This window comes from Eutrigla gurnardus (genome assembly GCF_963514095.1).
Source record: "Eutrigla gurnardus genome assembly, chromosome: 18".
Classification (NCBI taxonomy): domain Eukaryota; kingdom Metazoa; phylum Chordata; class Actinopteri; order Perciformes; family Triglidae; genus Eutrigla; species Eutrigla gurnardus.
The window spans coordinates 22,107,939-22,389,961 of record NC_139929.1 but is presented as its reverse complement, the minus strand read 5'-3'; the positions used below and the strand labels follow the sequence as shown (position 1 = coordinate 22,389,961).

General features: G+C 45.1%; 3 protein-coding genes across 9 annotated transcripts in view; 1 reads left to right on the top strand and 2 right to left on the bottom strand.

Annotated features, from left to right (window-relative positions):
• Positions 1 to 74,395: 74,395 nt before the first annotated feature.
• Positions 74,396 to 147,164, bottom strand: znf438 (zinc finger protein 438). Of its 3 annotated transcripts, XM_084033810.1 has the most exons (5): positions 146,774 to 147,164; positions 120,166 to 120,301; positions 102,876 to 102,971; positions 79,477 to 81,228; positions 74,396 to 77,189 (listed from the first exon to the last, which is right to left on the bottom strand). In XM_084033810.1, the coding sequence occupies exons 4-5, from the start codon at positions 81,198 to 81,200 to the stop codon at positions 76,592 to 76,594; spliced, it is 2,322 nt and encodes a 773-aa protein (XP_083889936.1). In that variant the 5' UTR covers positions 81,201 to 81,228; positions 102,876 to 102,971; positions 120,166 to 120,301; positions 146,774 to 147,164; the 3' UTR covers positions 74,396 to 76,591. The 3 variants fall into 3 exon arrangements, with proteins under 3 accessions (XP_083889936.1, XP_083889935.1, XP_083889937.1); XM_084033809.1 differs by lacking the exon at positions 120,166 to 120,301; XM_084033811.1 differs by lacking the exons at positions 120,166 to 120,301; positions 146,774 to 147,164 and adding an exon at positions 107,796 to 107,812.
• A 21,572-nt stretch (positions 147,165 to 168,736) lies between these two features.
• zeb1b (zinc finger E-box binding homeobox 1b) lies at positions 168,737 to 227,294 on the top strand. Its single transcript, XM_084033795.1, has 8 exons — positions 168,737 to 168,847; positions 209,979 to 210,134; positions 216,675 to 216,836; positions 217,750 to 217,952; positions 218,819 to 218,924; positions 219,351 to 221,059; positions 222,595 to 222,775; positions 223,454 to 227,294. Exons 1-8 carry the CDS (start codon positions 168,790 to 168,792, stop codon positions 224,188 to 224,190), a joined length of 3,312 nt encoding a protein of 1,103 aa, XP_083889921.1. The 5' UTR covers positions 168,737 to 168,789; the 3' UTR covers positions 224,191 to 227,294.
• A 20,524-nt stretch (positions 227,295 to 247,818) lies between these two features.
• The window catches only part of arhgap12b (Rho GTPase activating protein 12b), an 88,211-nt gene continuing 54,006 nt past the window's right edge, over positions 247,819 to 282,023 (bottom strand). The window contains exons 3-19 of one of the 5 annotated variants that reach the window (XM_084033801.1): positions 261,337 to 261,609; positions 257,596 to 257,736; positions 257,263 to 257,343; positions 256,698 to 256,820; positions 255,613 to 255,687; positions 255,166 to 255,227; positions 255,001 to 255,082; positions 254,690 to 254,812; positions 253,671 to 253,775; positions 253,489 to 253,587; positions 252,815 to 252,917; positions 252,612 to 252,731; positions 252,437 to 252,535; positions 251,480 to 251,557; positions 251,242 to 251,376; positions 251,034 to 251,139; positions 247,819 to 248,147 (exon numbers count right to left, since the gene is read on the bottom strand). In XM_084033801.1, coding sequence (XP_083889927.1) covers positions 247,973 to 248,147; positions 251,034 to 251,139; positions 251,242 to 251,376; positions 251,480 to 251,557; positions 252,437 to 252,535; positions 252,612 to 252,731; positions 252,815 to 252,917; positions 253,489 to 253,587; positions 253,671 to 253,775; positions 254,690 to 254,812; positions 255,001 to 255,082; positions 255,166 to 255,227; positions 255,613 to 255,687; positions 256,698 to 256,820; positions 257,263 to 257,343; positions 257,596 to 257,736; positions 261,337 to 261,609 — 1,980 coding nt within the window. In that variant the 3' untranslated portion in view covers positions 247,819 to 247,972. The remainder of the gene's footprint in view (positions 248,148 to 251,033; positions 251,140 to 251,241; positions 251,377 to 251,479; positions 251,558 to 252,436; positions 252,536 to 252,611; positions 252,732 to 252,814; positions 252,918 to 253,488; positions 253,588 to 253,670; positions 253,776 to 254,689; positions 254,813 to 255,000; positions 255,083 to 255,165; positions 255,228 to 255,612; positions 255,688 to 256,697; positions 256,821 to 257,262; positions 257,344 to 257,595; positions 257,737 to 261,336; positions 261,610 to 282,023) is intronic. The other 4 variants (XM_084033802.1, XM_084033803.1, XM_084033804.1 and 1 more) reach the window with 4 other exon arrangements.

Below are 282,023 nucleotides of genomic sequence, written 5' to 3'. Positions count from 1 at the left end.
CTTTAGCACCATTTATTCCACAATATTTGCATTTGGCGGCGTGCCTGCCCAGCAGCACTCCTCCCCTCCTCCTCCCCTCCATCCACAGAAGATGACAAGCTGTGAACAATAAGAGTCCAAATAAGGCTTAGCTCATATTCTTCTGCAGGCTGTGTTTCCTTTTTGTTCAGTTTCTATTTATGTGTGGATTATCAGCTGCTCTCAACATCACAATGGAGATATGGCTTCCTCTCCTCTTCTGACTCCTCCTCTCCTCTCTTCTCCTCACCTCTCCTGGTTCCTCCTCTCTTTTCTCCTGTCTTCTTTTCCCCTCACCTCTCCCGATTCTGCCTTTCTTCTCCTTTCCCCTTGTTTCCTCTCCTGATTCCTCTCTTCTTGTCCATTCTTCTCCTCTCCTCTCCCTCTTTGGGTTGGAAAAAAGCTCTAATCCCCACACTTCCTGTCCAAAGTCCAAGAAAGCCACTTCAAAGACTGTGGCCCGAGATGATTTATGGGAAATGAATTTCAGAAAGAAGACTTTTCTTCTCTTTTCTGCTGCCCTGGGCTCTTAGTGGAAAGCTCTGCTTGTTAACCCAGATTTAGATCTCTACCCTGATGGAGCCCATAAAAGCGCTGTGGATTTATTTAACGTGGAGCGCAGCCACGTGCCTCAGGTCCCCTTGCTCACCGTCTCTCTCCTCTGCCTCTTGTCCAATTTAGACCTGGAGGGTCACTCTGGAAGCTGGAAGGAGGCTCTGCACCACCTGGGGCACATCAGCTCCAGCGGACCACACACTACAGTATGAGCTCTGCAGAAGTTAGCTTTTTATTCCTGAGGTTCATGATGGAATTAACCTCTAGACGGAAATAAAGTAAAAGTAAGTTGTGGTCAGGGCTGCAAGCAAGAATTATTTTCTGAAAATAATCTTAAAACTCAAGGTGCACTTAGCAGCTTTTTCCAGAGCTGTTAAATGCATCTCAATCGTAACCGCTAACTTCTGCTAAATATACAGATCACTTTGGTACAGCAACATCTACGTATAAACACCTCCTCGCGTCTCCATAGCTTGAACAGAACACTTGAGGAGTTCAATTGCAAAATGTCAGTGTCCACTAGTGAAGATAGTGAAAGCCAATCCAACACACATCGCTGGTGTCATAGTGACGGCCATTTTTTCAGGAGTCATGTCAAATAGATCCTCTGCAGAAAGAGACCTGCTTTATTTTACGCTTCTGTAATGTCCCAACAATTTCCTACTTATTACCTTTGAATTTTCTGAGGAACAACTTTGTGAACCGCTTCCAATGATTGAGTCATGGTTCATTCATTACTGGAAACTTTACTCTTCTTGTTGAATCGTATTGCTCTCCTTTAGACAAATGTTGTTAGTTCAGCCGACCTGCTGTGCACTTATTCAAAGACTCTGCTGGCAATTCACATTCATTAATTAAGCATTGTTCATGTAATGAGTATTAAATTACAAATAATGTCTGGAGAAAAATGGAAGGTCACAGAGAGTCTGGTGAAGACCATGAAATGTGGTTGAAACCTCCTGGCAATCTGGTAAATTGACCTAGTTGAAAATTATTTTGTTAAACACATTTTTCAAATGTCAGGAACTTATGACTTATAAGGGAATTTAAAAGTTGATTATTTTCGTTATTCATCTGGAACAAAAATAAAAGTTGTAATAGAAAATAATAGATAATAGAAAAAATCCACAAATCTTGAAATGTTATTTCCAACCAAGAGTTTTCTTAAATTAGTAATTCATTTACTTTCAACTCATTATCATCCTCTAAACATGGTTAGGACGTTATAACAAGTTAAAATAACACGTGGATAGACGTTGAAAGCAGAAGTCACATGTTTCCCTCCATCCAGGATGAAGAACTTTAATTCTGCCAGTCAGTCAAAAGCATCACAGCCTTTTAGAGGAGCTCCCTTACTACGCACTTAGGTGTGTGTGTGTGTGTGTGTGTGTGTGTATGTGTGTCTAAGTGGGCACCAAAGCTCCAACTCGAAGCCTTTGGACCGGCGTCAAGAGACTGCCCTCCCACCGCCACCTGGCATCTGATCCCCTAATCAGCATCAACAACCACACCTCCCTCCTCCTCCACCAGCATCCATCCTCCCCTCCACCTCTCTATCCTGCGGCCCAGCCCCGGGCCCAGGAGAGCAGACTAGTGGTTGTTTGGGGTGGGGGAGGGTGCAGCTGACCAGGTGGGTGCTGATGAGAGGCCACCCAGCAGACAGACAGCATGCTGGGTGATGGTGAAGGGATAAAGAGAATGTTTAGAAACACAGTTCCACTCGTTTGACCTATGTGATACCTGTGGTTGTTTTCCATCCACCAGCTCAGTGTGGAAGTTATTTTCTGCTCCAGCAGTCGGCCAGAGGTGGATTTTTGGATTTGTGAAGCAGGAAGAGGTTGCTTGTGTTAGAAAACGTGGGGCTCAGAACTTCAATGAGCTTGACATCAAATGTTGTTTTGGTGTGCGTTTGCGATGCGCAGGGATCCAAACAAAAACACAAAAAGCCATAACCAAGAGGAGAGAGTGACTCAGCCTCAGTACTCGCTGTTGTGCTCTCCAAACCCCAAAGCCAGGGGAAACAAAAACACCGGGCTCCGCTCTTTAGTTTAACTCCAAATGTGGTGTGGTGCTGCTCCAAGCGCTCAGCCTCGCTGTGAGGAGTGATGAGGAGACAACGTGAAAACTCTGGGGCACATTTCCATCTCTGTTATGGCACAGTTCACCCTCAGGTGACTAACAGGCTCGTTTCATGCCCCCTCCCCAACCAACACACACACGCACACAGATGCTAACTGGTGGGACAGCTGCAGTGAGCAAACAGCTGGCCACTGTCTGAAGCATAATTAGTGGTTAATAAAAGAGGCTAATAAGGACTTACCTTCAATAGTCAATAGCTAAATGAAATTAGTGAGAGGAGACGAGGATCTACAGAGCCTGGCAGACTGATTGGACTGATAGATTGGATGTGTGACCTACAGCCGTCCTCCAAAGCTGCTTTTTCTGTCAAGGGTATGGAAATAAGATAAGTGCTGTTAGGAAGGGAAAGAGAATGTGAGCTGTCTGTATTACACTGTCCACAGTCGCGGTGTCATGCAATGTTGGTCACCAACAACTATTGGATGGATAGACCTTTATGCAGACATTCTATGTCCACAGAGGATGAATCCTAATGTCTTTGGTAATCCTCTGACTCTTCCTGTAGCGCCATCATGAGGTTTGATACGTGTGAGTGAATGTCTTAACCTCAACAGAACAGCAAGATGGCATCTCCATCAGCGTCAGTTTAAAGCTAGGGGAAGGAATCGACTATAAAGCAAGGGATATCTGTCTGTATGTCTTTCCTTTCTTTCTTTCCTTTCTGCAAACATGATTCCAGTTATAAGGATGTATATGCAGTAATGTTTCCCTGGACGTCTAAATTCTTTCTTTATTCTTAATTTCCAGTGTATATGTTTAGAAGTAGGGCTGAGTGATTTTATCGATTCTGCGATATAAATCGATATTTTGTTTCCACAGAAAGTATAGATTTTTTAGCCACGAGTATCGATACATTAAGTCCCATTCAAATCCCCCTGGCACTCTGCTCGCTGCGCCGAGAGACGGCCGCGCAGGATCGCGGCGCTTCGCGTCTGAACACATCGGTTAAAAAGGCGCCGAAAGGAAGCATGCTTCGTTCGCGGTGCTTCAGCGGCCGCCCGGTTCACGCCGGCATGACGCCAGGTTCACACCAGCTGCTGCAAAGCGTCACGGCCACGAAAATCACATATGATCCGCTGCCCCCCAGTTCAGACCAGACGCGTATTTCTCCGCGACGGTCGACAAGTGCTTCTGCTCAGCTGTTATTCATTCAGAGCTATTTTTTTCATCGTGGGTAAGTAAATAACCTCATGAAATTAATAAGCCATATTACTGTAGACACCCAAAACCCCACCCCCCGTCCCGTAGCCAGCCCACTCCGTTGCTCTGTGTATGTATGTGTGTGTGTGTGTGTGTGTGTGCAGTGGCGCCCCCAGGATTCAATTTCAATGTACGCACAGAAACGGCAAAATACAACGTATATCATGGTGATAGGCCCCGGTGCAAATATTTTTTTTGTGCCCTCCATCCCCGCCCTAAACACAAGCGCACGCTTGTGAGCACTCCACGCACGCACGCACACGCTTGGACACACACGCACAGTAGGCCTACGGTATGATAACTCTCCTGGCCCGGGGAGAGAGACATGCATCGGCTCGGCCCACAGTGCTCAGCAGCAGAGAGGTGACGAGACTAGAGCCAAGCTGTGTTGTGTAGTGGAGAGGGACCAACACACGCTATGCGCAATTGCGCAAACACGCGCGATTGTCCTCTCAAATGCGGCTGCGTCTCTCCAGGTCACTGTGTGAGAGAAAGAAAAGCTCTGACTTGCTTGGGCAGACGTTGTTCAAAAAAGTACGCACAGTGCTTACAGGATTCCGGCTGGCGGCGCCACTGTGTGTGTGTGTGTGCTTTGTAAGTTACAGTTTGCACTTCAATAAATGTAACTTATTTTCTCACCACATATTTGATTTATTTTGTCCAGCATTTGCAAGCTGGAGACTCTCTTAGACTTTGTTAATAGCATCACATCAGAAGCCCAATGGAGCCAGATACAATAATTGCTCCTCCACAGTCCAAATATGGTCACTTCCTTCACTGGTTATACAAAGGGAAAAAAGGCCAAATTCAACAGCTAAAGGCGACAGCTAAATAACTTGAGGGTTTAAAACCATAATCCATAAACCAATTTGTGGTCCAATTCTTATACACAGTCCATTGGCCGAATGACAGACAGCTACCTACCTGTCTACCTGCCTATCTACATTGTGTACTCTGCCTGTCCATCCATTCTGCATCACCAGTCTTGCACAAGCTGTGAGTAGTAACAATAGCTGTATTGGGCTGGGTTGGGTTTCCTGGTTGGCTATATTTTTAAATCTATCTTTTACCGTATTCTCCAATTTTACCTACCCACGCTTTAAAAAGTGGTGCATGGCGAACATGGTAAAGATTAGCTGCTACGGTCTGGAAGGGATAGGAAGTGGCTGCAATAGACCCATGTGGGAGCCGGAGGATGTCTTGTTACGAGCGCAGACCAAACATGCCGCCATGTACTCCTGAACCTCCGGCTCCATGGACAGCCACCAGAACCGTTGAGAGATGGCGAACATCGTTCTCCGAATTCCCAGATGGCATGAAAGCAGCGAGGTGTGAGCCCAGTGGATCACCTGTGGGCGCAACTCAACGGGGACAAACAGACGATTTCTGGGCACCCACTAGGTGATGGAGCTCCACCATTAGCCTGCTTCACGTCTTCTTCTATTTGCCAAGTTACCACTCCAACCACATGGGTCAGTGGGTGGATGGTTTCTGGTTCCTTGGCAACAGGCTCAGGGTTGAACAGACAAGACAGGACGTCCGGTTTGACGTTCCTGGACCCCGGCCTGTAAGAGAGGGAGAAAGAAAAATGGTTAAAGAAGAGCGCCCACCTGGCCTGACGAGAGTTGAGTCTTTTAGCTTTCTCAATATATTCTAGATTCTTGTGATCTGTCCAGACTATGAACGGGTGGTCGGCCCCCTCTAGCCAGTACCTCCACTCGAGTGAGTTTAAGCGCCAACAACTCCCGGTTACCGACATCGTAGTTCCTTTCCGCTTTGGACAGCTGTCGTGACAGGAAGGCGCAGGGGTGCATTTTACCATCCTGTTCTGAGCGTTGAGAGAGGATGGCTCCGACCCCTTCATTGGATGCGTCCACTTCGAAGTGAAGTGGTGCTTGTGGTCTTGGAATGCCTTCTCTGCCTCAGGAGACCAATGGAACTGCGCCTGAGTGGAGGTAAGAGTATGGAGAGGAGCAGCTATTGCATTAAAGCCTCTGATTATCCGCCTATAAAAGTTAGCAAACCCCAAGAACTGCTGAACCTTCTTGCGGCTATCAGGAGTGGGCCACTCAGCCACAGCGCTAATTTTAGGCTACAATGAAGCCAAGGAAGGAGACGGTGCCGGCATGGAACACACTTTTCTCTGCTTTGACATACAAATTATTCTCTAATAGTCTTGTAAGAACTTTGGTCACATGGTCTTGGTGTGTGTTGATGTCTAGAGAGTAGATTAGAATGTCATCCAGATACACATAGACAAAGTGGTCAAGGAAGTCCCTCAATACCTCATTAACCATGAATTGGAAAATGGCAGGAGCGTTGGTGAGCCCGAATGGCATGACCAGGCACACTAGTGGCCACTTGGTGTATTAAATCCGGTTTTCCACTCATCCCCCTCTCTGATGCAGACCAGGTGGTAGGCGTTGCAAAGGTCCAGTTTAGTAAATACTTTGGCCTACTGAAGCTGATCAAAAACAGAGGACATGAGGGGGAGAGGATAACGGTTCTTTATGGTTATGCCATTCAGTGGGCTATAGTCTATGCAGGGCCTCAGGGACCCGTCTTTTTTTGTCCACGAAGAAGCCGGCACCTGCCGGTGACGACAAGGGGCGGATTAGGCCCGCTTGCATTGAAGTCGCCAGATACTCCCTCATGGCCTCTCTCTCCGGTCCGGAGACAGAGTACAGGTGTCCCTTGGGTATGGTGGATCCTGGGATGAGGTCAATAGGCAGTCGTAAGGGCAGTGGGGGGAAAGGGACATAGCTTTGGTCTTGCTAAAAACCTCTCGGAGCTGGTGGTAGCAGGGGGGCACAGAGTTCAAGTCTGTGTATTTGGATTTTGCAACAGGGTTTACAGAAAACAGATTAACCTCTGCTATATCTATCTATCTATCTATCTATCTATCTATCTATCTATCTATCTATCTAGCTATCTATCTATCTATCTATCATCAGGTAACCAGTCTATCACAGGGCTGACATGTAGAGACAACCAGGCTATCATGATCTGTGTTTTTCTTGATTTAATTTCCTGTTTTATTTTGTAATTTTGTCCCCTGTGCCATTTCCTGTCTTGTACTTCCTGGTCCTTGTTGTTTCTGCTGTCTTGACTCCCCCACCCTCTAGTGTTGATTACCCTACCTGCCCTAATGTGTTTTACCTGTCCCTCGTCAGCTCCCTCCCTCCCTGTGTATATAGTCTGTGTGTTTCCCCTGTCTCACTGTCGCGTCATTGTATTGTATGTCACTCCCTGCATGCTGTGACGGGCCGAAGTTGTACACGACGTGCTGACGTGTCCACTCACGTGACCGCCAGGTCATGCCCCGCTCACCTGATCACCTGGTTAAAGACTGACGTCATAACTGTCATGGCGGCGCCGGCAGCAGGAGCAGCAGTAGCGAAGCAGTGTGTGACCGGAGAACTGTGAGCGCGATCCGAGCCGCTAAAGCGGTCTAGCAGGAACAAAAGAAAAAGTAACGAGCGGTAGTTAATCCCGTGCGTTCGCCTCCGAGCCTGTACTGATCAGCGATCTTCCGTGTGGTCCCGCTGGAGCTGGCCGGAATTAACTGTTGACTGACTGACTCAGCCTGACTCTGACTGGTGCGCTTTACCGACTCCCCCCTCTGGTGCGTGTGAGTAACTGCCGATTGATTTTTGTTGGATTATTTTTGCTTTGGGTTTTTCCCTCTTTTTTTATGACTGCTTTGGGTTTTTTCTGACATTTTCTGTTTTTCTGAAGATCGGATTTTTTGTTGAAGAAACTGAGAAAGAGACTCGTTAAAAGAACTGTTTATTGTTTGTGAACATTGAAATATACTTTGGTACAAAAGAAAACAAAAGAAACCTTGGCTGTGTCCTGTTTGTTCTTGTGCTTGTGCTGGGTTCAGTGTTTGAAGGTGTTTTTTAATGAAGGGTACATTATTGAAAGTGTGTATCCTTTGTGTGGGTTAGTGACAAACTTTATTGTCAGGACTTTGACGCCTGACTGGCACCCCAGCATTAATTAAACCTAAAAAGTTGCACTAAGAAACCGTCACATAAAAAATGGCACCCCAGATGGGACTCACATCTTCTGTCCCCAGCTAAACAAGGAAATCAAATGTGGAACAAACAAAGGAACCAATAAAGCCAAAAACAAATAACGGAAAAAAAAAACTGCTTGTTTTTCAAACAAACAAATAAACAAAACAGAAACCTACTAAACACCTTTGGTTCTGGAAACAAGACAACAAACTAAGCTGCAACTACAAAACAAACAAAAACACCAGGACTGGAACAAAGGAACAAAGAACACAAAATGGCGGACAGTCAGAGCTTGGACCCTGTCATCCAAAGGAACCCCAGTGAGCCAGGAACTCGGTATTCCCTACTGGAGATGGATCTGGAACTGGATCTGGGCCTGGGAGGAGACTCCATGCTCCATCAGCCATTGATTCCCCTGCCGAAGGGGAACCAGGAACAATTGAAGGACCTGGAGGACAAATTGGACAAACAATTTGAATATCTAAATAATCAGTTCAATTCAACCATAAATTGGCGCCTCAAGCAATATCACACAGAACTTGTGAAAGATTTCAAGCATGTGCTCTCCCCATTGGTATCTACCATGCAACACCTAGAGGAGGAGGTGACACACTGCGCAGCCAGTATTCACACTTTAACAGGGGAAGTGTCAAGCATTCGTAACAGTTCCACATCCATGCACCCCCCTGTACTTGTCCATGCATCTGTACAGACCCTCCTTGATGAACATCCCCTGTTTCACCCAACTACCCAACCAGCCCGTGCAAGGCTACAGTCAACAATGTTCCCCAGTGTTACTGACGCAGAGCTTATCTCCCCTGTGCATGCTGAAATACCCCCTGTGGCCAAAGTTATATTTCGTGGGCACAGCCCTATCAACCTGCATTTCCCCCTGTTTGGGAGAATAGATGACACACAGGACCCTCTACTTTACCTGGAAAAATGCAAGGATTTCTTGGCACTCCACCCACTTACTGATGCAGAAGTCATCGCTACTCTCCGTAACGTGCTCCATGGCACGGCCCGTGACTGGTGGGATGTGGCCCGTTTGGAGGTTGCTACCTGGAAAGAGTTTGAGAAGAGGTTTACATCGGCTTTCCTATCAGAGGATTATCAGGATGAGTTGGCTGAGAGAGTCAGAACACGCGTACAAGGAGAGGATGAAAGCATAAGGGATTTTGCATACATGTACAGATCACTATGCAAGCGTTGGAATCCAGACATTACCGAGCAGGAAGTGGTAAAGTTGACCCTAAAAAATATCAACCCCACAATGGCCAGTCAGCTGAGGGGCAGCCGCATAACCACCGTGGAAGCTCTTGTTCGGCTTGGTCAACAGCTGGAGAAGGACAGAGAAAATCAGCGTCATTATGAACAGCGGAAGAAAGCAATGCAGAGACCAGTGAGGTCAGAAGGCGCTGCTCAGCCCCATCCACCTGCCACTCAAGTTACTACAGTTTACTGTTGGCGCTGTAAAAATGATCATGCCCCATCAGCCTGCCCACAGTATCAGTTTGACAAAAACAAGTTTCCAAAGCAAACACCAGTACCGGCCAGTCAAAATTCAAGAAGTAATCACCCCCCCCCTACACTTAACACACTCACTCACCCTGGTCAGAACCCCCTTTTCGCCTCACCTGCCTCACCTCTTCCCCGACAGCTTGTGATTCCAGTTGCAGTGGGCTTCTGGAGAGGAACGGCCATCTTGGACACCGGATCCTCATACACCCTCATAAATGACACTCTCTGGAAGGGATTGAAAGGACATGATGCAGTGTTACAACCATGGCTACAAGGTCCCCTCTATCTGGCTGATGGCACAGGGAGATATCCTATTGGTTGGAGCGAATTACAGTTCAACATTCAGCAACAGACAACGACCGTACCTGTGGTGGTCCTCCCTACATCCGGTCTGGCGCTTCCTGTGGTTCTTGGGCTCGACTTTGTTTCCATCTCCGGCCTGCAGTTTGATGTGTCTGAAAATGCATATTGGTTCAAGTCTTCTATGAAGAGGAGATATCACTTCCTGAAAGAACAAAGACCGGAACGCAACACAGTTTCATCACAAGTTGCTTATTACTCAGCTGTTCCACCTGTACTGCCACTCCCCTCCACTGCACGTCCTCTGGTTGCTGGTCTGGAGGCTATCATTCAGTCCACTCATCTGGATGAAGAAGGAAAACAAAAATTGACCAACCAGATCGAAACAAATGCAGACGTTTGTACAAAACGAGTGGGAAAAACGAATGTGCTTGCTCACAAAATCACACTGTCACACGACATGCCAGTAAAGCAGAAGCCATATCGTTGCTCACCTGCCAAGCTACAAGAACTGAAGGCTCATGTAGAGGAGATGCTGGAGGAGGGGGTCATCGTGCCTTCAACATCCCCCTATGCTGCACCCGTGGTCCTCGTGCCTAAGAAAAATACCACCAAATCCCGCTTTTGTGTGGATTATAGGAAACTGAATACTGCCACAAAAACAGACGCCTACCCAATACCCAACATTCAGGAAATCCTGGAGTCCCTGGCTGGTTCATCAATTTTCACGACCCTTGACCTTAACAGTGGGTACTGGCAGGTGCCGATGGAGGAACGCAGCAAGGAGAAAACTGCCTTCATCTGCCCCTTGGGGTTATACCAATTTGAGGTGATGCCCTTTGGGCTGAAGAACGCCCCTGCGACCTTTCAGAGGCTTATGGAGGTGGTTTTGGCCAAACACCTTGGGAAAATCTGTATGGTATACCTGGACGATATCATTATTCATTCAGCATCATTGGACCAACATTTCCATGACATTCAAATGGTACTGGACAGCCTGAGAGAAGCTGGACTCACCATCAACATGAAGAAATGTCAGTTTTGCAGGACCACTCTCAAATTCCTCGGACATGTTGTCTCCGTCTCAGGGGTTCAGGTGGATGAGGAGAAGACCCGGGCAGTGCAGTCCTTCCCCACTCCCCGAAATCTGAAAGAGCTTCAGAGGTTCTTGGGACTAGCCGGCTGGTACCACCGGTTTGTGCCCCATTTTTCCTCCACCGCCGAGCCCCTGAATGCTCTGAAGAGGAAAGGTGTTAAATACACATGGACTCCCACCTGTCAAGCTGCTTTCAACACACTGAAGCAACATCTTGCCTCTCCTCCCATCCTTGGCCACCCAGACTTTACTCTTCCCTTCATCGTCTACACAGACGCCAGCGATGTTGGGTTGGGTGCGGTACTGGCTCAGCCCACAGGGGTTGGCAGCGAGCAAGTGATTGCGTTCGCCAGCCGCACCCTGAACTCGGCTGAGAGGAATTATTCTACCACAGAACAAGAGTGTCTGGCTGTCGTCTGGGCCTTGGAGAAATGGCGTTACTACCTGGAGGGCAGACAGTTCACAGTGGTCACTGATCATTCATCCCTGGTCTGGGTTTTCAAAACACAGAAACCCAGTACCAGGCTCATACGCTGGGCACTACGGCTACAGGAGTTTTCTTTCACAGTGGAGTATCGCAAGGGGAAATATAATATTGTACCTGACGCTTTATCCAGAGCTCCAGTGAATGAGACCGCCAGCCTGCTCCCCACCTGCGCTGCGGTTCAGCCCGCGAAGAGGGAGACATCTGAGGATCTCCAGATCTCAGACGAAGACATCTGGAAAGCTCAGAAAAAGGACACCGAAGTACAGAAACTTTACGAGTCCATCCTGGAAGCTACTGATCAGCCAAACCCCTCCGATACCAAATTCACCATTCTTGAGGACAAGGTATATCGTATTGTGCAGCTGCCACATAAGACCCTGTGTCAGATCTACATACCACTACCTCTCCGTGAACAGTTGCTCCAGCTCTTCCACGACCACCCACTAGCAGGACACCTCGGAAGATACAAGACTTACAAGAGGTTACAGGCTTTGGCGTACTGGCCGAAAATGAGCTTGGACGTCAAAACTTACATCCAGTGTTGTCAGACCTGCCAAATGCAGAAACCGGAGAACCGGAGACGCCCTGGAAAACTGCAACAAACAACGATCACACAATCATGGGAGATGCTGGGGGTCGACCTTATGGGGCCTTTTCCCCGCAGCTCGTCCGGCAATCTCTATCTACTCGTGTTTGTTGATTATTACTCACGCTGGGTCGAGCTATTCCCTCTCCGCCGAGCTACTGCCGAGACAGTTTCCCAGGTCCTCCACAAAGAAATCCTCACCCGGTGGGGTGTACCCGATTATGTCCTGTCGGATCAGGGATCACAGTTCATCTCTTCTGTCTTCAGTGAAACCTGTAGAAGATGGAACCTCAAGCATAAAAAAACCACTCCATATCACCCCCAGACCAACCTCACAGAGCGAGTGAACAGGAACCTGAAGGCCATGATTGCCTCATATGTGGAGGACAAACATAAAACCTGGGACAAGTACTTACCAGAGTTTCGTTTTGCCCTCAACACTGCAGTCCATGAGTCCATCGGAGTGACCCCAGCCGAGCTCAATGTTGGCCGGACGCTCAAAGGGCCGCTGGACACAGAGCTGGAGCCTCAGACCTGCACTCCTGATGAGCCAGCCTATCAACAAATGGCACACATACATGACCTCCAGAAACATGTCACACAGAGCATACAGAAAGCTAAAACCCGCCAGAAACTCAATTATGACCGATACAGAAGAGAGCAAGTGTTTGAAGAGAAAGACAGAGTCTGGTTGAAAACTCACCCCTACTCCAAGGCTGACAAGTCGTTCACGGCCAAGCTTGCTCCGCGCTGGAAGGGACCCTACCGCGTGACCCGGAGGACAGGGCCGCTCAATTATGAGATCGTCCTGGAGGACTCAGGTGAAGATCTCCGGGTTGCCAATGTGGTGCAGCTCAAGCCGTGCTATCCTACCGCGAACGAGCTGGACAAACAGCAGCGCCGACGCGTCATGGAGCTCTTTGCCGAGGAGTCCGACGACGAGGAGTTCCTTGGGTTCCCGAAGCCCGACGGCGGAGATTAGGCCGTGTTAGCAGCGCCTGTTCAGGCTTCTCTCATGGGGGAGGGGATGTGACGGGCCGAAGTTGTACACGACGTGCTGACGTGTCCACTCACGTGACCGCCAGGTCATGCCCCGCTCACCTGATCACCTGGTTAAAGACTGACGTCATAACTGTCATGGCGGCGCCGGCAGCAGGAGCAGCAGTAGCGAAGCAGTGTGTGACCGGAGAACTGTGAGCGCGATCCGAGCCGCTAAAGCGGTCTAGCAGGAACAAAAGAAAAAGTAACGAGCGGTAGTTAATCCCGTGCGTTCGCCTCCGAGCCTGTACTGATCAGCGATCTTCCGTGTGGTCCCGCTGGAGCTGGCCGGAATTAACTGTTGACTGACTGACTCAGCCTGACTCTGACTGGTGCGCTTTACCGACTCCCCCCTCTGGTGCGTGTGAGTAACTGCCGATTGATTTTTGTTGGATTATTTTTGCTTTGGGTTTTTCCCTCTTTTTTTATGACTGCTTTGGGTTTTTTCTGACATTTTCTGTTTTTCTGAAGATCGGATTTTTTGTTGAAGAAACTGAGAAAGAGACTCGTTAAAAGAACTGTTTATTGTTTGTGAACATTGAAATATACTTTGGTACAAAAGAAAACAAAAGAAACCTTGGCTGTGTCCTGTTTGTTCTTGTGCTTGTGCTGGGTTCAGTGTTTGAAGGTGTTTTTTAATGAAGGGTACATTATTGAAAGTGTGTATCCTTTGTGTGGGTTAGTGACAAACTTTATTGTCAGGACTTTGACGCCTGACTGGCACCCCAGCATTAATTAAACCTAAAAAGTTGCACTAAGAAACCGTCACAATGCTGCACCACCCCGGTTATTTGGATTACTGTGTTCCTGCGTCCTGCCTCCCGTGTCCCCGTTTTGTTTAATTTCGTAAGTGTTTCTTTCGACTTCCTTAGTTGATACTTTGTTTTAGTTTTAGTTTTGTACTTAGTTCATAATTAAAATAAATCTTTTTTTTAACTGCACCTCACCTCCCTTTTTCCGAGTCCCCACGTGACACAGACTATTAGAGGGCTGACATAACCACACTGTAAGAAAAAAAAAAAACGTAAAAAAACGGTCAATGACTGGCAGCTACGGCTGCCAACCAAAAACCGTAAAATTAAAGTAAAAATACCCTAATTCAAATAAAGTGCAAAAACATTATTATTACAGAAAATTTCATTAAATGTTCTGCCGAAAAATACCGTTATTTTACAGATTTTTCTTCAATTTTTTATGATCAAACACCTTTAATAAAGTGAAAATGCTATAAGTTCTGCAGGAAAATACTTTTATTTTACAGATTTTTCTTCAATTTTTATGATCAAATACCTTGAATTAAGTGAAAATGCTATAAGTTCTGCAGGAAAATACTTTTATTTTACAGATTTTTCCTATTTTTTAATGATCAAACACCTTTAATAAAGTGACAATGCTAAAAGATCTGCAGAAAATACTGTTATTCTACAGATTTTTCCTAAATTATTACAATCAAACACCTTTAATAACAGTTCAAAACACCTTAAAAAACAGTCAAATGACTGGCAGCTACGGCTGCCAAACAAAAACACTAAAATTAAAGTAAAATATCTATAATAATACATCTAATTCAGATTAAGTAACATTTTCATTCTGCTGCTCAAAGATTATTGTGAAATATCCTCAACTCAAAAGATACTTAGGAAATTCAAAATTGATACATCTAAAGGTTTTCACTGTTTCAATTAAAGTAGGTCGTGAAACTTAATTATAAATAAAATACACACCAATATTGATTCTAAAACCCCTTTATTTAATGTATTGAGTTGTAAATTTACAATATCAACCAATTATTCACAAACAGTTCTTCAGAGACCCCCAAGGAAGAATTGAAAAACTAAAAATTTAATTTCTCCATGTGTCTATCTTGTCTGTTAGCTGTACTATCATGACAAGGTGATGGCATTTCACTTTTGAAACAGGTGGAGAGCTGCTGGGCTGAGGGGGTTGTTGTCAGTTGTTTTTTAGCTTGTATTTTCCAATTCAGTTTTATATTGTTTTCCACAATGTTCTCCTGTCCCTGGGGGCTCTGTAGTTCCAATAATATTTGTAGTATTTGTGCACATGCATTACATTCTTAATTTAGCCTATTCAGCCCTCTTAATTTAACCTTAAATGTACAGTTTATTATCAAATAAAATCAAAACATACCACAAAAGGTAAATTAATCTGTACCAGAGGTGATAGTGCAATGTAGCAGATCAAGAAGAATCCTCCTCCAAGTTGCCAGTAATCAGCTGGATCTTTGGTGCACCTGGGGGAGGGGGAAAGGAAAAAGGACAAAGTAAGATCCACTGAAAAGTCCTTACTATAAAAAGGATTTTATTTATTTTTTCTATTATTATTAGTTGATCCAGAGTCAGTTTTTTTTGCCCATAGATATGGCCGTGGCTGCCCTGGGCTGGAAACTGTTTGTTTTATTTGGGTTTTGTTTTTTACCTCGGAGTGGCCCACTCTCTTTTATTCCTATCTCGGTTTGTCGATACAATTCAACCAATCCAATCAACGAACAAACGTGCTGGCCAATTACAGGGGTCGGGGAGGCGGGTCATTGAGTCAGACTCATGAGAGGAACACTGTTAGTACTTGATGTTCATGGTCGCAGTTGCTCATAGAGTCGCTAGTTAGCTGTGGTGTTCGGTATGGATATCCGTATTTTTTCCCAAAAAAATACACGGACAAGAAGTGACGACGCGAACGGGAGCGAGCAGGAAGCAGCGATATTCACTTGCACTGGAAACGTCAGCACTGAAGTCAACAGTAACACTGGAGTAAACATTCATGCTAGGAGAGGTAGCTCCCTAGCTGCTGGAGCTAGCGCTCCCAGTATGAATGTTTACTTCAGTGTTCAGGTTGACATCAGTGCTTCTGTTTCAAGTAGAAGTGAAGCTGTATGGTGCTATCTGAATGCCACAAACCTTATTGCTGTTCTTGAATTAATGCTTGAGTTGAATAAATGGACACAGCACTACACTATTTTGTTTGTTTGCCGTGCAGTGGCTTCGCGTCAGGGCGAGTTTTGAGAGAAGGGGCGCCGCCTCCCGCAAGCTGTCGAAAATCTTTTAAAATGAACGTTGTCGATCTAAAATAAAGCAACTGCATAGCTTATTTCTCGCATTGGATGTTTTCAGAAACACATTTCGGTGCTGACCGAAATGACCTAAATGTGCTAAAATAACGTTAATCACCTACGACTATACGATAACATTAGTTAACGGTTAGCTAACAGTTTGACAAGACCATCACTGTAAATTAAGGGAATGAGCACAAACACTGCGTTAAGTTATGATTTTACAAAGGGAAGGGAAATTAATTCTTACCTGATACAGCAGAACAGTTATGTAGTGAAGTCCAAGTAATAGCTGACCAAACAGATCCGTCTGACCCTTCAACTGTGTCCATACTCCACGTTTCTGTTCTCCGTTGAAATCCCACAACTCAGATTTGCTCCAAATGAAAACATGGCGAGCAGATGTAAAATAGTCCAGGTAATAATCCAGGTAAGACGTTAGTGGTCAGGTAGTCCACTAGTGCACGACAGCGCGTACCCATTCAAACTGACGTATTTTCAAAAAGAAGGCGCGCACAGTTGTCATTGGCCAGTTTTCGTGATGACAGCCACATCAACCAATCATATTCAAAGCAACATGGCAAGACAGCCAATAGCAATTGTATCAGCATGGTACCTTTTTCTTTATCAAGAAAAGATGATAAAGAAAATAAATGTTTATTTATTTTTATTTGTAGGCGGGTATATATTTAATTACATAAGTATCTCTCTCTCTCTCTCTCTCTCTCTCTCTCTCTCTCTCTCTCTCTCTCTCTCTCTCTCTGTCACACACAATCTGCATTATGTGTAAAGCACTATATAAACAAAGATGAGTTGACTTTACTTGATTTAAGCAAAATATCAAAAGCATCAATATTTTTACTGGTACTTGCATTACTTGCTGAACAGCAGATAAAGGCCTATTCCAGTTTAATGTAACATAGATATCCATCCATCCATCCATTTTCTACCGCTTATCCTGTATTCAGGGTCGCGGGGGGGCTGGAGCCGATCCCAGCTGTCATTGGGCGAAGGCAGGGTACACCCTGGACAGGACGCCAGTCTATCGCAGGGCCGACATGTAGAGACAAACAACCATTCACGCTCACATTCACACCTACGGGCAATTTAGAGTCATCAATTAACCTATCCCCATCCTGCATGTCTTTGGACTGTGGGAGGAAGCCGGAGAACCCGGAGAGAACCCACGCTTACACGGGGAGAACATGCAAACTCCACACAGAAGGAACCCGGGCCGACCCGGGGATCGAACCCAGGACCCTCTTGCTGTGAGGCGAGAGTGCTACCCACTACACCACCGTGCAGCCCGTAACATAGATATTATAGATAGAAATAATTTTAATTGGAATGTATAAATGCTAACTCATGCCACTCATATTTTTTTTATTTTGCGATAATCATTGTTATTTAAGCATCATCCGAATTCAAGTTTACTGATTGCCGTCATTGACCTGTTTTTGACCTCCCCACACATTACGCTGCCTTCAGCCACTGAAAGACGCGCCATACCTGTCTGCACAGACAGCCTGACCTGTACATATTTTTGTTAGAATCATTGCCATTATATCCAGAATTACAGTTTGAATATTAAAGTACTCACTAGTCTAATACTATCTAGTCTAATCCAAAGTCTATACAAGTACTTTTATACATACCACATAGTACTAGTGAATTAATAAGATTTACCTTAACCTTACAGAGAAAAACGTTAGTATGGACATAAATCTTAATATAATGAGCTACATATTTAATTACAGAGTTTGAATGTAAAAGTACACATAAATCTAAAACTAATAAGATTTACCTTAAAATTACAGAGAAAAACATTAGATTGTTAGTATGGAAATAAACCTTAAATAAACCTTCATATAACAAGCTACATATTTAATTGCAGGTTGAATGTATAATTACATGCAAATGTGAAAATAATAAGATTTACTGTAAAATTACAGAGGAAAGTGTTAAGATTGTTTTTATGGACATAAACCTTTTTATTTTAAGTTACATATTTAATTATAGCGAATTACTGTCATTTTACAATAATTTGTATTTAATTTAAGAAAACGGAAAGATCATGTATAATTAATATAGTATTTTTCTGTAAAAAAATAAGAAAGAAAATAAATAAATGTAGTTTGTCATTACTGTCATAATTCTTAAAATAACAGGCAGATTGTTCATTTACTGATAAAGTCTGTAATTTTACAGTTTTGTACACTATTTTCAAAGAACAGAAAAACTACTGTAAAAAATTAGTCATATACCATAAAATTAGGATTTTTTTTTACAGTGCAGTCTATCGCAGGGCTGACATGTAGAGACAGACAGGTAACCAGTCTATCGCAGGGCTGACATGTAGAGACAGACAGGTAACCAGTCTATCACAGGGCTGACATGTAGAGACAGACAGGTAACCAGTCTATCGCAGGGCTGACATGTAGAGACAGACAGGTAACCAGTCTATCGCAGGGCTGACATGTAGAGACAGACAGGTAACCAGTCTATCACAGGGAGACATGTAGAGACAGACAGGTAACCAGTCTATTGCAGGGCTGACATGTAGAGACAGACAGGTTACCAGTCTATCGCAGGGCTGACATGTAGAGACAGACGGGTAACCAGTCTATCACAGGGAGACATGTAGAGACAGACAGGTAACCAGTCTATCACAGGGAGACATGTAGAGACAGACAGGTAACCAGTCTATTGCAGGGCTGACATGTAGAGACAGACAGGTTACCAGTCTATCGCAGGGCTGACATGTAGAGACAGACAGGTAACCAGTCTATCACAGGGAGACATGTAGAGACAGACAGGTAACCAGTCTATCACAGGGAGACATGTAGAGACAGACAGGTAACCAGTCTATCGCAGGGCTGACATGTAGAGACAGACAGGTAACCAGTCTATCGCAGGGCTGACATGTAGAGACAGACAGGTAACCAGTCTATCACAGGGAGACATGTAGAGACAGACAGGTAACCAGTCTATCACAGGGAGACATGTAGAGACAGACAGGTAACCAGTCTACTTCAGGGCTTACATATAGAGACAGACAGGTTCTGTATCCTAAGCTATGCCCAGATTGTTACCAGTCCTTGAAGGGTTGGTTGTTCCTCTGAAGAAGGTTGCTGTCTTCAGGTTCCTGTGAAGGAAAGTTGCTGTCCTTGGAGTTCCTTTGTGTGGATGGAAGAGTTTCTAGTGAGCTCTGCATCTCAACTAGAGGTGACAGGTATCCTGAAGAGAACCCACGCTTTCAAGGGGAGAACATGAAAACTCCACTCAGAAGGAACCTAAACCCGACCCGGGACTGGACCCGCTGTGAGGCTTCCCACCACACCACCATGTCCCAGTGGTCCACGTGTTGGAGTCATTGCAACATGTTTGTGTGCTCTGTGTGGTTTCAGCTAGCACTTACACTTCACAGTTTACACTTCTCTTTTGATCACTTGGACCAAAAATCCTCATCATGAGTTGCATTTGGCATTTGTCTTCATTTTCAGAGTTACTGTGATCAAAACAAGCAGACCTTTTTATCCTCGTGCCTGTGGAACATTTCAGTATCAGTGACAACACAACACAAGGAAACAGGAAAACACAACATTACCAGCTACCTGCACACAAATAAGAAAAGCAGCACTGTCCTCAGGCGTCATAGGACCCTATACATGTTAAAAAAAAAAGGTCTTTCCAATTTGGATGTCATGATATATAATATTGGTTGGTACAAGCGAATAAAGCAAGTTTCATATTTTGTTTTCCAGGAAAAAGAACATACACATTTTAAAAATATTATATAATAATATTTTTGCTAATTTATTCTGCATATATTTAACAGTTGAGTAGGTCATTTTCAATTAGTTTCTCTGTGGTTTTTACAGTCCTGCCATGGCCACAGATAACTTTAAAAAAAATGTTTTTATATCAGAGAATTTCATTTATTGATGGCTGCCGATATATTAGGAGGATTTCAATATATATTATCAATATAACAGAAAGTGTTTCTGAATAGAATCACCTCCTACAATATGTGATCTCTGTCACTTCAGCTTGACTTTGAAGGTTCACTGTGTCGTTTCAGTCACATGTTTACGTTCTAGTTGTGTTTGTTCTTGTGCACCAAGAAGCAAATGCAAGTAAGCATGTGTCATATTTTGTATTGTATTTTGGTAGGAAGACATTGATTCATTTATATTTTTCGGCATGTATTAACTTAACGAGGTGCCCAATAACTCCACTATGGCTACGTTCACACCGCAGTTACAAGTGACCTGAATCTGATTTTTTCGCTCATATGTGACCCATATCTGATTTGCTTTTGACAATGTGAACAGCACAAGTCGCATTGAATCTGACATTTTCTAATCAGATTCAGGCCACATTTAAATGTGGTACTGAATCGGATACGTATCAGATTTTTTTGAATGCGACCGCAGTCTGAACAGCCAGGTCGCATTTAATGCGACTTTGACGTCATTCTGACCCGCGCTGCACTGTTTTGTAAATTAATGACAAATAAAGTTGATTGAAAAGCGGGCGGGAGCCAAAACAAACATGGAGGACATTAAAATGTGAATTTTCTTTCTCCTCTTCCTCCTTCGTGCAATCACCCGCTCACAAATTTGCCGGCTGCCGCCACACACTGTTTTTAGCATGAAGCCATACAGTCCCACGTTACCGGTTGCCGTTGCCATGTTCGCTTCCGTAAACACCGCTGTGGCGTGATGTCATCAATGATCAACTGCGCATGCGGGTCACTTCAGGAGCGTGAGCTGTTCACACAGCAATCCGTAGACAGGCCGCATTTAAAGAGGTAATGTGAACAGCCAAACAAAAAATCGGATTTGAGCCATAAATCGGAATTGTGCATTAAGACCTGCGGTGTGAACGTAGCCTTAGTTGCCGAATGTGACTGGGGATTTTACCTAAATGGGTTAAAAGGGAAAGTTTAATTTCAGCTGGACTTGAAATTCTGTGTTACCTGTGTTTTGGTATAGTACAATGTAGTTGCAGTATAAACATATGGCCACAGGCCCAGCCTTATAAACACTCCACTTAGTTGCTCTTTGTGAGGTCCTTATAATACATAATTGGGAAGTTTGAAGAAAAACATATTACATATTTGAAAGTATGTGATGTTGGGACTTTGAAATTGTATTGACTCTGAAAATCTTGAGCGTATTCTGGTTCTGCTCAATGTGTTAAGTGTCCTAAGATGACTTCTGTTGTGATATGACACTATAAACAAAATGGGATTGAATTGAAAGTACAGAACAGCTGCTACACACAGAAAATTAACATACAATCAAAACATTACATAGACACTTTTACACATCCATAAGGGCTTTCCAGTCTGTACTACACACTCATGGACTACTTAATATGACCGTTACCATGTTGCTATAAACAGTACATCCACATTGTTGAATGTTAAGATATCAAATGACATCACATCTGCAACCATCGCAGTTCTCTGAAAGATAAACTTACTTGAAGGTATCTGTCCATGTCCATGCTGTCGTTGGTGACCTCATCTTGACCTCGTCTAATGTGTTCAGCTCAGAATAATCCCACCTGTTCTGTTGTGCTCACAGTGGTGTGATCACTACCTGAGTGACAGAAGTCACACACGTATATTTCAAACCTGTAAACTCGAACAATCCATAAAACATGATTTAAGTCTCTCTTTTGGTTTGACTCCATGCCCTCCCACTACAACTGGGTTTGATTTGTCAGTGTAAACCAGATGCAGGTGATGGTCCAACATGCTGTAAATCGAAACCAGGATGGGTCTGAATCTGATGAGCTCTGGGACGAACCTGATACCCACTCAGGTCTTGGCCAGGCCCTGTGGACATACCTATGGGCTCAGAGCTATAGATTCCCCAGGGGTCTGCACTGTGTCTTCACCCTGTACTCAATGTTACAGCCAGCTCACAGTTGTTTTATTACCACCTAGTAAGCACTAATTCAGCCAGCAAAATGATGCAAGCCAAAGCAATCCGCTGAGTGTGGGTAGCTTTCAGTGCATTTCCATTTACCAGATAGCTGTGATCCTGCGCTGTCAGCTTTAAAAAAAAAAAAGAAAGAAAGAAAAGCGTATCAGCAGGGGAGGTGCAGGATCAGTGTTGGGCTTGTGACACAAAAAATGGAGATACCCGTTTCTCATTTATTAACAGGAAAAGTTCTTCCGGGCAGCGGTTAATGTGCCTCTAGCAATTCCTTCCAGAATTTGGGATGAGTTGATATTCCTGTAATTTGTTTTACCTATAAAGATCAAAATATCGGAGTACTTTTGGTAACATTTAAAGCTGCACCAATCAATGTTTCTATGATAACGATGGATGAAATGACTGTGTTGTGTAAAAGTTTTTAGTAACAACCCCACACTGATTTATCACCTGGCTCTGTGCAGTGTTTTACCATCCTTCAGCTCATTGTATTGGTTCTTCTGTTTTCTGTTTTGGTTCTGGGTTTGACTCTGTTATCGACACATTCTCTAGCAGCCGCAGGCACTCACTGAACACTACCTGCACTGCACCAAAAGCAGAGAGGCTAGTTGGTGAACATGGAGCATGTAGCAGCGGAGGAGGTGGATCCTTTTTCTCAGGAGTTGGATGAGACTACTTCAGAGCTAAAAGGAGAGTAACTATCAGACTTACATTCTTCAGGTAGAAAGAAACCGAACTCCAAATGCTTATATTGCCCCGTATCTGTAAATACACAAATGTTTGCTAGCATGTTTTATTCCCATTTTACCTGATAAGGGTGATATGGCTAAAGTGTTAGCTAAAGGGAGAGTGGATATTTCTGAGTGTAACAAGAGGCGGGACATAACATTGGGAGGAATTTTATTTGATCATTAAAAAGATTGACTGTATGAAGTGCACGTAGTAAATGTTATGTCACTCATTGGTTTGTGGACTAAGGTTTTGAAGCCTTGAATTTAGCATTTTGATTTTGGTTGCAACTAGTGAAGGAAGTGACCATAATTGGACTGTGGAGGAGCAACGGGTGGATCTGATGAACACAAGTGGCAGAGCAGCACCCTGAGCAGCACCCTGACTGGATCTGGATCCATCTGGATTCTGTGTAAGTGTGTAAAAGTCATCTTTACTTATTGTATCGGTAGTGACAGTAGCGACCTGTCAATCACAGTGTAACATGCTTTATCATCATGTATTGAAACAGACTTGAAACTAGAAATTGAGACCTGATATCTTTTTGGGTGTGCATTTTTCTCTTTGCTATTTGGGGTTATTGGTAACTTATAAGCATAAAAACTGATCTTTTGACATTGTAATGTTTTGCCCTCTGGCATACATAAAAGACTTATTAAATACTGATAAGAAACTCAGGCTGGCAACCGACTTCATTCGTGCTGGTTTATTCACCCTTCCCTGAACAACTGACGTCATTACGCCATTACAGGGGATATGCTTAGACTACGGTAAGCGGTAGGTAACATACAGTCACACAAATATTACATCTCCCTTTTTCTACAAAAAAAAAAGCGAATCAGAATACAGTATCAGAATAAACATTCTGTAACGGATTGTCATCAAAAGTTACAAAACAATAACTCATTTGAATCCGTAGGAGTATCAAATATATCTCTATACGGTATTACATACACGCTTACAGAAAGGTAAGTGCAACAGCATTTGAATAGATACATTTTCAACAAATGTCATAACATGGCAGGTAAGCGTTTTGTTTTTTGTTTTCGTCAAGTCCACACTGGTATCCACACTGGTAAGTGTGAACAAGGTAGCTGCAAGAACAAAGCAGGTTAGTGCAGGTAAGAGCAAACATTCTTTTCTTAATGGTAATTTTTTTTCCAGATCGCAGGAAATGTTTTTTTTTCTTTCACATTGCATGGACAGGTAGGTGAACAATTTCTTTTTAGGGCAGCGATCCGCCTACACCCTTTACAATCATTCACAAATCTTGTCTTGATTTCTCGACCTGATTGCGTAATGTGGCCCGTCTGATCATCTCTGTCTGGAGGTTCAGCAGTCTTTGGCTGATGGGCCGGTGTGTTGTGAGCAGTGTTGGTCTCTTTGCTTACACAGAGGTGTCGAAGTTTGCATCGGTAGGTTTGACCCTCTTCAGCTTGGATTTGGTAACTCCTGTCTGTGTGTGCAGTGTGGATCACTGTTGCAGGTCTCCAGGATCCGTCCTCCTGCTGGAAACGGATTGGTGTCCCGGCGGGCAGCTATGGCAGGGGTCTGGCGGACATTGTAGTACGCCTGCTGATGTTGTTGGCATACCTCTCTCCTGTTGTGTACAGCCTGTTGACTGGCGATCTGCAGCTGCAGGTGCTTTGCTGTTGCAGGTAGGATGGATCGCAGCCTCCTGCTCATCAGTAGCTGAGCTGGTGATTTCAAGTTGTCTACTGGCGTGTTGCGGTATTCCAGTAGGCTCAGGTATGGGTCTTTGCTCTCTGCCTAGGCTTTGTCTATGAAACGTTTGGCTGTCTGGACGGTTCGGCTTTTGGTGGTGTGAGTGAAACCCCACATCTGTGCAAAGGTGCGCAACTGACTGCAGCTGTAACAGGGACCATTGTCGCTGATGATGGACTCGGAGCTCCTTCTCTATCTGTGCATAGTTTTCTTCCTTGCTGTTCAGAGACTTAGATGCATAGGCGATTGGTTTTCCCTCTTGGAGCATGACAGCCCCTAGACCGCTTTTTGAGGCATCGACCTGAAGTCGTAGCTCTTTCTGTGGGTCGAAGTATGACAGGACTGGGCGTTGTGTGATGAGATTCTACATTTCTTGGAATGCTTTGTCATGGGTCGCGTCCCATGCAAACTCTGTCTTGTTTCAGAAGCTGAAGCTGAGAGGTGCGTTTACCTGAGAGAGATGTGGAGCGAATCTGGAAAGGTAATTGATCATGCAGAGGACTGTCTATAGCTCTGCCTTTCTCTGCAGGGGTTGCATCTCTCTGATCGCCTTCACCTTGTGAGGATTTGGCTTGATGCCGTCTTGTGAAAGTGTGTCCCATGTAGCTTACTTCAGTTAAGCTTATGCGGCACTTGTCGGGGTTGAGTCTCATCCCTCTCTCCCTTGTGCGATTCAGCATTGCTCTGAGGCACTGGTCATGTTCGGTCTTGGTCTTGCCAAAGACCAATTTGTCGTCCACTATGGCCGTTTCACCATCCAGTTCTTCGTATGTTTCGTCCACGCGCCTCTGGAAATCGTCTTGGGTGGACACAATTCCGAACGGGAGTCGGAGAAAATATCTGCCAATTACTGCTGGCAGAGCTGGCTCATACCTCTCACGCTCAGTGCTCCTCCACCATACTCTGTGAGCCTGTGTGCTGCTGGTTTCAGTGGCACGTCCCTGAACATTGCTTGAAACCGTTTGATGGGAATGGTGTTGACCTGTGCCCGAGAGTCCAGCTTAAATTTCAGCTTTTGTGGAGGTATCCCCACCTCTGCATAGGCCTGCTCGTGGCTCAGGGCAAACCTGAGCCAGCCCTAACTTTAAGCGGTGTCAAAGAGAAAGCTTTTAAGCCTATTCTTAAATGTGGGAACAGTGTCTGCCTCCCGAACCAGAACCGGAAGACGGTTCCACAGAAGAGGAGCTTGATGGCTGAAAGCTGGCTCCTGTTCTAATTTTGAAAACTTTAGGAACTACACCTAACCCTTTATTCTGAGAGAGTAGTACTCTAGCAGGACAGTAGGGTTATATGAGCTCTTTAAGATATGATGGTGCCTGACCATTAAAAGCCTTGTGAGTGAGGAGAAGGATTTTAAATTCTATTCTGGATTTTACTGGGAGCCAGAGAAGCAGAGAAGCTAATACAGGAGAAATGTGATCCCTTCTTCTAGTTTTAGTCAGAACATGCGCTGCAGCATTCTGGACCAGCTGGAGAGCTTTAAGAGATTTATAACCCAGTAATAAGGAATTACAATAGTCCAGCCTTGAGGTAACAAATGCATGGACAAGTTTTTCTGAATCTTTTTGAGACAACATTGGCCTAATTTTAGTAATGTTACGCAGGTGAAAGTAGGCTGTACTTGTCGTTTGTTTAATATGTGAGTCAAAGGACAAGTCCTGGTCAAAGATAACTCCAAGGTTTCTTACAGTAGCATTTGAGGCGATGGCAATCCCATCAATAGTCGCTATATCTTTAGACAGCGAGCTTCGGAGGAGTTTAGGCCCAAGTACAATAACTTCCGTTTTATCGGAGTTTAACATCAGGAAATTGCAGGTCATCCAGGATTTTATGTCATCAACACATGCCTGGAGTTTAACTAGCTGATTGGTTTCTTCAGGCTTGATCAATAGATATAACTGAGTATCATCAGCATAACAATGGAAGTTTATAGAGTGTCCTCTAATAATGTTGCCTAAAGGAAGCATATATAAGTTGAAAAGAATTGGTCCGAGCACAGAACCTTGAGGAACACCGTATTTAACTTCAGTGTGCCTGGAGGATTTTTCATTGACATGCACAAACTGAGATCGAAGCAATAAGAAGGTCATTTGTAATTTTCACCAGAGCTGTCTCTGTACTATGATGTACTCTAAATCCTGACTGGAAGTCCTCAAGTAGACTGTTATTGTTGAGAAAGTCACACAGCTGATTGGCGACTACTTTCTCAAGGATCTTAGAGAGAAAAGGAAGATTTGATATTGGTCTGTAGTTTGATCAAACCCCTGGATCTAGAGTAGGCTTCTTAAGAAGAGGTTTAATTACAGCTACTTTAAATGACTGTGGCACATAGCCTGTTAATAAAGACACATTGATCATATCTAATAGCGACGCGCTAACTAAGGGTAAGACTTCTTTCAGTAGCCTGGTTGGTATTGTTGTGGAAAAATGAATCTGCCCAATAAAGATCAACAACCAGGATCAGCTTTTTCTCCGAGGTTTATTCCACTAAGTATTCTCATCTGCAGAGGAAAGTTCACCCCTGCCTTCTGATGCAAAGGTTCAGAATCAGCAGGAACGACCCTGAGTCCAACAACAATCTCCCTTTTAAGGAGGAGGAACCATGGACAAAGGACGGATCATGTCCTATCTTACAAAGACAAGATGTACAGGCAAGGTCAAGATTTACAGAACACAAGCGTCATAGTCCTGAAATTATCTTATGTCAATGTGGCACTCATGTTCATATCATCTACAAACAGGCATTCATTTTCGTCATAGCATAACAGTCAGATGAGGAGATGCGGATCGACGTCTGGCCTGACAAATATTCTGATTATAAAGTACAAACATCCAAAATTCCCATTACAGTATCGGGTCTAGGAGAAAGGTTGAAGGTTTAGAAGAAGAGATCATTGACGTTAGTTGGTTTAGGTTGATTTGAGAAAAGCAGTCTAAATATATATCAGGTCTTAATGCTAGTTCTAAAACTCCTGGAACTCGCGGTTCCAATTGAAGGCAAGATGCAAGTAATTTTGTCGCGGATTGCTAGAATTTTATCATTAAAAAAGTTCATAAAGTCGTTACTACTAAGATCTCTAGGAATGCATGGCTCAGTAGAGCTGTGACTCTTTGTCAGCCTGGCTACAGTACTGAAAAGAAATCTAGGGTTGTTTTTATTTTCCTATTAAAGATGAGTAGTATGCTGCTCTGGCATTATGGAGAGCCTTCTTATATATTTTAAGACAGTCCTGCCAAACTAGGCGGGATTCTTCCAGTTTGGTGGAGCGCCAGATGGTTTCAAGTTTACGCAATTTTTGTTTTAATTTACGAGTTTGGGAGTTATACCAGGGAGCTAACTTCCTATGCTTTATAGTTTTCTGTTTTAGCGGAGCAACAGAGTCGAGAGTCGTTCGCAGTAGGCTTCCAGATTCATCTATAAGAGAATCGATCTGGGAGGGACTAAGATTAACATAAAAGTCCTTGGTTTCATTAAGACATGGAAGTGAACTCAAGACTGGCGGAATTACTTCCTTAAACTTAGCTACTGCTCTATCCAGGGGTGGACTGGGACAAAAATTTGGCCCTGGACTTTTTGGTCCAGACCGGCCCACTACAATCCGCGCGCAGATATCGCCCCGTTGATGTACAAACACATAAGTTCTTAATAACACCACTATACTAAACAATATCCCTTTATATTCTGAAGCCTTGAATAAAATAAATGATAACTACGCATTGTGTTGCTCACTTGCTCTTAAGAAGGATACTGGAGAAAGGATCTGCACGCAATCAGAACTTTGGTTAGTTGGCTAAAGTATGGAAAACAATAGTATATTGATCTGAAAAATGGACAAACACTAATTTTATTTTAGAAAGATAGTACAGCTCAACATAATGTATGGACAATGAAGCATGACATAAGAGGAAATACTTGTAATTTGTGTACTGCATCATGAGTAATATGTATGCAGATGTTTTACTGTAATATAGTTAATCAGTGTTTTATTAATTTGAACTGTATGTTAAACTGTTGAAGGACAATAAACAATAAACACTGACTGAAAAAAAGATGTAAAGCATACTCCTTCACATGGAGTCTCTTCTTCCTCAACATTTCTTTCAGCCTCCTCCTGCACCATAAGGGCAGTGATGGGAGCCTCTCTGTCACTGTCAGACTCACGTGAAGGACACGGACCTGCTTCAGTGCTGCTAGCTCCGGCCAGGCCGGCCCCTGCTGCAAACATCTGCGTGATAGTTCAACGTTTAGCAGCCTGTGCTGCTAGAGCTTTTCTTTTCTTTCCCCTCAATTTTTCTGCACCGCCTTTGCGTTTTTTACTTTCCTTCTCCATTTTTGTTTTTCGTGTGGTGTTATGTTGTTGTTGTTTTTTTCTCTTGCGCCGTCTCTCATCATCGACTCCTCATCATTAAAAGTGATTGGACGAGGGGGGGTAGAACATGCGTGGGTGGGACTCCTGGGCCTCTAAAGCCTCTCATAGGGCCATTCTGTAGACAGACAAGCCACCGGGCCAATCATCACCTCTCACCTCTCTGTCTGCAGCTGATCACTGTGGGCCGAGCTGGTGCACGTCTCTCTCCCCGGGCCGCCCGGGAGAGTTACACTAGTTATCAAAGCAAGGCGAGGCATGGCAACAAAATAAATGAATAAAAAAATAAATAAAAAAAAAAAACGGCCGTCCATCGGCCCATTAGTGACCGGCCCACCGGGAAAAGTCCCGGTACTCCCGATGGCCAATCCACCCCTGGCTCTATCCGATAGACACCGAGAGTAGTAGCTTTTCTCTAGAGGAGTGAAGTCCAGCAACAATAATTCAAAGGTTATCAAGTAATGGTCAGATAAAGAAGAATTTTGAGGAAAGATTATTAAGTTTTCGATTTCAACGCCATACGATAAGACGAGGTCGAGAGTGTGGCTATGACAGTGAGTTGGTTTCTGTACACTCTGACTGAAGCCAATAGAATCTATTAAGGAAGTAAATGCTACACTAAGGCTGTCATTTTCAACGTCCACATGGACATTAAAATCCCCCACAATAATTACATTATCTGATTTAAGGACTAAACTTGATAGCAACTCAGAGAATTCAGATAGGAATTCAGAGTATGGACCAGGAGCACGATACACAATAACAAACAGAATTGGCTGCATTGTTTTCCAGTTTGGGTGCGAAAGGCTGAGAATCAGACTCTCAAATGAGTTATAATTTAGTTTTGGCTTAGGATTGATTGACAGGCTTGAATCAAAAATGGCTGCAACTCCTCCTCCACGTCTGCTGCCTCGAGATATATGAGTATTAATATGGCTGGGAGGACTAGCTTCGTTTAAGCAAACATAGTCTTCATCACGCAGCCAGGTTTCAGTCAGGCAGAATAAATCAATATGATTATTTGATATTAAGTCGTTGACTAATACTGCTTTGGATGAGAGAGATCTAATGTTTAAGAGTCCACATTTAATTCTCTTATTTTGTTTTACTACATCGTAAGTGCTAATTTTTATTAGGTTTTGATGTGAAATCTCTCTTCTGTTTGACCTAATTAATTTGGTTGGTCGGGGGACAGACACCGTTCTTATGTGGTTTTGGTTTTGGGTGGGTGACTGCTCTAAAGGAGGCACAGAGAAGTGTGTAAGACTGCAACTCTGCTTCCTGGTCTCAACACTGGTTTGTCATGTTCTAGGACTACCAATGAGATCAGCGATGTTTCTAGATAGGAGAGCAGCTCCATCCAAAGTGGGGTGGATGCCATCTCTCCTGATCAGACCAGGTTTTCCCCAGAAAGGCTGCCAATTATTAACGAAGCCCACATCGTTATCTGGACACCACCTCGACAGCCAGCGGTGGAAAGATGACATGCGGCTATACATGTCATCACTAGTAAAGTTTGGCAGGGGACCAGAGAAAACTACGGAGTCCGACATCGTTTTTGCATATTCGCACACCGAGCCAACATTAATTTTTGTGACCTCCGATTGGCGTAATCGGGTGTCATTAACGCCGACGTGAATAACAATCTTACTGTATTTACGTTTATCCTTAGCCAGCAGTTTCAATTGAGCTTCGATGTCGCCCGCTCTGGCCCCTGGGACACATTTGACTATGGTCGCTGGTGTCACTATTTTCACGTGTCTCACTATGGAGCTACCAATGACCAGAGTTGGCTTCTCAGCGGGTGTGTCGCTGAGTGGGGAAAATCGATTGGACACGTGAACATGGTGGTTAACCGTGGGCTTCAGTTTAGAACTATGCTTTCTGCTCGGGGATTGCCGGGGGACGGCTAGCTGCTACGCTATGTCGGTTTGCACCGTGTACAGCTAGCGTCAGCTGGCTGGTTACAGCGGCAGCCGACGGAGGATTGTTGGTGCGGAACCGCGCTTCCAAATCATTTATCCTCGCCTCCAAAGCAAAAAGTTAACTACATTTATTACATGTACCGTTATCAGTAAAGGAGGCAGAGTAGTAGCTAAACATCAGACACACCGGGCAGGAGAGAAGAGAAGGAGGACAGGGAAAGAGAGAAGCCATCGTAGCCGCTAGGCTAGCTGTTGCGCTAAAGTAGCTAGCAGAGATAGCGCGTAATCAACAGCAAATTTAGCGAGGCAACTCAGAGAGTGAGCGATGTGTCTGCTGAAGCAGGGATAGCGTGTGCTTAGTTTAAACTTGGCGGTAGTAAGCCGCTGAACAGCGAAACTACGTTAAATTAACAGAGTTAGGCTAGAGAGAAAAACACAGCCTGTAGCGACTATCACGGAGAAACAGGAAATGACGCAAAGCGCTTACCGTCAGAGCAGTCTCGCCAGTGATGTCAAAGACATCCTTAACAGGAAGAAGAGGGCATTTAAGGATGGTGACAGAGACGAGCTGAAGCGCGTACAGGGGGAACTCAAGCTCCAGCTGAGAGAGGCAAAGGAGGAGTACAGAAGGAAGGTGGAATAGAAGCTGCAGCAGAACAACATGAGGGAGGTCTGGGATGGCATGAAAACCATCACAGGCTGCAAGAAGAAGGGCAGCAGCACAGAAGAGGGGGATGCTGGGAGAGCAAACCAGCTAAACCTGTTTTTTAACAGGTTTGATACTCCAGTGACTGCCCACTTCACACCCTTCACACCCCCATCAGGTCCAGCATCACCTCAGACTGCAGAGCCCCCCCACCCGCCATACCCATGGACAGTTCAACCCCCCTCCCCACCACCACCACGGACAGTTCAAAGTGTGTCCAAGGATGCTCAAGGCCTGTTCTGCTGAACTGGGGGAGCCGCTTCAGCATGTCTTCAACCTGAGCCTTCAACTGGGGTCTTCCCTGTGCTCTGGAAGACCTCATGTCTCATCCCGGTTCCTAAAACAAAACATCCCAGGGAGCTGGGTGACTTCAGACCAGTCGCATTAACATCCCACATCATGAACTTTTGAACGGCTGCTGCTCCATCTCCTCAGACCCCAGGTCCACCACGCACAGGATCCACTGCAGTTTGGATACCAGGAGAAGGTGGGCGTGTAGGATGCCATCCTCTATCTGCTACACAGGGCTTACTCTCATCTGGACAAGGAGAGCGGTGCTGTGAGAATCATGCTCTTTGATTTTTCCAGCGCCTTCAACACCATCCGGCCCCTCCTGCTGAAAGACAAACTGACAGAGATGAGGGTGGACTCACACCTGGTGAGATGGATTACAAACTACCTCACAGATACCCCTTTTCCACCAACGCGAACCTAGTTCAAGAGCCGGGCTGGTGCCGTGCTGGTTCGCAGTTGGTTCAACTTGCGAACCGTCCGAGAACCTGTTTCCACCGGCTAGAGAGCCCAGAGTACCACGTCATTACGTCACTGTATACGTCTGAGGTTTCCCCACAGCGCTAATTTCAAGCATAGCAGACATGTCTCTTCAGAAAAGCTGTTTATTTTGGTAAATAATACAATAACAATAAAATACACAAAATACTAAAATCACAACATTTTTTAAAGTTTAGAACAATGTGTGATCAATAGATAGATAGATAGTTTGATGTTTAGTCATCTGCAGGTTGGACCGTTCAATATCGCCGATGTCCGACAGCTCTACAAACACAAACCAGAGAACAGCGGTTTAATCACAAACGTGTCCACGACGCTGTGAACACAGATGTTATGTTACGTTGGTAGTTGGTAACGTTTAGTTAACGGCAGTCAGAAAGTGGCATGCTAACGTTGTTCTTAGCAATATCACGCTAGCTGGCTAGCTAGCCGGTCAGCTTACATTACCCGAGGAAGCAAAGCCACTAGTTGCTGCTGTTACGAACGTAATCACTAGCTTGGTAAACTAAACAGAAATGTGTCGTTGGTTAGCAACGAGGTGAAACATTTTAAAAGTGAAACTTACCGGGAACAGTAACGTTAGTAAAACTCCGCAGCGGTATATTTTCCCCCGTTGCCTCAAGCGTTAACCCCGCCCCCAGCCCCTAACGTAAGCCGGGGCCGGTTCCAGCCCAGCAAAGAATTGGGGCCGCTCGGGAACCAGTTTTCCAGGCCGAGAGCCGGCTCTTTGTCTGTGGAAACAGGAAGAACTGGTTCGCGATTGGGCACCGGCTCTGAACCGGCCCTCAAAATGCCTCGGTGGAAAAGGGGTAAGAGAGACCACAGTACGTCAGACTGAAGGACTGCACATCGGACACTGTGGTCAGCAGCACCGGAGCACCACAGGGGACCGTACTCTCTCCCGTCCTCTTCACCTTGTACACATCTGACTTACAGTACAACTCTGGGCTCTGCCACATGCAGAAATATTCAGATGACACTGCGATAGTTGGCTGTATCAAGGATGGACAGGAGGGGGAGTACAGGAGCCTGGTTGAAGACTTTGTGAGGTGGTGCAGGTCCAACCACCTGCAGCTGAACACCTCCAAGACCAAGGAGATGGTGGTGGACTTCAGAAGGAAGAAACCACATCTCCAACCTGTGTCCATTGAGGGGGTCGATGTGGAGGTGGTCCACAGGAAAGGACAGAGCCGTCTGTACTTCCTGAGAAGGCTGGGGTCCTTCAACATCTGTAAAAAACTGCTGCGGATGTTCTACCAGTCTGTGGTGGCCAGCGTCCTCTTCTACGCTGTGGTTTGCTGGGGAGGAAGCAGCAAGAAGAGGGACGCTGCCCGACTGGACAGACTGGTGAGGAGAGCTGGCTCAGTGGTGGGCACAGAGCTGGACTCTCTGGTGACAGTGGCAGAGAGAAGGACCCTGGACAAACTGCTGTTCATACTGGACAATACCCACCACCCTCTGCACAACACCTTCATCAGGCAGAGGAGTGTGTTCAGTGGTAGACTGCTGTCCCAATCCTGCTACACCAACAGACTTAAGAACTCTTTCGTCGCCCTGGCCATCAGACTATAGAACAGCTCTCAGTGATGGCAGGAGGAGGCACAATAGACAATGGACACTTGGTCACTTTATAGTTGTAATATAGTTTATAGTTGTGTAAAATAAAACATTTTATTTCTAGTCTTTTGTTGGGGATGTAGCAGGAGCAGATTTGGTTATCAACAGCTAATTATTAATGTCAATATGATTATCAATATTAATAATTATATTTAATATATTATTATGATATAATCGTGAATATATGGGGCACCACCCTGGGATCAGGGAAAAGATAACCAAAAACTGTATTCACTCTCAATATAAAGGTTTTACACTCACATGCCAATCATCGTGATCATTGGCATAGAAGTATAAAAACAATCGAACAATTAAAAAGGCGTGAAATTCGAGCACTAGCCTTCACAACCTGCTGTTATCCAGTGACGCGTCAGCCAGACCGCTAGTTATAATATAATAAGATTTATTAAAATCAGTAATAATGATCACAATCAATAACACTGCAATTAACGAAGCCTTATTACCTAACTACCTAACACACAAAGCTAAGCTAAACAAAGGAAGAAGCACACGTGGAGTGCGCGTGTGTGTGTGTGTGCGTAGAGAGAGAGAGGGAGAGAGGGAGAGAGAGAGAGAGAGAGAGAGATATGGCCGGGCGCGACCACCAGATGGAGCTATTCCTCACAGCGTTCAGGGGTGGAGCCACTGACGTCAGATGGAGTAGCGAGAGAGAGAGAGAGAGATATGGCCGGGCGCGACCACCAGATGGAGCTATTCCTCACAGGGTTCAGTGCGGAGCCACTGACGTCGGATAGAATAGCGAGAGAGGGAGAGATGGCCGGTACAGCCACCAGATGGAGCTATGTCCTTAGCGTCTGGAGACGGAAACAGCTGGCGTAGGATACGTGTGGGGGCGGTGTATGTGTGTGCACATGTGTGTTGGCGGGACACAAACAAAGAGAGGGGGAGAATACGCGCGCAATATTCGAAGGCTCAGGAGGCGTGTTACTATCACACGGGAGCTCGTGAATGAACTGGCGTTCGTTCAGCGGGACCCCGGTCCTTTAACTGATAGTAGACGCTTACTGAGCTCGCGAATATGGCTGAGGTTAGTCAAAAACATCGTTACAGAAATCGACCCAGCGGCGTGGGTAAACAATCAGCCTTCGAATACAACAATACAGAAAGCCACGGACTCAGTGGTCCGTGATCAAAACTTAAATCACGTTAACAAGAATTACAAGCCAGTCCTACACTATCGAATCTCTGCTTCTGCCCAGACAAATAGCCTCTTACTTTTGTCGATGTGAGGCTTCCGTCCCGTGCGGTGATGGCGTTTCTTGATGCCGGCGACGGACGGTGGTTTGCGGATCAACTTGGTTGAAGAAAAACAGTTAGTGTTTTCTCCCTTCTGCAGGCAACAATAAAATTGCGGGGCTCTGTGATTTAGTCAGCTGACTTCAGACAAGAACGGGGCGTAGAAGTTATCCGTTCTGCTGGCAGCTGGGACGAAGAAAGTGTTTTTCTTCGCGGGTAAACAGGAGAGTCGCGCGGTCTCAGGATCCAAAATGATAAAAACAAATAGAAAAATAAAGCGAGTAGAGAAAAAGAGAGGGAAAACAGTCTGTTGCTCGTCCAGCGAGTTTGGGGAAAAGACTGCGGCCTAGGACAAAGGAAAATGCTGCAGACGTAATGTTCACCTCCCTTTGTAACGCGTGTTACGGTGGAGAGAGGAAGTCCTTAAGGCGGTGCTGGTTTATATAGCCCACGGCTGCTCCCAGGGACCCCCTGGGGTACCTGTGGTTGTCAGCCAATAGGGCACCAGTTGTGTGACGTTGCACTTCGCACCTCGGTGAGAAGTGAAACTAAAATGGCGGTTGTCGTTTTTATCTCCTTTTGTTCCTTTGTTCTGACCGCATGTGAAGGCTTTTGTAGGCCGCATTGTGTAGTCCTAGGTCCTAGTGAGGTCCCAACACTTTCTATTGTATATAGCTTTTGTATAGATTCTAATGTATGTTTAATGTATAATGTATGTTATTGCTACTGGATGCTTGAATTTCCTTCGGGATGAATAAAGTATCTATCTATCTATCTATCTATCTATCTATCTATCTATCTATCTATCTATCTATCTATCTATCTATCTATCTATCTATCTATCTTCCTTCCTTCCTTCTGCTTCACCAGAAATCTTGCGGGGTCTATTCCTTTCCCCTGGTCCTGTTCGACAAGCCTTCGAGTCAGTGCGCCGGTCTGCTCAAGCTGTGCAATCAGATTGGGATTCATGGCTACGACTTGGTGCGGCTTTCCCCTGATATTGGTCAGATCTGCTGTGCCCGCATTCTCCACCAGTGTAGCGCCCTCGGGGGTACGGGAAGGCGCTACGTGACCAATCTCAGGGAAAAGAGGGCTGTCCACACCAAATTCACAGTCAAGAGTCTTTATCAAAGATTTGTACTGGGTTGCTGTCGGTGCCGCGGAGTGCGGAGCTGGCCTGAGTGGGCTGAGACTGAGGCGGCGTCGTTGGACGAGAGCGGGGTTCGGCACACGGGGACGGGCAGTCATACGGTCCGGGGCTCGGCGGGAGATGTGGCGGTCAGGCAGGCGGGGGTCGAAGCAGAGGCGGGTTGTCAGACGGTCCGAGGGTCGATCAGGGTTCTCCTACAAAATTGGGTCATACACAAGGCTTTTAATTCTCTCTTTCTCTCTCTCAACATCTCCTTACTCTCCACCCTAACGTGTTCTCCGTCGTCTCCTTTTATCCTCTTCTGTCGTCTTGCTGGGATTTCCTCCCAGCCGTGTTCCTCCGCGCAGGTGACTCTGATTGGTAATCGGAACTCCATATATGGTCCGCCGTCCGTTCACTGCGCTGTGCCTTGGAGGGATAGAGCGAGGTGACAACTGCGCCGTGGCTGTCACATGCCATTGCAGTACATAAACATTGTTTATTATGCTTCCCGGTTCCCTCCTCCTTACCTCTGTCCCGCGGGCACCACAACTTATTAAATACCGATAAGAAACTCAGACTGACATGATGTTGTTTTTGTAAGTGTCCATGAATGTTGACATCGGGCCCCCGTTAAGCAGAATTAAGTATTATGGTAGACAACCCAAAATGTGATGGTACGTCAGGTCTAGTGTGATCGAAACGGGTTAAAAAGCATTTTTCATATCAACCCCTCCACTAAAAAGCGATCTGTGTATTTTACAGTTGGATGTTTGACCTTACAGTGCTGTGTATGTTTATGACAAGCATGTTGTGACATCACCACTAGTTCATGATCCGATATCCAAATACAGTATATAAATGTAGTTTGGAAACTTTGAGCACACACAAACACACACATCGGCACCATATCAGACAAATTCTAATCACAGCAGAGTATTTTTAAATGTCTTAAAATCTGTCTTGAGGGCATCTTAGTATGTGCTCACCTTGTATTGTGAGTCAAGTCTAAATGGAGACCGTGTTTCACAGGAAGGTGTCACTCGCAAATCATACTGCTTGCAGGATCCAGGGATTTGGGCCAGTGTCAACATCCAACCTTACTGATCTCATTTATTTGATCTTTTATGTGAAAGGAAACCACATTAGCTTGTGTTTTCTTAACACATTTTCCTAATTCATGCATTTGTTATGATACCTGTCTGCCAATGTGTAATTAGATGTTCGCCCTGAGAAAGATCTGATGGTGCATATACTGTAAATACTACGCTGTCATGTTATGATGGGAATAAGTCACAGTGATACATTTCCACAAACATGTCAGTCAGTAGCAAAACTGTTAAATGAAAAGTGACAGAAAGAACTCCTCGGGTGATAGAAGCAAGAGCGTACCCAAATTAACATAAGCATCATTCCAGTTGTCAGGCACATTCTCTACTTTATTGGTATTTTTAAGGCAGGATAAACCTGAGGAATGGAACAACCATTAACACAAACAATGATTCTGCTTTCTCTGGCAGAGAGCTGCTTTTCGAGGGGAAAAGAGAAGAAAAAGAGAAGAAAAAAAAGAGGGGAAAGAAAACAACCACGGCTGCTTTTCTGGCAGGGGCGTGAGATGCGGTGGTCGGGAGCCGAGAGCACTGCTCGTGCCAGCACATCCACATGTCATCTCTGTTTAGACACACCTTGGAGAATGTGACCTCTTTCCAAGCCTGGCCTGGCAAGGGGTCCACAGCGGAGGGAGGAAAAGCCCCGGATTCTGACTAACCTGCGCCAGAAAGCTGCCTCCCACTGTGTGCATGCATGCATATGTGCTCATGACTCACTACATGGATGGTGTGTGTGTTTGTGTGTGTGTGTGCATTTGCGTGTGGGTCTGCAGATTAATGACGTGGGCTCTGGCACGTCAAAGCACTCACTGGCTGCACTGCTTTAATGTGAACCATTGGTGGGCCTTGTCACAGTGTCGCCCCCCGCTTCTGCCAACTTAAGACTTATGTTTTGGCAATTGTGACACTTGTTTGGGAGTTGAGGTGAGGCATGAATGAGCGCGCCCTGCCGATGGTAAATTTCTTGAGGGGAAACCATGTCAGAAATTACCCGTCACAAAAGTGGATTGGAGATGGCAGCTTAGCAGCGAGGCAGCACCCATGGTGCCCTGAGGTTGCGGGAAGACAGTGGGGGATGAGGTGTAGTGCAGACAGGCAGGCAAGAAAAAAGGCATTCACCTGTGTACGAGAGGGATAAGCAAGCCACACAAAGTACAGACACAGCAGAATCCTACTCCCTGCCTGCCATTTGGCCTCCGGCAGTGAGGGATAACTGAATTACAGTAGCAGCAAAAAGCTAATCTCACTTCCTCTGTGGGGGTCGCATGTGTTCGCACTTGTATGCCTGTCTGTGGGGAGTTCGTTTGTGAGGCCGTGTGCATTCGTTCAGGCTCAGCATGGATTTTGGAAAGCATGTTATCCTGACGGTGAAAGTGTATGTTTACTCGATGGAGAGGAAGGCCCCGTCCAACTGTCCTGCAGGGGCCAGAAGGTGAGTAATAGAGGTGAGGAGCGCATGCAATTGTCCATGTGCACCTTGCTTCCATATTTTTTGCATGTGTCCACCAGTTAAAGCACACGTACTGCTGTCACCCAACCTGACGAGCTGTCTTCTAGCATGAGGCTGGGTCAACTTCATAGCACTCGACAGCCTCCATAGATTCCTCCTGGTATAGACAATTCAGATTTTGAAAATGCATTATTTGCATTTTAGTCTCATTCTCTGTTTATGCCATTGATCTGTTCATTTGCAGTTTAACAGCCACAACTGCAACACTGGCCATGACCGCAGTGAACAGCAAACAATGAAATGTCACAGTTCATCGCTGTCAAGTCCAGTGGCATAGACAAAGTCAGGAAGGAGCATAGAACCTGTGACTGAGTAAATGCACGAGAACACACTGAACCACTGGAGCTCTGGCCATGGACAAACAAAATCTGCTGATCCTGCGAGAATGCCAGTTGTCATCTGTTCTTGTACCAAAACAAACATGGATGCCAACCAGCAGCTTTCACTGTCTGCATGCAGTGCAATTTGCCAAGGCCCAAAAGGGAGGGAAAAGGTGCAGAGGCGAGTTTGGGCGAGATCCTGGATCCTAGCCTATAAACCTTGCTTACCTGGTTGGTTCAACACTGTAGCAATTGAAGCCTCTGCTTCTGTACTTAATCACTTTATGTGTGGCAGAATTAATTCTCTTGCCAGAGTTCAAACTGTTTCCCTTTATTTCAGTTGTCTAGAGCACTCCTGTACCAGAAACTTTTGGCTCGCCATTTCTCTTGTTTTGTTTACTTACCTGACTGAGAAGGTAGGCAAGTAGGTGGTCCAATAATTTAATTTTGCCCAAAATGACCAGGGATAGTCTCCCCCCAAGTTTTTGAAGAAGATTATTTGCCCAGGGCAGGGGGCAAAAAGGGAGGAGCTCGGAGTCAAGCCGTTGAGGTGGTTCAGGTATCTGATTAGGATGCCTCCTGGACGCCTCCTTCTGGAGGTTTTCTGGGCATGTCCAACTGGGTGGAGACCCCGGGCAGACCCAGGACCCACTAGAGGGATTATATATCCAGGCTGGCCTGGGAGCTCCTGGGGATCCCCCAGGAGGAGCTGGTGAGTGTTGGGCAGCTGGGCAGAGGGACGCCTGGAATACTCTTCTTAGCCTGCTGCCACCGCGACCCTCGGACAAGCGGAAGGTGATGGATGGATGGATGGATGGATGGATGGATGGATGGATGGATGGATGGATGGAGGGGGCAAAAAATGAAATGAAAAGTCTATGCTAGCTGCTCTGTGAGGCAGTCTTGTTGAGCTTAATGCTAATAATGCAATGACAATGCAAACACGCTGGTGTTTAGCTGGCACTTTGGTGATGATACTCACCATTTTAGTTTAACCTGTAATCAAGCTTAAGTCAGCTAATTGTGCACTAAAAGGGCTAAAACAGCGGTGCCGTGCTTGTCCGACTCCATGCAGTTCCTCAGTGAACAGAAAGAGAAATTAATCGTCACACAATAAATATTCCCTGTGTTATTACGGTAATATCTTCTTTTATAAGGCCCCTCTATGGTCCGTCTGGTGAAAGATCAGGGCAGGAATGATGACTGCAGGTGTTTCAATTGGCCAGAGCCCCATCCTGGTTGAAATGTTATAGAAAGGGAACTTCTGCACTAACATCACACCATTGTTACAGTCAAATGCAGCAATTGATTTGAAAAGATTGCTTTTTGGAGGCGTGAGGCACAAGCATACCTCTCATCACCCTTCTTGAACATCTAGTCTCACCTTGAAGTTGGAGCCGGGGTTGCCTTTTCCCATCTGCCCCAGCAGCGCGGTCAGAACCGGATGACTGGGTTAGGCTGGAGCCCAGGTCCTCCTCCAAACCTCTGCGAAGCGCGGCGTGTGTGCGTGTCGTTCTGCCACGTTCTCGCTGACGTTTTATCGTGGGTTCGGCGCGTGATGTGGTTTTGATACGGAGGTAGTAGGCGCCGTGTTCTCCCACACAGACTGGCTGTGTTTGTCTACGTGTGAATGCTTTCTCGTGTTTACATTTTTGTGAACGCTGTAAGCTGTGATGTTGGCCACTAAATGTCAGCAGCTGGCAGATCACGGAGCTGAGACTACGGCAGTGAGCACCTCCTGCATTCCAAACCATTTGGTTGGCTGAGATACAGTTGGCCGCTTATTTCACCATCTGACTTCTGGAATGTTCAGATGCGATGAGACGAGGGTGAAACATTGGAAATGACACTATTGCAGCAAACATTTGACTGAATATGCAAGAAGGCTTATTAATAATTAATTTCAGATGTAAAAGAAACATAATTAAGTCTTACACTCTGGTATGTCAACTTGAGTTTGGAGACTACGAATGAATGACATGCCACTGTTTGTAGCTATTATTACAACTTGGGGACATGGACAGTACTCAAAGCCCACTTTAGTTATGTTCCATTAGAAGGAAATAGACTTGAAGTAGAAATACACTTCTGGACACTTGGACAGCAGTTTTTATGGCCAGTGTACGCAGCTGTATGATATATTATCCAGGTCAATCACTGCCATTTTGTCACTGCCACATCGTACCGTTGTCGGCAGACAGACAACAGCAAGATGAAGCGCACCTTGGGCTGCATTCAATCAAAATCCTGCTCCTCCCTGCATTTTGTTTTAAGGTGTTGAGAGGTGTTAATTTGTGCTTTAGAACATAACTGCAGTGAAACAATCAGAAAGTAAGTTTTATTCTGATTCCTGTGTTCATTCACTCTTTAGCTCGCTCCACCACTGCTTTTCCATCTCCTCTTCTTCTTCTACGTTTGCAAACAGCAACTGACAATATGACTACATAACATAGCTTTAAAGAAAAGGGAATGATGGGGTTGATGTAATAGTGTGATTGACATTACCACTGGCAACCAGTCTCAGCTATCAACATTTGTAATCCTATTAATTACTCTGGGGATAAGCATTTTTGGCTAAAACTACACATAAGCAATATGTAGTAACTTTGCCAGTGGCAGCTGAAGTTCTGTCAGGTCCCAGAATCCAGTAGAACACTGAACCCTCATGACGGATTCTCTTACTACAGCAGGGTGCTGTTGAAGTACTGTAGGCGGCTGCAGGGAAGAAACTGCTAACACGGTGTCAGCACAGGCGGCCTAATGGGATGCAAAACAGCCACGTTCACTTACTGCAGACATGACGCTTTCTGTCCCTGAGTGTTGGATGGAAATATTTCCTTACACAGCTTTTCAAGCACACACACACACACACACACACAAAGAGAGAGAGAGAGGGAGAGAGAGAGAGAGAGAGAGAGAGAGAGAGAGAGAGAGAGAGAATTTGACCTCCACTTTCCTCATCAGTGGGATCAGACTGTTTGTCATATGGTCCTATCTGAGTCACACTTGTTTGCACTGCTGGTCATGTTGGCCGCAACAACAGAGCTTCAATCTGTTCATCCTACTCTCAAGCCAGGAGTTGAAAAAAAATGTCTCTGGGTCAATATTTCTTGCTCTAAAGGTGCAACTTGTAAAGGACTTTCGAGGCAATAAAAGCTTTGATAATAAATGTGTTACATTCAAGATTTTGAGTGCAACAAACTGCAAGTGTTGACATGGTTTACAGGGTTTACCTGAGGATGGACCGCCGGGTGGGCGCTACACAGTCCTCAATAATGACCATGGTCTGGACGGCGTTATCAGTTGAGACCGCCATATTAGAGCAGTTTAGAGCTCACGCTCACATGCACTAACATGCACTCAAAGGCACGCGCAACAAGGAGAAGCTCGGATAACAACACACACAGAGAGACACTTGGATAGATTTGACTCCACTCATTACTAATGTTGTTTTCTTCTGTATAAATGCTCTGAATCCCATCTTTGAGTGTATTAGACAATTTGGATGACAACCGATGCAAATATATACCCTTAAAAGCAAACAGTGTTGACGGTGCAACTCTGCAGTACAACTGTGATGTTTCCCTTCCTTCAACCACACCAGCCACCACAAACTCAGTGCAGAATGCAGATACACTCCCTTTCATTCACATCATAGAGAAAATTGCATGCAGAAATAGTGAGGGAGTTCTTTTGATTTTAATGCCACATCTTTGTCATCTAATTTTATTCATTTTTCTCTTTCGATGAAACAGTTTATACATTCACGGCAGCCTCCTCCCAGCAGGCTGATAGTGGGCCAAGAGGGCAGCCCAGAAAAGCCCTCTGTGGATTTCAAACGGACAGATTGAAGGCAGCGAAATCACCAGAGGAAGAGAGAGCTAAACCCTGCGCGATAAAAACGTCCTCTTAATCTTCACTTGAAAGCCACGACAGAGGGGAGCCTCCCCTCGGAAAGAGAAACAGGCGGATTATTTCCATTTGAAAGAACATGCCAAATTACACAAACGTGTTCTCAGCCGCTCTTTTCAAAAGTGGCAACAGATGGAGGCCGGGCGGCGTTGCGAACAGGTTGGAGTTGACGGTCCGTCGCCGCTGTTTCCTGTGTTTATCAGCACACACAGGTAGCCCAACAATCCATTATACAGAGCACAGATCTTATTCAACCGTACTCAGAGCGATGCCTGCCCAGGTGTGCACTGTCTTTCACACATTTCCTTTTTATTATTTTCTGTTGTGAATGCAGACTATGGACTTTAAATGGAACAGCTGCTGCATCACTTAATTCTACAGGAGTTTGGAACCAAGAGCAGCGAGTGATTCGACAACTGAGACAGGAAGTTGGGAGTTAGGTGGGTGTTGGTGGAGAATAATGAAAGCTGGGAGTTTAGTTTCATTCCTGTCAGATGGTCAAAACATGAGTATTATTGAGAGAGGACTGATTTACTTTACCTACATGACTGAAAAAAAAGTCAGATGGAAATAATTTGCTCTGCTTCTATATCGAAAGGTCAAATAAGGTGCCCATCTTCTTGGAAAAAAATAGCATTTCTGTCTCTTGTTAGAAGATGCTTTTAACTTCTGACTTTGATGACATTTCATGATGACATTTGTCTTTCATTTATAATTGTACAATAATTATTTCAATTTTCAACACATCAGTGTTTTGTGAAATCCTTTATGTATGTTTGAGTACAAACAATTCATTTTCCATGAAATGACCAGCTGCTACAACATTTAAGGTTGAGTAGGTGATTCTATTCAGAAACATTTTCTGTTTAATAACTTGAAATAACATACCGATAGCAATAAATAAATAAAAAACATTTTTTTTTAAATGTCATCTGTGGCAGTACTATAAAAACCCTGTCCAATCAAAAAAGTTGGGCTGGAGAAAATAATAAGACTGCCTGCTGTCAATGCTTACTTCCTGATTTTCTCTGCCGATCTCGAACACTTTGTTTGGTGCTCCGGGGGAGCGGCTTCGAGGTCAGAACGAAGGGGCAGGAATTTTCGGTTTAGTGATGCGTTCAAAGCCTAAATCTCTGTGGTTTTTCCAAATGGCCTACTCTGTCTTTAACCCTTTGAGACCCACAACAACTTTCCGTCTTGTCATACTTTTGTGTATTGCCCTATAAAATTGTCATTTTTATCATCAAGTTATACACATCCCCAGAATCAGCACAACCTCAGCTAACTGTGTGTATCACTCAATAAATACTTATATACACTGTAATAGGGGATTTTAGGCCATAAATGAAAAATAAATTAAAAAAAACGCACCTTGAATTTTGACACATTTTATGAAAAAAGCACTGCAGACCATTATAACAAAAGAAAAGCTCAACATAGAAAGTTGCACACACTTGTTTGGATTATGCTAGAAGTTATTTGAAGCTTCTAGCTTCTTTTGTCTATGAAATATGGATATTCTTTTGGATAGTGTCTATGGGCATGTTTTTTGGCCAGGTATTATCCTTTCCTCTCCCTGCCCTAAATATGTGTATATAGTGTACTTCTTCTGTGCCATTTATGTATTTAACTTTCTCTATCACTATAGTAACTTTTTGACTGTCCTTTTCTCTGATTTGAACTGCTCCGTGTCTCCCGTTTGGGCAAACACAACAACTCACGGCCAAGCGTAAATCAGGCTTTCCGATTGGCTGTAAAAGCCGCTACGGGAGCCAATAGGAATTTCCGATGCATAAGCGTAACTCCATACATCACTAGCAAGATAGCGGATGAGAAGTTGATAGATATACATAAACAAAACGGAGAAATGCGCCACGGAGATGAGGAGACATCTAGTCACATCTTTACAACTTTACGCATTTGTTTTGTTGTCAGAAATATATCGCTCACATGGACAAGCAGGGTACCGTTGTTTAGCCCCGTTTCTCTAGTTTAAGAGGAAAAAAACGCAAACCATAACGGAGTTATGACGCTCAAAAGACAACATGATCTTTTGTAGCGTATACGCTACATTGGGTCTCAGAGGGTTAATAATAAAACAGTGTTATTTTATAGTGAACATTGGGGGGATTGCATAGTGGTGAAGTCACAACCCTATGTCCCCCATGGCAGTGGTTCTCAACCTTCCTGCTTATCCAATACAACATGGCAGGGCCCCTTCATATGAGAAAGACCCTTCCCTCCAGTCTGTTTTGCTACAATGATGACGAAAGGGCTTTCTTTCAAACTAACATTTATCCAAGTGCTTGCTCTAAACAAATAGCATATTTGTTTGACCATTTGTAAAAAAATATATTCAATACAAAAATGGCCTTTGGGTGATCTATGGTGGGCTCGGGGCAGTTCTATCCTTTCCAGAAGGTTTTCAATCCTGTCGCTAAGTGCAGCGTGTCCTCGAGAACTTGGTACAGTAAATCCACTGTGATAACTCTGTGTGATTGTGATTTTATTTTTTACATTTTGTGATTGAAAATGTGTAAATGATGATAATTTGTTATTTAATGTTACTAATTACTTTCATTTAAGTTTTGCTGTCTTAGTTTTAAAAAGTGAACAAATATTTTTAGTTTTAGTTTTTGTAGTATAGTCACTGATACATACTCTGGGCTTAGCGAGGCCAGTCATGAGGACTCTCTGCACCTCCTGGTTCTAATTATTCCAGTAACACACCCTTCCCTCTTCTTTGCCCTCCACCCATTCTCTCTACCAGCTCGGATGAAGGGTATGATCAAAAGCTGGCAGCAGACAAGAGGCTATTTACTCAGGGAGATGGAGGCCACTTCAGGAGATGGAAAGCCTCGCCCAAAGGGTGCCACTCAATCCTCTCCAATCAGAAAACTCCCTAAAGGGTCTGAGAGCAACATTTTGCATCCCTGCTTTTGCATGATATGTCATGTTTCTGTATTTTTTTCCGCTAAAGAAACAAAGTTATAAGGACATTCTTTACAAAACTTCTTGCCCGACGTGGAGACTGAAAAGAAGAAAAGCAGTGAGGGCTGCCCTGGGCTGTGGCAGCACCAGCGGGCCAAGCTGATGAAGATACAATCCAGAAGTGGCTCCTCTTCTCCCTCCTCCTCCCACTGCTTCTCACCACTTTTTTCCTCTCGCTGTGGCATTTGCCAGGAGAGGAAAGAAGAAGGGGAAGCAAAATAAAACAGGCGCTGAAGTCGATCCCTCTGTGAATACAGCAGCCTCTGAATCCAGTTTCAGTGAAAAGAGAGTCGGCACACATAAAGAAGCAGGTACAGGCAGATCAATCCACAACAGGAGAAGCCTTTGGTTGGAGAGATCAAAGAAGAAGAAAAGAAGAAGATTTTTTTTTTATTTTTACAATCACACTTTATTTACAAATCACAGGACATTATTAGCTACTCATTTTACTCATTTTACATACACACAAAACAATCCCAAATCAATCTATCAATAAATAAATGAATAGATACTCCGTCAGTTCAAAATATTTGTAAAATGAGGCTCATTACTTAAAATAGCACACAGGATGTTGTTGTGGCACCAAATGTCCGAGAAGCTTCCCAGGTCTCCCATCAATCTATAAAAAGAGAATTGTAGGCGGATCCTGCAGCGGACGTTGCAGCGCCACACTGAGGATGCCTCTACAACAGCTTGGCCTTCCATCTTGTTTCTCCTTGAGATAAACAGTAGACCGCCATCTTTGCTTCTCCCACAATAAAATTCAGGAGTTGCCACATGGCCTTCTTTTCTTTCTTGTATCCTGCCCCATAAATAAACATTGTGGTTGTAAAAGTTTAAAAACACGTGTCAATAGATTAAAAAACGCTGAGAGCCTCCCACACTCACTAAAAATGTGGAAGGTTGTCTCCCTTATTCCACAAAAGGGGCACTGGTTGGACACAGCAGGGTTAAAAACGGATGTAAAAGCGTTGGATGTAATGGCACCATGGAGAACCCTCCATTGCAGGTCTCCTGTCCTCTTTTTCAGGGGAGGCTTGTACAGCACTCTCCCCCAACCTGTCTGTCCATGCACAGGGTGCTCTGCCCCCCAAAGTTTTCTTATTTAACGCCTGCACACAAGCTCTATAGAGAGTCTTTCTACTAACTGTGTGCAGGCTGAACGTTGTCCCTCTCACGAGGACCCTCCTGTTCAGTCTGTGGGCTGAGCTGGATTCCAGGGGGGGGGGGTCTGTAGGGTCCGGCTCCTCCCCTCTGCCGATTTCCCTAAGAATCTTTTCTCCGATATTGTCAATTTGTCCCTCCAGAGCTACAGCAGCCTCTGGACCACCCTGCGGACTGGAGGCCCAGCACACGTCCCACGCCCTCCGAGTCCATGAGGGCCGGCCCTGCAGCGAGGACTAAGCTCCGCAGGTCCACCGTCCTGGCCCGGAGCAGCGCCGCCATCAGCCCAGGTGTAGCTCCACTGGAGATGTCCAGCCTGGCTCTGTGAATCAGGGGTTCATTTAGAAATGGAAGTGGCTACTGCCACAGATGTCTTACAGAGGGAGAGTCCTGGTTTTAAACAACCTGTGTGCATCACTCCTGTGGCACCCAGTGTAAGCTGTCCCAAAAGAAATGTACAATTTTCTCCTGGATCTTTGTTAAAAACCCACTGGGCGGGTCCAGGCAGGACAAGCGGTGCCACAGGAGTGATGCACACAGGTTGTTTAAAACCAGGACTCTCCCTCTGTAAGACATCTGTGGCAGTAGCCACTTCCATTTCTTCATCTTTTCGCAGATTTTTTCCTGTACTCCCTCCCAATATTTTTGCTCCATGGCCTTACCTCCAAGGGAGACACTGAGGTATTTTAACCCCTCCCTCTTCCAGGCCAGGTTCTGGGGGAGTGTTGGGAGGCCGTTAGACCACTTCCCAACTGCTAGTGCCTCACTTTTACCCCAGTTTATTTTTGCAGCAGACAAAGTTTTGTTCTTTTCAGTTAACTCGATTAACGTATCGATATCACTTTGATTTTTAACTGCAACAATGAGGTCATCTGCATATGCAGATAAAACGATGTTGCTGCTAAAACCTGTTAAAAACAGTCCTTCAACACGGTCGCGTATCCTTGAGAGGAGGGGTTCAAGGGCGAGTGCATAGAGCATCCCAGACAGGGAACAGCTCTGCCGGACACCTCTATGCAACCAAGGCAATGAAACCAGAGCTGAACCCAAACCTCTCCATCACCCTCCAGAGGAAGTTGTGTTCAACCCGGTCAAAAGCCTTCTCCTGGTCTAAGAAATGAGACCAGTATTACAGTCCAATGAGCTGGAGAGCTCCAAAACATCCCTAATTAGGTAGATGTTATCTACCATAGACCTGCCTGGCACGCAATAGGTCTGGTCCCCGTGGATGACCTGCTCCATGGCCCCTCTCAGTCTGGAGGCCAAAGCTTTGGACAGAATCTTGTAATCCACGCACAACAATGACACAGGGCGCCAATTTTTAATCTCCTGCAGGTTTCCCTTCTTGGGGAGAAGGGTCACCACCGCCCAGAGGCGATTCTAGAGTCTGTTGGGGCCCCAAGCAAAATTTTCAGTGGGGCCCTTCTGACTAAACAATAACAATAATAATCTTCTAAATAATCTGATGCCAACGAAAGATGTATGAAACCAACGTTTTTTATATTCAAAATGTGCATATATAAATGTCAAGAACAATAAAAACAATATAATAACTAACTAAATAACAAGGTGCTTGTCTGCACATTTGGCATCAAATATAAAATACAAATTTAAATAACAGAAATAACTTTAACAAAGCCTTAGTTGAAAATATACATCTACAAAATGTGCAAAACAATGATTACAAACCCACACAATTCTCATCGGCACTGGCTCTAAAAGTGCTTCTTAGGGGCCTTGGCTGCAGCAAATCCAGAAACAATGTCCTCCAGATCCAAAGCCCTTCTTACATTGCGCTCTATTGACAGGAGAGCCAGTCCTGATTTTTTAAACATTCATAAAACAGCCCTCGGGCCGAGTCTCGGGGGCCCCCTGGCAACTCGGGGCCCCAAGCAGTTGCCTGCCTTGCCTGTTCACAAACAGCGCCTCTGCCACCGCCCTGCGGCAGGAGAAGGGGAGGGAACCACAGGCCAGACTCTCGTTCAATACGTTTAGCAGGTCAGCGCCCAGGATGTCCCAGTACTCTTTGTAAAGCTCTCCTGTGAGTCCGTCCATGCCTGGTGCTTTCCTACCCTGCATGCCATGCAGGGCGGCTGCCAGTTCCTCCTGCTGGAGTGCTCGGCTCAGCTGGGTGTTAGTGCCCTCTGACACTTGTGGCAGCTCTGCACAAAACTCTCCTTCCAACTCCGTGTTCTCCCTGTACTCAGATGAGTAGAAGGAGGAGAAAAAATGCACAGCCCTACTCCTGATCTGACCTGGTTCCCTTAGCTCCTGCTCTGTGTCAGAGAGAAGTGCGTGGATTACCTTCCTCTGTCCCCGCTTCTTCTCCAGACCAAAGAAGAAGCCAGAGGGAGCATCCATCTCAGTGATGTTTTGGACCCGGGACCTGACCAGCGCCTGGCACATTTGACAGGGTGATGCGGGCTGCGGGCTGCGTCAGTGGCATCATCGCCTCAAACAGCCCATTTACCGTCAGCCACGTCTCCACCAGCAGCTTCACCTGCTCTACCTTCTCTAAAAAAAGCACCACAGACCGACTCACCTGAGCAGCGGACTTCACCGAGCCATGGCCGATCCGCTCACCCACAGCCAGGGCCACGTCCTCCACGCTGCACGGGGAACCGGCTTCCAGCTTGATTCTGTGCTTCCTCGACAGAGAGGAAAACCCTGCGGCTGCCATGACGGCTTCACCGGGCCTCCTCCCCTCGACCAGACAAAGTCTGGCCGCAAATACCCCAAAACTACGTAAAACAATAAACTAACCCTACAACCTAACAAAAGTGACAATGATTTACAAAGTCCCCCCATAGTGAAAAGATAGTAAATAAGGAAAAGAAAGCACAAACGTCTCCCAATCTCACTCTTCCACTCTCCCTCCACTCACGAAGAAGAAGAAGAAGAAGAAGAAGGAGAAGGAGAGACTGCTGAATTGTGTTGGAGGTGTTTGGGGGGTATTTTCCATCTAGTGTGTCTAACCTCAGAGGGGCATGCTCTGCCAGTTCTCGCTGCACTCCCAACAGAGCAACTAACACAAAAGGGCTTTAGCTTCTCAGTCTTATTTGCTTCGGTCTTCTCCGAGACTTCCTCTTTGCAGCAAGTCAAATTTCCTGGAGGGCAGGAACGAGGGTTTTTTGAGCCTTTTTACGAAAGCCCTTTTGACATGCACTCTTCTACAGTAAGTCGCTGATAGTTACAGTAAACAGTGGAATCAAAGCAGGATGTACACTGCATGTGAGATGGGAGCGATGTCGGGGGGGGGGGGGGGGGGCTGTGTCCGGGTAAATCCTGTTAAATGTGTCTAATCTAATGTCAATGAGAGATGAGCCACCTCTGAACCCTGAGTGGAGGTGGTGACCCAGAATCACCATATGGCTCCACTGCACCTACGAGTGTGTGTGTGTGTGTGTGTGTGTGTGGACAGACTAGCTCTAACAGCTGTCTCCTGCAGAGCTCCCTGGGGAACAGCTGACCTTATGCTTCTCAGGTGATCTCAACCTGAGACTTTTTTTCAAAGGCAACAAACGCAATTTTTGTCATCAGTCTCCTCTTAGAAGTGAAATATTACTAAATCATTTTACAGAGGTTGCCAGTATACATCATATTCTTTTTATTTGATTTTTTTTTAACTAGGTTGCAAGGTGAAAGCTACTTAGCCTACATATTATGCATATGCACATAAATACACATGCATCAGAAAAATAATGATAAATAAAATCAGGGGGAAAGCACAATACATGAAAGAGATAAAAAAAAAAAAACACTACAAAAAGTTGACCTGAAATGGCATTCCGAGAGTATTATCTTCTTTCTTTGAGTTAAAAATCTGAGGATGATATTTTGTCAAAAGGAAATTGGCATTTATTGTTAGGTGCACAATATGACCGATCGATTCCATCCATCCATCCATTGTCTACCGCTTATCCTGTATTCAGGGTCGCGGGGAGGCTGGAGCCGATCCCAGCTGTCCCGATCGATTCCTTGGGGCAAATATTAACAGAAGCTTGTCTCTACAAGACACACCTTGTGATCCTGTTTTTCTTCGAAAAATAATATTAATCTCACACACCTTTATGGTTGGAAGTGCTTACTGCAGCTGAGGAGGCGCTGGATATCTTCATGTGTCCAGCAAGGGTTCTCCACTGCACTCTTTCTCAAAGTGTTGCTTGTACAGGTGACAGTACGTCTGTTTCACCATCTGTGGTCGACAGCACTGCCATGCATCCCCTCAAACTACCTGGAGTTCAACACAATAATAGTTCAACACAATAATAGTCCAACCGCAAACATAACGTAAATTTATGGGAACTAGCAGCTTCTAAGCAGATTTCAGACCCGAATAAGCTTTTAACACTACTACTACTATACTGTACTACTAATACTACTACCAACACCATATGCAGATGGAACCCAAGATCCTGGTCTGCTCCAGATTTCTGCCTAAAAGTCTATTAAGACAGTTTTTCCTCGCCACTGTTGCTGTAACTCTGCTCCTGGTGATGTTGGGACTTTGAAAATCATGATCCTGTTCTAGTCCTGCTCAGGTGTCCTGAGACACTATACATAACATAAAATTGAATTGAATTGAATCATCATGGTCGGCCCGGGTTCCTTCTGTGTGGAGTTTGCATGTTCTCCCCGTGTAAGCGTGGGTTCTCTCCGGGTTCTCCGGCTTCCTCCCACAGTCCAAAGACATGCAGGATGGGGATAGGTTAATTGATGACTCTAAATTGCCCGTAGGTGTGAATGTGAGTGTGAATGGTTGTTTGTCTCTACATGTTGGCCCTGTGATAGACTGGTTACCTGTCCAGGTGTACCCTGCCTTCGCCCAATGCGACCCTGAATACAGGACACAGGTAGACAATGGATGGATGGATGGATGAATCATCATGTAGAAGTAGTCCAGCAATGAAATTTGGAATATTCCTGCCTACCAGGTAATAAACGTATACATACCGTCCTACCTGTTGCCTACACAGTCTATCCAGGGCTGACATGTAGAGACAGACAGGTAACCAGTCTATCACAGGGCTGACATGCAGAGACAGACAGGTAACCAGTCTATCACAGGGCTGACATGTAGAGACAGACAGGTAACCAGTCTATCACAGGGCCAACATGTAGAGACAGACAGGTAACCAGTCTATCACAGGGCTGACATGTAGAGACAGACAGGTAACCAGTCTATCACAGGGCTGACATGTAGAGACAGACAGGTAACCAGTCTATCACAGGGCTGACATGTAGAGACAGACAGGCCATCCTGCATGTCTTTGGACTGTGGAAGGAAGCCAGAGAACCCGGAGAGAACTCTGCACAGAAGGAACCCGACCCGGGAATGGAACCCGGGACCCTCTTGCTGTAAGGTGACAGTGCTACCCACCACACCACCGTGCAGCTATTTTAAAAATGTTAAATACTTTATTATAACTAGCAGAATAGAGTTGAGGATGAATAGAGTCTCCATTATTGTATGTATCTCGCTGGTGTGTAATTCCAACCACACGGTGTCTCTGTAGAGCAGCCCAGGAAGGTGAAATCTGTAACTTCCGTCACCGCTCAGAGGCTGTCTGGTGTCCGTCTGACAGATGGGTGAACTGGATGAAAACGCTATGCTGCTTATCTTCAGCTGACAAAAGAAACGGCAGGGGACAGTGGTGCTTTGTTTTTCACCCTCTAGTGTAATTGGGAACGGGTTCCAGTTCTCCAGCCTGGTAGAAAACAGGTGCTCTGGCCAGTTGTTCTTTTGTCCCATCACGCTTGCTGCGGGTTGAAAGTGGAGCCAGCACCTGTTAACATTCCTCAGTGGTCATGAAAGAAACAGAAATGCAGGAGAAAAGAGACAAAGCACTGTGATGAAATATTTCACACAGGAACTGAAGAAAAAGACAGAAGGAAACATCGCAGACATTCTTCAAATGCAAGGAGAGGAAAATTATGACTTGTTTTTTTCTTTCATGCATACATATGGCCTGTTAACGGAACATGATCATCATCAGACTTTGACCAAGGCCAACGCTGTTCATGTCCCGTGTAAACCATTGGTAACATAACACAGTTTTTCATTTGTTTTCTTTAGCCAAACCTAAATATAACCAAGTGGTTTTCTTGTGTTTTTGTTCTCTCTCACCATAATAGAGAATACATTTTAGTGGTATGGGAATGTAAATTTGTTTCCGTTTCTATACCATACACCATAATCACAGGAGAGCGCTGTGATGACGCATTTCAGAATCCCTCTGTGATCAAGTGATCTGCGCTTGTTTGCAGGAAGAATGTATTGAAGGTTATGACAGATGAAAAGAGAGATTAAGGACCCGTTGGCTACGTTGCTGTGTGAGGATGTAGAAGGTGGGATCTTGGATCCTGGGTGTGTTGCTCAGCTCTGCTCTGGCCACAGCTGTGCAAGGCTGTCGAGAGGCTCTGATGTCATGTATAATAGGAGTCCGCAGGGATGCAGAGATGGAGGGATGGAGGGGAGAGCGAGGGGGCTGAAACCAGATCCCTGCGCTGTGCTCTGCTGCTCCGGCTGTGGCGAAGGTTAATGTGGAGCCACCTGCTGCATGCGTACTGCACATCTGATACTCGGCACAACGACGAGGAGTTGTCAGGAGCTTGTGCTTCTTTGTTGATTTCTTTTCCATTTTGCGTTCATGTTGAAACAAAGTGTTCATGTTGGTGTGTTGGTAGGTGTGCAGGAGGGAAGTGTGCAGGAAGGAGGCCGACAGTTATGGTGACTTAATACCACTTGATATTTCATGGCTGGGGGAATGTGGCGGCACTCCCTGCTTTATGGAGTTGGCCTGGATTATTTAGTTGGATGGAGTCCTGCCCAGAGGAACTGCTGAATGATGTAATGCAGCACACACACACACACACACACACACACAGCATTTTGTGTTCATCCACACACTCAAGCTGTGGACTCAGGGTTGAAGTGCTGTTGTGGTTTGCTTTGCACTTTTTGAATTGTTTGAGGGTTTCTACAGAGGGGCATGCTGGGTAATTGGGTGGGTGAGCAGAGAAAAAGTGGGTGGGGTTTTTGCTATTAGGAGCCTGGGTTGATTTCACAGAGAGTGAGGGTGGGGGGGCATGCTGGGGAGCAGATGTGTGTTTGGAGGGTGAGATGAGATGGAGGTGTGTGTTTGCCGGTAAGCTGACCTCACGGGCTGTGCAGATGTGTGCGTTTGCATGCACATATGCATGTTTGTTTGTACATGCGTGTGTCCGTCTGCACAAATCAATGTCTGGCTTCACTCTCAATGGACTCGGGTTCTCCCCTCCCCTTCTCATCCTCCTCCTCCTCCTGCTCAGCGAGGAGCGTGTTAGCATGCAAGGCCTCTCTTCTCCTCCATATGAGAACCTAAATATGGAAACAGTGATTGGAAATTGTTTAGACAACCTGAAATGGTTTATCCCGGGGCTGTGCACAGCTCGCAGATCAAAGCTACAGGAAACATGAATCACAGAGAGTTTCTGTACGGAAAGCAACCTTCGCCTTTCTTCCTTCTGACATACACGCTGGCATAAATCCGACTGTTCAGGAAAACAAAGATGATGACGCTGCCTCTCTGAACTCAGTGCTTCTGACTTCTTTGTTTGATCACACTGTACTCGACGTCATGTAGCCTGCGACTTCACTCCCACCAGTAAAGACTCACATTAACAAAGAGTCACCCAGAGCTTGAACCGCCGGCACAGGGGAAGTCTTCCTTCCTTCCTTCCTTCCTTTCTTCCTTCCTTCCTTCCTTCCTTCCTTTCTTCCTTCCTTCCTTCCTTCCTTCCTTCCTTCCTTCCTTCCTTTCTTCCTTCCTTCCTTCCTTCCTTCCTTCCTTTCTTCCTTCCTTCCTTCCTTCCTTCCTTCCTTTATTCTTTCCTTCCTTTATGCCTTCCTTCCTTCTTTCCTTCCTTCCTTCCCTCCTTCCTTCCTTATAATTATCTGAATGATCAGCTCCACAGCTCTCTTGGGGAGCAGCATCTATCCCAGGTTTTGCCTCCGTGGCTCAGAGATAACTGATCCACTGTCTAAAGAGCATCCCTCTCCTCCAGCCATCTCTGCTTACTATCTCCCGGGACGGGCCAGGAGAAATAGTGCACGGCTCAGATTGAAAACTGCTGAATGACAGCGTGGAGCCCCCACAGACCATCCTGCCGAACCTGAACCTTTCTTGTTCTGTCTGACGAGATTCCCAAAAGCTTTCTTTGGCTCTCTGCTCACTGAATCTCCTGAAGGGCTTTGATTGAGGTTTTAAAGCAGACATTTCCCGTCCTTATGACTTACTCTCACCTCTCTCACAGTAATGACATGGTCCCCTGGAGAGACCAGCAGGCCCGGGGTCAGGCTCTCTGATCTCTTGGTTTAATCGGCCCTGGTCTATTTCATCTTGTCATTTACAAAGCAAAAGGATGAGGGAAATGAACTGAAGCAAGAAAAAGATGCATCTCTGAAAGTATGTTTCCATTCATCTGTTTTTCATGTGCAACATCACCAGACTGGAGAATTTGTACTCTTGTGTTTGTAATGGATGGAAACATTAATCCACATTATCTTGGGATGGAAACCTGACTGCTGCTTGAATCAATAAAGAGGCCAAAGCACTCGGCTGAGGTGAAAGCTCTCCACCCTCCTCCTATCCTCGAGTACGCTCATACACAACCTCCTCCAGTTTCCAGCCTTTTCCCTGCCCGACCATCCTTGTCATGTGTGTCCTTCTGCTTCTTCCACTCTTCCCTCCCCCTCCTGGTCTCTCCTGTCGTCAGCGCCTGACTCACTGCTTTCAGGGCAGTGATGCCCGCGTTGATGTCATCTTGACAGACAGAGCAGTCCAGTAACACCGCAGGGATGGCGTCATCCTCGGACACATCACTCTCGGCTGACAGAGGTGCGAGATGATGTCAGCGCGTGATGAAATCATTATGCTAGCACATCTTCCAGCGTGTGATGTCAGCATGGCCCAGGCTTTAGACCGAGCACAAGCTGTTCTCAACCTATTACTGAGAAGGGCTGGAACGTGGAAATACATGACGTTAATACGCAGCTGCCGTTATTATCCATTACACATGGTCACTTCTCATCATCATTGCCTTGTTCACGGAGAAGTCCGCAGGACAAAGGATTTTAAAAATATTGAATATTGGAAGTCATTTCACCATGTAGATGAAAGACGACACCAATGTTGGACTGCATCAGCCAGATGGTTCAATGTGGTAACTTTAGAAGGCTTGTTGCACTGCCTCAAGTGGCCAAAAAAATTGATGAATGAAGGTTTTAAGTGTCAGTCCGTAACATTTTCATCTATGTAATTGTCTTTTAAGTTGCTACCTATCAAAGAGTGAGTTAAAACAATGGTGGTTGATCATGTGACCACTAATGAAAGTGATTGTAGTTGCCCAGAAACAGGATCTCTGAAATCTGTAACTTCCAACTGCTGAGTCAGGCTCCCTCTAGTCTAAAGTGTTTGTCCAGGTACATTTCATTACTGCTGACTCACAATGGAGGATCAACAGGCAGAGAAAGAAGACCATTCAACTTCCAGTCAAAGAAAAAGAAACAACAAACTAATGGAAGTGAAGAAGGAAAGTCATCAAGAAGCAAAGTGAGATTGGGAGATTCACTCACTCACTCACTCACTCACTCACTCACTCACTCACTCACTCACTCACTCACTCACTCACTCACTCACTCACTCACATGCACTCACTCTCTCACTCACTCTCTCACTCACTCACTCACTCGCTCACTCTCTCACATTCACTCAATCACTCACTCACTCGCTCGCTTACTCACTCACTCTCTCTCATATTCACTCTCTCACTCAGTTAGTCACTCATTCTCACTCACTCACTCACTCTCACTTACTCACTCACTCACTTACTCATTGTCACTCACTCTCAATCACTCACTCTCACTCACTCACTCACTCACTCACTCACTCACTCACTCACTCACTTACTCATTCTCACTCACTCTCAATCACTCACTCTCACTCACTCACAGTGTTGGGCAAGTTACTCTAAAAAAGTAATTAGTTAAAGTACTAGTTACTTCTCCCAGAAAGTAACTAAAGTAGTTACTGAGTTACAAATTCTAAAAGTAACTAGTTACTTTGGAAAGTAACTATTGCGTTACTTTCAAATAATTTTTAAATACTGATGTGTCAAATAATTTGGACCCCATCTCCATCCATCTTTGACGGAACTTAAAATACATGTGCATGTTCAATTATTTATGATAAATCTGAGTATTATAATAATGGAATGGATACTCAATACATTACAAACAGAAATCCACAGTGCACAAATCTAAACCATTTTATTGGAGATGTTATAATTACTATGCTTATAGAGTGGATTGATAAAAATAACACAATATATCTTTTGGAACTTTTGATATTTATTGCACCTCAACAGGTCACAACTAAGCAAAATGAAATTATGCTTGTTAAGCAATGTACAAAAAATAAATAATAAATATATTTACTCTTTGTAGTGTAAATTAGGGGAAAAAACAGTAGACATACTGTACGTATGTTTTTACGTAATGTTGTGTGCAAGAATGAAATTTTGATTTCAGAGGTGGGGGGGACAAAAGTATTTTTAATAAAACTAACTCTTTCAGTTCACTGTGTTTTCTAGTAGTTCTTCTACTTTTCTATTGCTACGTTTAAGTCTACTGTTCCCTTTTGTTTTGGTTTGACTGGTTGTAAATCATGTAGCAAAACATTATCACCCAATTCTAATCCATTAGTAATAATAACAATAATAATACATTTTATTGATCAGATTATTGAGAGCTTTGTAAATGATGAAGAGGATCTTGAAGTGGATATGCTGCTTTATTGGGAGCCAGTGAAGGTGTTGCAGGATGGGTGTAACGCATTTCTTTGAGTAACTTAGACTTTGACTTCTAAAGAAGTCTCTTATGTCCACTTTTCTTTTTTTAGACATCCTGTCTGCGTCTAATTACCAAACACAAATACGCACGCGCGCACATACGCAGACACCGATTCAAAGGTTAATGTAAATGAAACCTCTGATATTAACATCCTTCTAGCTGACGTGAACCAGGCAGTTTACAGTAGCGGACTCCTGTAGGACTCCTGACCGCAGACTAGCAGACCTGTGCAAGCAAGATGGAGTGACAGCGGGGACGGCCAATCACACAGGCTTCAGCTTGAGCGGCCGTTTTCCGCTTGGTCCTAGCGCTTGACGCGTCTCCGTTTAATATAGCGTAACATTTGTTTTTTTCTGCCTTCAATGAAGTAACGCGACCCATTTTTTGGCAGTAACGATAACGGCGTTATAATAATGAGATGAGTAATCAATTAGATCGCTCGTTACTGAAAAAAGTAACGCCGTTATTCCCATCACTGCTCACTCACTCACTCACTCCTCTCTCACATTTACTCTCTCACTCGTTCACTCTCACTCACTCACTCGCTCACTCACTCACTCACTCTCTCTCACATTCACTCTCTCACTCACTCTCACTCACTCATTCTCGCTCACTCTCTCACGTTCACTCTCTCACTCACTCACTCACTCACTCACTCACTCACTCACTCACTCACTCACTCACTCACTCACTCACTCAGTAAGCCTGCTGCAGGTCCGGCAGAGTCATAAAAAGTCATAGAGCTTGTTGAGAAATCTAATATTATCTCTGAGGCTCAGATTTGAGTTGAGCTTTGAATTCATGCGTTGGAGCTCTGTGATGTTCAGTTCTTACAGCATTACTCTCATGCTGTCACTCATGTGACTGCACTGAATGATTTGTTTGGAGAGAAAATCAAATCCAGCAAATCCACTGAACTGCTACATTTGAACCAATACGGGGCCACGGTGAAGATGTGTTGGGTTGTCCTGATGTCAACAGGAGGCTCAGGTTGCAGCAATAATAATAATGAGGAAGTGCTTTTCCTAAATCCTGGCTTACATGTCTTGCAAACCCATTTTTGGGATTCTCCAAGTCTCTCAAATATGCTGTGCAACTATGGTGAGGTGTGTCAGATCAGATAGAACCCGCCTCCTAAGACAGGGGGTTGCCGGTTCAACCCTGATGCAATGCAGTGATCTTTGAGGTTGAACAACCAAAATGAAGAAGTCGAATTTGTTATGAAACGGAGACCACCTATGTCACATCAGGTAAGCTCGGGTGATCGCATGCTGCTCTGTAAACTGGAGGTTGTGGGTCTATTCCTTGATAGTCTTGTTTTTATTTATTTTTTTACATTTTTACTTTATTTTATTGGCTTGTTCTTGAAAGATGTGAAAAAAATAATATTGCCTTGCCTTGATCCTTACGTGGTTTAAGATTTAACGCTCAAAATGCCAAAGTCAAATGCAGAAAGAGAATCTGTGTTGTGTGTTGAATGACCATGAAGGACTCTGAGAGCAGTTTGCTTTGTATTCATTCTATCAATGTATTATTTTTATTATTATTATTATGATGATGATGATTATTATTACTATGACATGCTATATCATTGTTATTATTGTTATTTTTATTGTGACATAAACTATAACTTTTTAATGGAAAGACAAATACAAATAATGCATGGATGGATGGATGGATGGATAGAGGGATGGAGGGAGGGAGGGATGAAGGAATGGATAGATGGAGGGAGGGATGGAGGAATGAATAGATGGAGGGAGGGATGGAGGGATGGATGGAAGGAGGGATGGATAGAGGAACCCACTCCCTCCCTTAATGATCTCCTTCCTGTTACTGAACACAATTAATAAAGGGGGGGGGGGGGGGGGGATGCTTGCTTAATGAGGATTAGTGTGGTATGGACTCATGTTGGCAGCATTTCCAGATTGTCTATCTTCCGTATGGTGACGTTTTTCTCAGTGAATTAGGATCGACAGTCGGGACATAACACAGCATATTAGATGTGATGAAGGTGAGTAGGTGACAGCACACACTCTCTTTGTATGTACAGACTAAATGAGGTTGCACCTCTCAGACCTAACACATAGAGAGACCTGTTGTTATAGTTACGTTACATCCTGGTACCGAACACACAGAGAGACCTGTTGTTATAGTAACGTTACATCCTGGTACCCAACACACAGAGAGACCTGTTGTTATAGTAACGTTACATCCTGGTACCCAACACACAGAGAGACCTGTTGTTATAGTAACGTTACATCCTGGTACCCAACACACAGAGAGACCTGTTGTTAGTGTGAGTAACGTTACATCCTGGTACCCAATGAACACACAGACATCGAAGCTCCAGCTATTGACATCCCTTATGTGATCTATGCATGTTTATTCTTTGTAATAACTTAATTTAATTGTTGTCTAAAGTACATTACAGTCAACAGTTTTACTACAAAATGTAACTTTTTGATCATCTTTTAAATATATTGACACACGTGTCATTAGCACCACAATTTTTACAGGATCACCATTATGTGGTCCATCAGAGGGAAAGCGGGGAACCTGAAGATTCCTTTGAGGTGCAACTCATCCTTGCGTGTTTTTCTCATCATAAATCTCAAATTCGTTCCACAGGTATGGTGACCAGTGAAATTGAAAGAAATTGAAATTGATTGATTTGATTTTTCGTCAATTAGATGACGAGCACTGTTGTTGCTTTATAATTGAGCCTCTGACCGAGGCATCCTATGGGGGTTTCGATAAATAATGTTAACGTGGCCATTGCCCCCTTGCATCTCGGAACACATTATCATTCTTACAAGAATGGATGCAATAAGGCCACATGCCTGCACACAGCAGCAAGTGAAAACAGGCCTATAAACTTGTAAGCAGACATAAACAACAAAGCCTTTGCTGTCGTTGAGCCGCTTTGCCTCACGCTTCACTCCACTAGAGTAATCACTGCACCGCACACCAGCCATTCTGAGATTACAGGAGTGAGTTACACCTGATGCCAAGGGAAAGTACTTCATACTTTAAATATTTAATCAGTCCCTTCACCATGAAGCAAATGAGGCGAGGCTGGGGAGAGCTGGGCTGGAGGGGGCTGCGTTTTTTGCACATTTGAACATAAGTGGGCACAGACACACACACGCAGACACACTGGGGAACTGAGTCTGTCATCAGCGCCTGATTTTTCACTCCATACATCTTTTGCCAGTCTTTTATTTGCGGAGAACCTGAGAACCTCTGATTGTGGGCAGTGTGTGTGTGTCGTAGGTGTGTGTGGGGGGTGAATGGGGTGGGGGTGGTCCATACACCTGCCCAGGGTAAGGACCAAGACTCCATGAGGCTCGGTCACACAAAGGAGAAAGTTTTCTCCAGGCTATGCTGGTTAGAGTTCAACCTGCTACACTTGAGCTGCACAGGAAGTGACACAATCAGGCGCTAAACCCTGCATGTCTTGTATGTTCAAGTGACCATGAAATGAGCCGAGCAGATTTGAAGCGTCACAGGATATGGTCAGATCACAGAGAGGGCCCGTCTGAGAGGTGCAACCTGATTAAGTCAGTACATACAAAGAGAGGATGTGCTCTCACCTACTCACCTTCATCACACTGAAGCCATATGTGATATATTTCACATATTCATATTGTATCAATAAAAGGGTGAGATGAGGAAAAACTAGACATGCAAGGATGAGCTGCACCTTAAAGGAATCTTCAGGTTCCCTGTTTTCCCTCTGATTGACCACCATGGAACTCAATGGAAGAGTTTGATCCTGTATAAATTGAACAATATTCCACTGAAACCAGGAAAAACTACAATTTTTGATCCCACTGCCATTACAGCATGAACTCATGCAATCTCTCTTTTTAGGCTTTTGTAGTTTTTACTGTTTTCCAACAGATTGAGCCATTTTCTCATTTTTGGGATATAAGGAAAACACATGCAATATTCCTGAGTCCCTCCATGTGTTTTTGAGCAAATATATTCAGCTCAGATGTGTGTGTTGTTGAAAAAGAGTGTGTTCACCAAAAAATCACCAAAAAATAATAAAAAAATCTTAATATATAATGGCTTTATGGCACTTTTTTGACACAGACATGTTTGTCCTCTCAGGGTCACAGTGTATAGTTGAAAGGATCCAAGGGTTAAGGATCCCAATGACTCGTGCCTATGAAACTCTTTCCAAACCCAGTGGTACACACCCAGAGTTGCTGCTTTGCTTAAAAATGTACCTTTGGGATACAGAGTTTCCCCCTGACAATCACAAGATGCTTTTTTTCTCTCCTTGAGGAGATAAACAAATATAGAATATAAAAAAGTAATTGAGAAAATCCTATAATCCAAAAGAAGTATGAAAAAACTGCCAGTTGAAACTCACTGTTACATAAAAGTTATTTTACAAAACTTCTCCCTGGTGCTGTGAAGCCTTGTGGACAGCCTCTTTTAATCTTCAATACAATGCACTTCCTCACTGTGAAGCACAACCTAAGAGCCTTTAGAAGAGGAACAATAGATGGCAGTGTTAGGCACCTCCAAATGTGTGAGCCAAAGCTGAACAGACAATTCAGGAGCTGTAAGAAAGTCACAGTGGGCGGCTGGTTGAACATCAAAGCCTACAGTCACAGAGATACTGTGAGGAGGATATATGCCTAAATGTGTGTTTTGTACATGGAGTGAATTGTGACTTTAATCCATTTAGGTGCGTACCTCCTCCAAAAAAGATCCATGAATGTAAGATGAGTAATAAAGCAAAAAGAGCCACATCCGTGCTTTACCTTAATCCCACACACTCTCATTTTTGTCACTAATCTGACAGATTTACTCCCTTTTATTACCTGAATATGCCGCCCTCTACACAATCCACCTCATGCAGAATCCCATTTGAAAATGTTTAAGTTGTAGGAGCATTTCTTCATGGTTTCTGAGAATGTGTTATCTCACACAACAGCTGAATAGACTCTGTGGGGAAAAAAGGTGAAATGCTACCTCAAGTAGCAGCAAAGGCCTTTTTTACATTTTCGGTGCTGGCAGCTGTTGGGCGGATCCGAAATAAAGTTTCTTGGACTTGAAATTCAAGCCCCGGCTATAATTATTCTTCAGAGTAGCTAATGTAGTAAGTTTAGGAAAGATGACAGTAATAACCTGCTAATGCATTTATACTCATGAAGAGCAGAATAAGGGAGAGTGACAGACTGTGGTTACTCATGTCGTGTTCATAAATCTATTCCTGCCGGTATTTAGGTTTTAAATATTGTTTCCATTACAAAATGTGGAAGGTTCCTGTCTCGCTCTCCGATGTTCTTGTTCCACAAACTGCTTTGTTAATCTGTACCATTGCCAGGGATATTTATGAGTTTTTGGCTTGTGATTCATTCAAATAAACAAACTCCCTCACTGTTTCCACAGCAGGGAGAGTGTGGCTCCACGGTGTAATGATCAATGAGAGTTTCAGGGTCTGACTAAACGCAGGACCCCGTCCCGTTAAGCAGTGCTGCGAGGCCCCTGTGAAACACGGTGCCCGTGCAGTCGCATTTAGAAACAGTTTAATTCCTTACATGTGTCTGCGAGGGTGTGAAGTCGCAAACCGGGATTCTCGTTGGCTCGTCCCCTGCAGCTTTTATCACGTGGATTGATGAACTGACGCGAAGGGAACGGATCTGTCGAGCCTCGGTGATGTAAGTGTTTGACTCCCATCGGGAACAATGAAGGAGCTCTCCTGCAACGACTTAGCGTTTCACGCTTCACTCTCTGCTTCGCCTCAAATGCACTCAGAGGTGGTTTTTATTCACATGTGCTTCAGAAGATGATAGAAAATCTCCCAGGTTCTATTGAGTGGGCGGAGGTGAGTTTTCGTGAAACGGCTGTGTGAGAGGTGCTTGTTTTCCCACAAGTCTTCAGGGGATTCCCCTCTCCTCCCTCTGCTGTAAACCAGCAGCACCGCACTGCTGATGGACGTCTCTGTTTGGCAGGTGCTCATATACTTGGCGCCTACTGTTGCCCACAGCGATGAGGCTGTCAGGGCAGAATGCCTTCCAAGAGTGCAAGGGAACATTATATTTCACATTATCTCAGAACAATAGGCCATTTCCTGCTCGCTGCGGGCCAGAGAGGCTGATCAGGGGCTGCCAAGCTCCAGGAAGGGAGCGCAGACTGCCGGGGAGGTTGGCGTCTAAAGGGGGCAACTGTATGAAGTTGATGAATTGTTGTGTAGGTGGTTCCAGAGTGGGTGCACACTAACCTGCCAGTTAGTGTGAGCAAGAACAGCCACGGAGTGTGTTTCAGGTAAAGGTTTGAACAGAAACACATGTCCACAACTTCACTGCAGTCTTTCTTTCTTTCTTTCATTCTTTCTTTCTTTCTTTCTTTCTTTCTTTCTTTCTTTCTTTCTTTCTTTCTTTCTTTCTTCGTTTCCAACACCATGGCCCTATGGACAGCAATGTCAGTCCACCACAGTCAAACTGAAATCTCTCTAATTGAACTATTGAATGAGATATCCTTGTATTTGGTACAGACGTGCATGGTACCCAGAGGACTAATCCTAATGACTCCGGGGGTCCCCCGACTTCTAGTGCCGCCAACAGTTCAAAGACATTCATGCTCCCCTCAGGATAAACCATGAATCACTTTAGTGATCACATAACTTTTCATCTTGTGCCATCATCACATGAACCTATTCATGAGTCCGATTCTTCTATTTTCCAAATAGAATGACATTAACAACCTCATCTGTTAATGTTACTAATTTTAGCATCCCCTGGGTCATTGGGACACATCATGTACTCATTGCACCTGGTCAAAAGTGATTACTGATGCATTTAAACAGGAATAAACAGAGGATTGTGTCTGAAAACACAATATTCCAACTTTACGGGCAACAGAATATATAAGGGCTGTCAATCGATTACACATTTTAATCGAATGATTTATCACCAATTGTAAATCTATATGAATAATTAACGGTTTAACCTGCTATCAGTTACATCGTTAAAATAAACGAAGCGACTCGGAGGAGCAGCTTGTCACTGAAAGGAGAATAGTGCTGGTCCACCTTAAAGGTCAGCCCAGCTTAGAAGGTCAGCTCACCTTAATGTCGGGGCTAACTGCTACATTCACAGCGGTAGAGTTCTCAACGGGCCTGAAAATTACAGCCCGACCCGACCCGGCCCGCGGGTTTTTAAACCCGAACCCGACGCAGCCCGACACACCAGCATGAATTGTCGGCCCGAACCCGACCCGAACCCGACCCCCCGCGCGCCTGCATTGTTTTCCTCATACACTTGTTATCACGATCAGACAGACAGCAGATGTGAATTCAAATGAAACTTTATTTAAAATTAAAAGATTTAACACAAACAACCGAAACTTTAAATAGCCTATATAAATAAATATGCCGTAAATAAATATTAAATTAAATCTTCACACAATAGCTATAGGCGTGAGTGCGTCACGCAGCGTCGTCAGGTGTGCGTCTGCCCCATGAAGCAGGCAGCCAGATTGACCAAACGTGAACAGCGATGATTCACAGCAAACAATATATAATTTACAACTTACAATTTTTTTTATTTTTTATTTTTTAATGAAATGTGTTTTATAAAAAAAGGAAGCCCGAGGCCCGACCCGACCCGGCTCATTTGCGTATTTTTTCGGCCCGGACCCGGCCCGAAACTTCGGGTCCCGTCGGGTTTGTCGGGCTGGGCCAACCCGTTGAGAACTCTACACAGCGGTAACGCTGTCCCACAAACACTCTCCTTCAGTCACCGTCATGCTTGCTCTCTCTCCACCGGACACTTGCCAACATTGCATCGTTTATTGATGATTCCATCTTTATTTTTGTGATAATGCTTTAAAAATAAAACTCAAGAAATGTATCATTGTGAGAGAGGTAAGAACGCACAGTGCTCCTAATATAACTGTTCTAAAAAAGTGATTAAACACTGTAAAACCTGAAACAAATATGTAAATAATATTACTTGGAGGTTGCAGTTGTTGTTACGATGGGGATAGGTTAATTGGTGACTCTAAATTGCTCGTAGGTGTGAATGTGAGTGTGAATGGTTGTTTGTCTCTACATGTCGGCCCTGTGATAGACTGGTTACCTGTCCAGGTGTACCCTGCCTTCGCCCAATGACAGATGGGAACGGCTCCAGCCCCCCCGTGACCCTGAATACAGGATAAGCGGTAGACGATGGATGGATGGATTTTTATTTCATTTCATTTGTTTAATAAGCACTTTGACGCAGTTGTTTTAACTGTTCATAAAAAAAGAGAAACCTTGCCACCTAAGGGGAGAAGACTTTTTGTGGAGATTTTGTCCATTTTACTGATTACTTTTAATGACACTGCCAGTAGCGTGCTCCTTGAGTCGGCGATTCGCCCTGCTGGAGAGAGGACTGTATGTTGGGACGGACATCCTGTTTGCCGTACTAATGCTTAATGTGTTTGCACCCAGAATAAAGACCCCCTCGGCTGGCAAAGCAGCAGTTGTCTCCGACTCATCATCGTACACAACGCAGAATAGCCAAAGCAAGTTCAGGCTGGCTTCACAAAGACCAGCCAGGCTGAGGTTTACAAAAGGACTGGACCGTAGAGGACTAAACCGTAGAGGACTGGAACTTGCATTGCTGTGACAGGGGAGCATAGAGGACTGGACCATAGTGGACTGGACCGTAGAGGACTGGAACGTAGTGGACTGGACCGTAGAGGACTGGACCGTAGAGGACTGGAACTTGCATTGCTGTGACAGGGGAGCGTAGTGGACTGGATCGTAGATGACTGGACCGTAGAGGACTGGGAGCGTAGTGGACTGGACCGTAGATGACTGGACCGTAGAGGACTGGATCGTAGAGGACTGGACCATAGAGGACCGGACCGTAGAAGACTGGATCGTAGAGGACCGGACCGTAGATGACTGGACCGTAGAGGACTGGATCGTAGAGGACTGGACCGTAGAGACAAAAGCATGCCTGTAGACTACAGTCACTGTAGGAGCGGTTGTAGTAAACTTTGTTGATGAATCTCACAGATTTCAACACACTGTGCTTACATGGAAAACAACTGGGAGGTCAGCAGGGGTCACTGGCTCACCCCCCACCCCACCCACATCCATCCAGTCATTTAGCACAGGCGCCAAATGCTTCGCAACCTCTGGAAAAAGCTTTTTAACTGAGTCTCGTTCTCTCTTTCAGCCCTTTTCTTTGGGTTGCGTAACTGCTCTTGTGTTGTATTATTGAAACGTTTGGCTCTGATTAGTGCAGCAGATGAAACGGCTAAATGCTAATGTGTGATTTCCCAGGGGGCCGCCCAGCTTCATGGGCTGCAGGTGTTTGCAGGGGAGGAGGAGGAGGGCTTTTAAAGCACATCAATGCCAATTACACCCCGTATTGTTTGTGTTGTTGTCAGCAGGTACAGTCGCTATCCTTCAAACCAGTCAGGCAAGAACATGACACATGTTGAGAACACCAGAACCTCTTCTGGGCTGTGCTTAGCAAACAACATGGTATTGATTATGTTGATAGACACAGTCCCTCCCACATATCAGCCCTCGGTCATATATCTATTGTTTTCTTCTCAATAAGATCTACCTGACCATATTTCAACAGCTGAGTGCTGCAGGTCGAAGGTGACTCTGCTTTGCATTTATGTTGAAAGATGTTTTTACAGCTCTGGCTCAGGAGGAGAGCTGATGGCTTCCAGCTGTATGATATCCTGTCAGCAAACTCAGCTGCCTCCAGCATCATGCATGCAGGGGTCCAAGGTGACTAACTCTCCTTTACTGTCCTGTTTCACCCTGTCACTCCCCCTTTTTAATCCCTCCATCTCCGTCCTTCAGGGATTGGACTGTCCCTTTTTTTCTGCTGTGCTGAGCAGGTAGTTTGAGCCTCGCAGCTTCCCTTCTCTTCTCCTTCATTTTGTTCTACAGTACATCGCTGTAGATGTATCACATTTTTCTCCCAAAAGCAAGAGGAAGGGGGAATTATTCCTGGGTCCTGACAGGGGGGCCTCAGGGTGGCGGGCAAGGGTGGGGAGGTGAGTTTGGGACAAAAGGAAGGAAGGGAAGAAGGAAGGAAGGAGACAGGGGCTGAGAAATGTGACTCATGGAAACGCTGCCGAGGAGAAAGAAGTGGGGAATAATTGATTCTGACGACCCGAGTCGGATGGCGGTCTTCCCTGGGGGGACACGGGACGAAGGGACGGGGTGGAGGTGTGGAGCATATCTCTGTGTTTTACACACACACACACACACACACACACACTCGACTCAATTACCATGTAATCCAACACATCCCCTTCCCATCATGCTTTGCACAAAAAGCACTGAAACCAATGTGCCCTGCTTAATCTACTCAATCTTTAGTTAACAACACACAACATTAAAATCAAATCAAAACCTCTCTTTTCTCTCTCTCTCTCTTTCTCTCTCTCTCTCTCTCTCTCTCTCTCTCTCTATCACACACACACACATTTCTGTGCAGAAGAACCTTCTTCCACTTATTAGTCCATGCCCCCGGCTCCTTGGAGCCAGACTAAATAAATAAATTACCGATTCAGATGCCTGCTCACTTGCTAACCTTGTTAGCTTTTGCTCTACAGCAAACAGGAACCTCCTTGTTTTTTGTGTGTATGAGTGTGTGTGTATGTGTGTATGAGTGTGTGTGTATGTGTGTGTGTGTGTGTGTGTGTGTGTGTGTGTGTGTGTGTGTGTGTGAGAGTGTGTATGTGTGCGTGTGTGTATGAGTGTATGTATGAGTGTGTGTGTGTTTGTATGAGTGTGTGTGTGTATGTATGTATGAGTGAGTGAGTAAGTGTGTGTGTGTGTGTGTGTGTGTGTGTGTGTGTGTGTGTAGCAGGCCTGATTCATTAACCTCATGTGTACGAGCCCTTAGTAAATGTAGGTTACTGCTCAGGCAGACGGAATTCCCCAGAGGCGGAACGCGGCATTAGCATCCCGTTATCTCACCACATTCCCCGGAGCCAAGATGACTCCAGAAAGATGCTCTCTGTCTCGTTTGAATTCTGCTGGACACAAACACACACACACACACACACACACACACACACACACACACAGGTAGCAGAAATAGAATGTGATTTGACAGCCAGGAATGAGGACAGGACAGAGGTATAGTAGGCCCTCCATGATAGAATAAAGGAAGCTCCTGACACATCTGTGCAGATTTGTCGATCTCGGTCATTTGATTCAGTCAGCAGTCCAGGAGAAACAAGGTGATAAGGTAGAATCAGACCTTTATGACTGCTCTGAGCCTTCACTTGGAGTGGATTGGGGCTCAGAGAGTTATTTGAGAGGAGAGGAGCGGAGCAGATGGCAGGAGTCCCCCCGGGCCAACACTCTTACCCCGCTGAACACTGGGAGCTCTTGACCATCTGGACTGAAGGGCGACGTGCAGCACCCCGGAGCGGATTCCCCACTGAAGCGACAAGGAGCAGCAGAGGAGGGCGCGCTCGGAGCAATGTCACCAACATGCTGTCCATCAGCTCCATGTCAGAACAAGGCGTCCCACGCACACGGGAGCACTGGGCGGCCAGATCGGCTGCTCTGCCTGTACAGGGAAGAAGTGCATGCTGGGTGGGAGGTAGAACCCCTTCAGCTGTTTATTGTTCCTGATGTCGCACACATCAAGCCTGAAGAACATCATGACCAATCAGGGAGTGAAATATCTTTTGTTTCTTAAGCAGAATAGATGCAAGGAGATCCCTTCGATACGCCTTCATCGTTCGTGTAAGAGCTCGCTGGAATGGATGAAGTTGGTTAAGCTTGGTCCTTTGGCAGCAAAAATATCTATTACAATATTATTAGTATTATTATAAAAAATATGAATTATAGCCACTTTAAATATGAAATATTGGGGCGGTCGGTGGCGCAGTGGATAAGGCAGCCGCCCCATGTACGGAGGCTCGGCCTCGGCGCGGAGATTAGGGGCTCGACTCCTGGCCCGGCGATCTCTTTCGCCCATGTCTTCCCCCTCTATCTCCCCTTTCCACACTGTCTCTCTCTACAAAAACAATAAAAAGGCTTGCATGGCAAAAAAATTATCTTAAAAAAAAAAAAAAAAAAAAAATGAAATATTTCATATGAAACTGGGACTCAGGATTACAATTTAGAGAATGTATGTTTATTTTGTCTTTTATGAACAAAGCCTCTGGCGTCACAGGTGGTTGTTTTGCGTTTTAAAGCCATAAGCCTCATGATTCTCACACTTCTCCGGTTTTTATAATCAGTGGTTTCACAACACTATTTACTCCACGCTGCCCAATCTAAACACACTCCAACACTTCTCTGACCTCCAGAGGTGACTCTTCTTCCTTTCCCTATTCATGAATCTGAATCCCAATCAGCTCACACACTGATGGTCCTGGGCCTGCTCATCCTCCTGAGGTGTCTCCATCCCTGCTCCATTTAGAGCCACAGCCCGACGCCGATCGATGCCTCTCTCCAGCCGCCCGTCATCAATTATTCACCTGATCAGCCCTGCTGCTCATTAGATGACTAATCTGGGAGGGTGAGGAGAAAAGGGACGCTTTGAAACCTGAGACCGAGAGGCAGCAGGGAAGGGAAGGGCGGATCACATCTCCAGATTGAGAGGGAGAGAGGGAGAGTTCATAGATGTTGGATTACCGATTTGTACATCTAAGTCTTGACATCCAGGAGGGTTTATAAATCTTTGATGAAACCGTAGAATCACTTTGATGAATGTGCACACGTATCACCAACATATCACACGTGCCGACAGAGGCTTCATGGATGTTAGTGTATTAAGACAGACTGGCAACAGAGCATGAACACTGAGAAGTGAGAAGGTGGGAGTGGAGCTTACGTCGGCCAGAAGATTGCGTGTTGGACTCACATTACACCACCTAAGTTGCTCCCGCAGACATCTGTGGTGGGTGCTGGTCCCAGTTTTACTGTCCTATAAATGTCCCACTGCCGTTGTGATTCTCCGTCTCATGCATGTTGTTTAGCTGCCGTGTTTCCCCCCGGCTGCACCGGTGAAGCAGGAGACATAGGTACACATAGCACAGTTCTGTTCACTGTTCACCTTTCTTGCTCAATCTCAACACTTCCAGGAGCCACGGCTGTCGAAGGAGGCGCAGCTCCAAAGACCCAAAGAAAGAAAGAAAGAGAGCAGTTCTTTCCCACTGATCATGTACAAGCGGAGGGGCTGGCTTTGATCTCCCATGTCCCCCCTGAGAGCCACAGTGAGGCGGGAGTGCTGTGTGACGGCTGTGCTACACGTTAGCTTTGATTAAAGGGAAATATGCATCACCGTATAGCGCTTTCCTTTTTATCTGCGCCTGGATGTGGTGCGATGGCAATGCTAGATTGGGGCCCGGTATGTACTGATGCTGCAGCTTCATCTGTGTTCCACGGAGCTGAAAGCCACCTGAAGTTGAGTCACTCTCATTTGAAACCTTCGAGTCCATGTGAAGTACTTTGAAGAAGTTGAGGGGGCGACATAAACATTTTGTGTAGGGGAGTTGCTTCTCTCTGTTCACATCAGCGGTGACCTGTGACCTTTGATACAGGGTCATGAGCCTCCAAATCAATTAGAGCGGAGGACCTGCATTCCACACCAGTGTGGCGATGACTATCAGGGCTGGGCCTGCAGCCCAGCAGGGAGAGACAAACAGCAAGTGCATTCTCTCACTGTTATTTGGGACTCTCTGTTGTCTGTGAATTTGCAGAGTGCTTCTTCTTTTTGCTCTCTAAACGCATCCTGCAAAGCAGAGAGAAAAGACACGCAGAGGGAAGATGTAGTGTTGTAGTACTCGAGATCGGTCTTGGTCTCGAGACCGGTCTCGAGACCATTTTTTTAGGTTCTTGGTCTCGTCTTGGTATCGACGGCATTTTTACTCGGTCTTGTCTCGGTCTCGGACCGGGCGGCCTCGGGTTTTTTGAACGAGACCGGTCGAGACCATTGCTGATAGGCTTTTTGTCCATGCTTTACTGATAAGAGTTTTTTTCCTGTCCTGACGCATAATTAATAGGCCTACGTGTCAGATTCCGCTCACGCAGAGAAATTACCAGGATAATTATTTTTTAATAGCTACATATTCGTTGCGAAAATTTACAAAACCAAAAGAACGAGTCCTCCAGCAATAAGGGGATTCCGTGGCCGTCTCATTTCTTGAGAAAAAAATAATTTTCAATAATGAGACGATCACTACATCGTCCTCACTGCTATTTTTATTTTCAACGATCCCGATCGGGTCCAGGTGGACTTCAGGACCAGGTTGCAGCACTACCGGCACCCCACATCTCCGCGATCCACCAGACCTGAACAGGCTGCAGTCCGTCCCCGATCCCAAACTCCTCGGCGATCGCTCGCCACAATCTGTCCCTCATCTCCGCATCTTTATAGTTTTCAGACTGTCATACGGCACTTTGGTTTGAGTGACGGTTTTTGACGGACGAATACCCCGCCGCCACCACCGCCGCCGGCCAGCGCCAACTGTCGCCGGCCCCTGCAGCCTGTCGCCGGGCGCCGGCCGGCCGCCGCTCGCCCAAAGTCATATATAAATAATTAATATATATCGCGTTTTTTTTAAAGTAAATAAAGGAAAACATCACACTTTGGCCGTTTGTGTCGTCTTGATCTGCTCTGCAATACATATATTAAATATTAACATTTATTATTGTACGATTATTCATATTTCCTCCGCTTTTTCCTGCTCTCTCTCCTCTCGTCCCTTCGCGATTTGTCTTTCAGCGCAATGCATGATGGTAAAATTTGCTCGGCTAGTGACCATCGGCTGTACACTACTTTTCACGATGCATTGTGGGAAACTTTGAGTGCACTATATAGGGAATAGTAATGCTCATACACATTCGGACACCCCTACAAAATGGCGAACTCCCTATATAGTGCACTATATAGGGAGTAGGGAGTGATTTCGGACACAGCCTATGACTTGAGATTTATTTCATTCATTGTGCTGCTATGAAAACAACAGCACAAAGATTGTTTTTGTTGTTGCATTTATTTAAGAGCAAACTTAAATTAAATTTATTTTTAAAAAACTCCCATTTTGTTGTTTTTCCTTTGATCTATATGGTCTTGGTCTTGTCTCGGTCTCGACCTCTAAAAGTCTTGGTCTTGTCTCGGTCTCAACCTCTAAAAGTCTTGGTCTTGTCTCGGTCTCGGCACTCTCTGGTCTCGGTAATGTCTTGGTCTCGGTTGATGCGGTCTTGACTACAACACTAGGAAGATGAAGATCAGTATCTCATGTCATCTCCATCTATTAAATATGAAGCATCACGAGGCACACGGCCATTGTTTTCTCTCAAAACACAGAGACCTTTCTCTGAACCTCAGCAGTCTCAAACCCGCTATCATGTTGCATTTTAAAGCTCCTTGTTGTAGTGCCGCTCATGTGTGGTCTAGCTAGTAAAAGAGATGTGCATTCAAAAGCAAAAAGCTGGAAATATAAGCACACACTGGCTCATGTTTGGATGCTGAAGCAGGCAGATGGAAGAGCTGTTGGGAGGGGAGGAGCACAGAGGTACGGCATATGTAGGCTTTTAAAAGCCCTTAGGCTAACCCACTCTGCTTGACCTTTACATACTGCACACACGAGCACACCTTTCCAGAGTAAAATATCAATTAATCCAGTTCTCTGAATCTCCTCTGATTATTATACATCGACTCTACGCTCCTGTCTGCCCCAGTCCTAAACTCAGCTTGTCCTTTTTGCTGTGGTAGATAGTGGCAGCCAGTCCAGTGGGCCTCATGTGGTGGACAGCAGCAACGTTCAGGTCTGAAAAGTGAAGAAGGCTGAAGTTCCTAACACTTACATTCTCTCTGGCCCACCAGGGGGCGACTCCTCTCTGGTTGTATAGAAGTCTATGAGAAAATGGTCTGTCTTGATGTTTTATCTCAGTAAACATTGTAAACATGAGTTTTTGGTCTCAATCTCTAGTTTCAAGTCTTCTTCAATCCAGCATGATGATCATTTAGTACATTATTTTTACTTTACATAAACTATAAAAACTATGAATAATCTGATGATTGCTGGGAAATATATATGTTGATGCTGTCCACCGTCAAGTGATTTATTTGATCATGTGACGATGCGATATGATGTTAGTGTGTGTGTGCTTGTGCTTCATAACCAAAATCGAATCATTTCATCCTCGAGTCCAAGGACATTTGCATCAAATTTAAAGAAATTGCCTCCAGGAGTTCCAGAGACAAGCCGAAACCCTGCCTGTGTTTCAGGCTCAGAGGCATACAAACATGGCAGTCACAATGTCCCGAATAAAGCATGTCTTTATTCCCATAAACATCGGTTCTTCCAGAACAGTCACAAACACAAACACTTTCAGTCTTATTCTTTTTTTGGGGGGGGTACACGGTCAACATATCAAGTGAGTCAAACACAACACATCACCTAACGTGGAATTTTTACTTTCCGACTTGTGCTGACAGTCATGTACGTTTCTCATCTGACTGAGGAAAGAAGAGTCTGACCCTTAATTCTGTCACTTCCTGCTTTTTGTTGAGGGCATGAACAAAGGGCAAAACACAGATGAGCACGCTAACATGGCATCCAGTGAACAGTGTACTTCATCCAGCGTTTTATGTCAGACACATAAAGGTCAGCTCTACGTGGCTTTTGTTGCCAGTGTTGGCAATGATATATTCATCTCGTTTCCTTCCTCCAATATGACAGCAGCTGATTCACTAGTAACTCTATGGAAATATATATATTTTTCTCAATATATTTATATATTCTATCTATGGAATACATCTGTCTATATATATACATATATATATATATATATATATATATATATATATATATATATACATATACATATACATATATATATATATACATATACATATACATATACATATATATACATATACATATACATATATACATATATAATTTGGGTAGGGTTTTTGAAAACATTCAGGTACATTCACTTGACCCTGTGATGTTTTTTTCTCTTCATATTAAAGATAAATACAGACAAATGTTAGCAGAGATAGTTGCCATATAGTAATAGCCTCCCATCAAGAAACAAGACATTAAGCATCCCCAACTTAGAAGAAGCAAACATGACAAAAGTCTCTGTGCTGGTTCTTTAAGGACCACCAACAAGCATAAATATACTAAAAGACCTCTGTATTCATTTAGAGTATAAAATAGCATATTTTCTGGACTTGACAACAGTTTATAGTAATAATAGAGTCTGGGTGCACACAATTCCACAGGTGTGTACATGAGCTGGCAACAACAGGTAGGCAATTCGATGGTCAACAAAAAAGTTTTCTGTCAGTGGTTAAAAAGCTTAAATGCAAAACTCACTTCTACAATCACTAGTGTGAATAGACCCTTGGCATATCACAGAATACACAAATAGGCATTAATCAACAAGTCAAGGAGATGGAACCCGGCCTATAGAGGACCATACTGACGGTAAGCCACACTACGCATGAACACTGACTCCGGTGTTGTCAGAAGGCCACATGGATGTCACTAGGGTGCTGGTTAGGAAAGTGTTCCTTCATGGGTCCGAGTTGACATAGGAAAGTTCAAGTCATAACCGAAATATGTAGTTTTCCGTAACATTAAAAGGATTTAGTACACATAGTGATTTATTTTAACCTGTAATAATCCAAGGCCAATAGATACATCGCCAGCCAGTGTGACAGAAGACAGTGTGCCCTTGTTGAGATTTACATTTCTCAGTATTTTAAAAAGGGTAAGTCCACCCAAATTAAAACCATGTATTATCACTTTCCCAGTTTCAGTCGAGATGAAGAAGATGTTTGTGACTTCTGCCTCTGATCCTAAAAAAATGCAGATGATTTGGAATTTTATTCACGGTTCTCACAGTATTATATCCACAAAAAAAGTTCCACACAGTAACAGCGATACTGTTTGAGCGGTCGTTCAACTTTAGAAAGCTATAACTTCACTGGTTTGGAGGCGGAAATCTCAGCACAGATATCTCTGACTGAGACTGAGCACATAAAACCAAAATGATCTGCATGGCTGGATACCATAAGAGGCAGGAAGTTGGGTGAAATGATCCTTTAACAGTATTACTGCGTCAGCTAGGTCATAAATTACCTTTTCAATAAGATTTAAATAGGCAGTAGAAAAAAATAATCCAACAGGATATTAAATATATACCTCCAAAGAAAATTTCCCAAATTCTGCCCAGACAGAACAGTGCAATCAAAATGAAAAATAAGATTAATTGGATTCTCTGACATAGAGAGAATATCCCTTATGAATTGTAACACAAAGATACATTTTCACCATTGGCTTGATAATATTTTTTCTTTGTGCCAGGTCAAATGCCTCAACTGGTGAAAGATGAAACTAGTGATGCAAGCCATAAGAGAAAGTCTCCGTCCCTGTGCTGCCGATTGTTAGGAGTGTGTGTGTGAGGAGGTGCCTCAGTGAAGGGCTCCATGCCCATCAAAGGGCTAGGCTGGATAGTGTGGGCTCGGAGCAGGAGTGTCCAGGTCCTTGTCCACCTCACCCTCTTCCTGGCCGGAGTAGGAGCTCAGTGCGTCCCACAGAAGGCTGGGCTGCTCACAGTGGTGGTGACTCCTCCAGTGCTCCATCACGCCATCTTTAGTGTCCAACACCTCACTGCAAAGCACACAGTTAAAGGCTGTGCCTGCTGCGAGGACCCCTAGGCTGCCACCACGAGCTGGTGACGAGAAGGCAGCGCTGTTCCCCCCCTCCCTTCCACGGTGGTGGGACATGATGTGCTTCTTCAGCTTGGAGAAGGAGACAAACTCCTCATTGCAGCTGCTGCACTTGACCAGGTTGCGCTTCTCATTAAGCTGCCGCCAGTAGTGGGCGGCGTGCTTCACCAGCTCGTTCTCAGCCTCGCGGCCACCCTGCTGCGATTGGCCATTTTCAGGTGGAACCTGGATCTCCTCCCCATGCACGTGGAGCAAGTGCATCTTCATGTCGGCAAAAGTGGGAGTGATGGCCTGGCAGCGGCCACATTTAATCTGCAGCTCCACAGGGTCTTCACGATCCTGCTCATCGGACGGCTCTGTGGAGATGGCTCTGCGGAGGAAAATAACATACAATGCTAATTAACAACTTTGGTATGCCTGTTTGGAAAAAGACCATTTCATATGTTTCATTTATATGTTGATAGGGCTGCACAATATTGGAACAAAACGGACATTTCACATTTTTTCTGCAATAAAGATTGGTATCTGAAAATGGTCCGTGTACGTTGTGGCCATCCGACTTTCGTTTTGAAGTCGACAATCGGAAAACGGAAAAATGACTCGTATCCCATTATTCGTTTTAAAATTGGAAAACAAGAAACGGAAAAAGACTCATTAACTGATATTTGATATTGTGTTCATGAATGGAAATCGGGAATGAAAAAACAGCGCCATTTTTAATTTTTCAACTGGCCCTCAAAATGCATCGGTGGAAAAGGGGCAAGGCATGAGTGACCACTTTGGTCTCCTGCAAGGCTTTAAGTTACAGAAGGCAGGAGGGGAACTGTTGGGTGCGCACTGCTACTTTCCTCAGTAGAACACCAGTAAAGCCACAGCGGACCAGCCATCTCATTTTGTCTTTTATTGTTTCTTCCAACTGGGTGAAAGTCACATAAAGCACAGCTAATCATAACTCTACACTATGTTAATTAATCGCTGTTGTTAGCAGGCTCCATGAGCTGCACCCCGACTCACGGAGCGGTCCCCGGTCGGTCAGAGCGCAGCCGACCCCGGCAGTCACACCGAGGATCAACAGCTGAGGGGCAGCGGCGAAGAGGCGGCGGCGGCGAAGAGGCGGAGGCTCTGATTCTCACCGTCGGTTTTGAACTGCTTTTATGTCCGCGTCATAACGCTTTTGGTGCGTGTTTAAAACAGTAGGTTTACTTAAAAATATGAGCGTCAGACGCTGTCTGCCGTTTATGAACAGTGTTTTAGAGCTCCCCCTAAATGTCTCAAAGTATGGCTTCCAGGTAATTTTGCAGCATAGCATAGCGCCTTCCGGGTCATTCAAAAAGACGTACGGCAAAATCTGGAATGAAAAATGGCACTGTTATTTCATCCCCGAATCCCATTCATGAACACAATAGCTAATCTCAGTTAATGAGTCGTTTCCCGTTTCTCGTTTTCAATGTTTTAAAACGAATAATGGGATACCAGTCATTTTGCCGTTTTTCGTTCTTTTATTTTGAAGCGAAAAACGGGAAACGACCGTTTTGCGATTGTCGACTTCAAAACAAAAGTCGGATGGCCGCAACGTACACAGACCGAAAATATACAGGAATTTTCTCTGTGAATTTGGTACATTTTTGAGTTAAGTATAACAATGTAATGAGTTAAAGGTTGAATAGGTCATTTGGAAAAAACAGAAAAAATAGAGACTTTGATTTGGAACACATCGCTGAACTGAAAAAGTCCCGCCCCCTTTGTTCAGAGCTCAGTTCAAAGTCGCTCCCCCAGAACACCAAACGAGTGCTCGAGATCGGCAGAGTGCAATCAGGAAGTAAGCATTGACAAACAGGCAGGCTGTCCAAATATTTTCTCCGGCCTGACTTTTTTGACGAGTTTTTCCAGTCCAGCCACATCCACAGATGACATTTTTTCTACTTTTTTTTTTATATCAGAGCATTTAATTTATTCATTGCTATCCTTATGTTACGAGGATTTCAAGTAATATAACATAAAGTGTATCTGAATAGAATTGCCTATTCTGCATTTAAGTATCAATTTAGGCTAGATCTATTCATTTTGTAAAGTAGTAAAAATTGTATTCATAAACTCAGTGGTGTTTTCGATATCAAAGCAAAAAAGTTGAACCCACAAAGCATGGTTAACCTGACTGGCGGCGTGTTTAAACATGGGTCAGGTAGGTCGTCAACATCACTGCAGGCCCCTTCCAGGGCAGTCTGTCCTGGTGGACAGGGTCTCGCAGGGAGAGTGGACAAAGAGAGTACTGAGGAAGCTGCGAGGTCACGGTTGGATCCACGAGTCACCTTTAACACAGGCCTTTCCAAGCTGCCATAATATAGTCACGCGACTACACTACAGGGAAATGATCTCGCTGGAGAGAGGCTCTTCCCATACAGAGCAGCCAGTGTAAAAGGTATAAAAATATATTGATTTCGTCAAACTGTGGCAGCAAGGCCTAGCCTGTAGGCCATTTATACAAGTTTTTGGGGGGGATTAGTCATGGAAAATGAGTGTACAAAGAAATGTTTTCCTTCAATCAGGAAAAATAGCGTGACAAGTATTGCACATGCGCACATCGCAATGCAGCAACAATATCTTTTTAAGCCATAGTTGACATTATGAAGTTGGTTCTCAAACAATAATAATCTTACCCCTCCATAGATTCATCATCCTCGTGATGGCTAATGGACGGCTCCACGGTCAGCACCACCTTGTGGACCTCTCTCAGATGACTGAAGTAAACCCCTACATATCCAAAGGCCTTCTCACAGAACTCACAGCTCAGAGACCGACGTGGGCGTATCTCGGAGTGGTGAAGCTTCATGTGGGTGCTCAGGCTGCCGGAGTGAGCATATGCTTTTCGGCAGACTGGGCAGATGTAGGGCCGGCTATTGGTGTGACTGTTCATGTGGCTCTGGAGATGATGCTTGAACTGGAAACAGCGGCTGCAGGTGGGGCAACGGTGGAGTGGACGGCTGCCGATGAAGACTCTCGGATGGGAGACTCCTCTCAGGTGGAGGGTTACTGGGGCTGGTTGGGGAGGACACTCCTGGGCCTTGGTTGTGGTAGTGGTGGGGAGCTTATGACCAAGAACAAGCTCCTGTTCTTGGCCATCTGGGGTAATGGCAGGCAAGCTAACCAGCTGGGGAACTGTCTCCATAACCAGTATGGGCTTGGGTCGGATGCTGCGGTACTTTTTTGAAATATCAACTTCCTTTTGTTTGGAGCCAGGAACAACTGATGGAGGTTTCTCTGGGACCCTTCTACGGAAGAAAGACAAAGACCTCTTCTTTCTGGCTTCAAATGCCAAGATGTCCTCGATTGTTTTTCTCTTCCTCCCTCTCTTCTTGCCAGGTGGTTTCTGCAGGGTCTCCAACATAGGCATGAGGGTGGTCTTTGCCTGGGGCTGTAGAATTGAGTCTGGCACCTGGTTGTGACCCAAGGCTTCAGCCATCTCGAGGTTCTTGGATGTAGGATCTAAGGGGCTGGTGATTCCGGTCTGGCTCGAGAAACCCTTATTCTCTGGGGACAAATTGTTGAGCTTGGCAGCTGGGATGAGGGTGCTCTTCATTTTAGAGTAGGGCATAATGGGAAGTTTACCCTTGGGTGGGGATGGGATGATCTGAACTGCTTTGCTGAAAATGGCTGACGACAGCACAGTGATACTACTCTGGGGCTGGGCTGCAGTGGACTTAGATTGGCACAGCCTTAGAGTAGTCTTACTTTCCTCTGGGGATTTGAATGGGGAACCTTTGACAGCAGAAGGGGGGTATTGGAGGTTCTGAATAAGACTAGCTTTAGCAGGTCGTTCAGAGCCATCTGGTGCTTGCTCTAAGTGAGAACTCGGGTACAGGACAGCATTGTCTGGGAGTAGAGCAGTGACAGAGATGTCAGAAGAGGCTGGGTCAATAAGGTTTACTTGTTCTGAAGGTTCCTCTTTGGTCACCGGGATTTCCTTTGCGTGCTGGTACTCCTGTTGTTCCTTCTTCACCACTGATGATATTTGCACTGTCACAGCAGACTTGGCTGGTTTTGACCTTGCTGCTAATGGGGGTGACTTGACCTTATCAGTGGTTCCTTTGCTCCTCACTGGCTGGTATCTGGGAATGGGCAACTTGAGGTTCTTTTGGGTGTGTTGCTGTTGTGTCTGCGAGGACACCGAAGGGGGCAGTGCCACCAGAGAGAAAGTGCCATCCTGACCTGCTATCTGCATCAGTGCATAGTTTTGGGTGGGCACAAGGATGGAATTGGGGCTGGAGGCTGTGGTAGCCTCAGGGAGGGCAGAGGGAGGCTGGCTGGACAGGGCCGCAGGGGAGGGGGAGGGCACCACGGACGGGGCCTTGGGGGCGATGCTCCGGAACTGAAGGCTCTTCATCTGAAGGGCTGGACTCACTGGCTGCCAACTGAAACAGAATCACATTCACATATTAGTTATCGAGAATAGCTAAGCTTTTTCAGCCTTATTGCTCTTTTAGCAATAACGCTCTAGCCATGGACTGCATATAAGAAGTAGACATAGTCAGCATGACGTTACCTATTGGTTTGTGGATTACGGGTTTTAAAGCCTCAGGTTTTGCATTTGGCCATCGCCATCTTGGATTTTTTGCAACCAATGAACATAAGTGACCATATTTGGACTCCAGCCGGCTGGATCTGAAGAACATGAGCAACAGAGCACCACCCCCCGAGCCGGTACCTTACTGCATCAGGCTTCTGGTGTGAAGTTGTTAACAAAGTCAGCTTCATAATTCAAGGACAAGTTGACAGCAAAGTGGTAAAGTCATCTTAGTATCTAACTGCATTGGTAGCGACCTGTCAATCACAAGGTAGCCAGGCCCCTAAAGCATCCGCTGCTTTCTGGTCTGTTGGACTCTAAATGGACCATCATGCTGGATTGAAGAAGACTTGAAACTAGAGATTGAGACATAAACTAATGTTTACAATGTTAATGACTTAATACATTTACATTTTCTCATAGACTTCTATACAATCAGACTTCTTATTGCAACCAGAGGAGTCACCCCTGATGGCCAGTAGAGAGAATGCTGGTTTAAGGCACTTAACTGGAGGTTGCCACCTGGGCCCAGTATTTCAAAACTTGTAATCCAGATCAGAATAATCCAGATAATGAAATCCTCCTTTTCTCATTCATGGATCAAGGTGATCCTGCTGACTTTATCTGAGTATTTGAAAACAGTGGCCGGGTGGATCACCGTGATCCCGACCTGGCTGGATACGGTTTACCAAATCTCAAGTCTCCGCTTCCGGATCTGAAACATGGCGGACTACTTCACGGAAGGAGCAGCTGGGAGCACGACTTTCACGTCAAAAATGTAAGTTTACCGTCGTCTAATGTTGAGCGGTTTAAGGACCATATGAACGCCAACCAACATATCGTGCTAGCTAACTATATGAATTGTCAGGTACTTAAAACCAGGCTGTAGCGATCTCTAATTGAGCCGCGGCCGTGCTAACGGTAGTTAACTCGGCTCCATTGACTTGCGTGTTAAACAGCTAGCGGGCTAGCGGTAGCTGGCTTTGTTTATGAATTTTGCGGTCCATGGTTTGATTTACAAGGTAATTAATCTGACGTACATTATAACATAACTGTTTAAACTAACATCAACCTGTTCGGAGTTTATTAGCATAACGTCATTGGCAACACAGCAGACTTAAAATAGGCTACATGTAAAAAAAAAAAAAACGACCAGACCCGACTGCTACAGTGCTTTGGAAACCTAACATTACACTGTGTATGTGTGTTGTGTATGATCTATGAAGTTAATTCAGAAGTGTCAGAATGCTACAGTAATGCTGGGAAAATCATGCTGTTGTCATCATGCACACAATTTCTGTGATTATTGTGGATTCCCAATGAAGACAAAGATATTACTCATACCCTTCCCTTTCTTCTACTTTCAGAGCCTACTCAGCTATTAAGGACAGGGTCTGTATGAGTGCTGGAAATCCTTGGAAATGCTTCAATTGCAGTTATAAGTTGTTGGATTTTGAATAAAGTGCTGGAAAGTGTTTGAAATTGTAGTTGCATTATTTTCATGTATTATAGCATGTATTATCAGTGACACAATTAGATACATTTTTCCATCCTAATTTGTCTCCCTTTATGTAGAAGGCTCTCAGGAAACATAATTGTGGTAATTTAAAGCAAAATAGCATATGATTTGGTTAAGTAAAATAAGCAGTTTGTACACAAACACTTACTGAAATACATTGCTGCTTGTCTTTGTTTTGTTATAATTGATTCAAGTTTGTTTGGACCCTGCATTCCTGTCTTTGTCTGACTAAATGTATGTTGTGTGTTTTGGTACATATGTTAAAATGACACTAGAATTTGAGAAATAGGTCTGTTTTTGTCACTCTTATTTATAGCAGTTTCAGGAAATATAGCCAAACACTTTTGCTACACCTTAAATGTTCTTAAATTACTCCAATTTGTTTCAAGTAATGCACTGACAATTTAGATTAAGTGTAATGAACATCTTGAGTAACAATATCTAGGAGAAGTGGAGGTGAGACATTGTCAATCCAAGTCAAATCCACCTCTGAGGTGGGATCCAAATTATCCTGAAATTTTGGTATCAAGTTGATCCTGATCTCTGCCTTAAGTTTTGAAATACCCAAATCCAGCCATTTATCTGGATTCAAGGGAGGATTGGATTACCAAAGCTGAATCCTGATCTTCAGGATCAGGATTCTCTGGATCTGTGTTGAAATACCCCGTTTTCAGATCAGATCAAGATTTAATCCAATCCGACCAGGATAATCCAGTCAGATCACTTTTGAAAATACTGGACCCAGAGGCTCTAACCTCAGATTTCCACATCCAGAATAACTGCAAACATTGCAACACCATATGATTGCATTCTTTAATCTTTAAACTGATCTAATAGCAATAACTGCGACAGCTACATGACTTCCTGTGCTATCTTCTGAAAGCTGCCAAGATCATGACTTGAAATGTGACCTCATTGCACAAGGCCTCATTTTTTCTCACATTTCATCACAACCCAAGTAAAGGGAAGCAAACACACTGTCAAAAACAAAGACAGTTGCACAAGTGTGACAAGCTGTCTTATAACCCACGTCTCTCTGGTCCACAACAGCAGACTCACTCCCCCCCAGGCGAAGGACAGACTGCCCCCTTTGATTTTGAGCTCAGCATGTAGCCGTGGTACATGCTGGGGCACTGCAGGGGGCTCCGTATACCCCCCTCACTTCCTGGAAGGATCAGCCAGCGGAGCGTGAAAGCTGCCCAATGGCAGGATCTTTACTAGATGAAGAGGGGCTCCACTCTCATCTCCCCCTCTACTGACCAGCACTGCAACCTGGCCCAAGGCATGGAGGATGACCCTGAAAAAAGCCCTGGATTTACTTTATCATTCCTTGTTCACAAATAACCAATCATGGTTATCCAACAAGGATGAGGCTTTTCCACTCAGTGGATTCTGACTGTGCTGATCCAAAATACAGCTGAAGACTATGGGGAAACTATGACCTCAGCGTGAGGTTTTAAACAAGTATATATTATATAAATCTACCGTACAGTTTCCATCCATCAATCAAAAGCCACAGGTATGGCTTTGAAAACAAAGGCAAAATTACCTTCATTCATACCAATACTGAATCTTTATATCAACGGAGGGAGAGATTACAGAGGAATGCTTCAAAGGGCCTAATTGTAAACAGACTGGGGTTTGAATTTCACATCATGACCTGACTTTCAATAGCAGCGTTTGATACGGGCACACCACTCTGTAATAATAATCTGCATCAAGTACAACAATACGGAGATGACACAAAAGTCAAATATTTAACAACAGAATGAAAAAAACACCCTCTGTATTCATTTTCAAAGCAGTCTGGTCGAGAGTCTATATACATTAGAAAGAGGGAGAAGTAAAGAAAAAACTGCAAAGGGCATATTGTTTAACAGCTGGAAGTGTTTCTGTGCAGAGAGATTATTTATACAGTACCCCTACCGCATTACGACTCCATAAAACTGGAGATATTCCTACTCTGTGTGGATGGTTGACTCCAGTTTGACTGTGACTTTGGCTGAACACCGAGTGGAATAAAACTGTGGGATGTGTGTTCCTCTGGGCATTTTGTGTGGCTAGAGAAAAGTGGGAAATTGAGGTAGAGGCAATGCTTGGCGGCCAGTTCTACCGTGTGAAAGTTTACAGTTGGACATGAGGGGGAACAAAAGGTGTGTATCAACAGCTGGAGACGCAGCCTGTAATCCTGCAGTCACAGATGATTCAGCAGACGTCACCTGACACCAAGTAACTCCACACAACAGCAAGATCAGATTTTAATACATCCCTCTGTCTCTTTAAACCTGCAAATATAAAATAGGACTGGCGCAGCACGGGCAGTGTAGGGGGAGATTGGGTCGGGATGGAACAATATACGATTTCCCCCCGTGTCGCAATTTAAAAACACAAAACACTCATAATAAGTTGATCATGGTGAATTTCCCAAATCGGCATAATCATAAATATCATCACAAGGGACTTGAAAAAGATACTAGCTCAGTATCATGGGAGAGAAGTGAAAAATAGTGCCTGATACATTTTTTAAATGTATCTATACTTCATTTATGCAGGGAGATGTTATGATTTATGATCATCTGAATTTTCTTTCACCAAAAAGGATGTTCAATAAAAAAAAGATCGGTCTAAATCGCAATTATTTTGGCAGGATAATTATGACATGACATCTTCACATCGTCCCACGCCTAATATGGTGTACTGTGTTAAAAGTTTAAAAAAGTAATTGCCATCATCAGAAGAAGGTAAGAGATGAGGCATTTTTCACCACAATTTTCTCTTTACTAAGCACATTTGTCCAGACCAGTGATCCAACATCCAATCTGATCAGGTCCACAGACTGTTTCTAGAATGTACTGTTATTGTGCTGCTGTGTCGACAAGCTTCTGCACACAGATGAGCACAGACAGACAGATGCCACAGTGACGAGTGTGTGGCAGGAGGAAGTAACAACGGAAGTAATAGACACAAATATTAGACGCTTACAGATTATGTTTACCATGTTCACCATCTTATTTTAACATTTACGTTTGCTAATAAGCACTAAACACAAATTATAGCTGAGCTTTCAGGTATTTGGACATAAACCAGTTTTGACTTGATGATGATATGAGATGAAAAGTGGAACCAAATGTCCTATAACCCATGAGAGGTATTTCAAAGCTGCAGTACTTGGGGGCCATAAGGCCGACCTTAGGAAAACTTCCATTACTCTAACTTCACTTCCAGGAGTACATATTGCCATATATGCAGCTTACATTTCAAGTTCTCCCATCAAGAAGAGGAAAGGAGCATTAAACATCAGCCGAGTGATACAGTCTGCTGCCATTAGGGTTAGAAATTCAATCAATATATTGCAAATTAGATGTCATTTGTCTTTTAGGATCCACAAAGAATAATTCAATTATTCAATTTGAAATAGTTCCAAATTAGACTATACCAATCACCCAACGTCTGTAGTACTAGATTTAGCCACTTTCTAGTGATGGATTTTTTTTTACTTGCCACCAAAAAGTCCTGCAGCAGCTTTTTGTCCCTCCTGGGTTTGAAAAACAAAACGAAGCCCAAAAAAAAGTCTCCACATTCAGAGATAATTGAGTCTTGAATACCGTTGCTTAATGTTTTGTGAATGCCATTCCAATCTAAAATCCATTTGGGACAGTCCCAGATTATGTGGAAATGATTTTCCTCCAGGGAGCCACATTTGCTCTTATGTTGTTAATGGTGTGGGTTCTTAACATTTTTCCAGTGTTCCTGCCAATGGATGGAGTTATTTAAAGAACTCCCACCACCACATGTCTTCAATGTACATGATATTTTATTTTGGCATGAAAGAGTACAGCAGAATACAATCTAGAGATGGACTTACAGTATACACTCAGACCCTGTGGGTCCACACATCTGATCAGCTCTAGAAGAGACCATGTTCGTCCTGTAGAGATTGAAAACACTGTACTGCACTTTTGTGTGGAAATTAGAGATGAGTTGTTTAAGTCCTTTCCCTGTCCAGGATGAACCAACTCCAATCGTCAGATGGTGTGAGCTTGGGATCAATGAATGCCTGTTGCATCTGCCAATCCATCATACAGTATATATATCTGGATAAGTGTAATCTGATCTGCTGGTGGCTCTGGAGGAAAAGTCCGGGGATCAGGAGGACATTTGGTGCCAATCCACACAATAGCTGTTGCTATATTTCAGTCTGCACTGGTAAAATGGAGGAACAACTGGCATTGCCGTTCCTAGAGCCAATGGGAAGAAAAAGCTCCAAGACCAACTGCATCTGTAACTGATCCTACAGCAGCTGTTATTTTCATAGTAGGTACAGCTTTGCAATGATTTCTAGACGCCCTGAAGCTACTGGTAACACACACACGCACAAGCACGTACACACGTACATACACACGCGCACACACACACACACACACACACACACACACACACTATGAAGGTAAATCGATGTCAAAACACTTAGAAAGACGCGCAGCAGCGTGTGTGTGAACGCATGGTTACTTTGTTATGCGTGCGTGCGTGCGTGCGTGCGTGCGTTGTCGTGCGCAGGTTGTATGTCACGCGTAACAAGAAGCTGCGTACATATGAAGCAGCGTGCGCGTAATGTAGTTGGCCTGTTCATTTCAGTCAACCAGGGGAGGCAACTACATTACACGCTCATGTTACGCGGAGTAGGTGCGCACAGCAGATCAACTTCCGGCCGCGCAGCATCAGAATCGGCGACCGCACGTGCGTGTGAACGCGTAACAACATTTGTCAAACTGTGACAGACAGACGTGCGCACGCTGCTTCATATGTACGCAGCTTCTTGTTACGCGTGACAGAGTCTGCGCACGTCGTTTCCGCGTACATGTGAGCGCCTGACAAAAATGTTCAATTATCTTCATGCGAGCGTTAATGCGTGCGTTCGCTAAAAAACGCATGAATGTTACGCGTAGTTACTCCGCGTAATGTGATCACAGGCGTGCAGCAGCAGTTCACGCGCACGTTCACGCGTGACCATTATAAGTCAATGAGGAAACTACATTACACGTCAGGCGCTGTGTGCTGCACAGGCGTCAAAGCACGCGGGTGTGACGCGTTCAGTTGATAGTTGCGCAAGTAATATGAAACGATTCTGACGCCATACACACACACACACACACACACACACACACACACACACACACACACACACACACACACACACACACACACACACACACACACACACACACACACACACACACACACACACACACACACACGCACAAGCACGTACACACGTACATACACACACGCGCACACACCACACACACAGGCACACGCACAACACCAACGTCTTCATGAAGTGGTTGAAGGAATTTCAAGTCCACCACCGCTGGACAACTTTGGGAAAGGAACAGATAGTATCCAAATATCACAAGCAGCTCCTGCCGTTCCACTTTTCCATAGCAACTTGGCCTTTATCTGATAGAGATGAGTGCGAAAGACTGGAAAGGGGATGACATGCAGCAAAGTAGGTACATGTGGCGCCTTCTCTACCAAGTGAGCTATCCTGGTGCAGTCAGCATGTTAACTACTCTCTTTCTCTTTATTCACTGAGTGACGGAGCAGTGATGATCTGCCGCTCATCATCAGCCCATTCTCTGAGATGGTTCTCATGTACAGCGAGATGCAGATATCTGGATGAAAGAGAGCTACATGAACTTAAGAGCCACACCTAAACCTTCTTATTGCGAGGATGGAGACTCAGCTGGGAGAACAGCAGAGGCACCGTGGTCCAAGGCAGAGACAAAACAGAAGCTGGATTTATATCAAGACGTGTTCAAATCAAAGAAGACAAGCCTCGGCCCGATGTTGTATGTACTTCATCTCATAATACGACACACGCATGGCTTTATGTAGTTTTCAACAAGCACCGTCTCAAAGTCATCACAAGAGAGAACAACACAGAGAACATGACTGTCGCGCCTGCACAGATATCTAGTAAGCACTCGGCCTGCATCAGAACATGTGAGCGAGTGGAGCCGAGTGGCATTTTTATTAGAAATGGAAATCCGGTCCCGCTCACACCACGAGCCTGAAGCCCGAGCCCGACCCAGAACCCTGCTGTGTCCTACACAGCCATCAACAGTATTTTCAGTCATAAATCGGCTCGATAGCGGGGGGAGATCTGAGTAGAACACTGAGAGATAATGAGAGGGACGGTCTATCGATTAAAGCCTACTTCATGTCCACATTGCCTAATCGTGCATGTGCATGAACCATACCGGACTCAAATCCACTAGTGTGAGAATTCACCAAATGTAGTGTTTAAATTTCAATATGATTTGGCCCCAAAAGAAGAATGAAATGATTGAAACTGAAGTGGATGTCCCCACAGTGTTAGGCCAGAGGAGAAGTCGTGTCTCACCATCTCACGTCAGTGTCATACAGTACATACAGTATCTCCAGGATAAGGTAAGAAAACAAGGTGCACCTCACTTAATTAAAAGTGCCATAGCACAGAACTCTGGGTATTTAGCCACTGCAATTCAACTACATTACATTGCCAACATGGCCCTGAGGACACTAGCCCATTAACGATGGCATTGTTTCAGTGTGTGAAAATGCCCTCCACAAATAATCCAAGGGTTAGAGGTCCATCCTGAGGATACTTTTATTGATTGTCAATAAAATGATGACTGTGAATTGGAAGAATGCAAAACCTCCAATGGTTGCAGAGACTGGAACAGCAAATGTGGACTCGTGTGATATTATATTTCCGGATTAACCAAGTGACAGTGGCCGTTGAAACTTTAATTCTAGAAAGAAATGTCATCTTCATTCTTTTGTAACTGACCCCCCCCCCCCCCCCCCCCCCCCCCTCCTTTATATTTGTATTTTCTGTATTTTAAGTGTGACTGTGTATAATATTTACATATGTGTATATTTGGGTTGCAACAATACAGTTAGTCCACGGTTCAATACATACCTCGGTTCTTGGGTTACGGTTTCGGTTCGGTACACATTTTGTGTGCAAGGAGAAAATAATTGCTATTCACGAATTCAAAAATTATTTCTTTATTTTGCTCATAGGCTATGATTTGTTTTCTTACATTCAGACACATTCAAATGTATTGTAGAATGAAATAAATAAATATGTAAAAATAAAGTGCTTCTTAGCCTTGACGTCTGGTATAGGATTATATACTTTATATGTATATTTTATATATATATGCAATCAAATTTAAAAAAAATAAAATGCCCTCCACTGCAAACTTGTGTGGTCACAGATGCTACTCAATCTGCTGCTGGATTTGAAACGCCATCCACTCTAATCTGACTGGGCTCAAAGGTCAGGGCTGGTGTGACGCAAAAACCTGGTTTCTGGAGAGAATGTGAGAGTCTGAGGGAGGAAGAGAAGAAAAACAGGGCAGGGGGTGATCCACAGAGACAGATTATCAGGTAAAGCCAGAGGGGTGAGAGGTGAGGATCTGCTGTTTATGCTGGAAACGGGTCAGGGTTTAACAGGAGGGCAGTGAGGGGACGGACTAGCCATCCACCTGGAATGGAATGAAACACACACACACACACACTTCACTTCACACCCTCAAACCCGAACCTAGGTCACATGTAGAGGTGGTCCAGCCAAGACCGACGGGCTGACCAGCCAAAACAACCTGCCCATTGTTAGCCAGTAACGCTATTCGGCGAGAGGTGAAAGCACAGCTCTGTGAACTGCGTTTTTGTAACATCCCTGATGCATTCTCTGATTCGGTTTTGTCTCACTCTTGGCCAACTACTGTTCAAACTGCAGAGGCCTGCATTTTGCACCCACAATAGGGAAGGGGAAGTCGTTTCTGTTGGGGCGAGTTTTAAAAGACTGAAATGTGAAGTGTTTTGAGGAAAGCAGAGCAGGGAGCAGAGCAGTGTGAGGTTTGTTATCTCCCTCGTAGGTGAGAGGAACGCTCATCTGGGACCCGAAGATAGAGAGTCGAGAAGGAGGGGGTCTGGAATGAAGCGTGTGTGTGTGTGTGTGTGTGTGTGTGTGTGCATGTGTGTGGGAGGGAGGGTGGGCCAAAAAAACCCAGCAGAGGCCAAGCTCCCCCAGGTTTTCGCCCAGATGAAAGGCCAGGATCTGGGCTAGATAAGAGGGCAGATCACGGGGGGTCGGGGCCAGCCGGCTGTGAGAAGCCATGTCCAGCGGCCATCTTTCACCAACCTCATCCCTCTCTCTCTCTCTCTCCCTCTGAACACACACACCGACACCAACACAGCATGAGGGATTACTGAACCTGAGAGACGTCACAAAAATTGTGAAACAGTGTTCTCTCCCCTTTGTCAGGTCATTCTGAAACACAAGAGGGACATTCTGCGAGTCTTGCAATCTGAAAGGAAATGATATCATTCCATTTGTTTTTTCCTCCTGAGTGAACTTCAGTGTTATCTGTGCTCCATTGCTTCTTCCTGCATTCATGCTAACTGCTCATCTTTGTTCCCCAGCCTAAAGTGTACTGTGTGTGTGTGTGTGTGTGTGTGTGTGTGTGTGTGTGTGTGTGTGTGTGTGTGTACACTAGTGTGCAGGGGAGCTAAGGCGGTCATGGGGAAAATGAAATCAGTGTTTGCAGAGGTCCTTGTTTCATCCCAGAGCTCTGCAGAATGAGAAGGCCAAGGAGTGGGCGCGCACATGCACACACACACACACACACACACACAGTCGTATGTCATCCACTGTCACCTGAGCAAATCAATGCATCTGAGAAATCCATTACAATTAGGATCCCGCTGCTCTGCCCTGCATGTGGATGGAGATGAATCAATGAGAAGTCCCGATAACCTGCCATTCCAATACGTTCAAGTGAGACCGGGGCTCTTTTGCTTTCATTATCTTAAAATTAAAACGATTTCTTTTGCATCTAAACAATCTGCAAAATAAAAGAAAATCCCTCCCCGTTTAAGGATTTCAGAATCAGCGGTCACTACAGACAAGCTGGACCCTCAGTAAAGAATAAAAACATGAGCTGTCCTTTGAAGGCAGGATGCTGTAAACCCCTGACAACCAATGACCTTTGACCCCATGTCCTACAAGGCCATGTGTCATCTTCTGGGAAACTGTAACATCCTCAATCATCCATGCACACAGATGATCCAAATGAGCATAACCCTCCACACACACACACACACAGATGACATGGCTGTCGGCTCAGAGCTGAGTGGCATCGGTGTGGAGTCGGGGTGACAGCAGTGTGTCCGAGTGTGTAGACGGCGTGTTCAAGGTCTGAAGTGTTAATGTGCTCCCCCCTCAGGCAGCCAGCACTGTGTTAGCCGTGCTCAACACTAAACCTTTACCTGACCTTTCCCTCTGCCCTGACATTTGGACCCTTCTGAATAGGTCAAACAGCACTAAAGACTGGTGGAGAAAAGGAACGGAGGGAAAATTGAATAAAAGACGAGAGGAATGAGGAATGTCAGGAGAGGGAGGCGACAACTGATGCTGCATGGGAATGTGCAAGAAAGAAAAACATACTAAAAATAACTAAAAGCTCCAATTTTCCACAATAAAAGCATCACACAGAAGGGACCGGTCCAGAATATTTTACTTTCCCATCAGTCAGTATGACAGCATGTAACAAACGGTGATTTTAAATGCTGCTCTGCTGAATTCAAGTCTTATAAAAAGCAGTGGCAGGGCCCAAGGTTTTGTTTCAGAAATGTGTCACTGGTGTCAGAAATTTGCTGCGAGTCCATTTTTCTTAGTGACCAACAGCAATGAGGCAGGAAATGGCAATACACTGGTAAGATTGCCACAGAAGTAGATAACACACATGAAAAGGGGGATGTGGGATGTAGGGTGGGACAGGAAACTCCTCCACTTTGTCCTGGTGTACTAGTACTAAACAGTAAACATTGTCTTTAGTTTGAAATGGTGGCTAAACATATCTTGACATAACGCAGCATTAGAGATGGAAAAATGACCCGATTTCTAAAAATTGGTCACCCTATGAGAAGCACCACCCTAAACCTTTGGGGCTCATGGTACCCCTATACAAAAGTTCCCTAAATTTGGAGCACAAATTTGTCCCTCAGTCAGTTTTTCCCTGAGGACAGATTCCACGTCACCCAACATGTTATGAATGCCCTGTTTGATGGTGCTGTCAGACAGCATCCAGCCCTAGCATTACTTCTTCTTGCACGCTGGTAATATGAGCAATTCCACAATTGGATGTGGATTTTTAGCTTTTGCAACAAGCTCAGCCACTAAAAAACTAGCCTTGTTTTGTCACACAAGCACAGTAAAAAGCATACATGCACACTCTGTCACACTCATTAATGATTTCAGTCTCTTAAAAGATTGAATGTTTTGTATCCCTTTGTTTCAAAGTGTCTTGCTAATTTGCTTGGTACCACCTCTACATTAGCTAACTTCGCTGTAAAGCCCTAGTTTTGGTTGTTTTGCTGCTCCTGACTGGTCGGGCATGACCTTCGATGTCAGGTGCTGACTGAGTGTAACCTTATTTGTTCTCTTAAGAAAGCTATCCAGAAGTCCCTTTAATCTGGCTACGCTCTGACATCTGCTGACAGGTAAGGTTAGGAAGACGGTATTTGCCATATTCGGTGGCACTTTGAGTAACCCTGGCTATGGGAGACTATGTTCCCATTCTAGCTGGACAAGAGAATATCAAATAGAAATGACCAGCAACACATCCTTAAAAAGGAGACACTTGCAGCTTGGTCAGAATGTAGACTACAATGTTTCAAATCTAAAAAACCATGCACTACGTCTGTGGAAAGTCATAACTGACCCTCTGCTAAGGCCCTCCCTCCACTGCTACTCTGTCAAGCTGTCAGAGTAACTACAGTGTCCACACTCACTAACTGCACTCCCAGAAGAAATATAATTGGAAAAGGGAAAAGTAGACGATGTGTTTGAAAGATAGATCTAGGATGACAAACTGATTCAGCAGCAAATACTGATTCAAAAGATAAAAGTTGTGTTGAAACTCAGCGGCCGCATGCTTCTGAGGGCTTCATGAGCAACCGTGCCGAAGCACACCTCTACCAACTGTGCCAGGGCCGAGGAAGTGGACCTCGTTCTTGAACTCTTCCTTTTTGGGTCCATGCAAAAGGACATTTACGTTTTCAAAGCAGAAAACAGCGTCTTCTCAACATGGAGACTCCACACTCAGCTCCACTCTTACTAGCTTTGTTTGAGGGCGGGACTAACTAGCAGCTGGACAGATACTTGGTGACATCACCACTTCACTGAAGAAAAGGAAAGATTTCTATTGAGGTGTTTGAATCAGTGTTTCTGTGGGGGAGAGGAACTCTCTTTGGACTTTAGGCTTTGAACCTCTGGGGACCTTTTACATGAACACATAACTATGAACACACTAAAGGAACAGGAGGAAGGAGAACAAGCTATTAGGTCCTTTTTTTTCAATATTTTTATTGAGTATGGTACAGTGGATACAAAGAGATGACAACTTGACAGTAAGTCAAAACAAATGACATACCTTCTGACTTTTCTTTTTAAGATGTTAGAGGAAGAAATAACCAAACTATAAAAATTATTGTAACAAAGAAGAGAGAGAAAATGGGTGGTGGGTGGTGTGGGGCCTATCAGTCAGGAGGCAGAGAAGAAAGAGAGTTGAAGAATGTTAAGAAGGATTGCCACTTGTTGTCTGTGTTACCAGCAGTGAATATTTAATCTTCTCTAACTTGAGGGAAGAAATGACATCCCTGAGCCATCGAGAGCTGGAGGGATTTCCGTGGACTTCCAGTTAAGGAGAAGATGCCGTCTTGCCAGTAAAGAGGTGAAGGCTAAAACGTCTAGGTGTTTGGAAGTATATCGTTTATAATTTTCAGGAATCCCAAATATAGCAATATGAGGAAAAACATTTATCCTCATCAAAAGTATTTTTGACATTGTATTAAAGTAGTTTTGCCAAAGGCCAGATAATAAAAGGCAAGAATAAAACATATGGGTTAAGTTACATGATGAATAATGACATTTGTCACAACTATCGATGACACTGGGATAAATTTGTGACAGTCGAGCTTTGGAAAAATGAACTCGAACAAAATGACCTTGAACTGTACAAGTGTCAGAGGAGCGCAAGTTGAGCTGTTGTGAATTTTGTCAAGAGCCTTCTCCCACCAGATATCCTACAAGTTCAGCCCCAGTTCCCGTTCCCAGGCCGCCTTGACCTTGGTAGTTGGTGAACTGTCATAGGACAGGAGTTTGTAATACATTTTAGAAATGAGAGATTTTCCAAAGGGGTTGGAACTGAGAAACTCTTCCCACAACTGAATCATAGGTGAGGAGGGGAAGGTTGGAAATAGCAATTTGACACAGTGTCTGATTTGAAAATAGCGAAATAAATGAGAGGGGGGAGGTGATATACACATGACAGGTCTGTAAAGCTACGGAACATACCATCTCTATACAGGTCTTGTATGTCAGGCCTTTACCGTGCCATACAGAGAAGGTGGAGTCTGTGAATGCGGGTTTGAAAAGGTGATTCTTTAGTGAGGGAGCTGAAGTTGAAGCAGAAGTACATTTAAACTGTCTCCTGAAATGGTACCAGATCTTGAGTGTATATTTTAAGACATCTCTGTATCAGGTAGCATAACCACAACACAACAGGTGGAACACTGCACACCAGAGAGGAGCTGCCCACGTGTCTCCTGCTCCGTCCTCCTGTCCTCTCCCTTCCTCCATCAAGTATTAACCTCCTCCATAGCTACGATGGACAGTCCTCGCTGTAATGCTCTCAGACACAGGCCCACCTGTTCAGACACAGTGCTCTCCAGAGGATTGCAAAATCATTTTTGTTCTTATCGGCCAATGAAAAGTGATGCTTCGACTCTAAGATAACACCTGCTTTCCTGTTTCCCACCTTAATGATCACCCAACGCAATGGGAGAACTTTAATGGGAAGGAGGGAATGAAGGAAGCTGCCAGCTTGCTAATTTTAGGCACTCTGCCTTTCTCCAGCGTTTCATCTGAGATACAGAGAGGAGAGGAGGCGTGGAGAGGCGGGAAAGTTCTCCGTCTCTCACTTTCTTGACTTTCTGCATCGCATCTTTCTAACTATCATTACCACCCTGCATCCGCCATGAGCGAGTCTCATAGCTCTTTGATTCCCTGAACTCTCTCTCTCTCCCTCCCTCTCTCTCTCTCTCTCTCTCTCTCTCTACCTGAGTAAATAAACACTGTTGTGTGGGATGCTAATTAGAGCAGGTTCAGGGACGTGACAAGCCCAGAGACAGATAAACAGCAAGGTGGGGAGGAGAGGAGATGAGATGGAGGGGGGCGGGGGTGGAGGTAACCCACCCCAAGGGCAACGCAACACAGACACAAACACATCAGCTCCATGGTGAAGGACACACAAGCCTGGGTTTTGGCTTTCAACCCAACTTATGGGGGCTTTGAAGCGAAGGGCGGTAGCAGGGTGGAGGACTTTGAAGGGGCTGTGATGGAGTGAAGGGCACTAGCAAGGAGGGGGCATGTAGTGGAGCATCAGCCACGATTAGAGGAAGAGGGAACGGCAAACTTCCTTAATGACGGCTACTCCAAGAGACCCGGTTGCCAGATCAAAAGAATATGCAGATGATCCCAGCGGTTCTTCTCCTGTTGAGGTGAGCCCGGCTTCTAAAGCAGGTCAATGGGAGGCAGCTTTCCTTCGTTAACATACGGTGGCCTTTGTGGGGGAATAAGCTGCTGGATATGCAGGTGAGAAGGTAACGTTACAAAGGAGAGGCGAACACAAACAAGTAGGCTTACACTTGGTTGTAACTCAACACTAGAATTTCATCAGCGAGGCAGCACACATACTCAGACTTCTGTCCTCAAGGAATAATTCAACCCCAACATGACCATTTGGAAACCCTTGTGGACTAGAAGTATAAAGTTACTTCATGGGGGGGGGGGGACCGTTCTGGTTCCCGTGGACGGAAAACTAAGATGTCTGTGAGGTAACATGGGGAAGTTATTGATCTATTAATCTATAAATGGTATTCCTTTTATGGAAATATCATCTAAAGTAGCTACAGTATATGTGAGATTGCAACAGAACTGCAGACTGCACACTTGGGCCCAAACTATGAGGTGCGTTCCAGCAAAGTTTTCGATGCTTTCGGGCTGCCCCACTTCAAATCATCGAGGGCTGGAGATCTCTTTTTTGACCCACAAATCATAGTGTTGTAATGTTAAACGGGGTAAAACAAAGGAAACAAATGGGATGGAGCAGGGTGTTGAGCCTGGTATTTAACATCTGCACAGGAAGATTGTCATTAAGGGCCCTAGTTTCGTGGTGCAGCGCAGGGCGGCGCAGGGTGGCGGAGCTGGCGCAATGCAAGTTTCGATCAGCGCAGCCTTGCGCACGGTCAGTTTGGCAGTTTGGTGGATCGCCTGCGCCAAGATGGGTGTGGCGGCGCAGCAGGGGGAGGCGTCACAGATTCAGCTTGGTGCAGCGGAAGTTTCGTGGCAAAAAGTCTCGCCGAGACTGCGCCAAAAGCCTGCCAGCTCCAACCTGGTCTACTCTTGGCACAGCTGGCGGAGTGGCAGTTTGGCTCACCGGCGCGCAGTGTGCACACGTCACCAAGACCTCACAGGAAGGTTTCCACAGTTCCAGGCACATTTACATGCAATAAATAATCACAACAAACACTATTTAATGCAACTAATTGAATCAACACGTGAATTTATATCTATATAGATTGTCCCGTCACATCTGACATCAGATCAAAGGCGGATGGCACGCGTAACGGAAACTCAGCCTGACTGAATTAACACATCTGAAACACCAGAAACGCACAACTTTCCCGCGAGCTGGAATCGGAGTTGGGGCTGCATCCGGTGCAGCTGTGGAGCGCAGATGATGAAGACGGTGATGATGATGATGAATGGCCGGCAGGCTTGTGAAGGCACCGGGTTCTCGCCACTATTATGTCTACTGACTGACTCTGTTTTGTGATAGACATGTCTAAAATGTGCCTACAATTTCTATAGTGATATAATATCGGCATTATAATTATTATGACTATATGCACGCACAGCACGTGATGTGCGTGGTGGGAGTCGGCGCTGCTTCTGTCATTGGGTTGTCAAGTGACGAAACTTGCACTGAACCTCGCCTGGCGCATTAAAGGTGAGGAGAAGAGCTCATTTGATTGGTGAAGATCTGAATCGGCTGTGTTAATCCCAGTCCACGCCTTGTCTCCTCCTCGTCTCCCACTCACGCCTTCTTCTCCTCCCTCTTTCCCACTTGCGCGGGTGGGAGTGACGGGAGGAGTGCTGGCGTGGTACACGAAACTTGCAAAGTCCAGGCGGACACACCCCGTTGGCGTGGCGCAGGTGCGCTGCGCCCCGACTGCTCCCGGTCTACGAAACTAGGGCCCTAAGGATTTAAGATGGTCATAAAACAGTGAAATCAGAGGAATGGTAGCATTATGGTAGTATTACACACCTCGTTTATTCATCAACCATTGAAATAGATTTCCATGATTGAAGGCGATTATTCCATAATGATTATTACCTCTGGTAAGAGAACAGCCTAGAAGTCATCCGAACCAGCCAGTAAAATCTATAAAAAACACATTTTTAGATATGATGTGTTTGTGTCATCAACATCACATGTCAAGTGCTGTCGTGTTTATGCAGCCTCTCACACTCAACCAGTGGATGGTGATGTTCATGAGGGTTCAGGGTCCCTTAAGCAGGGACATTGTGAAGGCACCCTGAACTCAAGTCAGACTGAATTGACAAATTTGTGGATTTGAAACTCGTAGTTTCACTGCAACAACTAAATGTGTAGCACCAGGACTTCCCTTAACCGGAGCCTAGGGTTGTAAACGATAAACCGATGCGACCGGATATTCGGTTCAACAAGTGAGAGATACGGCTGCATCGGTAGCAGCCTCCTCAATCGATACGAATTATCAATGAATTCCTAGATGAATCGGTTATAGAGTCATGGATCGGGTATCGCGAGACTTTGAAGCGGTTGGCGGCATTAGACCAGCGTCTCTAAAACAACGTGAGAGCTGAAGCTGCCCGCGAAACGCCGTAGCTGGCTAGCTTGTATGAGTTATAAACAAGGGACAACACGGAACATGGAGGAGGTGGAGGTGGAGAGGCGGGCGCAGCACAGGTAGGCGGCTGCGACGCTGCTGTGTGACTGCAGGCACTCCACGACCGCACGTGAGAGACGGATGGCTTTGAATGCCAATCGCTTGTGTCTCAACTTGCGCCACAAGAGGCGGCCGCAGCACGGGTAGCGTCCACGACACTGTCCTGTGACCGCCAGCCAACGATTCAGCCAGACTTTCTTTGGTCCATGTCTAAAAATAAATACATTGACATGTGATTTTGTTGTTCTGTTCTTTTTTTTTTTTTGCCAGTGCCATATCCCAATGCTTGGGGATATGTGGTATTTTACATATTTGAAAAGAAACTATTGTATTGTCACTTTCATAGAATCGGCTTCTTTATTTTATAAAATATCTACAACAAATATTAACCGTAGAATCGAATTGTATCGTTCTTACACTGTATGGAATCGATTCAAATAAAATCGGTCTGTAATAAAAGGATATAGTGTTTGAATCGAATCGTAACCTGTGTATCTAGATGCATATCGAACCGTTTATCACAGAGAGATGTGCAACCCTACCGGAGCCTAGTGAGGGTTTGGTTTTCATGCTCCTCCTTGTATTTCCATTGCGTTTTACAAAGTAGGACCCTTCAGATGTTCATTGAAGGGGCGAGCGTGTAGACATGTTTATACGCTGTTGCACGGCGGACTCATTGGAAGGTTCTGCATTCAGAGACCTGAAAGACTGCGAGCTGAACTGCACTTTGCTTCTTCTGACTTGACTTGAAGTGGCCTTCAAAGACTTCCTTTGCCAGGACTTGGGCTCATATAACTTGAACCTTGACTTGAATAACACTCAGACAGGATATCCAGTAATTCTGGTCTAAAAGGTCTGAAGACTCAATGACATTGCTTGGTATTGCAGCTCTCTTCATCACTGTGGTTGCACACTTTAAACTCAGTGGAACGCTTATTGCTATTTATAATCATTTGTCTTCTTTTTATATTTCCTGCAGATCCTCAGTGCCCCGAGCTACTCCAGTGGAGTTGCTCAATGGCCAACAGTGCTGCGCTTGTATCAACAGGGGTGACTTTGTGTTCAACTGTGAATGTAAAACAGGGATTTACTGAAATACAGCATGTAATCCCAATTGCCCGTTTTTCCTTTTAACAAAGTCTTCCAAGGAGAGTTTTATTTTCAAATATGTCAAAGATATTCTCATTCCTGAAGAGTCGGTAGCTCCTTCATGTCGCCATGTCTCCGTCTTTGTCTTGAGTCCATAAATTGAGCATCTGCTAAGGTGTCTTTGTTGGGTTATTAACACCGTAGGAAACGCTGTCTGGCAGGATCAAAGCCTTGGACTGTAATGATCACTGATGCTGCTGTTAAATTAACCAGACGGGAGCGCTGTTCACACTAATGGGGGGAGGGGGGGTGGGGGTACAAGAGAGAAGAAGAAGCCCAGGGAGAAGTGGCGGAACTACCTGAGCAAAAAAACACAGTTAACACACTGAGTAACACCTTTAATGTTACTCAGGGATGTTTCCCGATTACAAGACATCTTCTGATCCAAGATTATGGGCGGATTGGTGATGACAGGTGCAGTCGGGAACCTTGCCGTTACAGGGACTTGCATAAGCTTTTAATCTCACGTCCAATCCAGCACAAACACTGATGGAGAGACAGAGGGGAAGGGAGAGTGGATCGGGATATATATCTAAGAGATTGTCGAGGAGAGGGGAAATAGAGGGAAATGTGATGGCTGGATAGATGAGCTATTTTTATAATGAGGTCAGTGTGAGCTGTGGGATTTCATTCTCCTGGGACACACACACACACACACACACATACAGGCGATGTGCCTCTCCTGCTGAGTGGGGCTGCCTCTGTCTACAGGAGGAGGATGAAAAGGAGGAAGATGAAGAGGAGGATGAAGAGGAGGAGGATGAAGAGGAGGATGAGGATGAACCCAGATGTCAGAGAGAGGGTTTTAGGGTTTTTAATGCAGACCTGACAGAAGCAGTTTTATGTCCTAGAAAAAGTGGTCTGATTGTTCATTATTGATCAAGACAGACATATCACAGATATATATCGGTGAGGATGCTGGCCAATTTTGGTTCCAGCTCAAATTTATGAATTTTTTTTTGGTACTTTTTTGTTCATTTTCTGTACTAATTATTTTTAAAAGACGGACAAACAATTAAGAAAAACATTCTTTGCAGGTAAATTTGGCTTATTGCTATTTATTTTTCAAGATCTTTTCAGTGTGGAATCAATGTGTTTTCTGCATGAACCTCCCCCGTTGGAGTGGCAAAGTTTACTTGCCATTTTATTCTAATGATTTTTTAGTGCATTGATGTTATTTTGGACAATAAAGTTTATTGTTAAAGTATAAAATATCCTGCCTCCAATTATTATCTTCATCATCTTCATGTCTTTAAAAACCACAAAAAGGGAGTGTACACACACATACATACATATAGACTAATATATGTGACCCACCACGGCAAAACCAGCAACAAGTCGGGTGGGACGAATTTGCGTAAACGACAAAATAAGCTTTTTTTTTTTTTTTTTTTTAATTAGCGATTTTCGTTTTTTTGCAGAATATGCAAGTTGAGATCATGAAGAAGCCACTCCATGTTTCAGATAACAGTATTGGTTGCCTTAAAAGTATACATTTTGTATTTGTAGTTTCGGAAAAAATCTGCAGTTGTCTCTGTCTTTGCTGGGGCGTGTACAGCGATGCAGTTCATTTCCATACTGATTACCGTTGGCCATTCACGCGCTGTTATTTTCTTTGGCCAATCAGCTGCATGTTAGAAGCGAAACATACAGTTAATTATACAGCGCCCCAGTCCCTAGCAGCGGAGGAGCTGGTGCGGAAGATATCAGACGCTATATCTACGGTTACATTTCAACGGGATAAAGACAGCGAAATGGAGGAAATCCGTAACTTTGACTGCAAATGCTACAGAAGAAGAAAGGAGAACTCTCTCCTTGGAAGACATTCATGTAGCGACAAACTTTCTTTAGCTGCCGAAAGAGAGCAAACGGACGTACAGTAGTTACATCGGAGATGACTACATCCACCAAAAAGCCGCAGGCGAAAAGAAAGTCCGCCCAGACCTCTTATTTCATCAGAGCCAACGAAGTCTGCAGGAATACTTTTCAGTTTCTTATGGGGTGAGTTTCTGTTAACATCCAAGTTATCTACTTTGCTTAGCTAGCTAAGCTAGCTCAGTACTGTCGTTTTAAAATTATATGCACATCGAAACTAAGTTGTAATGGGAGGTTTTTGGCTCGTAATGTGGGCATCTGATTTAACAGTAAGGTGCCAAGGGGCCTGTTGGCATTGCTTGAATTGACTGTGATGCTAATAGTTTAGCAACTAGCCTACCTGAGGACAATAGGCCAGTTGCTAAATCATTAGCACTAGCTACTTAGACAGTGCCTGTTAGCATGACACATGATGTAAAACTTCTTTGTTTTCCTTTTCAGAATTGGCAAAGACACCCTGACTGATATAATCAAACACTTTGAGGAGAATGGGCCTGGACTAAATTCACTTAATTCTAGTACTGACTGTACTGTAGGATTTTTTTTCCTCCAATGTTTACATTGTACACTTTAAGCATTTCCATTTCAATAAAGAACCGTATAATTCTGATCAGTCCAGTAAAGTGTTTAACGAAAATAACACTACATCAACATTACCTTTATTACATGATAACTGCTATCGGATGATACATGATATCAGATTTTCTCTGTTTTCCATACTATCGGTCTGGTGTCTATTTCACTCATCTTCTCATTCATTCCACCACTCGGTGACTTCCACTGCCACACAAATGTCTACCGTACTGGATCTGAAGGGAACTGATGTCAACCAGAAAAGTCTTTACCGATTGGATGACCCTCCCTCCTCAGCTGCTCCCTCGCTGCGCCTCTTTCTGGGTGGTGCCCCGGCTGTGGTCCTGCCCCTCCTCTGCACACTCCCCCTGTAGGGACATCAAACAGTAACCTTTCAGATAAAGTGGAACCAAATAGAGAGAGAAAACAGAACAATCACAAGGGAAATGTTTGCTATACAAATACTATGGAGCCCCAAAGTGTTGAATAAATAATGAAACAAACAATACAACTCAAAACATTATCACAAATAAAGTTCTTTACTAATTACTATGAAATGGCATAACATCTTGATTTAATTATAGACATCTTCATTTCAAAATATTTTTATTTCAGAATTTCGGTTTTCCCAGTGAATGTTCAGTTCTTGTTTTTATATATAGACTGGCGTTTCCCTTTAATATGAAGCTACATTTTGGTCACTATTATTAAATTCAACTTGTGTATGAATAAAGTTAATGATATGATTTTAGTTAATTGATTTTTTTTTCTCCAGAAATTGAGCATTTTGCAGCTCCATAATCTAGCACCAAAAAGAGTGTTGTTACTGTTGTCATGCCTGTGGTGCATTCATGGGGGTGGAGCAGTATTCCAGAAACTCCTGGAAGCATTTAAAGATAAAGTGACGGGTCCCTAATGTGATCTGTCTGCACCAATGTCTACAGAGCAACATGGTGTGACGACGTGACTCGCACAGAGCGCTGGCGCTGCATACAACGTCTCTCATGTCGCCCCGTGCTGGCTCTAAACGCTGTCGCTTCGGCCCTCCATTCAGCCAGCCAACGCTCGTTTAGCCCGGCAGTCGGGGACGCCGGCTGCCCACTCACTCAGATCCAGCTGTATTAAATAAATAAGGTTTGCTCTTCTGTGTAAATTATTCATTTAACACGCCTTATCCTCTTCCAACAACCTTGTTAGAGCAACTCAGGAGTGGAGAGGGGGTGAGTGCGGGGGGCAAAGGGGGGATTGGGGGGGGGGGGGGGGGGGGCAGACACTGCGGCTCATGTGCGACTCAGCAGAACCTGTGGTGCATCTCTAAGCTCTCTGGGCGTTCAGTCGTAGGGGGCCTAATTCACCCTGACACCTCCTTTGTTTCAGGCAGAAAAGAGCTGCATAGACACACACACACACACACACACTTGAGCACACACTGACATGCACAAACTTAGAGAGAAAGCACAAGAAAGGGGTTTTAGTGCATATTCATAGAATAATCATTCTAGCTGTCTGGATAAATTATTGAGAAATGGGAGTCCAGGACACGCCATGCTGGAATGCAGCCTGCTTTTGGTGCGCTGCCTGAACTCGAATCAGACAGCACAGCAAGTCATCCACGAGAAACAAGCTGATTGTAATGAGCCGGGATGGGGATGCAAGGAAAAATACTCATCGGGAAGAAAACCACTGTGAGGACGAGCACACAGAGCCCTCACGTTTGTATAATGTTAATGACGTGGCTCAGCAGTCCTTGCCCCTGCTGAACGCTGCATTCATCCATCCAGCTCCGTTATTCATGGAATGACAGAAAACATCATTCAGGATGATTTAGGATGTACAATAATGTATCGAGGGCAACTCCTTTATTTTTAATCCTGTAAAGTCAGAAACTGAACTAAATTGATATAAAACGTCATTCCTAATACTTGAAAGCTGCTTAAAGTTGCCATATTGTAAAGAGTGAGATTTTGTTGAACCATAAAGCAGGTCTAAGAGCAATATGAGTGAAGGTATCCAAATTCTCAATCCATGGAGAAATACTGGGCCTCTAATCAAACAAGCTGTCAAGAATACTATAGGATACATAGACCATCTCACAGTGTTAATGTGGAGTTCAGGTTGCCGTGTATAGCTGGGTCCAAATGAAGGCTGTGTATGAAGAATGTGTCACAACAACAAGGTTGTGCCATTTCCAAGAATCCTCCATCATAATATAAAATCAAAACAATAAAATATGATCTCTGGCTCCATTTACTCATACAATGCTGGTTGCTAAGCAGTGTTGGGCAAGTTACTTCAAAAGCGTAATGCATTATTTATTACTTGTTACTGTCATTTCAAAGTAATTTGTTACATTACAATATTCTCATTACACTACTTTTACATTACTTTTGCATTACTTTTCGCCAAAATAAAAGGAAATATGGATTTTTTGTTCTGAATAGATCTTCTTGTGTTCGATGCAGCTAATTACACAGCAGGATGTGATGTTTTTCGTTTCAAAATAAAAGAACGAAAACCGGAAAATGGCTCGTATCCCGTTATTCGTTTTAAAAACGGAAAACGAGGAACAGAAAACGACTCGTTAACTGATATTAGATATTGTGTTCATGAATGGGATTCGGGGATGAAATAACAGTGCCATTTTTCATTCCAGATCTGCCGTAGGTCTTTTTTAATGACCCTGAAGGCGCTGTATACTGCGAAATTACCTGAAAGCCTACCTGAGACATTTAGGGGGAGCTCTAAAACACTGTTCATAACCGCTCTGACAGCGTCTGATGCTCGCGTTTTGAAGTAAACCTACTGTTTTAAACTTGCACCAAAAGCGTTATGACGCGGACATAAAAGCGGTTCAAAACCGACGGGGAGAATCGGAGCCTCCGCCTCCTCGCCGCCCCTCAGCTGTTGATCCTCGGTGTGACTGCCGGGTCGGCTGCGCTCTGACCGACCGGGAGCCGCTCCGTGAGTCGGTGTCCAGCTCATGGAGCCTGCTAACAACAGCGCTTAATTAACATAGTGTAGAGTTACACGGACCGGCTTTCACACTTTTCCAAAAGTGGAGCGTATGCCCATCTCGCGATCGCGAATGTAGAGTCAATTGATTTCGGGTTTAAAATGCATTGTAACGCACGTTACTGAGATTTGTACCGAGTAAAATATTACCAGTTTTTCTTTTGTAATGCCTTACATTACCGCGTTACAGCAAAACGTAATGCATTACAGTAATGCATTACTTTTGTAACGCGTTACTCCCAACACTGTTGCTAAGCAACGGAAGCGGCAACGCACTCTTAGAAATAAGGGTTCCAATAGGGTTCTTCTACAAGGGCTGAGGTTCTACCTGGAACCATTTGCTTCTGAAAAACCCTTTCCCGAAGAAAGGGTTTTTCAAGGGTTCTTGGTAACACTAATGGTTCCAGTAAGAACCATTTTCATCCAGAGGACCCTTTAAAACCCCTCTCCTGAATAAAGGGTTTTAAAAGGGTTCTTGGTAACACTAAGGGTTCCAGTAAGAACTATTTTGATCCAGAGAACCGTTTTTGGAAGAAAGAGTTCTTCAGGGATTGTTGAAAGCATGGATCCTGTGTCACCAGGGACATACTTCCTGATAACACCTACCAATAATGGTGCTAAATACAATTCCTTGTGACTACTGATACAAATACTTTTCATATCCATTTTATTTGTTTATTTGTTTTTTCTTCTTCTCCAGATCCTGTTGATCAAACTGTAACATAATTGCCCATCTTGGGATTTGAACACCTGCCACCCAGTCGAAAGTCACTGGCAGTAGTGACTGAGCTAACCAGCTAGCTGCATTGAGTCATCAGGTCAACAATACTACTCTATCACCTTACCCCTTCTGATCAGACATACAAATTATGGCAGTCCTATAATGAAATGTTCTGTTACCAATTTATTTTCACAACCATTAATTATAAGAAAGCAAGTCCTTCATCAGCAAATCTTGTTGACCCAAGCAAAGATTAGCTGTGACTGGGATTTTAACCCCCCCCCCCCTTCAAATCTAAAGTCTGTACCATTACCCACTGAGCTATCCAGCAGAATGTGTAGATCAGGGACTCCTCTGACTCGCCACACTCACTCACACAGCCAGGTTGACAGCTCCTTCATGTCAGTGGTCAGACAGAGGGAGCTGATCATGTGTTTAGCTCTGTCTGTATACAAACTGTGACTTCTGCTTTTAGGTCACAGGTTCAATTCCCATGTTGAGAGATATAATACCTTGCTGATTGCACTTCCAGACAATTAGCTCAGTTGGCTAGGAGCTGGTTCTTGGTGCCAGACGATGTGGGTTCAAGCTCCAGCAAGGGTGATAATGGTAATACATCAAAATACCTGGTAGTCTTTGTGAAACAAATGTACAGAATTTAAGAGTCATGGTAGATGATGTTTGACAAAAACATATCAGAATTTTACCTCAAAAACAGATTTTTTTGACAGTGGTTTCAAATCTGCCTGCGCGACAGTGAATGGCTTACTCAATTTGTGAAGCCACGGTTGAGTTGCCACTTGCCAATTAGCTCAGTGTGATAGACAATGGTCTTTGGTTCCAGAAATTGTGGATTTCAGCCTCAACTGGTGCAAAATGAACATTATAATGTCAACTGTCTTGCCTTCCTGTTCTCCCGTTTGTTGCTCAGAATTGCCTAAATTTGCCAAAAATAGTCCGGACCCGACCCATCGCTGCGCAGCAGCTATAATTGTGTTTATTTTTTAAAGTTTAGTTACACTACTCCCTTCTTCAGGAGGAAATGACACACAGCAAGGATATAACCCCTCTTTCTGGGGCATCTAAGTGAGCTATACTACTCACTGGACAAAGGCTTTTGAAAGTTTGTAACAAGTCATGTGATCTAGAGATACAGTTTGAAGTTGTGAGTTCAAGGCCTGGTTGATGCAGAGTGACCATGTTAATGCCTACTGAGGTGATGTGTGGATTAGTGACAGACAATTTGAAAAATATTAAACACTTATTTTACAGACAATTTTACTCATGTATTTGTCTCCTCCTCATACTTTTCCATGATCGGCCTCATCCCATGGCTGCTGTACTCTGCTGACTGGCTTAGTCAAGTTGTGAAGCTGCACATAAGTTCAGTAATAAAGGAAGGTCTTTGATGTCAGAGGCCAAGCCTTAACTGATGTAAAAAGCATATTGTAATGCTGACTTTGGGGCTACTGCATCAGGGTTTGTTGATGCCGGGAATTGAACCTTGATCTCCCAGGGGAAAGGGCGAGGTTTGGTGTGTTGGACCTGGGAGCTGGCCCCATGGTGGCTGTCATGTGTGAGTTAAGAGCTGGTTGCCCCATGGATTGCACCATATGGTCTGGTCTTCCCCCTCTACAAACCAGGTGTGACATACCAATAGTGATACTGTGAACAGAACAGAACAAAGAAGAACAGAAGACACTTCAGAGAATCAAGGTGAGCTAAATATAATATCTTATTTCAGCATGCTTGACCCTAGCTGAGCTGAACTCCCTGTGTGGGTTCTAGATGAAACCCTTGAAATATGAAAGGGTTCTTAGTGGAACTCCCTGTGTGGGTTCTAGATGAAACCCTTGAAATACAAAAGGGTTCTTAGTGGAACTCCCTGTGTGGGGTCTAGACGTAACCCTTGAAATATGAAAGGGTTCTTAGTGGAACTCCCTGTGTGGGATCTAGACGTAACCCTTGAAAAATGAAAGGGTTCTTAGTGGAACTCCCTGTGCGGGTTGTCTTTGTTGCATAAAACCTTCTTATTGTATTCACCTCCACCCTCGGGTCAAAGCTCACTGATTTTCACTCATTTTATCTCCACTTGAAATCTCAAAGTCCACGACCAAACTTAGGAGAGCTCTGGCTACGAATCCAAACCAAAACACCTCTCTCTCTCTCTCTCGGCCCGGAGCAGGAGGGTGGTATGTCAACTCTGACAGTGCTCATTACCAGCATCAACGCTCTAGACCCGACTGGTACAATGGGATCAGTGAGTGAGTGTGTGTGTGTGTGTGTGTGTGTACACATTACAGAGCACTGATACACCATGTACACAGACGTCTCCTGCTTGTTTCCATGTTCTCTTACAGACGGCTCCATGTGACGGTGAGCCTGGCTTCATCACGTCTCTCATCACGCTGGTTAGCTCCAACACACAACACAGTGGACAGACCTGCGTTTAAATGATGAAACGCCTCGGCTCACACCACCGTGCAGGTTATTCTCAGGACATACATGTGTTAGTGGGGAGAATCTCACAGAGCTGGGTTGCAAACTAACAAACAGGAAGTAGGAAGTAGGTATTTGACTAAAGGAATAGAAGTAATACCACGGTATAAATACTCACACACAAAAGCATTTAAAATGGTACTAGAGTAAAAGTAATAATTTTACAGAATGATATATCTAATATTATTGGTATGCCATTTTTCAGCATTTTCTTTCAACCATTATTCCTCCATGAAACTGCTCACAACAAGGTCTCAGATAATCTCAAGTAACCAGGTTAGGATTTCTAGAAATATTTCTAGTTTTTATATTTTTTTAACACCAAAAACCAAGTGCCATATATTGGCATCATATTGGAGAGAAGGCAGAAATCTCCAGAAATTAGGCAGCTCACACCAAAACCATCTAGACTGATGAATACAACTACCGGTATGAGATATGTATTCTTCATTTGGAGGTGAACTGTCCCTTTAACGTGTCATCGCTTTAATTTTACATTTGTTAAAGGGGGAGCTAATTTTAATTACTTTATATACCACTAAGATAGCCTTTAGGTAACAATTAGACCACATTAATTATTCGTTGATTTATTTATTTTTATTAATAATCGGAATCTGCAAAGACGCAAGTAAATATTCTGAAGTTAAAAGTACAATATTATCCTGTGAAATGTAGTGGAGTAGAAGTACATAGTAGCATAAATGGAAATAACAAACACATTGATTTTCACACCATGGAAGAAAAGTGAAAAATAGGACACAATTAAAAAAATACAGGACGTGGTGAACTGTCCCTTTAATGGATATTCTGATCCTGCATACATATATTAAGATGTGTCTTATCTGTGAAGCAATAAATATAGTTGTTTCTTAACGAAGTGCCAAGTGCTTCTAGTATGTTTCAGTGCCATTTTAAGAATGGACCGTCATGACATGAAAGGTTCTAGTCGTCCCATGCTTAAAGGGGATGTGATGTTAAAGGCTTAAAAGGGCATTTTACATTTCAGCTCAACTTTAGGTAGAGTCAATAAGTCAATTCAATTCAACTGTATTCATCGTGTCATATCACAATAAAAGTTATCTGTTGACAGTGGACTCTTTCCAAATCAAGCAGCCCAACATCACCAAGGAGTAAATGGACTGTTCCATTCCACCACGGTTTCACAGAGGCTCTCTCTGCTCATACTTTCACAGATTATAATAGTCAAGTCAACGGACGCCAATCAGGGTTTCCATATAAGCAGATAAAAGACGCCGAAATATTGCTTTCAAAAGAAAGAACCAGTGACTGTTCGACATCTGTGTACTGCAACCTGCCTTTGCTCTTGCTCCCTGACTAGGCCTGTTGGAATGAACTTCGGGATTCAAATATAATTTGAATAGTAAACAAATCAGTACTCTTTGAATGCTGAAATTAGAATTATTTGTAGGCCTATTGTTTTTTTTTTATTTATTTAGAAACATGTTGTCTAACATTCTAATCTCGCCCTCCTCGCCGTGGCCTGCCCGCATTAACGGATACTTTTGACACATGAAGTCTGGTGAACAATAAAGTTTTCTCAATCACAATCCCACTATAAGAAACAGCCGACAGCATCGCATCATGGAGGTAACACACAGAGGTAACACACAGAGATAACAGGCGGAGATAACACGCTGCGTCAGCACTCGGTGAAATGAAACAAAGATATGGGCGTAGCTCTAGAAGCGATGATGTCATGACAAGATGCATTCATGCTGCTTACTGCTAGCTAGACCGACCCGCGTCTCCATCGACTGATTCATCAGGAACGAGACCAATAGCAGGATGTACGTGAGAAAGTAAAAGCAGAGATGATGAGACGAGGAGGGCGTAGCCATGGCCACGGGGACACAGCGTCCCCAGGAGAACGGCAATGTGGTTTTACATTCTTAATTATTACTCATCTAGAAAGCTGTAAGCTGTTGGTGACTCAACATATTTATTGGTAATGTTTTGGAACGCCCTCTAGTGGACAGGAAGAAAAGAAAACACATTGCCAATAATGGCATTGGCAACGCATAAGCCTGTGTTAAGTAGTTAATATTAATAATAGGCTGAATTTGAGGCTTAAATATTCTAATATAATTTGAATATTGAAAAAATATAGAATGAAATTCAAATAATATTATAGATTATTGACAGCTCTAATCTACACTTCTTACTATTTATATCAAACTGATGCAACATTTTCAAACCTCTTTAGTTATTGTGCTTCGCGAGTCCGTCTCTCCTCTTCCCCTGGAGACAGAATGTAATCGTCACCGACTTCTAGTCTCAAGGTCTCCTGCTGCTATCGGGCGTCCCTGCAGGCCTCGATGATATCCCTGGCCCCTCGGGCCCCTCCTCCAGTCCAGTAACCACCTCGCAATGTCAATGATTGCACTTGTGATTAAAGCTTTCCACTTCAAACGGGGGCCCCGTGTTTGCACAGGCCCCGATACAGGGCCGGGATAGAGAGCAGGTAGAAGTCTGCTTTGTTTGTTTGTTTGCCTCGATGGGAGGATGAATGTCATTACGCCCAGGCTCTGTGGACACACAATCATAATGGCACGCAGAATGCCATTCTGCATATTACAGCTCTGCTTCCTCCTCATGCTCCCCCTCCTCCACCTACGTAGGCCTGCGTATGCCACATTGTGCTGCTTACATGCAGGATGAGTGCCGTTTCTAGGCAGCGGTGGTGGGGTAGACGGATTTCTCTGAGCCTTACTTAAAAGCAGGCACCAGGAAAAAAAGAAAGAAAACACAAAAACCTTTTCCAAGAAGTCTTGCTATGTGTGACATACAGTTTATTGACTTTACTCATACTTTTACTGTATGGCTGGGCACATCCTATACATGACTTTATCAACAAGCTGATTTTTCCATATTGTTTTTAATCTCTAGGCAGAATGAGAAGGACAAAAGTGTGAGGTGTCCCACAGCTGCAGCACCGCAACCTAAATTAGCCCGGGCCACATGAAAAGCTGTCGTCTCTATTCCAGGCCGGGGCGGGAAAATTACAGCCCTGCTCTCTCTACTCTAGCATTAAACCTCAATTAGTGCACAACTACACCGGTGATGTCATCACCGAAGGACCCAGGAGCCTGAAAATAAGGAGTGCTTTGCTTTACGGCGACAAGGCACTCAAAACCGAGCCGTCTCAAAACTTTCAGGTCCTCTTGGAGCAGCTCAGTGGAGGAGGAAAAAAAGCTGTTTCTTCCATCCAGCTGGAGGGAAATAAGGTGAAGTTCTTTTGACTTGGCCTGAAAAAAAATCACAAGAACCTGTGGCCAGGTTTGGCTAAATATACCAGGAATTTTAATCCCGAGTCGTGACTGGAGTTTTCCCAAGAGACGAGAGGTCAGTGAGGTAGGATAAGAAAAACTCCCGTTTGACCTCCAGTGACCTGGCAGGAGACAGAGGAGGATGGGAGGAGGAGGAGCCTGGCTGCTGTGTTTCTATCCCCCATTCCTCAGAAAACTAGTTTTATTACACAACAAAACAACATACCCAGGAAATACTTTTTTTTTTTTAAACCGTTAAAAATGTATAAAAAGTTTTACTTAATTGCATGGAGCTAAACCTACGTATTCACATATTTGATCACATTTGGTCTTCCTTCTCATGAATCAGGATCTGGGCTGAGGGGTACCGGTACCATTCCTTATGCCTCCCGCCTCGGCTTTGCACGCCTCAACACATTTTTTGGAACCAGGTTCTTTTCTCTATTCATGTTGCACTGCAGATGGTACCTCCTCAATGTAAACAGGATTCTCAGTTGATCGCCATAATGACGCAGTGTGAAACTGCCGTAACATGCACCACAAGGACATTCTCTGAATCCTTCCATCGGCAACCAAACAGAGGAACCACTGCACTTTGTTGGCATAATGTACACTGTTGTGTGTCCATCGCAGTGTATGATGTAGTGTGCATGGTGTAGTTTGCATGGTGTAGTGTGCACGGTGTAGTGTGCACGGCGTAGTGTGTGAGGGGTAGTGTGTACGGCACAGCATGTACGGCGTAGTGTGTACGGGGTAGCGTTTGTACGGGATAGCGTGTACGGCTAAATGTGTACAGGGTAGCGTGCTTGGTGTACTGCTTGGTTGCACGCGACTCTGAATCTTGGTTTTGAATGAGGATCGGTTCCAAATGACAGAAAACTTGTATTTTTAGAGAAGCGTAGTGGAAAATATTTTGGTGTAATTTTTGGTCAAATTTCACATGCCATTTTGTCTTGCTGATGTTTCTTGTTCAGTCAGAATTTCTTGTTGCGGTCTTACCGTTTTCACAGATCTCTGCAATTACCCTGTGGTGTACAACACTATAACAACCCATTCAAACGACGGCCAAAAATACAAAATAATAATATGAAATGGAATAAACCTGGATCATCCAGTACTCTAGGTTTCCAACAGAAATATAAAAGCCCTGACCTAGCACTGTTCCTTCATGTCATACAAAAGGACCGAGCGACTTGTACACAGGTCGGCATGGGAACGCTCCCAGGCACCACCTTGTACCTTTCTCCTCTTTGGAACAGAGCCGTTCCCAACGTGGTGTGAATTATGCATCGCAGCTCCCAGCAACTTCTCCCCAGTTGTTGAAGCGAGCTGCCCGAGGACCACGAGTCCTCCTCGTGCACCTCCACCTAAAGAGATGGATCGCTCTCACATCTTCAAAGCAAAGTCAATCACGCCATAGATTGTTCGTACCACCCAGTGGGTTCACAAAACTTTTCCCCGTCTCTCGCAGGTGCAGAGAAAGAGGATGGGGCCCACATTTCTCAGAAAGTGGAACATGTTTTTTCTTCCCGTTCTTTTTTTTTTTTTTTTTTTTTTTTTTTTTAGAGCCGAGCTCCGACAAAAACTTTGAGCAGGGGTGGGTGGGGGCGGTTGAGATCAAAAGCTTGCTAGTTCCTGGCGAGCGGACCCAATCAGCCGAGAGGGCCAAGGAGAGGAGGAGAGACAAGCGCTTCCCTTTTAAATTGATCCCACTGAGACACTCAAGGTTCCCCTCGCAGGACTCGCAGAAAAATCTGGCCCTGTGGATCTGACGAGGAACTGGGAGGGGAGTAGGCGAAGAAAAAAAGGGGGGAGGGGGGGGACAGAGAGAACATAGGGGGGAGAGGAGCCAGTTGAGGCAGATCAAGGGGAGACGAGGGAGACAAGAGGGGTGGGCTCTTTCTCCGAGGGTGCATCCAGGTAGCGTTGTGTGCCAGAGAGGAGCCCGAGCAGGGACGACCGGCGCTATCAGCTATCAAACCCTGTGTTACACGTCTGATGATGTGCTCAACCAATCACCCGCGGGGGTATCTTTATTCTGGCAGCCGAGACTTTGGATGGCTTTGTGCTGGCCTGAGATCAGACTCTGGACTCAGGCTGGTGTCGTTATCCGCAGCATGTTGGGGCCTCAAAGGAACAAGCGCTATCAGAGCAACCCAGAGAGGCAGCAGCCTGCCAGACACACCACAGACCTGCCCAGCCACCCACAAACACACCGTAAGGCCGTGTGTGTGTGTGTTAGATCCAATTCTAAGGATGGATTTTGTGATAAAATATGAAGTCATGAACACCGGGGCTCCACAGCCATCAACAGAGGACAAATTCAACGACAAATTCACTCTTGCGCTGTCAAATGTCATGACTGAAGTCAGACGAGCAAATACCTATCCAAAGACACTTCTACACTTCTATCTCTATCTTTCTCAACTACTGTAGCCTGAATATTACAGACTGCATAACTTTTCATGACTTTTTAAAAAACAGGTTGAACCACTACCGTGACCTAAAAGTAGGATTCCCCCCCCCCCTTGAATATTAGAATTATTATATTTCAGAAATTCACTTAAATGCTTAAAAAAGGTATAACATACATCCTGCAGTTACACGTTTCAAAAGGGAGAGTTTGGAGGGTCAAAGGTCCCGTGCTACCCCGTGTCACTGAAGGCCTCGCTGGTGGAGAAACAGGAGCTCACACAGCACGTCTTGCTAAGCTGGGACACGTTAACTGAAAGTAGCACTGGTCAGTGTTCCTGTGAACAACGAGGGGAAACCCGCTGCATTTGTTCCAGACAGACTTGTGATCGTGTCGGGGGAACACGCACCGATAGGATGGGAGATGTGAATGTCAGACTGTCGGTTTCAGAAAGCTACAAACATTGACGGACACGGCCCACCTCATTTTGACGTGGAAAGCTGACATGTACTTCTGGTGGGAGGGTTAGTTCACCTTCATCCCCCTTTGTGCTATTCATTGCTGCGGGACTACAAAGACCATCAAAGACACGGAGCTGAGAGAAGAAGAGAGAGAGCGGGTGCAGCGGTGCGATGCGGTCGGAGGCTTTGTGCAGAGCAGTCAACCTTTTAGAACAGCTTTTTGTTTGTAAACAGCGATGATATACGTTGTGGGCGGAGCTTAATGGGTGGCAGTAAGTGACATATGGCACATGAGGAATCACAAAGGAATATGGATGATTTGTCAGCAGACGACATGCTCTCTGGCATTACAGACGGTTTATGGTTTTCATTTCTGAGTCTAACAGGAGGCAGGACATAGTGTTGGGAGGAATTTGATTTGTTGGTTGAAAAGATGAGCTCAGAACCTTCTCAAGCTCTGATGGATGGATGTCATGTTATTATTGGTTGAAATCGGTACTAGTTGATGTAAGCACAGGTCAAATTCTGTTCCCAGAAAGAAAAAGATGCTGGATTTTGATATGAAAATATGAAGAGTATGATTTTTTTTGTCATTTTTTTGCAGTATTTTGAGTAAGTAGTGAATGGGGATGGGGTGTCTCGCTCGCTGTCGTGGTAGAGACGTAAAAAATAGAGAATACAAAACACATTTTCAAGCTTATCTGATTGTTTTTGGTAAAAAAAAAAAAAACATTTATTTCTTAACAATATGTGAAGTGATATCAGGATGTTTTAGTACCATATAAAGGTTAATCACTATTCTCCTGGCCAGGATAATCCAGAGATGAAATGTTCACATGGTCTCGGTCGTGAATGATCAAAGTGAGTGATACTCAGCACTACTGGTCTCTGAGACTGTTGCAGGCTACAGTAAACCAGCCGAGCTGTGATGGATAACCAGTGCTGAGCATGAATAACTTACAGCCTCATAAATAAGCAGATCTCTACTAATACCATTAAAGTACACACACCCATCCTCCCGCTGCCACATGGATACCCTGAAACCACCGGTCTATTCAACATCAATACTTTGACATTTTCATTCAGCTGATTCTCCAGACATTTATTTAACTAGCTGCATCAAAATTGGCAAGAGAGACAAATTCTAAAAGTTACGTGACCGGGAGCTCAGTTGCTACAGGTTTTTGGAGGGACTTAATGTGGCAAATTGATTGCTAAGAGCGCAGACTCATCATGAGTGCTAATTTTCAGAAGCACGGCGGAGCGGGGAAATAAGAGGCTCTATTTATAACGGAGGGAAGAGGAGAGGGGGATTAGCTCATCATTAGAATAAATAGTGCGGAAGAAGAATCAATTTCAAGGTTTAAAAAGCTGACAAACACAGTTTGCTTCTTCCTAGTCTTCCTCCCTCTCTGCCTCCAAGCTCCTTCTGACTGACGACCGGCGAGACACGGAGGGGAAGGTTTTCTGCTTGGAGCATTAGGGTCTATTCCACAACAAAATGATATCAAGGCTGGTGAAACTTCTCAGAAATATCAAAAGGAAAACTCAATTTACTCTTCTGGATAAGAAGATCTTATAGCACTGATGCCCACTTATTTTTTGGTGAATTGTCTCTAACCCTTTCAATACAGGGTCTGTTTTTGCAGTCAAAGTCACCCGAAGAAACAATTGCGTACGTCCAGATCATCCTAGCGAGCCCATCATCACAGCCACTAAAACTCCTCGACCCTCCAATGGGGCTGCAGTCAGCCATTTGTATTACACAGCTGTGGTGTGGCAAATCAACGTCAAACTAGTTTGCTGTTTGATACAAAGGAAAGCTCTCATGATTCTCATTTTCACTGACTAATCCAGAATATCTGATAATGACCTACAGTTTAGATTAATGATCACCTCTAAATATTTTTACAGCAGCTGCTCTGTGTGGGAGGAGCCTCTCCCCAGCCAGATCATCCTCCATAGTAGTGGAGGAGGAGGAGCCTCTCCACAGCCAGATCATCCTCCATAGGAGTGGAGGAGGAGGAGCCTCTCCACAGCCAGATCATCCTCCATAGGAGTGGAGGAGGAGGAGCCTCTCCACAGCCAGATCATCCTCCATAGGAGTGGAGGAGGAGGAGCCTGCGGCGATGTTGGCGACCCACTCAACCCATGAGGGCTTCGTGGTGGGACTTCTATGCTTTTATATCTTTACAACCAGTGAGTTTAGGACTCAGTGTTTTACTGGAGTACAAAATACTTTATAGATCCAGCCTCTCAGTTCAGCTCAGCAGTGAATCAAATTGATGCATTTAACTTAAGAATTCAATTTAGGATGACAATTCCTGTATTTTTTTCATAGAGCAATATATAATGCAGAAAAAATATCTGCATTGTCAGTTTTGTCCCAGTATCGTACAGCTCTGATCAGTCTGCTCCTGACATGTTTTTCCTTTAAATTTGTCTGATTTCTAGTGATGACAATCAATGTTGATGTCCTTTTGGTCCGCCTGGTCTCACTACAGGTTGGTGAAAAAAAGGAGGTCCCAGCATGCCTTTGGGAAGGAGACCAGGAAGGAAGCTTGGGGCTGATTATGGAGCAGAGGCGACCCCACCTGTTCATCCTCCCATCCCCAAACCACAAAGCCCCGGCCCATCGCATGCCCGCTGTTTAACCTGGGCAAGTCTCAGGGACAGGAACCACACAGGAAACGGCCTAACTCGACACCAACAGGAATTCAGGGGGGTGACAAAATACCACAAAGTAAACTCTTCCACCAACACTGAGGCAAGTTTAGCAGGCGGAGGCTCTAGTGTGGTGCATTTGTCTTTTCAGCCCAGGTCAGGCCCACGTAGAGGAGCTAAGCTGGCTGTAGGAGGCAGCACTGCAGGGATTTAGCATTCATAGAGGATTGCTCAAAAGCAGGGATGAACTGCAGACTAGCTCTCAGTGTCGCCTGTGGAGGATGCTGCCAAGACTCTTCACATTACTGATACAGTAACAGGAAAACATATTCAATTAATACACTACAGCAGACAGCAACGCTGAACTCTCCAATCCGCTTATAGAACATCTAATAGCATGCAAGGGGGAAGGATATTCTGCTAATTTGTCTTGTCTGTGGAGCGCTCCGACAGCCCCATTGATGCCGACATCTCTTTAACATGAGGTTAGTGGGTGTTTGGCCTCCCCTTCAGTCGTTTGTGAGCTGCAGAGCCTGGAAATGATTAGGCCTGAGAGGGCAATTAGCCTGAGCAACGCTGGGGCTAAATATAGTCCGGCTTGGCCCAGCTCTGCTCCTGGGTCACATCCACACCACAGCCTCCATGCAGCATGTTAGTTCAATCTGGATCCCATTTGTTTTATGACTGATGCGAAGGCTCGGCTGACTCAGACGAGATAACATAACTCAGCCGTCGATCAGGTGTCTCTGGAGGGAAGGAAGCGAGTGGGAAGGAAAAATAAAAACGGGGGGGTGATGTGTTAACCTCAATATCCAGAAATTATGAGTCTTGAAGTTGACTGAATTGTATTTATTTATTCCATCACAACTACATGTGGCGCCATGCGTTTTCACAAATCAAACCTTCAGCTCCAACACAGCCTTATTTGACGAGAAACGCTGCTGACCTAGTTGGAAAAACAAGCTTTCCCACAGCCTTACAGCAGCGAGCCAGAATGCAAGGAATGAATGCTTTCCCATCGCACGGCTGCCTGCCCATCCAGTCCCCCTATCTCCCACCCCCCGTGAGAAAAAAACAAAAAAAATGGAGAGATTTTATCCTTAAAAACAGGAGGTTCGCCCACTCGTTCACCTGGGACGGCTCTTGGACGGCAGAGGCAAGCTCGAAGGTTATAGGAGCCTGGGAATGTTTAACATCAAGAAAGCAATCAGAACGTAGCCGGAGCTCTGGGAATTGGACAGGAAACATGGAGAGTAACCCCTTCCTGCCTGAGAGGAAAGAGAAGAGGAAGTGATTTAGGTTATGGGATGGGATTTCAACTGTAACCTGAAAGGCAGCCTGTTGGCATTTACACACACACAAGATTTTTTTGCAGATGGTAAAATTTGTCAAGACTTTTTAAGGAGCTGAATAGAACCAGTTCTCTTGAGCCTGATCTCTAGCGCTCACAAAGGTGATGTGTGAAGACCGAGGGCTCAAATATGATACAAGAAAAGCAGTGGGGAAAAAAGGTGGTGGTCTCTAAACGTATCACAGCCCTTTCATTCCCCCCATCACTGTCTGACCCGGTGTGTCTTTCGGCAGAGTATATGGACTGAAGTGAAACATAAGTGGAAATGTTCCGGCGCTGCACTGAGCTTAGCACAAATTGCACAAGACAGCTCAGGAAACAGGGGTTTGCTTTGTATGCTGAGCAGAAACACTTATCAAGCAGTAAGTCCATTTTAAGAGGCCTATTCCCTGCACTGTCCTCCGACCCAGCTGGGAAAAGTCTTTTAATGCACAACACTGCACTGAATAAAGGCTGAGTTATGCTTCCGCGTCGACACAATGCAAGGGGGCTTGCGGACCCCTTACGTCCTTGCGGACCCCCCTTACGTCCAACGCAAGGGCCTGACGTGCACCTCCCAAAAATCCTAGACGCGCGTCGAGGCGACGCAACACCAACGCAACGCCAACGCAGCGGCATTGGCTGTGATTGGTCCGCTAACTACATCCGCTGGAGACCGCTTTCCGGTTTCCACTCATAAACACCGCCATTTAAACTTTTAATAGGCTACTTTTATTGTTTTCACCTCGTTTTATTGTTTGCACCTTGTTGCTTTTGCACAAAGAAATAAAACACCAAGTTCTGAAAAATTGTGGCTGTTTAAAGCCGGAAAGTAAACAAATAGGCTATAATGAGGCTAACGACGATATACGTCAAGAGTCTCGGTCGGTCATTCTTTACAAAAAACATAGCGCCCTTTACCGGTGTGGCATTGAATTGCATTTCGACACGTAAACCCAACGCAGAACCATCACGGTCTCCAAGCAACTGCGTGGCCGTTGCGTGATCACTACGCGGAAGCATAATCAGGCCTTAAGACTGTGTGAGCGTTTCAAGCAATGCTTCCAAATAAGGGGCAGGCCGGACCCAGGGAACCGCAGAGCAGGGAAGCATCGCCTGGTTCTTCCAAGTTAAAAAGGCCTTAACGCACCGGGGGGTGGACAAAGAAACTCAACCTGTGAATATTATGTTTAGAATGATGAGGGCCAGCAAAACGGTGCTTGAATTATGTCGGTCCAACCCGCTATCGAGTTGGTGCTTCACCATAGTTGCAGCGTCGTCATAGAAGCAGAAAACAAGAGGAGCATTTGCCTGCAAGCAACATGAGAAACGTTCGAAGATGCGATGCAAAGTATGGCCAGTGTCTCCTCTATTACCCCTTTTCCACCAACGCGAACCTAGTTCAAGAGCCGGGCCGGTTGGTTCAACTTGCGAACCGTCCGAGAACCTGTTTGCGTTTCCACCGGCTAGAGAGCCCAGAGAGCCACGTCATTACGTCACTGTATACGTCTGAGGTTTCCCCGCAGCGCTAATTTCAAGCATAGCAGACATGTCTCTTCAAAAAAGTGTTTATTTTGGCAAATAATACAATAACAATAAAATACACAAAATACTAAAATCACAACATTTTTTAAAGTGTAGAACAGTGTGTGATCAATAGATCAGAGTGTTTGATGTTTAGTCATCTGCAGGTTGGACCTCCGTTCAATATCGCCGATGTCCGACAGCTCTACAAACACAAACCAGAGAACAGCGGTTTAATCACAAACGTGTCCACGACGCTGTGAAGACAGATGTTATGTTACGTTGGTAGTTGGTAACGTTTAGTGAGCCAACGGCAGTCAGAAAGTGGCATGCTAACGTTGTTGTTAGCAATATCACGCTAGCTGGCTAGCTTGCCGGTGAGCCTACATTACCCGAGGAAGCAAAGCCACTAGTTGCTGCTGTTACGAACGTAATCACTAGCTTGGTAAACTAAACAGAAATGTGTCGTTGGTTAGCAACGAGGTGAAACATTTTAAAAGTGAAACTTACCGGGAACAGTAACGTTAGTAAAACTCCGCACTCCGCAGCGGCGTATTTTCCCCCGTTGCCTCGAGCGTTAACCCCGCCCCCAGCCCCTAACGTAAGCCGGGGCCGGTGTTGTGCCAGTGTAGGTATCCCCGACAGAAATTGTTTCCCCTGGCTGCGGTAGCGCGCATTCATTCAGGCGGAAGCCTGAAGGCGGAGCAACAGCGTTATGATTTTATTCTTTTGTATGTCGTAACGTCGTACTAGTACTGAACGGCAAAACGAAGGTAACCATTTCCTCATGTGATTTGACATATAACACGCTGTAATTCAAGTCCTGGTATGGAATTTGTCGAACTAAATATACGTCAATATCCAAAATCAAGACCACTGTGATTGTTTTCTGGCTTCAATTACGTCTATTTAGGCTACTTCACTCGAAATGTACTATAGTAGACAGATGAAGTCTGAGCATCAAATGATTTATTTTGTGTGTTCTTTAGATACTACTCTATAACCTCTGTGATTATGAGCAAGTTTCTTCTCTTATACACAAAGTTATGGGGGGGAAACAGATTATTTCAGACGTTTACCTGTCTGCCAGAATTTGTATCCCCCCCTCAAAATAGACAGAGGAAGTAGCTCCCGCAGCCAGGGGAAACAATTTCTGTCGGGGATACCTACACTGGCACAACACCGGTTCCAGCCCAGCAAAGAGTTGGGGCTGCTCGGGAACCAGTTTTCCAGGCTGAGAGCCGGCTCTTTGTCTGTGGAAACAGGAAGAACTGGTTCGCAATTGGGCACCGGCTCCGAACCGGCCCTCAAAATGCCTCGGTGGAAAAGGGGTATATGTTCATGAGGAATATTCCATGTGGGCAGTGACCCAGGCAGTCGCAATCAGCTTGAAAAGTGACCTTTTTTCTTTTTAAGTAGGTGCTGTTTGGTGGATCTGATGTTGATGTCGAAGAGGGGATCGTCTGGATTAAGAAAATAAATATTTGGAAAAATCCACTGATAAATATTTAAAGAAATTTTAAAGTGATTTGAGAACTTGAGAATGTGGTAGACTGGTGAAATGAGAAGGAGTATTGGGTTATTTTCTCTTAAAAATGTTGCATATAGTAGAGAAATGAGCTGTAGTCATTGGTAGAAATATAGTTGGCTAAGCGGAGATCTTCAACAGGGGGTCCGTGACCCCTAGGGGGTCCGCAGAGTTACTGCAGGGGGGAATATTTCAACAATTATTATTTTAATGGCTTAGCATTGTGTAAATACATCATTACAAAGTACTTTTATACATGGCACTATAAGCTGCACTACACATTATTATTGATCGGTTTAAAGAGCAACACAATGCTGTACGATATGTAATCGGGGGTCCCTCCACCGGGTCGCTATAGGCCGAGGGGTCCTTGGCCTGAAAACGTTAAAGACGTCTGGGCTAAAGGCTATGAGATTTTCACTCACACAAAGTACTGATAATGGTAACAATACCCAGCCCTAATTAATTATATGTCTAGGGCTTTTATTGTGAAAGGTAAGAATGGAAGAGGTGGTTTTGGTGTGTGCCTGTTAAAAGGAGCAATAAAGTGTGCCTTCTTGGCTCAGACTATACCTCTGTGTTGTTGTTTCATAAATATAGGTGCCGCTCAGTGTGATTGGTTGATGCCTTTATGCGCTGAAAGTTAAAAAAAAGCCAACAATGTTATGGGAAACAAAACAAAAACTTTTTTACGAAGTAATATTCACATTCGGTGTTCAAGTATCTATCAATAACTATTTGTAAAAATGTTTTGACATGCAAATTAATTGCACTAAAGACATGTATTGCATCCTGGTCATGTCAGATGTCAAACCTCAGAAGGAATTATTACATATTCATGAAATATAAGCTTATTAACCTGCTTGCTATGGCACTAAGGCCACATACATAATGAGTAAGGCAATCACTTAAATACTCATCTACTTACTGCATTGATAACGAGATGAGGTGCATCAGGATCTGTCTGATTCCATTCTGGAGCTGATTGACTGATCGATCCATACATGTTCTCCTCTAGTTAATCAAAGCAAGTCGTGCAGCAACAATCCCACTGGATGTGTGTCTGGATCTGCAGGGATCCTGTCCTTTGTTTTATATCAACCTGATGTCAGACCAGAGGGGTATTCCATCAAACTCGCTAAACGCAAAGCCGGGCTAATTTCGATAAGCCTCGCTACCTTTAGCGAGAGTTGCGTTCCATCAACGTGACTTGAGGCACTCTCCGCTAAGTAACCATGGGAATTTATCCGACCAAACTAGCCGGGGCAGGCTAACCATCAGGCTTACTTTAGTGGGGGTTTCAGAGAAGTCTGTCTGTCGGAAACAACTGTACCAGCAGAAGGTTCCGCCAAGCCTAGTCCTCGTGATTTCGTCACGTGAAAGACCAGAAATGACCAAAATTACATATATGAAGTACAAACAGACTATATTTTCATCAAGCGTCTAAGAATACATGCTTGCAATTAAAAAAATATGAATAAATCGTTTATTTTGTTTAAGACCGACTGGCCATATCATTACCTAAAGCCCTCAGTTGGGTGAGTGGTGATGCACCTGCCCCCGAACGTGGGCATCCCAGGTTCAAAATATAACTTTCAAAAACATGATAGGCATAAAGATGTTATTATTAATAGCATGTTATAGATCCCAATGACAAAGGCATTGCTGCATGCAATTTTCAGCCACATAAATTCCTTTCAGGTGAGTTCATTAATAGGTTCATTGAATGTGTTCATTGAATTGTTGAGATAAATGAGTTGGTCAATGTAGATGCATTTACTAGGCCTATCTTAAAAAAAAAAAAGAGAGAGAGAGAGAGAGAGAGAGAGAGAGAGAGAGAGAGAGAGAGTTCCGGCCAAAGAAAGAAGTTTCACAAAGTTCCATAGTCGGGAATTGAACCGTGGCCGGCCGCGTGCAAAGCTGACGCGTTACCTCTACACTATCCTCACATTCGAGAAGTTGTTGTCAGTGTTATATTAGAACATGTTACTCTTAACGGTACTTCCGTATTTAATCGCTCGGCAATTCTTGCCCAAGCAGCCTCGCGATTTTTATTTATCACTACAGTGTTCCCTTTTTTGGTTATGATGGGTTTGTACTCCTCGTACAGTTCCATCAATAATTTTTGCTCTGGTCTTTTCTGCCTTTTTCTCGATGATTCGACATTCACAATTCTGGGCTGGCTTTATATCCCGTGAACGCAAGTAACACACGACAACGTTAACCTGGCTTGAATTAGCCTCAACAAGGCGCGGCTGAAATGCGTTAATGGAATGGTTTAGCCGCAAGTGGAAGTTGGCGTTAGTTCTAACCAGGCTTAACTAGGTAAGCGCCGCCTTAATTAGCGAGTTTGGTGGAATACCCCTCAGGGCGGTATTCCAGAAAGCAGGCTCAACCAACTCTAACCCTAACCCTGACCCTGAGTTGACCAACGGTTCCAGAACAGCAATTCTGAGTTAGTTCAATCAACTCGGAGTATGTAAACTCTGAGTTACGCACGTGACTGCCGACTCTACAAAGCCATCATCAATGGAGCTGCGATTCACCATGGCAACGGGGAGAGTCTTATTAGATATTACTGAGTGTTTATGTAGAAAATGAACTCATCCTGAGAAAGCGGAGCAACGTAACTGCATCAAAGTAGAGATAGTTGGCGTGGCAGACATTTACGCAGAGCGACATTGTGGTGTAGCGGTTAGCAACGCTGCCTATGGTGCAGGCAACAGGGGTTTGACTCCTGTAGTTCACAAAGTAGCACAATGAACAAATAATCATTTTCATATAGGTTTAATCCCTCCAGGCACAAAAAGAAAGTGGCTTCAGTTGAAAATTAAGCATAAGAATATTGCACAATACGTAGACTAAGGCATATGATTTTAATCATATTTCACATATTAAACAGTAAATATAAGCAGCTATTCCAACACAGAAATGTCCTTTAAAATTTCATAAATCTCCCGTTCGCAAAATATGAGAGAGCTCTGCAAAGAATCTGGATTATGTTCGCGATATGAAATGTTGAAAATGTCGGAGAATATTGTTTATGATCAGTAGGAAAAACGGTGAGAAAATTAGAATTATGTAGTGTGACAAATTTGACTCAACTTTGCACGTCCTGCCATGTGACTATTGTATGCACACATCTCACTGACACATACCACTCAATAGGTGAAACCTTTGACCTGCTGGTTGCATTTGAGGAAAGGTCAGGGGCTCATTTGGATTCATCCTCTGGGGTACAAGAATATCATGGTAGTCCATGCAATGTCAACAGGAGCAGCACTGGTCACAAGTAATGGACTGACCAACCAAAGAAAGGATGACATCTGCCTGTATTAAAGTACAGTCCGTAACATTTCCATCTATGTAATTGTCTTAAGTTGCTATCTATCAAAGAGTGAGATAAAACAATGGTGGTTGGTCATGTGACCACTTGTACTTGCTGCTTTGTCCAGAAATAGGATCTCCGTGTCTGTGGCCACATTCCCACTAAACTCGAAATGAGTTTTATCTTTTTCCGTCAGTCAGCAGCGGTTGGTCTGCAGGTGGAGCTACTCACGGAAGTATGCTGCGTTTACTTGGAATGGGAAATCAGTAACTTCCAACTGCTGAGTCAGGCTCCCTCTAGACTAAAGTGTTTGTCCAGGTACATTTCATGCTGACTCACAATGGAGGATCAACAGGCAGAGGCAAGTGAAGAATCTTACAGACTGACACTTTAAGTGGCTTCAACAGTGTCTTCGTCGTGGAAATCAACAGTGACTGTTAACACATCATTAGAAAACGCTGCAACACTTCCTCTCAGTCCAATGACGCAGTTTTCTCAGGAAGCCATTCAAGGAAAAGATGCAGCATTTAAAAAGCCAACACGTCAATGACAGCACCACCTAAGTACTGCCTACCAGTCCAAACTAATCCCAACCATAAATCTCATTGCCGTGCGCCCACTCTAAGGAACTCCCTGTAAACCCTAACATTATGGCCATACCCATAGATATCCCTGCCGCTAGCTGCAGAATAAAACCTGGAAAACACATCCATCATAAAGGGAGGTTGTTCTGGCAGTGTGGGGTCATGATAAAATTGTGGACATGCTCAGTGCACTGTTTATAGACTGTTTGTTAATCTATCATTTGCCGCGAGAGGAATGAGATAACAATAAGGTGTGGTTTACAGCCGGCGAGGCCCCGTGAAAAGATCGAAGCGTGTCCTTGGAATGACATTATTTATTGAAATAAATTCATTCAAGCTGAAATATGTATAGCGAATGCATTATGAACAGTGCTTCTGATGGAGCAGAGAGAGCTTTAACTCACCGTAACACCACCTTGCTCTTTTCAACAGATGTCCCTTGTGTGACACGGTGAGGAGAACAGAGAGGGAAGGCTGAACGCTTTAATTCAGCCCTTTCATGAATGGAGGGGATTTCCTTTTGATGGCCTATTTTGAATGTATAGACAATTTAGAGTCCTTCTCTGTGCAGCGATTGTGATCTTAATTACTTCGTTAATTAGCTGTGATTCACAGGGAGAAGCCTTGCCCTATCCACGGTCCCTACGCATAGCTGAGGGGCTCCTCAGAAGCCTCACATCCTCGCTCCCGTCGTACAGCAACAATCCTTCACTTGTGACCCCCCCCCCCCCCCCCCCCCGTCAAATGTCAGCAAATCCCGTAGTGCTCCAGCTCTGTAATTCTCCAGCCTGAGGAAAGCGGCACAGATCAGGCCACTTCCTCGCCTAGCCCCCCCTTGTCAGTCCACCATAGACTTATATCACACCGACGCATTCCACAGATTTATGTTTATCGTTTTCCAATGAAAGGAGGACAGCCAGTGCAACGTCCTGCATTCTACTCGCTGCGTGTGATAAATATGGCTCCCTCGCTCGGCGGATCGATGGGACATATAGCTAATCACCAAGGAAAAGCCACAGTAGGAGGAAAACAAAAAATATAAAAAAGGATGGTCATAAGCAGTAGGTGATGAGAAAGCAGGCTGGACAAAAAAAAAAGAGATGCTTTTCATGGGCTTTTATCACTCATCAAGGTGGATCAGGTTTTTGCTTGTAGTCCATCCTGATGACACAGAACCTGCAGCAGTGGGTCTCTAGAACAGGACGAGAGCACAAGTAGGTGTGGGCTCGCTTGAAACAACAGCAGGCCGACAGAAAGGAAAGGTAAGGTCCAGCTGAGGCAGCTGCTTGCCATTACCCTCCAACAGGAAATAAGCAATCATTTAGTACTGACAGGAACCATTGCTACCTCTGCTTTCAAACCAACCAAATCATGGATTACAGCAGTTTAGTATTAACCTTAAGCCTCTCGAGTATCTTTATCAAAGTCAGGTTCATACCTTGCAGAGTGTGAGCGTAGATTTTCCTGAGTGGGATAAAACATGAAGTAATACTGGCGTGGCACGTACATGAGGAGAGGTTTTACTCAGCGTGCAAGCTATCAGATGTACAAACCATTTGTGTGTGTGTGTGTGTGTGTGTGTGTGTGCGTGCTGTAGTTGCCTCAGACAGAAAAAACAAAACAACGGCAAACACAGAAAAATCCCTCAAACATGCCGGGTACTTTTGTGCTGGTGAACAGCAGTACTTTAGAGGTCTCCGGTGGGCTGTAGAGGCTTTAGCGTGTCCAACTGGATGTGCAGTGGAGCTGCAGACCCGCCTTAATGCACTGCCAGCTCACCTTTACTGTGTGAAAACGGCAAAACAAGGCCAGTTCATATGGCTGCGTGTAGTGTTGGCCACATAAACAAGTTGGCGGTGCGAGCTAACAGCAAAGAAAATACACTATATAACACTATAGAACACTACTACAACTACTGTCCAAAACATTGGACCTGTGGAAGACAGAAGCAGCTCTGGAGGCACACTGAAGGACCGGTGCTGGCACAGTTCGGGGCTGACATGATGCTCGCATGATTGGTAGTGTTGCAAACTAAACAGTTACTAGAGAGGTATCACAATACTAATTAGAGCTGTAGGCTTGGAGAGGATAAGACTCGATCGTTCCCCATGTGATCATATTGCAGATAAGAATATGCACAGTAGTTAATGTGAGAGAAATCATTTTTTTGATCCAATTTGAATTACCATGAATTACAAGGATGCTTGTCTATTTAAATGGTTATTTTAGATAGTCCACAAGGTCTCAGCTTGTCGGCGTATCACTCCGTGAACTACATCTCTGGTCTCACACAATGTATGTCACCAACACAGCCGTTTGCTTGGCCTGCTAGCTAACGTCGGGTGGATCGAGGGCACTCTGTCAGATTTTGAATGTTTACAACTCTCACGCTCCTCCCCCCACGACCACCGAGCTCCTCCCCCTCGACTCCGTGCCCTTTGAAATCCCTTAGATCACGCCACCTTTGAAACACGGGTCCGATGTTGACTCTGGTTTTATCACAGGCACCGTCACAATCTTTCTTTTTTTCCTTCTTTTCCATCTGTGTTTTCTTTTCCTTGGTTGTTTTGGACCTCCTCGTTTCGGTTTTTAACCGAGGAATTGGAAGCTTGTTGCTACTTCCCTCCACCTCCCCCTGTGATAGTGGTACGACCCGAGGGAAGAGGGGCTCTGTGTGTGCACGACCACATCCCTGCGTGCTGATTGGACGGTTGATCCGGGCGCTGTTGATTTTTTGCAAAACAAACAACAGGCTCTACGTGCACGTAGAGGCGCGCTTTTTTTCTAAAACTGGATGATTTGTGTTGTTCTATCGGCTTCAGTGAATATTAAAAAAAATGAAAAAAGAAATCATCAGATTACTGCATACCAACATTATTAAAATGTTCCATGTTTTGCCATCTAGGATTCCATTACTTTTCCTGATGTTTTACATTGCATAGTTTCAGTATTTATTTGTTGATATTTAGGCAATTTATTATATCAGTCACAATTTGTTTTTGTGATCAAATCACCCAAAAGGAAAAAGCATTTCTTGAGCCTCCAAAAAGACAATCAGCTGACAGCCAGCTGTACCATGGTAGAAAAACTGTGCTAACAAGCTCAGTGTATTATCACAGTTGTTTTCGGCATCACATAAGACGTGCCTCTGAGAGGCCACCGCGAGTTCAAATGCCCCGAAACTATAGGCAGACATGTGACATCACCCTGGGAAAGAAGAATACCATTTGATTATATTTCACTCACAAGGACAGCTGCTGTGAGTGTGTACTGTGGAACTAGAACAGGATGGTTGACACCTACACTGCCTGGTGTAGGAGTCCACGCTGGATTTACAAGACGAGGTATTTAAAGTGCTCAGGTGCTCCAAAGAATCTTGTATTAGTATCCAAACTATTCTGTTGTCAGATATACAATCAGTATGCTTCACACAGACAAACTTAGTAAGGCTAAACCTTCTTGGAGTGGTGAAAACTGAACTATCTATAGTAGAGCTGCATTTATCTTTTCAGCATCAACATTGCCATGTGTGCATGTGTCCTCAGTTTCGATGGCGATGTCGGAAACGTCTCATTGCCATAAGCATGCAACATTGAACTGCTTGATTTGACTCTCAAAGATTGATGTATTTCACTTTAAAGGTGAAAGGTGAGGTATCTATGTACCGTATGGTGATGTATTTCACAGTGACATAGGACAGGAGGCGGGACATAACTAGTGTTGTTTTTGGCAGCCTGTTTTACTTTTAGTTTTAGTCTAGTCTTTGTCTCAAGCTATCATTTTAGTTTTTATCAGTTTTAGTCATGTTCATACTATTTTTAGTCTAGTCAAGTTTCAGTCGACTAAAAGTCTGAGCATTTTAGTCTTATTTTAGTCAGAATTGTCCATGACTATTTTTGTCTAGTTTTAGTCGACAAAAACTGATGACATTTAAGTCTAGTTTTAGTCAAAGATTGTATTTAGCCAAACCCATTTCATAATTCAAACAGTTATTTTATTATTATATTATTGTTACCTTATAGACTCAAGAACATCCATTCCAGACACAGAAGACGCTCTGATTTGAATTTACAACATATTTATTTTACCAACCAGATGTTATCCTCACATTTTCGCATCTCGACTCGTTTGCCTCACGTGATAAAGGTTCGTTGACGACGATATTTAGTAATAATTTTCATTAACGAAAGCAACACTACCCAGATACACATTTAATACAGTATAAATGTAAAAAAAATACAAAGTATAAAACAAAGCCAATAAATATTAGTAATATTAATTGGCTTTATATTTTTATACTTATTTGAATCTCTTTCTTCTCTTATGTAGCAACTGCAGCTGTACATTTTCCCGAGGGGTTACTAAAGTATTCTGATTCAGATATTTATGAACAAATATAAATAAATGCGAATGTCGTCACAAACTACAGATAGCCTACAGATCATGTCTAACAGGATGTAACTTTTTCTATGACTTCCTGTCAAATCTTCAAGGGCTGATGGAAACTGTCCGACTGGAGCAGCTTTTAGGCTCCGCCTCCTGCTGCTTCGCTGATCTCGTCTGCTTTCCAGGCAAGGAGCAGTTCATCTCCAACGAGCCTCCTGATAATAACGCGACTAAACCAGACGAAACAACATTATAACATTTCGTCTCGTCTCGTTTTGGTCAACGAAAATGAAGACACATTTTAGCATAGTTTTTATTTTGTAAACCACATTTAGTCTTGTTTTTATTCGTCTACAATATCGCAGTATATATTTAATTATCGTTATCGTCACATGACCAGCATTTTTGTTGCGTCTCGTTTTCCTCACGTGATAAAGGTTCATTTATGACGATATTTCGTCATAATTTTCGTTAAGGAAAGCAACACTAGACATAAATTAGGAGGAATTAGATTGGATGGTTGAAAAGATTCACTTACAAGCTTCTAGCTCTGTGTCCTTAAAAATTTCTGATTGACTGATGGATGGAAGCCATGACATTATTGATTGAAATAATAACCAAATATGATGATGCATACTGATAGAAGCATCATCATATTTTTGTTTTCCAGGAAGAAAAATGTTGGATTTTGAAATAAAAAATATAATACAAAAATAATGTCATTTTTTCGGCATATATTGTATAGGAGCCTACAGACCAGATTGCTGCTTAATACTGAAGGTGATGGGAATGTGAGCCTAATATTAGTCTCTTCTGGCAGAGACATGTCTCCCTCACCTAAATAGCCTTACCCTTGGCCTAAATGGCATTAATCTTCCCAGTGAGATGAATCTAATCTAACATGAGCATTGGCTGAATGAGTGAGACTAGTGTGCCTAGACTGTTAGGGCAGAATCAAACTCCCACGTACAGACAGAGTAAACATGCAGTCAGCTCTGTAGTTGCGTCTGACAGTCCTGAGGCCCTCCGGCTCTGGAGCCACTTCCCCTCCCGACAAACAGCTCAGCTCTGCTGCCCCAGATGTCTCATTACTGTAAAACAAGCAGGGAGATGAGCGACATGCGAGCCACTGGCCCAAAACGCTGGCTGCCTTTCAATTAGAAAGGATTAGCCTTGCCAGAGCGGGCCTTCCTGTGCCACGATGTGTTACCTTGCATCGCACAGGACAGCCATATGTCGGACCGAAATAAATTAGTGAGGAACTCGGCTCTGCAGGAGCAGAGAGCGAGTGACGGCTCCACTAGAGTGCACAACAGGCTTAATAGGCGTAGCCTCTATAAAAGTTGACACTTTATGAAAGGGCATGGGCGGAGACACAGGTACACCTTCCCCTCACGGACTCTCGTAAATTACACTGAGAGGATCTTCCATAGATTTAGTCGTTTCACTCAGCATGCATTAATCAAGCGAGGAAGCCACATCGGTAGACATTTCTGCAGTGTCATGCCTTGGCCAAGCCACATGTACAGAGTGGATCCAGTCCCATGACGTGCTGTAGGACGACACACAAACCTTAAAGGCATAGCAAGGCCCTCCCACCATTGCCTGCATCACTCACTTTTATGAGGAAAGGGCAGCATGGGGTTTAACACGAGGCTTTCCTCGTCAAGGGGACCCGACGTTACATAACCATAAACCGATGAGGTCCACAAATCACCAACGGGGTTGGAAGACATCAACCCTGCCACTAAATACTCGTGTTTGTGGTAGAGTGAAAGGCTGACAACAACAAAACATTTCTAAACCATTTGTCCAGCAAATGAAAGCAGCCTATAGGAGGAGTTTCTTTGGAAAATACAGCTCTAAACGTGTAGCCAAGCCCTCCGTTCGCTCCTCTGGATGATTTTCCAGGGAGTCTGTGTCATGGCTGGAGCGACTCCACTGACCAGGGGCGTCTGTGGTTGAACTGAGCTAGTCCTCAGGTCCGGAGAGGCAGGCAGCGAGCAGGCAGCAAGGCTCCGCTACGCCTGACACGGAGCACCCTTGCGGGGAACGACTGAGTAATGGCAGGGTAACATGATCCAGGGCTGGAGGGAGGGGAGCAACCCTGACGCCAAAATAAGAGCTGTGGGTGTAGAGGGAGACACACAACTGTGTTTGCAAGAAAGATACGCACAAGGAGTGTGTATCCGTGTGTGTGTGTGTGTGTGTGTGAGGAGACGGTGGGAGGACAAGCAGAGAAATGAGCAGTGGTTAGACGGTATGTTTGCAAAGCGGCTAAATGACGGGATGAAAGTGAACGCCCCTCTGCTGCCTTCGTGCACGTGCTGCAGCCAGCGCTGTGGTGGGAGGGGCCACAGGGCAACGACATGGCGTGCGCTTGGGTTTCAAATTCACAAGGCTGTCCCAGACAGACTCAACACGCCTGGGCCCAAACGGCTTGCTTTTCCCCTAATGTCTGAAGCTTATTGACAAATGCAGGCTGTAAGACATACATACATGTACAGCTCTTCCAGGAAGTAGCTTACACCTACAGGACATTCCATGTCTTGTGTTGTTTTTGTTCCACTTTTGAGAGTTATTGTAGACTACGTCCGACAATGCCATCCATTACTCCACGGCAGCTGAGTTTGACATGTTGAGGACTGGAGGCTCCAGAACTCCAGGGTCTGTGTGACAACATGATTTTGGACTCATGTCATTGAGAGTATGGTTATATGATTACATTAGATTCAACTTTATTGTCACTAGCAGAGTACATGTACAGAACCAATGAAATGCAGTTGACACCAGAAGTGCAAAAGAAGCATTTAAATACCAAAGTGCTATTTGAGTACAGTGTTTCTGCAGTGCAGGACGGCGCCACGAGCTAGCCAGCAGGGCACGCTCACGTGCACTAAAAGGCACGCTCACGTGCACTAAAAGGCACGTGTGGCCGCCAGCTATGTCAACAAAGCAAGGAGAAGCTCTGATAACAACACACACATTCCTCCACTATGTGTACGGAACGGTTGTTGATATTGCATCTTTAAGATTCAAATGCTGGAAGCATCAGATGAAACAAGCTACAAAGTATTATTTGTCACATTTACACGATTAGGTTGACATATAGCGCATACATTCGTAATTAGTCATTTTGGGGTGACTAAAAATGGCAACCATATTTCCAGTTTCAGCAACTGAAAGCCGAGGCCTGGTTGCCAGTGGCAACCACTTTTACAAGATAACATTCAGCCACCTGTAAGCCTTTATATCACTCAACACAAATGGTGTCAGGAACAGCCGGCACACACGTTGAGTTGCTTGAAACTGGTGTGTACCGCCACAGTCATATCTGATGTTGGTCACTGGGCCAGTTGGGGTTTAAGGGCCTTGCTCAAGGGCACCTCAGCAGGGGCTGCTCTCTCACTTCCCTACCCAGATTAATAAGTCTTCGCTGAGCTCCATTTAAACAGCGTCTGACTATGTTGGAGGAAACTTGTGATGTCCACTAAGTGAAACACCAGATCAGAAAACCAGTGACGCCGACCACACAGCTGCAACGCTGCAGTCCACTCTCATCACCCCCTTATGATGTTACCACACCCACCACCAATGTGGACCGCGCACGTGGCCATGCAAATGGTTTGCTAAAAATGGAACATAGCCAGGGACTATGCTCATTCTCCGAGGAGCAGCCTAATATAATATGCCTTAGCTGCCTGCAGCCTACAAATCCAGTAAAGTCAGTCATTAGGCTTCACATGTAATTTTCATTCACTTTCCTTGGAAACAAGAGTCTAGCAAGACCAACAATTTAGCAGAGAAAGAAATGTTCACCAGACTATTACCGAACCACATCCTCCCTTTTCCAGCCACAATATGGTCTCCATTCATTATTCAGATTGGAGATGCACTTTCCTTGTTCTTCAACTCTCCACTCATGACATCTTTGGGCAGCACTTAACAGGCGGGATACATATCAGCCGCTTACAATTTAGGTAGAACTAAAAAGAAAAGGGAAAAAACTTCAATAGACCACTTCGACGGTTTGAATAAATTAGAGTAAATATGCTGATGGGCTTTCTAATTTGGTAGCAGAACTTCAGGTTTTCTAAGAAGAGGATTCTTTCGTTGAATAAGCATGTTCATTATTGGGTTTAAGGGGAGAGCTGTTTTTGAGCCTCGCAGCACCGTTATAAAACCCAGAACGTAGAGATACCGCAAAGGAAAAAGGCAACGTGTTAAAGCAAAATATAACTCAGAAAAACACAATTAATGTCCGACTTGCAAACTTCTCCACGCTTGAATCCTCGGCTGCATTTACCCATCGAGCAAAATGTCAACAAGATATCGCTCTGGACTTTTTTATTATTACCCACTAGTTCACTTCAAAGCCTATAATGAGTGGCGCCCGATATTGAAAAAAAACCCTTGTGTGCGTTATGGTAACACGATCTTGGTTATGATTGAGCGGAAATGTTAGACAAGCGTCTAAGTTTCCTCTGCCTGCTTCCAGCCTCCTCAGCTAGCCACATGTGAAACCACACTGGAGCTGCTCGCCAGCCAAAGTAAACGCTCCAGTCAGTCACATGGCATGTGTTTCACCGGCATGCCAACCCCTTACTCATATTCTGGTGATCAATGATATCACACGTGTAATTGTTCTCTCGTAATCATTGGATGCAACCAACCTTAAAGTGAGACATTTCCCACAGTGAGCTGCGAGATAAAGGAGGCCATTGCAGTCAAATTCTGCTCTGTGTGTGTGTGTGTGTGTGTGTGTGTGTGTGTGAGAAGGGAGGGAGGGAGGGAGGGAGTTCCTGATACTGACTAATCTATAAAAAGGCAGCTGCTCTGAGTCTGCAAGAAATCTTTAAAAAAAAAAAATGTGTAGGCTAACTAATTTTCCAAGTGCTCTGAAAAGAACAATACATGTAAATGTGGTGTCATACGTGAGGTGAAATGGAGCCACAATGAAAGGTGAGGATGCAAACTCATACCGAGAATGAACTGTATGGTCCGTTTATTTAGCACTTATATGACATGGTACGAAGCTCTCACAAGACAAACAGAAAGCAGCCACCAACGGCAGTGGAAGCATTTTGTTAAAGGGTCACTTCACCCAAATTAAGAAAAAACTGATTTTGCCACTTAGCTGGAACATAGATTTGAAGATACGTTTGGTTTTCTTAGCCCAGATTTTTAAATATTACACTTTGAGGTTTCTGGAACCACCGCATCATACTACTTTTTATACACTGTTTTTTATAAACATTTTCCATTGTGGCTGCAGTCAAAAAGGATTTTCAGTATCAATTTTCATGATCTTCCAGTTATTTTCTCTTTGAAGGAAGTGCTGGTAGTCTTGAGAAACTAGCAAGTGAGAATGCTAGATTAATGACCAAACAGAAAAACCCGACCTGAAATCTGATCAGCACGATTGCATCAAACCAACTATGAAAGGGGAACTTTTGCTCGTCTTGCATATTTACACGACTCTTCAATCGCAAGCAAATTTGCTGTGCATCATAAACATGTCGATGTGACAACGGCGGCCTCATACGAGCAACTACCGGCCTTCTATCTTCTTCGGATCTACATTCTCAGCTCATTAAACGCTCCGGTGGCGCATCGCCCACAACATCACATTCTGTTGGAGCTCACCAGCTCCCTCCGTTCACAAAGAGGTCGTCTCTCTGATGCTCGGTGACGACCTCCGTTGTCATCTCAGAGGAGGAACATTCTGACACACGCCTATCCATCTCGGTAGCGTTTCCACTGACGACGGGGCAAAAAAAGGAGTGATAAAAGCAGTATCAAAGGGGCTGTAGCTTCCAATAAGTGCCATCTCAAAGTCATCCCAATAGAGAACAACACGGCAACGTTACTGACGAGTTGTGTCACACATCTCTATTCAACACTCCACCTGCATCGGAGCATGTGGCCTGCATGTGGCCGAGCCGAGCGCCAGCAGGGAGGATGTTGGACATGGTGCAGAGCATGAGAATGTATTGCCCCTTCCTCGCTTCATGAAAATTCACAAACACATCATTTTCATCATCCTTTCTTGTGACAATGTTCCCAATGGGGTTTGGCCGCTGCATATTTACCATTTTTGGCCAAATTGCCAATTTCAGCTGTCTACAGATAGACATTCTTCGAACATAATCCAGAATCTTTGCTAGAAAGTTCCATTTCAGATTTATCAGTCCCTGAATATGTATGTATATATATTAGGGCTGTCAAAAGATTGATTTTTTTAATCGCGATTAATCGCATTTTGTCCATAGTTAACTCGCGATTAATCGCAAATTAATCGCATTTTTTGGCACATTTTTTTTTCTTCTTCTAAATGTACCTTAATGTATTTTTTTCATATTCTTAATACTTTTAACAACATAAGGGCAAATATACTTGATTTATGAAAATGTTTATTTAACACTTCAAATATCCCCTTACCAAAACATGGGATCAAAACAGGGTTATAAGAATATATCACAAACAATTAAAGTGAACATGTCACAGGAGATAGTGTAACAGGAGATAAGTACAGTTAGGATATAAGTGCATTGGCTTGCAAGTGATATTTCAGACTGGACGTGCTTCTATGGTAGCTCATTTCATACCCACAGTACGCGCAGATGACTTTGGTCTTATCGACTGAACCATCTGGCAGTCTTTTGAAGGTGAATTTGCCGTTCACAAATCGATTTTAAACGCGTGTGGACGCGCCGCTTCCCAGTATTGCACGCTTGGTGGGCTGCCACTAGAGGATGATTGACAGGCGCTCTCCTTTAAACAACAACTTTTTGCGAGCGTTCGCGAGCGTTGCCGAGGCGGCGAGTCGAGCCCGGCGCCTCTGATTAGCATAAAGTAGATTCGACTTATACTTTAGGCAAATGAGGAGCGGCCAACTCGCGCACCGTCTCCGACATTCGCCGCAACGCCACCAGAATGCATTGCACGGCTTTTCACATAGACAATGAATGGGACGCGGGGAAACACCGCTGCCTGTGGACAGGCACCTTCCCTCTGGATCAAGACTACAGGTGCCACCGACGGCCATAAATCATACAATGCGCGTTTTTTTTTTTTTTTAAATACCGAGCGTTAATCGCGCGTTAAAAAAATTAACGGCGTTAAGAGGATGTTGCGTTAACGCGTTATTAACGCGTTAACTTTGACAGCCCTAATATATATATATATATATATACGTGAATAGAAAATTATTCTATAATTTGTTCCACAGTTTCAGGATATAGTTCACCTTATTTTAGCTCGTTTTGGCCAAAAAGCCATTTTTAGCTTCCTATAGAGAAATAAATAAGCATCCCAGAGGCTAACTGATGCCTTAATTGAGAAATATGCATACCATTTAGTAAATACCCACAATATTAGCTTCCTAGATGAATCCATTATAAAAGTTCCTGAAGTTGGAAAAGAATGCATTTTTTGCACATGGCTTTTTTTGGGCCAAATTGCAAATGTCTGTATTTCTAACTATGAGGAATTGAAAGCTAATATTTTGCATGGTGGGTTCAAACATATCTGAGGGGGTGACCTGGGGATGTTTGTAAGCTGAAATTCAACTAATGTAACAAACAAGAATCACCTCCTCATGGTTGTATACCTCCACCAATCAGTAAAGATGCACTTACATCCATGTCTTTCTAAAATGTCATCACTTCATCTTTTCATTTGTGTGACATTGTCATAATTAGAATATTAGAATTCTTCAGTTATGGTCAAAACCATGTTTTGTGAGTTCACAGTGACCTTTAAAAAATAATCCCTCTGGTCACGGCTGTCACCGGCACGGAAGCCTACAAAAGGTTTTGGAAACAGATAACCAACCCTAGATTTAATGATAGACAGACAGACAGACAGACAGACAGACAGACAGACAGACAGACAGACAGACAGACAGACTTTATTGATCCCTAGCTGGGAAATTAAAGTGTAGCAGCAGCATTACACACTGAGTCACATTGTGTTGCTTCTGCTTCAAAAATGTAGTAGTTATTGATTATCAGACAAGGTTGGTGATGTATTGTCTTTCAGCTGTGGCAGTGAAAACTGTTGCCAGCAGGTTGTGTGGATTACCTAAAGTAACCGGGCCACAAGTCTAGTTTGACTTCCCAGCGATGACAACAACCACAATCACACTGCAGCGTGCGGCGGTTGGAAAGTAAGTGGGATTTGTTAACTGTGAGGAAAGAAGCCAGTATGGAGTAGGTGTTGGATGTGTCGGGGGACTTTCTGTTATGAGTACAAAACTTTTACGTTGTTTTCTGTGTGTGATGTGACCTGCTTTTCATCATCAGCACAAAATATTGCCAAGACAGCAGGAAAAAAAGCATTTCTCTCTCTAGGTCCTAATAAGTTGGTTTTACGACCAGTCAGACTTTGCTCTGACTCAAACAAAACCAAATTAAGTCAGATTGAACCAGAATTTTAAAAAAGGTGTTTCCACTCGGAAACTACCAGTTCTGAAGTCGTGACAACAGTAAAAGTGAAAGCACTGTTGAAATGAAAGCTATTTCATCCGGCAACTTTACCTGCATGAAGACATGTGACCTTTTGCTGACCTCTTACAGCATCTTTCATGTGACAAAAACTGGGTTGCTGCAGATAGTGAAAAGAAGTTGTTTTATCTGGAAAGGCAAATCAAGATCACTCTCAAAAACAGTATAGGGTCATTCCATGTGAAAATATCGGGGTACCATGTACATGGTACCTCTCAGATTTTGCTGAAAAGCGGTATCAACGCAGAATCAACATTCCTTACTGTTTGGGTGAGAGGTGGGTCACCAAAATCCAATTTTTTTTTTTTTACTGCCAAAATTATTTTAAATTTTTTGGGTGCCCCCAACGCCACGATTGATGATCATATTTATTCAATAATCTCAACAGGATTATTTGTTATATTTGGGAACTTTGCTCTTGCCAAAATTAATTTGAAGGGTATGGTACCACTGGTGGGGGTTTTATGGGGGTCCAAAAACCAGAGGTGACTCTTTTGGAACCCCATATTTGGACCCCCAAATGACCATGTGGGCACTTGATGATCCTAATGGGATTTATACCAGATAAAGATCAGGGTTTCCCGCAGCGCAAAATCTATATACTAGCGATATTCGCCGTGTTACTCTGTCATGTTTTCTCCCTTTCATTCCGTGTCCGACACTAATCTCCCTTCTCTGCAGAACGTATTAAAATAATAATAATTAAAATAAAATAAACTGTTAAACCCTCTGAGACCCAATGTAGCGTATATGCTACAAAAGATTATGTTGTCTTTAGAGCGTCATAACTCCGTTATGGTGTGCGTTTTTTTCCTCTTAAACTAGAGAAACGGGGCTAAACAACGGTACCCTGCTTTTCCATGTGAGCGATTTATTTCTGACAACACGAATGTGTAAAGTAGTAAAATATGTGACTAGATTTCTTCTCGTCTCCGTGGCGCATTTCTCCATTTTGTTTATGTATATCGATAAACTTCTCATCCGCTATCTTGCTAGTGACGTATGGAGTTACGTTTATGCATTGGACGCTCGTATTGGTTCCCGTAGCGGCTTTTACAGCCAATCGGAAAGCCTGATTTGCGTTTGGCCGTGAGTTGTTGTGTTTGCCCAAACGGGAGACACGGAGGAGTTCAAATCAGAGAAAAGTGATAGAGAAAGTTAAATACATAAATGGTACAGAAGAAGTACACTATACATATTTAGGGCAGGGAGAGGAAAGGACCATTCCTGGCAAAAAAAAATAACGCCCATAGACACTACCCAAAAGAATATCCATATTTCATAGATAAAAGCAGCTAGAAGCTTCAAATAACTTCTAGGGTCATTCCGTGTCATTTCATCAAATGCCTCCCACCTGACCATCTCAGAATGTCCTGAAAAAATTCTAGTATAGAGACAGACTTGTTAATAGGACAAATCCAAAATATTAGGTCTCTACTGTCAATAGTTTTCTCATGAAACATCATTGAATGAAGGGTAGTTTAGACGGTTTTTGGCATCAAATTCTGAAAAGCCATTTTTAAACAGCAATATCTGGAAAACTATCTCACCTGTGGCCTTCAAAATTTCTACAGTGTATAACTGTTACTAATAGCCTCCAGACATGGAATATCAGGGGTGTAGCTCAATGGTTACCTAGTATGGTAGGTACTTAAAATGTGGCTTGTTGAAATAAAGTAGTACATTTGAAGAGTGGCTGAGCTCCCATTTTTGCAGAGAGAAGACTTCTATCACTTCTGCCTCTATCTCTGGTGTTAGCTTAAACATTCTACAAAATATGGTTTCTCTGAGATGATTAGTTTCACAGATATTAAAGGGATAGTTCGGAATTTTGGACATAAGACCTATTTTCCAAGTCAGCCGGTGTGTTCGAGACGTCTGGAGACGTTTTCAAGAAATTTCATTCAGTTCTTCTAGTTGCCGAGTTTGCTTGTCCTATGGCTAGCGCAAGTCAATCGTTCTAGCTAGCATGGCATTAAAAACACTCATACTGACTCCACAGTGCACCCGAGGCAAATGAATTAAAGCACTAGACTGTCGATGTACATATCTGTGTTGATAGAATAATATTTGAAACAAAACTAACCTCGCATCGCATGAATCATCCATTTTTTGAGGGACTAGTTTCTCAGCAGCAGCGGAATTTTACTTTGCTCCGTCGGACTCAAAACTCTAAGACGCGCTGCTCGGAATCCAGCCGGTGAATACTAGGGGTGTAACGGTACATGTATTTGTATTGAACCGTTTCGGTACGGGGTGCTCGGTTCGGAACGGAGGCGTACCGAACGAGTTTCCATACGGACATATTAAGTAGAGGACCGCATGTGTGGAGCATGCTGCAGCCGCACATGCGCAGTTGCGCACACCACGACACAATAAACAGCAGTAGTAGCGGACGTCATGGCTAATGCCGCTAGCGTTGGCAACAAGCCAGAGTTGGAGGACCCTCCCGCGACATTAAGGTCTCCCGTTTGGGAACACTTCGGCAAAGCGGTTTGCCGACATTGCTCATGTGAGGTCGGGTATGTTTCTGGCAACACGTCAAACCTGTTGACGCATTTGAAACGGCACCACCCCCACGTGAACATCGCTACAACGAGGAGAAAGACGAGCGTAACGTTAGTGCAAACACAGCTCCCCACCACATTTAAACAGCCTCTCCCTGCCCTGTTCAATTTTGCACATCAGATGGAGAAAAGATTTGTTTTTAAAAAAACAGTCTGAGCCTTATTCATGTTATTTAATCTGAGCAACAACTTGAAACTATTTAGTGTTGCAACTGTTCAATTTTGCACATCAGATGGAGAAAATGTTTTAAATAAATATTTTTGAGCAGCATTCTAGCTCCAGTGCATGTTCCTACTGTTAAAAGCACAAAAGTAATAAACAACTAGCACATTTATATTTTGCATTTTGTTTTCTTACTGTACCGAAAATGAACCGAACCGTGACCTCAAAACCGAGGTACGTACCGAACCGAGATTTTTGTGTACCGTTACACCCCTAGTGAATACACACCTGAACATCGCCGATTTGTCGGCACTTATGCCCCCAAGGCTGTCTGAAAAGCCCTTGGAGCTCACACAAACACCGGCCAGCCCACGGCCACGCGAACCCACAATTACGCACCACGAAGCTGGACCTCTACTCCGTTCGTAGACCCGTAAACCCTCGGACGCGTTGCGGGGAATCCCTCCGGTAAATAGAGACCTGACCCATGCCGAACAGTCGGGCCTCATGCCCTCAGACCTGGGTGAAAAGCCCTCGGACCTCACCCAAAGACCGGGCAGCCCACGGCCCAGCCAACCCACAATTACGCACCGCAAAACCGAACCTTTGCTCCATCCGGAGAACCGTAAACCATCAGACGCGTTGCGGGGGATTCCCTCCTGGCACCACCAGTCTCCGTTTGTTCGGTCCCGGTTCTCAGCTCCAGCGGGGGCTATCTCGGTCTCCACTGACGCTCGCGTTCTGCCCTTTGAGCATCCCTCTCGCGCAATTCTTCCTCTGTATATTCAGGCTCGTACAGGTACGGTTGGGTTTGAGTGGAAAAAAACTCCTCATCAGAGTCTTCAAAAGTTTCAGTATATTCTCCAAAAGTGTCCATTTCTGTGAGATTGAAGAAACTAGCACTGCAGGCTACTCTGCGTTTGTAGCAATGACAGCAGGTAAACAAACTATTATAGAACCGGTAACTTATAAGTGCTAGGTGATATCAGTCCGCCGCTGCAATAGCCTACCAGGAAGCATGACACGCTGCTGCTGCTGCTGCTGAGACATAAATCCTTAAAAATGCAAGGTTGGTTTTATTTCAAACAAACATTCTATCAACACAGATATGTACATCGATAGCCGTTATAATTGATTTGCCTCGGGTGCACTGTGGAGTCGGTATGAGTGTTTTTAATGCCATGCTAGCTAGAACGATTGACTTGCGCTAGCCATAGCACAAGCGAACTCGGCAACTAGAAGAACTGAATGAAATTTCTTGAAAACGTCTCCAGACGTCTCGAACACACCGGCTGAGTTGGAAAATAGGTCTTATGTCCAAAATTCGGAACTATCCCTTTAAGGCTCAAAAATGGAAGTAAACACATCTTTGCCCAACTTCGGAGCCATATTCCAAAAAAACTGACAACACGTATCAGGTCCAAACTTACTTTTTTTGAAAGATCATATTCTTGTTAAAATCATAAAAAAATCGGGAGGGTGTTTTGCCTCAATTTGTCGCAGTGATTTTTTAAAATCCTGATATTGGTGGGGTCTTTGTGGCCGGTTTTGGTACTGCATGTCCTAATAGCCTACTAGTAAACATCACAGCAGGGCAATTCAATTGTGCTTTTTACCATTTACCAAAGACTTACATGTGACTAAATGCTACTGATAAATTTAGCCTTACGAAAAGATTAAAATGTAGCACAGTTGTAGTTATAGAGGGAATAAGTCCTTGAATGTGAGTTAAACATGCTGAAAGCAGCTTTTAATGTCTTAAACCATTAACAAATATATGATAGCATAATATTGAAGACTGTAGATTTTGTCATACTTTAAGTATATAAATTACACAACAAAATCAAATAATCTGAATTTGAGCATAAAGATTTTACATTACAGTACAAAAGTCTCCAAAGTTTGATATTGAATAACAGTTTGTCTCTCCAATTCGTATTTTTCCTCGTGTTATTTAATATCTTCTGCACTAACAAAGAAGAATGTAATGTTCTTAGTGTTTTCTTTTGCCCATTGAAACCATTGGTGTCAGAATATGGTTTGCATCAGTGGCCTGCAGACTTGCTCGTGCTGCAAGTCTCTTGTTGCAGGCAGGTCTCTTTCATCGGGGATAAGGGGTTAATCTGTGATTTTCAGGAAATAGCTTGGTTTCAGTCACGTGATTGTGATGACGCGTTAAGGGGGCGCGATTTCCAAATGGCTGTCCGCAAGTAAAAATGCTGACTACGTCTATGGAGGAAACCGTTCCAGAGAGTCCGTATTGTAGGGATTTAGAGCCAGTTTCTAGAATACGATACACAATTAGTAAGTAAATATGTTGGGCGTGATGTAATATGATGGAGCTTCATAGTCAAAGGTTTTATTTCATTAAAAGAAAGAACAAGAAGAAACCCTGATCTTTTTCTGGTATAAATCCCATTAGGATCATCAAGTGCCCACATGGTCATTTGGGGGTCCAAATATGGGGTTACAAAAGAGTCACCTCTGCCCGAAAGGGTTTTGGGACCCCCATAAAACCCCCACCAGTGGTACCATACCCTTCAAATTCATTTTGGCAAGAGAAAAGTTCCCAAATATAACAAATAATCCTGTTTAGAATAAATATGATCATTAATCGTGGTGCTAGGGGCACCCAAAAAGGGAAAAATCACACATGCTGTCAACATTTTTTAGGAATTTGGTGACCCACCTCTCACCCAAACAGTAAGGAATGTTGATTCTGCCTGCATAATTTTGTAGTACAAACTACAATGAACTAACAGACCAAGCCTTCTATCACTGTTAGAACAGAAGTTATTGGCCTCCAAAAATGCCAACAAATGAAATGCGAAATTCCAATGTGTCAAAAAGGGGCGTGGCACTTGAAATTCAAATGGATGCCACGGGAAAACCGTTTGAGATATTGACCTGAAACTTCAGATTCCTTTGTTTGGTAACATAAGGCATATTTTCACCGCTTTTCAGCTAAATCTGAGAGGTGTCATGTACATGGGTGGCTGAGTTCGCCCTGGAATAGCCCTATAGTATGTGATAGCGAGAGAGATTTCCAGTCCCAGTAACATGAATCTCATCTGACTGGAAGGGACTTTTCTATTTTACCAGAATCCACCAACAGTTAACCACAGTGGCTCATATTCCTCTTTGTAACATCTAAGAGGCATTGATCTAAACATTCGCCCCCATATGAACACCTCAGGGAAGGACCAGGACCAGCCTGTTCACTGACACTAGGTCAGTGTTTCACATTCAAAGAGCCATATGAAATCATGCTCTCAGAGCTCTCAAGAGTAGCTCATGTGTAGCAACATTTTCACTCAGCCACAAAAGCAACACATAGGCAACATTTCAAAGAGCGACACAAAACCTCCATGCCAGCTCTTGGAGAGCTATAGTGAAGAAATCCTTCCTATGACTTTTGACCTCCCCATGAAGAAGTGCCAGAAATACAGAAACTTACCTATTACACAAATGTAACTCTCTCCCGATATCGTTTCAGATACATAAACTTAAAGTTTGCAAAACATCAATGTAAAGACCGTGTCGAAGAAGTGGACATAGTCATGGTGACATCACCCTTTGTTTTGAGGACTATCGTTTTGAAGCCTTAAGTTCTGCATTTTGGCCGTCGCCCAGGAAGTGACCATATTTGGACTGTGGAGGAGCGACGGGTGGATCTGATGAACACAAGCAGAGCGGCACCCAGCGCAGCACCCTTACTGGATCTGGATTCATCTGGATTCTGGTGTGAAGCTGCTAACAGGTTAGCTTCATGATTCAAGGTCAACTTCACAGATAAGTGTTAAAGTCATCTTAGTAGCTAACTGTATTGGTAGCGTGGTAGAGACCTGTCAATCAGCAGGTAACCCTGCCCCTTAAAGCATCCCCTGCTTTCTGGTCTGTTGGACTCTAAATGGACCTGTCAATCAGCAGGTAAGCCCCGCCCCCTAAAGCATCCCCTGCTTTCTGGTCTGTTGGACTCTAAATGGACCATAATGTACTAAATCACCATCATGCTGGATTGAAGAAGACTTGAAACTAGAGATTGAGACCATAAACTCATGTTTACAATGTTTACTGAGATAAAACATCAAGAGAGAAGTAGGACCATTTTCTCATAGACTTCTATACAACCAGAGAGGAGTCTAATGGCCAGCAGGGAGAATGTAAGCTTTGGCTTCACTTTTCACACCCCGGTGTTTCCTCCTGCTTCAATGTCCCAATTTGACATTGACCATGACTAAAAGGCAGCACAGTAAATATGCAACAGAGTAAGTGAGCAAAGTGGGTTTTATTTCATAAGGAGTGATCTAGTAGGGTGAGAACCCGCGCTAGACCAGACTGCTGCACCAATGCTAAAGTGATCTTTAATTGTTTCAAAAGCATACATAAGCAGCTCCTCTTTATCTGGGCTACAGTTACCAAGCTACAGGCCTGCATGAGGCAGATCTGCATGTAGCACATATTTTTGTAATTGAATACACATCAATATAAACTGACCATGACAGGATGAAATAATAAGTATTAAAGTGTAGGTGAAAACAACTACTTAAAAGACCAAGACACTTCATGACATTGATGCAAAAGAAATTTTGTAGATCCAGTCCTACTGAGCAGCAGCAGCAGCATGTCTTACAGTCAGAACCAACTGCTGACACAGGCAACAAGAAGAAGATTTACTTTCCTGCTCTCACTGAGCAACAGGCCCTGTTTGCTAGGGGGGGGGGGGGGGTAACAGTCAGTGCAATGTCTGTGTGCACGAGTCTCAGCTCTTGATGTCTGTGCACAGATCTTACTGCGGGGAATCCTAGCCTGATGACGTACATCCGCGATGCACGCACAGCTGCAAGGTTAGCCGCAGGCCTGCTCTGCATTAGCCACACACAAACACAGACACAGACACAGGCACAGGCACAGACACACACACACACACACACACACACACACACACACGCTAATGTATGCCATCTTTGACAGCTTTATCTCCCCGCTGTTTGGGGGGCGGTGGACGTTCACTCCACACTCGGTGACGGCTGGTGTGTGAGTTGGAAGGTGTTCTCCATTCAGTAAACAGAGCCCAAAGCCGGAGGTACTCCGCTGCATGTAAACGCTACCGTGATAACACAGTAAGACGTCGTTTCCCCGCCGAACAGCGGCGGACTGGGTGCAAATGTTGGATTAACTTGAAACACGTCTCACCTGGATCCCCAGTTATGCGGAGGAAGCGCCTTCAAGCTACGACACGCTCATTTTTTCGCAAATACCTGGTAAAAAAAAACCCGTCGGTCCTCATAACTGTTTCTCTCCAGCCATTTTTGAGCCAAACCGTCATCGCGATCCCGCGGGTGGAACCAATGTGACCGAGTTCTTTATGTGTCGCTGTTGTTCATTGTATGCACCTTGAAATAGTGAAATTGATTAAACAGTACAGCAGATTTGTGCTTCGGTGAGAAATACGTGTTTTACACGGCGAAGGGAACGATATCCTGCGCTCACTATTTACCAGTGAACCCCCTTAGAAGCAGAAATGGTACGGCTCGTAAGATTCCGGGGAGCCACTTTGCCGTGCTCTGTAAACGCAGCCAATGAGCGGCCGTGTAGTAACCTGTAGCGGGATCAGGGCTGTCAGTAGGCTCGTTCGAGATGAGCCAGTCCTGCGCAGAACCGACCTCCGCACATTGCATGCCGGTTAGTTTTGTGTCCGACTTGGGTTGCAGTCGAATAGTCTAAAAAATACGTCCTATCTCCTATTCCTAACTCCTATTCCTTGACCATTGGAGAAAACGTCACGGGGTTAAAGGAAAGGCGATAGGAGAACTGAAAAGGATTTAGGAAAAGTCGACCGCGGTGCTCAGAGAATCCTACCGGAGTTTCCCTACCTACATCATTATAATGCTGCTGATGATTGACAGCTGATGATCCGGTGATTGCATCTGCACTGGAGAAACTACAATAATGGACGACAAAAAGCGTGTCGTCCACTTCTCCCCATGTTGTTGGTTTTATAAACAGCTGGTTCACTGGGCTTTAGGTCCAGCAGCTCCTCCTTCCTGTTTGACTGTTTGCTGTATTTACATTTCATTTGTGGTTTTAGTTTCGTTTTTGTCAAATTTATAACATCCATCCATCCATCCATTTTCTACGCTTATCCTGTATTTAGGGTCATGGGGGGGCGAAGGCAGGGTACACCCTGGACAGGACGCCAGTCTATCGCAGGGCCGACACAAATTTGTAACATGATTGAAATAAATAAAAATATTAAATTATTATCACTGTCCACACACATTTATCAACACACTTCCAATTACTATATGTCTGCATGAAAGTAATTGTTAAATATGCAAATGCACTTTAAATGTTGCTCTCGCAAAGAATTGTGGGTCGGTGTAATCTCCTTTCCTTTCGTATAGGAAGGTCCGTTGCATCCTATGCTAAAGGAGCTCTGAAAGGAAGCATTGGAGCTCCTTTCCTTTGCATTTAGAGAATCCGAACGGCTCTTATCATGGTGGCCACTTGTTTACTTCCGGGTCACTCCTCACTTAGAAACCTTCCTAAGAGAAATAGACTATTCCACCACAACCCGACTTGCTCTGACGTTGCACACGTGGGCAACGATAGTCTCATGAGATCAAGGCAGCTGCAGTTTTTAGAGCCAGGCACCCAGGGGCGGATCTAGGATTATGGGAGATCCGAGGCTTAGCCCAGAGGGACGAAAGATGTATGCACAAAGTTCTGTCTTTTTTTTTGTTTTTGTTAATGTTGTTTTTATTCACTTTCATTGCGTATGCTAACTGTTATTACAACTGACGGTAATGAAAACCATCTAGCAAAAACTATAACTTTAAATCTTTTTTTTTTTAAGATTTTTTTCAGGCATAGACGCCTTTTATTTAGCAGTGGACAGAGAGGAAACACAGGAGAGGGGGGGGTGTGACATGCAGCAAAGGACGGGATTCAAACCGGGGTCTGCTACGTACGCGTACATGGCATGCGCTCTAACCACTCGGCCACCTGCACGCCTCAAAACTATGACTTTATCAGTCACTAAGTTCTCACACACCGAGTGTTAATCTTAAAATTCACGGACCTAAAACATCTGTTCTGTCGTTGCGCCGCCGCTGTGAAAAACTGTCGGTTGAGAGCAACTCTCGTCAAAACTAAGAGCCAATCAGCTCTTAGATGAGCCAAGAGCTGATTGGCTCTTAGTTTTGACAACAAACAGCTTGTTAAGTAGAAAATGCAAATTTCCTGTGTGAGTCTAATATTTACCGCTAGATCGTGGACTGTTAGTCTCATATTGTAAAATTAAAGTTAAATCTGTTACAAACATCTCATGTGGTTGATAATATTAATAATAATCATAATAACGACGACAATAAAAGAGGTTATTTATATAGACCTTATAAAAAAATAAAATAAACATTAAATACAGTACAACTGTCAAACTTTACTTATGTGCACTATGCATATACCTCAACAGCAGATACACTACTATACAGTATAGTGTTTTATATACTTACATTATATTTATACATTACTAATATGTATTGGCATTATTTTATACTTCATATTTTTATATGGGCTGCACGGTGGTGTAGTGGGTAGCACTCTCGCCTCACAGCAAGAGGGTCCTGGGTTCGATTCCAGGGTCGGCCTGGGTTCCTTCTGTGTGGAGTTTGCATGTTCTCCCCGTGTAAGCGTGGGTTCTCTCCGGGTTCTCCGGCTTCCTCCCACAGACCAAAGACATGCAGGATGGGGATAGGTTAATTGGTGACTCTAAATTGCCCATAGGTGTGAATGTGAGTGTGAATGGTTGTCTGTCTCTACATGTCGGCCCTGCGATAGACTGGCGTCCTGTCCAGGGTGTACCCTGCCTTCGCCCAATGACAGCTGGGATCGGCTCCAGCCCCCCCGTGACCCTGAATACAGGATAAGCGGTAGAAAATCGATGGATGGATGGATGGATATTTTTATACTTATTTGACTCTTTCTTTCCTGACTCTTATGTAGCAACTGCAGCTGTACATTTTCCCGAGGGGTTACTAAAGTATTCTGATTCAGATATGTATGACCAAATATAAATAAATGCAAATGTGGTCACAAACTACAAATAGCCTACAGAACATGTCTAACAGGATGTAACTTTTTCTATGACTTCCTGTCAAATCTTCGAAGGCCGATGGAAACTGTCCGACTGGAGCAGCTTTTAGGCTCCGCCTCCTGCTGCTCCACTGCTCTGGTCTGCTTTCCAGGCGAGGAGCAGTTCATCTCCACGTGTCATAACACGTCAGAAACGTAGGTGGCGAAATAGTTGTGTTAGGACGTTGTAAGGATCATGTTACGCCGCTGTAACACACATACTAGTCTATACTAAAGTACGTCATTATATGATGCCAGAATAATAGAAACATATCGCTTCCTTTAAGTAGCAATACCGCTATGAAGACCTGTCTGTCTCTACATGTCGGCCCTGTGATAGACTGGTTACCTGTCTGTCTCTACATGTCAGCCCTTTGATAGACTGGTTACCTGTCTGTCTCTACATGTCTCCCTGTGATAGACTGGTTACCTGTCTGGCTCTACATGTCAGCCCTGTGATAGACTGGTTACCTGTCTGTCTCTACATGTCTCCCTGTGATAGACTGGTTACCTGTCTGGCTCTACATGTCGGCCCTGTGATAGACTGGTTACCTGTCTGTCTCTACATGTCAGCCCTGTGATAGACTGGTTACCTGTCTGTCTCTACATGTCGGCCCTGTGATAGACTGGTTACCTGTCTGTCTCTACATGTCAGCCCTGTGATAGACTGGTTACCTGTCTGTCTCTACATGTCGGCACTGTGATAGACTGGTTACCTGTCTGTCTCTACATGTCAGCCCTTTGATAGACTGGTTACCTGTCTGTCTCTACATGTCTCCCTGTGATAGACTGGTTACCTGTCTGGCTCTACATGTCAGCCCTGTGATAGACTGGTTACCTGTCTGTCTCTACATGTCGGCACTGTGATAGACTGGTTACCTGTCTGTCTCTACATGTCAGCCCTTTGATAGACTGGTTACCTGTCTGTCTCTACATGTCTCCCTGTGATAGACTGGTTACCTGTCTGGCTCTACATGTCAGCCCTGTGATAGACTGGTTACCTGTCTGTCTCTACATGTCTCCCTGTGATAGACTGGTTACCTGTCTGGCTCTACATGTCGGCCCTGTGATAGACTGGTTACCTGTCTGTCTCTACATGTCGGCCCTGTGATAGACTGGTTACCTGTCTGTCTCTACATGTCAGCCCTGTGATAGACTGGTTACCTGTCTGGCTCTACATGTCAGCCCTGTGATAGACTGGTTACCTGTCTGTCTCTACATGTCGGCCCTGTGATAGACTGGTTACCTGTCTGTCTCTACATGTCTCCCTGTGATAGACTGGTTACCTGTCTGGCTCTACATGTCAGCCCTGTGATAGACTGGTTACCTGTCTGTCTCCATATCAGCCCTGTGATAGACTGGTTACCTGTCTGTCTCTACATGTCGGCCCTGTGATCGACTGGTTACCTGTCTGTCTCTACATGTCAACCCTCTGATAGACCGGTTACCTGTCTGGCTCTACATGTCAGCCCTGTGATAGACTGGTTACCTGTCTGTCTCTACATGTCGGCACTGTGATAGACTGGTTACCTGTCTGTCTCCATATCAGCCCTCTGATAGACTGGTTACCTGTCTGTCTCTACATGTCTCCCTGTGATAGACTGGTTACCTGTCTGGCTCTACATGTCGGCCCTGTGATAGACTGGTTACCTGTCTGTCTCTACATGTCGGCCCTGTGATAGACTGGTTACCTGTCTGTCTCTACATGTCAGCCCTGTGATAGACTGGTTACCTGTCTGGCTCTACATGTCAGCCCTGTGATAGACTGGTTACCTGTCTGTCTCTACATGTCGGCCCTGTGATAGACTGGTTACCTGTCTGTCTCTACATGTCTCCCTGTGATAGACTGGTTACCTGTCTGGCTCTACATGTCAGCCCTGTGATAGACTGGTTACCTGTCTGTCTCCATATCAGCCCTGTGATAGACTGGTTACCTGTCTGTCTCTACATGTCGGCCCTGTGATCGACTGGTTACCTGTCTGTCTCTACATGTCAACCCTCTGATAGACCGGTTACCTGTCTGGCTCTACATGTCAGCCCTGTGATAGACTGGTTACCTGTCTGTCTCTACATGTCTCCCTGTGATAGACTGGTTACCTGTCTGGCTCTACATGTCAGCCCTGTGATAGACTGGTTACCTGTCTGTCTCCATATCAGCCCTGTGATAGACTGGTTACCTGTCTGTCTCTACATGTCGGCCCTGTGATCGACTGGTTACCTGTCTGTCTCTACATGTCAACCCTCTGATAGACCGGTTACCTGTCTGGCTCTACATGTCAGCCCTGTGATAGACTGGTTACCTGTCTGTCTCTACATGTCTCCCTGTGATAGACTGGTTACCTGTCTGGCTCTACATGTCAGCCCTGTGATAGACTGGTTACCTGTCTGTCTCTACATGTCTCCCTGTGATAGACTGGTTACCTGTCTGGCTCTACATGTCGGCCCTGTGATAGACTGGTTACCTGTCTGTCTCTACATGTCGGCCCTGTGATAGACTGGTTACCTGTCTGTCTCTACATGTCAGCCCTGTGATAGACTGGTTACCTGTCTGGCTCTACATGTCAGCCCTGTGATAGACTGGTTACCTGTCTGTCTCTACATGTCGGCCCTGTGATAGACTGGTTACCTGTCTGTCTCTACATGTCTCCCTGTGATAGACTGGTTACCTGTCTGGCTCTACATGTCAGCCCTGTGATAGACTGGTTACCTGTCTGTCTCCATATCAGCCCTGTGATAGACTGGTTACCTGTCTGTCTCTACATGTCGGCCCTGTGATCGACTGGTTACCTGTCTGTCTCTACATGTCAACCCTCTGATAGACCGGTTACCTGTCTGGCTCTACATGTCAGCCCTGTGATAGACTGGTTACCTGTCTGTCTCTACATGTCGGCACTGTGATAGACTGGTTACCTGTCTGTCTCCATATCAGCCCTCTGATAGACTGGTTACCTGTCTGTCTCTACATGTCTCCCTGTGATAGACTGGTTACCTGTCTGGCTCTACATGTCGGCCCTGTGATAGACTGGTTACCTGTCTGTCTCTACATGTCGGCCCTGTGATAGACTGGTTACCTGTCTGTCTCTACATGTCAGCCCTGTGATAGACTGGTTACCTGTCTGGCTCTACATGTCAGCCCTGTGATAGACTGGTTACCTGTCTGTCTCTACATGTCGGCCCTGTGATAGACTGGTTACCTGTCTGTCTCTACATGTCTCCCTGTGATAGACTGGTTACCTGTCTGGCTCTACATGTCAGCCCTGTGATAGACTGGTTACCTGTCTGTCTCCATATCAGCCCTGTGATAGACTGGTTACCTGTCTGTCTCTACATGTCGGCCCTGTGATCGACTGGTTACCTGTCTGTCTCTACATGTCAACCCTCTGATAGACCGGTTACCTGTCTGGCTCTACATGTCAGCCCTGTGATAGACTGGTTACCTGTCTGTCTCTACATGTCTCCCTGTGATAGACTGGTTACCTGTCTGGCTCTACATGTCAGCCCTGTGATAGACTGGTTACCTGTCTGTCTCCATATCAGCCCTGTGATAGACTGGTTACCTGTCTGTCTCTACATGTCGGCCCTGTGATCGACTGGTTACCTGTCTGTCTCTACATGTCAACCCTCTGATAGACCGGTTACCTGTCTGGCTCTACATGTCAGCCCTGTGATAGACTGGTTACCTGTCTGTCTCTACATGTCTCCCTGTGATAGACTGGTTACCTGTCTGGCTCTACATGTCAGCCCTGTGATAGACTGGTTACCTGTCTGTCTCTACATGTCTCCCTGTGATAGACTGGTTACCTGTCTGGCTCTACATGTCGGCCCTGTGATAGACTGGTTACCTGTCTGTCTCTACATGTCGGCCCTGTGATAGACTGGTTACCTGTCTGTCTCTACATGTCAGCCCTGTGATAGACTGGTTACCTGTCTGGCTCTACATGTCAGCCCTGTGATAGACTGGTTACCTGTCTGTCTCTACATGTCGGCCCTGTGATAGACTGGTTACCTGTCTGTCTCTACATGTCTCCCTGTGATAGACTGGTTACCTGTCTGGCTCTACATGTCAGCCCTGTGATAGACTGGTTACCTGTCTGTCTCCATATCAGCCCTGTGATAGACTGGTTACCTGTCTGTCTCTACATGTCGGCCCTGTGATCGACTGGTTACCTGTCTGTCTCTACATGTCAACCCTCTGATAGACCGGTTACCTGTCTGGCTCTACATGTCAGCCCTGTGATAGACTGGTTACCTGTCTGTCTCTACATGTCGGCACTGTGATAGACTGGTTACCTGTCTGTCTCCATATCAGCCCTCTGATAGACTGGTTACCTGTCTGTCTCTACATGTCTCCCTGTGATAGACTGGTTACCTGTCTGGCTCTACATGTCGGCCCTGTGATAGACTGGTTACCTGTCTGTCTCTACATGTCGGCCCTGTGATAGACTGGTTACCTGTCTGTCTCTACATGTCAGCCCTGTGATAGACTGGTTACCTGTCTGGCTCTACATGTCAGCCCTGTGATAGACTGGTTACCTGTCTGTCTCTACATGTCGGCCCTGTGATAGACTGGTTACCTGTCTGTCTCTACATGTCTCCCTGTGATAGACTGGTTACCTGTCTGGCTCTACATGTCAGCCCTGTGATAGACTGGTTACCTGTCTGTCTCCATATCAGCCCTGTGATAGACTGGTTACCTGTCTGTCTCTACATGTCGGCCCTGTGATCGACTGGTTACCTGTCTGTCTCTACATGTCAACCCTCTGATAGACCGGTTACCTGTCTGGCTCTACATGTCAGCCCTGTGATAGACTGGTTACCTGTCTGTCTCTACATGTCTCCCTGTGATAGACTGGTTACCTGTCTGGCTCTACATGTCAGCCCTGTGATAGACTGGTTACCTGTCTGTCTCCATATCAGCCCTGTGATAGACTGGTTACCTGTCTGTCTCTACATGTCGGCCCTGTGATCGACTGGTTACCTGTCTGTCTCTACATGTCAACCCTCTGATAGACCGGTTACCTGTCTGGCTCTACATGTCAGCCCTGTGATAGACTGGTTACCTGTCTGTCTCTACATGTCTCCCTGTGATAGACTGGTTACCTGTCTGGCTCTACATGTCAGCCCTGTGATAGACTGGTTACCTGTCTGTCTCTACATGTCTCCCTGTGATAGACTGGTTACCTGTCTGGCTCTACATGTCGGCCCTGTGATAGACTGGTTACCTGTCTGTCTCTACATGTCGGCCCTGTGATAGACTGGTTACCTGTCTGTCTCTACATGTCAGCCCTGTGATAGACTGGTTACCTGTCTGGCTCTACATGTCAGCCCTGTGATAGACTGGTTACCTGTCTGTCTCTACATGTCGGCCCTGTGATAGACTGGTTACCTGTCTGTCTCTACATGTCTCCCTGTGATAGACTGGTTACCTGTCTGGCTCTACATGTCAGCCCTGTGATAGACTGGTTACCTGTCTGTCTCCATATCAGCCCTGTGATAGACTGGTTACCTGTCTGTCTCTACATGTCGGCCCTGTGATCGACTGGTTACCTGTCTGTCTCTACATGTCAACCCTCTGATAGACCGGTTACCTGTCTGGCTCTACATGTCAGCCCTTTGATAGACTGGTTACCTGTCTGTCTCTACATGTCGGCACTGTGATAGACTGGTTACCTGTCTGTCTCCATATCAGCCCTCTGATAGACTGGTTACCTGTCTGTCTCTACATGTCTCCCTGTGATAGACTGGTTACCTGTCTGGCTCTACATGTCAGCCCTGTGATAGACTAGTTACCTGTCTGTCTCTACATGTCTCCCTGTGATAGACTGGTTACCTGTCTGGCTCTACATGTCAGCCCTGTGATAGACTGGTTACCTGTCTGTCTCTACATGTCTCCCTGTGATAGACTGGTTACCTGTCTGGCTCTACATGTCAGCCCTGTGATAGACTGGTTACCTGTCTGTCTCCATATCAGCCCTCTGATAGACTGGTTACCTGTCTGTCTCTACATGTCTCCCTGTGATAGTCTGGTTACCTGTCTGGCTCTACATGTCAGCCCTGTGATAGACTGGTTACCTGTCTGTCTCTACATGTCTCCCTGTGATAGACTGGTTACCTGTCTGGCTCTACATGTCAGCCCTGTGATAGACTGGTTACCTGTCTGTCTCCATATCAGCCCTGTGATAGACTGGTTACCTGTCTGTCTCTACATGTCGGCCCTGTGATCGACCGGTTACCTGTCTGTCTCTACATGTCAACCCTCTGATAGACCGGTTACCTGTCTGTCTCTACATGTCGGCCCTGTGATAGAGTGGTTACCTGTCTGTCTCTACATGTCGGCACTGTGATAGACTGGTTACCTGTCTGTCTCTACATGTCAACCCTCTGATAGACCGGTTACCTGTCTGTCTCTACATGTCGGCCCTGTGATAGACTGGTTACCTTTCTGTCTCTACATTTCGGTCCTGTGATAGACTGGTTACCTGTCTGTCTCTACATGTCAGCCCTGTGATAGACTGGTTACCTGTCTGTCTCTACATATCGGCCCTGTGATAGACTGGTTACCTGTCTGTCTCTACATGTCTCCCTGTGATAGACTGGTTACCTGTCTGTCTCTACATGTCGGCTCTGTGATAGACTGGTTACCTGTTTGTCTCTACATGTCAGCCCTGTGATAAACTGGTTACCTGTCTGTCTCCATATCAGCCCTCTGATAGACTGGTTACCTGTCTGTCTCTACATGTCGGCCCTGTGATAGACTGGTTACCTGTCTGTCTCTACATGTCAGCCCTTTGATAGACTGGTTACCTGTCTGTCTCTACATGTCTCCCTGTGATAGACTGGTTACCTGTCTGTCTCTACATGTCGGCTCTGTGATAGACTGGTTACCTGTCTGTCTCTACATGTCAGCCCTGTGATAAACTGGTTACCTGTCTGTCTCCATATCAGCCCTCTGATAGACTGGTTACCTGTCTGTCTCTACATGTCGGCCCTGTGATAGACTGGTTACCTGTCTGTCTCTACATGTCAGCCCTTTGATAGACTGGTTACCTGTCTGTCTCTACATGTCTCCCTGTGATAGACTGGTTACCTGTCTGGCTCTACATGTCAGCCCTGTGATAGACTGGTTACCTGTCTGTCTCCATATCAGCCCTGTGATAGACTGGTTACCTGTCTGTCTCTACATGTCGGCCCTGTGATCGACCGGTTACCTGTCTGTCTCTACATGTCAACCCTCTGATAGACCGGTTACCTGTCTGTCTCTACATGTCGGCCCTGTGATAGAGTGGTTACCTGTCTGTCTCTACATGTCGGCCCTGTGATAGACTGGTTACCTGTCTGTCTCTACATGTCAACCCTCTGATAGACCGGTTACCTGTCTGTCTCTACATGTCGGCCCTGTGATAGACTGGTTACCTTTCTGTCTCTACATTTCGGTCCTGTGATAGACTGGTTACCTGTCTGTCTCTACATGTCAGCCCTGTGATAGACTGGTTACCTGTCTGTCTCTACATATCGGCCCTGTGATAGACTGGTTACCTGTCTGTCTCTACATGTCTCCCTGTGATAGACTGGTTACCTGTCTGTCTCTACATGTCGGCTCTGTGATAGACTGGTTACCTGTCTGTCTCTATATGTCAGCCCTGTGATAAACTGGTTACCTGTCTGTCTCCATATCAGCCCTCTGATAGACTGGTTACCTGTCTGTCTCTACATGTCGGCCCTGTGATAGACTGGTTACCTGTCTGTCTCTACATGTCAGCCCTTTGATAGACTGGTTACCTGTCTGTCTCTACATGTCTCCCTGTGATAGACTGGTTACCTGTCTGGCTCTACATGTCAGCCCTGTGATAGACTGGTTACCTGTCTGTCTCTACATGTCGGTCCTGTGATAGACTGGTTACCTGTCTGTCTCTACATGTCGGCCCTGTGATAGACTGGTTACCTGTCCAGGTGAACCTTGCCTTCGCCCAATGCCAGCTCCCCCCCCCCCGTGACCATGAATACAGGTTAACAGGTAGATGATGGATGGATGGGCAGCTGTGGTAAATTCTAATTTAAAACATTGTTTTAACAAAGTATTATAAGTTATACTAAAGTTTGAAGGATTTTATTAACATTTGTCATAGGCCAACATCAGAGTGTGACACAGACACCAAGGGGGTGAAGCATCTGGAGGAACATGAACAGCATATTATCATCACATCATTTCACTGTGCACTTTGCAATAAATAATCTGCAAACATAAAACAATTAAATGCAAATAACACGACTTCATTAGACGCGTACTAGCTATTTTACTTATTAACTTATTAAAGCAGAAAGTACAAATCTCCTCAGAATGGCTTGGTCTTTAGGGCCTGTGTCAAAAATCCACCTTTTATTTAAGCACATATAGTATGTTGGTGTACAGAAGGGTACATAATGTACATTGTCACAAGGGAGCAACACCTGCATGACTATTTTTTTTAATTGTTAACAAGCACAAAAAACAATTAGTTTGAACTCAAAATAATGTTTCCATTTCGTTTTGTTCTTTTGTACAGTAAGAAAATAAATTAATAAATAAGCTGCATTTCTTCTGTTACTAAAGTAATAGCTACTGCTAACTGTTCCAGTAAACGTTGGCACTAATATGTTATTCTTACTGCAATAATAAAATAAATCATATAAAATGATTTGTGTTGTTCGGTCCGTATGAATGGTTGTGATACATTCTAGCAGCTGGAGGCACCAACAGCACACTAGCATTGAGTTTGCAAGAGAGTTTTTGGGGAATGAAGTCAAATTTCACAGCCATACTCATGGTAGTGTGATGGCTTATTCCCTGTCCTCATTCCACGAAGAGCTCTGATTTGCTTGCACTGTTTGCTTTTTTTGCAGAGCATGTTACGTTCATTGCAATCTTGTGTCATGCTTTGTAAAAATGTTTTTTTGTAATATTGTGGTGTCAGTCAAACTGAATTTGTTGTGTAATGTCGGTATGGCACACTGATCAAAAAGGTCGGCGACCCCTGCAGATATCTATAGGATCTGTTGTGACACAAATGCACCCCCATGATCACATGCATCTAGCCATGCATGTGAATTGACACACGCGCATAACACACACGCCCTTTTCTACTGGTATTTCACACCGTTCCTCGGTGCAGCCAAGCATGCTGCTGTTAGTTTTGCAATTTGAGTCACCTGGGGCTACACATGTCCTGTTCTGTTAACCACTGTCACAGGCCTCAGCGTATAGTTCCTGGCAGGTGGCGATGCTCTCAGCCTGCAACTGTGTGTGTGTGTGTGTGTGTGTGTGGATGACAGAAAAGACAGAAAGAGATGTATTCAGTTTCATGCTACTTAGGATTTCTCTGTCTTTTTTCTCTGTCTCGTTCACACAGCAGCAGTGACAGGCACTTTGAGAACAAAGATGTCGGGTACAGGTGTTGTCACTCTGAAAAAAAAGAATCCGTTTCATGCTGATGGTGCTCGGCGAGTAATATCAATATTTCTCATCGGCCAAAAACAGGATGTGAAAGAGGCCTATTCTGTTACCCTCTGTATCACGCTGCTGAAACATATGTTCAAACATTCAAAGTGATATCTTCTTCTTCTTCTTTTTCTTCTTCTTCTTCTTCTTCTTAAATGTCTTAACTATAGAAAAAAGTAGTTGTGGCGACCCTACTTTGCGATCAATAAAAGGATATTTAGCTCAGGGCCAAATAGAATTAAGAATTGCTTTAGGATAATGACAGTATCGACCAGTGCTCAGTAAAGCGTTTCAAGCTGTGGCAGGTTAATTCCCATCTATGAAGGTGTTCAGGGAGCCAGTGTGAGTCAGGCTTGACAGTCAAAGTCATTCTCTCCAGCTCGGTGGTGCTCTGCTCCCCCATTTGAAACTCTAATTTACAACCTATCTTTGGAAACTCAGACGTTTGAGAGTGTGTGTGCCATCGCAGACATGGAGAAAATGTGGCTGCACTTGCATAGACCACACTAGTAAAACCCAACTCCTGCAACGTTGTGGAACAATTTATCCTCTCTATTGGCATGTGCCTACATATCTGTAAACCCAAAAGTCCTCCGGCGACTCACGGATGACATGTCATGAATTACAGGTCAGTATGAGTTATGGTTGGATCAGGCTACAAAGCATTAAGGCTGACACTGTAATATAACATAATAACGCAATTACAGCTTCATGGGAAAGAATTAGCTTTTTTTTTTTGCATGTTAAAAAAATCCTCCAAGGACACAAAGTATTCAGGCAAAGAGAGAAGTATTCTAAGTTCTCCCTCTTCTTTTCAAGCTGATGTATTTTTGAAGCAAGGTGCTTTGAGTGAGCATTCCTTCTTGCGTATTCCCTCTGTGAATAGAACTAATTTACCTTGCTCATTATGTGAGACGTTGAGTTGTGTTTTGATGTTTGGAGATGGAAATGCTTTGAGATGAAATATTAATTTTTTTAGTTGGCTTAATTATGTATGTGTCCACTGTCAAGTTGAAAAGTGCTGTTCCTGTGAGGGATGTTTCAAGCGCACCTTTTTGCCATTGGCACAGAATACATTACCTCCTTATTACAGGGAATGCCTGGCGTACACTCATATGCAACCTTATGGAAATATTAAATGAAGAGGCTGCACACCTCAGTGGACACACTGAATAAGCATGAGTGTCTCTTGTTCATAACATAGCTGATTGTCGTCTTCTACTCGTTTAATGCGTCATCCGTTGTTTCAGCCAAGACTTTGTCCTCATATATATATATATATATATATATATATATATATATATATATATACATAAGCATATATATATAGGCCTATACCTGTGTTCTTTTTTTTTTTTTTTTAACAACCTGATCCAACAGTGATGGAACCAGTTAGTGCTCTGGATTATGAGCATATGGTAGAGGGGCCTTTGGTGTAATTTGAGTGACATGAGAAGATCGTTACCACAAATATGAAGCTACAGCTAGCAGCCACTTAGCTTAGCATTGAGACAGAAAACATGGGGGAAAGCTTAAACAATGGTATAACATTAATGTTAATTGGTGAGCTTTAGATGTGCTTGTAGGCACATTTGATGTTTTTTTCTTGTTGGGAGTTGACCTTTGGAGACCTTTGGAGATGCCTGTACGGAGAGATACAAGTGTGATATTCTGGCCACAAAACAAACAAGTCATTTTTAAATTTTTCCAAAATACTATGCTTTTCCTTTAACAGAGCTGGAGTCAGTACATTTTTCGTCTTGTTTAGCATAAACCTAGCTAACTAGCTGGCAGGCTACTTAAGCTAAGCTAAGCAAGGCCAAGCATGTCCTGACTCCAGCTCCACATTCAAAGGAATGGTTTGACATTTTGAGAAATGCACTTTGCTTTCTTGTCGAGAGTAAGAGGTCTGTTAAATATGAAGGTACAGCCAGCAGCCAGTTAGCTTAGCGCAGCATAAAAACTGGCGGGGGGACAACATCTAGCATTGCTCTGTCCAAATGTAAAATCAAATGTGTCTCCCGTCACCTCTAAAGCTCACTAATTAACACGCAATGTTTTGTTTGTTTATTCCATACAAAAACGGAAGTGTAAAAATAACAATGTGTAGTTTTTTTTTTGGGGTTTACTGGAGTTTCTGCTGGTTGTCTGGAAACCTTATAGTGACGGCAATACTTCAGGTATATAGTCACTCCCAGCCAAGAAATAACCCAGCACATAAACCCCCAGTTAACCATCTCCTGGCTGGAGCTGGGTTTTACAACACCAAATGGGATCCATCTTCTCATCTAACTCATGGCAGGAAAGAGAGGGTATTCCCCCAAATCATTTCGTATTAGAAGGCCAACATATTCCTTTAAACAACTAATCCCAGCGAGAAATGGAAAAAGAGAGTCGGCTGAAATATCTGCAAAATGAAGGAAGATACATATGACTTGTCATATTTTCTGTCTCCCTGTCGATCTGCCTGTAATCAGCGTGTGTGTGTGTGTGTGTGTGTGTGTGTGTGTGTGTGTGTGTGTTGTATGGGGGGTTTCCAACTGCCTGGCTTTGACGCTCATTGGACTTCTTCTCTTTTCCAAGCCATGAAGGCGATTGCCTCTCGCTCTTTCCAAAGCTGTAAAACAAGAAAATGAAACACTTGTCTATCTCACTTTTGGGTTTGTCCAGATCTCACGCTCTCCACATGTTTCTAAGGGGGAATTTTGGTGCACGCTTGGCTTTCACCTATACTGAAGTGGTGATCAGGCTAGAATATGCATACAGAACATATCTATCATACCTGATAAGTTAGATCATACTTAGTGAGTTAGTAATGTAATTCTGTCCCTTAACGACATCTTTCTAGGCATCTGTATATCATTTTCTTCTGTTTTTCAGGCCTAAAGTATGAGCTTTATCCCATATTCTTTACATAATACTGTCCTTTTAAACATAGCTAGGAAAATCTTTAGAGGACTTCAGTGTTTTAACCAAATCTTGGAACACATCACTGATCATTTCCATAATATAACTGCAAGAATCCCACTCGATTTCTGTAAACCTTTCCACATGAGATAACTGATCTCTGCTGAGTGACTTTCCCCCGTCCAGAACACTTCATTACGAACTCTAAATGAAGATCTCTATACATGTTTATTTCCAAAGCCTTACTGGCTGTTGTGTTATTGCAGTCATTTCCTGAACTGGAATTTCATTTTGGGGCTCCCCTCTCGCTCCTTAAACTTACTAGCGGCCTGTCACCCTTTCAGCACCTCTTGCTGGCTCTTGTAAAGGTGTGGGTGGGCCGTGGTTGGACCCTGAAGTGGCTGCACGGACGCTGAGCTGTGAAATTACATTAAGCCGCCAGCCTAAGGCCCATGGCAATCCTCCCTTAATGAAAAACTGTTTCACAGCGCAGGCTGCTCGGAGCACCGGAGACAATCTGTTTGACAAGCAGAGCTTAATATGGAGAGGTTGAGTAAAGGGACACCATAGTAATTGGCTGGCATTTTGGATGTTCATTTATAGTGCTCCTCCACTCTTGGTGTACAGAGAAAAATGTTGTGATGTTTTGCGAGTGTGTGTGGGAAAAGAGTAGGTGTGTGGTATTCATATTCATCCAGTGAAAATAGCAGTGGCCTATCACAGAATGAGACATAAGCACGTACACAAACATAAACCACCCACACACCATTCGCTCACTGAGCCTCACCATCGTAGCGCACAGCCACACAGTGGCATGGAAATGTGACCATCATAAAGGGGAAAGCGACCTGTTATTGTGCATTAAAAGGTCATGTTATTCATCAATGAAAAGTTTGTGAGCTGCCACGGGTTTGTTTTGAACTGAAGCTGATTTATTCTCTGAAATTGTGGTGGAGGACATGGATTCTTGTTGGTGGAACAATAACCGCGATGAAGAAATACATCCAGAGCTGCACATATCAATTTTTTTAGCTATCTGTATTGTGAAAGGGAATCCAGATGGATCCAGATCCAGTAAGGGTGCTGCTCCACTGCTTGTGTTCATCAGATCCACCCGTTGCTCCTCCACAGTCCAAATATGGTCACTTCCTTCACTGGTTGCAAAAATCCAAGATGGCGACAGCTAACGTGCCCAACTTGATTCTTCAAAACCGAAGTCCACAAACCAATAAGTGACGTCACCATGACTACATCCATTTCTTACATGCAGTCTATGGTCAGTGTGGTGTTTTCACCTCATTCTGCTGCTTCCAAGTGGCCAAAAAATATCTCACTATACATGCAGGATGCAGTATTGGTATATTTAAATGCACAAGTCCATTCTAGGCATGTTACCCATGGACATATGCTCTGAGTTTGTAGCTGTACAAAATACCTGATTACGTCCAATCCTTGGGAATTGAAGGTGCCAGCTGTGCTCACTGACACTGAAGAAAGGTCTATTGTGTTGCCAGACTGGCTCGAGACTCCCTCGTCTCTCGGGCCAGTTTTAAACAGAAGCTAACAATGTCTTGTCATGTCTTGATGTGGTTTTATCTGCATTTATTAAAGTAGTGTACCTGTGTCTGTTTAACCTATGCTCATGGATGGACTTCAGTTTTACTCTTTAATGTATTGTTTTGATTCTTATTATATGTATGAAATGCACACGCACTCAACGTTTAACTGTGCTGCCTTCTTGACCAGGTCGCCATCGTAAAACATTTTTATCTGGCTTTACCTGGTTAAATACATGTAACATTTTTAAAAAATAGCTTTAAAGAAAAAAATCATCAGCAACAACTCTTCACTGCAAGTGTTCCCATAATAACCCACAGCTGTGACCAGTTTTTATTTATTTATTTATTTTTTTTAATAGAAAATAGTTTTGTAACATTTTTAGCACCTGAGAGACGGATATCTCAAAAGCTGGGCCAGTCCACCTCAGCTCACATGTAGGATTCACTACACTGGTTTGAACGGTGAGAGAAGATACCTCCAAAATACCAGCCAGAGAGAACAACTGCTGTTCCAGCTGCAAGGACTAATGATGTAAAATGCAACTGCCAGTCCAATGAATACAGTTTGAATTTACACAGGGCTTTCCAGAGGATGGCTGTCTCCTTTTGACAGTCACTAGAGGAGGGAGAAGACTGTGTGTGTGTGTGTGTGTTCATGTATGTGCATATGTTAGAAGACCTTCACACACACATCCGGCTAGCCAAAACAAGTATATGTCTTGACCCGCCACGGAGACAGGCAGCGTTACGTTCACCCACGGGTCAGGAGCTCTCAGCCCTGTGGAATCATGAGAGTGGGGGAGTTTGTGTTTGTTTGTGGAACTCGGAGCATCAGAGGGGGGCGTCTCACTCGTTAGGTGGCGTCTCCAGGACATTCGTCCTTCCACCTTTTCCAACCTTTTCTGTGAAATGTTCTACTCATTCATAATCAAGAATAAACCCCATTCACACTTTCAAATGTTCCACATCTTTTGCATAGTCAGGCTGTTATTCAACATTCATTTCCCATTCTAACTTTTTTAAGAATTTAAGCTTTCTTTGAAGCTTAGTGAAAATGCATTTTTCTATTGGTGTGTATTGGATGGAATGCTCAGTGCTAGAGTGGAGAGGAGCTTTAAAATGTTTTCAAAAAATGCATTTCAACTTGCTTTCAGTTTCATGTCAAAATGTAGGGAAATGTGTTCCTTTCCAAACAATGTCACTGTGGAAACCAGAAGACTGAAACATTTGGCTGGAGGAGCCTCAAAGTAAGAGGAGCTCCTGTTTCATGTTTTTCACTCATAAAGTACAGAAAGAATCAGAGAAAGGAAATCAAATTAAAACGTGTTCCTTAGATCAAAGGGGCACAAATGCAAATCAGTTTATTGGTCAATCTGAGAAGAATATAAGTGTGATGTCATGAGGGTCATCTCATGTTGGGCTCGAGGCTTTTTACAATATCACACCATAATGGCCACGGTGGTCATACAGCTATGATGAAAGAAAAAGAAACCTGCACAGCCGTGTCAGATCCTTGATGACTGGCTTGTTGTCCATGGTTTCCTCAAGCCAAGCACACCCATAGACTTCACATTACAAGATTTGTCATAATCAAAGCAGCATAGGCATTAATATTGAGACTTTTACATTGACCCTATGGATCAACTTAAAAAAGTGTCAATACCATAGAATAAAACACTTTCATTAAGAATGTTTCTTAAGTAAAATTCCATATCAGCAGAATGCACTTAAAGTATGAAAAGTAGAAGAACTCTGTGCAGAAACATGGCCCCTACATCTGTATATTCATAGATTACAGTATTGGATTATGCCTACTGATGTGTTCATCTGGAGGCAGCATTTCAAGGTTGTGGTTTGTTAAGGCAGTTTGATTTACGCTTGACGTTTCCATCTGGTGAGTAGTTTATCCAGTGTCACGGGACCCACCAATAATTTGCTATAAATGATCAAAATGCGAGTGGGCCTTTCATAGAGGAGTATTTCAACATGCTGAGATGTCCATGTTCCACTGAGTTTGGGGTGTGGCTCACTCCAGCAAGTGAGTCAGTTACTTCCTGTCTCGAGAAAAAATCCATAGAAGAAGGGTGGAAGTGAGTCGCTTGGTGGAGGAAAAACAGAGAGATTGACATCTAGTCCTCAAAACATGCATTGTTGTGTAGCTGAATACTGTTGGCTTATATTTGTCGAAGCGGTCTCCCTGAGAGGCCGACTCAACCTAAGAGAGTCATGAGGACATTCTCAGCCGACCAGTGAGATCTGCTTGTTTTCCACCAGAATTTAGAAATCAAAACAGGGTTTCCCTTCGAACTCTGCTCACTCTCGCGGCTCCTTTTTTTTTTTTTTTTGCGCAGTGTGGCGCTTCACTTCTGCTCTGAAATCGATCTCTTCTCCGCAGTATCGGTTGCAACGTAGGCTCCACCTGAGCACTTTAAAGTGTGTGTCTTTCAGCTTGATAACTGCAGTTGCACTGAGCAGAGTGCCGTGAGTGTGGTGATAGTGGGGGTTGTGGGTCTGTGGGAAGAGGAGGAGGAGGACCTCACATTTAGCTGCCGTCCCTCGGGAGAGATTAAGCAGTTTAGTCTTTGCTGTGTCTCTCTCTATATCACTGCCACCGCCTCCTGCTTCTCCTCTCTATTTGGAGGGTGGCCTTTCCCGTCATCCTCCTTTTGCACTTTCTGTTCCTCCTCTCCTCTCGTTTCCTCTGTTCCTTCGCTCGCTCGCTTTCTTTCCATTCATCCTGCCGTGCTGCTGACACACTGAGCATTGTTTTTTTCTTTTTTACCCACCCCTCCGACCCTTTAACTTCCAGCTGATTCCTATAAACCACATGGACAGGCATGCTTGTGTTGGGAGCCGCACCGCCATTCCCGCTCCCCCGACAGGCTGCTTTGGCTCGGCCGTCCCACTGAGCTGATCCTCTTGGTCCTGCGTGGAGCACCACGGAGCTCAACCGCTACTCACATTAATCTCCTAAACGATCCTGGACCTAAGAGGATCAATACTCATTTTCAGGGAGCAGCATGATCCCTTAATGTAGTGGAGGATGGCTGCTTATCCCTCACTCTCTCTCCCTGCCTCCCCCCTACTCGCCTCAGTTTCAACTCCCCATAGGAAGAGCAGGCCTTTCATTCTATTTCATGGCCCAGTTTAGTTCAGATCTGGGTTTGGCTGCTCATGTTGTTCCTCAGGTGAACAGCACCTGCATGGCTTCTTTGGGGAGGGCCTTCAGATAAAGAAGCCTGTCTTATGAGCAGATATAACCTTTAGAGTGAGTTTCTTTTATGATTTGAGATGTTTTAATTGACTTCTCTGACCCTGCTTTCATCCAAATCAGAGGCTAACGCCATCACCAGCTCCATCTACATCTCATTTGCTGCTGCATGAATTTGATCCAGTAAATTTCAAACACAGTAATTTTGCCAGAGAAAATAAATCAACCCTGAAACATAGCAGAGAGGTCTTCGGGGCTGTTTCATTCTAATAGTGGTTGTATAATTGTTATTCTTTGTTTTTACAGACGCTGAAAAATTACTCGTGATCCGACAAAAATTGGAAAAGATGGGGCTTTTCCATTGGATAACAAGCATCCTATTTTTCCAGGCTTGTGTGCAGGGAACAGTGCTACGACTGCACGGTTAGTCGAGCGTCTCGTCATTGATCTTTGCTGATGTCGACTGTTTCAGGGGAATTTTTTAAGGGGAAGGGAAGGCAGAGAGAGACTCTCTCAGGCAGGCTTGTCATCGGTGGAAGAGGCCACCTGCAGCAAGTTTGGAGGTGTTTTTTATGCTCAAGCTATTACTCTCTGTCTGGGCAGCCTGCCCCAAGAGCTGGACGGCTCTACTGCTACTGAATTATTCAGCCCAGCGATCTGCCATCCTATGTATACAAGCTGTCACATGTATCTGAATGAGAAGCCCATCGTCCAGCATGACGACTTTGTTACATTGATTTGACAGGTACATTTATATCATACGCTTGTGGCATAATCTCTGCGGTTATGAGAAGAAATCTTGCAACTGTAACCCAAAGACAGAAGTGTTTGTTCCCGACATCATTTCAAAATGAGCTGGCCTCGTTTAACAGTCAACAGAAGACACACTGGATTACGCAGCCACCACAATAGACTGAATGATGACAACTCTCACATGCCAGAGGTCCAGCACCAGAAGCAAAACAGCCATCCACCTCTAGAAAAGCCACAGCACAGCAGAGAATGGCTGCTCCTCTGACCTGTAATTGCATGTCATGGGATCTGCAGCATCATTTCAGTTTGTGCTGCGTTCACAAGCTTTCCTCGTCACTATAAGTTTCCAGAAGAATTCACCTCAAACATGTGATCCCGGATTCTTGTCTATTTGCACTGACCCTACTGTGATAGGTGCTGTGTGTGTGTGTGTGTGTGTGTGTGTGTGTGTGTGTGTGTGTGTGTGCATGGAGGTTTGTGTGCGTCGGCTGCAGTGAGCTCGGCTCAGGAGAACAGCAGGGTTTTTCTTTAGGTGGAGGATCGAATCAGTGATGACAGTCTCATGACCCTCTCTCTAACACACACACACACACACACACACACAACTTCCATGGTGTTAGACAAATTACACAGAAGGCAAAATAGGGTCGCAAAATAACATACTTGAAGGTGCTTATAATAATGTCCCAAAAATAATGAATCTCCAACCAAGCATTATTAATCATTATTATTATATAATAATTATTCTAGTTTGTGTGAGAGATTGTGATATATTGCCAAATACAGCACACTATAAAAATGTTGTTTGTTTATTTTCTTATTACAAAAAACCCAAATAAATTAATAAATGAGACACAGTACGCTTTGTTATGTATAAACGCTGCAAACAACACTAACCACGACACCTAGTTTACCTTGAACTCTCCCTGTTTTTAATACGTGACACACTCGTTAAAGGCAGGTACTGCGCGCGTTCATCATCCCTTCACTCAGTACTTCCCGTGAACGGTACTGGCAGCGCGCGGGTCGGGGAGGTGCGGGAAGGTGATGTCGTAAAGCTGAGTGTCGTAAACCAGGTGCGGAGAAGGGGAGGTGAAGGGGAGGGAGGAGGGGGAGAGGGGGTGAGAGAGGAGGTGACTCTCCGGCAGCATTTAGACACAACGAAAGGATCATGGCGGATGGCCCCAGGTGTAAGCGCAGAAAGCAGGCGAACCCGAGGAGGAACAACGGTGAGTTAAACTACTTCCGACGCGGAGCTTTTCTGCTAGGGAGACGGTCTAGAGGCTGTTCCGTCTCCCAGTAATTCCACCGAAAAGTTTGACAGCCCACAAGTCGGTGTTTTGGTAAATGAAAGTGCTTGGAAGTAGCAAGTGAGCGCTGTATTGCAGCCTATGTGGTGTACCGTTATACCTGGGTCGCGTCTCTCCCTCCGCCTAGCGGTCCGCTGCGCCGGGGACCGTTATACGCACCTCACCCGCTCAGCGGAGCCGCTTTGTCCGCACTTTAACACTTGTTTGTTCATTTTAATCCACTTTTATGCCGCTTTAGAGACTCCGTGTTCATTGATTTTGTTTCATTCTGTCGAGTTTTTTGTAAGCCCACCGCAAAAACTCGGACCTGTTTCTGCGAGGAGAGGGGGGCTACCTGGTTGTTGTTATTGCGGACTCGACACACGGGTCGTCGTTAACAGTTTGGGTTGAATAATAATAATAAAAAACACTTAATGTCGCTGTGCTTGTGTCGAAAACGCCCTTAGGTTTCCGAAAGACAGGAGACGGGGGACAGCAGTTTGGTTCGCTCTTTCTTTCTTTTGCTCATAGCAGGTAGCGGCCGGACACTGTTGCTGCGTCCACGGGCTCAGTGCGTTGCTTCACCAGCCAGCTCCATACTAACATTCATGTTTCACAGTGAGACAGCAAAGCGTTGTTGAAGCACGCTTCTGTCCGCTCGCTTCTTCTCTTCACCTCCAACTTATTGCGCTGTTTCCGCTCCGTGCCGCTGGCAGCGCCCGTTAGACGCGTGTGAGTGCTTGAACACGGCGTGTTGGCCGTAACGTACCGATAGAAAGCTCCGGAGGTTCCGGAGAACGAGGGGATATCTCACGCGCTGTTTAGTGCGAGCAGGGCGAGCGCAGCCCATATAAGGACAGCGGATCCTCTCCAGGCGCGCGCCGGGAATCCTGATTCTTGTCCGCGGACCTTGAAACGCGCTGAGCTTTCTTCGTGTCTGCCTGGTTGTTGCTGGTTTGAACGCGCTGTGTGTGCGTGTGCGTCCCGGTGTGGACGACAGTGTTAACGGGCTACAAAGTAGAATCCCGCGGGGATACCGAGTTACACGCGTTCCGTACATTCAAGGTACATCTCCGGGACGAAGTCGTTAGCTCCGTGTGCTTTTTCTTTTTCCGTATGATATTTGTACGTTTAGTACATGGATATTCATAGTTTTATTGAAAAGGCGAGCCTTCTTTGGTGTCGGCGGTTTATGAACTAGCTCATGTGTTGTGTAGCTTAAAGGAACTGGGGGAGAAAGGGAGGAAACAGCGTGACATAGAGTCACAGCAAACCGATACATGGGATGCTACTTCCTCGTCATCCCCGTGGAGGTTTTCTGTGGATCCCTGATGAGTGTGAATGAAGGCTTTTTATTTGATGCTTTTATGGGTGCTATCAATGTTTTCCACTTCTTAATCGGGTGTGTTCAGCTATGCATTCCCTCCCTGCAGCGTTTGTGTGTTGAATATGTGTGCAAGGTGGACACACCTTAAATAACGGTCCTGCTGTCAAGGTGTGGATACAGAGAGAGAGAGAGAGAGAGAGAGAGAGGAGAGAGAGAGAGAGAGAGAAAGATCTGTCACGTGTTGCTTTCTTATTTTTTCTTTCTCTTTTCTTTAACTTAACATGGTTTTATTAAGTAATGACACAGCCCTGTTGATATTTAAAGTCACATCCCAAGCTAAGCAGATGTGTTTCCCTGTTACTCTGCCTCATCTGCATTTGCTTCAAAGAGCCGTCAAGGTCTGCTTTTAAGTCCTCACTTCCTGCCGCCTACTGACAAGACTGCAGATCTGTCATGCAAATCAACATCTCTGCTTTTTGAAGGGAATTCCTCAGTAAAGTTAGACTGCTGTGTACATGTTGTCAGACCTGATTACAAGTTGGCATTTTAATACGGGCTGTTGAAACCCACTCCAGCCTCATTTTCTTATAATAAAAAAAATAAAAAGTTCTGATAATTAAGCAAGCATTGGAGATGTGCCCAGCTGGTTGTGGTCAGTGGCTTTGCCAGGTCTCCGGCGAGCGGGGGGAGATCAAGGTGAGGTCCGGTCTGTAAACAGAGAGGTGTTAACAGCCTGCAGGACGACAGGTGTTTGCAATCGGCGGGATACTCCAGCTTCCTTTGTCGCGTCTCCCCACTCAGCTCCCCTAAGGAACAGCAGCCGTTCCCTGCAACGGTAATTTAACACAGCAATTTGGGAATAGAGGAATGCGCCCGGTGTTAACATTCTTTGCAAAAATAAACATGGCTGTGCCTGGGACAGCTTTGTGCCCACGCTCAGGAGCCGGAGGCCACTGGTAAAGAGTGTGCACACAGGTAGCAGTGACTTTTATTTATTTGACCATATCACACGGCCCATTTGTCTCTAACTCTGATCTGCCCCCCCCCCCCTTTCTCTCTTCCCGAGGCATTCTCACACTTGCACCTTGATGAATCATCCATCAAATATGCAAAACGAGGTTGTGGGCTTGGTGCTTGGCAACAACTCATGTAATGTTTAAGAACATGTTTATTGGCCTGTGATAGTATACTTAAACTACACTTAGGGCCCTAGACTCCCTCACCCTGTCTAGAAACTACCGAATACAACCACATCCTGTCAGTTTGTGGGAGACAATTAAAGAAACAACAATGGTTTGGCTGTAGCTAGTGTGTCCGGTGAAACAAGCCGTGTTTTGGGCTCCAGAGGAGGTGGGGATTGGCTCCGTGGCTCCACATGCCACTTCAGTGTTTTAAAAGACATCTGTTTACATTTAAAAGGTCCACCCCTGTTGTGCCAAGAGTTTAGCAGAGGAGGAAATTTTTCATTTATCTTGCTGCTTTTCACCAACTTCCTCAGCAGCTTCATTTAAAAGTGCCAACTAAGAAGAAAAAACACCCCCCTCACTGCCCCCCACCACCTCTCTCTCTCTCTCTCTCTCTCTCTCTCTGTCTCCCCACTCACTCCTCCTTCCAGAGCTAGTCCTTTATTTTGGGGGTTAAGACACAGTAGCCAGGGGTACTGTTGATTGCCCCCTGACCTAGGCACCCATGCGTGCCTAGAGTATGACTTCACTTTCCCCCCCTGTGCCATTGTGAGGCTTCCAGCATGTCCAATTGTGTTTGTGTTAAAGTCTGTTCAATGAAAAGGGAAGAGAGGAGGAGGTGGTGGAGGAGGAGGAGGGGTGGTGGAGGCTGAGCTGCAGCTTTTTCTCCGCTCCCCTCTCCGTCCAGTCCTCTCTGACCCTTCAACTGTGGGCTCCATGTTCCCCGTGGAGGGGGGGGGGGTTTGGGAGAAGTGCCTGAGGTGACTAAAGAATTTTACAACAGGTGACATCTGAGCAATGGGTGCTGGCAGATGAAAAGCATCTCTCCCAGACTTCTCTGGACGTTGCACACCTGCAAAAACACAATGTTAGATGCCTGGTAGAGATGACAAGTGCTCTACTTGTTTGCATGAACCATCTGAGGGACAATGTGGTGTTTGTGGCTGAGTTTCATCCCTCTCCATGTCCACGAGGGTGGGAAAAGGCCTGTCCTCATCTGACCATTCGGCGGAATTGAAATGATGTGATGTACGACCACACTCCCACCTCTGTTTGAGGCAGCTTAATGAATAGCTGCACCCATGGAGGCTGAGAGCATTAGCCTATAAAAAGGTGCTCTCCCTTCGTAAAGCAGGAGTTTTAAACCCAGAGTCAGTTTCAGTAACCCCCTTAACTGCGCTTGGATGTGCTTTATTGGGGTTTGTGTGGCTGAATGCTTAAATGAACCATTGTGTGTTCAGGCTTTAGTGAGAAAGCCTGAGGAGAAAGAGCCTAGTTACCTTTGCAGTTTGCCTGCTCTACCTCATACACTTTCAGTGGCAGAAGAAAAGGCCCATTCAGCGGGCCCGGCATGGGGAGGGAGAGCCCTTTTCACACTCGGCTTGTGGGAAACTTCTCCTCCATACTGTGCATGCCATTTGCATATGACCCATTCTTTTCCCAAAGGTCCCCGTGAGGGAGGAATCCGTGGAACGTTCGCAGAATTCATCAAATCTCGCTCTCACGCAGCCTCGGGCCCTCAAGAGCCCTGCTTTTGCAGCACTCTGACATTTTTCTCTTGGAAGCATAGCTTACGTCCGCGCCACGCTCACTGTCTTTACCGTTAACGCCGACGCATCCCGCGGCATTTTATGTCCCGTGTATTTTAAAGTGGCAATGTGCTACCCAGTGTGCTATTTTTAATGTCAGTGTGAAGGCTTAATTTGGCACAGCAGGCAGGAGTTTCCCCAAACCCCCCCAGCATGGGCCGTGAGGGGTCCATCTGCATGACAGGACAATGTGATGGGGCCGCGTGCCTCGCAGGGTCCCTAAGTGACGCCGGTCGCCAACACTACCCAGAAAGGACAAAAATATTGAGCGTAGGGGGTAATACAGGGATGAGGCGTTGGGAGCTTGTAGCGACGCGTCAGCTCAGTGAACTGAACAGAAACACAACCGTCGCTCTGGAGCCGAATGCCCCCCCTTCTCATCCCAAGACCATCTGAACGGCAGCCTTGATGTCACAGCATCTACACTGACTTGTTTGGGAGATTGTGTTGGCTCCGACAGCCTTGACCCAGGTAACGTCATCCTGACAGAAAGTTGGGGAGGCGAGTATCAACGTAGGGAGGAGAGCTCACTTAAGTGGATCATGTAAGCTAACGGAGCAGAAAAGCCTCCTCCTGTCTCCAAAGCAGTGAGTCATGGGCACACAGGTGTGTTTGCATGATGACACAAAACTTGCCAACAACGCTGTCCTTTTCTTCCCCCCTCACATTAACTGTCCCTTGTTCTCCCTCTACCCCTCCCCACAAGTGTGGGGGTGAGAGGTAATATTCTCCGGTAGTGTGTATACTTGAGGGAGAGATTACTCTAAATTGCCATCCTGGTGGAGGTAAATATTGTGTACGGTGTGTCTAGCGTGGCTTGCTGATGTGTGTTTTTAATCATGCACGAGTGGCTTCTGTTCAGGTCCACAGTGAGTCCCTTTGGGTCTGTCCGCAGACCCCTCCTTGTCCCCCGACACCACCACCACCACCTCCTTCTTCCCCTTCCCGCCCATCCATCCCCGACCCCTCCCTTGTGGTCCTCAGTGGAGCGGTTAATGAAAAAGACGGGACTGACACAATAGGCAGAAGGCGGGCCCGGTAAGGGGCTCTTACGCCAGCTTGTGTTTATGGCAAAAACTCATCAGGGCTAACCTCCGCTGCAGCTTCACTCCAGACAGCACTTTTTGTCTCTTTTTTGTTGCCTTGTTTCTGACAAAGATGTGCTTGACCTTACTACAGTCCCTGAGTGTCTCTGTCTACGATGTCAGATGAGGAGTAATCCGCTGCCATGTGTTGTGCTTTGAACACAGCCTAGCTGGCTTCATGCCAGCCCGTTATGATGACCATATTGATTTTCCTCTCCGTAGCACACAGAACTGATAATGGCCCTCATGAGGGGGCAACATTCATATTCACATGCTGATTCCACTTGCACAGCCTTACTGTGATGTGACTGACAAATCAAGTGCCCCTCTTTATCCACCGAGTCTGTGCTTTGAGCTAGCTAGGCTAAGGTTAGCCATGTGACAGCTCGGGCAGAAGAAAAAAAACCTTAGTCACCCTGTTTGTTAGTGTAGAGATGGCCGGCTGCTATGCTGAATGTCCACATGGATAAACATCCACACAGGATTAATGAGAGGAGAATGGTCAGCCTGAAAACAGAGGGGAGGGCAGAATAGAGGGAGGCATGGAGCATCCGCATCGCCCCATTTAACTCATGAGTGTTTTGTGCGGCTCCCCATGACCCCACTAGTGTGACCTAACCGAAGGAGGCAGCCAAGCCTCGATGCTCTCATTGACTACTACAAGAGAAGAGATACAGTATGTCTTTGTGAATGGAAAATACAGAACAGTTGTTTTGGTCATACATAACAGATTTATGCAGCCTGGACTTAGTGTCACAGTCAACAGATCAAAACAAAGACAGATGAAGTTTGGCTACAGTATTATTAAATTCCTACTTAAAGTGTAGGTCCGGAGTGAAATGGACCCTAGGTAATTTCCACCAAGACCTCCAGCCAAACACCCCCTCGGAAGCATTTTTAGCGATGGTCAGCAGTGGTCAAGATAGGGCGATCAGCCGAACGGCTTCGTAATAGCGCTATGGTACTTAAAGTATATCTCGTAAATTTCCCCACTAATAATGCATGGAATGTTACCAAACTTCTGCAGTAGTACACATAGGGTCTCTACTCACAAAACGAGGCATTTTAAAGTTTGTAAGTACATCAGGAGTTTGTTTAAAAAGAACACTTGCCTGATAGCTTCTACTGCTAAAGCTACGCTGGCTGTTTCCGTGACGCGAGTTTCACGCAAGAGTATGAAAAGGTTTCACTTAATTTTTTTTTTCATAAATGCTTATATTATCAGGTCGACAAGTGTTGACATGATAATACAAGCATTTATAAAAAATCTGCAAAACTTTTTCATACTCTGGCGTGAAACTCGCGTCACGGAAACAGCCAGGTATACGCCGACTGCCATTAAACACCAACGAAGAAGAAGCTGTGTAAACACGGTGCCGTCTACGCAAACAGTGTAGCTTTAGCAGTAGAAGCTATCAGGCAAGTGTTCTTTTTAAATAAACTCCTGATGTACTTACAAACTTTAAAATGCCTCGTTTTGTGAGTAGAGACCCTATGTGTACTACTGCAGAAGTTTGGTAACATTCCATGCATTATTAGTGGGGAAATTTACGAGATATACTGTAAGTACCATAGCGCTATTACGAAGCCGTTCGGCTGATCGCCCTATCTTGACCACTGCTGACCATCGCTAAAAATGCTTCCGAGGGGGTGTTTGGCTGGAGGTCTTGGTGGAAATTACCTAGGGTCCATTTCACTCCGGACCTACACTTTAAAGAGTTCCTGTCATTGAATCATCTAGTGCTTTAAAAACACTTTATTCCCCACTTCATCATTCCATGTGTCTCACTTCTGCCCCCTGAGTGTCACTATTCCTCCCACTTGTAGACAACAGATTTGAAGCCTCCGATTTGGCTTTTTGGTCATCGCCCTAGAAACATATTGTAAACCCATTTGTTGTAATTCAAGTTCCCCTGGTAAACAGTGATGCCACGTATATGACTAGGGCTTTTATTGTGAAAGGAACTGAAGTTGCAGACAGTATACACAGTATATGCTGTGTGGGTCTTTATGTCTCTGGGAACTGGAATTAAACCAGTGACCTTCCTCAGCCTCCTGTCCTGGCTCAGCTCACCGTTACCAGCGTCCAGGTGTTTACAGTCCAAACACACTGGGGCCACATACACGTGTGTGTGTGTGTGTGTGTGTGTTAAGTATGTAGTGAAGGGATCTCCGTCACCAAGCCCTCACACATCAGTCTCCTCATGCTGACAGGGCCCTCCCCTCTCTTGTTACACTGGTGCCGGCACTTTTTCCTGCAAGTAAATGAAGCATGGTCTTTAATTTATCATGTTTGCAGTTGGACGCCACTATTAATTAGTGCTTGCTCATCACTTGTTTGTTTGTTTTGTCCTACTGTCCATTAGTTGTGTGATCTGTGAGCTGCATGCCAGTGCACTCACTACTACTGCTACTGTTCCAGCTTCACTTCCTGGTCTTCTGTCACCCTCTGATCCTCCTCCTCTCATTTATGTGCTGTCCACACGAAGCAAATCAAACTTTTTTCTCTGTTTTTCCTTGGCGTCGTTTCAAGAAAATCTGCATCCAGACAAATCCACTGAAAACGACTCAGCGCGCTGTAGTACATATTCCAGGCCTATATGTGGCGCTGTTTCTGCTACAAAAATGCAGAAGAAGAGACGGAGCTTGCCCGGATGTCTGCCGGTGCTATGGCAACACGTGAGAGCTATGGCTAATATTCACCCGACTACTCGATCAATAAACACCCAGAAGATGACAATTTGGCCCGTATAAATAAAACCAACAATAAGCACCAACAGCCGTCACCCTAAGGACCTTGACGAGACGTTGTCACAAGTTGGGATGGATTAATTGGACAAATAAATGCCTACATTCATGGGAAGTTAGCTAGCGGTTGTTTGTTAGCATTGTAATAAAGTAGCATATCTGTGACTTTTTCCCGGAATATTGCCCCCCTCTCTCGGCTCCGTTTTTTTTCATACAGTGGCCTTAAAACACTGTCGTACAGACGAGCAGAATATCTGCTACGAGCATGTCGTTGTTACGAGACGTCGCGGGGAAAGAAGTCAGACTCGAGGGTCGAGGGGCGGGCCGATGACGTCATCGTATTCGTTTTCGCCCTCTACATGAAAACGAACACGAAACGGAGGGGTGTAGTTTTTTTCTTTTTCACCCTGAGAGCTGGTTTCCAAAAAGTGCATTTTCAGGCAGCGAAAATGCCGGATCCGTATGGACGGCCGGTCGAAACGCACAAGACTTGTGCGTTTACTCTCAAAAAACGTCTTCGTATGGACACCCCCTAAGTGTCTCCTTGCTTTCTCACTGTCTCTTTCTCCCTCACCTCTCTGGCAGCTGCCTTGGCTCTGAGTCTCCCACCCAGCAGGTGCTGTAGGCACGCAGCAATTTAACGATACAGCACTCGTAAATAACACCTGACAAAAGTAGGAGAGAGCCAGAGCTCCGGCCGGAGTGAGGGAGCGATGCAGAGATTGAAAGTTTCCTCTGGCAGGAGAAGAGGGTGTGGCTCACGGTCAAATGCCGGCCTTCTCAAGAAGAACATGTTCAGAATAGAGAGAGAAAAATGCCAGAGCCGCAGAGAAAAGACGAGGAATGTGAGCTCTTTTTTTCACTGTAAATGTGTGAATGCGTTGCCCATTCTTCTGAAGTTTTACACTTCTCCTCAATGCCAACTTCTCCATAAACTGCTTTCATGCAAATTTCTACTAAATGGATCTTTTTAAATGCAAGGCCAGTACTAAGTGACCTGTTAAGGAGGAACTTGAATTGGAAGGGAGTGTTGTCTTTGCTGTAGTTAGGATGTAAGCACTTGGAACAATGTTAATTGTACTCTAAAAGCAAATTAAGAGGTCAGGGAATATATTAAATGCACTCTTTTATAATCACCATCAGTAATGAACCAGCACTCGGAATAAATGAACCCATAAATCATCCGGATGCAGGACTATTAATGAACACGGCTCAAAATCACATCTGTGCTGTCTCTTTGTCATTTTGGCCAAACACGCATCCTGTCTCATCAGAAGCTATCGATCAGCCTTTGGGCGAAGGTTAGTTTGTCATTTTCTCCCACCTCACCGGGAACAAAACCAGGAAGTGTGTGAGAGATTACGGCCCAGGATGCAACCTGAAAGCCCTTCATCTCTGTGAAAACAAGGGGCTTCCTGCGGTCCTGCTCCCACCCTGGCTACCCCCCCTCCTTCACCTACCCGGCCCCCAGCACCTGTGGCGGCCTATTTCAGGCTCCTCAGGAGGCGCTGCAGAGACCACAAACCGGGATCAGAAAACATGAAAGCCTGGGAAAAGAATCAGTGCTCTGGCTGAGATGCCGACCTGTCTGTCTCACACCACAGAGAGGGTAAAGAAACAGCACGTCTTTTCAGACATAAGATGTGGCTCTGTACATCAAAGGCTGGCCGGGGAGCGAAAGGCCGGTTTGTTCTCCTCTGCAAACCATCTTGCGACCCTGTTGAGACGGCAGAACCCTGCCACTGTGGCTTCCAGTCACTTCTCAGTTGCCCATAAAGAGGTTGGAAAAAACTATACTTGGCCCTCGTAAACATTAAACAATATTTTCAAGCGAAATGTAACTGAAATATGTCTTTATTTACTCCAAAATAAACATAACATTAATTTGTTTAGCATAAACAAATCAAGTCAACTTTACGAGATCCCAAAAGGAGGCTATATGCACTGGACTTGACCCCTGAACTCTGAGAACTGTGCATGTATGCATTTTTTAAAACTGTGTTACAAATAATAAGTATACTGTTATATACTTGAATAAATACATTATGTTAAAATAAATAATAAAATAAAAGTTCCCCATAACTTCTTTGTAATATTTGAATAAATACATGAGGTTTCTGTAGACGTTTGCACTAGTTTAGGGTATTTAGTTAATTCAAACGGACTCAACATGATAGACAAGTGTTGAATGAAATGTGACCTTTTACACTGAACTCATAATAAAATGAGATGGAAACTATACGTCCACCTGGAATGTTTGAAGTGATGTTGTCGCTGCGGTTAGCCACATTGGCCAGAAGGAGAAGAAGTCCTGCCACATCAGGGTCATTCTCATGAGGAAGTTTGTGACTAAACACTTGTGTGTCCCTGATCAGCTGCAGTGAAACAGTGGCCCCTCCTTCTCATCTGCTATTTTTGACAATCACAATCTTGTCGCTCACCAAATGTGGCGTCGTTCACCCAAAAGCTTGCTCCTTGCTCCTTTGAGTTGCTGCCACAGCTGGTGATGGTGGTTTGTCTTGATGGTATCCTGTGCTGAATTTCAATGACCCCGCCCCCCCTCCCGGTCTTATTATGCCATCGCTGCTAACTGGGTCCTATTCACTGCAGTGTCCTGACTTCCCAAAGGGGCCTAGATAAACAAGGGCTATTCAGTCAGTGAAAGGCCCGCCCCCCCGCCAGCCTCCGTCTCTACTTGTTTTAGTGCCAGGCTGCAGCGCGTCTCGCTCGCCACCGACGCCAGCAGCAGCGGGCACCGTGCCCGACTCTTCTGCACCACACAGCACACTTTTAGAGAGATTAAACTTCCACTTTACTGTGATGACGGATAAATGGCTGCCGCTAATGTAAACGTATGAATGATGAGGAAGGCTTTCTGTTTATGGTTTCATATGTGTTGTGTGTGATAGAGGGAGCGGTTATATGGAGGTGTGGTGATGGTGTGATGTTGCAGGCCGGGCTCACTTCCTGTTGTTATAGTCCATCAGGGAGATCAGGGGTGGGGGATGCTCCCATGAGACTACCCCGTGAGAGTCACATGGTCTGGCTGCAATGCATTTAAAATGCCATGTCTTTTGTGTTCTCTCTGTGTGTGTGTGTGTGTGTGTGTGTGTGTGTGTGTGTGTGTGTGTGTGTGTGTGTGTTGGTCTGTGAGTGCATTCCTGGCCTCCACCTGAATCCTGACCTGAGTGTGAACTGTGTCTTCCTCTCCTTCTTTTTACATTTTAAGCTGTTCTTCTGGCCTTCCCTCCATCCTTCCTCCTAATCAACAGATCTGAAGAGGAAAAGCACACGTTTCCCCAGGGTGCCTCTCTCTATCTCTCTGAACCAGATGTTTAAAAGCTGTTTGTTTGTTTATCCACTGGAAGTCACTTTGATTGATGTCTACCATAAAACTGTGGCTAAATGCATGCTGATGCCACATTCCTCTTAAGTTGGAGTATTTTAAAGATGGAATGGTAGAAAGCGGCCAGTTAAACTGCGTCCACTTTTCTCCACACAGCCTGAGTTGAAATGGCAACTGTAGATCGGTAAGCAAGAAGACTGTCCTTTAAAGTGTAACGTCCCTCGTGTCCAGCCCACCTCTGTCATTCTGTGGCCCGCTAATTTAAAGCAGTGCCCTTCTAATCGAATGGCTGTGATGAATCTCTGAATCAGGGCAGATGTCCGGCAGGGTGTGTGCCAGTGACACAGCGTCTAGACGGGCTTAGAGGTGAGCAGACGACTGCCATAGTGATTCAGATCCGAAGGAATCCTCCATCGCTCCGCTGAGTGGCCTTTTGACCAAATGTGTTCCACCTGAGGGTCTGAAGGCCAAGTCCTCTGGAGGCCAGTGTGGATGATTATGGTCAAGGATTGTGAAGTAACCTCAGAAACAGCATGAGAGTTGATTAAAGCGTGCATTATGGTAACAAGGTAGCAGGCTTGTATTTGGGTCAGGCTCTCTTAGGAAAAGGCCCGGGCCTGAATTCCACCTAATAATTGTATTGCCCCGTGACAGATAACATTGATGTAAAGCTGTTTATTGTTGATGATGAGTCTATTGAGCCCAGCCATGCTCTTTCCCCCGTCCTTGGGGAGCTTATCCCTCAGGCAGGGCTGCTCGTGTTTTTATTAAAACCCAGGTTTAAATGGACCAGGTCCTCTGATCGACAAGCAGATTAACCAACTAATAAAACATACATCACGATATATAGAGAGGCCCCCTCTGAGACTCTGGCTATTAATATACAAATATGGAGGATTACTGTCTGCTTGTTTCCATGGCCGTGGAGAGGGGATTAGGGTCCTGGTCCAGACAGATTGGATTTAATGTGTGTGTAAGACTAAACGATTGCAGTAGGACAAAGCCCTCATGTACGTGCACACTGATCTCTGCTCTCTGGCTCAGACGTCTTAACGTGCTCTCCTGTTTGTGGATCACTTATATCCATTACAAATGACTGTCAGTGTTTAGAAAGAAGTGTCTAGAAAACTATTCCCATACCAAGAGTTACCCATCTGCAAGGCTGCACAGCCTCAACTAATTTCCAGTGTTGCATAACACGTTTGCTCAACTAGCAGCTGCATTCAGTTTGTTGTGATGACTTGACAAAATAGACAACTAAACCAGCGTGTATGGAGTATATTTGTACATATGATGGGGGGGGGGGGGGGGGTAAGAAAATATTGAGTATGTTATATCGCAATCTATTGCATCCCTGTATTGTGATATGTATCGTATAGCCAGATTTGTGTCAAGACACTGTCCTGTTATTTTCCTCAATGAAAGAAAGAGAATGAATTCTTATTGAGAGTCCTAAATAAAATGTGTTTGGCCACCTGCCACAGTGAGTATGGATGAGGAGACTGACTCGTACTGTGTGCAGGACATTCATAAATGTCCATGCATGTGTGTGTGTGTCCAAAAATCACTTCCTCATCACACTATACGTTCAGAGATAAGGTGAGATAGCCTTTATTAGTCCCACAACGGCAATATTTACAGCAGCAGGGACAGGGAAAATAATACAAGTATTTAAACAATATAAACATACAAGACATATATACACTCAACAAACAATAGAAACAGTATCAATCATATGTACAGATAGAACACTTTTTTTTGTGAAACCCCTGAAGGACAATTCATACAAAAATATACATATAAAATTAAACTCAAACAATAGCGACATTGTGTGAGTATGTTCTCTCTGCCTATTTTTAAATCAGGCTCTATCTTTCACTTTTTTTCACAATGGTGAGCTACAACACTTGTTCAATTCACTCGTGACGATTTTCACTATCATCCGGACGATGGACATTCCCCGGGATCAACTTCTGTGTTATCGGCCCATACCTGTGTACTGAGGATACCATAACCTGCCGTACGTTATGGATGTCTTAGTGGCACTACAGTCTGAAAAGATCAATTTCCCAAACAAGACAGGAGTCAGACATGCACACATACACATACAGTACACAAGCTCAGGCAAGCAAATCATAGACTCTCTTAACTTACAATCAACAATTTCATAGTCTACAGCATGTGGGATGCTGGGAAATGAGTCCCAGCCTGGTATGCATATTGTTCACTCTAGCAACTAATGTGACGCCATTTCAGCCTGACGCACTGTTGATTTGACAAATTACTTGATAATGCACCAAATAAGGCTCCTTCGAGAGTATTCTTTCTTCTTTTTTTTCAGAAATATGCATTTCCTTCCTTCTACAGGGAAGAACTGTGTATGCCTAGTTACTAGAGGGCTTGGGACTGGCATTCTGAGGATTTGTTTAAAGTCCCAACTTCCTCCCTCTGAGTCCCCCGATCCATCTCCCTCAGCATTAAACTCTCCCCTTAGGGGAATCCCCATAAAGACAATCTGAGATTGTTCAAGGAATTCAGGATTCATGCACAGACACAGAGCGCTAAAGACTGAAATTCCAATGTGGCATCATGACTTTTCGTAAATATACACGCCACTTCCTGTGGCGTGTTATCTGTACGCAATTCGAGCTATCCGGGTGTATGTGTACGTTCTGAGCGAAACGACCCATCACATCCGCGTGTTTGTCAGCGCCCTCTAGCGAAACGACCCATCACATCCACATCGTATGTAAACGCCCTTTAGGGTTAGGGTAAGGGTTAGGGTTCGGCGTAGATAAACACGCGAAAAGGCGATTGTGCGTAGTGATAACACACCATAATGGCATACGAGTTGGCGTGTCATACATACACCGATTCATGAGATCAGTCTGGAAATTCTCCATCGGCTACAAGCAACTGAACCGGTGTGGCTATAATCGCTAAAAAGTGAAAACATGTGTAGTGTTCTCTCCCACAGATGTCCTAGAGATAGCACTCAGTGTGTCCTTTACCTGTTTTAACATGCGGCCCACACAGAAACACACACACACACACACACCATGGGCTGTTTATCCCCAAGGGCGCCCGGCTAAAGGAGAGAGAGCCCCTTAATCATGTCCCTGTCCCACATCCTCGTTATCAGCCACGATTAATGAGCTCTCCATTAATGAAAAAAAAACAGGAGGTGCCAACCCCTCCTGCAGGAGAGAGAGGCAAGGGGGAGGGAGTGTGTGTGTGTGTGAGAGAGAGAGAGGGGGGGGGGGTTGATGCCCCCCATGACATCACCCTCCAAGGTAGATATGATAACTGTCACGGCTGGCTTTTGTTGAGGATGACAGGGCATGTATGTGTGTGTGTGTGTGTGTGTGTGTGGCCTCACACAATAATGTGTTTTGATTGTTCAAACCCAACCTCTTGGGTCTAATCCGTTTTGCCTTTGTATATCCGTCTTCCTCTTTTGTCTATGGTAGCTATATGGCGTGAGGGAGGGAGGCGAAGGGAAAGGAGCGCTTGATGAGACATTGGAGGAGGAAGAGGAGGAGGAGGAGGAGAAGAGGGCGGCAGGTGCAACGGACACCCGGCGCAATCACCGGCGCTCGGCAAAAGCGGCGACAGGAAATCAAGGTTGTCTTGGCAACCTGGCACTATCGATTAAGCGCGGCCCTCTCCGGGCTCGCATCAGAGTCCCGGTGGAAATGGTGATGCGTTGTGTTTCAGGAGAGAAAAGGAGAGGAGGGGAGGGGTTGATGGTGGACTCTGAGAGGGGGAGTAGCAGGTGAGGAGAGGAAGGATGGAGTATAGGCACTCTCCTCAACCAGACGTCCGCTTCGTCCTCCATGTTGCCCGGACTCTCCTCCAGATTTATGAATGCAGAATAATTCTCATCACTCGGTTATTTCCACTGGTGAGGCCTTCTCACCCTGCAAACATTTAACACCCCCGTGTCCCTCCGTCTCCTCCTGCCTCCTTTTGTACTCCCTCTGCGTCTGTCCCTATATATGGGTCTACAGCTCTCTCAGCATTTCCAGGCCATGAGTTCACATTGTGCAGTTGGATTTAAGGACCCTGTGGCACACATGACGAGTATACTTCCCCATCTCTACGGGGCGAGCAGGTCGCTGTGCACACACGGATTTCACCATCATTGTACACTGAGGCGTTGCTGTTGCATAAGCTCTGTGCAGAAGTAATCAATATGCACTATTGACTTCTTAGGAGGAGTATTTTTGGCTGGTGGATTTTAGACAGGACATGTCTCTTTCACACTCTCTCCCTCTCCGGTTCTTTCTCTGTCATGATGACAGAAGGTGAACTCAGATCTGTGCTCTAACTACATTCACACAGAAAAAAAACTTCAGTTTTAGTTTGACCAATTTGTTTTCTGTCGGTCTTCCAAATGAAATGCATTTCCCCACCCACAGTGTGCACCAAACACTTGTTGGACTGGGAAGCTGCGTTGCTGGAGGAGATCCACTGCTGTCTTCTTGTTGGAAGGAACACAGTACAAAACCCTCCCTGTCTCCATCCCTCCCTCTCTCTCGCTGCCTCCCACCCCCCGCGGTCAGTTGGACACAGAGCCGTCCTCTGTCCTGCCACCATGTAGGTGTTACAACCTTGTTAACCCGTAGCTATCTGCTGAGCCAGCCTCCAGATTGTTATACACGGTTTCTTTCTGATGGGGGGGAATGATTGCCTGGCAAACTCACAAGCTGTGTCCCAATTTAGCATCCATCCTATGGAGGCTGTATCTGAAGACCGAATGTGTGACACGGCTGCAACAAGGCTCCAGGAAGACACTGTGTCAGGACAATACTCATGTCATTATTATTATTCATGACTAAATGTCCATTGGTGAGCTTTAGAGGTGCTGGTGGGCAGATTCCAGTGGTATCATCTTCTGCTTCACAACATTAGCCGGTTATTATTCTGTCTTATTATGGCCACTCGTGAGCTTAAAATATGGTACCTGCTCAATGAGAACAAACACCACCGATAGTCTGACCAGCACCACCCTGCGGCATCATGGGTAGGTTGAATTATGTCCAAACCCAGCAACAGTTAATTCACACTGTCAAAGACTTACGTAGATCCGTGTGCAGCTAAGTAAACAACTCTTCAGTCAACACTTCACTGTTCATGTTGGGAAATGAGCCTATTCTCAGTTATTACCTTATAAATAATTGACATGACTTAATGACTTGTCATGAAAATTGACAACATTTGAACAACTCAGGCAGGACTAACCAACAAGGTTATTACACCAGTGAGTTTATAGTAAAATAGTGCTAAAGTGGTTAACAGGTGAGAACTGAACTGAGCAGTGAAAATCATACATGTCCTCGAGTAATGTCTTCCAAGGCCGCAGGGACGCCTTGCATCTCAACTCCCCTCGCCTGTCTTTATTTGGGCGCTATTCTGAGCTGGACTAATGTGGCAGTGGTGCTGCGTGCTGAGTGAGTCAGCGGTCATTAGAGTGTGCAGACAGCACTCTGCCGGAGGCCACAGGAGCCAGTCAGTCTAATGATGAGGCCAGGGACCTGAGCGCTCAGTACGTCCTATTAGCTCCATCCAATTAGCCTTCCCCTGGCCCCGCCCATAGTTTGACCATGCAGGACAGCTGAGAGACAGACATTAAGATCTACTGAGCGCTGCTCCATGAAGTCTTCATGCCGGTTTCTCACGTTCCTCCTGTTTGTATTCGTGTTTGCAAAATACCCAAAGTCTCGACTGTATTCTTGCATGTGTGGGCCACGAGTACCTCATGTAACCGACCTGAAGCCATGAGGCCGAGAGGAGAGGCTCAGCCACAGTGCCCAGATCCAGTCTGCCTCCCCTGGGAGAGGCTGACTGGACAGGAATGTAAACATGGCAGCTGAATAAACTGCTGTGTGGGACACAACAGAGAGAGCGAGAGGGAGGAGAGAGAGCATTCAGGATCACTCCAACTATTACAGGCCAGATTTCAAGTGTAACTGTGGAGTGGTCTGAATCGGGACACATCTGACGTTGGGATTTCTTTGACCATTAGGTAGTCGGCGGTTGTAATCAAACAATGGAACCTGGGACGGGAGATGACATCCAGCGTGCACCGACGCTCACGAGGAAAGCTCAGCATTCCTCTGCCTGGCCTCGTTCTAACACCTTATCTCAACCTCTCACTCTAAAATAAGATGTCACACCATGTCACATGGCAGCAGACATCACCCGCAGCTCCTCAAATACTCCACACTTTAAAAGCTTGAAGGTGCCGCTTCTCACTGGCCTGCATCTTATGTTCAAAAACGTTCTGTGATAGCTACTATGGCACTGCTATAGACTTTTGTACAGTTGGTTCACAGTGACGACGTGAATAACAGTGCAATACATTGTCAAGCTGAGCAAAGGCATTAACCACAGAAGATCACAAATGCGACCTAAACTAATGGACTTGTCTGATGTGTGTGCTGCTAGTGTAGAATACATGAGCAAGTGGCCACATAAGTACATGCATTTAGTGGAGAAACCTCATGTGTAACAATGCCAGCAAGACTCTGGTCATGTACAGGATGTCAAACCCCAGGACGGAGACTCAGAGGTGTGAGGACGCCATATGGAACCGGCGTATGGAACCAGGGTATGGAACCGGCATATGGAACCAGGGTATGGAACCGGTGTATGGAACCGGTGTATGGAGCCGGTGTATGGAACCACCGTATGGAACCGCTGTATGGAACCGCCCTTTGACAGCCAGCTGGTAGGGCACGCTCACATGCAGCTATACATCAGAGAGTAGCTCTTTAGCAAATATCTCTCTCGGCTCGACTATGTCTTTACAGAGAAAAGTTGATGTACTCATGAGCTCCATGGTTGCCGTAGTGACGGCAGCTGTTGCAAACAGCTGGTGAAAGCTGTCAATCAGTTTGAAATACTTCTGTTTAACATCTAACCATATACGTTACCGTGAGCAACCACAGATGTACCAGTGTACTGTACACTATCAGGTGCTGCATGAAGGTCATCCACAACACCGATGCTGCTCTGCCCACTGGCGGGAGAAAAGCATCCTGAAAAGCCTCCACAGTCTAATCCTTCAGGCTGGTTTTGATGTGGTGATCTGACGGTTGGTCACAGGTGCTGGCCGGCTGCTGTCATCAGGCCTTTAAAGTCACCAGGGCAGGTGACCACTCTTGTCTGAGGTAGCACACTGGCAGGTCCATCCCTCACCGTCCCACAGCTGGCCCTGCTCTCCTAGCACACAATGGCTACCAATGGAGGCCTGTTGACATAGCTGATTGAGCTGTGCAGCCGTGGCACCTTGTCCCACTGCCACCTGTCCCTTCCTACCTTCTGCACAAAACCCCCAGCTTGCTTCCTTCTAAGGCCCCTGTTCTGCCTTATGTTGCTTTGCTTCTTTCTCCCTCAATGCCTTTCATCTTCTCCAACATTGGATCAGAGAGAAGTGGTCTGTGGAGGCGTATGGAAGTGTCAACAAGAGGCTTTCTCTTCCTTCTCTGCTTCCTTCTAACCCTTTTTGTTTACTGTGGAAAAGAATCCCCTCACAAGATCTAAGCAGTACATATGCACTTCTAGTAGCAGTGCATATCTCTTCTTGCACCATGTTACATTTAAGCCCATCTATGCTACCAGCCACAGCGCATCAATGCACCCTGATACTCTACCTCACGTCCTGCTGCTCCTCTCCCTCCATCCCTGCCTCCACGGCTGGGCGCTGGGCCAGAGGTGCTAAACAGCATCTTAACCTGGTGTCTAAGCCTCGACTCATCCTTTATTCATTCCCATTAAAGGAGCATGAGAGTTGTTCTCTGCCTGTACTCGCTGCTGCTCCCCCCTCCTCCATTAGAAAGACAAACGGCCACAGTGTGCAAGTTTATCTACCTAGTCTTCCATACATAACTAATGGATGGGGGGGGGGGTGAAATATGCAATGTGGGGCTCTTCTGATGCCTGTGAGTCCAGTTTGTGACAAGACAGACCATATGTGACCAGCCACGGCAAAACCAGGAACAAGTAGACCTCGGGACATTTTGAGTTATTCACAGATTCTGAAGTGTGTAGTTTCTAAGCTTTCCAATTATGTCTAACACCTGGAATCTAACACATCTGATAATATTTGACGAAGTTGTGGCCATTTGAATGTATGCTTCTCTGAAAACCGTTCACTAAGAAAACTGGCCTGAAAGATTTGCAAATCTCACCTCACCTCACCTGGCCAGAAAGGAAACACAATGGTGCTCATTTGCATCTCATTCAGATAAGCCCTCCTCCATACAGATGTCACTCATTGATATCTGGTATTTGTTAGCCTGCATGGCAGAAAGTATTGTAGAGGTTTGAACAATGGTTATCAAAAGCAGTTATCATGTAGGTAATGTTGATGTAGTGTTATTTTCGTTAAGCACTTTACTAGACTGATCAGAATTAGAAGGTACTTTATTGGAATGGAAATGCTTAAAGTGTACAATGTAAACATTGGAGGAAAAAAAATCCTACAGTACAGTCAGTACTAGAATTAAGTGAATTTAGTCCAGGCCCATTCTCCTCAAAGTATTTGATTATATCAGTCAGGGTGAGGCCAATTCTGAAAAGAAAAACAAAGAAGTATCACATCATGTGTCATGGCACTGTCTAAGTAGCTAGTGCTAATGATTTAGCAACTAGTCTATTGTCCTCAAGTTAGGGTGACCAGACGTCCCGGATTTTCGGGGACAGTCCCCGATTTGGCCGACCTGTCCCCGGTTAAAGCTGTCCCCGAAAATGTCCCCGATTTGAATGGGAGAGAAAAAAAGTTGCGCACCAACGCAAACTCCAGTTATTACGGTAGCCAGTAAAAAGTTGCGCACCGACGCAAACTCCAGTTATTACGGTAGCCAGTGAAACTAACGTACTGACGTTACAGTCATTGGAATTAAAAAGGTGGAAGACATAATACCTTCTTACCTCAGGCCTGAGTAGACAGGATTGTAATATTGTTGCTCCGCACAATGAATTCACAGCATTCACAATTTTTCTATAACTTTGAGAAGACCTCTTTTAAAGTCAGTTGTCTGCACTGTGGTTCTTCATATGTGCACCATCAAATGTGTTCTTGTTTTCTCCATAAAGCTTGTGAACTGAAAAAAAAAAATCATCAGCTAAATAATAAATAAGTTGAATAAGATAAGAATCTGTTTTGTTGTTTTTGTTTCATCTGTGGTTTTTACAGCTCTAATGTTAATTGCTGCAGACTGCTTTTACATATTAAAATTAACATGTAATTGCCCCTGTTATTTATTTCATAATGATAACATTGGAATTTTGACCACCGCGCTGGAAATGTCCCCGATTTTCATTTCAGAAATCTGGTCACCTTACCTCAAGTAGGCTAGTTGCTAAACTATTAGCATCACAGTCAATTCAAGCAATGCCAACAGGCCCCTTGGCACCTTACTGTTAAATCAGATGCCCACATAACGAGCCAAAAACCTCCCATTACTGCTTAGTTTCGATGTGCATATACTTTTAAAACGACAGTACTGAGCTAGCTTAGCTAGCTAAGCAAAGTAGATAACTTGGATGTTAACAGAAACTCACCCCATAAGAAACTGAAAAATATTCCTGCAGACTTCGTTGGCTCCGATGAAATAAGAGGTCTGGGCGGACTTTCTTTTCGTCTGCGGCTTTTTGGTGGATGTAGTCATCTCCGATGTAACTACTGTACGTCCGTTTGCTCTCTTTCGGCAGCTAAAGAATCCATCCGTATGCTGTACATAAGCTCTTGAGAAAGTTTGTCGCTACATGAATGTCTTCCAAGGAAAGAGTTCTCCTTTCTTCTTCCGTAGCATTTGCAGTCAAAGTTACGGATTTCCTCCATTACGCTGTCTTTCTCCCCTTGCAATGTAACCGTAGATATAGCATCTGACATCTTCCGCTCCAGCTCCTCCGCTGCGCTGAATAAGTAGCCATGTGTTTCGCTTCTAACGTGCAGCTGATTGGCCAAATAATAACAACAGCGCGTGAATGGCCAACGGTGATCAGTATGGAAATGAACTGCATCGCTGTACACGCCCCAGCAAAGAAACAGAAAACGGCAGATTTTTTCCGAAACTACAAATACAAAATGTATACTTTTAAGGCAACCAATACTGTTATCTGAAACATGGAGTGGCTTCTTCATGATCTCAACTCGCATATTCTGCAAAAAAACTAAAATCACTAATTTTGAAAAAAAAAAAAGCTTATTTCGTCGTTTATGCAAATTCGTCCCACCCGACTTGTTGCTGGTTTTGCTGTGGCGGGTCACATGCTGAGGACATTTCTTCTACTTTGTGGGTATTAAAATGTCTCTTGGTAGACCATTGTGAATTCACTCTGTATTCATGTTCATGTAGGTATACAGCTGTAATTGTTACCTTGTTTATTAAATTTGATCTCAAGCTACTTTCAAAGTGGCATAAAATGTGGTAAAACACCTTGAAATCCTCATTTGTTGAAGCTCGTAATCATCTTGAAATAGTTATGCTGTTAGATAGAGGCACAAAGGCACAAAAACACCACGAATACCACACACACACACACTCGTAGAGCACACGTGCACACGGACGCCTCCAGCAGTGCCATTAAGCCGGTAGTCGGCCAAAATCGTCCTTACAATATGAGCCCCCAGGCTATAGTACTTCATGCACACACACACACACACACACACACACATGGGCAAAACAATATCAGCATCTCCCACCTTTGCAACCTTGTTTCCCTATGAGGGGCCTGTTTGCAGAGAAAGGAGAGATAAAGAGAGGACAGCAGACGATGGGAGGAGAGGAGCGAGATAAAGGTGAAGAATGGCATTGAAAATGGAGAAAAGTGCTACGCCAGCGACTCCGGCAGGGAGACGGACAGGACTTAGCATTTCTGCCCCGCCGGTGGAATTTGGAGGCTGTAAGGAGTGTGTGTGTGTGTGTGTGTGTGTGTTAAATTGAACATCAGCATATCCTGTGGACTGTCATCCTCACAGTCTCTCTTAACCACCACTGGAATACACTTGCTGCATCTCAATCCATCGACATAAACGGTGCAATCGGTTGGAGATCCCCAAGGGAATGAAGATCATTGATGATTCTTAATGAGAGACTCTTCTGTGTATGGCTGCATGCATGCACATTAACTCGTAACGCATGTCACTGGGTGCAAAACCGGTGTTGTGTTCAGCCGAGGTGGGGGGGGGGGGGTTGGGTGAGCACCTGAGGAGTAATCCTGCCAGTTAGTTTTAGTGGAGCCATTTAAAATGAGCGGAGGCATTTAAAGAGAGGTGGATGAGGAGGTCAGGATTTTCCTTTAATCCTCACACTGTTGCTGGCAGAGGAGAGTGGCGGGGGAGCAAACTGCACTACTGTGACAGTATGCTTAGGGAGGCTTGAAGTTGGCACGGAGCCACCGTGACACTTCGTATTAAATAAAAAACCCACTAATTATACTCAGTTAGAATAGCACTGAGGCTAAACACATGCACATAGTTACTCACATACCTGATGTGTATTAAACCTCAGATGTGTGTAAAACACAGGCAGAAACCTCCACTTCTGAAAAGTGAAGCCGAAACTTAAGTGCCTTAACCTGTCATTCTCTCTACTGGCCATCAGGGGGCTACTCTTGTAATAGCAAAAAAAGGCAGATTGAGTAGATCTTCGCTGCCATGCTACCAATGCAGTTAGCTACAAAGATGACTTCAACACTTCACTGTAAAGTTGACCTTGAATTATGAAGCTAACTTAGCAGCAAATTTGGTCACTTCCTTCACTGGTTGTAAACATCCAAGATCGCGATGACCAAAATGCAGAACTCGAGGCCTCGAAACCGAAACCATAGTCCACAAACCAAATGGGTGACGTCACCATGACGACGTTGCTCATGAAACCGATCAATAATAACGTGTAGTGCAGCTTATAGTGCCATGTATAAAAGTACTTTGTAATGATGTATGTACACAATGCTAAGTCATTAAATAATAATTGTAGAAATATTCATACATTTACAGAAGATATTTCAATTCTTAATTGACATTTCTACATCAAAATTTCACCTCATAACATTGAAGACAGGAAGAATTATTTTTTGGACATACATACTACTGCAGTAACTCTGCGGACCCCTCGCTAGCCTCACTAGCCCCGCTAGCCTCGCCAGCCTCACTAGCCCCGCTAGCCCCGCTAGCCTCGCCAGCCTCACTAGCCCCGCTAGCCTCGCCAGCCTCACTAGCCCCGCTAGCCTCGCTAGCCTCGCCAGCCTCGCCAGCCTCACAAGCCCCGCTAGCCTCGCCAGCCTCGGAGCACTAGTTTGAACAGGATGAAAATGTTGCACGATTCACCTTTGGCAAGTTTTTTTCCCCTCAAAACAGCTTCACAGCTTCATTGATATTGTTGTATTGGGTTTGTGTGTGGGGGGGGGGTGCTGTTGTGTTTGTTTCAGTAGTAAAATGTCACACTACAGAAATATATATCACAGTGAGTCATTGAGGCTCAACATGAGGCTTAGAATCACAGTTTCTTGGGATTTAGAGTCTTTTCTTTGGCTGTGTTGTATTTAGTGCAGGATAGCCGGTGTGTGCTGGTAAACAGGCTGCCTCCTATACATTATACATGAGAATGCATTGTTGATTTCATTTGTCTTGCATGTATTATCCCCCATCCCTCTTTTTCTCTCGCTGCCATCTAGTATGTCCTAGAGGTTTGTGTGTTCACTAAAAGGTGGTATTAATCCACATTTTGCTGGTGGATCCTGCGTGTCATTGTGTGCAGGCTGGAAATGCAGCAGACAGTGGGGCTGTTGGCGGTGACATGTACGGCTCACATGGCGCCGACTGCTTTTATCGGACAATAATGGGAGGCTGCCATGGATGACTTACTGGGCGCTCCGCAACCTTCCATATGGAGGGCTTTTATTTGAGCACAAGACACTTGGAGCACAACTGTGCTGTAACGCATGTGAGCCACTGTATGATGTATGATGGCCTCTGATGCTGCACACAGCAACACCTATGACGAGCTGTGGGTGGGTGCTGGCTGTGTGATGGATTGTGGGAGAGTTTGCATGCATTCTTGGTGAAGCATTAGTACGAATACATTTGTCGGTTACTTTAATGCTTACGCTTGTGTTTACGAGTCTCCACACTTCTGTGCTTGTGAGTCACACCCTGTAAGACTGAAACATCCCACTTCTTGTAAGTGGACATGCAGATCTCATGTTAGTCTCACTAATCAGGGCAAGCCGAACCGATCGAACCGGCAATCTTGCGGTTGCCAGCCATCTGCTCTACCTCCTGAGCTAAACCACCCCCCAATATGTGGTATTGGGGTAAAGAGAGTGAGCTAATGAGCAAATAGTATTCAGTTATCAGATTCACCTAGAAAAGCACCTGCATGGAATCACCACGCTGTGGAATTAAAGTCCCAGTCCAGTGGATCGAGGGCACTCTGTCAGATTTTGAATGGTTACAACTCTCACGCTCCTCCCCCACGACCACCGAGCTCCTCCCCCACGACCACCGAGCTCCTTACCCTCGACCTCGTGCCCTTTGAAATCCCTTATATTTCAAAGGGCACCTTTGAAACGCGGGTCCGATGTTGACTCTGGTTTTATCACGGGCACCGTCGCAATCTTTCTTTTTTTTCCTTCTTTTCCACCGGCGTTTTCTTTTCCTTGGTTGTTTTGGACCTCCTCGTTTCGGTTTATAACGAGGAATTGGAAGCTTGTTGCTACTTCCCTCCGCCTCCCCCTGATAGTGGAATGACCCGAGGGGGAGGGGCTCTGTGTGCACGAACACATCCCTGCGTGCTGATTGGACAGGATGATCCGGGCTCTGTCGATTTTTGCAAAAGAAACAACAGGCTCTACATGCACGTAGAGGCGCGTTTCTTTTTCTAAAACCGGATGATTTATGTTGTTCCATAGTGTCGGCTTCAGTGAATATGATCAAAAAAATGTTGCCGACTGGGACTTTAAGTAATCATTTACACTTTTTGTTACACCCTGCTACAACCTTTTGTTACCAATGAAATGAGTCATTAGCATTTAAGATTACATTATTTATTAAGTTAATATTTAGCTGTAAAGTTCACCATGAATTATGGAAGCTAACTTTGATAATTAAAAATCTTAAAATCCAAGATGGCCACGGCCAAAATTCAAAATGTTGAAATCGAGGCTTCAAAACCGTAATCCACAAACCAATGGGCGGCTACGTCCTCTTTGTATGCACATCTATGCACAGCATGTAATTCAGTTATGGTAATTCATTCATTTATTAATTTTGGAGGAAATGTCATGAGAATAAACAAGCAGATCGGGGTCTGGCAGCTTCCTCTGAAAGTAGTCACCCTGTCTCCTCCAGCAGGTGCTGAGTCAGCTCTGTCCTAGCCCCTCCAACTTCCTCCTGCTCCTAACATACATACCAAACTTCCCCGGGCCTGCAAAGGGCTCAGCAGGGGAGGATCAGTGGAAACCCACTACAATGCTTATGGAAATGGAGATATTAGAATGCGGTTGGTTGGTTTGTGATACATGGAAAATATAAGCTAATAATTACAGACAAGACAAACCCCTCTACTACATTCATTCCATGTTCCTCTGGAGAGCCGGCTCCTCCTTCTCCTTCTTTACTTTCTCCCTCCCTCTCTCTGTTCATGTCCAGTCGGAGCACCTGGGAGGAAGCAGTTGTAGGTGGTGATTACAGTTCAGAGACTCCAAAATAACCTCTCCTCCTCCCTGCCTGCCTGCTCCCTCCCTCCATTCTCTCCTCCTCAGCCACCCTCTCCCAGCCTCCTTTTCTCTGACTCACCTCATCATCCAGATAACAAATACAAGTCCACAAAAGACAAAATAAAAAGAATGCTCTAAATTCTCTCCTTTCTCTGCTCTTTAGTGTGTGTGTGTGTGTGTGTGTGTGTGTATAGCCATGTAAATAAAGTGACTAATAAACACTGCCTGGCTCATCAATATGGGGAGCGGTGGGCTCAGCTCACACAGATGAACACAGGATGAATAATGTTAGCTGAGCATTGCTGCATATGACCGCCCCTCTCTCCACCCACCGCAAGTGTTTGTGTGAGTGTGCACGTGTCATGGTGTGCATGTCTGTGTGCGTGTGTTTGCTGTGCTAAAGCTCCCATCAATCACACGCCCCGGACCTTTCAGCAGGCGACATGCACACACCAAGTCACCAACACACACACACACACACACACACTCCTGCTGAGTTTATTAAAAGCCAGAGTGTTATCTCTGATCTGTCTGACAACAGCTGCACACACACGTATATTTTTATACATATACAGTCAGCCGAACACAAGCATCAACACAAGTCACACTCATGTTGGTGGTGTGACGAGAAGAGCTGCTCCTCGGACAGATGGGCCTTTCTTTCCTCTTCCTCTCGGCTACACAGCACATCACCACAGTTGAACAGGAAGGCCAGTGTTCAGGGTCACACACTGCCCAGTGGAATTCCCCCGAACCACAGGGAGCACACAGGGCTAAACGCAGCTCTGTTTGACCCAGTTCAGCCTCTGTAGAGTCAGGCAGACAAAGAGCCAGCTCCTCTTCTCCGCTGCTTTTCCCCCAGAATGGTCCCAGCTCTCTGGATGGATGTAGCAGTAATGTGACAGCGACTGATGTTTGCTGCTCTGAAGCAGGGCTCAAGGCTACAGAGGTGAATACATCATCATCTTCATGTGAATTAGAGGTGCACCGATTTACTATGCCCCTTCTGAGTTCCATCTTTAAGTATGATCTGCTGATCTCAATGTTGGCCCATTCTGATTTTCCTTTTAAAATATATATTGACATTTCAACTGCCTCAAAGTCATCTACAGTGGTTATTTACATAAAAACACACAATTCAGGGCGCTGGATAGCTCAGCGGTAGAGTTGGCGTGCACCGAGGCCAAGTCCAAACTGCAGCTGCCCCGGGTTCCAATCACACACACACACACACACACACACACACACACTGCATTTTGCAGCAGTTTGATTTATTGAATACTTTGAGAGCTGCTGAAACAATACATTGTGCTCTGGTAGTTTTAATGATGTATTATCAGCAGCTTACAGCTAATGGAAATTAAACAGGTCATAATTCCCACTAATATCTATTTTCTATTACTATGAAAATCTCCTTCAAACAACTTCAAGAAAATAAACAACATTTTTTATAAGTCTTATAATCCCAGTACTCGTTTTAACTGAACAGAGCATGAACACATCACAATGCAAGTGAAGTCAACCTCCGTGAGCTCCGTTCTAAGCAGGACTGTGCCAGGGAGAGACCAGACTACTGAATTATAATAAGCGTCTGATTAAATTAGTTGTTCCAAATGTTTTCTATGTTCTTAATGTCTTCTTCACTCGCCAGAAGAAGTTCCACACCAACGACATGTGACTGTGGCGTTACTGTCTGTACCAGAAAATCGACAGCCGTGATTTTTATAGCTGTAGGTTTTGCTCCTTGGACAGAACTGTCATCAGATACGCGTGTTAAGTGTTTCTACTCTGGAAACTTGACATGATAAAAGAGGGGAGGCTCTCTCCCAACATCTGGCTGCTCCCTGCTGAATGACTTCACAGAATGGGTGACATCACATGGGATAGTCCCGACAGGCCAGTCCAACGATCGCAGTGTGCTCGGGTGATGGACGTCCCACCCTGTTGGCTTTCACATCGGAGAAACCCTGATCCGGCCTCCTCTCAGCCTCTGCATCCAACCAGAATAGAAGAGAACATGACGAAGCTAAATGAAGGACGAGAAAGCAACATCATTGTTTGGTTGGCAGATGTATAAGTCCAAACTATTCTCACACTAGTCATCAATTCAATATTGGCCAACTTACTTCTTGCTCTCAAAAGCAACAGTTCATTTGTCTCCTGTTTACAAGGCTGGAATACACTAAGCGAGGTGAGATCACAGAGTGTGTCTGACTCAGTGGGCCCATTACCATAGATGGCAGAGGGGAGTGAGAGATCTGCACCTATCGATTGCCCCAGCTGGACTGTCGATACTCCCCTTCGAATTCTGACACAGCGAACTAATGGTCTCTCCGGGCCGGTGGCAACCAGACACACGCCCACGCACATCCCAGCACCTCTGGGTGTAATGGACAAAAGAGAGCCCATCAATATATCAATACATGACGGCCTGCATTTACCTGCTGCCTCAGCCATTTCGCCAATCAGCGCCGCGTCGAGAGGGTGCATTAACAACGGCGCTGCTCACTCAGCCGGTGATTTCTCATCTGTCCGCCCCTGTTCTGCAAATCATGGCTTACGTGTTAGTAATTACAGTAAAAGGAGGAGGTGTCCAGCTGGGGGAGGGGCACGCTCCACTAATGTGACCCACTTGTACACACTTTAGGTGAGGTCTTGCAACATGTGTACAAGAAGTAGACGTAGACATTGGTTTTTAGATGTCGCGGTAGTGATGGTGGTAGTGACCTGTCAATCAGCAGGTAGCCCCGCCCCTCAAGCATCCCCTGCTTTCTGGTCTGGTGGACTCTAAATGGACCATAATGTACTAAATGAACATCATGCTGGATTGAAGAAGACTTGAAACTAGAGATTGAGACCATAAACTCATGTTTACAATGTCTCACTCGTTCCTCAACTCCGGGGTGATATATAAACACAGACACCGTTGCAGCATTAAGCCGCAAACAAAGTTCTATCTAAACGCAACGGTTCCCGGCATATTTTGATTCGCCTTCATGCCATTACCGCAAACCGTCTGTCTGGTTTACTGAGACAGATTTCCGTAGCTGTCCATCGACAGTCCGACAGCAGTCCCCCCTCATGGTCATGTAACAGCAGGGCAACGGTGTGAACGCTACTGGTTGACTGCTCTTGAGCTCTAGTAGTCTAGAGGAGTAAAGGGCTAACTCTTCCTTATCACATGGGGAAAAGCCACTTTGCCTGGGGAGAAAGGAAAGGACATAAAGGGGGGGGGGGGGGGGGTTGTTGGTGGAGGACTGAGGTGACAAAAGAGCTTTTGTGGATGTAGGTTTACGGCGTTAACCCCTTTCTCTCCCTGCTTCACATGACTAACAAGAAACCGCTGTGACAACTGAGCGATAGCCCCGGGCGGCCTGTTTATTATGTGTGTGTGTGTGTGTGTGTGTGTGTGTGTGTGTGTGTCAGGGGTTGTCCAGGACGTTTGGCCTCGGGTGTCTCGTGACAGCGCTGACATTCTGTAGAAAAGAGAGAGTGGTCAGCTGTTGTCAAAATGAGGATTTTCAAATAAAAAAGGAAGAGCTCTCACTCGTCAGATTGAGTGACGCTGCTGTAGGTTGTCAACATGGATGTCACTGAGGTGTGCTGACCTGCTGACTGCTGTAAAACGCTTTTAAAATGAGATGTGACCAGTAAAGAAAAAGGCTCCTGGGTTATTTCTGCTCTTCACCTGTCTCTGAATGTGCGTACTAATGTGTGTTGCCTGTTGCCCTCCAGCCCTGCCCAGTCTCTCTCAGGTTGTCAAAGAGCCAAACATGGAATCTACTGGTTTTGTGCACAGGGACACGACCAGTCAGAAACAAAGGACTTTCAACCATGAGGCCACGTGTCCCAAAGTGAACCTAACCCTGTCTGTACGCAGTTCTTTTAAACCCAAGCATGACATTTTCCTTGCCTAAACCTGACCTGATGCACAAACAATACTTTCTATTGAAATACATGAGTTTAACAGTTGTGGTGAGCGACAAGAGAATCGCTCCATTTCAGTTTTGTGACCGTTTGCCAAACTGCCGTGAGAGTGTGTTGTACGAGCCGTCCCCTCACTGAGACAGGCAGAGCAGCAGCATCCACCACTGACCTTCACTGAGGCCAGGGCAACATCACCCTCACTCTTTCTCTTTCCATCTCTCCTTTTGCTCTTTTTTTTTCATTTTATTATTGGCTTGATTTTTCCCCTTTAGACATCTGCCCTCATTTCAACCTTTCATGTCTCCTTCCCCCTCGCCTCTCCCCTGCGTTGTCTCCATTTTTCTTTCCCTCAGTCTCTCTGCCAGTTTGTGACACTCCCTCCCCGGGGCAGCCATCACTTCAGATGAGCATTGGGTGTGACAGGCCAGCTTTGTCTTTTTAAAGCCATTAGCAGCTCCTCTCCTCCCACCTCGCCATCCTTTTCCCCTCCGTTTACCTTTTCTGCCCTCTCTTGTGTCTGCACACGCACACCTCTCTGCTGACTTGGTATTCATCTACATAACAGTCTCGACTGGGGTGAAGGATCCGCGGGTGTAAATATGGGACGTGCTGGCGTTGGGTGGAATAATGGACTGATGTGTTGGGTTGAATTGATAAAACTGTGCAGTGAGGTATACTTACAGGTAAGAGGTGTAATGGGATTTTCCAGTTGGAGGATTGTTTGTCAGTGTGCCTCCCTCCCTCTTCTTAGGCTGGTGTAATCCTCCCTGCTCTGTACTCCCCCACAGTAAACTGTCAAGCCTAATACAGGCAGGAATGTCCAGTCACCTGCTCCTAAAATGCATCAGCCCTGTGCTACACTAACCTAATATAGACCTGCGCTACACAAGCAGGTTGGATAACACCGTTATTGCTCATTGCATATATTTAAACACACACCTCAATGTGGAACAGCTCAGCTGCTACAGTGTGGAAACTAATGTCATGCCATGCAGTTATTAAATGAGTCGTATTTATGATCCCTACGTGTCCTTTTATATATTCTTTGAGGTTTTTTATTTAGAAATGCTAGCAAGCACAAAATAGAATGAGCATGGACCTATAGTATATATATATAAAAATACATGCTAATACAAAGCTAAATGATCAGTGAAACTAGTGTTATTTACTGTATGCTTTGGTCTATCCTAATAAAGTAATCAGGGAGAACTTGCTTGGGGTTACCAGGCATACTTTGAAATCAAATCCAGATCCCAGATGGAGACGAATGTGTCTCTGGACCCCCGTCAGTGAGTCATTCATCATGTCATGTTAACATGGCGTTTTAAATGAAGGCACGGTCCTGTACGGGCAGAGATGGCTCTTAACAGGCAGAGAGAGGGACTGCTAGCATTGGTAGCGTGTTAGCCATAGCTCTGCAGCCTCAGTCGTCTCACCCGTGTGTATCTGTGACAGAGTTGGATCAGACTGTGAAATTGGATTCTGTTGTGTGACAACACATAGAACAGGCTCAACCATTTGGCCCGCCTCTTGACAAATCATTATCACACTGCTCTGAATACATCTGCCTATTGTCCAGCCGTAATACGTGAGTGGATGATTGGAACACATGTGGGCTCAAATGGTATTTGTCGTGTTGCTGCCATTAGCACCACAGTGGTTGGAGGTAAAGGACACGGCCTATATAATGAAGTTTGATGCTACTGATGTAACTGACTGCATTTAAACGGGCTGAATACCTTTAGGCAGTTGCTCTAATAATATCCTCACAGAGCCTCAACTCAAAATGTCAACCGAGACACAAACTGGCTAAATCAAAGGGGAAGCAGACCATTTTACCCCCGCGCTGCTTTCACAACCTATCAGTGTGTAACTGCAGCCTCGTGGAGTTTGACGGCCGAGGTGACGGGGGCCTTTCACATTGCTTGTGACGCTCCGGTGAGGTTCAAGTGAAGCTAATGTAACATCAGCCAGGTTTGTCTCGTCTGCCTGCTATTACAGAGCGTTTGCTCTTAACTTGAAACAGCCGCTTACAGAATGGAAGTAACTGTATTTGTTTATCCCACTGAGCGGCTGCATCCTTCGGAGCCTCCATTTGAAGACCGAATGCGTCACAGCGCCTGAGACAAGGCTGTCACATTTCAAGTCTTTCAAATGCAGCCCAGAAATGGGACCTTCTTGTCCCAGATTCAGAGGATCCAGCTGATGGATCCTTCATGGCCGTACCAATCCCAAGATTCATTGTGTACCGGAGATGATTGGTTTTTAATCACTCTTTTTCTTGGCATCTCCAGCTGGTTGCTAGGTGACATGAGACACAAAGGGTGGGGCTGCAAACAGCTGGTGACTCAAACAGGAAATCCTCTTTAGACCAGACGATTTGGCCTTGGCGGTCTTTGAAAGGACTTCTCATGCACTGAGGACAGTCCGAACTGATGGCCAGTCTTGCATCCCTCCCGGCAGTGAGACAGGCAGCGAGCGCTACATCCGCGGCCTCAGGAAGCCCAGAGGTTCGGACGAGGGGCGCTGTAGAGGCTTTCCAAGCCGATCAGCTACAGGCCAAACCTGAAGGGAATACACCCGGCAAGAGCACAGAGAGAGAACATCCTCCCAGTGATTCAAATCCCCCGGCAGACCTCAACCTCGCCCGCTGACAGTGTAAAGATATACACGGTTCATTATTAAACCTAGACTGAAGGTAATTAACAGGAAACACTGGATCCGTCATGAGTTTTATTTCAAAGAAAGCAAAGAAAGTCGTGTCACTTGACCTGTTTGGCGCGTTTGATTGAATTTGCAGACGTTGAAGGTGCTGCGATGTGACTATTGCCCGCATGCGCATCCCAACGGTGATGCTGAAATGGTGTGCGGTGCTGCCCTGGTGTTCTGTGTAGGTGTGAAGCACGATCACCCGTAAAAGAAACAGAGAGATTAAAGAGAGCAGAAGGAAACATGACTGCAGGCTTTACCAGAATCTACAGCAGGTGTTTCCTCTCTTTGCTCACACTTCTCTTCCCCACATCACTGCTTTCTCGGTCACCTGCTGGACTGGATCACTGGGTGGGCGTTCTCTTACCACAGACCTGCTGAGTGTTACAACTGGAGCAGGCCTCTTTGCTGGTGAAGAGAGATACTGTGAGTGCATGTGTGGGACTTGTAGTCACTTTTTAGGACTTTGTTTCATGTCAAGCAAATTGTTTTATCGTTCATCATGGCCTTCTGTGATGGATATGCAGCCAAGATCATGTGACCACCCGTAATTGGGAATAGGACGATAGGGCAATAGCTCAGTGGTACTGAGGCTGAGTCCTCACTGCAGCGGGTTCCAATCCGCCCAAAAAGTAATTATAAAAAATGTATTTTTGGGCTTTTCAATTTCCATTCTTGGGATAAGCGTAAATATCCACAGCGACCACTATCGTGGAAGACAAGTCAAACATTAATGCAGGGACACCTTACGATGTATGTTGATGTATGTATGATCATCTTATTTAAAATGATTTGATAGTGTTTCAATAAAAAACAAGTGATACAGGTATGTGTAAGTACCATGTTAAAAGTTTTAGGTGTATTCTTGGTGATTATCAGGATACATGATTTTATTTTGGCTGACTTGACAAGTTCCTATCGTCCCATGCCTACCGTACTGATGAAAAGCCCTCCACATGCCACACATGCCTTTTAACAGCTTCACACACACTTAGGTGTACTACTGTTCTAACCGTTGATGGGGCTGTCTCACCTCCAACATAAACACGGGTTTGGAGTCGAGGGTAAACGTGTGTGTGTGTGTATATGTGTGTGTGGTGTGAGTGCACCGTCCGGTCCCTTACAGCCCACTGGCCTTATTTAGAAGAGATGAGATGAGCCAGATGCAGCAGCTCTCCGAGGACGCCTGGTCTAACACAGTGTGTGTGGCTCATCACCATGCTCATTAGCCCCGCAGAGAAATAGCATGGCCTGCCACTGTGATTTCTTACCCAGAACAGCCTTTGACCTCCCCTCGGTAGAAATACAGCCTATTATCTCGGTGTCGGTGAGGCACTGCAGCACTATTAGGACTAACCCTGAGCAATAAAATCATATGGTCATAAGCAACGCGCATAATAGCAAGGTTTAGTCATTTTTGAAAAGCCTTCCGCCATCTCTGAGGTGCAGTTAAGTCTTTTCATTAACAACCGTTGACTTCCTTTACACTTTCAAGTGTCATCATGTAGATCAAGAGAACAATAGCCATCATTAGCGTTAGTGTTATCGTATAAAAGTGCTCATCAGATGGGAGATGAGTGACCCGCGGAGACCCATTAGCTCACGTGCTAAAGCCTTGATCATTGTCATTAGGAAGACAAGAGCCCATTGTCTGCAGCTCACCTCTGAATGATTCCTACGGAGAGCTCTGCACCACAGGTCGCTGAAGCTCTTTGCTGGAATAATCTGAACCAATTGTCTGTGTTTTGATTTGCTGTAGCGTAATGTTTGACATGTCTAGTAGTCGCAAATAGAGAACTGCATCAACAGTGACTCATTCTCAGGACTGTTTGACTCTGCTAGTGCTTCTGCTTTTTGGAACTTGGAACAAGTGAGTAAGGGTCATTGGATGTTGTTTGGGGAGTTTTTTGGAGCTGAATGTTTTGCTGTATATCTATGAGGAAAGCGTCCAGGCTATGGTCCTGGATGTGACTGACCACCTCTGGTATGATAGGCATTAGCTGTCAGGAAACAGTCTCTTGGGACCCCTAGTGCCCTCTGCAGCTAACTGAGTGTGCGTGATGCAGCTATATAACTTCCCACAGTTATATCTCATAACTACCGGAACTTTGCCTGACCTAAATGGCCTCGCTAGTACGTTTGAAGCAGCCTGTGAACCAGCCAAGCATGAAAAATCCCCAATTCTTTTCTTTTGTTATAGGCACTTGAGGTGACCTTCCTGACTCTCTGGGAGGAAGGCTGTTTTTTTAGCCAAACTAGCAGCGTTTACCTCAGCACTGATTGAGGCTCCTCACCTTGAGACAGCATACTTGAGGTTTTGAATGGCATGGCTTTGTTTTACTTTGGTCCAAGCTGCTTTTTTGTAGTGGTTGGCTTCCCCGACAAAAATGGCATTGCAGAGCCACAAGGGCAGACTGTGTGACGACAGGGTCTGTGCTCTTTGAGGATGCCTGTGGTGGTTTCGCTGAGGCCTGCCTGGCCCCGAGTTCCACAATGAGATAAGTGGCGTACCTCAATGAGGGAGCCTGTACCAAGTCTAAATATAGAGAAAGAAGAGAGGTAGAAGGGCAGACAAATGGTGGCTGCTGCTTTTGATGAGTCAGGACGTCTAATCACAAGCAGAACAACGGCGAAACCTCAGAATATATGTCAGCAGGGAGAGCACACCCCCTTTGATCTGTCTCTTTAAGACAGGAAAAAGTGTTTTGGTTGGACATTCCAGACATGCCTCCTACACATTCTGGTACGGGCCGTCGGCCTGCACATAAGACATATAGGTTTACAGATGTCCTTAGAGGTCATGAATCAAGATAACGCTTACTTCAGACGGTAATGTGTTTGTTCACAAACTATATATGTTTCTCTGTGTCCTCATGTAATGCTCGGTTATTAAGCCAGTCACTCACACCTTGAGGGGCCTCAAAGCACAGAGATAGCTCACTCCCACAGAGGCTGAGATACTGCCATTCCTATCTGGCACGCCTCAGAGTATCAAAGCACAAACAAGCCATCTGCTGTTGTAGAAACACGACTCGGTTGTGATTTTCAGTTGCTTTCTTATTCATCAATCAGGAGTGGATGGAATGACACAAGCTTAAAATAAGTTTACGTAATTACAAAATGAACCTGTGTCATATGGTGCTTGATGTTCTGTGCTGACGGATCAGTGATGATGTGTCCGCCAAGGTGATCCCCTCTAATGGGAAGCAAACGTCGAGGACCTACTATGGGAGTCACCCACTGTCGCCCATTGCTTTGCCAGTAATTGATACAGCCTGGCAGGTGTCATAACAACACGGCCCTCTCTCCAGCAGCCATATTTAAGTGAGGCTGACATTGACTGTCTGGCACTGTCTCTCAATAGACTCTGGGAATCTTTTCATGGGCGATGATAGAGAGAGGGTAGAGAAATTCAAGCAGCTTTGGCTTCAGTGGTTTACTGAGATGTGTGTGTTTTTTGTGTGTGTATGTGTGTGGGGGGGGGGGGGGGGGGGTGCTGCACGGATCTGTAGCAGGTCGCTAGGATGTGAAGGTGAAGAGTAAAGATCAACTTGTTGCTTCAGGAACAGTTGATTGCATTAGGTTTTCTGAGGTAAAGGCCTGTAATCAAGATGTACCCAGATGCTTTGTGTGCATGTGTGTGTGTGTGTGTGTGTGTGGGAGGGGATTGTGAGGCGTGATCAGGGGTTAACTTAAAACCATGGTTACAGGGTTTCTCAGGTGTGACACACTGCGATCTATGGAAGAAAGCTAAGTTTCAGAAGACAGCGCCTCACCTCCTCCACCTCGTTCTCTCTCGGCTGCGTAGGAGTCGTCCTCCTGTTGTGTGCTAGCATGTTAGCGCTAATGAGGCCAGCTGTCCAAACGCTCAGCCGGTCAGCCAGAAAGGGCCGCAGCCTTTGTTGATGCTAGGTGTTACATCTCCTGTTGGAACACACATTTTTGTTTCAACACCACCAACCATTTGGCACAGGAAGATGGTCACCAACGCCACTCGCCCATCCCCCAGAAGCACTTTTATTGTCCCGCTGGCCGTAGCCACCTCCTGTCTGCACGTACCAGCACATTGATTTTCTCTACAGCTTTATATTTGATCATTTTCTCTTGACACTGCCAGGCGGAGAGTGCCGCTATTCTAATTGCTGACCTCAGCTCCACACCTGAGTGGCTGTGGCCCTAAACAGCTTCTCAGACTCGTCCTAAACCTTCTGTTTCAGAATGAAGTGTTGCTCCCTGTTTGGGCTGCTGAATGGACAATACATCACCTGGCAGAGTCTCACTGGCAGACAGAGGGGGGAGAGGTAGGGAGAGAGAGAGAGAAGGGAGAGGGGAGGCTTATACAGCCTCACAATGCTATATAAATCCAATTAATTATCAGTTTATTTGAATGGGAGTGCTCCCAAGTCTTCAATTATTCTATTGGCTAGCCGGGACACCAATCCAGGTACAAAAGATGTACATAACCTTTGGATGTATCTTTTGAGAACTACAATATGACGGCAGTCACATCATATTAAAGAAAAAAATCAAAGATAATATTGTGGAGCGAGGAACAGTGTGAAGAGAGGTGGAGAATGAATGAACCCCGATAGGATTTTGCAGCTGCGGCACAGCGGTGTTGACCCTGCGAACGACTCGCCAAATAACATTTTCTTCTCCCTCCTCCTTCTCCTTCTCCTGCACCACCTTTCATCCCTCCGCCCCCACACCTCCTTCCTCCCCTCTGCCTGATTCCTGCACGTCGACTGAGTTTGTGTGAATACTGACAGGCTGTAACTACCTGCACGACGTGGAGAGAGAAAGGAAAACCATTCTCATTGATTGTTTCTCCCAGATACACCTCCCCACAAAAAACACCAAACAACGTTAGCCACCACTTTAGAAAGAGGTGGGCGAGTGGGGTTGGGGTGAGCCAAGATAGAGAGAGAAAGATTGTTCAGGTGCTTTGTACTGGCAGCATATTCAGCGAGTGAATGCAGGTTCTGTGTGTGTGTGTGTGTGTGTGTGTGTGTGTGTGTGCGTGCGTGTGTGTGTGTGTGTGCATGGTAGTTGCAGCCCGGGCCTCTGCTGACTGGGCTGCTCTCACTGGAGAATTGATTTGGCCTCCAAGAGGATGTGTAGCTCTCTCAGAGGAACAGAGGGATGGAGGGAGGTGGGGGGGAGAAATGGAAGGAGAGTGGGTGGAAGTTACACAGGTGGGATTGAGAGGTGGAGGAACTAGTTGGAAATGAAAAGGAGAACCAGGAACATACATCTAAGGCAGACAGTCAGTCAGGGAAATGTACTCCCCTTTCTAACCCCATAACAAACCGGCCAGGTCACACCGACTCCCACACAGCTCACACACCACTCCATCCTGCACTCTAACTCTCACACACTGGTACCCGGTGTGTGTATGTGTGTGTGTGTGTGTGTCTGACTGTTTCTTAATGCAGATCACACTGCGATGCATTGCAATAGGCCCAGAGTGTGTCGGGCAGCTGATGATGATGGAGGAGGAGGAGCGAGGCATGGCTGTGTGTTGGGCCTGAGTGTGAGGGCTTGTTGTCAATCACATTTGATTGTGCGTACTTTTCACTTCAACCATCCGTTGCAGTGTTTTTAATAGCCCTCCCTCCTCTCTGTTCTTAGTGCCCAAGCTGTTTTATCCTCTCCTGCTCTAACAAACCACTTCCCCCCATGGAGATGCTTTAAAGTTTCATCTCATCTGTTGATGTGAGCTCCTGGTCTGGTTCATTTCCAGCTCCTTCAACCAGTGGCAGTTCTAGACAAATTTTACTGGGGGGGCCAAGGTGGGGCCAGGCTTTAATCAGAGGGGCACATAAAGTAACGGAAACAAATTATATTTAAACATTAAATACTTTATTCTTATTTATTTATTTTACAAAGAGTGCATCAATTGATACAATGAGCATTTAACACAAGTGCCAGCCAAAAATAACATCAATTTATTTTAACGTACAAAATTCCACATCAGCGTTCGGGACTATCAGAGCCCAGTAACACCATAAGCAGACACCAATCACGTATAACAAAAACAGTATTTTGATGATATAAAAGGGTACAACAATGTGTTTTTCAATGTTTTTCAACTGCTGTCATTCTTGGCAAATATTGCCATAGTGATATATTTACTATGGATTACTTCACTCAATAAATCTAATATTTATCAAAATGCAACATCCAAGACTGATTAAGTTACGTGGTTAACGTTACAACATTGTGTGGATACTTGCTAGGACACTGACATTTGGATATTTGCTTCTGCATTTATGAGTTTGCTTAAATATTTAAACATAACGAGACCAGACATTTACAAACTTGATTTTCTCATCGGAGTGAGGAACAACAGTAACACGGTTACGTGCAACAAACCACTTTACAAGATGAAATCGTTTTGCTTACCTTCCCCTCTTGCGACAAGACGGTAGAGCCAGGGAGGCTTGGGGTGCAGTCGAATAGTCCTTTTTGCTTAGGAAGGTTCCTAACTGAAGAAGTGACCCGGAAGTAAACAAGTGGCCGCCATGATAAGAGCTGTTCGAATTCTCTAAATGCAAAGGAAAGGAGCTCCAATGCTTCCTTTCAGAGCTCCTTTAGCATAGGATGCAACGCACCTTCCTATACGAAAGGAAAGGAGATTACGTCGACCCACAATTCTTTGCGAGAGCAACATTTAAAGTGCCGCACACCTCGGCCGTTCATGAAAACAAACGATATGCCTATTTGCATATTTAACAGTTACTTTCATGCAGACATATAGTAATTGGAATAGTGATGATAATTGAATGGTATTTATTTTTATTTATTTCAATCATGTTACAAACTTGACAAAAACGAAACTAAAACCACAAATGAAACGTAAATAAAGCAACCGGTCAAACAGAAAGGAGGAGCTGCTGGACCTGAAGCCGGTCAGTGAACGAGCTTTTATTAAACCAACATGTGGAGAAGTGGACGATGCACTTTTTGTAGTCCATTATTGTAGTTTCTCCAGCGCAGACGCACGTCAATCGCCGGTGCCGATCATCAGCTGTCAATCATCAGCGGCCGCGTTATAATGACGTAGCTTAGTGAAAGTCTGGTCGGATTCTCTGAGCACCGCGGGCGTCTTTTCCTAAATCCTTTTGAGTTCTCCTATCGCCTTTCCTTAACCCCGTGACGTTTTCCCCAGAGGTCAAGGAATAGGAGATAGGAATAGGAGTTAGGACCTTATTTTTTGACTATTCGACTGCACCCTTGGGTGCAGTCGAATAGTCTTTTTTGCTTAGGAAGGTTCCTAACTGAAGAAGTGACCAGGAAGTAAACAAGTGGCCGCCATGATAAGAGCTGTTCGAATTCTCTAAATGCAAAGGAAAGGAGCACCAATGCTTCCTTTCAGAGCTCCTTTAGCATAGGATGCAACGGACCTTCCTATGCGATAGAAAAGGAGATTACGCCGACCCACAATTCTCTGCGAGAGCAATATTTAAAGTGCCGCACACCTCGGCCATTGATGAAAACAAACGATATGTGCATTTACATATTTAACAATGACTTTCATGCAGACATATAGTAATTGGAATAGTGATGATAAATGTGTGTGGACAGTGATAATAATAATCGAATGGTATTTATTTTTATTTATTTCAATCATGTTACAAACTTGACAAATACGAAACTAAAACCACAAATGAAACGTAAATAAAGCAACCGGTCAAACAGGAGCTGCTGGACCTGAAGCCGGTCAGTGAACCAGCTGTTTATAAAACCAACATGTGGAGAAGTGGATGATGCGCTTTTTGTAGTCCATTATTGTAGTTTCTCCAGCGCAGACGCACGTCAATCGCCGGTGCCGATCATCAGCTGTCAATCATCAGCGGCCGCGTTATAATGACGTAGCTTAGTGAAAGTCCGGTCGGATTCTCTGAGCACCGCGGTCGTCTTTTCCTAAATCCTTTTGAGTTCTCCTATCGCCTTTCCTTAACCCCGTGACGTTTTCCCCAGAGGTCAAGGAATAGGAGTTAGGAATAGGAGTTAGGACCTTATTTTTTGACTATTCGACTGCACCCCTTGGCTCTGTTTGTAAGCGTGTGTCGCTCTGATTGATCCGTGTGGAAACACAGAGTCGCATTAGTTCCGCTTTTTGCGCCAGCGCATAAAATCATAATAACTTGATCAATTTATTCAGTCATCTCAGGGGGGGCCAGAGGCGGGGCCAGAGACATTTTTACAAGAGCACTGGCCCCCTGTAGGCCCCTGTGTAGAACCACCATTGCCTTCAACCATTCCTTTTAATAGTTTGGACATTTAAATGACAGTAAATATTTTTAACCTCGTGCCTCCCATTATCTTTATGAAGGTTGAAGAAAACGAAATGCTCTCCTTTAAAGAGGAATTCAAAACGACGACCAGTCATTCTAACCTTTGTCTTCCATGTCTCCGTGCAGTGACAAACTACAATAATGTGGTGGAGGCCGGCTCAGACTCAGACGACGAGGACAAGCTGCACATCGTGGAGGAGGAAGGCAGCCTGGTGGACGGGGCCGACTGTGACAGCACCCTGCCAGACGACGAGCACCCCAGGGAGCGCTGCTGGGATGGAGGTGAGACCAGACGCATAGCACCCATGGTTATTATCACACATATGTGGTGAAGCATGCAAATACACACCTTGTCTTCCTACTCACCGTTTACACTGGGATCAGTCTGTGCTTTCCTAATTGGGTCAATATAACAAATAAATACATATATGAATGGATTGAAAATTATGTATGATTGAAATAAATTGCATACCAGTGTATAACTTAAATAGTATATCAACATAGAATTTAGTTGAATGGATTAGTCCAGCTTTTTGATTTGGTATCGGCCCAGAATCAGATATTGGTATCAATACATTCCTCATTTTCAACATTGTGGAGACATTAGCACAAGTGCTCACTTAATCTTATATCCTGCTTTAAAATCTGATTTCAAATGACGCCAGTGAGAGATAACCACACTTGATTCACTGTTTGCCAGAAATTACTGTTAATTCACTAGCATCCAAAGTAAGTGACAGATGAAATGAAACTCTCAGCGAGTGTCTTTCCTCTGTCAGTCCTGCTATCGCCAAGCTGAACCAGGATCAAACTTTGAAAGCACATCATGCAGCTTCTTTATTTATGGTTATTAATTGTTTGACTGCTGCAGCTTCATGTTGACCTCAGCTGAATTGACGCAGCTAAGTTAAGAAAGGTCTCGCTGACGTGCACAGTTAAGTATCAGGCTTTGTCTCATTGTGAAACGCAGAGTGTAAGGAAGCAGGTACTACACGTGGTGGGTTTGCAACTAAGGCAGGAAGCACATTATTAAACAAAGACAATGCCAACAGAGGGAGAGACCTTCAAGCACACAGAATAGCCTCCAAACCAAAGAGCCAGCGAGAGCTTTACGGCACTGATGGGCATTGAGGGGCCGCCGTGAACTCCTTTTTACCTCAAACTGTTTGGAAGTGACATCTGAGGCCGCTCACTGCCACAGGAAGGGCTGACGTCACCCCCCCCCCCCCCCCCCCCCTCTGCCCCCGCCCCCTCCACACGGAACAACAATTGCAGGTGCTGAAGGATGTTGATGTTTCAACCTGAGCCCAAGGCCTCCACGCTGCTCTCCTGACCTCATGTGCACATGAATCTGTGTGTGAGTTGGTTAGCTTTAGCGCCTCGGCCAAGTACAGTATGTACTCGTGACAGGTCCATATGAAATGTAATTAGATATTCAGCCACAAGAATCTTTATTTGAGGGTGTCGCTGCTTGCAGATTTGGGCTGGATTGTTCCTGGCTGAGAGGTGTGTGAGATGGGGGGAGGGGGGGCTTTGATTTAGCAAGAGGTCACGTTGCACATGTGCAAAACACTTTCGGTTTAGGGAGGGATTTTTAGAAATTCCTCCTCAGCGAGTTTCAGCTCAGTCAGTTTCAGTTGGGAGGTTTTGGGTTCACGTGCTCCAACTAACAGTACATGTTGACACGTACAGCGCAGACCTGCACACAGCGTGGCCGCCAGTCGCTCAGGCGACGCCGTCGTCTCAGGCGACACCGTCCTCTCACTCTCCAGCTGCACCTCCGTGCATTAAGGCCAACGCTGGAGGAAGAATAATGTCATTGGTTTTGGCCGGGCTTGTGAACATTAAACACTTCAAAAGCATGAGTTACTCTGAAGCAGCTCAGTGAGCTGGCTGTGCTCCAAAGTGATGTCTGATCAGGCATGTTTTCTTTTGTCTTCACACACACACACACACACACCTCTCTCTTGCTCTCTCACTGTCTTCGGCCCTCATATCTACATCAACCAAATGTTTACGTTGCTGCGAAGGACTGACGAAACATAAAGCCTGTCGTCCTGGAAGCAAACACACTTCCCTCTGTCATCCCTTCATCCTCCTCTGTTGGTTTCACTCCTGAGTACAGAGGAGCCTTGAACAGTGACCCACACCCACTAATCTTCTCCTCAGCCAAGCCCAGTTTGCTTCCAATTAAAACCTTGACACCCCTCCTCCTGAGACTGCAGCGCTCCAAAACCCAAATGGTGGTTTTCCAGCCCTTTGCCATCTCCCCTTTCCTCCCCTCCTCTTCCTTGTACACCCCTGTTCACTCTCACAGTTCCTCTTGTTCTGAATCATTCCTCTTGATTATATGGTATCATGGGCACCCTGCTCACTGTCATTACACATTTACTCCTCAATGATTATGCAGCGGTGGAGCAGCCAAGTGTTGGTGCGGTAAACTGCAGTGTGGTTTCCTCTAAGAAGAGGCTGACTAACTCCAGGGGATGAGAAGGTGGAGAGAGCGTTGACCTGGGAGGGCTTCTCCTTTATATTTGATGAGTTGTAGAGTATAATTACATCTGGTTGTTAGTTGAGTGTGTTTGACGGGCTCTTGTGCATTTTCCCAGCCAGCAGTGTCAAGTCACAAAGCTCTCTTATGGTATTATTTCCTCACCGCTTCACCCCTCACACACAATGATGATGTCTGACGTCCCTCGGACAGAATTGCTCTCGAATCCATTTGGAGCCGTGCAGCAGGGACCCGTGGACACACAGGAACACCGACATTCCTGCGTGCCTGATGTCACCATGTGATATTAAATGTGAGCCACCCTTCTGGACAGGAAAGGAGGAATCTCCAGAGAGCCGGGGAGATTGTCCAGTGGATGCACGAAGCACATGCACTTGATAGCACTGAGCCAAAAATAAGCAAATCTTCTTAGATTTGGAAATAGCTTGCATGTATTCTCTGACTTCCCTCCTGCTGATGGGAGATAAAGCGTAACATCTTTACTAATGACTGAGGCATATCTGAGCTGTTTGTGCACTTCCTTATCGCACAGATGTCTCTCCCATCCAAGATAGAAGCTACAAACAGGTCTGGATGCACAACCACAGGAAGCGGTGGGGCCAAAGGTCGGCCACGGCAGGAAATGCATCATGGGATGCTGTTGTATCATGTTGCAGAGATGTGGGCAGAGAAGGATGAGAAAGGAGCGAGGGAAAGGGAAGAAGAGAGAGTGGGTGGTCTGGTGATTTTGTTGGAAGACGTGCTATAGTTAGGTTACACTGTAAAATAAATACAGAGAAAGGACCATCAGGGCTGCAACAGATTGTCCTGCTCCAGCCTCACGGGGCCTTCCTTCTTTCAAAACACATTTGCTCGTGTGCAGTGGTGCATTCACATCCCTGCGTCAGCACATAAATGGCCTGTGTGATGTTTCATGTCAGGGGAGCAGCCTGATAACACGGAGCCGCCTCAGCGAAGGCTGTGAACCCTCCTGGCCTCGAGACACACACACACACACACACACAAGGAGTGAGAACAACAACTTATCATACCTTCACACCACAGATCCCCAATGGGACTGTATTTCACAGGAACACTCAACATTTAGGAGCCTAGAGGTGTTTGGTTGCTGCCTTTGAGCAGCGGATGGAAGCTAAACAGTCACATCAGCACTTTCTCACACGGAAGTGTGAAACATGTAAGATATTAGAGCTATTAAAGGAGAGTATCTCAACATGGTCGGTGGCTCCCAGCTAACGATGCTAACAGTGCTAACGGTGTTTCCCTGAGGGGGGGCCGGAGGATGGGACGGCCTTCTCAGCATTCTCAGCTGTGTGAGCTCGGTACAGAGTAGAGTTTAGCTTCTTGGGGTCGGGCCGGATCGGGCCGATATTTCCCACCACTACCCTCGGGCCAGGCCTTTGATCAAGCATTTGTGTTCGTTCATTCTTTTTTTTAACCCTAACCCTAATCGGAGTAGAAGGCTAGGCCATAAACATTAAATATTATTGGCTATATGTTTAGCAGAGTAGGCCTACGTAACAAAGTAGTAAAGTAAAGTTTAAAAAAAAGTAAAAAAAAAAAAAGAAATAATAAAAAAAAGAAGTTACATGCAGTGCACAAGCATCATTCATAACAGTTACGCATGCTGTGAACGTGCATGGGGGTGCAACTCAATAGCAGAGTACTGTGTACTGCTATTTTAATGACACATCGTTGTTTTTGCAGTAGGCCTATCCTAATCGTGGCAGCACTAACGTCCATCCATCCATCCATCCATCCATCCATCGTCTATCGCTTATCCTGTATTCAGGGTCGCGGGGGGGCTGGAGCCGATCCCAGCTGTCATTGGGCGAAGGCAGGGTACACCCTGGACAGGACGCCAGTCTATCACAGACGTGTGTGGAGCCGACATGTGGAGACAAACAACCATTCACGCTCACATTCACACCTTCAGGCAATTTAGAGTCATCAATTAACGTATCTCCATCCTGCATGTCTTTGGACTGTGGGAGGAAGCCGGAGAACCCGGAGAGAACCCACGCTTACACACAGAAGGGACCCGGGCCGACCCGGGGATCGAACCTGCAAATCTCTCGCTGTGAGGCGACAGTGCTACCCACTACACCACCGTGCAGCCGGCAGCACTAACGTAGCCTATAAAATGATTTGTATATTTGTGTGGCTGAGTAGTGGTACAGCCGCACCCCCACTTCCCACGGATATGCACACAACAGCCGCATGCATTAAAAATAATTGTCGGGTTGAAATCAGGCTCGGGCTCTTAATTACAGTTAATGTGTCGGGCCAGGCTCCGACAGAATGTGCACGGGCTCGAGTCCGGTCGGGCTTGATTTTCTGGGCTCCGATCTAAGCTCTAGACTAGTACAGAGTAGTTGCACACAACACTGAAAAGGGCCGACCCGTAAACAGAGCACAGGGAAGCTCGGATATCAACACACACATAGGGAGACAGTGCATTCTGGGAGATGACTATCTTTACATAGCTGATAGTTGTTTGCTGCGATGATATTGCTTTGAATAGGATAAAGAGAACCTTTAAAAAAGGAAGGTAAGCATATTTCCCAAAATGTCAAAGCATTTTTTAAAGATTAGCAACCTGCTTAACACACACACAGACACACACACATGTTCAGCAGCACACAGCCTCTGCTCTTTACGAACCCTAGCACCTGTTGACTGGGCTCATAGTGTCAGGGCTTTGTTGAGGTGCAGCAGAGGAAGCCCGAGCAGAGCTGAATGGAAGAGCAGTGCTATTGAGTGTGTGTCGGTGAGTCATGGCGTGCTACACCTGTTCCCATCTCCGTGGAGAACACAGCTGGCCCCGTCTCTCAACACACACTTAACTCACAAAACACAATCGTCCAACGTCCTCTGAGCTGGGGGAGGAATCAACCCGTAAAAACATCTTCCCGGTAAACAGGAGCCCAACTCAGCTTTTAGCTGATAGCCCCCCCTTGTAATTCTCCTGTACAACACATCCATAGAGGAAGACGGCTCGCTTTTATTGCCCACGCACTACACTTGGTTCCGGGGGAAACGGAGGGAGGGAAGGGAGCTTTAGGCTTGTTTTGAATCAAGCATGCGCATGCATTTGCCTCGCAAAACAAGGCATTCTGGGAAAAAAACGTCACAAATGCTGGTGATAACTTCCCTTTGCGACATGTCACATGACTTTAAAAACTCGCGGTATCTCCAGGGTACCTCCCTTCGCATGCTTTTCTGTGCAGATGGTCTCAAATAAGTGCGGACATAAGACACTCCCCTCAACGTTGCCCTAGTTGGTTAGAATTATCACGTGATATTTCCCACGTTAGAAAATTCCTCAGCCTCCGTCAACAACGGGACTTCAAATGCCTCGGCTCGAGTTCGTCAGCGACGAAGAAAGCCAGCGCCACTGGGCAGGCCATATTCTTTGTGCAAAGTCCGTGAAGTTTCCCCTGGCGCGATAGTTTTTGTTATGTATACAATTATTAATAAAGTTTAAATTAAAAAAAAAAAAAAAAGTCTGTGAAGTGCACCTGTGTCCGACTTGACGTGGTGAGAACTTGGCGTGTTTATGACGAGTTCCGGCGGATCCTCTCAAGTCTCGTGCATGCATCGGCGCAAATGCATGCGATCCGAAACGCGCCCTTTGGTGCATCCTAAACTCCATCCTCAGGTTCCACTTCCTATAGCCGCAGCTTGGTAATGCGGGCTCGTTAGGCTCGCTAGCCAGGCTCATGTGATGTGGAGGAACTCTCTGCTCCCACATGCAGGCTCTCATTTGCTGGGATGTTAAGCACAGTCTGAAGGCCAAGCCTCTCCAGAGAGCAGAGCCAGGTGTGTGTGTGTGTGTGTGTTAGCACGTGTGCTTAGTGATATCTATCCGCTGCAACACATCAGGACGTGATCCATCACCTAATTCTGAGTCCAGTCTCAACAAGTGCCTCACCTAACATGGTGAATAGCGGATTGCGGTTCAGTTCTTACAAAGAGCTCAGTGCTCATCCAGGAGCCTGTGGCCTTTGATGCTAATTCCTTTTCTCATCCTATTGTGAACAACAGCATTCAGGATGTGTGTTTTTCACCCCGCTGGCACTGCATGCCTCATCCCGGGCTGGCAAACATGTCATGATCAAGGGCTTGGACTGTGACATCGACTTCAGCTCCAATGACAGCCGCTGCAACATTATTGGATTATTACATTTCATATACAGGTTTACGGTTTCATACGTAGAGGAACAACATGTACGTCTTGAAATAACAGATCAATCGATAATATCTTTTGTTGCAGGCTCTAATCAATGTGTGTGTCCGTCTCGTCACAGTGAAGGAGGATTGTGGGTCAGATGCTGAGGATGATGGGAGCACAGACGCCCTAGTGGAGGAGATGCTCCAGCAAGGAGACACGGCAGTCATCTACCCAGAAGCCCCGGAGGACGAGCCTCAACGCCAGGGCACGCCTGACGCCAGCGTCCACGACGAGAACGGTACAGGACGCTGGCACACGCATTCATGTTAGACCACAAACACGGTCATTCCTGTCCCTATTAGTGCACACAAGTCAGGTGTTTTCATCACACACACTGTTCACAGTCACTGAGCTCTCACACTATTACTGCACCGACCCAGTAATTACTGCCCCCCTGGGGGACGGCTCTACCTGCTCCCTGTCTCACCTTTAGGTGTTAACTCCACCCCATTAACGCCACTCTCCAACATCATTACACACTGCTATTTGTGCAGCCCACTGGGGCCTTTATTGCTCCCGGGCATTTGGCTTGTTACCTGCTCCTGCAGACGGTGGAAAAAAGAGCGAGGGGGGAGGGAGGGGAGCGAGGGGGGGTGAGAAACGGCAACACCTGAGTAAATTTGTCACGTCTGTGCGAGCTCTGACTCACAGCTACCTGGCGATAATGTGTGTGCGTTCCCATCCCGAGGTCCTCACCTGTGCCGCAGGGGGAACTTAATACATCACCTGTTAACGGAATAATGCTTCACCTGTGTGGGAGCCAGGCAACCGAGACCCTCTGTGAGCCAGCTCAAGGCATGCGGCTGTGTTTACCCAGCGTACTTTTCCTTACATGCGTGGGCGCTTTGGAGAAAGCACAATAGTCAATCAAGTGACGCCGTGCAGGCGAGCGGAAGCTGTAATTGCTGTGCAAGAAGTACAAAAGCAGAAATAAACTGTCTTCGCAACTCGGCATGCTATGTGTGTGAGGCCAGGGAGGCGTTACTGTGGAGCACTGCTCTGCTCTTCATCCATGTGGTTACCTGTGGGGGAGGAAGTCTCTGTGAGTGGTGAACTAGCGGAGGAGTGTTACCCCGGCAGGCCTTGTGTAACATCAAAGACCCCACCCCCCCCTCACATATGTCATTACAACACTCTCCTGTCCCACCCAGGAACTCCGGACTCCTTCTCCCAGCTGCTCACCTGTCCGTACTGTGCACGTGGCTACAAGCGGTACAGCTCCCTGAAGGAGCACATCAAGTACCGGCACGAGAAGACCGAGGAGAGCTTCAACTGCCCCGAGTGCAGCTACAGCTTCGCGTACCGCGCTCAGCTGGAGCGCCACATGACAGTCCACAAGGGCGGCCGGGATCAGGTAAACGCTCCCTCACTGCATACTGTTAAATGCTCAAACAGCTGCAGTTGGATTTGCCTTCTTTGGTCTGCTCTTTGTGTTTGAAGCTGCAAGTGGAAATGTCACATCTTTCTGCAAACTTCGATAGAAGTGATTTATCAGTGGTCATTCATTTCAGTTATCATTAACAATTTTTCAAAGGATTACACATAAAATACTAGACATGAATGTACCAACTGTTTTACTACTACATTTAGATTTACTACATTTAGATTTACTACATTTAGATTGTACCAAAACACAAACCGAAACAAACAAAAACAGAACAAGACACAACCTAGTAACACAAGATCCATAACATTTTCACAACAAAAATCATATTTCAGTAATAAACAGGTTTACCTTATTTTATTTATTTTTTTACATTTGCAAAGTGAACTACACATACTTAAACAGCAAGATGATTTCATTGAATCCTACTCCACACTATAATAATGAAGTATTCTCATTCACATGTAACTCATTGAAACCAGGGAGTGAAACTCATCAACATTTGATGTATTTAAGTACTTTATTCGTCTCCGCCTCAGTTTAATACTATTATGTATCTGTTGTCTGTCTGTTGTATAGTCAGCACCCTACATGATTTGTGATCAGTTTCAGTAGCATTCAGTAGTATTTATGTGCTGACAAAGTGATTCTGAACTATGCAAATGGACGTGGTGCTTAGTCCCGTTTCTTTAGCAGCTCGCTCCCCAACATGATAAATAAACATGAACTTTTGCCCCCCGATTGATTGATGACATTGTGACATGAATTTGAGGCAGTTCAAAGGTTGTGTTTTCATGGTGCATCTCGCCGACTGTCCCTCTCCCCTCATCCCGCAGAGACACATCACACAGTCGGGAGGCAATCGCAAATTCAAGTGCACTGAATGTGGCAAAGCATTTAAATACAAGCACCATCTGAAGGAGCACCTACGCATCCACAGCGGTGAGTGGACAACCCCTGTCACCATGGCAGCATCGTGTGTGTGTGTGTGCACGGTGTAGCGTATATGTCTCTGTTGGCCCCAGATGTTTCAGCATCCATTGAACCAACGTTTATGTTTTATTTATGTTTGAGCCAATTCCCTGTATTTAGATAGCCTTCATTGTGTTTCAGTCCATTGTGTGCTCTTCCTTAATGTGCCATAATTGTGTTTCTTTTGGCATTATGGGACAGCAATTAGAGAGGGGCATTTCCCAATGGTGCCATTACATCAGCGTTTAAGCATCATTGAAATGCATTAGAGCTTTTTCCTACCACACTGCTCATAGCCTAGCCTGCTCATTTAGCTTCATTCACTAATGGAAATCTGTTTCTCCCCCCACCCTCCTCTCTTTCTCTCTCTGTCATGCACATGGTGGTTTTATTCAGGAGAGAAACCATATGAGTGCTCTAACTGCAAGAAGCGCTTCTCCCACTCAGGCTCATACAGCTCCCACATCAGCAGTAAGAAGTGCATCAGCGTCATCTCAGTTAACGGCAGGCCGCGCTTGGGGAGCGCCAAAACCCAGGCCCAGGATCCATCGCCAGTGCTGCCCACGTCGCCTTCAGTCCTCCGCACCCAGATTAGGGAGAAGCTGGAGCACAGCAAACCTTTGCAGGAGCAGCTGCCACTCAATCAGATCAAGACCGAACCTGTAGACTATGAGTACAAGCCGACGGCGATATTGTCCCCGGCTATGGCCGCCATGAACGGTGGGGTTTTCAACGGAGGTGCTGCAGCTCCTCTGCAGGGCACAGTGCAGGCCGTGGTCCTGCCCACTATGGGGCTGGTGTCACCCATCAGCATCAACCTGGCAGACCTGCAGAATGCTCTCAAAGTGGCGGTGGATGGTAACGTCATTCGCCAAGTGCTGGAAAGCAATGCCAAAGGCCAGGGGCAGGTGAACTCGGGGTTAACCACTGGAATGCTCCATCCCGCACAGCAGCAACTCATCTCAGCCATCAGTCTGCCTATTGTGGGTCAGGATGGAAATGCAAAAATAATTATAAACTACAGTTTGGACCCCAACCAGGGCCAACTCACAGCCCACAACCTGAAGAAAGAGCCTGAGTCAACCTCACCAGGTCAGACCAACATTGACATTTTCAAATCCCAGAAACTCCCAGAGGATCTAACCATCAGAGCTGCCAGGCACAACGAGACTAACGAGAAAGAGGAAAAGACCACTAAAACTTGTCTCCTGTGTGATAACTGTCCTGGTGGGCTGGAAGCACTCCATGCCCTCAAGCACTGCAAGAAGGATGGTCTCAGGCTGAACGGAGGGGGCCTGGATAAGTCTGAGTCTGCTGTCGCTGCCATGCTGTCAGAGGGAGGATTCTGTAACCAGCCGAAGAACATGTTGTCCCTGCTCAAGGCCTACTTTGCCTTAAATGCAGAGCCCAACAAGGATGAGCTGGCTAAGATCTCCGACTCTGTCAGCCTGCCAATCCATGTGGTTAAGAAATGGTTTGACAAAATGCAGGAGGGTCAGATATCACTGGGTGCCCCAACACCCCCCTCAGAGGAAGAGGACACCTGTGAAGCTACCAGTGTGGTGTCTCTGGGCCCAAGAAAGGACACAGCCAATTTGAGCCCTTCTGTGACCCAAGACAGCCCAACAGAAGCCACCCCAGCGGAAGTCAATGGCACTCACAGCTCGCCAGCCTCTCCCTCCCCACTAAACCTGACAGCCAGCGGTCCTGTCCCAGCCCAGCCTCCCCAGAGCACTGAGGGACCCCTAGACCTGTCGCTGCCAAAGCCCGTCAGAGAGGAAGCGGAGAGAGCGGTGGCTAAAGCCCGTGTTTACCCCTCCCCTTCCACTGGCTCTACCAATGTGGATGAACCCCTCAACTTAACTTGCACAAAGAAAGAGGCATCACCACTCCCAGCCATGGGCGTCAGCCCTATCGCACTGTATGCCAGCCAGCCAGCTGCCAAACCCCTCGACATTGTGACCACAATGCAATGCCTGCGGGCACTAGCCACTAACAACAAACAGACTATCCTGATCCCCCAGCTGGCTTACACCTTTACCACTACAGCAAACAGCCCTGCTGGGACCGAGACGGAGGACACCATCCACCTCAACGGGGTCAAGGTGTGCAATCTTTTACATCCCCAAATGTAGCAACACTTGAGTTTTTCTGTCTGTGTTCAAAATGTGGTTTTGGGGGGAAATATGCTAATTTGCTTTCTTGCAGAGAGTTCGATGAGAACTTTCATATCTGAATGCTAACCAGTTAGCTCACCTGTAGCGTAGCACATAGACTGAAAATGGGAGAAACTGCTAGGCAGGCTCTTTGTAAAGTTAATTAAACCCACCTAGCTGCTCATCTAAACCTTTCTAATGTCATAATTATCCTACAAAAACAGAAGTAGAAAATTAAACTACACATTGTGGTTTATGGGTGCTTATGTGCTGGAATGTTCTGTCAGTATTTCACCACTATGAGTTTCCAGGCAATCAATGGAGACTCCAAAAAAAGATATGTAAATGTGTTAAATGTGTTAATTAGTCAAATGTAGTTGCTGTTAAGCAGATTGTATTACCTTTGGACGGAGCCACGCTAGCTGTTTCCCCCGGCCTCTAGTCTCTGAGTTGAGCTAAGCTACGCTAAGCAGCTGGCTGCTTTATATTCACTTTACAAACGTGAGAGTGGTATCAATCTTATCATCTAACTTCCCAAAAAATAATTTCCCAAAACGTCAGATTACTACTGCTGCATATGAGGGAGGACGTTACTTTTAAAGCTTTATGAGCTTCATCAGTTTTTGTTCCTCTTTGGAATTTCATTTCACAGGTCCGACAATACAGTTGTTCTTGATACTACAACGCTGCTGGAGTTCTGACCTTTTTGGGTCAGTTACAGCAAACAGGTTTGACTCTGAAACTCTGAAACTGATTCACAGAAAGAAGCGAGCGTCGCCATTTTGCAAAGCAAGTGGATTGGAATCACATTGGCTTTTCTCTGTTTGGAGCAATCAGTCAAACCCCTCAGTCCAGATCATTACTTCTTATTGTTCAGAAGCACCAGGATAGATAGTGTGAAACCATCCAAAATGTAATCAATAAGTCATATATAGAAATGTCAGAATTCAGCTCTTTGTAAAAATGATAGCTCTTAATAGTTCTTCATTGTGCAGACACCTAATGATGGATGTAGATCTCTCTGGGTGTATGAGTGATCTTCCTGGGCTGTCACCCAGAGGACATGAGGCTGCACTTTACTGCAGAGCCCCTATTGATCTGCTGGAATCTGTTTAAACGGCACACCTCTGCCTGCCTCATTGATTTATTGTTGTTGTATTATACTTTCGTGTTAAGTGGATTGGCATAGACCTGCCTTGTAAAAAAGAGCTGTGTGTATATATCACCTCCTTAATATAGCCCCACATCCTGTTTCACTGCATCAGTAGATGAGTTTTACCCTCCCAGAGGCAGTAGGAGATGTGCTCGGGAGTGAACACAAACAGATTGCTCGCCCATAACGTGGACATGTCCAGCGATTTTACTTTTGAAAAGAATGCACGCAGACCCGAGTTTGTTCACTGGTAGCGTTACTCTTCTGAGTCATTCATTGTCAAACATTTTGCGTTCCAGCCAAAACATCTGTGATTTTTCATATTTTCCAGGAGGAGAAGCAGGACATGGGCTCAGAGGGTGTGTCCACCGTGGAGGAGCAGAATGACTCTGACTCGGGGCCCCCGAGGAAGAAGATGAAGAAGATGGACAGCGGCATGTACGCCTGCGACCTCTGCGACAAGATCTTCCAGAAGAGCAGCTCACTGCTGAGACACAAATACGAACACACAGGTAAATACACTCTCCCAGGCCTATCACAGCATAAAAACAAAACCAAAAAATCCCAGGATCGGAACTTGTCTCACCAGCACTCACTGGGAAAGATGAATCAGAGTGCTGGTGAAGGGAGATTTTGAGCTACAGCGTAAAGAAGGGTGGTTACCTCCATTCCAGCAGCTATTACTCAACATGCACAGAAGAGGTCTGAGAATTTCTTTCCACCAACTCCCCACCTCTGCACTGCCAGCTTCCCATGTGAAGCACCTAATGTTGCAAGAGGCGAGCTCTGGTAGTGATTTGGATTGCTTCTAGATGATGATTCTGTGGCCAAGTGCAGGTCAATGCTCTCCGAGGCATTTCAGATTTGGGTTTTTTTGGTTATTACTTTGATGCCTGGCTTGCAACTATAGTTTTCAGCTCCAAATGACCTCATCCAAGGTGAAAAGCTGTTCCCTGCCTGGATCAAGTTTCCTTGAAGGTTTGCGAGCACAACTGTTGTGATTTTTCTGTATTGTTTGGAAACGTTCTCCTTGGATACATCGATGATAGATACTGTTATACGCAAACAATGTGGGGGGATTCAGTGCCGTATTGCACTGGAGTGTTTGTTGTTTTCCTCCCATGCCTGTGCCTTTTCACTTTTCATAAACAGAGACGTTGATGCGTATTTATTGTTCTCTTTCTCTGCAGGGAAGCGACCTCATGAGTGCGGCATCTGCACCAAGGCCTTCAAACACAAACACCACTTGATCGAACACATGCGGCTCCACTCGGGGGAGAAGCCGTACCAGTGCGACAAGTGCGGCAAGCGCTTCTCGCATTCGGGCTCCTACTCCCAGCACATGAACCACCGCTACTCCTACTGCAAGAAGGAGACGCAGAGCCAAGGCGAAGGCCGGGAGAGCCCCGAGGAGGACGGCGAGGCCCGGGCTGAGATGGAGGCACTCAGCCGGTTGGAGCGGCTCCTGGCCCCCTCCCAGCTGGACTTGGACGAGCGAGGGAGCAGCACAAGAGAGGATGAGGAGAGCGAGGAAGAGGAGGAGGAGGAGGAGGGTGCAGTGGACATGGATGACATCCAGGTGGTGCAGATAGGGGATGAGGGAGGGGATGAGGAGGAGGGGGAAGAGAGGAATAAGGAGGAGATGGAGAGCGTGTTCAAAGAGGGAGGAGAAGAGGGGGTGACAGAGATGGAGGGGGAAGAGGAAGAAGAGGAGGCTGACTCAAGGCAGGAGGAGCTACTCGGGAGCATTCGGGAAGAGGAGGACGTCAAGATGGAGGAAGAGGAGGCGATGGTTACGGAAGAAGGGGTGACGGAAGAGGGGAAAGCAGAGGGGAAGGTCACGGAGGAGAGCGGAGGCGAAACAGACAGAAGCACGGTTTCTGAGGAGCCGAACCAGACGCTGCAGGAGGAAGGAGATACTGACTGAAAGAGGAATCCGACTCCTCCATGAGACACAATCAGATTCCTCCTCTCCCCGAGTAGAGGATGAACACAGGAGATGATGTCCAGTTGCTCTGACAGTCCGTTTCAGTTCACTACTGTGTAGAAATCCAGGTGTGCCTGAAAAAAAAAATACTAGTGACTTTTCCCGCAGGAGAACGGTTTCTCCCTGTTAGAAAAATCAATTTGTAAAGAAAATGCATTATACAGACTTTGGAAGCTAGAGCCGACACGTTTTAGATAATGTTTTATTACTAAAACACCTTGGGTCATTTCTTTTTATCAGTGTTACTAATTTTATCACTCATATTTTAACCTTTAAAAGCTGTACAGTTGGGAGATATTTCTATAACTTTTTATTGCCAATGAACAAAAAAAAGTCAGTATTTTATTAAGTTGGAAGGAAAATAAGAAGAATCCTGTGCACTACAAATGGCTTGGTTTACCTATGGATTGAGCAGTTGAGTTGTGTTGTCTACCCTTCAGTATTACGGCACTAGATATACCACGCCATCACGCTAGCAGATGTTAGCATTACATTTCTTTTTGATGTTCTTTTGATTGGACTGTGAGCCTTAAGAAGAATAACAATAGAGAGGACAGGTCTTCTCAGTCATTTACTTCCTTTTAGACTCTTCAAAGTTTCTTTTATGGATCAGTGTTTTATAGGTAATGGTTTGACATTTGGGGAAATATACTGATTTATTTTTGTTGGTGAGATTTAGATGAGAAGATCGAACACACATCTGCCCAGAAAATATGACTACAGCCAGCACCTCCTAAACTTAGCTTAGCATGAGGAACTGAATGGGGAAACAGCTAGCTAAAGCTAAATCTAAAGCTAGCAGTTACGTCCTGCTTATCTACTGTTTTCACACTCCAGACCAGTAGGTGGTGGTAATGCATGCTAGACTATTTTTGACTTCCAGACAGAGCCAGGCTAGCTGCTTTCCCCATGTTTGTAGTATTTACCAGGCGGAAACCTCCTGTTCTGAAAAGTGAATCCAAAGTTAAAGTGCCTTAAACTTGCATTCTCTCTGCTGGCCATCAGGGGGCAACTCCTCTGTTTGCAAAAAGAAGACTGATTCATCTCAGTAAACATTGTAAACATGAGTTTATGGTCTCAATCTCTAGTTTCAAGTCTTCTTCAATCCAGCATGATGTTCATTTAGTACATTATGGTCCATTTAGAGTCCAACAGACCAGAAAGCAGGGGATGCTTTAGGGGGCGGGGCTTACCTGCTGATTGACAGGTCCATTTAGAGTCCACCAGACCAGAAAGCAGGGGATCCTTTAAGGGCGGGGCTACCTGCTGATTGACAGGTCTCTACCACGCTACCAATACAGTTAGCTACTAAGATGACTTCAACACTTAGCTGTGAAGTTTACCTTGAATTATGAAGGTAACTTTGTTAGCAGCTTCACACCAGAATCCAGATGGATCCAGATCCAGTAAGGGTGCTGCTCTGGGTGCCGCTCTGCTGCTTGTGTTCATCAGATCCACCCGTTGCTCCTTTGCAGTTCAAATATGGTCACTTACTACAGTGGCTGCAAAAATCCAAGATGGTGATGGCCAAAAATGCTGAACTTGAGGCTTCAAAACCTTAGTCCACAAACCAACGGGTGACATCACCATGACGACGTCTACTTCTTCTACACAGTCGGTGGCATTTAGGCAAGGCATCCTATCCTGGCTGTAGCTTCATATTTACCAGAGAGATGCAAGAGTGGTATCGACCTTCACATCTTCAGTCTCATCTTGAAAGCAAAAAAGGTTATTTTCTTAAAATGGTCTAACTATTGCTTTACATGTTCAGAGTGAACAGAACGGGGCTGTAGAACACTATCTGACCCTCTCTATGCCTACCCCCTTACTCCAAGCCATACGCAAACATTTTTTAACTAAACAAGAAAAACATGCATATCAAAAGTGCCATTGCATATTGCTGTTGAAGCTTAGCAGCTATGATCAGGCATTGCCAGGTCCCAGATCAACCAATAAGCCGGAATACTGTTGACTCTGGCTCGCCTCCACACCTGAGAGTTTAGAGTTTAGTCTACCATAATATTCCTGTGTCCTAGACTTTAGAGAAGTTGCTTTTATTTCTAACCTGAGCAGCTAAAAGAATTACAATGCACATGCGTTCAAATGGATGCTTATGAAGTATGATTTCTAATCACTAACTGTCCTGCCTTTTCGATGCTTATTCAGTGCACTTGTTTAACACACCATGAAACGCTCAGACGTCTCTTCAGGTAACAAAATGTAGGCAAATATGAATCCCAGGAGTTTAATTCAACAATGTTTTTACCTGTCAGTATTATTTTTTGGTCTCTTGTATTGTTTTATGTTCTGTTTCGTTGTGTGTATGTTTGTTTTCAGCAATGGCAGTATTATCCCCACCCCCAAGGAGATGGGTATGTCTGTTTAGTCATAGAGAACTTTTATATTTATGTGTCTTATTTTTTTATATTTCTTTATGGTTATTTATTACACTATGTAGTGTACAAGACTGTAGTTTGTATTAATACGATAATATATTTTAGTATGGAAAACAAAGATTCAAAGGCAAATAACTACAAGCCTGGAAAAATGAGACTCCAGCATACTGAAGTAGGTTTTTCGAACAAATTTTCCTTTGAAAAAACACCAACTCGCACCCTGCAAGCCTGAAAATGGAACCTGTGACCTATGTGCATACATTCTCATGTAAGTTTTCTTTCCCCTCTCTAATATGAAGCTACTGAACTTTTGGAAACTAATCGTATGTCTAATAGCATGAGTGTGTGCTGTTTTATTGAAGGATTACCCTTAACCACACAAACTGTCCTTTTTGCCAAGCCAAAATAATATTGACATTTGTTGTTATGTTTTTATTTGTGCCAATTTGTTACTTCATGTCAGTGTCAAGACCACGCCCACTTTTATATGCCCCGCCCTTTTAACACCCTGATATTTTTTATAGTGATTGTTTTGTTTTGTTTTGTTTTCTTCTTTTTTTTGTTCATTTTTTTTATGACTCCCCATCTCACAATAAAATACACCAATTACAAGCTGCTGGGTTTGTGATCATATTGTTATTGTTATCACACAGTATTACATTTGTGAGTGTACTGCAATATTCAAGTTAATATTACAATAGAAAAAAAAACAGAATGATGATTGAGAATGTTAAAAGAAGGTGGGGGTGGGGGGGGGGGCAAAGAAAATTATAAGTATTTAAACTGTTCTGGGCCTTCTTTATCAGCTCGGGGGGGGGGGGGGGGGGGGTGACATCCAGTAACAATGACATATATTAATATATTAATAACATTATAACATATTGTCCCCAAGTGTCTGTGCCCAGTGACAGGAGTGAGGTCTGAGGTCCCAAACTTTAGGATGTAAAGACCACTTCATCAGAACAAAGAGGTTGAAGAAATGGTTTCACATTCTGGTTAAAAAGGGGGGGTGGGGTTCTTTTAATAGCAATAGTTGCTAAAAAAAAAAAAAAAAAAGCAACAGACATCTAGCTTAGCAAAAAATACAGGACACATGGAAAGAGCTAGCGTGGCTCTGTCTTAAGGAGCCCACCAGCACCTCCAACGCTCACTCCAAAAATGACTGAGATTCCAGGAAGGGAATGTATCCAACCAAGAAATAAAAAATTATGAGCTTAAATTGGTATTTATTTATTTTCAAACTCTTGGCTAGAGCTAGGCTAGCTGTTTCCAGCAGCTAGTTAGTTTAGCTAAACAGCTTTTCCTGTTAAGCTAAGCAAAGGCTGGCTCTAGCTTCTTATTTAGCATACAACAGTGTATGAGTGGAAGCTAATATATACCAAAACATCAAGCTACCAGGGCTCTCAAGTGTTAAACTGAGGGGGGCGAGGGTCAAGCGGGGTGGGGACGGGTAAAATGAATAAAACTTTGTGAATCTGATAAAAGACACATACATTTGTATGAATAAAACTATTTATTTAATTCAACATTTCTGTGCAGGGGTGCTTATCTGCTTATCCTAGTGGGAGATTGTGTGTGTGTGTGTGTGTGTGTGTGTGTGTGTGTGTGTGTGTGTGTGTGTGTGTGTGTGTGCATATGGAAAATCAAATGATGAGATGACCCTAAAGGCCTTTGCACACTGAGTCTGAAAAAGAATTGGTGGTTGTTTCCAGGTAAGGCGTGATGTGTAGCATGTGAACAGGTTGAAACGCATGTTTCTCAGCCCAATGCGTGAGACTTGAGAGCCCTGAGCTACTCTTTTTAAGCTAAATGCTGTTTATGAATCCAGGACCTGCCAGCCCAGTCTTAGAGCATATCGTCAAATACAGTCTATTGGGAAACAAATTGTCCATTTTTTGTGTGTGTTGCTCAACTGAAGCTAAACATGTTTGTAGTTATGTTGTGCCCAACCATGAGGCTTTTCCTAAACCTAACTAAGTGGTTTTGCTGCCTTAACCTAACTTTCGTTTCATAGCTTAATGTCTGACTTGAACTATCAACTATACTTGCTATTGAAGTACTAAGTCATGCTGAAGACCAAGAAAAGGTGGGACATTTGTGTCCATGTACACGAATCACCAAATAGACTATTTCATGAACTGCCATGAGACTGCTGGACCTGCACATAACCCTGTGATCAGTCACACTCCTTTACATCCGGTTTGCTTGCAAGCCCAGCCCAAGGTCAACCCTATCGATCCAGATTAGATTTCCAGGAGGGTCGGCCCCCCTCCTTCCCTCCTGCCCCCCTCGCCCCCAGCCCCTCAACCAGCATTAATTAGTAATGGAATGGACTAAAAATCCATAGTCTGTTGAGGAGTTGAAAATGATACAATAGCTAGTGAACATATTTGATAGTTCTCTCCCTCTCTGTCTGATGGATTTTGTCTTCCCAGAAGCTCTGACTCCAAAGGAGGGTTTGTGGGGGGCACTTTCAGGAAAGTGCTTAAGTCTTAAGCAGGAAAGCAGGTGTGAGTGGGATGGGATTCAACCTGCCACAGCCTCTTCTTGTCCCTGAATGGAGTGGGAGCAGGGTGTAGGCCTAAATAGGCGAGTGTTTGTTCAGTGTGTGTTGAGGTAATACAGTGTGACAGAGAAGCTTTGACTGTCATCGTGGTGAATGGGTCCCCAGAGACACTTGGAACTGGGGGTCGCTGGTGGAATAATGCTTTATAGGACAGCTCACACCATAACGTTACTGTGTCAAACTGTTCCAACAGTATCTTGTAATGGTGCCTATTAAGAATGTCTTTAACAGTGGTCAGCGCTGCGTGGAGGCTTCGCTCTGAAACTCCAAGAAGGTCAATGAGTGCGTAGTCTATGGCGGCATGTTCAGGACCGTTTTACAGGCTTTCAGTCCAATACGGGACTCAAAGCCAAGATATTGCCATATGTTCTGCTGGGCTCAGCATTTCAAAGGAAAATTGAAAAGCTATAACTGCTAAGAGGATATGGAGTGCTCTTGCCAATAATGGTGCAAAAGCCTGATGAAGTATCATGGCTGCCGGGGCTCTGACACCGAGCCAAACCCAGGGGGGCTGAAGCTCCCCGGGGAAATTTAGAGAAAAGCCGGGAGGAGGAGGAGGAAAGAAAAGCCTGCTCTCAGGAAATAGCAGTCACTTAAACATCATGTTCATTTACTCAACCACTAAATAGCAGAACGTACACACAGAGAGAGGAAGAGTGTGTGTGTGTGTGTGTGTGTGTGTGTGTGTAACCTGGAGGGTTAATATGTCACTTCATGTGACAAATTGCTGTTTCAGAGCTCCATTTTAAACCGCTTGTCAGCATAAACTCATATGTATCTGAAAATCTATTATTATTTACCTTTACAAGTGGTGAGACACACAGGAAGACTTGTCAAGTCCAACGATTACAGGTTCAAAACCTCCACCTTAGATGACGAATCCAACATTTCTACTAGCTGCTTGTTGTTTAGAAAAAGAAATATAAATACATAAATAGTTAACGATGGAAGGAATAGCTTTGTCTCGACTATCACTGGACTTCTGATTGATTTCACTTGCACTTGGGTGAATAATTACGAAGAAAAACATCCGTGCACTAGCTTTAGACGTGCACGAGTCCCCATTATATGTGTACATTACCATAACATACATACATATATATATATATATATATATAGTGTATATATACACACACCATATATAGCAACCTCAAACCGTTATGACGTTATGTCTCATGTAACATAAGGCATGCATGTAAGCTTCTGTTTCATCTGAGTTAAAGAAACAATAAACAGAACACAAGTGTGTGTCCGACTGCAGCGGTCAGAGGACTTCAGGGTCAACAATGCAGGAGGTCAGCACATCCTCCTCTAGGTGTGTGTGTGTGTGCACCAAAGGGTTGATTGGATTGTCATTGCGCTGTATTTAGCTCGTACCATAAACACGTCCCTGGAGAATTACCCTTCAGCTACGGTAATATGAAACAATCGTTAACCATGTTGAGATCCAGGTTCCTTGTTGCAGCATCATTATCCTGAATCCTGGTCACACGCACACACACACATACACATACATACACACACAGACACACACACACACACACACACACACACATACATACACACACAGACACACACACACACACACACACACACACACACAGTATGAAGGTAAATCGATGTCAAAACACTTAGAAAGATGCGCAGCAGCGTGTGTGTGAACGCATGGTTATTTGTTATGCGTGCGTGCGTTGTCGTGCGCAGGTTGTATGTCACGCGTAACAAGAAGCTGCGTACATATGAAGCAGCGTGCGCACGTCTGTCTGTCACTGTTTGACAAATGTTGTTACGCGTTCACACGCACGTGCGGTCGCAGATTCTGATGCTGCGCGGCCGGAATTGATCTGCTGTGCGCACCTACTCCGCGTAACATGAACGCGTAATGTAGTTGGCCTGTTCATTTCAGTCAACCAGGGGAGGCAACTACATTACACGCTCATGTTACGCGGAGTAGGTGCGCACAGCAGATCAATTCCGGCCGCGCAGCATCAGAATCTGCGACCGCACGCTGCTTCATATGTACGCAGCTTCTTGTTACGCGTGACATACAACCTGCGCACGACAACGCACGCACGCATAACAAATAACCATGCGTTCACACACACGCTGCTGCGCATCTTTCTAAGTGTTTTGACATCGATTTACCTTCATACCACATACACATACATACACACACAGACACACACACACACACACACACACACATACATACACACACAGACACACACACACACACACATACATACACACACAGACACACACACACACACACACACATACATACACACACAGACACACACACACACACACATACATACACACACAGACACACACACACACACACACAGACACACAAACACACACATACATACACACACAGACACACACACGCACACACACATACACATACATACACACACACAGACACACACACACACACACACACATACATACACACACATACTCACAGACACACACACACACACATACATACACACACAAACACACATACACACACACACACGCACACACATACACGCATACACACACACCCCTTTCCTCACTTCCTCCCAGCTGAATCCTATTACAATGTTTCAGCGATAAGCCCTGGTTAAAATCTATCTACAAATGAAATGTATGCATCATCGTTTAAGCTTGTAATTGCTTCGAGACTCTATTCATTTTATTAGACAGTGTTTCGTCTCGTTGCTGCAACAAACCTGTGTTATTTTGTCAACTCTGGGTTGTTTTGTAATAAGGACAATGAGTTGATAGCATGAACTCCTTTCATCACACTCACATCTCATTGTATATATATATATATATATATATATGGTATTAGTGTTCTGGCACTTTCATGCTTTCTTTTCAGGGTGAGGTTCAGGACTGACTTTCACCACTTCCCCTCCTCGTTACCACATCGGGCCTCAAGTTGCACTAGAAAAACACCAGCCCAGCCACAATCACCTCACAGCCCCTGTCTCCACACACACACACACACACACACTCACACGTGAGTGCAAACACGCCAATGTTTGCAGGTACGGCCGGCCCTCCCACACTGCTGGGACAACATGGAGCGGCTCTCAGTCATGACTAGAATAACAAGAGTCTGCACAGAATTCAATTAAATGGTCTGCTCTTTGAAAAGCTACCACCCACCTGCCTGCACACACACACACACACACACACTGCACTAAGTTGAAAGTAACACACCTCCGCCCAACTACCCACTCTTGTATGCTTTGGTCCTCCCACACGCACAGCAAAGCATGCACGAACACACACACAAATATCCACTTCTCCTCTCCCGGTGTGTGTGTGTGTGTGTGTAATCCCATTGTCCTGTCCTCCTCAGAGAAGCCTGGACCTTGAATGTCGTCTCCAAAGCTCCCACCTGATTGGCTGCTGGAGGTCAGCGGATAAGCCCATAAAAAGGCGTGACATCTCTTTACACTCCCTTAAATGTTCACCTTTTTGTCCTCACAGCTCCGTGTGCTACAAGGACGACGTCCCACCGCCTTTCAGAAGTTCACTTAGCGAGCTGTGTGGAAGCCAAGCAGACAACCGTCCTCTCCGCTGTGACCTAAACGTTCTGCCCCTGCAGGTCTCCACTGAGATCCTCATCTCAGACTCTCGGACCGCTGAGAACAGAGGGCATTCCTCCAAACCGTACCATGTGAGATGAACAGAGGGACGGAGGATTTAACCGGCATTTTCTCATTGTAGGGCCAGATACTAATATACATCACAGTCAGCATAAGCCTTTATATGATGTACTGATTTGCTCTCCAAACAATTCAGTCATACAAAATCCTCCAAAGAAGCAACAAAAATCCAGAACACTGAAAGAAAAGAAAAGATCAGTGAAAAAGGAAATGTCTATAGATGACTGTCTGTCAGGACATTTCTCTTTGAAAGGGACATTTCTCTTTTCCATTGGTTCCAGTTCCCTTGTTTGGACCAGCTGTAGTGAGTTTTGTCTCTGATTACAGTCAGAGTTGATCTTTGTCTCCAGGTAGGAAGGATATATCGGCCCAGGATTTCATGTTTTCATAGTTTTGACTATTCCTAGTGTTCATGTCCTCACCAGCGTTACTCATGTCCTGACTATGGTGAAGCCATTCTTCAGAGTAGGGTGACTGCTATGACCTCAGCCCGTCTCATCCCACTGGACAAGAGAGAAAGTGCTGTGTTGACCATCCAGACCTGAGTAAAGTCATGGAGCAGGAGCAAACATCCAGATGTGAGGGCTGTGAGTCACTCTGCGGCCGACAGCTGAACTCAGACCAGCTCTCGGCTCTCTCACGTCCGGGTCGCCCCCCGCCCCCCCTCCTTGTCATCCATTGCTCCTATTAGGAACGTGTCCGCTTTGTCCACCTGGCTGTGCTCGACCTTTGCTTGCTTCCCAGGTGTACTGGCCTCAGTAGAACTGACCTTTAACCTTGGCCTTTGTGTGACTCCGCTGGGAGATGTCATGTGTGCTTGTGCATGTTTCATGTGAGCGGAGGCTAAAAGAGGTTCCATCACTAAACCACCTGACCTCACTAAACACCTGAGCGCTGAGCCTCCTTTCACCTCTCTGTACTTACACATCCACCTCCCTCCCTCAGTCTTTGTCATTCACTCCTCCTCCTCCTCACACACATTTCACCCTCAAACATGTGGTGTTCCTGCGTCTCCTGCAGCTCATCGTGCCGAGAGGCTTGGACAGCACCTGTTGTTTCAAATCCAGCGATTAGCAACAGTTTTGGTTCCTTGCCCCCTTTCTGCTAACAGCAGGGCCTCACTGCTCCGGCTCTCGTCTCTAACACACTGGCTCCAGAGACTTTACAGAACTGTAAAACATGCTAACAGGGTCATGAGAAGGAGTCTCTGTTTGCTAATTAGAGACTTCTGGGCCTGAATCAAGGCCAGAGTGGGTTTGATGATGAAGTATTTTCTCCGTCTTGCTCATACGTGGTCACATTTTCTCACACACTTGACCAACCACATAGAGAAAAGTGTGGATTTTAAGGAGTGGGAAGAGGAGCCAGCCGTCGTCGTATGTCCTCCACTGCAGCCACACAGTCAGCACCGTGGATCAGTGGTTGGCGGTGTCATGAGTTTTGAGACTGAATTGCCAGATGATGATTTCTTAAATGGTACATGGCCTGGAGTAGCTCTGGGATGGTGATGGTTATGTTTTATGATTAGAGTTTATTGTAGTAACAATCATTACTGTTGATTGAATTGACTATTTTGCGTTCTGAATTTGATCCCTGACAGATCTAAAACAGATGCTAGCTTGCTCACATTAAGAAAACAAGTTCAGCTTCTGATCCTATTTGACTATATGACTTATAATGAATATAGGATTACGAAGCAGCATAATAAATCATGTGCACCACTTTGAACACAAAATCAATCAGATTGTCTTACAGGGCGTACCCACCAAACGCGATGAAACTTCATCGCGCGACAAGATTACATGTAAAGTCAATGCAAAGACGCGATTAGACGCTTCATCGCGCCGGGCGACGCGATGGACGCGATAGCGAGGCGCGATGGACGCGATGGACGCGAAAAATCGCTTCATCGCGCCATCGCGCCGTAGCTTCATCGCGCCATCGCGCCATCGCTCGAGTTGAAATAATTGAACTTTTGCGGCGAATTCGCGTAAAGACGCGCCGCGACAGCCTATCAGCGTTGAGATCGTCACCGACGTGCTGACGTACGGACGTCCTGGTGTTCCCTCCCTCCCGTCGTCCAGGCGCAGCTCCTGCAGGAGACGGTGGAACTCGCCGAGCTCACGCCGCCTCCGTAGGGTAGCATGCACCCAGAACCGACGTCGGCGCCTAGCCCGCAGACGAAGCTGGGAACTTCTCCAGAGTAGATACAGTGCAGCGATGGTGGTTATCTCAGCCATGATCGACGAGAGAATGAAATGGCGGAAGAAATGTTGTTGTTTGGGCGGGCTCGTCGCGCGACGCGATGACGCGATGAGGCGTTTTTTGGCATATTGGACCGGCGTCAAAACTGGAGCGTCTAGCGCGACGCGATTTCATTTGTCGCGCGATTGAATCGCGTTCATCGCGTTTGGTGGGTACACTGCTTTAGTCTGGTAGAGATGGCTGGATCGGACATCAGTGACTATAGGCCGATCTGGTATCCGATACCACTATTTTAAGCAATAACAATCCACTACATTATTTAAAGTCGCACTCGGCAACATTTTTTTGATCATATTCACCGAAGCCGACACTATGCTCCGATAGAACAACATAAATCATCCAGTTTTAGAAAAAAAACGCGTCTCTGCTAGGGTTGCACATCTCTCTGTGATAAACGGTTCGATATGCATCTAGATACACAGGTTACGATTTGATTCAAACACGATATCCTTTTATTACAGACCGATTCGATTTGAATCGATTCCATACAGTGTAAGAACGATACGATTCGATTCTACGGTTAATATTTCCATCCATCCATCCATTTTCTACCGCTAATCCTGTATTTAGGGTCACGGGGGGGCTGGAGCCGATCCCAGCTGTCATTGGGCGAAGGCAGGGTACACCCTGGACAGGACGCCAGTCTATCACAGGGCCGACATGTAGAGACAGACAACCATTCACGCTCACATTCACACCTACGGGCAATTTAGAGTTATCAATCACGGTTAATATTTGTTGTAGATATTTTATCAAATAAAGAAGCCGAGTCTATGAAAGTGACAATAGTTTCTTTTCAAATACCGTATGTAAAATACCACATATCCCCAAGCATTGTGGCTGTATGGAACTGGCAAAAAAAAAAAACAGAACAACAAAATCAAATGTGAATGTATTTATTTTTAGACGTGGACAAAAAAAAGTCTGGCTGAATCGTTGGCTGGCGGTCACAGGACAGTGTCGTGGACGTTACCCGTGCTGCGGCCGCCTCTTGTGGCGCAAGTTGAGACACAAGCGATTGGCATTCAAAGCCGTCCGTCTCTCACGTGCGGTCGTGGAGTGCCTGCAGTCACACGGCAGCGTCACAGCCGCCTACCTGTGCTGCGCCCGCCTCTCCACCTCCACCTCCTCCATGTTCCGTGTTGTCCCTTGTTTATCACTCATACAAGCTAGCCAGCTACGGCGTTTCGCGGCAGCTTCAGCTCTCGCGTTGTTTTAGAGACGCTGGTGTAATGCCGCCCATAGATATGATGCCGCCGACCGCTTCAAAGTCTTGCGATACCCGATCCATGACTCTGTAACCGATTCATCTAGGAATTCATTGATAATTCGTATCGATTGAGGAGGCTGCTACCGATGCAGCCGTATCTCATCGGTTTATCGTTTACAACCCTAGTCTCTACGTGCATGTAGAGCCTGTTGTTTGTTTTGCAAAGATCCAGCAGCGCCTGGATCATCCTGTCAAATCAGCAAGCACAGAGCCCCTCTTTTAAACCCTGAAAAATAAAACATGGGAATGAGAATGACATTCAGAATCAAGGAAGGCCAATGCAATCTTTAAGAAACAATTAGGAGGCATTAAATAAAGGCATCCAATAATCAAACTGTTCATTTGCAGCGTACATCAAACACTAACATTCCAGTGCTTGTTCTGCAGCCTGTTTGGACGTCGTGTATATTTTAGATATAATGTGAAGATTTTCAGGGATGCGAACACTAGTTTGTACTCGGAGACGTCATCGCTCCGCCAACGTGGCTCATCTCACCCCCTCCCTAAAATGAAGGGAAAAGTGCCAAAAATATGAATCATGAGGTTTCTGCAGCGATACGCCTTTTCACTAACAACGAGAGCAGGTTTCAGAGATTCCTACTGTGACTTTAGTGTTTAAACTACTCATCAAAATTACAGAAATGAAAAACTAATCACAAACATTACTCAAAGTATCGATTATAGAGACACACTTCATTTTTTGTGTCTTATCATAACCTTTAAAGTGACCCTGGAAACGAGGCTCCCAGTCAGAGGAAGGGTGATAGAGGGAAATGAAGTGAAGAAAGGGGGGGGGGGGGGGGGATAAAGAGAGATGATGAGGAGGGCTCCTAATCAGTACAGGCAGCATCCATTCTCCCCGTCTGTCTCTGTCTGGGCCCATTTCCTCAAGCTCTTTTCATTAAGACACCCGAGGCTTCGCTTCTGCGCCGGCGTCCATCGCCACCCCTGACCTTTTGATCCTGCATGAGGGTTAAGACAGACTGGGGGTCCAGCTCATCAGGCTCTGCCATGTCTGCTGTCCCTGTCATCAGTCACTGGGTGTGTGCTGGGAGGGTGAGGCATTGTGGGTCACGGGGGACAATACACTGGATACGTGTAAATGATCTAGAAGAGGAAGCAGACGCTGTCCTCATCTGAGATCAGTGGAAAAAAAGAGGACAAGATTTTATAAAATCCCAGGTGTGTGTGTGTGTGTGTGTGTGTGTGTGTGTGTCATGTGTAATCCAACCAGTCTCCCCTGATCTCCCCCCTCCTCCCACCTCAGGAAGGAGAACAGGTTGGAGCCCCATCTTTCTGTGCCAGATGGCTCCACATTGACAAATCAATTAGGCTCCACCTCATCACTGGGGGGGGGGGGGGGCCCAGGGCTACAAACCTGCACCGCCTCCACCCCCACCACCCTGGAGTCCTCCTCGGTCGACCACTCCTCATCTCGCTCTCGTCTTAATCACCCCCTGATCCCCAGCAAGCTTTGCCTGGGTAAAGAGGGCAAGGAGGCAAGATAGAACAAAGAGGCTGGCAGCACATGAATCACCTATCATCAATATGGATGACTTCCATGCTAATGCAGAGGGGACCGCAGAGGAACAGTGGCAATGGCTTGATTTTGTGTTTGTGTGTGTGTTGTGTGTGTGTTGTGTGTGTGTTTAGAAGCTCAGTCAGAGCAGATTTGCCATGTGCTGAAGAGCCAAGAGTGTCTAGTTGTTTTTCCTTCGCTGTGTGGAGGTGGAGAAGAGGAGGAAGATGAGGAGGAGGAGGGTGGACGTTTGGGGAAGTTAATCCAAGGAGAATAAAAAGCGCAGCCTGGAGCAGGTATGCATCTGGGTCGCGAGTAGGAGGGTGAATCTGTGTTCTTCACTGCACCCTAGTGGGAGAGGAGAGACACAGCAGGACCAAGATGGACAGCCTGAGAACTGCTGGTCCAGACAACGCTCACACAGTTAGTAAAGGTGCATTCAAACATCAAAAAATATTTGATATGCAGAGCCAGAAATCCCTGTACCACTATACCAGTGCCAGGTCTGTAGGCTGAGGAAGACCATGAGCTGCTGGTAAAAGTGTGGAAGAGATCATAAGCACACCTTGAGGTTATTTTGCCAGAGATCCTGGGTTTTGAGTTGCAAGGTAACTAAATGAAGTAATAATAATGATAGTAAACTTAATTTCGATATCATGATTCATGCATAAAATGCTTTAGATTAATGCAAATTAAATGTACACTGAAAGCATAAACACCATAAAATAGGATCATTTTCAGTTAAAAAGACAATGTTACGTGTCAAGGTGTAGGGTTGTGAAACCCTCAAGGCAGACCTGGTACATCGGTGCTGTTGATGGACGGTATCATTCCACAATGCAATGCATGAAGGAAATAAAGAAGTACTCACAGCTTGGGGGGAATTACATTTTGGAAGTGATCACAGGAACATCTTGGAAACAAAAAGGATGTATAATTATCCCACTTTAAATCTTTCTTTCTCTCAGTTTACTGCCTAAAATTTAAATTGTAGATCAGCAGCAGCTTTCCAAGGTAGCATTTCTTTTTCGACAATCAGGGGCAGCACGAGTTGTAAACACAACTTTGATTATCACCTTATAAAGTTGATGATGTAAACGTGTTAGCAAACAGATGTCTACTTGCAAGTTCAGCAGACACAGAGAAATGATTATTGATTTGTAGTTGTGTTTTCAGCTGCCAGACGAATTAAATTCCAATATTTACTCTCTTTTACCTCTATTTGGGTCTCCACCAACTCCCTGGGGAAATGTCTATCTCGTTAGCTGCTAAATGCTCCACAATGTTCACCAGCTAGCTGATCTTTTTATCTGCAATGGTGGAAGAACTACAAGTAGAAATACAAATACCACAATGTAAATATACTCCACTAGTGAAGGTCCATAATTAAAACTACAACTACAACGGGCCCTTTGAGTCTTGTTGCTTTAGTTTGACTGGAGCATATTCATGTTGGAACTACTCAAGGCCGACTTACTTGTTTCTTACTTTGTAATGTCAGGTAATTTAATCTGTAATAATGCATCACAATCAATCAATACATTGATGACATGTTGTATGTAAGATGTGAATCTGTAAACAAGTAGCAAACAATCTCTACAACCTGCAGCCCGTCAGTCATCAACAGCAAACACGGTTGCTGATTACACGGACGAATCACGTGATTGTTTTCCTGTTTTGTTATTGTGGCGTTAGCAGTCAGTGCCACTGCGTTAGCACCGCTGTCACACTGGACATTCCCCCATTAAAAGTCTGCAATGCAGGAGTTCTGGTTTCATACAAAGGAGTGGGACATACTCATAAAGCTCACACAGTGTTGGTGACTGATATGGTGTTGGTGAGGAGTGCAGCCAGTGGCTGAGTGTTGGCTAATGCTATTAAAAATGCTAAGCCAACCAAGACCGTTATCATAGCACACAGCCCAGTTATCTCCTGCGATGAGTTCAGTTAGATTGTGTAGACGCTGCAGGCATGCTATCGTTAGCTACGGCTGTTGTGGGGATTTAAGTTTCAGGCTCTGATGAACGGTGAAGTCTTCAGCTTGTAGATCCACCGTATTCTGTGTGTTGTAGACGTGTTGACTTCTCCAGCTTTACATCTCACAGTCCAAACACTGCAGCTCTGTTCTCTGACGACTGTGAATGCAGCTTCATGAGCAACACTACTGACCAATGGGGCGACTTGATGGGTCAGTTATCACCTCCTCCCCCTCTACGCTCCAGACTAAAACAGTGTCATGTGAAGAGCAGCTTAAAGTTTGTGAAATCTTCAGGCTGTGAGTGTAGAATAACAAGTTGAGGCCTTGAGCTTGCTGATGAAGGAGTGAGGGGGAGGTGAAGGCAGGTTTATATGAGGGGGGGCGATGGAGAGATATGTGTGGGTGCCCTCCTGGCTCGCCTCAATCCCTGCGTCCCTTTACTCATCCGATCTGGGGGCAGCGGTGAGAGAGAAATAGAGAGCTGATGCCGAGACCCCTGGGGAGAGATTAGCGCTGACAGCACAACAAAGAAGAATTATGCCACGGGCTCTCAGCTCTTCCACAAATTCAAATGTAATGTATGGCTTTAACTGCGCCGAGGAGGATCAACATAATATATGATCGACCCACTTTGCGGTGTGCTCCGTTGGCAGTGATGTAAAAGCGATTTATGCCCGTAAAAATGTGCAGGCTAATTAAGTAAGACGTTGGCAGGGGAGCAAATCCAATGAGCTTATGAGAGAGCTGGCAAAGTAGCGTGCCCCCCCCTCTGAAACGATCTACCTGCGGTGAGAGAAAGAAAACTTCTCCTTGACTTCAAATCCGACACGCTGCTGATGGAGAATTGTCTGATCAGATGTAGACGTCCACGTGTGTGAGGCTGCTGATCCTTTAATTAAATTCTTGTTTAGGATTTGTTTAGGGTCCCCCTCCACCCCCTCTCCGCTGGCAGCGCTGGGGCCCAGGGCCTCGTAATTACGCAGGGCCTTTCCTCCAATCAGACAGCTGTGTTGAAAAGGCTTTGGAAGAAATGTCCTAATTACAGCCTCAGTGGAGAAAGGCTCCACCGGGGGAATACATGTGCTGTTAGCTATAGATTCTGGAGCCAACAGTGTTAATGAGACACAGACCCCCCCGCCCCCCCTTCACATTAATCAAAGCACCTTGTTCTTCCTGTCTCACTGTCAGTTCTTATCACGGCCAACCTCAACCTCACATCTCCATCCAGGTTGGAGCATCGCTTCACTGCTGCTCTTATTTTCAAACTCACCTCGTCCACATCGCTCTCAAACAGACCTGTAAAGTCCAAAGAGAGTTCCTCTCCCCACACAAACAAGGATTCAAACGCCTCAATAGAAATCTTTCCTTTGCTTCAGTGAAGTGATGATGTCACCAAGTATCTGCCCAGCTGCTAGTTAGTCCCGCCCTCAAACAAAGCTAGCGTGGAGTCTCCTTGCTGAGAAGACAAACGTAGAGTTCTTTGTATGGACTCGTAGAGGAAGAGGAGCTGAAGAACAAGAGGCTAAATACACTTCATCACTGTTCCTCAGCAGAACAACTCCTGTTCTCTGCTTATGGGGAGGGGGCGGGACATTTCTGATGAACACATTAAGAGGTTGACAAACAAGAGCAGACTGGGCTTTTTGGGAGGGAGGGGCAGGAGGTCAAACAGAGAGTTTCATAGAGGATGAGAAGAGCTGCTGCAGAACAGCCTGATGGGAAAATAAATGAAAGATTGTAAACATGTTCTATTAGGAACCTGATATACAAGTAGGAAGCAGAAAATCTGAAGAATAGGTTGTCTTTAAGTAAAAAGAAGTGCAGGGAGCACTCTCTCACTCATCCTTCATAGCACCAAAAGGCCGATCCACGCCACCAACACACAACATAACGAGTCGGAGCCCTGCAGAGGTGAACTACCACCTGAAGCCACTTTATGGAGAAGGCAGACTGAGCGAGGATTTAATGTTTGTATTCCACACTGGGGGAAGACGTCATAACCACCAGTTGACAAAGCCAAAAGAAGAAAATGTGTTCGGGTGATTGAAGTCCCAACTCCACCTCTGCATACATACGGCGTTGTCTATTGTCTTTGTGCTCCCACTCTCTACCTCCAGTTAATTTCCCCAGACCCCCGTAGCAGCTGCTGCAGGTAGACCTCAGAGAGCCTCGTCGCTCAATCCTCCTCACGCTAACAGCCGACCAGTTTCAATACTCAAACCCAGCTGGGGACGACGCATCATAGGACTGGGGTTGTCACATCTTCCTCAGCAGGTGGAGAAGGAAAGGATGCCAACTCATAGAGGCGCGTGTCTGCTACAACAGTGGAACTGTCCAAGGGTAAATAAATGGAGATCCTGGAGAGGGGCTATTATCTGTCATGGAGCGCTCATACAGCCTTGTATTTATTGCCTACTTAATGGACTTTATTGTATTACTGAAGGTAAGGAGGGGAAAAAATCCATTGCCAGCAACAAGGTACTTTCAGCATCCTGCAATTACCTTATGTAAATCCTGGCCTGGAATGTTGATCCACTGCTATTTAAAATGCATTGAATTTCCATGGAAAATGATCCACTCCTGCCGCCTGAAGCTCATTAATAACAACGATGAGCCGGCCTGACATTTGGAATACTTACACGCTTACTTAGCATTGCCATACATGCGAGAGCACAGCCGGCCTGCCATGCACTGCAGCTATGACAGCACATTTGGAGAAAGGATGGCTGGCGAATGAGTTAATTCTGAGTTATTTCTACAACTGGAGCCGATTCTCCTTCTTCTCCTTCACCTTCATTTTGCACATGATGTTGTGCTTGTAAGTGCTCACACTATCTTTGACCATGCAGAGAGGAGGAGTGCAGGAAGTGTGCAGGCTTCTACCTGTTTGCAAGAATGGCTTCATTACTGCTGGACTTCACCGTTACATGAACACGACTAGAACACCGTGCTCCATCGTTTTAAAGTGTTAACGGAGCCGTTCACACACGTGATCAAAGAGGAAATACACCTCCAACGGCATGCAGCCATGAATATAGTTTTGGTTTTATGTTTGTTATTTTTGAGATGCGTGATTCTGAGATTTCTACTTCATAGTAGATTCAAACATAGTGGAGCAGCTAAAACCATATACAGTTATGTTCATAATAATAGCAGTGCGTTTAAAAAGTTGAGTAAACCTCAAAATTCTTCAAATAAATTGTATTTTAATGAATACAAATGCATTGGGGACACTGCACATTCTATTTCAAAGCAAGAAAACTGGAAAAAGTAATTGAATTTGATATTTTACAGAAAGTCAAGAAATATAATGTTCAAAAAAATAGCAGTGTTGACATCTTTCTTTACGAACTCAAAAATGTACTGTATAAACTAAGAAATGCTTGAAGATTCAACTTTCCTGAGAATCATAAACTAATATTTAGTTGCATAACCACGGTTTTCTGATAACTGCTTCACATCTGTGGTACATGGAGTCGAACAACTTCTGGACCCGGTCAACAGGTATTGCAGCCCAGGACAATTGTACTACGTTCCACAATTCCTCTGCATTTCTTGGTTTTGCCTCATGAACAGCATTTTTTATGTCAGCCCACAAGTTTTCTATGGAATTAAGGTCCGGGGATCGTGCTGGCCACTCCATTACTTGAACTCTGTTTGTCTGGAACCATGATTTTGCTCGCTTGCTGATGTGTTTGGGTCATTGTCTTGTTGAAACACCATTTCCTCTTCAGCATACGGCAACATGACTTCTTCCAGTATTCTGATGTACTCAAACTGATCCATGATCCCTGGTATGCGATAAATAGGACCAACACCATAGTACGAGAAACATCCCCATATCATGATGCTTGCACCACCATGCTTCACCGTCTTCACGGTGTACTGTGGCTTGAATTCAGTGTTTGCAGGACGTCTGACAAACTGTCTGTGGCCCTTAGACCCAAAAAGAACAATCTTACTCTCATCAGTCCACAAAATATTACGCCATTTCTTTTTAGGCCAGTCAATGTGTTCTTGGCAAATTGTAACCGCTTCAGCACGTGTATTTTTTATTTTTTTAACAATGGGACTTCTTGCTGGTAGCTCGGCTTCACATAGACGTCGTCTGATTGTTGCAGTACTCACAGGCAATCTTAGATCTTCTTTGATCCTCCTGGAGGTGATCATTGGCTGAGCCTTTGCCATTTTGGTTATTCTCCGATCCATTTAAATAGTCGTTTTTCTTTTTCTTCCCTGCCTTTCTGGTTTTGGCTGCCATTTTAAAGCGTTTGATATCATTTTAGCTATCTATCATTTTCTGCACTTCTTTATAGGTTTTCCCCTCTTTTATTAATTTCTTAATCAAAGAGCGCTCTTCTTCTGAACAGTGTCTTGAACGACCCATTTTACTCTGTTTTTCAAGGACAAATGCACAGCCAGCATATTCAGCACCAGTTGCCTCGATACTTAAATAAGGGCCACCTGTTTAACACCTATTTTTTTTCACATAATCAATGACCTCACTAATTGAACTATGTTTTTTAACACGCCCCTTTCAGTAAATGATTCAGTTTCACAGAATCCGCAGCATGTTGGGTCTGTTGGTTTTCTATACCTTTACTAAACCTTATAAAAACGTACTTGCAGTGTAGAAGTTGAAATTCTAACAAAAACAGTGATTTATCTTGCTAGTGATGTGGGAGTGCTATTATTTTGAACACAACTGTACTTAATTCCATCAGGAGGACATAACCGGACTCCAAATGAGTCAAGTTAACGTTTCCCCACAACTGCTGCATGTGTAAAGAGGAAGTTGTTTGCTTAAAAAGTTTGCTAAAAGGATTTGATTTTTGAATTGCTAATTCTGAAAGTGTCTTCCAAAATGCCATTCCTGCACTATAATGGTTTTAAAATGACAAACTCAAGCAGCCGTTTGCTTACTGAGCTCGGAGTGGGTAGAGTACAGGTCTTCACCAGAGTGGCTAAGCCTCCCAGCCATGCCGATCCTCATCCAGCCCACCTGCGCACGGAGCAGGGGGAGCACTGAAGACATATCAATCTTTAATGCTCCATAATGGCTTGTTCACATTACCTGCCCACACCTCAGCCTCACGGAGCAGGCTGGCTCAGAGCAGGCCTGGAAACCAGCGTGAGCATATGGTGCACTTCAAACACTCAGCCTCCCTGGGCCTGAGCTGTGGTCGCACCCATGAATTATAGAAATGATCTAATTGTTTTCTCATTTGGAAATAGTCTCAGTTTTAATGGCCTGTGGTTTCCAACGGGGCACATGATTCAATGCTGCCTACCTCCGACAACTTTGTTGAATCCAAGGTGGTCCGTCCTGTCAAAACAGAGCCAGACCGAGGTAGCAATCAGACCTGCTGCTGTAAATTAACACATATGCAGGGGGAACGTGTAACCACACAGGAAACAAACCTGGGGACCTGCTGACAACGTATGGGACCTCAGAGAAGCTATGGAAGCCTATTGGAGCCAAAAGGGAAATAAAATACAATCAAAATTAATATTGCAAAATATTTACTCAACATTATTCCTAAATCAAAATTGTGACTTTTAAGTGTAATTATGATAAAAGCAAACCAGAAAGTAAAAACTCGGACCCGGTGTTTCAGCTTGTCTCATGTTTTACTGTTGATGTTGCTGGTTGCTGTAGAAGGTGGAGTTCTTCACGGGTCCACCCAGACCTGAAGACCTTAGTCCCGGCGTGCGTTCAGGTTCAGGTTCCATGGTCATCAGGGTCTGGCTCACATCCCGGTCTATTCACAACTGCAAAGCTGGGCGGAGCTTGTAGCATTCATCATTTGGTGAGACCCGAGCAGACTCTGAGGCCTGGATCCGCCATGCTGGTCCAATCAGCAAGAGGATTTGTTTCTTGGCAACGAGGCTGGATTACATGCGTAAATCCACGGCACAGCAGAGGGGCTCCAACATGACACAACATTTATTACGACAACATTCCCAGTTCTGATGGGTCCAGGTCCAACATTCTCAGTTCTGATGGGTCCAGGTCCCAGCCTTCAAATACTAGATGGGTCCTCTTTGGATCCATCTGTTATTTTTCCCTTTTGAGTTCTGGCTGAATGTTTGGAGCTGTATCTGCGTTATTACAGGGTCAAACATTCTTCTCAGAAGAATTTAGTCTTAGAAGTCAAACACCATTTTAACACATTCACGTCTCACATGTTCGACTAAAAACTAGTGCTGACCTCATGTCAGTCTTCTCAAATATTTTACTTACCGTATTTTTGTCAGAAATGGGATTCTGTATGGAGACGGACACACACACGCACGCACATGCACACCACATACACACACGCACACCACACGACACACACCCAGACAGACAGACAGACACACCCACCCACACACACACACACACACAGCTTTGCTCAGCACTTGCTCCGCCTCTTAATCAAACTGGCACCGTGGCAATTACCTAATTAGAGCTGAATTAATCCACAGCCTTCAGGTCTGCAGCCACGTCTGACCTGCAGAGGAACGACACGAACGCCTTCAAAGAACGCAGACATCACATTAATGGAAGCCTCCAGGACTATACTGCAGTTCATTTCATAATTAACAGGTAGGAATATAATTGATTGAGACGTGAAAGCTTAATCACTCAATTCAATAACCGGGATATCGGCGTTGAGTAGATTAATTCAATTCAGTAATTAAAGCCGAGGGAGAGGTGAAGCTTTAGTTGATTGAAGGTTAAACGGCAGACTCACCTCTGTCTTTATGTCTCCGTCCACCAACATTCCACATCGGGACAGACGACACACTCAACATTTAGTTGGTCTTTTTATTAGACATAGCAGTTTCACAAACAGCAGTTAGCCTGAAAATTACATTCAAAATGTGCAGTTGACCATGCGCAAACACTCCAGATACACCTTCAAACTACTTGTTTGGTTTTATTCCATCCGTGTGTACTGTTTTAATTCAAATTTACAAACTCAAAATCATCTTTCACTATTTCACCATCAAAGCATACATACCTCAGTCACTAGAACACATGTTAACGACGAGTTTCTTCTCTGTACAGATGCTCTGAACGCTTTCTTTTCAAGCTCTTTGCATTCCAACACCTCCACCTCACACACGTCTCTCTGCTCTAAAGACTGTAACACTGGCCCAGGTGAAGAAGAGGAGGGTCATCAGGCCCACAGTCAGGCAAGGAAACGTTGGTTACATTGCAGCCCCAAGAAATCCTCTTCAAGTAACACGGCTCGGTGATGCTTGCTGCCCTGGTACAGACACCGAGGTGAGGAAGGAGGCCGACCCAACAGCGTCATGGAAACGCTCCGAGCACGGAGACGACACACAGTTTGTACAAAGTGGCAAGACGAGGATGCTTCTGCTCGGGTTTATTCCATTTAGGTTAATTCACTCACTCACACACACACAGGGTTTAGTCCCCGTCATTCAAGTCACAGGACGATCAGGTCACAGGTCAATGGTTAACACTGGTGGGGGGGGGGGGGGGGGGGGGGGGGGGGGGAGCCCAAAAGAGTCCGTTAACGTAACACTGATTATTTTCCACCTGAACCAGAAACCCCACGGCTTACACAGCACAGACAAAAGCTCACAGACACACAGAACCGGCTCAGATCCGCCTCATCCCTTCAGCGAGGTGCTGAGGATTAATGCCGCAAGTCCCCCGCCAAAGTCCCGCCGGCTTCCACCAGGAGGCGCCGCTGTTGGAACTACTGGCCACAGGGATCCAGTGTATGTGAAAACACCTGAATACGTAAATCCACCAAACCACACGGACGTACGGCATCACGGCATCACACTGAAATACTGTCCACATGTCCACCCGCTGCTCGCAGCAGGATTCGCAACTGAAGAAGCGGCTCATATCTGTACACCTTTATTTTTTTATTTTCCTCCTAAACTTCTCTAAGTGCAACACTTTCACAACTGTCCTGCCGATGAAAGTTACATTTGATTTTTTTTCTCCCAACTGCTTGGTCCACAGCAATGTTCAGTCCAGTCAAAGAAAAAAGGGGAGGGGACAGGAAAAGCAGCCGGCGTCCTATCACAAGCCTCTACCTGCCGAAGATGCTTTCGTACTCCAGCAGTATCAGCTCCACTATCTGGTTCTGGTAGACCATGTGGACCGCGATGTTGCCCGTCTCCGTCTCGGGCCGGAGCAGCGTGGGTCCGAACACGATGGCCACGCTCTGGGTGGTCATGCGGTTGGCTTCGCCGTGGTCAATCACCCTGAAGAGAAGGAAGTCCAACATTTACTCCAGGTTTCATCCAGAAAAACAGCAGTAGGGTGTTTACACACACGTGTAGGAGCTGAGAGCGAGCTTAGGCAGGCCTCCCCCCAACACTAGCCTCCAGGCTACAGCATAACAGCCTTTTTAAATAGAATCTACATCCTAGCATGCAGATGCACAAAACAATAACGTATTCATGGAAGGGGAAAAAGCAGATTAAATCCACCCGCTGATATACGTAGACCTGCATACACTGAATGTCACGCTATAAATTTCCTCAAGAAACACCACTTCATAGGTACTGAATTACAGCAAACACAGCGCCATAAAAATGCAAATTGGAAAGCTAGGCAAATGTCAGTGGGAACATATGATATTGCCACTGGCTCCACAAAGAATACATGCTGAACCTGGCTGGATTGTGTTTGCCTGTAGGCTGATCAGTGAGGATCCAGGGTTGGATGTGAGCAGTCACATGATGGTGAGGAGCAGCTTTCATCACAAACATCAACACACATACTATATTATATAACATTATATTATATGTTATATATATACTGCAGGAACCTGTTCTGAGTTTCCTTCAGGTTCTCACCACTCGCAGGTTTCATGCAGTAATGCAGCTGCAAAACCAGTCTACCAGTAAATATCATCCTTGGGCTTTTATTTAGACAGTGGGTGTTTGGTTCCCTTCATCATTCTTATTTAGGAATAAGATGGATGTTTGGATGATCGATATCGATTATCTGATGGCATGAATGCCTTGGTACAGGCTTTACATATACAGTACGTGCATACAGATATACACTCAACAAAAATATAAACGCAACACTTTTGTTTTTGCTCCCATTTTTCATGAGATGGACTTAAAGATCTAAAATTCATTCCAGATACGCAATATTACCATTTCTCTCAAACATTGTTCACAAATCAGTCTAAATGTGTGATAGTGAGCACTTCTGCTTTGCTGAGATAATCCATCCCACCTCACAGGTGTGCCACATCAAGATGCTGATCTGACATCATGATTAGTGCACAGGTGTGCCTTATACTGCCCACAATAAAAGGCCACTCTGAAATGTGCAGTTTTTTGCTTTATTGGGGGTCTGGGGACTCAGAACCAGTCAGTATCTGGTGTGACCACCATTTGCCTCATGCAGTGCAACACATCTTCTTCGCATAGAGTTTATCAGATTGTCAATTGTGGCCTGTGGAATGTTGGTCCACTCCTCTTCAATGGCTGTGCGAAGTTGCTGGATATTAGTGGGAACTGGTACACGCTGTCGTATACGCCGGTCAAGCACATCCCAAACATGCTCAATGGGTGAGTGTCCGGTGAGTATGCTGGCCATGCAAGAACTGGGACATTTTCAGCTTCCAAGAATTGTGTACAGATCCTTGCAACATGGGGCCGTGCATTATCTTGCTGAAACATGAGGTGATGTTCATGGATGTATGGCACAACAATGGGCCTCAGGATCTCATCACGGTATCTCTGTGCATTCAAAATGCCATCAATAAAATGCACCTGTGTTCTTCGTCCATAACAGATGCCTGCCCATACCATAACCCCACCACCACCATGGGCCACTCGATCCACAACATTGACATCAGCAAAGCACTCACCCACACGACGCCACACACGCTGTCTGCCATCTGCCCTGAACAATGTAAACCGAGATTCATCCGTGAAGAGAACACCTCTCCAACGTGCCAGACGCCATCGAATGTGAGCATTTGCCCACTCAAGTCTGTTATGGCGACGAGCTGGAGTCAGGTCAAGACCCCGATGAGGACGACGAGCATGCAGTTGAGCTTCCCTGAGACGGTTTCTGACAGTTTGTGCAGAAATTGTTTGGTTATGCAAACCAATTGTTTCAGCAGCTGTCTGAGTGGCTGGTCTCAGACGATCTTGGAGGTGAACCTGCTGGATGTGGAGGTCCTGGGCTGGTGTGGTTACACGTGGTCTGCGGTTGTGAGGCCGGTTGGATGTACTGCCATATTCTCTGAAACGCCTTTGGAGACGGCTTATGGTGGAGAAATGAACATTCAATGCACGAGCAACAGATCTGGTTGACATTCCTGCTGTCAGCATGCCAATTGCACGCTCCCTCAATGCTTGTGGCATCTGTGGCATTTTGCTGTGAGACAAAACTGCACATTTCAGAGTGGCCTTTTATTGTGGGCAGTATAAGGTACACCTGTGCACTAATCATGATGTCAGATCAGCATCTTGATGTGGCACACCTGTGAGGTGGGATGGATTATCTCAGCAAAGCAGAAGTGCTCACTATCACACATTTAGACAGATTTGTGAACAATGTTTGAGAGAAATGGTAATATTATATATATATATTATTTTGTTTGTTATCCAAAATAACAGAAAAGGTACCGTGAATTTACATATCATACTAGATATATATCTCTAGAATACACAATATAATAATATATTAGAATACACCCCAAGACTACAACAACTAGAGTATAAAATACACAAATAGGATAAACATAAAATATACAATTTACATTAAGTAGAGTGCACATTTGCTGCTGTTATATTTAAAATGAATAAGGTGATTAACAAGTAAACTAAACTACTATATCAGTTTGCATGTATACAGATCTTTGCCTCCATAAAATAAAGGTTCCTGACTTAATTTAAATACAACTTTTTGAAATGCAACCACATGTAGACATTTCAGTGAGTCGTTGAAGTTCCAGAAGGTCAACACACAGAAATGTAAATCCAAGTGAACACTTTCTTCATTCCTTCCAGAGAAAGTATCCAACTTTGATAGAATGATATTGTTGACAAGCAGCTCTGATTCTGATGATTATATTATATAATGTTATACATTCATAGCTGTGTTACAGCTGTTCTTACCTCTGCAGGTGGTTGAACAGGACTTGCATTGTGTCGTGATTCGGTTTTGGCAACTTCTTTATCAAGTCTTTGATTGAGTTCACTCGCTGCTTGTAGTCGGAGCATTCTGGAGCAGAGAAACAGCCGTCAGTGAATGCACATGCGCAGAGCGCCATCTTGTGGCCACATATGAGACATCCGAATAGTATCAATGAATGAAGTCACTCACTGATGGCTTCAACAAAGTCGTGGAAGGACCCGTAGGTGAAGAGCGGCTCGGGAAGCTCCCTGAAGAACATCTTGAGGGCCCCGGTGGTGACGTGGATGTCCTCCCACTTGCTGTCGTTCAGATCCACCGTCTCATCTGATGGACGGAGCAGAAAACAGGACGGTACAAAGGTGTGAGCCGTCAGTGTGAGAGCAGAAAGGGAGGCCGTGTTTGGTCAGCTGGCAGACTGGAGTCCTACCATGGTTTACAGCGAAGCGGAGCTTCTGGATCACCGCCAGGTTCCCGCTCACCCGGTACAAGCCGTCGATGCCGAGCCCTGCAGGAGGAGCACATCGGCATCACTTCATGTGTGCTGTTACGTAGAGATAGTCCACATTAAACGTGCACGCGTCGTCTCAAGTTCTATGTTTTTTATACTTTATACACTCCATACTAGACACAGTTCCTGTCTAGTATGGAGTATGTACATGAATGTATGGAAGTTTTAACAATATGTTGTTGCATTCACAAGGTTTACACTTGAATTGGAATTCCTGTTCATTTTTTTCATTCAAGTTACTGTTTATTTTAAATATGAATAATTACAACACTATCTGTGTTTAAGTCAAGGCTGATGTGCAGCTTATGAATGAACACTGCTATCAGATTGGTGCCCAGGTGTCTGGATCAGGTGCATCCCAGACAAGAGCTATGTTTTTTAACAAAATAACAATAATAATAAACATAAATACAATAAAAAAAAGTATGTTTGGGTGGAAATAGCCAGGCGTGGTGATAAACGCAGGTTGAAGGCTGAAGAAAATAAGTCAGAGGTCGTGGATGTGTGAGCAGCGAGACAGAGTGGAGGCATTGATGGTAGTCATTATGAGATTTAGAATGATGATGATCATATTTGATTTATTATAATAAAGAGGTCAATTATAGATGCTGAACAACAACCATCTGCTGAGGAAAACAAGTGGATTCTCCTGCAGCTGATGGATGATAGAACAGGTGCACCATGATGTCACAGATGTATGAATGCTGATGGGTTACTGATTTTAACGTTGTTCTGAAATGAAAAATATCCTTTTGAACCTTTTTAACAATATAGGCGCATCATGATGCATGAAATCTGCAAAGCATTTTGTCATTTCCCCCTCTGAACATGAACTGGACCTGATCTCCAAACACGATCAGAGCTGTGGACTCCTACCTGTGTTCTCAACGTGGTCCATGCACATTGTGACAAAGTTGGGTACGGATGTGTTCTCCCGCTGGCACAGACTGGTCAGACTGCAGCCGAACACCTGATCTGTGGAGCAGCACACACATTCAGAGTAACGCTGCCTGTCCGGCTGGATGAATGCTCACGCCGGCTGGAGTCGTACCTTTGATGTAGCCCTTGTCTCTGACGGCCTGGTACGTGGGTCGACGTGTCAGGAACTTCTTGAGCTTCAGCCTGGTTTTCTTCTGGTCTGATGAGTCCATACTCACAGAGGTCTTCATCACTAGGCAGACAGGCAGGATATGAGTGTCTCTTAAAGGCATACTGATACCAGTATGCTGCAGGAAGCGTCCCCGTCGGCCTCACCTCTGTTCTTCTTAGAGTCCCGCTGGTCTTTCTCCTTGTCCTGTTTCTCAGCTCCCGGAGACTCAGGCATGTCCTCCTCAATGGCCTCATCGGATTCCCAGGCCTGGATAGCAGGAGACACGCATACATACCGTCAAGCTCAGCTCCTCCACTTTTAAAGGGTTAGTTCAGCTTGTTTGGAGTGGGTTGTATGAGGTACCTACAGTAGATGGAGAACATAGGAGGACCAGCACCGGAGCAGGGCAGCAACATAGATGTGATCAGTGTGCACAATGCTGTTTGGGGAATATTTTCAGCACTTGCTATCATATCCATCCATGTTCTGAAGGGAAGCCACCAGACTCCATTGACAAAAACTGTCATTGGGCCTCTCAGGACACAGGAGTTGCTGGTCTACAGCTGCCTCCATCGTTAGTGTGTGTGTGTGATTGTTAATGTAATGTAATTTTTGATAATAGATAATGGCTTCAGCTCCCTGATAGAATACAGTTAATAGCTGATCTTGTTTTGCTCTGGTGCTGGGAGTCTGTTTGTCTAAACTGGACCAACATCTACTACAGAGAAGTACCTCCTACAGCCCCACTTCAAAACATGCAGAACTATCCCTTTAAAGACGCTCCAACCAACAAGCCTGCAGCAGAGAGCTGGAAGGTGGAGATGATGGAAGTCCTCACATGTGTGTTGACGGTCTCGGTGAGGGCCCGGTACCAGTCGTTGATGACGCTGTCGATCTCCGACTGGATCAGCAGCTCTGTCCCCTGACGCGTCTTCAGCTGAGGGAGGAGACCCAGCATTACTTTGGGACAACAACAACATACAAAGTGAAGGTGGACAGCAGCTCCACTGAGTTCAGCACCTCAATGACGTGCTTCTTGCTGGACTTGTCCCTTGAGGCCCAGTCCACCGCCCCCCCTCGCAGATCAACGGTGAACTCAGGCTTGGACTGGTTGCTCCCAAACTTCTGGAATCAATCAAACAGTATGAGAGCTCATGTCTGACACCAAGATGGTGCAACAGGTTACCAGGTTAGAGACATCCTCACAAGCCGATATCACCATCTCAAACACTGAAAGTCATTTTGAAGCATTGACACACACACATCCTTAGTATCAGGTTACAGAAAAGGTAAACAGTTGTTATTGATAGAATTTAAAGAACAGACTTTACGTTAGCGTCTTCATAAAAATACAACTCTCGTCATTTCAATGACGTTCAAGGTAAACCAGAGTTGTCGCTGAATATTAATGGTGCACAAACATGCAGTTATGATTGCAGCAGTTACGGCTGACCTCAGACCAGCGTGCTGCTATTCTTCAGTCATCTCTCTACTATCATGTATCAGACTTCCTCTTTCACATGTTTTCTTGCTCAATCAAGAAAATAAATAGAGACATTCATACTTCACAACCTTTTGGAGAATTTTGAGGTTTCATTTTATATTTTCATTCAACTTAAATCTGTAATTATAACTGATTTGTTTGCTACTTGTTGGGGGAAATGAGAATATTGTCACCTTGTACCAGCTGGTCACCAACTCTGTCTGCTGTTTGGTGCTAAGCAGGACATAAAAAGTGAATTTATCTTTTCACTGAAATCAGCTGCCTGCTGAGACCAGACCGAAGCAAAACTAGAACGTTTTGGGAAAACTAAAACAATGAGCTGAAAGACGCTACAAGGAGATAATTCTCTGTGAGCTTATTACAACAAGCCATTTCACATCATACGTTATTATTCACGTAGAACATTGGTTAGTGCAGCGGTTTGTCATTCCGGTGGGCTAAAACAAGCTTCACACAAACACACAGAGACACAGCGTCCCCGTGGGTTACAGCAGGAGTGAATGAAGGGATGACAGACATGCAGAGAGGGACATACAGCAGCAGCCTGCACAGGCCCACAGTTCACATAGGAGACGGCAGGACGCCGCCTGACCGAGCGCTTCCAGCTGCTAAGCAGAGTGAGGAGCAGCTCGGGGATGGAGCCGCTGTGGTAGTAAGACTTCAGGGAGGAGGAGAGGAAGAAAAGCAAGAAACACAGGATGACACACTTCACAGCACAGGTGGCAATGGAGACAGGTGACTATGCAGAAATGAGGAAGGGAGGAACAATGGAGATGAATGGAATGGTAGAAAGTGTCATGAGCTTTTCAGAAACAGGAGCCTCTGGGGGCCTCATGGGATACGTACCCAGCTGGTGCTGCCCCCCTGGCCCTTTGCAAAGAGCAGGGAGGAACCCTGCAGCACGGTCCATGAGGAGGTCCAGTTCTTCCTGCAGGCCACAACAACACACATCAAGCATCAGACGACTCTTCATTTAAAGTATGCTTCATGGAGATGCGTGGGGTTTCCTACCTGACTTTCTTTCCGTTCTCTGTGATTTTGGTGACATTGAGGACTCCACACTTCTCTGAGGGCTGAAGAGACACAGACGCAGATAAGAAGCTGCTAGAAAACATGCATGAAATGACACAGACATCCAGACAAACACACTGAAGCTTGAGAAGCAAATGGGACAATGTTGGGAGGCTGGAAGTGGCTGTTTTGCTGGATCTCGTGTCCAAATATCACCAGCAGGGGGCAGCCTAACGCTGCTGCAGAGTGACTTTGCAGTAGAAAATGTGTTGGCATGGTGTTAGATGTGATGCAGTTAGAAGTGGCATGCAGCTGATGGCAGGAACTAGATGTGACGAAGGCTCGGAGAGTGTGAGGATGAGGAGGAGGGTGTGTTCCTGTTTGGATGCAGCTGAAAGTAGGATGATGGTCAGTGTGGTGCGATGCAGTGCAAGCTGGGATACTAACAGTCGAGGGGTGCTTAGGAGATGAGGGGCAGGAGTCAGAGTCTGGAGAGCTCTGCTTGGGCGCCGGAGCACACTCCTACCAACAAGAGGCACAACATGATGAGCGGCTAATAGCTACCGGCTAACTAAGAGACACATGAAGGCGGTCAGTCTGAGGTTAGTGGGGAGGAGGAAATGGATCAGGAACCTGGAGAGGAAATCACAAGATGGTGTTAGATGTTAGTCTGTGGTCACAAGAGAAGGAGGAAGGGACGTTAGGCTGCTAACAGCATGCGGTGCAGCTTCTGTTCATTCGGAGTTAGATCCACTCTAAGATGCAGTGTTCCTTCCCGGTTATCCGCTCCATGATTATCAGGCGTCTGTGATTGAGTGGCGGAGATTGTCATGGAATGCCACAGCTATTTATCAGAGGCACGCTGGCAGTGAATCAACACAGCTCATCTGTTGACTAGAAAAGGTGCGTGGGTGGGGGGGGTACCAACTTTATCACGGTAAAGAGAGAGACGGAATCTCCTCTTGTGCGAGTCGGATGTGAAGTGCCAGAGTTTGAATGAGAACTGCAATGAAACGGCCACAGAGTTAGTCTCCGTGTCCTTTCTCACGCTGTGCCGTTCATTAACATTTACTCCACTTAACATGAATAAAGAGAACTAGATCTAGAAATTAAAGGGACACTCACTCAGTTCACCACAGTCTCAATAATAACTATCTGTGGGTAAACATTAATATATTGTGCACGAACAATCAGAACACAAAACGTTTAACAGGCAAAATCTCAAACGGCACAAAGCGGCTCATTTTAAAATACAACCTGGATCTGCACAGAAACCAGCTGGAATGAATGCACTGATCTGTCACGTCTGATGAAAACATTCTCACAACACCATTTTTTAACTGGATTAATCCAGTCAGCCTGTTCCTCTGTGGAGCTGAAGGCGTCATTAGTGCTCGGGGATTCAACTCGCTGCCAATGAGACAGCTAATGCAGAGAGCAGACCAACAGCCTGCCAGAAAACCTGCAGCAACAAGAGCGCCCGTTTCCACGGTGATCAGACAGCGTAGTCTGTGAAACATTCCTCGTCTCACCTTGTCGTTGAGGTCCAGGACGTAGGTGCTGTGTCTCCACTTGGTGAGGACGATGGGCTCCTGCTGCTTGCGCTCCAGACTGCGACTCTTGGCGAGCTCACCGGCCTGAGGGGAGATGTTGTACTGCAGAGACAGAGAGGAGAGCTTTAGACATCGCAGAGCTCCTCTAGTGCAACCGTCACTATCTCCCCACTCCTTCACCTCTCCTTTCACTGTCCACAGCACCATTGGACAAAGGGACTTCTCTTACAACCCAGGCATCGTCCTCCACAGTCCACTGAACGGATCCATGTCTGCACTACTGTCCAGTCGGCCTGAGAATGGAGGCTCTATTCAGATCAGCTCTCCAGATTAGTAGGTAAGGAGCCAGTAATAGTCCCGACAGCTCAACTCAAACTTGGCTGCTGGGTGAGCTCGTTAAGACTCATCCACTTACATTACCAGGACCACTGCTAAGAATACACACCAGCACTCCCACACGAGTGTGTTTCCTGGCTGGTGTAATATGAGATTACTGTGAATGGGGTGTGATGGATGGAACATGGAGGACAAGGGAGAATCTTACCTTGGGCAGTTCCCATTCTGACCTGGACCCATCAGCGCTGTAGTAGTAGGGCCGGCCTTGTTCATCCACATGTTTTATCCACTGCCAACACAAGCAGGCGCAGCATTAGGGATGGGGCCCAAGTATGTCAGTCAGACTCGATATGGAAACAACAAAAACGGCACCAGATTTTGGTGCTTCATGGTTGAGACATTACAGAGAAAACAAGACAAACATTCACCAGCATGCAACATCACAAACAACACACACACACACGCACGCCCACACACGCACGCCCACACACGTCCATGTGCCCCTGTGTGACGGGTCTATAGGTTCATCAATAGACCGCACCTTCTCCTGTGTGTATTCAGACACGTAGAGCGTGTGTCCATGTTCATCCAGCTCCTCAGACCAGCCTCTAGGGGGCGACCCATACTGGCTGTCAGACTGACTTGAGTGGGTGCTGTGACAGTGTTCCTCCGAGGACAGCGGCTGTGGAGGACAAAGAAAGAGAGGCATAGCCCCATGAAGACATCACAACCGTCCTGACAGCTGCAGTATGTATATGTACTCGAGGGCCAGCAGCCGCTGAGCTACAATAGAATACAATAGAAAATACTTTCATGTCCCCATGGGGAAACTGGTCTCTGACTCATCAAATCTGAGCTAGCTGAGCAGTAACACCACACTGGATCAGTTACAGACCAGGATGGAGTCCGCCCTGGGGCCCTCTGGTCTCCCCCTCTCTCCCCCTTTCACTCTCACACTCTCCATGAAATAAAAGGCAAGGGCCACAAAAATTATAGTTATGAGATAAATCAGTCAGTTGGTCTATAAAATATAAATCAAAATTTTAAAATACAATTTAAAAAAATGCAAAGTTATTCAGTTTACATCATATAAAAACAACCAGAAATGTAGAAAAAAAATTGCATTTCAGAGGCTGTAAGCAATTCATATTTATGTTGATGCATTTTCTGCTGATTGACTTGTCGTTTCTGGACTGATTATGTTCCAATAACACTATATACAGTATAATTTGCCATCCTCAGTGTCCCTTAATAATAAACAATAAAGCCATCCACCACACGGGGGCAGTGTTGCATAGTTGGCAGAAATGTATAAACTGCAAGGAAACCACAACCTCCCCATATCAAAGGCTCTCTAGTTCCCTACCTGCAGGAACCACAACCCCACTGAACAGTCCTTTCAGGTCCACCACAGCCGGCCTATGTGAGACCGCAACCACCTTTGACCTTCCTCACGTACAAACTAAATACCTGAATCCTGTGTTTCATGAGATCACACCGACTGTTGTGTTTCCTGGGTGTCATATAGGAGTAGTGGTTGCAGTTGCGTGCTGAAGTGAGGAGGAAACATTCTGCTGATTCATTTTCTGAATGGTGTTCTCTCCTGTGTTTCTGACTTCAGAACAGGTGAAAAAGGGTTTTGCCAGGTAAACCTTTCCATGTTATTTTTAATTGTTTTTTCTATCTGTACGACAGGGCTTGTGGTGCATTACCACCTTGTTTTCATGTTCTTAATCAGATACATTAGATCTACAGTGGTGTGAAAAAGTATTTGCCCCCTTCCTGCTTTTTTCTTTTTTTGCATGTTTGTCACACTTAAATGTTTCAGATCACCAAACAAATTTTAATATAAGGCAAGGATAACTCAAGTAAACACAAAATGCAGTTTTTAAATGAAGGTTTGTATTATAAAGGGAGAAAAAAATCCAAACCTTCATGGCCCTGTGTGAAAAAGTATTTGCCCCTCCAGTTAAAACATAACTTAACTAAGGTTTATCACACCTGAGTTCAATTTCTCTAGCCACCCCCAGGCCTGATCACTGCCACACCAGTTCCCAATCAAGAATTCACTTAAATAGGACCTGCCTGACAAAGTGAAGCTCCTCAAAAGCAAGACATCATGGTGAAAACCAAAGAAATTCAGGAACAAATGAGAAAGAAAGCAATTGAGATCTATCAGTCTGGAAAAGGTTATAAAGCCATTTCTAAAGCTTTGAGACTCAAGAGAACCACAGTGAGAGCCATAATCCACAAATGGCGAATACATAACACCGTGATGAGCCTTCCCAGGAGTGGCCGGCCAATCAAAATGACGCCAAGAGTGCAGCGACGACACTCATCCAAGAGGTGACAAAAGACCCCAGAACAACATCAAAAGAACTGCAGGCCTCGCTTGCATCAATTAAGGTCAATGTTCATGACTCTACCATAAGAAAGACACTGGGCAAAAATGGCCTGCATGGCAGAGTTCCAAGACGGAAACCACTGCTGAGCCAAAAAAATATTAAAGCTCGTCTAATGTTTGCCAGATAACATCTTGATGATCCCCAACACTTTTGGGAGAATACTTTGTGGACTGACGAGACAAAAGTTGAACTTTATGGAAGGTGTGTGTCCCAATACATCTGGCGTAAAAGTAACGCAGCTTTTCAGAAAAAGAACATCATACCAACAGTAAAATATGGTGGTGGTCGTGTGATGGTATGGGGCTGTTTTGCTGCTTCAGGGCCTGGAAGACTTGCTGTGATAAATGGAGCCATGAATTCTGCTGTCCATCTGTTCGCGACCTCAAGCTGAAGCGAACTTGGGTTCTGCAGCAGGATACTGATCCAAAACACACCAGCAAGTCCACCTCTGAATGGCTAAAGAAGAACAAAATTAAGACTTTGGAGTGGCCTAGTCAAAGTCCTGACCTGAATCCTATTGAGATGCTGTGGCATGACCTCAAAAAGGCGGTTCATGCTCGAAAACCCTCCAATAAGGTGGAATTACAACGACTGTGCAAAGACGAGTGGGCCAAAATTCCTCCACAGCGCTTTCAAGGACTCATTGCAAGTTATCGCAAACGCTTGATGGCTGTTGCTGCTGTTAAGGGTCGCCCAACCAGTTATTAGGTTTAGGGGGCAAATACTTTTTCACATAGGGCAATGTACATATGGATTTTCTTTTCCCCTTAATAAAAGAAAACTTCATTTAAAAACTGCATTTTGTGTTTACTTGAGTTATCCTTGCCTTATATTAAAATTTGTTTGATGATCTGAAACATTTAAGTGTGACAAACATGCAAAAAAAGAAGAAAGCAGGAAGGGGGCAAATACTTTTTCACACCACTGTATGTTCCACTAATCCTAATCCTTTCTAGGATCAGATCTTCATCTCAGATCCAACGTTATGTTCTGCCTCAGCATCCGGTTTCCCTCTGAAACACGAAACACGTGTTCTAAAGTCATAAACACAGGAGACAAAACTATTTATAACAAAAACAGAAAATGATCACCAGAATGCTTTTGTCTCTTTGTCTCTCTCTCTCTCTCTGCTCGAGCCCGACCCTAGCCGGGCCTTTGATCAAGCGTTTGTGTTCGTTCAGTCGTTTGTTCGTTTTTTTTTTTAAATCATTGCTCTATTGGCCTAATCTGAGGAGAAGGCTAGGCATAAACATTACATATTAATGGCTATATGTTTAGCAGAGTAGGTCTACGTAACAAATGTGTACAAAGTTACACAAAGTAAAAAATAATAAATAAATAAAAAAAAGACGCTACACATAGTGCGCATGCATCATTCATTCAACGGTTCCGCTCTGTGCAGCTAAATCAAAGAATAAAGGAGTTACGCTAAACTGCAACATGGAATTGGAGACATAAAGGATAAATTAAAAACAGGACAATTAACGTTGAGCAAGTCATCAGGAAAGTCCGAGGTACGGGATCATTTCAAGTGAGTAGTGGGAGGAGGCGTTAACATACGTGTTGGCTTTGTCCAGTCATATCCTAATCGCGGCACTAACGTAGCCTATAAAATTATTTGTATATCTTTATGACTGATTAGCGGTGCAGCCGCACCCCCACTTCCCACGGATATGCAAATACAACAGCCTCATGCATGAAAAATAATTGTTGGGTTGAATTTTTGTCACTTAATTACAGTTAATGTGTCGGGCCGGGCTCCGACAGAACGTGCACAGGCTCGGGTCGGGTCGGGCTTGATTTTCTCGGCCCGAACTAAGCTCTACTGTAGATGACTCGAGAGGAGAAATGCTTGACCTGGCTGAAGCGTCCCTCACCTCACTCTCCCCCGTGCCCTGGCCGTCTCCTCGGATGCTGCTGGTGCTGCCGCTGGCGTCCCTGGTGCGCGGTGGCTTCCAGGTGCGCTCCCCGCTGGTGCGGTTGTAGTAGAAATGCCTGCCGCTCAGGTCTTTGTGGGTCTCCCAGTCACCCAGGATGTGGAGAGGGGAGCTGGAGGGGATGGGGGGCAGGCTGGACTGGGAGATCTTCAGCTCCTGGAGGTTGGTGTAAACCGGCGAGTCGGACCGGCCCTGACCCGTCGGTGATGTTGTCTGGTGGAGGAAAAGGGAGAGCGATAAGGTCATGAACTTGGTCCTATTTTTCCTAAAATGTCCTTTAAACATTCAATGATCTTCCAGGAATTCCACAACCATAAGGAGCCCTGAAATGCCTCCAGTCTGCCAGGATCCAAGTATTGTAGGAATGCTGGTCCCGTCCAGAAACCAGCGGCTAGAATATCTGGCCTGGAATGTAACACGCTGAAGGGTTTGTTGCAGTTAAAAGCACACACATCACATTTAGCGGTGAAAAGCCCAGACCTGCTGGATATAAGCTGACAGCAAGGAGGTGAGGCAGTGAGTTATGAGTCTCTGACGCTCCGAACGGCTGCAGGATGCAGCTGCTGATCAAATCACACGCCACATGTGGCTTACACATTATAAAACCATAGCAGGTCCTCAAAACAGATTCAGTAGAGTTACATAATCATTCATCGGCCCAGGCAGATTTAAAAGGCTACTGGCATTAGCGTGCAATCTTTACCTATATAGCATTTAGAGGTTAAAAAGTGATCTACAGGAAAAAAAAGAAAAATAGAAGAGACAGAGAAGACAATGTTTTCTACAGTAGCCCAGAATGGACAAACTCAACACTCACTATAGAGAAGGTCATCAGCCTCCTGCATGCTTGCACACGGGAGAAGTTTCAGTTGGTTGCATTCTGCAACATCTCCGCTAGGTGCCACCACATACTACACACTGCACCTTTAAGTGTAGAATACACCAAGTAAACATATACAAATCCAGACAACGCCATGGAAATCAAAAGCCACCTTTTAAACATGGCTGGCGATTTGGCTTCTCTCAGACTGTGCAGGTGTCTGTGATCACTTTTAGGTCACGGTTCATAGAAAATAATGGATTCAAATAAGCATTTTAAGTATAGAATGGTTTAACTTTGTAAGTCTGGTCTGTCAAGAGTGACATTTTAAAATCAATGCTATGAGTGAGGAGGAACACGTGGAGAGAAGCTACTACAGTGATGTGATGGGACGACGAGTCAGGGTTGATGGAGAGAAGCTGAACAGAAGCAGGTGAGCAAGGCAGGGATTCAGATGGAAAGAAATACGTCACCATACGGAGGATAGATACCCTGGAAAACACACAGCAAAACACTTTACACAGTGTACGTTATCACTATGGCAACCATTTTATCTTTGGTCATTACGATTGGATTCTAACGAGGTAATCCACCAGAAACCTTGCCAGATGACGCTGTGCCGCGTCGGAGCAGAATCTGAACCAGGGTCAGCACAAACGTGTCGACGCAGACTTCAAAGACGGTTCTCACAGCGGCCTTCCGGAGGTCACTCCACAAAAGCTACGTTACCATGGCTACAGCTCATTTCACGTTGTTCTGAAAAATATTTGGGTGTTTTTGGAGCCGAGTCTGATGCCAGCTTTGTGTCTCTGCAGCAGCAAACATTCTGTCAGAGAATAAACGTCGACCATGAAAGACTTCATATCAGAGCAGCAGCTCAGCGCTTCAGAGGATTTGAACCATTCTCAGGACACAGATGGGACTTCCTGCCGCTCTTGGAATAACAGGAATATTTTTCACAGACATTTTATTTAATATCCTGCACACATGCAGAAGCAGAGGAAAGGATTCAGCAGCGTCCTGCTGTTCTCACGTTCAGTCAAAGGCAGCGAGCGTGAGTCACAGCCTGGCTGGACTTATCACTACATCACTACCAACCTGCTGCAGCTTTAACTGGCTTTCTAGGGAAGAATGTGGTCAAAATCCACTCTATGCTGATGATCCAGTGTGGCCTGAGTGTGAGGCTGGCTCAAATCCTTCATCAATCACTTCCCATAATGCAGCTCAATGTGGTGTATCATCATGGCACCCAAAAACAACAACAACAAATCTAAAGGCCCCCACACACCGGCCAGACGTCCAACTGCCTTATCCGACCATTCTCCGCCCACTCTGTTGCCTCTCGTCTGACCCGTTCGGCAGAAAAGTTGCGTTGTACACACCGCTTCGACGTGCTTCCGACACCACAGCAGCGTGTACGTTCTGCGCTTGCGCGAGATACAATAAGCCTCCTTAATGGCGCTAGTCTCGTGCCAGTAATCCAAAACAGGAAAACAGGAAATTACGGAATGGAGTGCAGATAAAAACAATGCACACACAGTCTTGGTTCAGTATTCGTTCGACTCGAGAAGACCTTTGTGGACTAAATACTTGGCATTTCTGGAAAGATGACTGACTAGGGTGACACTCGCGTTGTGTGCTCTCGGGCTCATTATTTTACGAAGACGTCGTCTCAGTAGGGAACGAGTAATACAGAGTTTACCATCGTCACTTCCGCCCCGCCCACACACCGCCATTGGATACTCTGATTCGCTAGCACACCGCCAATCAGAGTATCCAATGGCTCAGACGTCCAACAGCCCACCTCCTCAGACTTCGTATGCTCAGTCTGATCAGACAACGTCCGCACGGCTCCGAAAGCTTCCGACGCAGCTGTACACACCAAACATATGTGTTCCCGACCTCGTCCGAGCCTCTCCAAACGCTTCAGACGTCCAACGGTTGGGCCGGTGTGTTCCTGCCTTAATGATAAAGAATTCACTAAAAACACAAAATGATAATAATAAAATAAAAATGTTCTTCACATCTCTATGCTTTCTAGTTGTGTAATATATTTTCTGTATTCATTCATTATTCTGTTTGAAATACAAATCTAAAATCTAAAAATCTAAATGACCTGGTTATTTTTTTAACAGATTGAAGCTTTCTCTTCAAAATTTAATGTGAGGATTTTTATAAAGGATCCTTTTTAAATTATGATCAAGATTTATTCTGAGCACCAACAAATATGAATCAAGATTCCGTTTCTGTATGTCTTCAAGAACATGTTGAAGTATTGTTTAGCTGTATTATTATTTAAGTCATTTATGACTACATTCATGTTAGACTAGAGACTCCTCGGCTCTGATGGATTGCTTTCCTTCGGGTGAGGTGGAATCTTGCAAATGCCGTTAAGAGCATTAAAAGGAGGTAGAGCAACCTGATTATCTGCCACATGTTCTCCTTTTAGAATATATTGACGGTATATATAATAATATACAAATCAATAATTCAATGAGCATATATAAGCTCATTTTAATAAATGTTACCAAATGTAGCATTAACAATTGAAAAAAATACACAGTTAGGGAGAAATTAAAATGGAACCCAGTCATATCACTCGAACTCGAGCACTTTACGTTTAAAAATAGATTTTAATGTCTTCTTGCTCTTTTTCAAAAGAAAAACACATGACTAACTGCTCCAGATAGAATTGCTGTCCGGAGCCGTGCCCTCTTTCTGTGTTGTGTATCAGGTAGAAAGGCAGAATGTGCACCGTATGTTGAGAGACACGGCCAACTGCTGCCTGACAGCAGGAGACAGCCGAGGCTTTCCTCCAGTCAATGTTTCATTGAACTCGACATCAAGTGTTTCTCTGGCAGCCTGCAGTCACTGACTATCTGCTACTTTCAGAAAGGCAGACTTTTGTTCAGACCTAATTAATGCTGCCTGGAATTCAATCTAACAGTTTAAACGGAACAAAGCTGGCGATGGCGTCTGATGGAAACTTCTCCAACTAGAAATAGACACTTTGTGGAGAAGGAAATTCATTTCTTCGGGACGTGAAGCCCTCTGTTGGCTGTTCTTGGTTCATGTAAGAGTGAGACACCTGACATGGTAAACATTCAAGTCCACATCATTTTATGTGGCTGCACACAAACCCCCGTCATCATCCTCCCGGCCCTCCTGTAACCTCGGAATGAAATGCAGCACGGTGACGCGTGGTGGCCATCAGCTGTGACAGGACACATGCCGACCTCTGTGGCTTCACCTCCCTCCCATGCACGCAACATCCTTTGTTTTGTCCCTTCTCCCCGCCCTTCTGGCTGCACAACCGTCCAGTGGAAGGTGCGACAGAGTGTGACAGAGGTGCAGCACAGCGCACACATCTGACACAACAGGAAACGTCCATGAAAGAGTCACAGCTACATTTACATTTAGGTCATTTAGCAGAAGCTTTAGTACGTTTAAGTACATTTGTCAAAAGAAAGAAACCACAACATATCATTGCCGATTAAGTAAGAGCTAAAAAACAAACAAGTGTTAGATCCTCGTCTGAGTAAAGTAGTAGCTGTTCAGCAAGGATACCTTAAGAACAACAGTGCTATGATCAAAGTGCTATAGGTAAGGTTTTTTTAGGGGGGGGGGGTGTTAGTGGGTCATGCTATGCAGAGTCGAGGTGAAGTCTGAACAGGTGAGTCTTGAGCCTTTTTCGGAAGATGGCAAGTGACTCTGCTGTCCGGACAATGGTCGGACAATTGATTTGTTTGATTTCAGCGATGGTGGTACCAGCCGGCCAGCTGGAATAGAGGAGCGAAGTGCTCGCGTCGGGTTTGAAGGTAGATGGACCGTTCCATTGATGGCCTTGAAGGCCCTCCATCCCTGGAGCTTCTGAGTGTTGGAGTCAAAACTGGGGACCGACAGACAGGCAGACGCGCTGACAGACAGGCAGACGTGCTGACAGACAGGCAGACTCTGGCTCAGAGGGGCAAGGCTCTATATTGAACCTTGGTTCCGATCACGACCCATCACGACCGATCACGACCAATCACCACCGAACACCACCGATCACGACCGATCACGACCAATCACGACCGATCACGACCAATCACCACCGAACACCACCGATCACGACCGATCACGACCAATCACGACCGATCACGACCAATCACCACCGATCACGACCAATCACCACCGAACACCACCGATCACGACCGATCACGACCAATCACGACCGATCACGACCAATCACCACCGATCACGACCAATCACGACCGATCACGACCAATCACCACCAATCACGACCGATCACGACCAATCACCACCGAACATCACCGAACATCACCGAACATCACCGATCACAACCGATCACAACCGATCACAACCAATCACCACCGAACACCACCGATCACGACCGATCACGACCAATCACCACCGAACATCACCGAACATCACCGATCACAACCGATCACAACCGATCACAACCAATCACCACCGAACACCACCGATCACGACCAATCACCACCGAACACCACCGATCACGACCGATCACCACCGAACACGCCCGATCACGACCAATCACCACCGATCATGACCGATCACGACCAATCACCACCGAACACCACCGATCACGACCGATCACGACCGATCACGACCAATCACCACCGAACACCACCGATCACGACCGATCACGACCAATCACCACTGAACACCACCGATCACGACCGATCACGACCAATCACCACCAATCACGACCGATCACGACCAATCACCACCGAACACGACCGATCACGACCAATCACCACCGATCATGACCGATCACGACCATTCACCACGAACACCACCGATCACGACCAATCACCACCGAACACCACCGATCACGACCGATCACGACCAATCACGACCAATCACCACCGATCACGACCGATCACGACCAATCACCACCGAACACGACCGATCACGACCGATCACCACCGATCATGACCGATCACGACCAATCACCACCGAACACCACCGATCACGACCGATCACGACCGATCACGACCAATCACCACCGAACACCACCGATCACGACCGATCACGAACGATCATGACCAATCACGACCAATCACCACCGATCACGACCGATCACGACCAATCACCACCGAACACCACCGATCACGACCGATCACGACCGATCACCACCGATCACGACCAATCACGACCGATCACGACCGATCACGACCGATCACGACCGATCACGACCGATCACGACCGATCACCACCGATCATGACCGATCACGACCAATCACCACCGATCACGACCGATCACGACCGATCACGACCAATCACCACCGAACACCACCGATCACGACCGATCACGAACGATCACGACCAATCACGACCAATCACCACCGATCACGACCGATCACGACCAATCACCACCGAACACCACCGATCACGACCGATCACGACCGATCACCACCGAACACCACCGATCACGACCAATCACGACCGATCACGACCGATCACGACCGATCACGACCGATCACGACCAATCACCACCGGTCACTGAGTCACCGCGTGTCCCTGCTCTCATCGTTCAGCTGAAGTCACCACCGGTGTCTGCTATCAGCGTCAACATGTTGTAATGGAACCAAGCTCTTCAACAATACACGGCTTGCTTTTTTCTCTATGAAACACAGATCTGATGTTTGAAATCAGGATACAGGATATTAACAAGACTTTCTTAGATTCTCCCTCAACATGAACACATTGACAGTTTCTGATAGAAAGTAGTACCAGTTGATTTGTAAAATGGCCTCATTTATATAGTGCTTTTGTCCAAAGCGCTTTACAGGAATGACTGACATTCACCCATTTATACACACATTCACACACTGACGGCGGCGTCAACCACGCAGGGCGACAGCCAGCTCGTCAGGAGCAATTAGGGTGAGGTGTCTTGCTCAGGGACACCAGGCACTCAGCTAGGAGGAGCCGGGGATCGAACCGGCAATCTTGCGGTTATCAGCCAACCCGCTGTGAGCTAAACCCCAGGAGGGGGCTAAACTTCACTCAAAATCAAATGTAAGTGTCATTGCTAATAAGGAACAATAAAGATATATAATAGATATAAATTACATTTAGTAGGCAGACAGACACTTTAATAGAGTTTATAGTGTTTCCCTAGCTTTAAAACAGAAGAATGGAAGTAGACAGGATGTGAGCACCACACAAACCATCACTCATCACCAACTCATCTCATGCTATTAACTATATAATTCATGCTACTGTATTGTTTAGTTTACAATATATATTTCACAATAGCATTTAAATCAACAGATTGAACTCCAAATAAAAACATATCCAACAACACTGTCTATGATGCCCATATCTATAATGCATTGTAAATATACTTGTGATGATCACAATGCTTTAACCAATAATCATTACATTAGAAATAATTTCATGGGGCGGCCGGTGGCACAGTGGTTAGGGCAGCCACCCCATGTACAGAGGCTCATGTCCTCGACTCCCGGCCCGGGATCAGCTTCCCGCATGTCTTCTCCCTCTCTCTCTCCCTGTTTCCACACTGTCTAACTAAAATAATAAAAGAAAGGCTTGAATGTTGCTCTAGCCGAAAAAATAATCTTTAAAAAATAATAATAATAATTTCATGAGGACAAGGTCAAGTATCATCACACTTAGTGATTCACTCACTGACATTTATTATGCTACCCATTACAGTGCTCATAATTTTATACATTATCATCTTTTATAAAGGGACTAAAGTTTACTTGAAGTAAGAATAATCTCACTGTGCGTGTTGCTTTTGCATAAATTTAATTTCTTTTCACTTTAAAGCAAACAATGACCTAACTTATTACCACATTATAATACATTATAGCAGTGATTGTTATACATTTAATTATATTCACTTATGTCTGTATAACTTACATTGAATTCCCATAGTTGTTCCATTTAAATCATGTACTACGCAGTATAACCACTGTGATACTATATTATAATGTGACGTACGTTGATCTAAGTCATCGTTGTTGCTTTAAGTGGAAAAAGGACATTAAATCTATTAAAGACCAACACACAGTGGAATTATTTTTACTGCAAGCAAACTATGGTTTGTATTACAACTAGAATTGTAATGGTTGCGTGAATGACCAGCAGTCATTAGGAGTTATGATACTTGATCTTAGAATTCATAAAGAAATGCTTTTTAATGTTTTAAGATGATTGTTATAAAGCAGCAATGTTTATGCAGTGCTATAACATTAAAGAAAATGGTGTCCCAGTAAGTGTTAAATGGTGGTTTTAAACATATCCTGTGGTCTTGCTCATCATTTCTTGTAACATTCAGCAGCAGCTCCAGCAGGTATTCTGATCCGTGGCCATCTATCGCTCATGTACTCACATAACAACAATCAGCATCAGCAGCATGTTGCTGTCTGGAGATGAATCTTTCCCACAATGCCACGATGGCCTTGATTGTCACCGCTCACTTTATTCTCACAGGCAGATTCCTGACTGGTTTGAAGTGAACAAGATGTGGCAGAGAGCTGGGAGGTGGGGGTCGTGACCCGGGGTCTCTGACAGGTAATTAAAAAAAGAAAGGACCTGAGGGGGTGGGAGTGATGGGGGTGTATGAGGGATGGATGGAGTGAGAGATGGAAGGCAGGAGGGAGGGAGGGATGCACTGCTGAATGCAGAACAGCCTCCACAGCAGCAGCAGCAGGCTGTCTGCACGGCTGTGATAAATGAGTTTCAGACCACCTGCATTAGGATGCATTATGCAGCCTGCAGAGTGTGTAGGCACATGGAAATGTGTGATTAATTCAACTCACGGGTCTAATGGAGCATGTGAAGGGAGAGGAGAACAGATCTGATGAGAATAGCTTGCCAATGGAGCCCTATAAGATTGTGTGGTGCAGCGTGGAACACAGCTTTTTCCTCGTATTAATAACCATGTTGGGAATACTTCTCCATGCTTCCCCTCCCCCTGCTCCACTGTGCCCCGCCTCCTGTCCCACTGGGCTAGTACAATCACCAGCAAATTACATAAATTATTCTGTGTGTAAAGAAGCGCAGGTCAGGATGAGGGCAGCAGGGATGCAGTTGCATCCTGAAGACTCTAGGTGTCTCCCTCGGGTCAGGGGCGCCAGTGAGTGGCTGGGAGTCTCCATTAAATGCATCTGGCCATGAGGAGAGTAGCGTGAGGGGGGAGGGCTTTCTCTGGTGCCCACATGGCAACCCACATGGCAACCCACTCTGCAGCATCTCCCAACATGCACTTTGAGACATCAGTCGTATCTGTGCAGCGGCCGGACTGCACTCCACTCGCACGCTTTATTAAGTCTGCTGCTGCTGTTAACGCTGCTGCTGCTGTTAACGCTGCTGCTGCTGCTGTTAATGCTGCTGCTGCCGTTAATGCTGCTGCTGCTGCTAACACTGTTGCTGCTGCTGCTGTTATATTATTTATATGGGTGAGTGAATACTTTGGCAATATAGTGCATCTTCAAATCATTTCTCGTCTACAATGTTAATGTGTCTTGATCTTTCTGTTTTAAAGTTAAAATCTCTAAGCCTCTGTACTTTGAACATCAGTTGATATGTGTCAGCATTGGGGTCATTCCGTGTCATTTCATCAAATATCTGAAAATCTTCCCACCTGACCATCTCAGAATGTCCTGAAAAAATTCAAGTGCAAAGACACACTTGTTAATAGGACAAATCCAAAATATTATAATATCTCTACTGTCAATAGTTTTCTCATGAAACATCATTGAATGAAGTGTAGTTTAGATGGTTTTTGGCATCATACTCTGAAAAGCCATTTTTAAACAGCAATATCTGGAAAACTAACTCACCTGTGGCCTTCAAATTTTCTACAGTGTATATCCGTTACTAAAAGCCTCCAGACATGGAATATCGGGGGTGTAGCTCAATGATAACCTAGTATGTTAGGTACTTAAAATGAAGCTTGTCGAAATGAAGTAGCACATTTGAAGAGTGGCTGAGCTCCCATTTTTGCAGATAAAAGACTTCTATCACTTCTGTCTCTATCTCTGGTGTTAGCTTAAACATTCTACAAAATATGGTCTCTAGGGCTTTGACTCCGAACTTCGTTATTCGAATATAATTTGAATATCAAAAAATATATATATATTCAAACGAATATTAGGCAGCCCTTAATACTCGAACCTGTTATGGGCATTATTTTTTGTAAATGTCTTTGCTTGAACGTTGTTTTCAATTCAGATTCTGAGGCTTTTTCACGCCTGGTGAAGTTGTGTGAATCGCGAGCTCATTAGCAAGGCTATCATTGGTCATCTGGGCTCCTATAGGTGACGTTAGCTCCTGGTTTGCGGCAATTTTGCAGAACAATGGTCGCGTCAACATCGACAACAGCCCCCGAGGAGCCCGCACTCGCGCTCCGTCCCGAGAACCGTAAACTCTAAGACGCGCCGCCCGGAATACTGCCTGTAAATATGCAAACAAACCCCGCCGAACAGTCGCCACTGACGGCCCAAATAATGTCTGAACATGTGAATCACCTGGTATTTTTGGCGAATAACTTAAAAAAGTCTGTAGCCTGTAGAAGAAAACTCTTCAGGTCCAATTCTGTGGCTGGTTCAAATGAGGTTTAATCACTGACAGTGGAGAAAAGAAATTCACAGTGTATCCATGAAGATCCAGTCTCTCGAATGGCCTGGCCGAGATGGATTTATACAGAACATGCCAGAGAACAAAAGGGAAGGGATCATGAGTTGATTTGCATTGAATCAACACATGTCTCTCCTGCAGAGGAAGAGACATCTGTTGATATCTACAAGGTGTGACCGTTCTCGGGAGAGCTAGACGATGTCACTACAGGGGTCACTCATCGGGCCTTGATCAATGTATTTGAGACAAATGTTACAGAGAAGAGGGAATGATCAAAGAGTCTTTTCATCAAGACGGCAAGGGTTAACACAATGGAAAACAGCTCAGCAGGACATTTGATGTTTAGAGAGAAAGGAACATTATACCAAAACCAAATAAGAATTGTAAGGTAACACATTTTCTTCTACAAGCCAAATAAACTGCAGCCAGCCAGATCTTTATGTGAGCGAAACAATTTGTTAATGGGCCGTTAATGGCTGGTAGGAGGGGTTTTGTTTTTAGGCCTACCTTTATTTTGTCTTTTCAGTTTAGCCCGACTGGCTTATTTGACTTTATTTTGATGAAACCGAATGCATACACAGTTTGTGTCTGACCTTAAATAAATAAAGGTTCTGAAAACATCGTTGCCTGCCTATTGACGTTGACTGATACACTGCCCTCTGGTGGACAAAACATATACAACTTAAGTACCATACCATACCATACCATACAGGTCTTACTGAAGGCATTTAATGGTCAAAATATGATTAATAAATATTTGAATATATTTGAATATTAAAGGGACAGTGTGTAACGTTTTAAGTAATTTATTAGCTAAAATCAATATCTTCATTCATAAATATAATTACCTCAGCCAATAATCTGATTTATCCTCATAAGCAAAGAGTTTCTTATTTGTATTTACATTGGACGGGTAAGTCCTCAGGAGGCTTCCATGTCGATCCGCCATTTTGAAGACTATAACCGCCGGAGAGGGACAAAACACCTAAACGCGATTTCATTCAGAGCCAGCGTGACTGAAAAGAGATCACATCAGCGAGAGACACTTCCGTGCTGTTTGGACTTTTTGTACAACACTATTATGCTATTACAATTATTAGCTCACCTTGATGAGCTTAAGGTTGTTTACCTTGCACAGAAATAACACATGGTAAATGGACCTGCATGGACGCACAGGGTGCAGGCAGGACCGGCCCTCCCCTGGGGCGGACAGCGACTTTTACGGAGCTTTTTCACCCGCCCATGTGGACGTCTCGGACACGACCTCTCGCCTTTTACAGTCAGTGTTGTAGAGCAATATAAGCACCGCATTCGCTTAAGTTTGTTGTGTGTCTAGTTGTTAGCTGATGCTAGGGGGAAGCTGGAATAGTGAGACAAAATGTAAATGGGAGAAGTATTGAATTTAAGCACAAATGCAACCCATGCACACAACACACAAAAACAGAGGGGGAAATGAGTCAGCAATCTTTGCTCTCGTCAGGATGACGACAGCTACTTTCATTTCATGGATCAGAGGATTCAGCAGCCCTCACAACCTGACAGAGACGCGTGAGCAATTAACCTTTGTGGTCTCGAGCCGATAGCGCTCGGCTGAAATGTCAGTTTGCGTCGGTGGAAATGCACCCTGCTTGTGATAAACCTCCAGCAGCTCGGCGGAGAAGAGCCGGTCTAACAGACACGGCTGCTGCTGGGTATGGCACACAATGGCGCTTCAAGGCTGCAGCAAAGGACACTTTGCTAGATTAGTGCTCAGAATGGTTTCATCGTGGAGAAAACACGCCGCAAAATGATGCGTTTTACATATTTCCTTTTCAAACATCTCTGCTGTTTTTCATGTCTTCTGTGTGAGTGACTGTGGGCGCGCTGCCTCTCCAATCACATTTTCCTCTTGAAATGTTAATGAGCGAGGGAGAGGGAGGACTGAGAGCGGGGAAGCCTGCAGTCCCATGTGCATATGGGGAGACGCCGTCATTGGCCAAAAATCAGTGTCGTAGTGGGCCGCAGATTCTGCAGTAGGAGCACGACAGTAAGCGAGCGCAACTAGAGCAAGGCAATCAAAGCATTCAGATCTGGGACAACACGTCCATGGTTATTTTAAAAGGCACCCAATGGATCACAGGCTTCTATTTGGGGCTAAACTCAAGCCGGAGTGTGAAAGCTAACAGAATCAGCCAGACATCTCCCTCCTCTCTGTCAGAGACACTCCTGGAGTATTTCAACAATGTCTGGGAGTCTCAAATATCAGCAGGTCTGAGCAGCACAGGAGCATACAGCTGCTGGCATGTCTGTGTGTGTGTGTGTGTGTGTGTGTGTGTGTGTGTGTGTGTGTGTATGTGGATGCACAGAATCGGACACCGTGTTTCTGCATATGCTGCTTCCTGTCAGCGTTGCTGGTATGATTTGTGTAACAAGCAGCTTGAGGCGGCGCCACCTGCGTCCCTGCAGCACCTGGGTGCTGGGTCTTGGTGGACCCGTGTGTGTTTCTTACCTTCTCGTAGTCGGCAGATCAGCTCAGCCTCGTCACAGACCAAAGTGGAGCAGAGACACTAATCGGCCCCTCAAATTCGGTTCTTGGAGCTCGTTGCCGTGGTGACTAGAGATGTGACGGCACACGTGTTTGTTCCGTATATATTCGGTACAGGTCTGTTCCCGTGTTCGGTCTGTGTGTGTCTTGTCATCGTGGTAGAGTAACACTGCTGGGAGAACTGGTTTCTAGACTGAATGGAAAGTGATTCCAGTAAGTTTTAGGGCCAATTTAGGAGTATAAGCATATTTTGGTGTCGTGAATCTCAATCATTTTGGATCATCGTGACATGAAATCCTCATATTGTCCCCTGCCTACTGCATACACTATTAACCGGGTTCATCCGTGGATACGCTTTCATCACCTGAATGTGTGAGCAGAACTACACAACAATGCAGTGGAGGGCGTGTCCTTCTCCTCGCAGCCTTCTGGCTCCTCTCACTGCAGATTCACAGTGTTTATTGATGTGTATATGTGAGCACACTCGATAGTAGACAAATTAAAGCATCAAGTAGTGACTATACTCACTACAGCCCCCCCCTTGTGCACTATTGAATAAAACGTTGCTGAAAGAAATGCTATGCAGACTCAAAGGTCAAAGGTCACAGATCCCCAGCATTCTATTCAGTCTGGATGCTGCACCGTCTACCTCCTCCTCCTCCAACCCTGGCCTCAGACACACTCCTCTCTGCGCTGTGCGGCAGCCATGAGCCAGCGCTGTACAATCAAAGTGTGAGACGGACCGGCAGCCTGGTGGGACAGGATGACAGAACAGCACTGCAATCTGTTACCCTGTACAACCATCCAATAAAGGAAGAGGAGAAACAGGGTGGGATGGATTCTACTCCTGGGGGAGGAGACAGAACAGGAAGAAGCCCGATAAATGAATTCTGGCTGCAGAAGTCAAACGACCTGCCAGCACCCTGACAGCATCAATTTGTTCTGCTTAGTCGCAAGCAGTCGGGGAGGAAAACAATATCGACGCCGCAGAGAGGGAAAAAGTCTTTAATGGAAGCGGCGTTGCCAAATCTCTCTCTTATCACTCATTTCAAGTGCTGAACAAAAGGTCTCTGTGTTCAAACTCCGTATTTAGTGGTGCTGACACGTGACTCAGACATATGGGACAATGACAACTTTGTTCATTAGTGCCAGACTGTTTTTCAGGTCAGTTTTTCTGCAAAAAGCTCTGTTTCCAGCTGGTGTGTGATGGACGCACCGTGGATCTGGCTGTTACCAGAGCAGCAGACAGCAGCGCTTTGCTCCCAGAATGATTCTTCTGGGTTCTCGGTGGCAGCAGCACAGAGCAGAGACTTAGCGGCATTCCTGTGTGGCTAACAGCTAAGCCCTCCGTTAATAACTAATCCTGCCCTCATGCCTCCAGTGTGATTGGTCCAAGCTAATTACACGAGTTGCTTCCCATGCTGCTGATTGGCTGGTCGGAGGTAAACGCAGCGTGGAGCTGGACATCAGTGTAGGCATGGTAATACATGAACATTTCATGTCACCAAATGTTCCTTCAGTCAAGAAACACATATTTGTATTGTGTCACAGACGAGACATCTTTATTTTGTGAAAATCAATCAAATAATGTTAAATAAGATGATCATGGATCATAAGTCTCCTTGCATAGATGAAAGGATTATACATTTTAAAAAATGCCATCTATGATGGCGAACTAGACAGCTTATTCAAATCACTTGTGATGCTAATTAGAATTATCACGATCAACTTATTGTGAGTGTATTAAGCGCAGTTAACATGAAGAACAGAAGGAGATGGACTTCACCCCCATGGTCACTCTGATCTGCTGCTCGGCTCCTCTGGGTTCCTCACATGTTTGAACCTGCAGCAGGAGGTTCAACATCGGGCACCAAGACTGGCGGTCTGCGTTACAGTTCATTCCAGGTGTTGGAAAAGCCGTTCTTCACCGACGTGGCTCCCACACCGGGCGTTTTCATGTGTAGAGCTGCAGCGACCAGCCGCTTCATCAATGGACCGATGGATTGACCGCTTTGTGAATTCTCTGAAATCTTTCTTTTTCTTCCACACTTAAATATCTTTGGACTGTTGGTCGCACAAAACAAGACCTGAAGATGTCACCTCTGACTCTGGACATTGATCACCACTTTCTGACATGTTACAAATAAAACTATTAATTGAGCAGATTATTAGATTATGAAAATAATTAGGGGTGGGACGATACGGGTAACTCACGATTCGATACTGTGACGATATTTGGCCCACGATAACGATAATATCAGGATACACGATATCTGCTTTCCATTTATATCAACGATATATCATGATATGTGACTGAAAAAGAAAAATATGCATAAAAAATAAATTCCATTACACATTAAAGTGCATGAACATTAATAACATGTCTTATGTAAACCAGGACAGTGCTTTCTGATACTGAAAAGTCAGTAGCAACTTGTTTTATGTAAACTTGGGCCCGTTTTAGTTCAACAATAGCTAAACAAGATAAGAATAACATCAGAATTAAATGAAATATTGGGCACATTTCAGTATGCAACCAATTATGTGCAGAGTTATGTTCACCCATAAGAAGTCGGGCCTCATGCCCACACGGCTCCGCGGATCCACACATGCGGACCCTCCGGCGGACGGTAAACACGCGCCGCCCAGAATCCTGCCCGTAAATAGGCAATCGAGCCCGGCCGAAAAGTGGGTCCTCATGCCCTCAATGCTGCGTGAAAAGCGCTTGGAGCTCACAACAGCACCGGCCAGCACACGGCCACGCTTACAATTCCGCACCGCAAACCCGCAGTTCTGCTCCGTCCGGAGAACCGTTAACTCTAGCGCGCCGCTCGGAATCCTGCCCGTAAATAGGCAATCAAACTCATGCCCTCAAGGCTGTGTGAAACCCGCTTGGAGCTCAGACCGACCCCCAGGCAGCGGGCGGCCCCCGCGGATCCGCTCCGGAGAACCGTAAACTCTTAGACGCACCGACGGGAGTGTATCGATTTATTTATTGCGACAGAGAGCACAACAATATATTGCAATATCGATTTTTTTTCCCACCCCTAAAAATAATAGTTCAGCCCTACAGACTGTGCCCTGTGGCTCTGGGGAGCGCTTCACTCCACCGTTTCATCAATAAACTTCTGAGCACTAACATGGAGAGAGGAGGATGAACCATCACCACCACCAACATTGAGTGTCCACAGTGAAGTCAGCATCTTTTCCTGAAAAGTTCGGAGATATTCAAGCACTAAGTAGGCGGTGCACTCAGTAAAAAAAAGGTATGCAGCACTTTTTCTTGAGCCGGTCGCAAACTTCCTTTCATGGTGTCCATATACATTTGGTCATACATATAATTACTGGTGACTTATATTCCATGTATCACACTTTCATCCAGTACACCTCCATCTGCTTACTGTCACTGCTTCCCATAACGGTTCCGCTCTGTGCAGCTAAATCAAAGAATAAAGGAGTTACGCTAAACTGCAACATGGAACTTGGAGACATAAAGGATAAATTAAAAACAGGACAATTAACGTTGAGCAGGTCATCAGGAAAGTCCGAGGTACGGGATCATTTCAAGTGAGTAGTGGGAGAAGGCGATAACATACGTGTTGGCTTTGTCCAGTCATATCCTAATCGCGGCACTAACGTAGCCTATAAAATTATCTGTATATTTTTGTGACTGATTAGCGGTGCAGCTGCACCCCCACTTCCCACGGATATGCAAATACAACAGCCTCATGCATGAAAAATAATTGTCGGGTTGAAATCGGGCTCGGGCTCTTAATTACAGTTAATGTGTCGGGTCGGTCCGGGTTCAGACAGAACGCGCTCGGGTCGGGTCGGGCTTGATTTTCTGGGCCCGAACTAAGCTCTACTTCTAGGTCGGAACCCGAAATACTGCCAAACTGCAGAAGTCGTGTTCTTCTTTGAGATCAGGTCACTTGGTGCGCGACTCGCCATCTTTCCTCTCTCTCTCTCTCTCTCTCATATAAGTGCATTGCATTTTTTTAATGATGGTATTGAAACTGATACCATTGCTATTTTTAAGACCCGTAGTATACCGTATTACCGTATTACCGCCCAAGCCTAGTGTGAAACGTGCATCTCACACACACACACACACACACACACACACACACACACACACACACACATAATAAAAGCATATAAGCCTTGTCATGTAAAGGTCAAATATCACTTGTAGAGGCTTCAGTACTTCCTGTTTGGTGGATTAACGTTCAGAGGAAGCAGATTACATGCAGCAGTGAAGTTGCTGTGTTGCACTGATGAATTAATGACTGCTGTAAACATGTTGCTAATATTATTGCATCGCTTGCAGCACTGTAAATAAGCGTGTGATCATCTACTTAACATCACATTAGTCCCGTTTCTGTGAATCCTGCCGAGCTGAGATGAATATAACAGGATGTGTCACACACATGCACTGCCAGTATGATCACATGGCGAAGCAGACCTCAAACTAATGCATCACTTAAAAAACAACAACAGAGAAACTCTGTGATAAGGTTGTGATAAGAAGTCCTTCCTCCATCTTCATCACCAGAAACCTTCCCGCTGCACACGGGGGGGATCATCACAGCTCCATTTCATGTTGGTTTGTAAGACTATTTTGCAAGTTAATTAACAGTACAACCAAACTAATTTCCCTATTTAAAAACATAAAGCCCAACAAGCCCAACCTTTTCAAACAGATTTGAATCAAATGTAGAAGTGCAATTTTGACATTTTTGACATGGTTTAGACTTGTACTCAACTCCCAAAATGAACATTGGTTTGAAAAGGGCAACAACAACACTTGTAAACTGCACTCTTGCTCCATAACATTAATTTAAAATCTAACATTGGTAGCAATCTAACAATCAGGTAGCTTATTAGACACAGATCCTCAGCAAAACCCGTCTGTTCACGTTCTGCTCTTTGAGGTAGCAGTATGTAACATTCTCAAAAACATGAAAATAGAATAGAAACAGAACAAGACAACAATGAGGAAAAGCTTCAAACAACAGAAATAGTAAATGTTCCAGGCCCTTAGATGGCGCTGTTTCTGCTACAAAAATACACCAAAAACAGAGGAGAAGGGACAACATGTGCAGAAAGCTTGTATAAAGCTGTCTTTAATCCTTTTAGCTCAGTGTAGTGGCAGAGGTAGAGTCGAGAGAGGTGCCAATATTCTCAGAAAAAAGTTGCAAATTTATAAAGTAGCAATTTTGCAAATATCAAAAAATATATATATATTCAAACGAATATTAGGCAGCCCTTAATACTCGAACCTGTTATGGGCATTATTTTTTGTAAATGTCTTTGCTTGAACGTTGTTCTCAATTCTGAGGCTTTTTCACGCCTGGTGAAGTTGTGTGAATCGCGAGCTCATTAGCAAGGCTATCATTGGTCATCTGGGCTCCTATAGGTGACGTTAGCTCCTGGTTTGCGGCAATTTTGCAGAACAATGGTCGCGTCAACATCGACAACAGCCCCCGAGGAGCCCGCACTCGCGCTCCGTCCCGAGAACCGTAAACTCTAAGACGCGCCGCCCGGAATACTGCCTGTAAATATGCAAACAAACCCCGCCGAACAGTCGCCACTGACGGCCCAAATAATGTCTGAACATGTGAATCACCTGGTATTTTTTGCGAATAACTTAAAAAAGTCTGTAGCCAAATAAACTGCAGCCAGCCAGATCGTTATGTGAGCGAAACAATTTGTTAATGGGCCGTTAATGGCTGGTAGGATGGGGTTTTGTTTTTAGGCCTACCTTTATTTTGTCTTTTCAGTTTAGCCCGACTGGCTTATTTGACTTTATTTTGATGAAACCGAATGCATACACAGTTTGTGTCTGACCTTAAATAAATAAAGGTTCTGAAAACATCGTTGCCTGCCTATTGACGTTGACTGATACACTGCCCTCTGGTGGACAAAACATATACAACTTAAGTACCATACCATACCATACAGGTCTTACTGAAGGCATTTAATGGTAAAAATAAAATAAAATATGATTAATAAATATTTGAATATATTTGAATATTAATATTAATAAACAAACGAACTTCGAATATGATTTTTAGGCAAAAGTCAAAGCCCTAGTGGGAAGAACTGTCGCCTCACAGCGAGAGGGCCCTGGGTTCGATTCCCATTACATTTACATGTCTCCCTGTGATAGACTGGTTACCTGTCTGTCTCTACATGTCTCCCTGTGATAGACTGGTTACCTGTCTGTCTCTACATGTCTCCCTGTGATAGACTGGTTACCTGTCTGTCTCTACATGTCTCCCTGTGATAGACTGGTTACCTGTCTGTCTCTACATGTCTCCCTGTGATAGACTGGTTACCTGTCTGTCTCTACATGTCTCCCTGTGATAGACTGGTTACCTGTCTGTCTCTACATGTCTCCCTGTGATAGACTGGTTACCTGTCTGTCTCTACATGTCAGCCCTGTGATAGACTGGTAACCTGTCTGTCTCTACTTGTCAGCCCTGTGATAGACTGGTAACCTGTCTGTCTCTACATGTCTCCCTGTGATAGACTGGTTACCTGTCTGTCTCTACATGTCAGCCCTGAAGTAGACTGGTTACCTGTCTGTCTCTACATGTCAGCCCGGTTATAGACTGGTAACCTGTCTGTCTCTACATGTCAGCCCTGTGATAGACTGGTTACCTGTCTGTCTCTCTGTCTCTACATGTCGGCCCTGTGGTAGACTGGTTACCTGTCTGTCTCTACATGTCAGCCCTGTGATAGACTGGTTACCTGTCTGTCTCTATATGTCAGCCCTGTGATAGACTGGTAACCTGTCTGTCTCTACATGTCTCCCTGTGATAGACTGGTTACCTGTCTGTCTCTACATGTCAGCCCTGAAGTAGACTGGTTACCTGTCTGTCTCTACATGTCAGCCCTGTGATAGACTGGTTACCTGTCTGTCTCTACATGTCAGCCCTGTGATAGACTGGTTACCTGTCTGTCTCTATATGTCAGCCCTGTGATAGACTGGTAACCTGTCTGTCTCTATTTGTCAGCCCTGTGATAGACTGGTAACCTGTCTGTCTCTACATGTCTCCCTGTGATAGACTGGTTACCTGTCTGTCTCTACATGTCAGCCCTGAAGTAGACTGGTTACCTGTCTGTCTCGACATGTCTCCCTGTGATAGACTGGTTACCTGTCTGTCTCTACATGTCTCCCTGTGATAGACTGGTTACCTGTCTGTCTCTACATGTCAGCCCTGTGATAGACTGGTTACCTGTCTGTCTCTACATGTCAGCCCTGTGATAGACTGGTAACCTGTCTGTCTCTACATGTCAGCCCTGTGATAGACTGGTTACCTGTCTGTCTCTACATGTCAGCCCTGTGATAGACTGGTAAACTGTCTGTCTCTACATGTCAGCCCTGTGATAGACTGGTTACCTGTCTGTCTCTACATGTCAGCCCTGTGATAGACTGGTTACCTGTCTGTCTCTACATGTCAGCCCTGTGATAGACTGGTTACCTGTCTGTCTCTACATGTCAGCCCTGTGATAGACTGGTTACCTGTCTGTCTCTATATGTCAGCCCTGTGATAGACTGGTAACCTGTCTGTCTCTATTTGTCAGCCCTGTGATAGACTGGTAACCTGTCTGTCTCTACATGTCTCCCTGTGATAG

Excerpts from the sequence above, each read along its gene's own strand:
- znf438 (XM_084033810.1), bottom strand. The coding sequence starts at position 81,200 with ATGAAGAGCCTTCAGTTCCGGAGCATCGCCCCCAAGGCCCCGTCCGTG. Across the intron at positions 77,190-79,476 it reads GATGATGAATCTATGGAGGG|AGCCATCTCCACAGAGCCGT; the intron begins GTAAGATTATTA and ends TTTCCTCCGCAG.
- zeb1b (XM_084033795.1), top strand. The coding sequence starts at position 168,790 with ATGGCGGATGGCCCCAGGTGTAAGCGCAGAAAGCAGGCGAACCCGAGG. Across the intron at positions 216,837-217,749 it reads CAGCGTCCACGACGAGAACG|GAACTCCGGACTCCTTCTCC; the intron begins GTACAGGACGCT and ends TGTCCCACCCAG. Across the intron at positions 222,776-223,453 it reads ACACAAATACGAACACACAG|GGAAGCGACCTCATGAGTGC; the intron begins GTAAATACACTC and ends CTTTCTCTGCAG.